This window comes from Mustelus asterias, chromosome 9, assembly GCF_964213995.1.
Source record: "Mustelus asterias chromosome 9, sMusAst1.hap1.1, whole genome shotgun sequence".
NCBI classification, from domain to species: Eukaryota; Metazoa; Chordata; class Chondrichthyes; order Carcharhiniformes; family Triakidae; genus Mustelus; species Mustelus asterias.
Window position 1 is genome coordinate 85,369,377 of NC_135809.1, and position 240,969 is coordinate 85,610,345.

The 240,969-nt window shown below is 43.5% G+C and overlaps 2 protein-coding genes across 3 annotated transcripts; both read right to left on the reverse strand.

Moving 5' to 3' along the window:
- Window positions 1-1,905: 1,905 nt before the first annotated feature.
- On the reverse strand, window positions 1,906-159,230 carry LOC144498787 (EF-hand calcium-binding domain-containing protein 4B-like). Of its 2 annotated transcripts, none has more exons than XM_078220458.1 (18): window positions 158,781-159,230; window positions 99,637-99,889; window positions 73,272-73,383; window positions 69,900-70,071; window positions 65,921-66,067; window positions 65,305-65,395; window positions 63,476-63,571; window positions 51,236-51,423; window positions 46,285-46,356; window positions 44,857-44,911; window positions 29,840-29,919; window positions 23,568-23,847; window positions 16,219-16,354; window positions 12,947-13,028; window positions 10,909-11,023; window positions 7,964-8,071; window positions 4,214-4,290; window positions 1,906-2,567 (listed from the first exon to the last, which is right to left on the reverse strand). In XM_078220458.1, exons 2-18 carry the CDS (start codon window positions 99,832-99,834, stop codon window positions 2,480-2,482), a joined length of 2,097 nt encoding a protein of 698 aa, XP_078076584.1. In that variant the 5' UTR covers window positions 99,835-99,889; window positions 158,781-159,230; the 3' UTR covers window positions 1,906-2,479. The 2 variants fall into 2 exon arrangements, with proteins under 2 accessions (XP_078076584.1, XP_078076585.1); XM_078220459.1 differs by lacking the exon at window positions 158,781-159,230 and adding an exon at window positions 146,552-146,592.
- An 11,557-nt stretch (window positions 159,231-170,787) lies between these two features.
- On the reverse strand, window positions 170,788-236,469 carry pnpla2 (patatin-like phospholipase domain containing 2). The gene is made up of 9 exons (XM_078220462.1): window positions 236,126-236,469; window positions 209,436-209,668; window positions 209,048-209,113; window positions 195,906-196,115; window positions 190,283-190,343; window positions 185,205-185,375; window positions 181,341-181,473; window positions 179,570-179,692; window positions 170,788-178,195 (listed from the first exon to the last, which is right to left on the reverse strand). The coding sequence occupies exons 1-9, from the start codon at window positions 236,316-236,318 to the stop codon at window positions 177,937-177,939; spliced, it is 1,449 nt and encodes a 482-aa protein (XP_078076588.1). The 5' UTR covers window positions 236,319-236,469; the 3' UTR covers window positions 170,788-177,936.
- Between the last annotated feature and the right edge of the window lie 4,500 nt (window positions 236,470-240,969).

A 240,969-nucleotide genomic window follows, 5' to 3' on the forward strand; every position in this document is an offset into this window, starting at 1 on the left:
CAGTCTATCCAGCCTCTCCTTATAACTAAAACTATCAAGTCCTGGTAGCATTCTAGTAAATCTTTTCTGCACTCTTTCTAGTTTAATAATATCCTTTCTATAATAGGATGACCAGAACTGTACACAGTATTCCAAGTGTGGCCTTACCAACGCCTTGTACAACTTCAACAAGACATCCCAACTCCTGTATTCAATGTTCTGACCAATGAAACCAAGCATGCCAAATGCCTTCTTCACCACTCTGTCCACCTGTGACTCCACTTTCAAGGAGCTATGAACCTGTACCCCTAGATCTCTTTGTTCTATAACTCTCCCCAACGCTCTACAATTAACTGACTAAGTCCTGCCCTGATTCGATTGACCAAAATGCATCTCCTCGCAGTTATCTAAATTAAACTCCATCTGCCATTTGTCAGCCCACTGGCCCAATTGATCAAGATCCCATTATCCCGAGATAACCTTCTTCACTGTCCACTATGCCACCAATCTTGGTGTCATCTGCAAACTTATTAACCATGCCTACTAAATTCTCATCCAAATCATTAATATAAATGACAAATAACAGTGGACCCAGCACCAAAACCTGAGGCACACCGCTGGTCACAGTCCTTTTTGAAAAACAATCCTTTACAACCACCCTCTGCCTTCTGTCAACAAGTCAATTTTGTATCCATTTGGCTACCTCACCCTGGATCCCGTGAGATTTTACTTCATGCAACAACCTACCATGTGGTACCTTGTCAAAAGTCTTGCTAAAGTCCATGTAGACAACATCAACTGCACTGCCCTCATCTACCTTCTTGGTTACCCCTTCAAAAAACTAAATCAAATTTGAAAGACATGATTTTCCACTCAAAGCCAAAATTGGTTGGATGACTGGTTTGTGATACAGAGTAATGTCAACAGCGTGGGTTCAATTTCCGTACCAGCTGAGATTATTCATGAAGGCCCTGCCTTTTCAACCTTGCCTCTCACCTGAGGTGTGGTGATCCTCAGGTTAAATAGTCACCAGTCTGCCAATGGTAATCTGGGACCATGGAGACGTTTTAATGAGAGCCAGTTAATCAGGAAGTTAAAACTACATTGTGTGCACTTTTCTGGAGTCTCCAAATGTTTCAAGAGGGCTCTGTATATTTGGGCCTTTTATAGAACATAGAACAGTACAGCACAGAACAGGCCCTTCGGCCCACGAGGTTGTGCCGAGCTTTATCTGAAACCAAGATCAAGCTATCCCACTCCCTATCATCCTGGTGTGCTCCATGTGCCTATCCAATAACCGCTTAAATGTTCCTAAAGTGTCTGACTCCACTATCACTGCAGGCAGTCCATTTCACACCCCAACCACTCTCTGCGTAAAGAACCTACCTCTGATATCCTTCCTGTATCTCCCACCATGAACCCTATAGTTATGCCCCCTTGTAATAGCTCCATCCACCCGAGGAAATAGTCTTTGAACGTTCACTCTATCTATCCCCTTCATCATTTTACAAACCTCTATTAAGTCTCCCCTCAGCCTCCTCCGCTCCAGAGAGAACAGCCCTAGCTCCCTCAACCTTTCCCCAAAAGACCTACCCTCCAAACCAGGCAGCATCCTGGTAAATCTCCTCTGCACTCTTTCCAGCGCTTCCACATCCTTCTTATAGTGAGGTGACCAGAACTGCACACAATATTCCAAATGTGGTCTCACCAAGGTCCTGTACAGTTGCAGCATAACCCCACGGCTCTTAAACTCCAACCCCCTGTTAATAAAAGTTAACACACTATAGGCCCTAACAGCTCTATCCACTTGAGTGGCAACCTTTAAAGATCTGTGGATATGGACCCCAAGATCTCTCTGTTCCTCCACGGTCTTCAGAACCCTACCTTTGACCCTGTAATCCACATTTAAATTAGTCCTACCAAAATGAATCACCTCACATTTATCAGGGTTAAACCCAGGCCCTATTCGCATAACCTCACTAATTTACCCTGCTAATCCCCCTGACATTAGAGTCAATTTAGTATAGCCAATCAATCTAACCCGCACATTTTTGGACTGTGGAAGGAAACCGGAGCTCCCAGAGGAAACCCACGCAGACATGGGGAGAATGTGCAAACTCTACATAGACAGTGACCCAAGCCGGGAATCGAACCCGGGTCCCTGGCACTGTGAGGCAGCAGTGCTAACCACTGTGCCACCGTGCCGATGAAGTTTGTAACAATATATAGTCATGTTGATTCTAAAGTCACACTGCTTGGAATGAATCTGTTATCAGGATCTTTACAACAGTGCTCTGCACAAAGGAGAAATTGGTGAGTCACTGAGAATGAGGTACACAATACATACCAATGACAAAGGATTCTAAAGGCAAACGTGGTTCTAAAGGCAAACATGGTAAAACAAGAGCAAGTTCCTACAGCTCAGAACTATGGAGTGAGGCCACCAATTTATTCAAGCACCTGTTCTCTCACGACAGTGTGGAGTGAACTTTGTTCATATTCATTTGCAGCAGCCTTTTTTCTTGTTACAGTCATCATCTAAATGCAAAGCATCTTCTCTCTGTTTGTCTTCCTGCTCGCTCAGTAATCTGTAAGTAGATTTTATAAAAATGAAATGACAGTCACCATTCCTCTGCATTTTTGCAGTGTTTTGTCAAAAGAGTATTTTTTTAATAACCATCTTTGAATTACTAAGTACCCACGCTCTCATTTCGGTAAAATACATTTTCACATTAAATGCCAGCTGGTTGGGATTATGAAAAGTCTTTAAACAATTGTTATGTAATCTGCATTGTTTAAATAATAATTTACTGCAATTTGAATCACACAAGTATCACTGCAGTTCTGATGACATAGTCCGATAACACCACAGCCTAAACTTTTTCCTCATTTAAAACACTTAATAACCAATGTATAGTTCACCAAGTTTTGGTGACCTGTCCTAATGTTTCCTTCTTTGAATGTTAATTATCTGTCTGATTGTACCCCTGTGAAGTGCCTTGAAATGGTTTGCTATTTTAAAGGTGCTATATAAATGCCAGTTGTTTTAATCATACAGACCAGTTGCAGTTTGAATCAGAGGATGCAACTGCAAGTACAGTTTTGTCTGCTTTTTCATATCCAGTCAAATATTTGCTCAATCTACTAATCCACATTTTCATAAATTAATTATCAACTTCATTAAATTAAATGTTCAGCCTCTGCATGGTACTGAAGAAAATCAGGTAGACTGGACCTATACTCAGGATGGGATTTTCCAGACATGCCCCATCCTGAGACTGGAAATTACCCCCCACGGTCAATAGACCTTTAAATGATCCATCAAATTTTCCATCCCGCCCACGACAATTCCTGTGCCAGGTGGGACTGGAAAATTCACCCCTTGGAAGCTTACTCAGCACAAACTGTTCCCATCCTCACACCCTGCACAACCATTTGTGTGCAGGCCCTTCTTCCCTACTCCTGATCACCAAGCCAAAGAAATTCCACAGAAACTATGAATAAGCAGGATGTCTCAGCACTTTGACCTGCATCATCAACCCAGCACAGTTATACGGAGACACCTGGATGGAGCAATGCAGTCTGCAATCAAAATGAACAGCGGCTTTATAAAACACATATAAATGACAATACCAGAGTCTATTATCATTAAAAGCAGCACTAGTCATTTTACTTCCAAGTAATCCTATGCACTCAAAAACATTAAGATATTTAGCTTGTTTGGAATGATGGAGGTGCCAAAGTTCCACTTTCATCAGCTACGGCAGTCCGAACCTTCAAAACGTCCATTCATTGCCACCTTGTCATGTCCATGTGGCTCTTTGACTGCCTTATAGGCAAAAGAAGTTTGAAATTTCCACATTGCGGACAATGCCAGAGTCATGTATTCAAGTCCTGTTCCAGTGAGCACATAATCTGGGCTGATACTCTAGTGCAGTACTGAGGGAATGCGTCACTGTTGGAGGAGTCATCTTACAAAGGAGACATTAAATTGAGGCTATGTCTGCCCTCTCGGGTGGATGCAAAAGAACCCTCGTAAAGTTAAATGTTTGAAGTGTTTGTCTAATATCTATAGACTATGAAATGCTGGATAATCTTTATTCTTTCTTTTACTCCTTTACAAATGGCAAATCTGACAGATACCATGGGAGAACAGACAGATTTTAGACAGTTTTGTTTAATTGAGCAGACATATTTTCAATGCACAAATAAAGCCAAGGGAATAACAATTTACCTTGCCACATGCATCAGTGATTCCATTACGTTGTATCCTGATTTGGCACTGCATTCATAGAATACTGCATTGTATTCCTAATTTAAAAATACAGTTTTGTTAATTATTTTTTATATGCATGACATATTGACAGATTTAATTCCGATTTCCGCTTCCAAAAAGGAACAACTGTCTTCCTTGCAAATACACTAGTATGCATGGGCCACAAGGACTGTTTCTGTGCTGTACCTCTTATATAATGGGGCGGCACGGTAGCACAGTGGTTAGCACTGCTGCTTCACAGCTCCAGAGACCCGGGTTCGATTCCCGGCTTGGGTCACTGTCTGTGTGGAGTTTGCACGTTCTCCCTGTGTCTGCATGGGTTTCCTCCGGGTGCTCCGGTTTCCTCCCACAGTCCAAAGATGTGCGCGTTAGGTTGATTGGCCATGCTAAAATTGCCCCTTAGTGTCCTGAGATGCATAGGTTAGAGGGATTAGTGGGTAAAATATGTAGGGATATGGGGGTAGGACCTGGGTGGGATTGTGGTCGGTGCAGACTCGATGGGCCGAATGGCCTCTTTCTGTACTGTAGGGTTTCTATGATTCTATGATAATTCATGTGAAAGATTGGATCAAAATTCCAATAGACTATTAAATAAACTGTTTACACTTCAAGTGGTTCAAGGATATATTTCAAATACAATCATTTCCACCATGAGACTTACTTATAATGTTTCACCAAGTCAAGTCACATTATGTTAAGAATGTCATTCAGGAATACACAACACCACTGTCTCAGGCAACAAGGGATGAGGAATAAATATGGCCTTACCAGCATCACCACATCAGAGAACAAATAATTTTTTTTTAAAAACAGGATTAGTGATACCAAAATTGTATAAGCCTTGGTCGAATTCAAATACAGGTTCCTTGTAGTTTTCATCACTAAGTCAGCATCTTTATCACTGATACTACATAGAACCTACAGGGGCAGAAACAGGCTATTTGGCCCAACTAGTCTCTGCCAGTGTTTATGTTCCATATGTACCCCCTCCATTTATTTAACCCCATCAACATAACTTTTCTCTTTCCCCGAGTGTACCTCTCTAACTTCTTAAATGCATTCACTTCAATATTCTCAACCATTCTGTATGGTACCGATTTCTGGGTAAAGCAATTTCTCCTGAATTCCTTGATTTTTTTTTTAACAAAGAAATAGTTACAAAGGCTGTTGTGTACAAAGAGTTTCTCTGATTGGAGTGTGTCAATCACACCAAGTTTATTCAGCAGAAACGTCCGCAAATATGTATTTAATTCACTCCTGGTGACTTTTGTTTTTAAAAAGAGAGTGTATAAACAGCACAGTAAGTGGTTATTACATGCTCATTATTCTTGGCACAGTGGGAGCATTGATGATAGTAAGAAGTCTCACAACACCAGGTTAAAGTCCAACAGGCTTATTTGGCTCCTGAGGAGGCTCCCAAAGGACCCTGAGACTCTGAAAGCTTGTGCTGCCAAATAAGCCTGTTGGACTTTAACCTGGTGTTGTGAGACTTCTTACTGTGCTTACTGTGCTTACCCCAGTCCAACGCCGGCATCTCCACATCATAGCATTGATGATCCCAGAGAAGGCTGCAAAATTCCACAGCTAATTGTCATTCTACACCCCCAAAAAAGCAACACAGAAAAAATGGATTACAGATTCACCAGTCAACTGGAACCAATCCAGTCAATAATACTGTTACAACACAGAGGTTAGTCTCTCAGGGAATCAAGGGAGTGGGCAGCAAAGTGGGATTGAAGCCCAAAATCAGCCATGATTGTATTGAATGAGCAGGCTCTCCTTTATCTTGCGTCGTAATCTGATAAAAATATTTGGGAAGGTGTTAACTGTTCTTAATTAAGGTTTAGAGGGTCATTAACATTAAGGCCTGACACTCGCTTTAATTGAATAATTAACACGGGTAACTTATTTAAATAGCCAGGAACTTTAACTAAACGAGTAACATATTAATTTAAGTACCGTTCGACCAAAATGCTGTTCGAATAATACAAGGAATATTCATTACCAAAACAGTAATAATGGAATTTTAGTCAATCTCAAAGAAATTATACAACCAGGCTTGATGTTTTTTCGGAAGCTTTGGAGTTCTTTGATAGTTATCCGCTCTCTGTAAGCGCTGTCTGATTTGGTTAGAGAACAAGTTATCTTAAGACCTATCTGAAGATGGCAGAGTTAAAAACTAACTGCTGCAGTTGATCTAACTGCCTTTAACTGCTTCAGGTGATCTGGCTTCTGGTTGAACTCCTGGCTCAACCCCTGGTGGAACTGAACTCAAGGCAGTTGAGTTCCTTTTTATAATCATAATGATTTTTCAACATTCCTGTACTTGGATTGGCCTGAGGTTGACAGCAACAGCAAATTCAAATCTGATAGGTTCCCTTTAGCTGAGTGTCTTCTTTAAACTCATAGGCTAACAAAAATGCAAAAACCTGCAGAGCCCGTTACCAAGGCAACCCTGATGCTTGGTCCTTTTGAAACAAATATTTCAACCTGGAGTCGGTGTGCACTCTGCGTTTTAGCACAGAACTCAAAAACAGTTTTTAAAGGACCATGCACTGTTTTCATTCCCTCTAGCATTTTCTACAATTCTTTTATGTGACAAGTGGCGTTCCTCAGGGATCAGCGCTGGGACCTTTGCTGTTTGTAATATATATAAATGATTTGGAGGAAAATGTAACTGGTTTGATTAGTAAGTTTACGGATGACACAAAGGTTGGTGGATTTGCGGATAGCGATGAGGACCATCAGAGGATACAGCAGGATGTAGATCAGTTGGAGACTTGAGCGGAGAGATGGCAGATGGAGTTTAAGCCGGACAAATGTGAGGTAATGCATTTTGGAAGGTCTAATATAGATAGGAAATATACAGTAAATGGCAGAACCCTTAAGAGTATTGATAGGCAAAGGGATCTGGGTGTACAGGTACGCAGGTCACTGAAAGTGGCAATGCAGGTGGAGAAGGTAGTCAAGAAGGCATACAGCATGCTTGCCTTCATCAGCCGGGGCATTGAGTTTAAAAATTGTCAAGTCATGTTGCAGCTTTATAGAACCTTAGTTAGGCCGCACTTGGAATATAGTGTTCAATTCTGGTCGCCACACTACCAGAAGGATGTGGAGGCTTTGGAGAGGGTACAGAAAAGATTTACCAGGATGTTGCCTGGCATGGAGGGCATTAGCTATGAGGAGAGGTTGGAGAAACTTGGTTTGTTCTCACTGGAACGACAGAGGTTGAGGGGTGACCTGATAGAAGTCTACAAGATTATGAGAAGCATGGATAGAATGGATAGTCAGAAGCTTTTTCCCAGGGTGGAAGAGTCAATTACTAGGGGGCATAGGTTTAAGGTGCAAGGGGCAAGTTTTAAACGAGATGTACGAGGCAGATTTTTTACACACAGGGTGGTGGGTGCCTGGAACTCGTTGCCAGGGGAGGTAGTGGAAGCGGATACGGTAGTGACTTTTAAGGGGCGTCTTGACAAATACATGAATAGGATGGGAATAGAAGGATATGGTCCCCGGAAGGGTAGGGGGTTTTAGTTCATTCGGGTAGCATGGTCAGTGCAGGCTTGGAGAGCCGAAGGGCCTGTTCTTGTGCTGTAATTTTCTTTGTTCTTTATATCTTCACAACCAATGTAATTGACTGTCCCACAATTTTTAATTGCAAAATAGTCCAAAATATAGTCGCAGACTTGAAGTCAATGCTCTGCTTACCTCTGCTAATCTTTCACCTTCTGCTTGTGACACCTGTCGTGGTTCATAGTCCAGAGCATCTATCTTGTTGCCAAGTAAACAAATGGCTGCCCTCTCGTCCATTCCTTCCTGATTAACCAGAATAGTAAGAAACGCCATTTATTTTGGGTGGAAGCAACAGGATGTTATTTTTATTTCCATTCCAGAAACCTTGATTTAGTATAATCCAAAATGGGAATAAAACAGACAGGTAAACAAAGAAAAAAATGAGAAGAGTTGAGTGAAATCTCACCGTATAGTGCTCATTTCTCAGCTGATAGGGCACCGTTTCACCAGGGGCGATTCTCCAGCCCCGCTCACACAAATGCAAATTCCATAATGGCCGGAAAATCTCACGAGAGGGGCCTTAACGTGATTTGCACTGGGGAGAATTCATTTTGAGATTTGAGCCCGAGTGGTCTCGGATATGGCTGGGCAGTACTCTGGCATTGTCCCCAGCACCCGGGCAGTGCCAACCTGACTGCCAAATGCCAGAAGGCAGTCCCAGGTTGGCACTGCTAAGGGACAAGGCAGATCCTGAAGGGGGCGCCTATAGGCGAGCCCATAGCGGGTGTTTGCACACGTAGAACGGGGTGGGCCTTTGATGCTGGAAATGCGGGGGGATGTCCCAATGATGACAGCGATTAAAGGGAGGGGGGCGGGGGGAGGGCCTTTGATTCCACTAGGGGGAGGGAGGGAGGTGTGAATGATTGGCAGGGGCCTTAAAGGTTAATCTGAGCCCGGGGCACCCTTTATAAATGGCACCCTGATCTCTGAGGAGCAAAATTCTCTGACATCTTTAAGCCCCGCCCCTTCCACTCATGGCCCAAATCACCCCCCACCCCCCTCCCCCACCCCCACTCCAGAGAATGTGAGACGGATTGTGATCGGAATCGTTCTGACCAATGCAGCGGGAAGCGCCCCGGATTCCCACCAGAGATGCCACTTAGGGCGGGGTTTCCCGGCCGTGCTCGCCCCAAGACTGGAAATTCCCACCTGAGGTCAACAGACCTTTGCACGGTCCTTTGCACGGTGCTGCTACAATTCCCATGGCGGGCGAGATGGGAAAATTTCATCCTTAGTCATATTTTTGGGGAGAATTGCACCCAACATTTCCCATCAGTCAGATCTATATCCGGAGGATCTCCATGTCAGGATGGGAGTACAGGTAGCTTAAACACAAGAATTAGGAGCAATGAAGCATATGGCCTGTGAGCCTGCTCTGTCATTCAATATGATCATGGCTGATTTTGAGCTTTAATCTCACTTTCCTACCCACTCCCTTGATTCCATGAGAGGCTGAAAGCTATCCCAGCTTTAAACGTAATAACTTTGGAGGATCCACAACCCTTTGGGGTAGAGAATTCCAAAGATTTGAGTGAAAAATATTTTCCTCATTCCAGTCCTCAGGCATTACATAGAATCATAGAATCCCTACAGTGCAGAAGGAGGACATATGCCCATTGAGCCTGCAATCCCATCCAGGCCCTACTCCCGCAACCCCACACATTTACCCTGCTAATCCTCCCCAACACCAGGGTCAATTCAGCATGGCCAATCAACCTATCCCACACATCTTTGGACTGTGGGAGGAAACCGGAGCACCCGGAGGAAACCCACGCAGACACGGGGAGAAAGTGCAAACTCCACACTGACAGTGACCTGAGGTCGGAATTGAACCTGGGTCCTTGGCACTGGAAGGAAGCAGTACTAACCACTGTGCCACCCATTTGGCAGTGGTGGGGGCAGCAGGAGAAGAAAAATGATTATCATAGAATCATAGAATCCCTACAGTGCAGGAGGCCGCCATTTGGCCCATCGAGTCTGCACCGACAACAATCCCACCTAAGCCCTATCCCCATAACCCCACACATTTACCCTGCTAACCTCTTTAACCTATGCATCCCAGGACACTATGGGACAATTTAGCACGGCCAATGCACCTAACCCGCACAACTTTGGACTGTGGGAGGAAACCGGAGCACCCGGAGGAAACCCACGCAGACACAGGGAGAACGTGCAAACTCCACACAGACAGTGACCCAAGCCAGGAATCGAACTCAGGTCCCTGGAGCTGTGAGGCAGTAGTGCTAACCACTGTGTCACCGTGCCGCCCATTACCATTTTCTACAAAAACCATTAAGCAAAATGGTTGCGGATGCTCAGCCCTTGATTATTGTATTCTAAGAAGCCTGCCCTTTGACTTACAGCTGAGATTCAAAACTCACAACAGAGGATTGAACCATTGAATTCAGAGGCTAATGAGGTGGAAGATGAAGACCAGGGGAACCCTACCACAGTTCTGAGAAGAAGGCGGCAGGGGGCGAGAGAAAAGTGTAGGAAATATGGCGGACACAGTGGAGGGGCCCTGTCAATAGTCACAAAATTCTCAAAATGGGTAGCTATACGGATAAGCCCATCTCAACCACACATCTAAGAATGCGTTGCCGCACCAAATGTTCTGCACCAGACTGTCTTTAAAAATAGCAGTTCCATGAAAAAGCAAATAGCCGCTTTCTTCCTGCAGCCACTCTCATAGAATCCCTAGAGTGCAGGAAGAGGCCATTCGAGTTTGCACTGACAACAATCCCACCCAGGCCCTATTCCCGTAACCCCACGTATCCACCCTGATAGTCCCCCTGACACTAAGGGGCAATTTAGCACGGCCAATCAACCTAACCTGCACATCTTTGGACTATGGGAGGAAACTGGAGCTCCCGGAGAAAACCCACGCAGACGTGGGGAGAATGTGCTAACTCCACACAGTGACCCAAGGGTGAAATCGAATTTGGATCCCTGGCGCTGTGAGGCAGCAGTGCTAACCGCGATACTACAGTGCTGCCCAAAAAAAAACATATCTTCACAAAGCATTTCCTCAGTGTTAGAAGCGCACTGCCTGCATATTCACAAGTTCTTTACTCTCCTACCTGAACACTGGTCATCCAATTCCTGACAGCAGTGAACGAGGTCTCAGACGTGACATCGTACACCACCAGCACGCCATCAGCTTTGCGAAAATACTGCTTAGTTATGCTGCGAAACCTGGAAATAACAAATCACAATGTGTAATCACTGAACCAGAATCTGCCTCATAGTTTTCTCAGAAACATAGAGCAAGGAGACTGCCTTCCTTGTCACCAGGATGAATTTAATTACATTATATGTGAAATGTATAATTTCCAGTCAGTGACGTTTTATATCAGGCTATTATACCTGATGAGATTACTGCCTTGCCTCTAAAATATTGTTCTATATTTATGTCAGGGAATGGTAAGATAGATGCGAGTGGATGAGATAAATAACACTTGAGTTTGTAAATTGGAACCCATTGGATTTTTCAGTCAAATATTTAACACATTGGCTACAAATTTAAGATGTACAGCTGCATTTTAGGAAAGCTAAAGTGACATTGTAATTAGCTTTATATTCGCAATGAAGTTTTACTCGTGCACATTGCTCATTAACATTGTACAATATGCAATAAGGTAGATCTTCAGTTTATAGAGATACAATGTGCGTAAAGTTGAAGTTTTCTTTCTGCCACGGCTCAGGTATGGATATTGGTCTGTTCACATTTTTTTCATGTGCAGTTAACATTACTACCAATTTTCCTCTTACCCAAAATCCCTATGTCCTACCCGGGTGTCATATTGAAAGGGCGCTCAGCGTCACTGACCCACTATTGCCAAAAGAAGGTGGATCTCAGGAAAATGAAGATGGATCTCTGGGAGCACTCTGCGGTTGGAGGATGGACCCCCTCCAGGACACTGAGTCTGGTAGATCCATCTGTAGATGTTCCCCCCACCCACTGCTGTGATGTTCTAGGGTCCAGGGTTGTCGGCAGCCTCCACCCCAAACTCTGGAGGCAACACCGAGCAGTGTCCAGGTAAGTCCTAACATCTGCACACCATGTTGTTCCAGACGTGTTTCGCACCGGTGTGTGTTTTCCTGCATGGTGCCACGGAGAATCAGAGTTGGGTGATCAGACCTTCATCTGCATCCCATTAGTGGGATGCAAATAAGGCTCATACCTCCCATCTCCAGCGGGTTTCCTAATCCACCATGGCGGGCACCAGTGGGAAATCATGTTGGAAATTCACACCGGGTGTAAAACCAATTTTTGGGCCTCCCACCAGATTCTCCCCCACCCACAGACTGTGGAACCCGTTGGTGGGACTGGGGAGGATTCCGCCCACAGCCACTTAATCCCAAATTAAGGACAAAAATAGTTTCCAATTTTTAATAAATAGGAAATGTAAACCAGTAACAGGACACAAGCATCAAGGATTTCTTCAGACCCCTGATCAACTTCAGTTGATCTTTCTCTACACCCTAGCTATGACTGTAACACGGCATTCTGCACTCTCTCCTTTCCTTCTCTATGAATGGTATGCTTTGTCTGTATAGCGCACAAGAAACAATACTTTTCACTGTACATGTGACAATAATAAATCAAATCAAATCACCTCTTTCCCTCTACTACAGTAACTTTGGCAAAAGTTTGTCAGACACTCTATGGATATGCGTAAATGACATTTGAAACAAACAGAAGACTTGAAGCAATTTCTGGTAAAGACCTTGACTACTGCGAATTTCCCATGTTGTGCACAATTCGCAACACAAGACTGCAGCCAAACTGCACAGTATAGCAATTAATATATTAAAATGGTGTCAGTTACAGTGCAGACAGATTTAAAGAAATACATTTTTTACACTGACATCCATTGGAAACAACACAGCCAAGTATCCCTTATAACATATCCTCCAATCACTGAGATAAACTTTTGACCCTCTACTTTATCAACAAGGATTCTCTCCCCAACTCCAAAAGATACAGCAAGATAGGGATTTAAATCTGTTTTTGTTTTTAAATCGGTCAACTTCAACCCTAAAGCTAGTCGTGCTCGAATATTTTCCCTTTCAGCGAATTGTTAGTCAGGGGTGAGGGAGTTGGGGGTTAGGTACCTTTCTTGCCCTGCCGTGTCCCACAGCTGTAATGCCACACGGGTTTTGTCTACAACCAGACTCTTCACTTGAAAATCAATGCCTAAAAATAGAAAGAAAAAGCATTGAAAAGAATGGCACAGAAGATACAGATTTTAGCACGTTGTTCATTAGAGAGAAATAATATTGTCTGGTCACTTCAATACATTTATTCCTCAGCCAGACAGAAAAAGTGAGGTGGATGAAACACAATGCTGGAGGCATTGAGAAGTCAAAACTCTTCTCTGCTGTTTTATGTACTTATTGAGGCACCCATGGCAAATTACTTATTATTAATTTGATGGAGCTAATTATTAAAATAAGATGTCCAAATCTGACACCCGAATAAGAAACATAGATTTGTATGTCATCTTTCCAATACTTAAATATTTCCCATTCATTAAATTACTTTTTAGGGTAAGTTTACCTGCAGCCAGCAATGTACACACACTGCAGATAGCAATGAGAAAAATGATGAGATTCTTCAGACCTTTTCCCCTTCACTGCAGTACCTGCTTTTGTAGCGGAGTGGGCCGGGAGACTCGAGCGGAGGCCGTTTCGCGGGCTTCCCACTGGGTGTCACGGCCTCCGTGGGTCTCCGGCAGCCGTACCTCCGGCGCCATCAGCTCCGGGACTGAAGTCTAGCTCCCCACTAATGGGGATCTAGAGGCCCAACCCCACTGGAGTGAGGGGGGGCCATCAGGAGTAAGGTGGGGGGCTGCCCCCTCGGCATTGCCAGCTTGGCCCCCGGCACTGTCCATGGGGCAAAGTAAATGCCCAGGGGGCACCTTGGCACTGCCCACTGAGCATCAGGCAGTGTCACGGGGTCAGGGCCTAATAGGGGTGCCTCTGGGGGGAGTGCTGTAGGGGTGGGGAGTTCTGCTGCCACTCTGCACTGGGGGTGGGGAGGGGGTGGGGGGGCATTGAGGCTGGCCAGACATGTTCGGGGGTTCAACGATGAAGGATCGCGGGGCTGGCCAGCAATCGAGAGGCTAGTCGTGCAGGGCTACTGCTCATGCGCCAATCCCGGCGCTGACAGGTCGGCTCATACGCAGTGGCCCGCTCAGCACTATGCTGTCGGCCTCTACAGTGAGAATAGGCCTCACCACTGAATTTTCACGAGATTCCCGCTAGTGCACTCTGCAATGTACAGAGTGCGAGAGGTTCAATTTGAAATTCCCACTGAAAGAAACTGCAGGATTTACTCCAGTTTTTACACAAATTCGACACTTAGATTTTTTGGGGGGAGAATCACCCCCTCCAGCTCCAGCTCTTTCGCCAAACGAGACCACAAGCCATTTTATGACTTTCACTCTTTTACTCTGGATTGATCCAGTAAACACAAATTACCTTTTGAATTGTAATTATGTGGGTTGCCAGCCTCTAGACAGCAACCAGAGATTTTCCTAACTAAATTACATTCAAAATTGAATTTCTAAAACTAAAAGGCTGTACCTCTAAATCATATGAACTATGACACTACGCATACCTAACAATTGAGGGGTAAGTATTGGCCAAGACACTGGGAAAATTACCCTTACTCTTCTTCAATATAGTGTCATAGGATCTGTTATGTCCATGTGAGAAGGCAGATGGGAGATTGATTTAAGGTATCATCAAAAGGCGGCACTTTCAATGCTACAGCACTCCTTCGGAGTGTCAGCCTAGGTTTTGTGCCCAGGTTTCTGGGGTAGAATTTAAACCCAAAACTGACCGCAAAGTTAAAAGTACTGCCACAGATGTCACCCCTTTAATTTATGCACCTATCATGGGTAATTTTTATTTTTAAAAGCTCTGAAATGAAGCTTCACAATGTCGCTGTAGGTGAATACACTGCCCAGTATTGTACAAGACACATAGAGCAAAAAGCTCTTGAGTTTGCGCGAATCAGCTACTTCAGTGGTTCCCAAACTTTTTTCACTGGGCCGCACTTTCGGAATAGAAATTTGCTCGCGCCACACCGAATTTTTTATTGATAAGAAATACATTCAAAAACAAAAAAAAACTCCTAGCAGTGCTTGATTCATAACATAGAACACAACTACTTTATAATATGATCATGGGACATCCAGAAAGTATAAACCAATGCTTGTTTAAACCATGTTTAAATGTTTCTTTGATTGTCCTTGAATCTTTCCGCCACACTTACCATCCTCTCTCGCCGCACCAGTGTGGCACGCTGCACCCTTTGGGAACCACTGAGCTCCTTGTTCGTGGTCACAAAAAGACCTGGTTACTGTGGCTACAGTAAGAACAATATTGACAAAATAGCTAGGCCCTAAAGTGTTACTATTGGATACGTGTTTATAAATGCTCAACAAATTAATCAAACATTTCTCACTATAATCTAATTGGACGACCTCCAACAACACACACAGGAGGAAGAATTTTAGACACTTGTATTAAGCACTTGTGCAGCATATTTCAGTGGCCGAATATTTAGCCAGAAAGGGCATCTCTCTAAAGCTTTTGCTAAGGATAAAATGAGACTTAAGCATGACACGAGTAAGACAGCCTGTCGGCAAACAAAGTCTAGAAAGAAAGGCTTCCATTTATATGGCGCCTTTCATGACCTCAGGACACCCAAAGCGCTTCAGAGATAACGAAGTCCCTTTTGAATTAAGTTGAAAACATGGCAGCCAATTCACATAGCAAATATTAAAATAACTGACCAGATAAGATGTTTTATTCAAAAACAGAAAATGCTGGAAAAACTCATCAGGTCTGACAGCATCTGTGGAGAGAGAATAGAGCCAACGTTTCGAGTCTGGGTGACCTTCCATCCTGACGAAGGGTCATCCAGACTCGAAACGTTGGCTCCGTTCTCTCTCCACAGATGCTGTCAGACCTGCTGAGTGTTTTCAGCATTTTCTGCTTTTGTTTCAGATTCCATCATCCGCAGTGTTTTATTCGTTGATTGAGGGATAAACAATGGACAGAAGCATTGGGATAACACTCCTGCTCTTCCTTGAATAGTGTTGTGGTATCCTTTGTGGCTTCTTGAGAGAGCAGAAGGGGTTCCGGATTATTATCTTATCTGAAAGATGGCTCCTCTCAGCATTCCCTCAATTTTGAACTGAGGTGTTAGCATAGATTATGTGGGATCCAGGATCATGGCTGAAGAATGGTCACTTTGGTAGGACACATTGGCTGTTGGAGCAATACCCCAGTACAGTTCAGCCCCTTCACAATGGAAAAGTCAAGGAAAGTTATTTTTATACATGAAGGTATACAGTTAAAAATTCAATATTTACCAATTGTGGCATTAATTTCTGTGAGAAATCGGTTGTAGCAGAATCGATGGATAAAGGAGCTCTTTCCAACTCCAGAGTTCCCGATAAACACCACTTTAAATATTCTATCAGGGGAAGGTGCCAATGCCTCAGACTCCTGGATAGAAAGAACGAAAGAAGAATCAGTTGACCTCCTTCATACCTCACCCATTCCCAGGTACAGCACACTTCATTGCACCATATCCCACCCATTCCCAGGTACAGAATACTTTTTCATAGTACCATTCCCCATCCATTCCCAGGTACAGAATACTTCTTCATAGTATCATATCCCACCCATTCCAAGTAAAGCACAATTCTTCATTGTTCCATATCCCACTTTATTATTCCCGGATACCCCACATCTTTTCATAGTCCTGTGTATATATAAGCTTTGACAGCACCAAATTGTACTGGATCTCCTCTCTTTATTAACTTCGCTGTCTTTACCACATCAATAAATTTAGAAGTTAAATGTTGCACTTGTCCAATATTGAATGAGCACAAGAATCAAAATTTATCACAGCAATCTGTTGTGAAAGTAATACTTTGAGCTTTATACCAAGAAAAAGCCCAAAGCAAACATAACAGACAACACAATAAATCAAAGAACCTTGTAAAAGGCATTATTGCAATGCAATTGTTCCAAGTGGTGTCATTAAAAACATAATTAAAATATAATATATCCATGTGAAAGGAAACAGGTTGTGTTTTCTTATGAATTGATATATTGATGGGAAATTAATTCCAACTCAGATAAAAATCTCCTCTGGCATTTGACTTTAAGAAGAGAATAGTAAAGACCCAATAACTCATGCAATAGAGAATAAGCTCGGAGCCAAAAGATAAGGGGCTGGTTCAGTAGCTAATAGTCGCCATTGCCCATAGACTTTTTACTGGCTTTAGATTGAGATGTTCCTCTGAGCTAAAGAGAATATCACCCTCTGAAAACATCAGGAATCTATGTACCATTGGGATTGTTTGGCAGTATTTAAGACTTGTCACACTACGTGCACTAGAATGGACAAACACTAATTTTCAAGCCAGTTTATCGTGCGTGTATCAGACAAGTCCAGCAACTTGACACAATTCAATATACTTTAGTGATGGGGTTTTCAGCAAGATGGCATTACCATGCAGCTTCTAAGACAGCAGCTTCTTGATTGGTAAATTTAACTGTGCATGTATGATCACTAGATACAATATTGTCCAATTTACAGGTTTATGCCAGTGAAAGCTATTAGCCTCACTGTCATTTTGACCACAATTCAGCTCAAGCATTTTGCGTCAGTCACTCTATCTCACTTTATTTAGTTCTCTGCTGTACAGCCCGGAAGTTCAAACATTAGGGAAAAAAATCAGTCAATATTGGAGGAGAAGCAAGCTGAGGTGCGGAGGGGAGAGGAGTGGATGCGAGGGGAGAGGAGTGGATGCGAGGGGAGAGGAGTGGATGCGAGGGGAGAGCAGTGGATGCGAGGGGAGAGGAGTGGACGCGAGGGGAGAGGAGTGGATGCGAGGGGAGAGGAGTGGATGCGAGGGGAGAGGAGTGGATGCGAGGGGAGAGCAGTGGATGCGAGGGGAGAGGAGTGGATGCGAGGGGAGAGCAGTGGATGCGAGGGGAGAGCAGTGGATGCGAGGGGAGAGCAGTGGATGCGAGGGGAGAGCAGTGGATGCGAGGGGAGAGCAGTGGATGCGAGGGGAGAGGAGTGGATGCGGGGGGAGAGGAGTGGATGCGAGGGGAGAGGAGTGGACGCGAGGGGAGAGGAGTGGATACGAGGGGAGAGGAGTGGATGCGAGGGGAGAGGAGTGGATTCGAGGGAAGAGGAGTGGGTACGAGGGGAGAGGAGTGGGTACGAGGGGAGAGGAGTGGGTACGAGGGGAGAGGAGTGGGTACGAGGGGAGAGGAGTGGGTACGAGAGGAGAGGAGTGGGTACGAGGGGAGCGGAGTGGATTTGAGGGAGAGGAGTGGATACGGGGGAAGAGGAGATGAGAAGCGGGGAAACAAAAGGATAGGAGGGCAGGTGAATGAAGTGGTAGAATGGAAATGAAAAGGGAGGTGGAGAGGAGTGGGGATCATTGGTGAGGAGAGTTGAGAAAAGAGACATGAATGGAGAGCTGAAGCGGCTCAGTGGCACAGCAGTTAGCACTGCTGCCTCACAACGCCAGGGACCCAAGTTCAATTCTGGCCTTGGATGACTGTCAATATGGAATTTGCACATTCTCCCCGTGTCTGCGTGGGTTTCCTCCAGATGCTCTGGTTTCCTCCCACAGTCTAAAAATGTGCATGTTAGGTGGATTGGCTATGCTAAGTTCTCCCTTAGTGTCCAAAGATGTGTAAGTTAGATGGATTGGCCATGGTAAATTCATGGGGTTACAGGGATAGGGCAGGGGCTGGGGCTAGATAAGATGCTCTATCAGAGAGTTGGTGCAGACTTCACGGGCCAAATGGCTTCCTTCCGCACTGTAGGTATTTTATGGGACAGCGGTGAGATTTAAGGATAAATGAGCAAGGGAGGAGACAGAAATCAAGAGTGGAAAGCAGTGGAAAGAAGAAAGGAATAGCGATGGATCAAGAGCTGAGGAGATGAATGGATAGGAGCGGATAACAGAGGAGATGAATGAAGATAAGAGAAGTGGAGAAAAGAGGAACAAGATGAGGAGAGGCATGGAGAGACAAGGATTGATAGAGTGAGGAGTGGAGATGAGATGAACAGTGGAGAGATAGAGATAGAAGGGAGAGATGAGGAGATGAGACAAGTAGAAATGAATGGAGAAATAAAGGTAGCATTGAAGATAAGACGATTAGGGTGTGAAGAAGTGAAAAGTGGAGATGAATTGAGAGGTGCAGAGAATTATGCCTGCTATCTATGTTCTTCTAGATGTTAGAGATCATGGGTTTGGAAGGTTCTGTTGAAGAGGAATTGGGAAACTGCTGCAATTCATCTTGTAGATGATACACACTGCAGCCATGCTCTGTGGATACAAAGATTACGAACATATGAAATAGGAGGAGTAGATCATTTGGTCCTTCGAGCCTGCTGCACCATTCGATAAGATCATAGCTGATCAGATTCCACCTATTCCAATAACCTTTCACCCTCCCTTGCTTATCAAGAATCCATCTCCCTCTGCCTTCAAATATTGAAAAGCTCTGCTTCCACTGCCATTTGAGAAAGAGTTCCAAAGACTTACAACCCTCAGATAAGCATTCTCCTCATCTCTGCCATAAATGAGTGACCGCTTATTTTTAAACAGTGGCCTTTGTACTAGATTCTCCCAAAAAAGCAAACATCCTCTTGACACCGACCCTGTCAAGACCCCTCTTATATGTTATATGTTTCAATTAAGTCACCTCTTATTCTTTTAAACTTCAGCGAATACAAACCTCACCTGTCCAACCTTCTTCATAAGACAGCCTGTCCAATCCTGATATTAGTTTAGTAAATCTTCTCTGAATGGCTTCCAATGCATTTACATCTTTCCTTAAATAAGGGGACCAAAACTGTTCTCAGTATTCTAGATGTGGCCTCACCAAAGCCTTGTACAACTGAAGCATAACCTCCCTTCTATATTCCTTTTGTAGCCTCCTTGTGTCTTCTTTACATTGTACTATCCCACCTATTTTCATGCCATCAGTAAATTCACTAACCATCCCTTAAACCCTTTATCCAAATCATTTAAACGAATGGTAAAAAGTTAAGGCCCCAGAACTGATTCCTGTGGCATACCACGCTTCACATCCTTCAACGACAAAAGGACCAATTTATGCCATGTCTTTATTTCCTGTTATCTAGTCGATCTTCTGTCCATGCCAATATGTTACCCCTATACCATGAGCTTTTATTTTTTGCAATAACCTTTGATGTGGCACCTTATCAAATGTCTTCTGGAAGTCTAAATGCAGAACATCCATCCACCAGTTCCTCTTTATCTGCAGCAGACATTACTTCTTCAAAGAATTCCCAATAAGTTAGGTAAACGTAGTTCCCGTTTCACAAAGCCATGTTGACTCTGCTTGATTATCCTGAATTAGAGTCATAGAGTCATAGAGGTTTACAGCATGGAAACAGGCCCTTTGGCCCAACTTGTCCATGCCGCCCTTTGTTTTTTAAAACCCCTAAACTAATCCTAATTGCCCGCAATTGGCCCATATCCCTCTATACCCATTGTACCCATGTAACTATCTAAATGCTTTTTAAAAGATAAAATTGTACCTGCCTCTACTACTACCTCTGGCAGCTTGTTCCAGACACTCACCACCCTCTGTGTGAAAAAATTGCCCCTCTGGACACGTTTGTATCTCTCCCCTCTCACCTTAAACCTATGCCCTCTAGTTTTAGACTCCCCTACCTTTGGGAAAAGATATTGACATCTACCTAGTCTATACCCCTCATTATTTTATAGACCTCTATAAGGTCACCCCTCAGCCTCCTACGCTCCAAGGAAAAAAGTCCCAGTCTATTCAACCTCTCCCTATAACTCAATCCATCAAGTCCCAGTAGCATCCTAGTAAATCTTTTCTGCACTCTTTCTAGTTTAATAATATCCTTTCTATAATAGGGTGACCAGAATTGCACACAGTATTCCAAGTGTGGTCTTACCAATGTCTTGTACAACTTTAACAAGACGTCCCAACTCCTGTATTCAATGTTCTGACCGATGAAACCAAGCATGCCGAATGCCTTCTTCACCACTCTGTCCACCTGTGACTCCACTTTCAAGGAGCTATGAACATGTACCCCCAGATCTTTTTGTTCTGTAACCCTCCCCAACGCCCTACCATGAACTGAGTAAGTCCTGCCCTGGTTCAATCTACCAAAATGCATTACCTCGCATTTGTCTAAATTAAACTCCATCTGCCATTCGTCAGCCCACTGGCCCAATTGATCAAGATCCCGCTGCAATTGGAGATAACCTTCCTCACTGTCCACCATACCACCAATCTTGGTGTCATCTGCAAACTTACTAACCATGCCCCCTATATTCTCATCCAAGTCATTAATATAAATGACAAATAACAGTGAGCCCAGCACTGATCCCTGAGGCACACCGCTGGTCACAGGCCTCCAGTTTGAAAAACAACTCTCTACAACCACCCTCTGGCTTCTGTCAAGAATCCAATTTTGTATCCATTTAGATACTTCACCCTGGATCCCGTGAGATTTAACTTTAACTTTAGTTCTTCAGTGCCTTGCTATAACGTCTTTGATAATAGCTTCTAACATTTTCCCTATGACAGATGTTTAGCTAACTGGCCTGCACTTTCTTGCTTTCTGTCCCTCTCTCTTTTTGAATAAAGAGTTACTTTCACTACTTTCCAATCTAATGGAACCGTTCCCAAATCTCGGAAATTCTGGAAAATTAAAACTAACACATCAACTATCTCACTAGCTACTTCTTTTAAGATGAGGGAGAGATTGAATGTTTAAGATGGTGGATGTGGTGTCAATTAAGTGGATTACTTTGTCTTAATGGTGTTGAGTTTTGAATGTTATTGGAGCTATACTCATCCATCCTGATCTGTGCCTTGTAGATGGTGGACAGGCTTTGAGGAGTCAGGAGGTGAGTTACTGCAGAATCCCCAGACTTTCATCTGCTATTGTGGTATTTATATGACTGACCCCGTTCAGTTTCTGGGTCAGTGGTAGCCCCCAGAATATTGATATCGGGGGATTCAGGGATGGTATTCTATTGAATGTCAAGGGGAGATGTCTGCAGTGTAAACTTTACCTGCCATTTATCAGCTCAAACCTGAATGTTGTTCAGATCTAGCTGCATGCAGGTTAGGATGCTTCAGAATCTGTGAAGTCCCGAATGTTACCAAACATTGTGCAATCATCAGCGAAAGTCCCCACTTCTGACCTAATGATGGAAGGAAGGTCATTGATAAAGCAGCTGAAGATGGATAGGCCCTGGGCACTACCTTGAGGAACTCCTGCAGAGGTGTCCTGGGACTGAGATGATTGGCGTTCAACAACCACAATCATCTTGCCTTGTGTCAGGTATGACTCCAACTAGTGGGGAGTTTTCTTCCCGATTCCCATTGACTCCAGCTTTGCTAGGGCTTCCCGGTGCCACACTCAGTCAAATGCTGCCTTGATATCAATGATAGTCACTCTCTCCTCACCTCTCACACTTAGCTCTTTTGTCCATATTTTGACCAATACTATAATGATGTTTGAAGCTGGATGGTCCTGACAGAACCCAAACTTCAGTGAGCAGATTAGTGCTGAGTAAGCAATGCCTGATGGTCCTATCACTGACACCGTCCATCATTTTACAGATATTTGAGTTTGTGCTGGTGGGGCAGTTGCTGGCTGGGTTGGATTTGTCCTGTTTTTTGTGGACAGAATATACCTGGACACATTTTCCACTTTGTCTGGTAGATGCCAATTTCGTATTGGAAGAACTTGGTGACACAGGTGGTTCTGAAGCACAGGTCTTCAGTACTACAATCAGGATATTGTCATAGCTTTGCTGTGTCCCACCACATGTAGTTGATTCTTGATATCATGTGGAATGAGTTGAATTTGCTGAAGCTGGCATCTGTGATGGTGGGGACCTCAGTAGGAGGCAGAGTTGGACTACCACATGGCATTTCTGGCTGAGAAGTGGAGACAAGCGGAGAGGGGGGACAGAGAGAGGGAGCAGAGACGACCGGAGATAGGAGGTGATGGGGAATGGCAAGCAGGAGCAGGGGCAAACAGAGGGGAGCGGAGATGAGTGTGGAGATGGGGGTGGAGAGGGTGGTAAGAAGAGGCCCAAGAAACAACATTGGGAGAAATCAAAACCTTATTAGAGGGGCATTTGTTAGACAGGGCAATTTTTCCAATCTCGATTACAGCAAGATAAAGAATGGAGCAATAAATTTAAATCATATGTTTATTCAATCCAAATGCTACATACCGAAAGGCATCGGATCATTAAATGGTATCATTAGATATACAGCATTATATTTTCCAATCGGTAGTCAGCCAAAGAAAGATTTCAAGGCACATATCCATTACCTACCAATACATTGAGCTTCATGAGAATGGCAATCCTGCGACATCTCCTAATAGCAGTGTAAAATACCACAAAATTCACTTAACTGAAGCCATGGACTCCGCAGAACAAATGCAAACTTTGAAAAATGACACCTCGCTAATCTTACTGAATTGCTACTTCCCTTCTCTTCGCAGGAGAATCATTCTGATCTCTTTTTGTTTTGATAAACTCTTGCTGATAGGTAGCCCAAACTGAGGCAACTGTTTACTTTGAGCATGGGCGGTGCTGGAACAGTAAACTTAGGAACAGTGGTCAACTTGTAAAGTACGGCTGCCCCTACTCACCGCTGTTTCTATGCCAATAGGTTGGCCTCGGGGTGAAAGTGGAGCCTCATCCAATTCTTCATCTTCTTGTTCCGAGGCGTGCGAAGGTAGTCCGCCCACCCTGCGGCCTGCAGCCTCAGCTGGCAACCTTTGGCCTTTTGTTGACGTTGGACTGCACGGCCCTCCGGCACCAGCTTTGTCTGGGCCCATCTCCTTGGATACGTATTTACAGTTCTTCTTGCTGGGCTCCAATGTCACTTCCTCTGCGGTGATGAGAGATTGATCTGCAGCAATGAGCTGTCTGCGCAAAAGTCCATTTGTCACAGATACAGAAATGAATATGACAAAATCAAAAACAACTCACGGTAAGTTTGAGGATCAGTTCCAACCAAACTCAGAAACATATTCTATGCAGGTAATTTAAAATTAAAGTCCATTCTAACGCTTTTAATCTGAACGATTATTTGCTAATGCCAGATATCCCCATTTATGTTTTACAAATGATATGTCCAAGAATAAGGGTGAGAAGACTATGGTAGTTTTCACAGAAGACTTCTGGAAGCATTTAGAAAGGGAATGGATGTGTGCTGTCGTAGCTTATTTAGATATAGATATAGAAATTAGATATAGAATCCCTACAGTGCAGAAGGAGGCCATTCAGCCCATCGAATCTGCACCAACCACAATCTCACTTAGGCCCTTGCCCCTTAACCCCACATGTTTACCCCGCTAATCCTTCTAACCTTACCATCCCCGGACACTAAGGGACAATTGGGCAGCACGGTGGCACAATGGCTAGCAGTGCTGCCTCACAGCGCCAGGGACCCAGGTTCGATTCCCGGCTTGGGACACTGTCTGTGTGGAGTTTGCATATTCTCCCCATGTCTGCGTGGGTTTCCTCCGGGTGTTCTGGTTTCCTCCCACAGTCCAAAGATGTGCGGGTTAGGTTGATTGGCTATGCTAAATTGCCCCTTAGTGTCAGGGGGACTAGCATGAGGTTATGGGGATAGGGCCTGGTTGGGATTGTGGTCGGTGCAGACTCGATGGGCCGAATGGCCTCCTTCTGCACTGTAGGATTCGATGATAAGTAATTTAAAATTAAAGTCCATTCTGACGCATTTAATCTGAACGATTATTGGCTAATGCCAGATATCTCCTTTCTGTTTTACAAATGATATGTCCAATAATAAGGGTGAGTTGATTATGACAGTTTTCACAGGAAGACTTATGGAAAGCTGAAAGCATTTAGAAAGGGAATGGATGTGTGCTGTTGTAACTTGTTTAATTAAGACAACAACAGTAATGGCACAATATGAAAATGCAGAGGAAGCAGGGGGTTATACAACCAGTGTGATTCAATTCTAGAGGAAACTTGTAGAGGATCTCAAATTACGCACAGGTTCCTCACATAATGCGTTCATCCGAAATCACTTTTTAATATGTTAGCCAAGACACAAGGACATTTATTTTAGGCAGATGAATAGATCTCACTGAAGTAACAAAGTGTAAAATTCCAGAGCCAAGGGGCTTTCCTTCAAAGTGTATAGGCTACATGCAAATTCTAACAGCTGAAAATTATATCAAAAAGCTGGGAATGCTGAAAGCCATCCTTAGTCTTCCTGATGTTTGATATTGTTGGTGATATTCAACCATTTTAGAAATTAAGCTAGTCATTCGATTTTGACCTCAATTACTTGTGCATTTTAAGAGCAGAATGGGGAAACAGTAACACATTTTGGGCTGTCTGGCTCAGGCCTCCCTCCCCTGGCTTGTGGGTGTCAAGTAGATGGGGAACGGAGATTGAATGCACATTTTCCAGTCCATCCAACTTCTTGTCGGGAAGGGCGAGTGCACTAAATATATGTATGTATATATTTAAAACTATGCAAATAGCAAAGATACACCATTGATGCATTTAAAGCTTAGCAACGTCCTGAACATCTGTTGCTATGGCAGTGAGGCAGGGCAGAACTAAAGTTTTGCATTCAGAAGGCCTCCCAGGCCTACGTTCACAACTCTGTCTCCAGTTTCAGTCAGACTTCCTGTGAGGGCCAGGAAGCCATCAATTGACCTCTAAAAATGGGAGGTCACTCAAGGTCAGGAGAATATCCTTGCACAAGGCCCGAGTCTGCAATGATGTGGGGATGCACCCAAATTCCAAGAGAGCCGAACATTTGAGCCATTGCATCTAAACTGGAATTATAGCTTTCAACCTTCATTTTAGATTAATTTGAATTTCAGGCATTTTACCATCTTTTTCTCTTTTAGAGAAGTTAAAATTAGAATCAGAAAGGTAATCAACAAACAGCCATAAAATTTTGGAGTTATAATATCAAATTGCAGTGCAATTGCATTGATACTTCCAAAATTGAATCTCCTTAAGAAAAAAATTCACAGGCATTTAATTTGAATTGACATTTATTGGCAGAGATTTAGCAGGGTGTGTTCAGTACATTCATGTGATGTTGGGGGAGTGTGCCGACAATGTAATGTCTGAGAACACCAAAGCCCAAACAGCATTGGCCAGGGTAAGCTGTAAGCTTGGGAATGAATCCATAATAAAGTTGTTTTTGTTACAAATGACATTTTTTCACCCCCCCCCCCAACCAAATCGAACCGTACCCCCATAGTCCACGAAGGCAAGTCAGGTCTTAGGTTCAATCCTTAATCTACACCCAACTAACCAATGTCATCTTAAATGGTGGGTGAAGCTACTTGGCTCAGTGTACCTAAAGCAAATCTAAGACATCGAGGGAAATTGGATATTGTACCCATTTCTGAGCGGTCCCCAAGGTGCATGTGTAGAAATCAGGTTTGGTCATGTTACCATATTCGGCCAATGTTCTGCTGTCCCTAGTTCTCTGCCTAGTAGAAGTACTACATTTTTTATTGTAATAACCTACTAACGAGGGAACTCCTTAGAACGAGATAAAGATCTCTGTTGTAACCTGCAAATCTCACGTCAAAGGAGAACAGAACCAGGCACCAAGCAAAAAACCATTGGCTAGATTTTCTACTCATTTGTAGTCAAGATAGAAAATTCAGCCTACAAATGTTAGGGAGCGAAGAGGAAAGAGAAATTTAGTTAATTCCATTTGTAAATTAGGGCAAGATATCTGATAGTTTCTAACCCAGCCAATATATACCCAACCCATATTGTAGACAAAGAACAAAGAACAATACAACACAAGAACAGGCCCTCCAGCCCTCCAAGCCTGCACTGATCATGGTGCCTGCCTAAACTAAAACCGTATGCACTTATGGAGTCCATATCCTTCCATCCCCATCCTATTCATGTATTCGTCTAGATGCCCCTTAAATGCCACTATCGTACCTGTTCCCACCACCTCCCAGGCAGCGCGTTCCAGATATTCACCACACTCTGTGTAAAACACTTGCCTCGTACATTTTCTCTAAACTTTTGCCACTTTGAGGGAACTGTGGACCTGCACGCCCAGATCCCTCTGTATGTCAGAAAACCTCAAATCTGTCTGAACATCAAAGAGTTTATACGATCTAAATAACAGTGCAGCACTGCTGCAAAAACATCCAGTGACCTAAAGGTCATGAACTGGAATGGGGTCCTGCCCTGTTTAGTTGATTTACTCTTCAAGTTGTCAGATCTTCAAACTGAAGAATAGGAATCCATTCTTGGAGCCTAAAGTCTTCATGAAAAAGGTCAGTTAAATCATGTGAGTTGGCTGCAGGGTCCTATATCTCAATTGTCAACCACATATCATGCTTCCAGTTTCTATATTGGATTCTGAGGGGTCTTGACAAGCTGGATGTGGAGAGGACATTTCCTCTTGTGGAAGAATCTAGAACTAGGGGTCACTGTTTTAAAATAAGGGTTGCCCATTTAAAACGGAGATGAGGCAAAAAAATTTCACTCAAAGGGCTTTGAGTCTTTGGAACTCTCTTCCTAAGAAGGCGGTGGAAGCAGAGTCTTAAAGGCAGAGATGGATGGGTTATTGGTAAGCAAGGGGGTGATAGGTTATCAGCTATAGGCAAGATGCAGACTTGAGGTTATCAGCCATGATCTTACTGAGTTGTAGAATAGTCTTGAAGGGCTGAATGGTCTAATCCTGCTCCGTGGGCGGCACGGTAGCACAGTGGTTAGCACTGCTGCTTCACAGCTCCAGGGACCTGGGTTCGATTCCCGGCTTGGGTCACTGTCTGTGTGGAGTTTGCATATTCTCCTCGTGTCTGCGTGGGTTTCCTCCGGGTGCTCCGGTTTTCTCCCACAGTCCAAAGATGTGCGCGTTAGGTTGATTGGCCATGCTAAAATTGCCCCTTAGTGTCCTGGGATGCGTAGATTAGAGGGATTAGTGGGTAAAATATGTAGGGATATGGGGGTCGGGCCTGGGTGGGATTGTGGTCGGTGCAGACTCGATGGGCCGAATGGCTTCTTTCTGTACTGTAGGGTTTCTATGATTTCTATGTTCATATGCTCATATTTCCACTACACAAAAGCAGCCTCTACTCTATTAATATGATGTTACTCATATGAAATTTCCTCCACCAGCCTTTGATAAATCTCCCTCGTAGTGAGACAGCTAATTTTGAGTAATTTTATGCACAATCCCATTCCCACCTAAAGTGGACTAATCCTGTCCCAAATTTGTTTCACTTTGGCTCCTTACCTATGAAAACCTTAGGAAACAATCATCTCATCTGAATAGGCCTGGATCTAAACCAAAAAGGCAAGTCTGGTGCACCAACCATAACATCCTGTCTCAAGAAAAGTGCCCTGACCTAACAAAGAATCACACCTGAAATAGTAACTAGTCTTTTTGGTCATGTTGATATCAATTTCCAGCATTTTCTGCTCTTGTTCAAAGGATAGAGGTTGGGATTTTTCTAACCCCACTGCGGCGGGGTGAAGGACCAGCCAAATATCTTTTGGCTTTCAGCGGAACGGGACGATGTGGGTGGCAGGTGGGACTGGAAAATCCAACCCAGAGGGACTGAGCACTTCAGCAAATATGAAGCTGATTGGAGACAGAGGTGCCTTTGTTCAAGATAAGTCCTGTCTGGCGAATCTAGTTGAATTTTGAGGATGTCATAGAATCCCCACAGTGCAAGAGGAAGCCATTCAGCCCATCAAGGTCCACTGACTGTCCGACAGATCATCTTACCCAGGCACTCTGCCTGTAGCTCCATGTTTTTACCTTGCTAATCCCCCTAAGCTACACATCTTGGGACACCAAGGGGCAATTTAACATGGCTAATCCACCTAACCTGTACATCTTTGGGAGGAAACCGGAACACCCGGAGGAAACCCACACAGACATAGAGAGAACGTGCAAACTCCACACAGACAGTTACCCGAGGCCGGAATTGAACCCGGGTCCCTGGCGCTGTGAGGCAGCAGTGCTAACCACTGTGCCACCATTAGTCTAATTACTCCCTCTGACGGGGAATCACGAAAGTCTGAGCATGAGCATGAGATTACAGTCCGAACATTTAGGAGGAAAATCAAGAAGCATCTTTTCATCACTAAGTGAATTGGAAATCGGAAACTCTTTTCTTCAAAATGCTATGGCTGCAGGGGTCATTAGAAAAATGGGAGCATGCTTGAGGGGCTGAATGGTTTGCTCCTGTTCTACGATCCTAAAACAAGCATGTGTTGATTTTTTTAAATGTTGCATTCACATTGTCTCCTTTTCCTGTACTTTCTGAAGGTGTTTACTTTCAAATGTCCCATCCGCAGTTTAAAGAATTCATGCAAAGTTTCCTCGTGTCTCCAAATACCATTCCACGATGAGAGGTTAAAAGGGCAACTTACACTCCAGCTTGTACCAGAACAGCTCTTAGACCCAGATTCTAGAAGCGCCTGAGAACAACCTAGAGTCATGGTTCCAAATTTCCCTTCCTTATCCTGACGCCGCTGCAGAGTTGGATCTTGCTGTGCTGGTTCACGGTAGATGTGAACCTATCTCCAACCACTTCCAAGTGCAGCTTAGCAGAGAGCACCTGCATCAACAACTCACCTTACATCAAGAAAAGTGATTTTTTTTTTTCTCTCCTGAAAAATTTGCTCACTATTCATTTGAAGAATGTCAACTGGTTCCCATCTTTGGGCTCTTGGCTACTTGGATCTGTAAGCGCAAAGCCTTTAGGAACCAGCAAGCCTACACACTCATGAAATGTTTACAAAATAAGCAGCGACAAGAACATCTCATGCAATACTACAGGTGAAGTAGCAGCAATATTAGGAAACTCAAGTAACGCCATCAATATGGGACACAATTCATCGCATGCATTTATATTTGCATTGGCAAGGCTCTAACCGTTTAACTGGCTTGTCCTCCACCAGGTAATTCCCTATCACTGAACCTCTCTTCAACAGAGGTTTTTTGCCGGGGGAGGTCTGAAAATCAAAATAAATCCACAAAGTTAATCCAAGCATATCTGTGATGGAAAAAGAAAGAAATAACGTTATTCTCAGCAGACAACAATACATAATTACACACCAAAAATCAACGTCCCAAAGCTTTCCCATGCCCATCATTCAATCAATCAGTCACTTCTCACTCATTTTCTATTGGTACTGATTGTTGCTGATCAGACTAATTATGCCATTTAAGAAAGGACCGAATAGGTCACATTGACCTGGCAAGCAGGGCCACCGGTGCCCATTATTGTTGTTATCCAAGTAGTTTTACCAATGTTTGGAAACAACAACAGAATTAGAATTGCACAAATTATAGAATCCTTACAGTGCAGAAGAAGCCTTCACTGACAATCCCAGCCAGGCCCTATCCCCGTAACCCCAACCAACCTGTGCTAATCCCCCTGACACTAAGGGGCAATTTAGCATGGCCAATCCACCTAGCCCGTACATCTTTGGACTGTGGGAGGAAACTGGAGCACCTGGAGGAAACCCACGCAGACACGGGGAGAATGAGCAAACTCCACACAGACAGTGACCGGAGGCCGGAATTGAACCTGGGTTCCTGGCGCTGTGAGGCAGCCCGCCTATTTAACTCTATCCTGGTGCGGAAATGTCATCAAGTTTCTACATATTGTAAAGTTATGCTGCTCTTCAGAAAATGGCAGGGACCTGAGAAGTGAAATCGCCTCCAGCTTGCTGGTGTGTTAGACAACCAGCCCTTCTTCAAACACAGTTGTCAAAGGGACAGATTCTACCAAGCACATTCAGGTGGACAATTTTCACTCAGTCTCTGTGCCGCAATAGATTAAACAAAAATTACCCTCCCGAGGTGAGGTCAGAATTTGGCAGGATGAAGCTGAGGAATTTTGATTTATTGTCACATTGTACTTTTTTTATTAATTTGTGGGACATGGGCGTCACTGGCTGGTCAGCATTTATTGCCCATCCCTAGTTGCCCGAGGGCAGTTGAGAGTCAACCACATTGCTGTGGCTCCAGAGTCACATGTAGGCCAGACCAGGTAAGGACGGCAGATTTCCTTCCCTAAAGGACATTAGTAAATCAGATGGGTTTTTCTGACAATCGACAATGGTTTCATGGTCATCAGTAGATTCTTAATTCCAGATTTTTTTTATCTGCCATGGTGGGATTCGAACCCAGGTCCCCAGAACATTAGCTGAGTTTCTGAATTAATTACTTAGCAATAATGCCACTAGGCTATTGCCTCCCCTAATTAGTATACAGTGAAAAGCATTGTTTCTTGTGCGCTATACAGACAAAGCATACCATTCATGGAGAAAGAAAGGAGAGAATGCAGAATGTAGTTTTACAGTCATAGCTAGAGTGAAGAAGATCAACTTAATGCGAGGTAGGTCTATTCAAAAGTCTGATGGCAGCAGGGAAGATGAAGTTTTTGAGTTGGTTGGTACATGCCCTTAGACTTTTGTATCTTTTTCCTGATGGAAGAAGGTGGAAGAGAGAATGTCCGGGATGTGTGGGGTTCTTGATTATGCTGGCTGCTTTTCCGAAGCAGCGGGAAGTCTAGACTGTGTTAGTGGATGGGAAGCTGGTTTGAGTGATGGACTGGGCTTTATTAATGGGTGAGTAACATATATTTAAAAATCCTGCCCTTCAGTTCTGCCGTCACTACAGTTCACAGATTACGAGTGGAGATCAACACAATATAAATTCATACCTTCATTGCCCCTCCCATTGAAAAACAAAGGGAGGTCTGTGGAGAATGAGAAAGCCATAGGAACCAGTGTGAAAATTGATGCAGACAAACAGCCACACACTGGCTTTTCACACCAGTTTAAAGCTGTCAATTTATTCAAAGTTGGTTCTCTGGATTCCAGCATTATTATGTAAGTAAATCCGGGCAGTTGGAATGGATGTTTGCTTTGAGAAATACAATTCGTGAGTGTCACCATTTGACATTGATATGATCAAAGAGTGCAAGAAAACATCTCCAAACCACTGGCTCGTGGCTAACACTGGCAAAAACCCAGAGGATCAACTCTTCAACTGGGAATGTTACAGGGACACAGAAGAACAATAAGATAAATCATTAACAGCACAAGGTGTAACCTGCAAAGAAAATACAAAAACACATAGCAAATTAGCCCTTTGCTGATAAACAGCTGTAAAAGTACTGCAACGATGGAGACTTTGGGTTTGTTTTGCCCATTTCAAAATCAGGGAAACAGTAAAATATTCCATCTGCTGGAAATCTGAAATAATCCTGGAACTATCAAGGAGGTCAAGAAGCATCTGTGGAGAGAAACAGAGTAAACATCTCAGGTTGACCCAAGTTCTTGTGCAAAGAAGGATACCAGCTTCTTTTAAACACTTAAAACACCTAAGGATAGCAAGAGTAGTATTTTGCAACTCATCCAAATTTAACTTGCTTTCCTTAGAATCAATGATCGCGCCCAACACAAATTCCGGACCTTCAATTCTCTGGAAACATTCTCCATTTTGAATCAACGTGCTGTTAATAACATCTGATTAGAATCCTGTTTGCAGCTCACTCATGACCGTCCATTATCCAATGTATATGATCTTCTGAATCCTCAATTAGATCCCAGCCTGTAATATCTTCCTGAGTATCCATTATACTGCAGAGAAAATGGGCCTGATTTGAAGTCATTCAAATTCCACCCACTTGCACAGCGTTGGAATTGGACCCAAAGTTCTGACTTTATATTGCCTGTGGAGAACCTTTCCTGTTGAAAGCACAGTTTGGAAAATTTGGCCATGAAATGCGCACAATTAACTCTGACCAAGAAAACAGACAAGGCAAATTCAGAAAGTTGTACATAAATGGATTCCGATCTACAACTTAAGTTAGTCAATGTGTTATGGATCAATCTGATTTTCGAAATGAGCAGGCACCTTTTTAAAGCATTTCTCTCATTTAATATCTCAACTGGCTTGGTGTCAAATCTTCTCCCACGAGTGTTGCCGTGGGATGTTTACAACATTAAGAATGCTATATGAATGCAGGTTGTGATTGTTGATAAGAGCACTCAATTGGAAATAGATCAAGATTTTACAGTATCACACGGAAGCCATGCTATAAGTGTGGCAAATTAAAACAAACATTACAAAGTTTAACATCAAAAATCTTTATTATCAAAAGACCAGCGTATTGGGGGTGTTTCCCTCAAATAGGTTGACATATTGAGGTATTCATTTATAAATCCTTCATCAAAATGTGTACATGTTATGCAGTTCTTTCAATCTTTGTAATGATTTAGTATTTCATGCAATTAAAAGATAAGATAACCTAGTATAGTTTAAATAATTTATGTCTATAAATTTATAAACTTTTAGCTTGCATTATATAATAAACAGTTTTATTTTCATTGTATTTGACTTCACACAATCAATTCACCATGACTGAGTGTTGGTTGGACCAGTAGACATTGGGAATGTGTCAATGTACCTATTTTGTTCGTGGTGTTTGAAGCAGCTAACTCTGTTCTCTCTAGCCGTGGCGGGGAAGGGTAAAGATGTAATTCTGAATTGTAAATATACAAGATTTGTGAGGTAGATTAGAGGATGTTCTTAATGCTGAGCGTCAGGAGAACGGGAGAAAAGGATTGCAAGCAAAAGATAGTTTTTTTAAAAAGCACACAGTGTCCTAAGGGAGGAAACTCAAACCGCCTGGGGTTTGACATCACATAGTGCAACAGAGTCATAATGGCTGCGGTTTTACCAGCTCGCCCTGCAAATCAATGGGTGCAGCAAGCCGTAAAACCGCGCGAGAGCCAAGAAATCAGGATTGCGCCCGATCTCTTGGATCTTGCGATCTTACCAGAAACGGATTTTTGGCGAGAGGCTAGATAAATTATTTAGTTAAATGTTTATTAACATGTCTTTAGCGAGCCTGGCGCTCAGTCGTCCGGACTCACTTGCTTTGTGGCCTCACCAGGAGAGGGTCTCTCATGCGAGGAAAACACCTGCTCCTCATGAACGGGGAACAGTCGCATTGCCTTCGCTGGTAGAACCGGAGGCCATTGAAGCCCCTCGGGGTGGGGGGGGGGGGCTGCCTTTGGGCAAAGGAGGGGTGCCCTTGGGCAATGCCAGCCTGGCACCTTGGCTCTCCCCACCGGGCAGTGATGGGGCGGGGCGGCCCACTGCACACTCTGCCTGTGATCGGTGGGGGTGGGGGGGAGGGGGGGTGGCCCAGCTGCCGCTCTGCAGCTGTTTTCAGTGGGGGGAGACGCGATCGGTCTGTGCAGCTGGGGGGTGGGGGAGGGCAGCGGGGGCTACATTTTCAGCTGGTGTGGGACTCATGATCGACCTCAGGCTCCCATGATTGTGGTTGGGGGGGGGGGCGGGTAGTGGATGGGGGGGTGTTGATTCAGGCTGGCTCCAACAGCCATGGCCTGACAGCTCTCTCTCTCTCTCTCTTTCTGTGAGGCCTCCACTGTTGGAATTGCGCAACATGTGCAATAGCTCCATCTGCTGCTGGCTGGTGAATTAAGCCCCGCCCTGCCTGTAGTAGCTAGAAACAATCTAGCCCATTTTTTCATGCACTATGTGCACAAGATTGGGACTTTTTTAAAAAAAACCAAAAATCTGCAGTTCTCCCATTTTCACGCTAGCTGGACACTTACAATTTTTTTCTCGTAACATTCCACCCATCGCGTCAAACGTGATTAATAAAAAGGTTCTCAGTAAATATCCTAGACCTCCAGAGCACTTTACTATAAAACCTATCTGGAGTTAAGAAAAGCAAGAGTATAGAGAGTCACTTTAAAGTTCTCAGAACATCCAAATTGTGACTAGCTAGGCACAAAAGCTCTGTTTCAGAAAGTGGCTGCTGTGTAAACATCTGGGACAAGTTCATTGGTTATGTACTGTTAGGATCTGCTGCACAGCTGAATATCTGAATATGAAAAGAATTGGCAAACAGATATTAATTAAAATATGCCCTTCCTCGGTGTAAGGGTGGGAATGAAGGATGAAAGAATCTATTGTTCACTGTATTGAAACAGAAGTTGTTGCAACTTGGCAGCTCTCGGAGCTACATTACAAGAATATGTTCTAATCTTTGGAACTCCTAGAAAAATCATCATCTTATTTTCTATGTGGATAATAAGTTATTGGCATGAATTTCACACTTGTTGCGCAAAGCCGACGGGACCCAAAGCAGATGTCGATCCGCTCCCGGACAAGATTGCGTTGGCAATGCAATTTCCCGCTAGGTAGCCAATTAAGGCTGGTCAGAATGCAAGGCCCATTGGGCAGGCCAGAAAAGGAGACGGGGACAATGATGAGCCAGGTGCAGGGATGAGCCAGGTGCCAGAGTCAATGGGGGCCCAGCAGGAGCTTTTACAAATCTGGCAGCATCACCCTGAAGACTGACAGGGGTTGTGGGGAAGATTGCTGGAGCATTCTTCACAGGATCGAAGAAGAAATATCTGCAGCACTAATTGCCTCAGCGCCCGATGGGCACAGAAGGTGAGAGGATAAGTACGACGGTCCCCTGTTTCACAGACAAGTGTCTGGGCATCCTCACAGAGAAGGTGACATTCACATGTCCAGGGGTGGGAAGAGGAGGCTGCCGCATGTCACAAAGAAGTCTTGGGCAGAGGTGGCCACCCAAGTCAATGAGCACGATATGGTGTGCCAAACGTGGATACATTGCTTCAAAATGTTTAACGATCTGCTCTGTTCGGCAAGAGTGAGTACTGAGATGGCATAGAACAGTATGGGTGGTCATTCTTCATCACCCTCAGGGGTGTAAGAGTGTGTGTGCCAAATTTCATTGAAGCCTGCATCAGCCAAGGCTGGGACAGCTGACATCTTGGCCTGAATGCATTAAAGGTGTGCCCCAGAACCTGTTTCTCAGGGGAGTTGGGTCCAGACTGGAAAGGTGCTGCAGGGAGAGGGAGCACTAATAATAAAATCTCTTCCCTTTCAGAGGAGAAGCCTTACTGCAGTGGAACCACAGAGAAAGGTTGGTGAGGAGCCCAATCTCCTGGTACTCGGTCACTATGAGATGGACACCCGAGAACTAGAATGCCATTGCAGAGCTCGTTTCAGCAAATGTGGTGAGGCAGGGTTCTCTGAGGAAGGTAAGAATGCAGTACACAGTGAGGCAAGGAAGAGCAAAAATTGCTGGGTCTACTTAGCTGAAATGGAGATGTCAAAGCACCAGTGCCCATTGATCAAGATGACAATATGCTGCAGTACTCCATTGTCTCATCAGCCTGTCTCGCACGCACATTGACTATATGATGATTGACACGTTCTCTTCCTTTTACAAATCCGTAAGAGACTCCAGGGGCCCTGAGGATCTCCCTTTAATCCCAGAGGAGACACTCACATCTGCACCCATGTCACACTCGCCCTCTGAACCAGGCAGTAGTGCAGAGACCAGCACATCGGTGAGCTTAAAGTTAATCGGCTCCCATGGTGATGCACAGCGAGGAGTGGGTGCCAGCTGGAGCCCAGGAATATGCTGGGTGTGAGGGAGATGATTAGCCTCTGGAGTCATCCATCAGGTGGCAGAGACTTAATGTCCAGCGGAATGTTGTGGGTAAATTTGGTGGAGATCTCAGCGTGTCTGCATGCCACGGTCTCGGTCATGAAGAGAGTGAGCCATGCGAACATACTGACCTCAGCCTCCTCCACTGAGAGAGGGGCGACTCTCACGGAGAGGCAGCCCCATCAGGGCTTCCTGAGGTGGAGCTCGAACCTGCAAGCTCTCACACAGGCAATGACCTCAGGAGGTTACTGCCAGTGTGCGAGATGGATGAAGCACCGAGTCTGCCTGCTATGTGCTGTCCGTCAATGGTCAGCAGGGAGATCCAAATGTATCTCACACAGGCGGACAAGCTGAATGCTGCCTCTGAGGACTCTTCGCAGGGTGCCCTGGAGGAGGGCAGTAGATCTTCTGCCCCTTCTTCTGGTAACGGTCAAATCTGATGATCGAGTGCCCAGTCATAGGCCTGGACGCTCCCTCCCAGGATCAGGCTCCACTGGTCAGAGGATGACTGCCAATGTAAAAAATAAGTTCAAGACAACTTGAGCACAATAGGGGCTTCTCACTAATGACTTTATTTCAGTCCATATTTCTAAACTCTCCTGATGGTGTAACACCAAAAAATTGCAAGTTTATAGAACATAGAACATAGAACATTACAGCGCAGAACAGGCCCTTCGGCCCACGATGTTGCACCGACCAGTTAAAAATAAAAATAAATAAAAACTGTGACCCTCCAACCTAAACCAATTTCTTTTCGTCCATGAACCTATCTACGGATCTCTTAAACGCCCCCAAACTAGGCGCATTTACAACTGATGCTGGCAGGGCATTCCAATCCCTCACCACCCTCTGGGTAAAGAACCTACCCCTGACATCGGTTCTATAACTACCCCCCCTCAATTTAAAGCCATGCCCCCTCGTGCTGGATTTCTCCATCAGAGGAAAAAGGCTATCACTATCCACCCTATCTAAACCTCTAATCATCTTATATGTTTCAATAAGATCCCCTCTTAGCCGCCGCCTTTCCAGCGAAAACAATCCCAAATCCCTCAGCCTCTCCTCATAGGATCTCCCCTCCATACCAGGCAACATCCTGGTAAACCTCCTCTGCACCCTCTCCAAAGCCTCCACATCCTTCCTGTAATGTGGGGACCAGAACTGCACACAGTACTCCAAGTGCGGCCGCACCAGAGTTGTGTACAGTTGCAACATAACGCTACGACTCCTAAATTCAATCCCCCTACCAATAAACGCCAAGACACCATATGCCTTCTTAACAACCTTATCTACTTGATTCCCAACTTTCAGGGATCTACGCACACATACACCTAGATCCCTCTGCTCCTCCACACTATTCAAAGTCCTCCCGTTAGCCCTATACTCAACACATCTGTTATTCCTACCAAAGTGAATTACCTCACACTTCTCCGCATTAAACTCCATCCGCCACCTCTCGGCCCAACTTTGCAACCTGTCTAAGTCTTCCTGCAAACTACGACACCCTTCCTCACTGTCTACCACACCACCGACTTTGGTGTCATCAGCAAATTTGCTAATCCACCCAACTATACCCTCATCCAGATCATTAATAAATATTACAAACAGCAGTGGCCCCAAAACAGATCCCTGAGGTACACCACTTGTAACCGCACTCCATGATGAATATTTACTATCAACCACCACCCTCTGTTTCCTATCCGCTAGCCAATTCCTGATCCAATTTCCTAGATCACCCCCAATCCCATACATCTGCATTTTCTGCAGAAGCCTACCATGGTTTCTTTGAATATTACATAAACATTTCCTGTTTCTTTGAATATTACATAAACATTGATTTTGTTGTAATGGCTTGAGTATGCATGATGGTTCTTATAGGTGTGGGGTGGTGGAAGGGGCTTTAATTGCACAGACTACGGTTGGAATTGGGGATCTTGGGTTTGTGCATCACAAATGTCCCATATAGAGACAGCGTCCTTGACATGAGCTGGAAGCAATGTCATGGTAGCCGAGCTGAAGGTACCCATTATCAAGACTGTCCTGATGTCCCTGCCTCTCTGAAGTTTTCTAGCTTGCTTCCATGTCTTCACCCTGTTCCTCCTCAGCTCCTCATCAATCCCATCAGTAGATTCATCCTCTGCAGTTGCCTTGTGATCCTCAGGCTCCAGAGGGTTCCCCTTGCCAGAGCCAGATTGTGCAGAGTGCAGTAGACAATGACTATAAGCGACACATGCTCTGCAGGATACTGTAGTGCTTTGCTTGATCAGTCCAGGCATCTGAACTGCATGTTCAGCAGACAAATGGTCCTCTCTACCACTGCCCTAGTGGAGGCTTGATGCCTGTTGTACCTTTCCTCCAAGTCTTTTCTTGGGTGCCGCAGTGGATTCATGTGCCACCCATTTCAAGGAATAGCCCTGGTCACCCAGGAGCCATCCATCCAAACAAGAAGGAGCGATGAACAGCTTTGGCACCTGTGAGTATCACAGAATGTAAACATGAAGTGAGCTACCAGGGCAATGGGCACAGGCTTGCAGCATCTCTGTCTTGTGGTTGCAGACAACCTCAATGTTCACTGACCCATTCTGGTTCACAAAGTTTCCTGGCTCACCTGCAGGTGCCTTGATGGCCACGTGAGTGCAGTCAATGGCACACTGAATATAGGGAAAGTCCCCAATCGCCGCAAAGCCTTTGATTCTCTCAGCCTGGCTGACCTCGTCCAGTCGGGAATGGATGAATGTCAGCACCTACCAGAACAGAATGTCAGTAATGAACTTGACATAACTTTGGACAGCAGATTGGGATTCACTACACAGATCTCCCACTGAGCCCTGGGAAGAACCAGTGGCATAGAAGTCGAGGGCCACTGCGACCTTCAGAGCCACTGGCATGGGATGACCACTCATGCAGTTGGGAGGCCACCTCTGGCTTAATCATCTGGCATATGGTGGTGATAATATCTCTAGAGAAGCAGAGCCTCATTCGGCACTGAACCTCGGACATGTCGAGGTAGTCAGAGCGCTTCCTGTACACTCTGGCCGCAGGGTAGTGACATCTCCTGCAGACCTTTCCGCCTCATGCTGCCTATGGGCCCTGCACTCCATGTGCCTGTGTCTCTCCTCCCACAGATTGCTCCCTGGGATACTGCCTGCCTCCTCTCTCTCTCGGCCCTCTCTTCTTTCTTAGATGAGGTCACACTAGCTGGGTGATCAGAAATGCACGAGGCTCCATCTCAAGCACACAATTCAAGTGAAATCTTCAGACAAAGAGGGCAAGAAAAAGTATTCCGAAAGAAAGCTAGCCACACATGGAATGCACCAGAAATGATCCAGAAACTCAAGTCGCACATGTTTCACAGCAGAAAACTCTAACCTAAATACACAGGGCTGGATTTTCCAGCCACACTCGGCCCAAGGTTGGAAAATCCCACCCGCGGTCAACGGACCTTTGTATGGTCCGTGTCTCGCCCGCTACAATTCCCGTGGCGGGCGGGACAGGAAAATTCCATCCATAGAGTCTTTGCACTGGGAGTCTTTTAGCCCACCCTGGGATGAGAATTCAAGGAAAACATGTTGGCCGCAAAAACGCACAGGCAATGTAAAACTCCTTTCAATTGGGAAATGAACGGCCTTAATTGGCCCTTTAAGAGTCGGTGGCATGCTTCTCACTCTCATGCATACCCAGAGACCGTAATATCACTCACATGCATAATGACGTCGGAACACTCACCCGATGTCTTATCACATTGGTTCGGGCATGTGCCCGTTTTAATCACATTAAATTCTGCCCATTGTGTTTGTAAATAACTTGCCTTTTTGCCCTCTGTAGTTATTATAGATTCTTAGATCAAAAATAATGTAGGTAAGCAGCTGCCACACAGTTCTACCCTCAACACAACTAGCTATAAACAAGCAGTTTATACAAGGTATTGGACAATATACCAGCCCAATTGTTGACAAATATTCAACAATGAATGCTGAACTTTTGAGAAAAACTCTACCAGGAATGTAAATGACCACATTTCATGTGCTGAGAAAAGAAGGGAAAAGTTAAAATAGTTAAAAATTTCACCCCAGACAGCCAGCGACTGAGACTGCTGTCGGAAACAGTTGGTGAATCAAAGACGCAATACAGAATAAGGCTTTGAACACAGATCAGAATGAGTTCAGAGGGAAATCATCAAATCAGAATGATAGGATTTGCATCTAAATTTCTTAAAGGGACAGAGTGAAGAGGTGATATTCTTCCCTCCTGTATTGTCATTCGAATTCCTCGCGGCAGTCTTCACAAATAGAGGCTGAGTATCATTCAAATCCAGTCATTTCAGTTGAAAAATCTATAATAACTACAGAGGACAATAAAGTAACATAAGGAATTATTGCCTGCAGAAAATTAGATTTTATTTTCCCCCAGGGGTTTCTTGTAATGAACTTTCTAGAGCTGGGAAGTTAAAACAAGCCCTGAGCAGTGGATTCCTACCTTCCTTCCCACCCTTACACTGATTAAGGGCAGATTTTAATCACAATAAAACTGCGGATGCTGGAATCTAAAACAACAAAATGCTGAAAAATCTCAGCAGGTCCGACAGCATCTGGGGAGAGAGAACACAGGTAAAGTTGAGAGTCTGGATTACCCTTCCGAAGGTCAACCAGGCTCGAAACATTACCCTGCTACAGGTGTTCTCTCGCCACAGGTGCTGTCAGACCTGCTGAGATTTTCCAGCATTTTCTGCTTTTCTTTCAGATTTTAATCGATATTTGTTTGCCAATTCCTTTTTATTAAAATCAACGTGAACCAGTTCCTAGGAGTGCATAAAAAGTGAACTCGTCCTGGGACGTTTGCACATCAGCCACTTTCATAGACAGCAAAGAGTTGGAAGGAGCATTAGTTTCAGACATTGCAATTTGGAGTCCCGCTAAATTTTGAGCAATGTGACACATCGGCAAATTCATCAATACTGAACCTAGCTACAGCTCTGCATATACCCTTTCTCATGCATCTTAGAACAGAAGGACTCGTGCAGAAGTATAATGATGCACTTGAAGCCAGACTAAGATCTTCCCAAACTGCCCTCTATCCACAATTACCAAAAATCTCGCCTTCTGGAAACCGTTAGGGAGATTAAAATTAAATGTTAAAAACAATCGTTCTTGCAATGATTCTTGAAAAATCCAAAGTGCAGGGGAATAAAGTTGATACAATCAAGACCTGTTGAATATAGTTAGCTATCTTCTGGTGAAGATTATCTGCGAGGCACATCGTTATGAGGTTTGGTTTTCATTATTCTATCTTCCTCTAAAGGATTATCCTTCATGCCGATCAGTCTTCCTCTTCCTCATCTGTGAGGACCTTAAAACATACATGACTGGGCACACAGCAGTGAAATACTTGTCATGTAACAGACATAACAGGTTAATGACCCGATATGAACTGTACCCATCTAGCCATGAAATATCCCTTCTACATAGCCTGAAGCTGTGGTTATGGGGTAGTACATAAAAATATTCTGTAAAACTCTGTTTTACAAAGGGAAAGTGGGAAACAGCAAACAATTTGTTTCAAAGCAGCAATTTTCTCCCACTGAAAGACTGTACTTGGCAGCGTCACACTAATTTCAATTGTTAACATGTCAGACCGAATGAACTTGAGACAGGTTTGAACTAAAATCTGGTGGCAAATTATGAATGGAGATCATTAAAGTCACTTAACTTCAAACCCCATAACCTGGACCTTCTCAGTTTTACTTCTAAAGAAAAAGAGAAGAATAAATAGAAAACTAGGCCCTCTCTCTGAATAACACTCGACCCTCTCTCAGAATAACAGGTCGATTGGGGTAAAATAGTTGAAAATGTCTGGAGAACAATTAAGGGACTTAAAAGCAAACAACAACCCATAGTTAATAGCTCAATTTAGATGCCATGTTTCTGACGGTCACCATCAGTCTCTTCCTAAACTTAGGGAAAAGGATTAAATCCTCATGTCGACAAAACAAAATACTACAGATGCTGGAAATCTGAAATAAAAACAGAAAGTGCTGCAAATATTCAGCTTGACAGGCAGCATCTGTGGAGAGCAATAGAGTCCAAGTTTCAGATTGATGATGACTGAGGATGGGGAAGAAATGCCAGTGACACTCACATCCCATGAACGAATAAAAATAACTTAAATCATAAAATCCCCACAGTGCAGAAGGAGGCCTTTCGGCCCATCGAGTCTGCACCGACCACAATCCCACCCAGACTCTATTCCCACAACTCCACACATTTACCCTGCTAAGCCCCCTGACACTAGGGTCAATTTAACACGGTCAATCCACCTAACTCGCACACCTTTGGAGTGTGTGAGGAAACCGGAGCACTCCGAGGAAACCCACGCAGATGTGGGGAGAATGTGCAAACTCCACACAGACAGTGCCAAGCCGGGAATCAAACCCGGGTCCCTGGCGCTGTGAGGCAGCAGTACCGCCCCCGTGCCACCCATTGGACATTGTTTTCCACCTAACATTCAATGTGAATCAAATTGAGTTACTTTTATATGTATGCATAATTTATACTGATAGACCATTTTGTATGATGCATACAAATCATGCCATAGCTGATCCCAATATAAGATTGAATCAAAGGGCATGGTGGTAAAATCAGAACCCATCAGTTCAGCTATCAAGTGTGATATGTTCAACTTGCGAAGGAGTTTTGTGACAATTTGCTCTATTTTTGCCCATCCACGTGATACGATATTTTACCAAGGAAGCAAATAGAGCTGGGGTCCTAGTTTGAAGGAACAGTCCATTGTGCAATATGAGTCACCATGTTTTACTATATGGTATACAGCTGCCACTTCAAGAAGTGAAACCTTTTCTGCCTCTGAAGAATCTTAGGTGGAGAGAAAGGTTTGGAGGCGTTGCCCTTGACTAGAGTCACCTTTGCTTTCGCCTTGCTCTGTCCCCTCTCCAGTCCAGTCCTGGCTGGACCTGCTCACATCACCACTGCCGCTCCCCACTCGAAGCTTCACCACATGTCTTCCTCGCGCCTTCTCCTCGTGGTGGGAGCACCTGGCCCAGTGTGCCTGTGTCCCGACAACAAAGAGCTGAAAGTCAATGGCAAGAGGTGACTCTTACATTGTCATCCCTGTGACCAGAGCTTTTCTGCCTATCAGCAGCACCAGACTTCAGTGCAAAATGGAAATGTGTTCCAGAAAGATTCCCTATAGGACTTGGGACAAATGTTAAAAATACTTGACAATCCCATACAGTACCGAATGGTTGCACACTGTATCAGGGTAATCAAAATGCACCCATATAGTGTGCAAAGTGCATAGGGCAGCACAGATGTGCTGCGCATGTATCTCCAAACCCTACGTTCTGGGTAGAGGACACAGGGAAACATTGGCAAGACCAAGGAAGTGAGGGATGGAGGGAAACTTCCAAAGTTTATGGGAAAATCAATTTGAACTGGAATCATCCAAAAGTTATCCAGGAATTTATTGGTGAAAAATAGAATCTTAACGGTCTCTAGTTGCAGAGGAACAAAACAGCTGATGATGTTGCGTTATCTAAAATGTCTAAGTCATCCAAGAACGAACAGCAGCAGAGTCTCCACTGGTACATAATCTGGCTGGAATTTTCCAGAAGATCCCACAAATGGCCAATGGCGGGCCACCTCTGCCACTGCAAAACATATGACGGGGGATGTGGAGAATCCCACCCTCTCTGTCAATATGCTTTAAACAAACATCAATGTACCTATCGTTTAACACTCTCACTCAAACGGCCTTTGATTGTTACGCAAATTAACCCACTTAATGTCTGTAAAATGATTCAGTGGCTGAAGATAATAACAAAACCTTTGATAATCACTCGGCCTTACATTGTAAACCCGTCACATAACGGATGCCTTAACAGAATTGCATTTCCTCTTTCAAACAAATATGTGCATCCTTAAGGACGTAGCATCCCTTAAAGTTAGTGTATAAAACAAACAGGCTCAACAAACCAGAAAGAAATCTGTGCTGACCAAAAATGTCATTTTTAAGATGTTCTGTTCCTCTCTACACATTGTAACCGATAACGATCCCTCCTGGTGACTGAGGGGACTCTATCCGTAAGTGCAAGTAGCGTGTTTACATTTGTGAAAATGAAGCTGTCCTAAAGCTGATCTGACACATCTTTCCTCCTTTGGGTTAAAGCGGTTTTAACCTGCTTATTGTGTCTAACTCTGTAAATAACCAAACAAACTAAACCAGTTGGTATTAATCAGTCCTGCTGTTTTGTACCCACACAATGATACAGCTGGAAAGGTGTGGAGTTTGGTTTAGACTGGCCCCAGGGAACATAGCGTGGACACACGGGAGGACAGCAGCAGCAACTGCAGCAGCAGCATTTGTCATGTCTCTGCACTACAACTCGATTTTTGAGACTAACCAGCTTCTTGGCTTCATAGGCATCTCTTTCATCTCGGAGTTTCTTGTTCATCTCCCTGATTGAAAGAAAAAGGATTGATTTACAGTCAGCAGTCATGGACACTGCCCTGAACTACACTGGTCTCACTCACTCCATGCAGTTCATCCCACTGACAGTGAACACTAACAAACATTCATAGTTAATTCCCTGCTGAGTAGCCACCCGGGGGAGAAAATCTCAATTTTCAGATGCACACCTATTGTGCTGATGTTAGCTTAAAAGCTTCATTACTCTGGGGTGGCACAGTGGTTAGCACTGCTGCCTCAGAGTGCCAGGGACCTAGGTTCGATTCCCAGCTAGTCTCTGTGCGGAGTCTGCACTTTCTCCCCATGTCTGCATGGTTTCCTCCGGGTGCTCCGGTTTCCTCCCACAGTCTGAAGTACATGCTGGTTAGGCGCATTGGCCATGCTAAATTCTCTCTCAGTGTATCCGAACAGGCACCGGAGTGTGGCGATTAGGGGATTTTCACAGTAATCTCATTGCAGCGTTAATGTAAGCCTACTTGTGACACTAATAAATAAACTTTAAAACTTTAAACTGAGTTAGATGGCTGCCATGGTATAGGTGGTCATCTGAACATGGAGGGCAGAACTTTGCAGCCCCCTCATGATGGGGTGGGGTCATAAAATGCAGCAAGCTATTCAAAACATCCTTTGACTTCTTCAGGACTGGAAAATTCCACAAGTGGGAGGGGCTGTAAAATTCTACCTACAAGCACAGCTTAATGCTAGAAGATGCACCCATCCATCATTTGAAGGACACAGTTAAGCTATTACAAGGGTGGAGAAGCAAGGTGGCATGAACAGTACACAGTATCTGTTTTTTTTAATTCATCCAGGGGAATGTGGGCATCGCTGGCTGGGCCAGCATTTATTACCTATCCCTAATTGACCTTGAATGGAATGGTGTGCTAGGCCATTTTCAAAGGGCATGAAGAGTCAACCACATTCCTGTGGCTCTGCAGTCACATGTTGGCCAGACCCAGATCGGGATGACAGGTTTCCTACCCTAAAGAACATCAGTGAACCAGATGTGTTTTTACGACAATCGATGGTGGTTTCATGGTCATCATTAGATTTTTATTGAATTCAAATTTCACCATCTGTGGCGGTGAGATTTGATCCAAGGTCCCAGAGGGTCTTTGTAATACTAGTCCAGTGACACTACACCATCATCACCACCCCCCAACTACTTGCATTAATGTTTTACTAAATTTAATAAACAAGATAAACAATACCTGAATAATAGCGAGAAAATAACCTATCAAATGTATTATCTATTGCAATCATCTCTTCGTCATCACCAACGTGGAGAAACATTATGCAAATAACTATTTAGAAAGTCAACTTTCGATGTTTGAACTGTCAGTTGGACTCTGGCCATCTTTACCTGAGAAGTTCCAGCTGTCTCAGTAGACTTTCTCTTTCCTTTTGCATGTTCTTTGACACCTTCAGGACATCCCTGTTCAGAGAAAAGCTTGTTTAATGGTTTCAAGATTTCATTTCTGCAGCAGATTAGCCAAACCAAACGAGGGGAGCATGGAGGCCAACAGAGGCATGTGTGCTCACAGTGCAAGGTGTTATGTTACAGTTGCACAGCAAGCATCCCCAACTCTCCCCTTCCCCTTCTGGCAGTCCATCGCTCATTATAGAAATAAAGCCAACCTCAACTGAACAGTAAGGAGGCCTTGTGGCGCAGCTTTCCTGCGTCTGACCTAGAAGCTCCTGGTATTTAAATCCCACCCCAGGATGTGATGGACAAGGTAGGTGTGTTCATAATTCTTCAACCTGCAAGATCTTTCCACACATGCCAATGGCAGGCGGTAAGTGCGGGAGAGACTGCTGGTCAGCTACACTTGATGCAGAGTGGCACTCCTCAAGCCATAAGCCTCTGGCGATAGGCCAGCAACCTGTTCCAGGAAAGGCATTGCAATAGGAACATATGAAAGTCTACCTTCTGTGCCACTAGGTGCAGGAAGAGAAACAACAACTAGAAAGTGTTAAGAGAGTTCTGTTATCTTTACCTCCCCGCCCCTACCCTGGTAAGGTTTCCCTTTTGAGCTTGTTAGATTAAAAACTCCTCAGCTAAGAGAAATTCTAAAATATCATGAGATTAATCACCAGGCTTAATAGCAACTGAGTCATGTGATAATTAGTCTTCCTCCCAGACGTTCCCTAAGTAAACAAAATTATCTGAGGAAAAAACATACGTCATATATTTATAACAAACTTGAATTTCTTGAAGCATCCCTCACTTAGAATCTTATATCATGAAGAGTTCTAGAATATGTTAAGGATTCATGGGGTTTGCACATGAGGTTTGCAGGATGAGATTACAGCCTGTTTAATGAGTAATATAACTCTTATTTCTTTTCAGTTTCTATATATATTACACATATAGTTTAGATTACATTGAAATATTACTTTGAATTTGACAAAGTGCAAATACAAACTATGTTAATTCCTCTAAGAATACCAACGAATTCTTGAATCCAGTTAAAAATAAAAATCAAGATATCCTAACAAATATTAAAACAGCTTATACTTACAATCCAAAGTGCAAAAGAGGCTCACATATTGAAACTTATAATGCCTGCAAAGCGACTAACGAACTTATATCACACCCAGGACTGTCGAGGTCTATTTCAAAAGGGAACCAAAGGAATGTGATTTGCATCTGATAAGCACACGTTGCCAGTGGAGTCAGTGGCTCTGCCTAGACAGTGGCTTCTCAACTCCAGACCCTCAAAATGGATGATAACTCTTTCAACGACTTATGACTGGGACATTATCAGTCCTGAAAACAAAGCCAGTTCCAGACACTAGATAAACATCCCGTTTGAAGTCATTGCGGAGAAAGAAGATCACATGACTCAAGAGACCATTTTGAAATCCCTACATGCCTCCTGAGACTGCTGTTTCAACATCAGCTGGACACAACTCCAGCAAGCTGGCAAACTAAGTCGTCTGTTACCACCTCTGAATTCCACGAAGCCTGCTTGATTTTAAAAGTCTCTGATCAATGCCTGCCAAGTGGTCTAAGCATAGAGAGCCCATCGTGTTACAGCATCATTCATTTCAAGGATTTAACCAGAAACGCATCGGAACTGAACCCTGCCACAAAGAAAGCACCCTGGTGAATTTGACTTCTCTGACTCATGAAATCACGTGAACTAATATTCACTTCTGTGGTTCGTGTGTCGTAAAACTTCATTGTGTAATCATGTGTGTGCGCACATGCGCCTGTTTGTGTGTTGTGGATACTTGTTCCTCAGGTTTTTTTTTGGATGTCATAGAATCATAGAAACCTTACAGTGCAGAAAGAGGCCATTTGGCCCATCGAGTCTGCACCGACCACAATCCCACCCAGGCCCTACCCCCATATCCCTACATATTTACCTGCCAATCCCTCCAACCTATACTCAGGACACTTAGGGGCAATTTTTAGCCTAGCCAATCAACCTAACCCGCACATCTTTGGACTGTGGGAGGAAACCGGAGCACCCGGAGGAAACCCACGCAGACACGAGGAGAATGTGCAAACTCCACACAGACAGTGACCCAAGCTGGGAATCAAACCCAGGTCCCTGGAGCTGTGAAGCAGCAGTGCTAACCACTGTGCTACCATGCCACCGGATGTGAAATAAGCTAACCTTCTGCGATAATCATAATGCAAGTTGGATGCAGATTATTAGTGAACTGGATGACACAAACCAAGGGATTGGGAAACCGCACCACCGCATACTTCAAAAGCAATTCAAACACCTTCTGCTTAGAGACAGGTGGTAAGACGAAATAGGTTTTGTCTATTTGCCTGTATCTCTCTTGTCTGTAACAGTATTCACATATAGATAACTAAACATCGATGCAACAATTACATTCCAATATCATCTCCTGCTAATTTGTTTTTTTTTGACAAGGGTGTTAGAACATAGAACATAGAACAGTACAGCACAGAACAGGCCCTTCGGCCCACGATGTTGTGCCGAGCTTTAGTTGAAGATGCTCTGGGACTAAAGGCAGTTAATTAATACCACATCAATTTTAGACATAATAGATGGGTTGGCAATTTGATGTCACAATGTATAGGCTGGATTTATTTTAGATTGAAGGACAGATGCTAAAAGCAAATTAAACAAAGCCTTTTAACCCTCTTGACCAAAAAGGACAACCAGTACTGTTTTTAAGTTGAGGCTTTGTACATATAACTAATTACAACTGCACTTGTGATGTGATCATTAACGTTGTCCTTCATATGTAGACTATTATTCAGAGTCTCTTCATTACCATTTGGTAGTCTTGATACAATAAAGCAGACTCAATTAGCCTTAGAGTGTTCCAACTCACTGTTTTGTACATCAGCATCGAGTACAAAACATGAACAACATGGAACACAGATTGCTAAATCATTTAATGCATTTCAAACCTAATTCTGTTATTCCAAACTTGTATTCTTTGTGGGGAGAGGAGGGGAGATTGAAACAAAATTACAGCTAAATATTTAAAATGCAGAATAAATAACATGGATTAAAGTAGGTTGGTCAATTTAGCTGGTGATAGATTTAAGCAAGGGTTCTAAACAATAGAATTGTTCTCTATTTCTCACAGGGTGACAGGGTGAATTGTGGAATAACTCCCACCAGCAGTACTCATTGCTTTATCAATTTTGGGAAAAAATTACAACAGTGTGTGTATTATTAGGTGTTAGTATAATCTCAGTCGAGGTGTTTCAGAATGCAACAGCTAGGGCAATAAGATTTTGCTAAGCCTCGAAGAATAGTTAGGTAAAACTGTAACAAAACATTCAGCAACCTGCTACATATTAGTTTTCATCGACCCTGTCCTGGAACATTACCACACTTATCTTCACTGTTTCCTTCAATTTACAGCTTAGCTTTCTCCAGCTACTACCCTTTGATCCACTTCATCTCCTCTGCTACTCTCTTCAATCATGATAGCTTTCTGCATGAATACCCCAGGGATTCAGCAACCTGTCTGTGCAAAGAGTCAATGCCATAAGGAACAGCTCAACATTTAAATTTATGAAGCTGCATATTGCAGGCCAAAGAAATCTGGAACTTAGATCTTGAGTTATGAGGAAAATATGGTTTTTGTAAGGATTTAATCCACCTATGGGCAATGTTGTAAAGTCTATTATCAGCTAACGGATTATGAAGATTATAGCGATCAAGAACAGAGCAACAGATGATCAAATACTCTAGAGGAAACGATAGTTACTGTTGGAACTGGTCAAGATTAGGCAACATAAATTAAATTAGAACGATGGTTAAATGATCAATGGAAGAAGGCACTAATAAGTCATGGAGAGTTCCAGATGTATTCGCATTTTAATCTCTGCATGGCGGTAAATAAGAGACATCTAAATGGCAGAACAACATTTGGCACAACACTCATTTCAGTTGTACTGTTGATTAGGTTAAAGAAAGAACTTCCATATATTTAGTACCTCATTATCACATTAAGTTGTGCCAAAGAGCTTCTCATTCGAATAAATTACTTTCGTAATCCACCTTAAATACTAAAATGACCCCCAGAAATCAACTTCACAATTCTGTTAAGTTTTTCAAACATAATTTTTGTGACCAGATAGCTTTAAAGGAGAATCCTACTTGAAAACCAGCAGTACCCAAATAAAGGGTAGACAGAGGGGTGGATGAAGATCAAGAAAAGCAAAGCGCTTGTTTCTTCTTTTCCTGAGGCAGTTACTTAAAATCTAACCCCAAACCATAGACTATTCTAGTGGGTACTGACCAGGTATCTCCTTGACAATGATTGGGAGCTGTCAATAATCTCCAAGAGCTCTCCCTTGGGCTGTCAACTCTGACTGGACGTATTCCCAGAGGTTTCATAACATAACCTCCTCCAGCCTACTGCCCTGTCCCAAAGTTTCCCACAAGGATCATCCAACATGTCCATCCTCATGCTATCCCGTCTTCCCGCGGTCAACAATTTTGTGCAAAGCAAAATTTTAATTTGCTGATTGGATGATTCCTCACTGTCAATTAAACAACCATTCCACCCCACCCATCACTAATAAAGTTTGTATTTAATAAACAGAATTGTTGAAAGTATTTGTTTTTAAATAATTCTTCTCCCCAGGTTTGGTCCTGGCAAAATCCTGAGGAATAGTACTGAATTCCCAAAGACTCCGGGGAATCCTAGCTGGCCTCTGAATGACCAGCTGAAACGGGGGCTGAGGGAGGAGTATAAGATGTGAGGTAAGTATAGGAGCTAACCTGAATCCCACTATATGTTATTCATGATTGTATAATATTTTGCTTATAGAAGATGAGGAGTGAAGCGACAGTGACTCAGCCTACCTGGCTTTCTGCTGATGATCATACCGGGCCTCATCCTGGAGAACCTGGAGGTTGAATCGCGTAGTCTCCAAGTCCTGCTTGGTTCTATCCAGCTGCTCCTGCAGGTCTTCATTCTTCTGCCTCAACTTTTCATTCTGAATCCTAGTTTCTGTGTGTTCATAGTTAAACTCCTCAAGCTGTTGTTCCAACTGTAAACACAGCCAGCCAGTCAGACAAGATCCTTTGATGTAATGTTATAGCATCCATTTTTTTATTTAGTGGCTTTTCCTCTCCTATTTCCCCACCCTACTTCTCTTGATCCTTACTTGCTACTGATTTCTCCCTTGCTGATCTACACAGAGCTAACCTACCACTGAGGGATCAAACACTGACCCTTCTGGACCCATGTGGCTGAGCTCTGCATCAATTATGACCATTGGAGGTCACACATCTTTTTTTTAAAACTTTATTCATTAGTGTCACAAGTAGGCTTACATTAACACTGCAATTAAGTTACTGTGAAAATCCCCCAGTCGCCACACTCCGGTGCCTGTTCCAGTACACTGAGGGAGAATTTAGCATGGCCAATGCACCTAACCAGGTCAGCGAGCACAGGGTGACAGGTGAATGTGATATGGTGTGAGTTATAGGGAGCAGAGTTTTGGATGGTTACACAAAGCCTGTCCCATCATTTACAAGTCACAAGTCAGGAGTGTGACGGAATACTCTCCGCTTGCCTGGATGAGTGCAGCTCCAACAACACTCGAGAAGCTCGACACCATCCAGAACAAAACAGCCGATTAACCAGCTTAAAGATTCACTCCCTCCATCATCAGAGCATACTGACAGAAGTGTGCACCATATAGGTGTATTGCAGCAACTCACCAAGATACCTTCAACACCACTTGGCCCTGCTAAAGAGAGGGAAGTATGTCAGTGAGTGCTATGCAATACATTTGGTCAAGTGACTGTCATGGCTGACAGTGCGTGTAAGCTGTGGAGTTTGAAAACAGTACCAAATGTTGAAGCTATGCATGTTGCATAAGAGTCATGATTGACATAGATAAGTGAGTTATAGGAATGTATTGAATTGAAGAGTGTTAGGTTAATGGTGGAGTTAGTAAGATGTGGCATTTGAAAGGCATTCGCTGACCTTAACCACCTTGTGGGAAAGCATTGGACTGCTTGCAGCACTGTATGTAAGTCCTGGGGGTTAAACCTTTAGCATTGACTTCCTTGATGCACGCGCTCTCCCATGCTCAGAGATTGCTGTTTGTTTTACAGTTCAGTTACATGTGATTTCATTGCCGCCACAAGTCACAATGCACCTTCCTTTTAAGAGGTCCAGGCCAACTTTAAGTATTGCAGGCTAGCTTTAAGTAATGCTAGCAAGTAGCAATATTGGGCCCTTTGCTGATGTGTGCGGCCAATGAATAGCATGATTATTGCTGGCTGCACTCGACTATTATTACGATGAGCAGGCAGCAGAATGTGTACCTACTGCTTGTATTATATTGAATAGGCATGCAGTAATCACATAGTCAATGCCAACTTTCAGAAGCTATCCAGTTTAGGCCAGTCAGTAACTTGCCTCATGTTAAAACTTGACTAGCAGGAGTGCCCTTCAAAGAAAATAAGAAAATATGCATTTGGAATATGAATGCACATATCCACTGTCTCACAAATGTCACACCATTCAACAGTTCAGCTTTATTATCCCTCCTACAAATACTAGGAAATTTCTAAGTAAACAACTTTATAGACTTAAATTAAAAAGTAGTTAGATGCGATTCGCTACAAATTAAATATTTGCCAAGTACCACTTCAGTTTTTGATTTCTAAGCATTTGTCTCCATTGAGGATTCTCTCATCTCGCTTTTGGTCTCGTGAGGCCAGTTCATAGCTAACTGCTTCTTCAGTCTGCAGCATCTTTTCTGGTTGTTTTACAGCACCTTCATACTGGGAAGCTTTAGCACTGCTGCCTCACAGCGCCAGGGACCTGGGTTCAATTCTGGCCTTGGGTGACTGTGTGGATTTTGCACGTTCTCCCTATGTCTGCGTGTGTTTCCTCCGGGTGCTCTGGTTTCCTCCCACAATCCAAAGATGTGCAGGTTAGGTGGATTGGCCATGTTAAAATTGCCCTTAGTCTCAAAGATGTGCAGGTTAGGCGGATTAGCCATGGTAAATGCACGGGGTTATGAGTATAGGGCAAGGGAGTGGGCTGGGTAAGATGCTCTTTCGGAGAATGGTGCAGACCTGATGGGCCGATTGGCCTCCTTCTGCAGTGTAGGGATTCTATGACTTAAAATGGGTAATTTAAGGGATTAGATCTTCCTAACTTCATGCAGTTAATTGGGATATTCTTTCTTTCCCCACAACTTTACTACTTCATATCTGGAGGATGCTGGAGGGTGTATGATCCTATAGGTGTCAGTTGCTCTCTGATGTCTTTCACAAATGACCAGTTTTCCCTATGTGAGCCTAAACACTGGGTATAACGAACCCTTTTAGACCTCGAATTGACACGACAGACTACAAGGCCAACCAACTCGGCCTAAACGTAACTGCATTGATTGGAATAAAAGCAAAGTATTGAGGTTGCTGGAGATCTGAAATTAAAAAAGAGGAAGTGCTGGAAATTCAGCAGGTTCCGAAGAAGAGTCACACTGGAGTCAAAATCTTAACTCTGTTTAATTCATCGGAGCTCTGAGTGAATTTCCCTCTCCCTTCCCTGAGAGCACTTCAACTGAGATCAATTCATTCAATACCAACTTGCATTTATGTACAGTAAAACATCCTGAAGTTCTTCATAGGATTGATAAACAAACAACATTTTGACATCAAGGACCCTATTTTACCATTGCGTCAAAACGTGGTGAAGGTGTGAGGCCATTAACGCGATCCGCGCCCACGTCTGCGCAGATGGACACTTTACTGAGACCCGGGAATGGCCGTGATCCGATTCGCACCCGAAACGGGCACAACAGCGATTTAAATGTATTTGCATGTATTTCAATTGAATTAACGAACTGCCCGCCCAACTTTATCAGCATTTCCCCCTTTACCACCGCATTCGCCAATCCGGAATCGCGCCAAAATGGACATGCTGAATAAAAGTCTGAATCGGGCACTCCAGCTGCTGAAGAGGCGAGCTCAGAGCTTCCAACGGCTCTCTGACTCAGATCGGTGGTGGAGGGGGGGAGGGATGGAGGCGGGCCAGATCATTCTCTGGTTGGGGGGGGGAGGGCCGATCGTTGTCTGGTAGTGGAGGGGCGGGGGAGGGCCCGATCGTTGTCTGGTGTGGGGTGGGGGGAGGGAGGCGGCCCAAATGTTCCTTGGGGGGTGGTGAAGGGGGTGGGTGGGGAGTGGGGCCAGATCATTCTCTTCGGTGGGGGGAGTGAGGTCAGATCATTCTCTTGGGGGGGGGGGAGGGCGCGGTGGCGGGGGAGTGAGGCCAGATCATTCTCTTGGGGGGGGGGGGGGCGTTTGGGGGAGTGAGGCCAGATCATTCTCTGGGGGGGGGGGGGGGGGGGGTGGCGGGGGAGTGAGGCCAGATCATTCTCTGGGGGGGGGGGGGTGGCGGGGGAGTGAGGCCAGATCATTCTCTTGGGGTGGGGGGGGGTGGGGGTGGGGGGGGGGGGTGGTGTTGGGGGGAGTGAGGCCAGATCATTCTCTGAGGGGGGTGGCGGGGGAGTGAGACCAGATCATTCTCTGGTGGCGGGGGAGTGAGACCAGATCATTCTCTGGGGGTGGGGAGGCGGGGGGGGGGGGGGGGGGGAGGGAAGTGAAAGTGAGGCCAGATCATTCTCTGGGAGAGGAGGAGGGGGTGCTGTGTGAGGCCAAATCATTCACTGGGAAGGGGTGCGGGGGTAGTGAGGCCAGATAATTCTCGGGGTGGGGGAGAGGAGGAGTGAGGCCAGATCGTTCTCTGGGGGGAGGGTGGAGGAAGGAGGCGGGTAAGATGTATCTTTGGTTGGGGGGGGAGGGGGGAAGAGGCCCGGGTCACTCACTGGCCGGGGTGGGGGCAGATGGAACTCTGGTGGGGGGGGGGGGGGGGGGAGGGGGGGGCAGGGAGGTCTGCTGCCACTCTGCGGGCAATTGGTGGGGGAGAAGGGGGCAGGGAGTCGCGATCGGTCTGGGAAGCGGGGGATGGGTGGAGAAGGGGGACAGTGATGTCTGTGGGTGCCATCGCTCCCGCTTTTCGCTCCCACTTTCTCTGCTTTCTGGGGCCCAGAGCCATCTGACACGGGCGTGTTTTTTCAAATTTTTTTCTAACTGCGCATGCTCAGTTCAGAGCTCTGATCATTTCGGGCATGCTAAGCCCTGCCCACAGCGCGATCCAGACCCGCGATTTTTTTCTTCAGGCTGAGTGCGCATGGGGGCGCCTGAAAGCAGATTTCCAAGTCGGATCTGAATTGCGCCTAGATTATTACATTATATAATTATTACATTACAGGTTTTTAAGAATTGTCTTAAAGCAGGAGAGAGGATTAGAGAGGTGGAGAGGTTTAGGGCGTATACCTAAAGCAGGAGAAAGGATTAGAAAGGTGGAGAGGTTTAAGGAGTACGCTTAAAGCAGGAGAGAGGATTAGAGAGGTGGAGAGGTTTAGGGAGTACATTTCTTACACAGCAGAGTAAGTAAACCCAAGACTTTTGAATTCTGTAGAAGGATATTATTAACTGTATTCACAAAGTGAACCATTGGGAGCTTGAATAATTTTTAAATCAAATGGTCGTTCCCTCAGATCCCAATGAACTTGGAAAGTAAATGTGCTGCCAGTTTTTGTAGTTATTTTGATTGAGGTGTGTTACTTCCATAAAGGAATGCTATTTATTCACTATGTATCAAACATCGACCTCCAGGGTTTTATTCATTTGTTTGCATCACTATCTTTGACAGTCCTAGATATCAATCTATTGGTTTGATATGTGACGACCATCCAAGTATATAAGAGCATCCATTCCTTTTTAAATTATTACATTACTGATGTCTCCACATGAGTTACTGTGAATAATGACAGCCTAGGAGATACTAGCAGTGGCATACCCATTGCAGAGGTGGAAGGGCAGGTTTCTGTAAAAATATTGAGATATTTTTATATTGCTTTTATTTTTAAAGAGAGGGGGCCTATAATGTGGAAGGGATTTGTTTGAATCAAGTTCTCAAAAAGCCCTTCTTGGAACCACTGATAAGAAAAGCACTGGGAACACAGGCTTTTATCACAGCAGGGTTGGCATGAGCACATGAATCAGAGGATTGTTTACATCCTTGGATGGTTTAGGGACCAATAAATGAGAAGAAGCACTGTGGCATAAAACGTGTATGAATGAGGCCTCTCACTTCAACTATCTGAAACAAAGGCACAGCTGTAAAACATGTTGCATTCAGCAGAAAGAGAACCATAAACTAAAAAACAATAAGACAGATGCTTTAAGAAAGATCAAGGAAATAGTGCTTTATTGGAAATCCTGGGAGACATGAAGCCACCTTCACAATTTCTCATTACATGCAAGCACGCTAAGTTTTGGACAGAGGGCTAACGTACTTTTCTGTACGCTTGGTAGAGGGTTTACAGTGATTTAAGGTGTTTAAGCTGAAGGAATTCTTACAGGACAGAAAGAGGCCATTCAGCCTATCGGGTCTGCACCAACTCTCCGAAAGAGCATCCCACTAAGGGAGAGGCAGGGGCACAGTGAAATTGTCACTGGACTAGCAATCCAGAGACCCAGGGTAATGCTCTGGGGACCCGGGTTCAAATCCCACCACAGCAGATGGTGAAATTTGAATTCAATAAAGAAAATCTGGAATTAAAAGTCTAATGATGACCATGAAACCATTGTCGATTGTCAGAAAAACCCATCTGGTTCACTAATGTCCTTTCAGGAAGGAAATCTGCTGTTCCTACCTAGTCTGGTCTACATGTGACTCCAAACCCACAGCGATGTGGTTGACTCTCAAACGTCCTTTGAAACGGAGGGCAGTTAGAGATGAGCAATAAATGTTGGCCCAGCCAGCGACGTCCGTAAAAATGAATTTTAAGAAAAGACTCTCCCCTCCACCCTATTTTCTTAACTCTGAGAAAACAAGTTATCAGTCGTTAAATCATATCTTTGTCAAAACAATTTGGTTTGAATTTCTCTTGCTGCTGCATGCACATTTTACCTTATATTTTGCAGGTAGCACTTGTTTCAAATACAGGTGAGAGGCCTTATTCATATTTAACAGCCATCCAAGTCTGTTAAGAGGTTAAGGAAAGGAATATCCAACCATCTCCAAAAGAGGAAAGGAAAGATTGAAATATTTACTACCACGGAAGAGTAAAAGCCCATTCCACAGAGGAATATCGCTTTTTAGGAATAGTTAAAATTTACTGTATTTACCTGAACAGAATGTTATTTTCCAAATCTGGCCTCAAGCAATTGATGCTCCATTGCTGCTACACCCTCCCTCCATCACACAGAAACATTAAGATACATCAAGTAGGACTTACACCTACAGACCTTTAGCTTTAGCTCACTGACTGGTAGCAGTGATATTGAGCATCGGCCAAAAAGAAAGAAAAGAAAGTATTCCCAGGTGACCTTCTCACAACAAAATCACTATTCAGATCCTGCCTTTGCCATTCTCTCTGCTGTAGCCGTGCTGATCACTCCAAAAAAAGCAGTCTCTTTCCTGTTTCAAAGTGTATCCAAATTACCCAATATCTAACTTTACAGTAATAGTATCACTTTGCAGTCAGAACTGAACAGGGAGTCTTTCAGTCATGCCCCTACATATAAACATTTAGAAGGTAGACTGAGAAAAAAAATCTAATGAGGCAAAGCCAAAAAAACTAAGTTGCTTTATTATATACACATCGTGTTTGGCTTAAACAAAGCTACACTTTTTAAATTGCTTTCACGTGGTGTTGATGTCACTGGTTAAGGCAGCATCTGTTGTCAATACATAATTGCCCTTGAGAAGGTTCTGGAGAGCTGCCATCTTGAACAACTGTGGTGTAGGTACACCCACATTATTGTTAAGAAGGGAGTTCCAGGATTGAGTCAGTAACAGTGAAGGAACGGTGATATATTTCCAGATCAGGACAGTGAGTGACTTGGAGAGGAACTTGACGGTGTTGGTGTTCCCACGTATTTGCTGCTCTTGTCCTTCTGGATAGTAGCGGTCACAGGTTTAGAAGGTGTTCGCGAAGGAAACTTGGTGAGTTGCTACAGTGCATCTTATAGATGGTATTCTCGAGTATTGTTGGAGCTGCACTCATCCAAGCAAATAGAGTATTCTATCACACTCCTTATTTGAGCCTTGTAGATGGTGGACAGGCTTTGGGGAGACAGAAGGTGAGCTACTCTCTGCAGAATTCCCAGCATCTGACCTACTCTTGTAGCCACAGTATTTATATGGCTGGGACAGTTAATGTCCGGTCAATGGTGACCCCCAGGATGTTGATAGAGCAGGCTTCAGAAGTGGTAATGTCAGGGGAGATGAATAGATTGACTCTTGTTGGAAATGGTCTTTGCCTGACACTTGTGTAGTGCAAATCATATCACCACAAGCATGAATGTTGTCCAGGTCTTGCTGCATATGGACATGGACTACTTCAATATCTATGGAGTCACAATTTATGATGAACATTTAATCTTCAGCGAACATCCCACTTCTGACCTTGCAATAGAGGGAATGTCATTGACGAAGCAGTTGAACGTGGTTGGGCCAGGACACTACCAAAGAACTCCTGCAGTGATGCCATGGGACTGACATGATTAATATTCAACAACCACAATCATCTTCCTTTGCGAGCCATAACTCCAACCAGCAGAGAGTTTTCTCCCTGTTACCCATTAACTCCAATTTTGTTGGAGCTCCTTAGAAACATATAAAACTACAGCACAAAACAGGCCCTTCGGCCCCACAAGTTGTGCCGAACATATCCCTACCTTTTAGGCCTACCTATAACCCTCCATCCTATTAAGTCCCATGTACTCATCCAGGAGTTTCTTAGAAGACCCGATTGAGTTTGCCTCCACCACCACTGACGGCAGCCGATTCCACTCGCCCACCACCCTCTGTGTGAAAAACTTCCCCCTAACATTTCCCCTGTACCTACCCCCCAGCACCTTAAACCTGTGTTCTCTCGTAGCAGCCATTTCCACCCTGGGAAAAAGCCTCTGAGAGTCCACCCGATCTATGCCTCTCAACATCTTATATACCTCTATTAGGTCTCCTCTCATCCTACGTCTCTCCAAGGAGAAAAGACCGAGCTCCCTCAGCCTATCCTCATAAGACATGCCACTCAATCCAGGCAACATCCTTGTAAATCGCCTCTGCACCCCTTCAATCTTTTCCACATCCTTCCTGTAATGAGGCGACCAGAACTGAGCACAGTACTCCAAGTGGGGTCTGACAAGGGTCTTATATAGCTGCATCATTATCCCCAGATTCCTAAACTCAATCCCTCGATTGATAAAGGCCAGCACACCATACATCGCCTTAACCACCTCCTCCACCTGCGGGGCCGATTTTAGAGTCCTATGGACTCGGATCCCAAGGTCCATCTGATCTTCCACAGTACTAAAGGTCTTTCCCTTAATATTGTACTCCTTCATCCCATTTGACCTGCCAAAATGGACCACTATGCATTTATCTGGGTTGAAGTTCATCTGCCACTTCTCCGCCCAGTCTTGCATCCTATCTATGTCCCTCTGTAACTTCTGACATCCCTCCAGACTATCCACAACCCCACCAACCTTCGTGTCGTCGGCAAACTTACCAACCCATCCCTCCACTTCCTCATCCAGGTCATTTATGAAAATGACAAACAGCAAGGGTCCCAGAACAGATCCCTGGGGCACACCACTGGTGACCGACCTCCATTTAGAAAAAGACCCATCTATACCCACTCTCTGCCTCCTTTGGGCAAGCCAGTTCTGGATCCACCGGGCAGCAGCCCCTTGGATCCCATGCCCTCTCACTTTTTCTAGAAGCCTTGCATGGGGGACCTTATCGAACGCCTTGCTAAAATCCATATAAACCACATCTACCGCTTTCCCTTCGTCAATGTGTTTAGTCACATTTCTGAAGAACTCCACCAGGCTCGTAAGGCACGATCTGCCTTTGACAAAGCCATGCTGAGTATTCTTGAGCATACTAAACCTCTCCAAATGCTCATAAATCTTGTCCCTCAGGATCTTCTCCATCAGTTTACCAACCACTGAGGTTAGACTCACCGGTCGGTAATTTCCTGGGCTATCCCTATTCCCCTTCTTGATAATAGGAACCACATCCGCAATCCTCCAATCCTCCGGCACCTCTCCCGTCTCCATCGATGACGCAAAGATCATCGCCAGAGGCTCTGCAATCTCTTCCCTCGTCTCCCACAGTAACCTGGGGTACATCCCATCCAGACCCGGCGACTTATCTATTTTGATGCCATTCAAAGATTCCACATACTCAATCTTTTCAGTCCACCGCAAGCCCACAGTACATCCACCCATGTCCTTCTCCTCTGTGAAAACCGAGGCAAAATACTCATTAAGCACCTCTGCCATTTCTACTGGCTCCGTACTGATTTTCCCGCCTTCACCTTTTATAGGCCCTTGATGCCACACTCTGTCAAAGACTGACTCGGGGTCAAGGGCAGTCACACTCACCTCACTTCTTCAGCTCAGCTCTTTTGTCCATGCTTAGAACAAGGCCTCAATGAGATCAGGAGCTGAAGGGCCCTGTGGGAACCTAAACTGAGCATCAGTGAGCAGGTTATTTCTGAGTAAGTGTTTCTTGATAGCACTATTGATGACACCTTCCATTACATTGGTGGTGATTGAGAGTAGACTGATGGGACAGTAATTGCCCAGGTTAGATTTTTCCTGCTTTTATGGATGAGACACACTTGGGCAATTTCCCACATTGCCAGTGTTATAACTGTACAGGAACAGTTTGGCTAGGGTAATGACTAATTCTGGAACACAAGTCATCAGTAATATTGCTGGAAAGTGGTCAGGGACCACAGCCTTTGCAATATTCAGTGCTTTCAGCCATTTCTTGATATTGCATGGAGTAAATCGAATTGGCTGAAGACAGGCATCAGTGACACTACAACCTCAGGAGGAGGCCGAGACACAGTAACTTCATTGCAGTGTTAACGTGAGCCTTACTTGGACTAATAAATAAACATTTTTTACTTTAAAACTCATCCATGCAGTACTTCTGGATGAAGATGGTCGCAAATGCTTCAGTCTTGTATTTGGTACAGATGTGCTGCACTCCCCTATAATGGAGAATGGGGATAATTGTGGGACTTCCTCCTCTTCCTTCTGTTGTCCACCACCATTTATGACTGAATGTGGCAGGACTGCAGAGATGGATCTAATTTGTTGGCTGCAGGATTTCTCAGCTCTGTCTATTACTTGCTTCTTCCTCTGGTTGGCATGCAAGTAGTCCTGTGTTCTAGTTTCACCAGGTTGACACCTCATTGTTAGGCATGCCTGGTACCACTCCCCGAATGCCTTCCTTCACTCTTCATTGAACCAGGCTTGATTCCCCCAGCTCAATGGTATGCTAGAGCGGGAAATATGTTGGACCATGAGGTTACAGATTGTGGTTGAATACAATCTTGCCGCTGCTGATGGCCCACAGTGTTACACGAGTGCCCAGTTTTGAGCTGCTGGATCTGATCAAAATCTATCACATTTAGCACGGTGATAGTGCCAGACAACACAATGGAAGGCATAGTCAATATGAAGACAGATTTCATCTCCACAAGAACTATGTGGTGGTCACTCTTACTGATTCTGTCATGTAGAGAAAGCTTGCCCTCAAAGCCGTTCGACTGTGTCTATATCTCTTTTGATATTTCTTACAGTTTATAGTCAGAATGAAAGGCTGGCAAAAATCACCTCCTGAGCAACCTGGACCAAAGACTTCAACAAAATGGGCATCTGGTGCTTATTGTAATAGGCTAACAAATATATAATTTACAGTTTTGTGGAACAATTTTAACATTTGGAACATTTACATTATAGCTATCTTTCATCTAGGTACAATTGTTCAGATAAAACACTCGTGAATAAAGAATTTTTTAAAAATATTCATTTGTAGGATGTGGCTAGGCCAACACTTATTGCCCGTCATTCATTGCCTTTCAGAAGGTGGTGATGAGCTGCCTTCTTGAACCTCAACAACTGCTGAGATGTAGGTACAGCCACAGTGCTGTTAGGGAAGGAGTTCCAAGATTTGACCTAGCAACAGTGAAAGAATAGCGGCATAGGTAGCACAGTGGTTAGCACTGATGCCGCACAGCACCAGGGACCCAGGTTCGATTCCCAGCTTGGGGCACTGTGCGGAGTCTGCACATTATCCCTTTGTGTGTGTGGGTTTCTTCCCACAGTCCAAAAGATGTGACAGTTAGGTGGATTGACCATGCTAAATTCACTCTCAGTGTACTCGAACAGGAGCTGGAGTGTGGCGATCAGGGGATTTTCACAGTAACTTCATTACAGTGTTAATGTGAACCTACTTGTGACACTAATAAATAAACTTTAAACTATATATTTCCAAGTGAGGATGGTGAGTGGCTTGGAGAGGAACCTCCAGGTGGTGGTATTCCCAGACATCTGCTCCCCTTGTCCTTCTAGATGGTAGTGGTCATGGATTTGGATGCGATGCCCAAAGTACCTTGGTGTGTTCCCACAGTGCATATTGGATACCATAAGATATGGGAGCAGAATTAGGCCATTCGGCCCATCGAGTCTGTTCCACCATTCAATCATGACTGATATGTTTCTCAACCCCATTCTGCCGTCTTTTCCCCAGAATCTCTGATCCCCTTACCAATCAAGAACTTGTCTATCTCTGTCTTAAATACACTCAAGGCCTCCACAGCCTTCTATGGCAATGAATTCTACAGATTCACCACCCTCTGGTTGAAGAAATTCCTCCTCATCTCGGTTCTACATGGTCACCCCTTTACTCTTAGACTATGCCCTTAGATCCTAGTCTCTCCCACTGATGGAAACATCTTCTTCACATCCACTCTATCCAGGCCCTTCAATATTCTGTACACACTAGTGCCACTTTTCATCGGTGGTGGAGAAATTGAATGTTTCTGTTAGCAATCACGCAGACTATATTTTAAACTTCTTAAATGGAACTCTATTTCTCCCCCTCCCACAAAATTTTCTCTATGGAAAAATTGTCAAAAAACAACCCATAGTTAACCAATACGTTGAAAAGACCTGTGAGCCTTCATGTAAGCCACATCATACCTTCTTCTGCTTGAGAATTATATTTTCTAAGTCCTGCTCCTTACTCTTCAGTTCTCTCTGCAGCTGATGGTTTCGATCGCTGTGCTTCCATATATCCTGCAGGGATGTATTGCAAGAGCAAGTCAATTAAAATGCTGCAGTGTACTAGTTAGCCTTTCTTTAGCATCCTGTGGTAAAACTGAGCTGGTTATAATACTCTGTCCTTCCTTGGAGTAACCATATTTTTAAATCAAATACAGGAGCACAGCCCATTTGCCCACATTACCCAAGACCATGGAGCACGCTCTAATCCAGTTCCTGGGACATCCACACTGCCTCATTCCACTCACTGCCCATCAGTCCTGTTACTAGCAGCAACAGTACTTGGCCAATTTCGCTCTAGGGCTGTTTTCCCTTCAAACAAATTTCATAGGAAATATGTGCAAGACCTGGTCACGATCCAGGGACTTGACCCCTCTATAAACTGAAGTGCCTTCGTGAGTCCACCCTTCTTCTGCTTGAAGGGCGATTGGCATCCCTTCTGCCAATCCAAGCACTCACTGCCACACAGCCCCAGCCACTTTATTGACTAACCCCAGGGCAGCTTGGGGTCACGTGGTTTCCAATTTGAACCCAAGTAGTCACTAATTGTATTTGTTTGGGGCTGAGTTTCATTAACTGGGGTCTCTTCCAGAGAATGTTGTTTGCCCAGGAACACAGTACCTCATCTGGGGACTGTCCCTGGAATACACAGACATCTAAATCTATAAAATAATGAGGGGCATTGATAAGATAGATAGTCAACATCTATAGGGGAGTCTAAAACTAGAGGGCAGGGTTTAAGGTGAGAGGGGAGAGATACAAAAGGGTCCAGAGGGGCAATTCTTTCACTCAGAGGGTGATGAGTGTCTGGAACGAGCTGCTGGAGGCAGTAATAGAGGCGGGTACAATTTTGTCTTTTAAAAGATGGGTATAGAGGGATGTTGGCCAAATTGGACTAGTGGTAAAAATAGGGTGGCATGGACAAGGTAATCCATAAGGCCTGTTTCCATGCTGTAAACCTCTATGGCTCTATGACATCTGGCCACCCTACCCTTGGTTAACCTGCTGTAAAATGCTTCATTTGTTCTCTGCTCATGACCAGTTAGGTTCCAGAATAACCGTTCCCTCTTTCTCCAGTACAAGATGCCAGCCCTGGCTCAGTGGTCAGATTCTGCCTTTGAATCAGAAGGTTATGGGTTTAACCTCCACTCCAGAGATTTGAGCAGGTAAACTCGGCTGATGAGTCAATGAAAAACCAAGATGGTGCTGCATAGTATGAAGTAACATATTTTCAGAAGAAACATTAATGCACCATCCTGGCTGCCCGCTCAGTAGATGTCAACAATCCCATGGCACTACTTGAAGAGGAGTTTTCCCAGCATCCCAACCAAAATGTATCCTTCAGCTAACATCTTTCAAAAGATTTTCTAGTCACTTTAAGGAAAAGGGAAGAACTTGAATTTATATATCATCTTTCACAATCGCATGACTTCCCAAAGTGCTTTCACAGCCAACAAAGTACCTTTGAAGTGTATTCATTGTTATCTTGAGGGAAACACCTATTTGTGTATAGTAAGGTCCCACAAGCCACAGTGAGATAAATGACTAGATTATCTGCTTTATTAATGCTGGATGAATGAAATATAAATGCCATGTGCCAAATTTAACATATAATGGATAGGTTCCTTGGGATACACCAAAACATAAGTTCATATCCAGAGTTCTGAGGGAATGAACTTTATTAAAAGCTGTTTAACAGAAATGGAAGATAATTGAATTGACAATGCCTCCAAAGCAAACTCAGTTACCTGACTCAACAGCTTCTCTTTCTCTTTTTTAATCTGTTGCTCCATTTCTTCATACAGGTATCGGACCTCTCGGTCATGATCGCACTCCCTCCTGGATTTAAGGGAAAGAAAGGAGCTTCAGACTAGAAAATAGAAACTCTCTGCACACTTTCACACTACTTGCGGCAACAGGCAGATACTGAACAAAACAAATCATCTTGAAATAACCTTTTCTTAATTTAACACGGAAACAGTGATGAACAAAGAAAAATAGCATTTTAATTTAAGAGCGGGAAAGCAATAGGAATCAAACATTCAGGCAGAAAGCTTAAAATTTCATTTCTGACACCTTTGCATGACATTTTGATTCTCTTCTTGCTATTTTCTCTCCTCCTGTCAAGAATTTAATGACCCAAGTATACATACTTTCTTTGCCAGCCTCGACAGTTAGTGCTGACCCTATTCACTATGGGTGTAGAAGACATTATGGCCTAACTCAGTTTCTGGCTTCACCTGGAATCTGTAAATAAACATTTTGCAGTGGGGATTGCTGGATAATCATCAGGAACCAAGTCAATTTCTGCAACATTTGAACACAAGGCGCAGTCCAAGCTTACTAAAGATTACAACGGATTACCGCTTCAATGCCTGTTCCATAGTTTCCTTGTCGTGCTGCACTTCCTGGATGTGCGTCGAAACTTTCGATAAAAACTGTTCAAAGTTAGCCAGCAGCTCAGGCTTGTCTCTCCTTAACCTGGTCCATAACTCCCTCACTTCACATTGGCTGGAAGGGAAGAAAAGGAAGACTTTACCCAATCTTATCCACTATGAACAGCAGATAATTTAATCACTCCAATGCTATCATATGAATGGATTATGTCAGTGTTCTAAGCCATAGATATTCCATCAGCTGGTCAGTCTGTTAAATAGTTGGACCACATTATGTTTCGGCTGTGCTGTGCTGCCCTAATGTTAACCTATATAGACAGGTATCCCACTGGTCGAACAACAACCTTCCCTGATCTGAACTCATTTCTTTTACACATGTGCTTTCTCAATCTTTGAAGGCAGACTGAGCAAACATTTGGTCATACGAGGACAGGCCCAAATCACACCATGTGAGCAGAGAGGACACCAGCTGATCAGGCTCACCAACTTCAAGTGGGTACAGCCTTTCCTTACCTTGCCAGACAAAATTATCAATGCGCTTTCCTTCCCCACATCAATGAGTTATTTATCTTGGCTTAAAATAACTCCAAACTGACCACACTCATTTCCCTCTTAACCTAACTGTATCCTTTGCAAGATCTTTAGGCTAGTCTTGCATTGCTGCTTTTATCACATCACCAAATGTATAAGTTGTTAACCTGTCCATTGAATAAAGTACTGCTCTATTGCTTTTGTTGTGATGCCTTGAGACCGGAAGATGAACAGTGGTCAAAGTTGAATCAATTTTCAACGACAGCCACTTACTCCAAACCAAACCAGAAAAAAAGTTGTGTTGTACACAGGATATGTTCTGCTGACTTTTGTTAATATTTACAGTCCTGGATCCAATTTTACAGGAGCTCATTAAAAAGCCAAGTAAATTCCCACTAACAGGTTAGATTTCCGATTGTATTCTTTGTCTCTTCCAGTCTGCACAAGAGCGCTTCATCTCTCTTTGTCTCTCTTACACATGCCTGTACATTAAACTTTCTAACAAAACCATTACTTGATAAGGGTTTATTCCTTCAGTTCCCATTTTCCTCATATCTGAAGGCACCAATTACTTGTTGGGAGTAAAGTTGGTGGGGATCCGGTGGCATGATGGTGATCTCATTGGACTAGTAATCCAGACACCCAGGCTAGTGTTCTTGGAGAACGGGATCAAATCCCACCATGGCAATAGATGGAATTTAAATTTAATTAATTCAAATATCTGGAATTGAAAGATAGTCTCAATAACGGTGGCCATGGAATAATCATTGATTGTCATAAAAACCTATCTGGTTCACTAATGCCCTTTAGGGAAGGAAATTGGCACAGTGGCATAGTGGTTAGCATTGCTGCCTCACAGCGCCAGGGACCCAGGTTCGATTCCTAGCTTAGGTGACTGTGCAGAGTCTACACGTTCTCCCTGTGTCTGCGTGGATTTCCTCCAAGTGCTCCGGTTTCCTCTCACAATCCAAAAGACATGCTGGTTAGGTGCATTGGCCATGCTAAATTCTCCCTCAGTGTATCCAAACAGGTGCCAGAATATGGCGACTAAGGGATTTTCACAGTAACTTCACTGCAATGTCAGCCTATTTGTGACACTAATAAATAAACTTTAAAGACTTAAATCTGCCATCCTTACACGGTCTGGTCCATATGTAATTCCAGATGCACAGCAATGTGGCTGATTCTTAACTGCCCTCTGAAATGGCTTAAGAAGCCACTCAATTCAAGGGCAATTAGGGAGGGGCAACAAATGATGACCTTGTCAGCGATGCTCAAATCCCTTTTTGTATAAATGAAACAATTCTATTCGGAATCTCTTGTACTAGAAGTCAAAGGTAAGGAATGTCAGCACAATTGCCTGACACTGAAAGTTACCCAATGAAACCTGATCTGATTATCACCCAACACCTACACACAAGATATCTTCCACCAGGATCACTTGATAACAGTTACAAATGGGAAGCCTGGTTGATTCTCCCCTTCCCTAACCTGACACGGTGGGGTGAAATGTTACACTTTCAACACTGCCATTAGAAGCAGCCCTCCTCTCCCTGAAGAAAGGACTTGGGGAAGGAATTTTTTTTTCACTTAACCCAATCAAAGCTCAATAAGAGACATGATTTATCCTATCCAGTACAAAGTCATTTTTCACATTGCTGCAGTCACTTATGCCACACTCTGCTCCTAAAAGAGGTTGATACAGGTCCTCGGAGCTCATTCCATATTGTGCCTGGTCGAGGGGTTGTGTCATGATCTTTCAGAGAATCATGGAATCCCAACAGTGCAGAAGGGGGCCCTTTGGCCCATCGAGTCTGCACCGACTCTCTGAGGGAGCATCCTACCCATCCTACGCCCTATCCCATCCTACCCATCCTACGCCCTATCCCTGCAACCCCATGTATTTACCCCTTAATCTATCTAACCTGCACATCTGCACACCACCGTCGTGGGTCGGGTCTCAAACAATAATGAGACAGAGTGCAGGAAAGAGATAGAGAATCTGGTGAATTGACATGATGACAATAATCTCTCTCTCAATGTCAGTAAAATAAAGAAGATAGTCAGCATCTTCAGCAAGCGTAGTGAAGGACATGCCCCTGTCTACATCAATGAGGATGAAGTAGAAATGGTCGAGAGCTTCAAGTTTCTACATGCTCAGATCACTAACAACCTGTCCTGGTCCCTCCACACTGACGCTAAAGCCCATCAACACCTCTACTTTCTCAGGAGGCTAAGGAAATGCGGCATGTCTGCTATGACTTTCACCAATTTTTACAGATGCATCATAGAAAGCATCCTTTCCGGATGTATTACAGCTTGGTATGGCTCCTGCTCTGACCAAGACCGCAAGGAACTGCAAAGGGTTGTGAACGTAGCCCAGTCCATCACGCAAACCAGCCTCCCAACCATTGACTCTGCCTACACTTCCCGCTGTCTCAGAAAAACAGCCAGTATAATCAAGGATGCCATGCACGCCTGACATACTCTCTTCAACCTTCTTTTGATGAGAAAAAGATACAAAAGTCTGAGGTCACATACCAGCTGACTCAAGTACAGCTTCTTCCCTGCTGCCATCAGAGTTTTGAATGAGCCTATTATATATTAAGTTGATCTTTCTCTACACCCTAGCTATGTCTGTAACACTATATTATGCACCCTCTCCTTTCCTTCTCCCTTATGTACTCTATGAACGGTATGCTTTGTCTGTGGAGTACGCAAGAAACAATATTTTTGTGTACCAATACATGTGACAAGAATAAAGCAAATCAAACGTTTGGACATACAAACACTCGGAGAACAGACTTTGCTGCAGAGGAGTGAACAGAATGGTGCTTTCATGAATATTTAGCATCATGCTAGGTTTTTTTTTTCTACAACAAACCACAAGAATATCTTTGCACTACATTTTATTCCTCTTTGGTTGAACATTTCTGTAGTGCCAGAAATCCAAACAGTACGCTAAGTATTGTTGTTTATAAATATGAAAGTAAAATTCCCATCATGCTTCATGAACGGTCAAAAAGTTCCATTCCTTATCCCATTGAGAAACTACGGGGCCGGAAATTTACACCCCCCGCCGCCCGCCGTGGGAATTGGAGTGGGCGAGGGGTGGACCATGGGCAGGTCCATTGGCCTCGGGTGGGACTTTACAGTTTCAGGACCAGCGAGGCCGTAAAAACCCACGCCGTGACTTCAATTCACTGAATTTTACTTCACTGAAGACTCCATTTTCTTTGAACGTCTGCACCAAGTACATTCTACAGACTGCATGCTAATCAGCTTTGCAAGTTTCCAATCACTTTCTTTCCTCTCTAACATTGATATCGTGCTCCACTCATTAAGAGTTTGACTCTGGACAGCATTGGATGCAAGATACAAAATGAATGACAGAACCAGAATTGTAAAATACTTACTCCTCGAAGATCTGTGAAGCACCAAGGTGCTGCATCATGAAACAAAATCGCTTCTCTTCCTCATTGTCTATGATATCCAGGTCATCAGACCAGCCAGACTCGAATGTTTCCTCAAGCTGGGAGCTTTCTAGCCTCTCTGTTGCTGGTGATACCTCGACGCCTATGAATTGACCTGTGTATCCAAGAGACAATCTTACAAGCTACTCACCAATAGATCAAGAAGAACTCAAACTTAGACAAGCGAAGCTCCTTGGGTTCCTATTAGTCAGACTTAAACAGGCCAGCTTCAAAGAAGATGGTTGCATAAGATGAGTGACCAAGCTGTGTGCAATTATCTGACAAAGGCGTAGTTGCAAAGCCTATCATGCTGAAACCTGGGCTTTATAAATACAGGTGTAAAGATTTTCCAACGCAATATAAAACAGTTTGAACCTACTGGGTGCCCAAAGGATGTGAGAGGAAGATTAAAGGGAATAAGGGCGGGGGTCTGAAACAGGAGAAACACCAGGGCCCCTAATTTGTCTCCCTGGCTCTGCCCCCAGTTTGCTGCTAATGTGGGATTCAGTGATGATAATGCCATTGAAAGTCAAGGGGAGATGGTTAGATTCTCTCTTATGTGGTACAAATGCTACTTGCCACTTATCAGTCCAAACTAATTCTATCAATAATGTTCAATTCCAACACTTGTTATGGTTAATCAATGTGCAGTTATCATATTGACAGCAGCTAGTTATTCTCAGGGTTGACATTTCCCGCTGGGCTTCTGAACCCTGCCATCAGGGTCAAATAGGGGTCAGAAGCCACCACATTGTGAAAACAGCCACTCATTATAATCTTCACCAGAGTGACCAACTAATTGCCAAGAGACAGGCTCCAGCTCTTGAAGCAGCAGGCCCCAATCAGAGGCCTTCCAGTTTGAACACAACAGCAGGCTGTGCTGGTGGATAAGAGAGGTCATTTCAAAATGGAGGCACCCTCTCCAACTTATATAAGTTTAAGCTAAAAATGCATTTGCAGCCAGGCTACTACTAGGGGGAGGTTGTCCTCTGAAAGGGCAGCCTGCGCTGGGCACAGAAAAGATTTGTAAGCTGCTGATTGTGTTAATTAGTTAATGCAAAAGTTTCTTTCCTTTGATTGGCATATTGGTTGCCTGTTAACTAAGGTTTGATCTGTGTTGATTTTAGTTTGTTCATTACAGGAGAAATCCCAAAAAGTGAAATTGTGTCCTTCCGGTTACTTCCGTCGGTCACTGGGAAAGTCACCTCTTTAAAAAAATATCAGTCTCCATGGGGATCGTAGCAACCTGCTTTATTTTATATTTCATTTCTTCTTCATAACAAGAGATGAAAGGATTGCAGTCATCAACAACCTATTCCAACTACGGCAGAGGGCTAATGAAGGTTTAACATGTGCACTAATTTCACAACTAATTAATATTGAATCCTTTCTGAGTGACATCAGAGACATAAAAGGAAAATTACGGTGAATTCAGAACTGCCGGTGTTGCCAATGGTTTCCAGCAACAGTGAGGCTATCCTTACGTAACATACCCTATTCAAAATATGCCTGCTATTTCCACGCAGAACCCATAATTATAACCTATGTGGGAGTTGAAAGGATCGTTCCAATTATAAGAAGAATTGATTTGTAGTTAAGTAGTTCTACCCATATTACCTTTGTTTTCACTTACAGGAAGAGTGCATCTGTTTTTTGTATGGAAGAGACAAAAGGTATAGTGACTGCTGGTTTATTCATCCAATTCTATCCTTTTAAATTCAATAAACTTCCTACAATAATTTATTATGAGGCTTGGTGGATAAAACTATTCCTGTATCTGTCCCAATATTATTTAGACTTTTAAAAGACTCCATTCATCCTCTGCTTTCAGGATGCTTTCATTTCAATTAGTGAGCAAATGTTGAACTTGTCAGCTCTCTGTAGGAGGACTTTCAGCAATTTGGGGTGAAAGGCCACAAAGTATTTTCCGCACAGAATGAGCCCATTGTTTCTGCACTGCGTCTTTGCTAAAGGAACTGAAAACTAATCTCATTTCTCTGGCCAATCAACACAGCCTTTCTCAGCTTCAAATATTTACCCAGCTTTTCCCTCAGAAGAAACAATATTGTCTATCTCAACCACGCTTCGTGGCAAAGAATTCCATAGAAAGAAATTTCTTCTAACCTCACTGGCTGATGACAATTTTGGCATTCAAAGTGTGGCCATTAGCCAACATTGTGTATAATAGCAACCGGATTTATTAAAACCCATTCCAACCCTCTTTATTCTGAGACCTACGAAGGAATGCCCTTCCGGAGACAGGAGGATGTGGAGTGGGGACCTTGCCACCTGCCCATCTCCCCTACATCAAGCTCAGGGTGAGAAGGGTGCAGGGCAGAGGCCCCATTCAGAGGCCCTTAAGTAGCCACTTAACAGCTGGTAGTGGCAAGCAGGGGACTCAACATGTAAAGAGACCACCCAGCAAACCCTTGCGGCTTTGCCTACGGCCTGGTAGTGGGGAGTTCGCAGGCACTCAGTTTTCGATTGAGGGACCCAGCATTAGGAAAGGAGGGCCTACTAAAAACCACCCCCCATTGCCCCAGTGGGGGGGGCAGCACGGTGGCACAGTGGTTATCACTGCTGAGACCCGGGTTCAATTCTGGCCTCGGGTCACTATCTGTGTGGAGTTTGCACGTTCTCCCTGTGTCTGCGTGGGTTTCCTCTGGGTGCTCCGGTTGCCTCCCGCAGTCCAAAGATGTGCGGGTTAGGTCGATTGACCATGCTAAATTGACCCTTAGAGTCGGGGGATTAGCAGGGTGAATATGTGGGGTTACGGGAATTGGGCCTGGGTGAGATTCTGGTCGGTGCAGACTCAATGGGCCGAATGGCCTCCTTCTGAACTGTAGGAATGATTCTATGATTAATTTCGACCATCCACCCCTGCCCAGAAATCCCGTCCCCGTGACCCCCGCCGTGCCCACAATCGCTTCTAACTGAGGACTCAGCAGTTATCCTCAGGGCCTGCCCAACTGTTGTACCAGCAGTGCTGAATCTCCAGCCTCTGATTGGCTGGCAGCTCTCAGGGGCAGGATATCCACCCCAAATACGGCAATTAACTGACCCCCATGGAGCTGGGAGCCCCGGTAGCAGGTTCCCGACTGCCGATTAGGCACTCGATCTCAACGGGGCTCCAGGCAATCAGGTTAGTGAGGCTGCCACAGGTCTCTGTTTCAGCATTCAGGCCCCTTGGCATCTGCATTAAATCCTGTCCTCAGAACCCAGCTGTTCCACCCAGTGCACCGAAGATAAAAAGTCATGGCTAGTTTACATCACAAAACTATTTTGACAATTTACAAGTGGGCTCGCGTTACATACCAAATCCCATGCTGAACTCTGCTGGTGTCAAGTAGCCATTGTTATCCTGATCCAGACTGTCAAAGACAGCTTCCAATTGCTCTGGAGTCAGAGGCAGTTCATTCTGCAATCTCTGCAACAACGCAAAGCACAGTTCCATAGAAGGTGATCAAGCTGTTCAACAACACTTTGCAAAATCAACACAAAAATGATCAAGCACATTGAAATAAACCAAAATACAGAGCAAAGGCTTTTTGAACCATTCCTGATACTTAGTGTTCAGTAAGTGTATACTTCAAATGGGGAAAAGCATACCCACTTTAATAGCTTCGAGGAGGACTGAGTTTATCAAAACTAATCCAGAACTAGAAGCAGATGTTTACTTTAGCTTAAAATGTTTCCTGAAAGGAACGAGTACTTTATATCCAAAATAATGCATGATTGCTGCAAAATAAAATATTGTATTGTCTAATCATCTCCCTTTCTCAATTAGCTTTTGCATCAGAAAATTGAGAGGTTTCATCTGTGCCTCTGCTAACTCCGGACTCAACTATTCAAAATCTTTCCTGGCAGCCCTCCTATTAACCACCTTTGTAAGCATCAGTCGATCCAAAGCAATGCTGCCCATATCCCATCCCACGGCAACCCTGCTCACTGATCACCTTACTCTCACTGAAATACAGCAGCCCCTACTCCCCTTGTGCCTCCAACTCAAAACAGTGTTCTTTCTATGGCCTTGCACATTCCCCATTTCTGTAACTTTGTCCAGTTATACAGAGCCCCAAATCTATTTTTTTACTGATTCTGGTTGCTTGTGCATCTCTTCCTCTTTGCCCCACCATTTGAGACCATGCCTTCAGACATCTAGATCCAACGTTCCTAACAGCTTTGCTCTCCCCTTCTCCTACTTCAAAACCCTCCTCTTTGACCAAGCTTCCATCATTCCACTGCCTCTCTGTAATGGCTTTCGCTAACTCCCCTTCCATTTCTGTCAAGCACATTGGGGCAATATTATATAATTATAAGTTGTTGTCACAGTCATTCAACATTCCACATAAACATGAATAAAAATCAATTCAACTTTAAAAAATATATATATATTCATTCATGGGATGTGGGCATCACTGGCTAGGCATCCCTAATGGTGCTGGGAAAATGGTGGTGAGCTGCCTTCTTGCATTGCTGCAGTCCATATGTTGCACGAACACCACAGTGCTGTTTGGAAGGGAGGTGCAGGATTGTGACTCAGCGACAATGAAGGAATGGTGATATAGTTCCAGGCCGGTATGTGCCTTGGAGCGGAACTTGCTCCCAGTTGTGTTCCCATCCACCTGCTGCCTTTGTCCTTCTAGGTGGCAGAGGTCGCGGTTTGGAAGGTGCTGCCAAAGGAACATCTGAATTGTTGCAGAGCATCTTGTAGATGGTGCACACTACTGCCCCTGTGCATTGGTGATGGAGGGAACGAATGTTTAAGGTGATGGATGGGGTGCCAATCAAGCGGGTTGCTTTGCCTTGGATAGTGTCGATTTTCTTGACTGTTATTGGAGCTGCACTCATCCAGGCAAATGGAGAGTATTCCCATCACACTCCTGATGTGTGCCTTGTAGATGGTGGACAGACTTTGAGCAGCCAAGAGTTGAGTTACTCTCCACAGAATTCCCAGTCTTTGACTTGCTCTTGCAGCCACAGTATTTATATGGCTGGTCCAGTTCAATTTCTGGTCAATGGTGACCTGTGGGATCTTGATCTTGGGGTTGCAGCAATGGCAGTGTGATCGAATGTCAAGGGGCGATGGTTAACTATTAAGAATTATTAGAAAGACAAGAAACAGCAACAAAAAAAAACAAATACTGTCAGTTTTCAGATAAAAAGGGCAATTATATTGGGACATGTACTTTGTTAGTGAGTCCTCTGAATCTCTGGATTACACAATACATTATAACCACTATATTTTATTAATATTGCTAAATAGGATGAGCTGGAAATAGAAATGTTAAATTCACAACCCTCAGACTGGGGCTGAACACCTTCACAAGTACAAACTATCAAATTAAATCTTTCTTCCTACATTCCTTAACCTTCTCACTATAGGTGTATTCTGCCATGCCCATATAAAGTTGCCCACCTATTTGGTTCAATTAGATATTGTGCAATGGATTTAGCATTGAGCAGTTAAGTGTGGTGGCTTCCGTTTCATTATCAACTGTAAAATTGTACTAAACGGTCGGTTTTTGTTTGCAAGTCACACAGCAGAAAAATACTGCACACGGTTTCAGATGCGGAGGATTGAGAAATTTTATTTTGTGACTTTTCTTTGCCACTAGATGTCAACAAATGCTGCAAGAGTAAAATCTGCAACAACACCACGAGGCAGAATTTGGGAAAGAGCAGAACAAATTGTATCGGAACCACACACGCGGCTCTGGAAGGTTTCAAGCCCCACACCAAAGTGCACATTGAAGTGCAGTGCTGAGGGAGTGCTGAAATCTTAGATGAGATGTTAAATCCAGGGTTTGAATTTTCAGGATGGTGGGTGCCAAGCACTTGCCATCCTGAGAGTCGGCAGAGAATACGTCCCTGCTGACTCTGACAGGCCCACTGCCATTTTACACTGAATGGAGCATTGATTGGCAGCAGGTGGGACTTGCTCCCACTCTTAGATGGAAGTCCCACCTTAGAGAGCTGTTGGTCAATCAGATTGGTTGACAGCTCTCTAGCCACTCCAGGCACAGCGCTGCAGTGTCCAGAAGAGGTACTGCAGCAACCTGTGTCCAAGTCCCAGGGCTGCACTTCAGGTCAGTATCCGGGGTCCCGGAGGGTGGGAGGGTACGGGATGCCCTGTGGGAGAGGAGCAAGGAGAGTTACAATTTCTGTGACGGAAGTATGGTGAGGGAGAGATGGAGCTCCCAGGTCCTGGAGTGGAGGGCACCCCAAATCTGAAGGAGATTAGGGTTTCTGTTTGGCGCCCAGATCCAACTGGCACGCTCCAGCTTAAAATTTGAGGTTGGGCGGGGAAAGGTCCTGAAAGGGCTTTAATAGTGACATGGGTGGGCTTCCTCTCCGAGGCCCTTCCCACCCCACATAATATTGCGTTTTGGGAGGTGAGCGGGATCCCAGAGCAAATCCCATACGAGCAATTTTGCACTCCCACCACTTCAGGAATTGCGGGGGAGGGTGTATTTTAACATAAGGTTCTGGCCCAGGCCCTCATCAGTTGCTCTACACATCCTGCAGCATTACTGAGGAAGAGTGGGCACTAATACTATAAAATCGATAAACTGGCCTGGAATGACTTTAACAACATGCACAAAGTGGACCTCTTAGAATACGAGCTCCTAGATTAAGGCCGTAATGGCTTGTCCAATCAGGGAGCCCTGCATGTCTATATAATGCGGAGTGTCAGGGTTACTGGCACTCGGGGTTTAGATTGTACGAGGAAATACCTGTCTCAGTGTAGTTCACTATTAAATAAATCCAAATCTGGTGAAGGGACACCAGCCTTGGAGGAATCATTTCATGGCCCTCCATTTTACAGCTGTTGGGAATGCTGCTACACTGGAATATCTTGGCATAATTGTCCACTCAAAAGTATTAATGTCAAAAGTAAATGTAATGTTGTGTGCTATTTTTAAGGTGTTTTGGTTGAAAGTACATTATTTCCCACCTGTCACATATTGCCAAACTTTACCACCACATTAAACACTAACCAAAAATGAAAGAATGACAAAGATTGTCATTTGCAACATGTACAGTCAAACGCTCCAGCAGATGAGAATACTGGAGTAAAAAGGTGAAATCAAGAGGCAATGGACAACCACATTTAAAAAAATAGACGAGACAAATCCAAGTTTCTCACAGAGAGTTCAAACAGCAATTGGACTCTAAATGACTCTCACCCAGTTTATTTATTAGTGTCACAAATAGGCTGACATTAACACTGCAATGAAGTTACTGTGAAAATGACCTAGTCGCCACTCCAGTGCCTGTTCGTTCTGAGGGAGAATTTATTATGGCCAATGCACCTAACCAGCACGTCTTTGGACTGTGGGAGGAAACCGGAGCACCTGGAGGAAACCCATGCAGACATGGGGAGAATGTGCAAACGCCACACAGACAGTGACCCAAGCTGGGAATCGAACCCAGGTCTCTAGCGCTGTGAGGCAGCAGTGCTAACCATTGTGCCACCATGCTGCATCCACTGTTTATTTAAGAATTGACTCTGTGGCCTCAACAGATTCCCACTGCCCTCAGTTTCATGTGCATTATAAGACACAACAGATCGTTCTTCATTAAATGGCATATTATCTGATCTGCGATGAACAAGGCTATACAATATATTAGAATCTGAACTGCGACTGCCATAATTCTCACGTACAAACACAGGACTTCAGAGGACATAAGTTAAAGAGCATAGTGCACTTTTACATGTTATGATAAGAATAGTTTGTAATTCACATGATTGGCTGATGAAGAAAGAGTCTTTCATTCCTGAAGCGTAGTTAGGTGAATTCAATAGCTTAAAAGTTTGTTTATCAGAATCGCTGCACGATTCCCTCAAAGAGATGGACTTTCTGCAGGTCATGGAGTTATTTACTTACAATCTTGTTACCAAGAGGTCAGTTTGCTGGACTTGAAAGGGAATAGGCTTGGAGACCTTATGATATAGAGGTCCCAAATAAGACAGAGTATTGCTGCCCCTACTGCTGCTGCTGATGCTGCAGTTGTTGTTGTGTATTTGTGTAGACAACAATTAAAGATATAAATTGGGAGACCAACATGGCTGCCTTACCATTTAGTTTCTCACAGCTCCCTTCCAAAGACCAGTGTTGGGCTTAAGTTGATTATCCACAACCTGCATTATTGTTTGCAGATATTCATCTTGGGAGGTTTGAAATAATCATCGTCTGGTTTCAGAACAACCCACTCAAATCAGGTAATATCTCTTTGAAAGGTTTCAGGAGATGGGCAGTGGCATCTCTAGTCTGGAATGTGTCTTTTTGAAACAGTATGCAGTAGGTGAATCCACAGACCAAGTCAGATGATGAAAGGCAGCCATCTTTTGTAGTATTTATTGTCCCTTTTTAGACCCAGATTCAGTTGCAGAGGATTTCACAATGGGTCCCAATTAGGTTTTAAAGATTATGAGCATGATATGCCTTTACTGGGCATGATATAATCCAGAAGGGAGCAGCTGTTCCCCTTGGTTAAGAGATCAATCATGAGTTTTAATGCAAGGGGCAGGAGACTCCGAGGGGATTTGAGAAAAAACGTGTTCACTCAGAGTTGTGGGAATCTGGAATGCACTGCCTGGGAAGGCAGTCGAGGCCAAAAACCTTACAAGCTTTAAAAAATATTTGGATGAACATTTGAAATATTATAATACTGAAGGATATGGGACAAGTCCAGGAAAATGGGATTAGCGCGCCTTTAGTGGTAGATATTGTCAGTGCAGACTCGATGGTCTGAAGGGCCTTTTCTGCACTGTATGATTCTATGGGCAGAATTTTCCCACCCCACCCGCCACAGGAATCATCATGGGAGGGACAGGACTTTGCAAAGGTCTGTTGACATCAGGCGGGATTTTCCGGTCTTGGAGCGAGCACAGCCGAAAAATCCCGCCCTATGATTCTCGAAGCTCGTGTTTACTTCTGAGTGATCACTGTTTTGTGAACTCAGCCTGCCATATTCTGGTTCAGATCAAATGCCGATAAGTTTGCTTTGCTCGGCCAATTTTCAACTGATCGGCAGAATTCTTGCCAATGAGATTGCAACCACTTCAAATAAAACCTCCTCCATTTTCTGCACTGCATCAGAGCACTAAGGAGAAGATGCTGAAAGGAACAAGTTGAGCAATATATTGGCACTCTAGCTTAATGGGCAACTGCAGGAGAGCAGCAGTAAACTGACTGCTAAGGAGCATGGACTAGAATAGCAAAGACCATATAAAGAAACTGATTTACAATATGCATAAGTTTTATGATATATCAAGGCTAATATTAGGTAATTGATGAATTGTATTGAATTACAGTGCAATTCTTAAACTTCTAACAGTGCTGGACAGTAAGGATTGCTCACTGCCTGAAAGAATCAGCAGCACTTTGCTATATGTATAAACACTGGACATGCTTTATCTCTTAATATTTTCCATATCCCTTTCTCCCCTTTTCTGTGCAATATACGCCACATTTAACCATTCTTCATGTCCGCCAGGCTAGTAACGTGTGAGCTGTGAGTGGCACGGTGGTACAGTGGTTAGCACTACTGCCTCACAGCTCCAGGGACCCGGGTTCGATTCCCGGCTTGGGTCACTGTCTGTGTGGAGTTTGCACATTCTCCCCGTGTCTTCGTGGGTGCTCCGGTTTCGTCCCACAGCCCAAAGATGTGCGGGTTGGGTTGATTGGCCTAGGTTGATGCTAAATTGCCCCTTAGTGTCCTGGGATGTGTAGGTTAGAGGGATTAGCATGGTAAGTGTGTGGGGTTGTGGGGATAGGGCCTAGGCTTGGATTGTTGTTGGTGCAGTCTCAATGGGCCGAATAACCTCCTTCTGCACTGTAGAGATTCTATGATTCTTTCTATGAAGTCAGTTAGGAGAATCTATGCCATGAGGATGGTTGGAGGGAGGGCATGGAGCGAAGGAGTCCTTATGGGTGAGTGCAATCCTACTCCCTACCCCCCACTACCCCAATTTTTGGATTGCTCCTAATTCCAGACACTTCATTAGGGCAGTGAGTTTTCTACCTTTCTATTCATCACCAGGAGGAAGAATTTTGAGCTGGTTACAGATGGTGAGACCAGTGTTTTTGAGTAGTGAATCCAACAACAGCGAGTAACATTTGGCTGTAGTATTGTGTGACTGATGCTACAAGCAAGGTTTTTTTTGTTTGTTATGGATTAGCAGGTAACAGGCTGAACATTATATGTTGGATTGACAATAATCGGGGACGAAGCAATAGCCATAGACTCATACAGCATCTTTGAAAGAGCTAACTAATTAGTCCTTCCCCATAGCCCTGTGATTCTTTCCTTTTTAAGTATATATTGAATTCCCATTTGGAAGTTAGTATTGAATCTGCTTCCACCAGCCATTCAGGCTATGCATTCAAGATCATTACACACTGCATGAAAAAAAAATTCACATCTTCCACCCTGGTTCTTTGACAAATTATCTTAAAATGTGTCTCTTTTGGTTAGTGACCCTCCTGTCAGTGGAAAGAGCAGTGTAAAGCCCAGAGGACCAAATTGTGTTGTTAAATTACATTTGATATGTGAACATTCAGTTTTTTAAAAATCATTTAATTTGTTCCTGAGATTTCTAATTATATTTTGAGTAATGATGGTAGGCATATGGTGAGCAAGAGGTCAGGAATGTGTAATTGCATCCCAAAAACCATCACACAATTCCTACAGTACAGAAGGAGTCCGTTCGGCCCGTCGAGTCTGCACCGACCACAATCCCACCCAGACCCTATTCCCATAACCCCACACATTTACCCTGCTAGTCCCCCTGACACTAAGGGGCAATTTAGCATGGCCAATCAATCTAACCCGCACATCTTTGGACTGTGAGAGGAAACCAGAGCACCCGGAGGAAACCCAGGCAGACACGGGGAGAAAGTGCAAATCCCACACAGACAGTGACCCGATGCCAGAATTGAACCTGGGTCCCTGTTGCAGTGAGGCAGCAATGCTAACCACTGTGCCACCCATGTGAACCATTTTCATTAAATCCAAGGCATGGTATAGCAGTTGTGTTGTGTGTTGTATTCACAAACCTGAATGTAACTGAAGGGGTCAGAAAATTTACATTCAGATTCTCAGTGTGACTTATTGCTCATTTTTTTTTGGCCAAAAACTTACTCAAAGGTAGAATTTAAAGAGCATCTTAAAAAAAGAGATGGAGTCAAAGAGTTTTAGAAAGGGAATTTCACAGCCAAGGACCAAGGCAGCTGAAAGTCCAACCCCCATTGGTGGAGCAATTACGATTGGGGTTGTCCAAGACATTTGAATGAATGCAGATATCTTGAGGTTGTAGATCCGGGAGAGGTCACAGAAATATGGAGAGGTGAGGTTATGGAGAGATTTGAAAGCAAGGATGAGAATTTTAATATCAAGGCATTGCTCAACCAGGAGTCAACGCAGGTCAACGAGCACAGGGCTGACAGGGAATTGGACTTGGTGTGATAAGGAGTGTGGGCAAAGTTCTGGCTGACTACAAGTTTAAAGAGGAAAAAATGCAGTAGGCCACCCAAGTGTATATTGGAGAAGCCAGGTTTAGAGGTAACGAAGGCATGGGTGTGGGTTTGAACAGATAAGCCAAGGCAGGGGCGAAGTTACAGAGGTGGCAATGGACAGTCTAGGTAATAGTATAGATGTATGTTCAGTAACTCAACTTGGGGTCAATTATGACACCCTGTTTGCAAACAGTCTAGATTAGCCTCAGTGAACTGGCAGGGAGAGGGATGAAATCAGTGAAGCTGGGGAATGGAGTCTGACGTAAGGATCCATAGATAACAGTTTCAGCCTTCTCAATATTCAATTGGAGGAAATTTCCACTCATCCAGTACTGGATGTTGGACAAGCAGGGTGAAAGGAATGGTGATTTAGAGATCTGTGCCTTCAGTAAAAATGTGAAAACTAAACGCCGTGCTTTTGGATGATGTTGCTGAGGGCAACATCTTGTTGAGAAAATAATCCATCTGGAAAGAGATTTCTAGGGATCTATTTTTGTCGTCAACCATGAAAAAGATGATCTGATCTCTCTGTCCCTCATGCCAAGTCAACCAGTGACTTGCTTTCCTTTCCTTTGTGAGCCTTTAGGCTAGCCAGGGCTTAGGCCCTACTTGGAAGGTGTTTCATGTATAAGGACCACTGTACTTTTTTGGTGCATCTTAGGAAGATGGCTTTATTGACCTGCTCTTAAAATGTTTGCCTCCAGAGGCAGCCTTATGGCATAGTCACATGACTACAGAAAACCAGCTGTGTCAATCAGACGAGTTACATTTCAAAATCCAACCATCACCCATTTCAAAAGATATAAACATCCCCTTTCTCCTCGTGAACAAAAGACACATTTGCATGCACAATTCTGTGTGACTGCAAGTTACCCATTATACACTCACTGCTCTGACGCATTAACAACTGTTTGTTCTATGAGTCAGTTACGACACATACATTGCACACATAGGGATTTTCCAGTCTGGCCAATGGCGACCCCCTGCCTCAGGTTCGCTGGCACCAGAGAGTGTGAACAACAGGAAACCCATTAATAGCAGGGGGACCGGTAGTTCCCACTGCCAGCCAATGGCAGCCTGCCTTCGCTGCTGCAAACCACACCGCGGGGAGGGGGCGGCGAAAAATTCACCCATAGTCTTTAAATTGTGCGTGTCACTTATAATCCATGTACACATTAACATTGGTTGTACATCTGGGTGATGTTCCTTGTCCAGAGAGGATCATTCCCATGGCACTTGTCACCTTGGTAACTGTTGTTGTTCAATTGCAGTTGTTGGAAACATCTGGACCGGTGTGATTGATGATAGTTCTGTACACGGTGCAGCTGATGAGATGCCTTCTCCCTGACTAGCCGATTGTGGTTAAGAAGCTGCTTCGCTAGCTGTGTATATATAAGCCTGTGGTTGCACCTTTATATTACGTTGACCTTTTTCAACTCCTGCTTTGAGTTGCCAACTTTGGAATTGTGGGTCATTCTTTCCTCTTGATACGTTTTTGTCATCTCTGAAATGTATTTGTTCTGATCTCACACAGCTTATTAGTTCATTGAAAACTTCAGGATATTGTGCATTTACAATTGTATATACTCAACTTGAATTGTGCTCTTCAAATCTTTCAGTTCAGCTCTAATGTGTACATTTTCCTGTAGAATTGCTTCATTTACTCTCCGTTAATGCATTTCCTTGCATGGACCCAGTCAGAAACCATCCTGTGGTTTATTTATATATTGTCTCCCTTACTCTGGAACCTTTTGTTGTGCTTTCTCTGTTGGCAGGCTCATGGTTACCAGCTCTCCAAGGTTTAAATTTGCTCCCACCAAGATAAATGGCTGTTGCACCCCATTTATGATCTAGAATTCTTAATCTTCCTTCTTGCCATTGCACTGGGCTGTCAGACCGGAATCTTCCAGGGCGTAAGTCTCTTTCTCTGAGGTTCTGCTGTTTGGGAGTGAATCTTTCTCTGGAGGTGGCTGGATGAGAATCAGAAGACAGCTGTCTGCCTGGATCTCTGCCCAATGGTGTTAAAAGGCTGGAAACCTAGCACCATGTGAGCATAATTGTTTTTGTGCTAACTAATTCTGAGGAAGGGTGTATGTCTATGGGGATATTGCTTTACATAGGAACTATAGAGATAGCTAGCTGTTTGGAATTGTAACTTGTCCTGTTTAAATATTTAAATTAGTAAATGTTATGCTAATTCTTTTTGTTATATTCTAACTGTGTTCTGAAATAAATTTTGTTTTGATAAAAGCTTACTAGTGGGTCAATTGAAGTGTACCTGGACCAAGATACCCTATGCTCACCCTAATGCCAAAATCAAAGGGAAAAAATAGGGTCTGGGCTAACTTCATAATATACCTTGGAGTTTCTGATCTGGTCCCTAACAATAAGGACAGCTGTACTTCTCAAGTGTCTCTCAGTGAGTGGTCTTTATTGAACTGCTCTTCAGGTGGCTGCCTCTAGAGGTGAAAACCAGATGTGTCAATCAGACTAGTTACATTTCAAAACCCAACCAGATGGAAATCCATATGACCAAACACCTTGGGACCTTTACATAATTGTGTCTCGGTGCAATATTTCTCTCGATTCAAGCATGTGTCATTATTAATTCAGGTTAGCCACCATAAGTGTATCCTGGACGATTTGTTTTTAACCTGTTAAACTAGTGGTAAACTGCATCAGTTTTATCATCATGGTATTTTTTATTAGAGTGGTGTGGCGTGTAATTTCTGCAAAGACCGATAATGAATACAAATTCCATTGTAAAGCATAGCTGGCTAGAACATGGAATTCCTTGTTAAGTAATCTTATTGGATTCTTAATCATGAATTTGAATTACATCTGAAATGCAACAGCATTGCTTCCACTAGAGGATTTAATTATTAACTAGCTGTCGTGGTGTTATGGAGTCCCTTGAACCAATTCAGCATCAAATCAGCGTGCAACATAATTGAATTAAAAAGGAACATGCCAAATGTTTAAATGTTTTGCAATGCCTTCATATTCTCTCTGCAGGGAAGGGCCAAGCTCCCTTCAGTAGATCTGTGTTTATTATTCTAAATGTATTTAGCACTCTGTAGGCCCAAGGCTGTCAGAGTTTATTAGCTGAATTTTAGAAAACCTCTCATGCTGCTGGATTTTTACATTTTCTTTTGGAATATTAGTTTGTGACCTCCCTTATCAGATATCACTGCCTAATTACACAATATATTTCAGGTTCACTCTCGATGTTCTCTCAGGCTCAACATCTCCAGACAAGGCCTCTTGTTCCCTACAAATTGAGAGCATACCTTGCTGCTCATCTGACTAGATGTAGCGCAGCATATGTTACGGGAATATCTTCATTTCCGAATTCCTCCCTCAAGTTACATACCATCCTGACTGAAATATGGATCACCATTCCTTTAGCACTGGATCAGAATCCTGGATTTCCCCGACTAACACCACGTTGGAGCCTCGTCATCACAAGGTCATCATTTTTACAAAGAAAACAGGTGAGTTAAGAGTTTAGGAAAGTGAGAGGGGATCTCATAGAAACATATAAAATTTTAACAGGATTAGACAAGGTAGATTCAGAAAAAATGTTCCCGATGGTGGAGGAGTCCAAAACTAGGGGTAATAGTTTGAGGATAAGGGGAAGCCTTATAGGATTGAGATAAGCAGAAATTTCTTCACCCAGAGGGTGGTGAATGTGTGCAATTCACTACCACAGAATGTAGTTGAGACCAAAATGTCTGATTTCAAGAAGAAATTAGATATAGCTCTTGGGGCAAAAAGGGATCAAGTGATATGGGGGGAAGGTGGGATCAGGATGTTGAATTTGATGACCAGCCATGATCAAAACGAATGGCAGAGCAGGCTCGAAGGGCCAAAACTCCTGCTTCTGTGTTTACAATGAATATTACATGTATCACAATTGTATGGAAGCACCTCAGAGCACAGCGTGATCTATGTAGACAACTTGAATACAATGACAATTTTGAAATATCTGCAACATTTCCTTGACTGTATTGAAGCACCTCAGAGTGCAAGATGGTATATGTAGGAAATTTGAATATTATTGCACCAGGCGGCACGGTAGCACAGTGGTTAGCACTACTACTTCACAGCACCAGGGACCCGGGTTCGATTCCTGGCTTGGGTCACTGTCTGCGTGGAGTTTGCACGTTCTCCCTGTGTCTGCATGGGTTTCCTCCGGGTGCTCTGGTTTCCTCCCACAGTCTGAAAGATGTGCTGGTTAGGTGCATTGACCCGAACAGGCGCCAGACTGTGGCAACCAGGGGAATTTCGCAGTAATTTCATTGCAGTGTTAATGTAAGCCTTACTTGTGACTAATAAATAAATTTTAACTTTGTGTTATGGTCACTTTCAAACATTTGTAATGTCCTTCAAGGTGTTTGACGAATAAAGTATGTTTGCAAAAAGAAAACTGCTGCAGTCCAAGCCTTTTGGTTAAGATTGAGCCCAAGATCAGGTGTAATGCCTGTTCTTGTCAGCTTGGATCTAGCATGCCCCTTTTGTGGGGACCTTGAATTGGATTCAATTTGAATTGGTTTTTGGAACAAGCATGGAGATGGGTTAAGGACTTGCCCTGTCCCCTCTGCGCATTGACTTTGTAACTCCAAGAAAGGGCTAAAATCTTTTAAAAGACTGCAGCAGTGCAAGGAGAACACCTAACAGCTGCTTCAAGGGGCAGTGAGGAATGGGCAATGATCACAGTCTTGGCAGCATTGTCCACTTCGCAGGATTGAATTTGAGAAATTGAAGATGATAATAAGACCACTTATTGCATGTATTGGATTCAACCGACTTGTGCTCACAAATGAATAAGCAGTCTAGTGGGACAGGTTTGGCTACAAGCAAACTGATTTATTTTTGCATGCAATTCATGAACAAAATGTGAAACTCAGACATTCGTAACATCAAAAAATAATAATTGCTCAATTTAACCCACAACATTGGCCCGGCTTCATCTTTCAAATCAATTTCCCCTGGAAAGACACAGGAGCAAAAAATCTCTGCTGTTAGTTCATAAGTTCATAAGATATAGGAGCAGTGTTAGGCCATTCGGCCCATCGATCCTGGCTGATATGCTCCTTGTCCCCATTTTCCTGCCTTATCCCCATAACCTTGGTCACCTGTTTACAGGAAGGATGTAAATAAGATTGAAAGAGTGCAGAGAAGGTTCACAAGGATGTTGCCGGGACTTGAGAAGCTGAGTTACAGAGAGAGATTGAATAGGTTGGGACTTTATTCCCTGGAGCGTAGAAGATTGAGGGGAGATTTGATAGAGGTGTATAAGATTTTGATGGGTATTGATAGAGTGAGTGCAAGCAGGCTTTTTCCGCTGAGGCTAGGGGAGAAAAAAACCAGAGGGCATGGGTTAAGGGTGAAAGGAGAAAAGTTTAAAGGGAATATTAGGGGGGGCTTCTTCACACAGAGAGTGGTGGGAGTGTGGAATGAGCTGCCGGATAAAGTGGTGAATGCGGGGTCACTTTTAACATTTAAGAAAAACTTGGACGGGTTCATGGATGAGAGGAGTGTGGAGGGATATGGTCCAAGTGCAGGTCAGTGGGACTAGGCATAAAATGGTTCGGCACAGACAAGAAGGGCCAAAGGGCCTGTTTCTGAGCTGTAATTTTCTATGGTTCTATGGTTCTAAACCTTCAACCCATTACCAATTAAAAGTCTGTCTAACTCCTCCTTAAATTTACTCACTGTCCCAGCATCCACCGCACTTTGGGGTAGTGAATTCCACAGGTCCACAACCCTTTGGGAGAAGTTGTTTCTCCTCAACTCTGTTTTAATTTTGCTAGCTTAAAGTCCAACAGGTTTATTTGGTAGCAAATGCCATTAGCTTTCGGAACACTACTTCTTCGTCAGATGGAGTGGAAATCTGCTCTCAAACAGGGCACAGAGACACAAAATCAAGTTACAGAATACTGATTAGAATGCAAATCTCTACAGCCAACCAGGTCTTAAAGATACAGACAATGTGTGATGAGGGAGCATTAAGCACAGGTTAAAGAGATGTGTATTGTCTCCAGACAGGACAGCCAGTGAGATTCTGCAAATCCAGGAGGCAAGCTGTGGGGGTTACTGATAGTGTGACATAAAGCCAACATCCCGGTTTAGGCCGTCCTCATGTGTGCGGAACTTGGCTATCAGTTTCTGCTCTGCGCTGTCGTGTGTCGTGAAGGCCGCCTTGGAGAACGCTTACCTGGACTTGCAGAATCTCAGAGGCTGTCCTGTCTGGAGACAATACACATCTCTTTAACCTGTGCTTAATGCTCCCTCCACTCACACTGTCTGTATCTTTAAGACCTGATTGGCTGTAGAGATTCGCATTCTAATCAGTATTCTGTAACTTGATTTTGTGTCTCTGTGCCCTGTTTGAGAGCAGATTTCCACTCCATCTGACGAAGGAACAGCGCTCCGAAAGCTAATGGCATTTACTACCAAATAAACCTGTTGGACTTTAACCTGGTGTTGTTAAAACTCTTACTGTATTTACCCCAGTCCAACGCCGGCATCTCCACATCTTAATTTTGCTACCCCTTATCCTAAGACTATGATTTCTCATCCTAGAATGCCCCACAAGAGGAAGCATCCGCTCCACGTCTACTTCATCCATACCGTTTATCATCTTGTATACCTCAATTTGATTTCCCCTCATTCTTCTAAATTCCAGAAGCAACAATGCTGATTCGCCCCAGCTCACTGAGGAGGATTGGCTCCTCAAGCAGCCAGTTGAAAGTGGTGCCTCAAATCAAACACCCTCTCCAAATCACTTTGATGACTTGTTCAGCCAAGACCCTGCTGTGCTGTGAATTTATTAGAATATACTGGACTCCGAGGCTTAAGGAGGCATTTATGAACTAGGGTTATGCTCAACCTTCCTCTCCAATTTTGTTTTTCATGTGTTCAATCTATTCATTTAAATGCGCAGGCCCTTAAATTTATTTGCATAACTGCATTCTGTGGCTGTGCGGCTTATTGGTTATATTCCATAGAATTTAGAAAGTTAAGAGCTGCTTCAATTGAAATTTAAGATAATAAGGGATATAGATTGGGAGGAACTATTTCCATTGGTTGGGATGGGGGGAGTCTTGGACTAGGTCTAAAAGTTAGAGCCATAAGCTTCATAGTGAAATTAGGAAATACTTTTAGACACAAAGGATGATGGAAGTTTGGAACTCTTTCCCATAAATTGATGCAAGACCAATTGTCCATTTTAAATCTGTATTAATTGATTTTTATTAGCAAAAGATATCCAGGAATGAGATAAAGGTGGGTAGTTAGGTTGCCGATCAGCCACGATCTCAGTGGATGCTGGAACAGGCTCCAGGGGTTAGCTGGTCCCCTCCTCTTTCAATGTTCCGAAAATCAACATGGTCAAAATGGGGGTAAGATAATCAAAAGTTATTTTCCTGCGGTGCTCAGTGGCTATTTGTTGTGCTAGTGAACCCTCCCCATTAAATTATAGAAAATTTACAGCACAGAAAGAGGCCACTTGGCCCATCATGTCTATCCTGACCAAAAAAAGTCATGATGTGGAGATGCCGGCATTGGACTGGGGTAAACACAGTAAGAAGTTTAACAACACCAGGTTAAAGTCCAACAGGTTTATTTGGTAGCAAAAGCCACACGTGTGGCTTTTGCTACCAAATAAACCTGTTGGACTTTAACCTGGTGTTGTTAAACTTCTGACAAAAAAAGTCAGCCAGCCGAATCCTGTTTTCCGGCATTTGGTCCAAAACCCTGCAGGTTGAGGTGCATTTCCAGACATCTTTTAAACGAGTTAAGCATTTCTGCCTCTACTATGCTTTCAGACGGCGAGTTCCAGACCTCCATAATACTGAGTGTAAAAATGTTTCCTCATCTCCCCTCTAATCTTTCTACCCATCTCTTAAATCTATGCCCCCTCGTTACTGACTTCTCTACTAAATTAAACAGGCCCTTCCACTCCATCCAGGTCCCCTACAATTTTAAACATCTCAATCAAATCTTCCCTCAGCTTCCTCTGCTGCAAGGAGAACAATTCCAACCTATCCAATCTATCCTCATAGCTGCAACTTTCCCAGACTGAACAGTATCCTCGTAAATCTCCTCTGTAAAATCAAGAGTCACATGGATAAGAACTGTGCTAAAAAGGAGGTTACATGCTACTTACTGTCTAATTTGTTTCAACTCCCTGAAACAGTAATGTTGCTGTCCTTTGAAAGGGAGGGAGTTGTTGAATCATGATGTATTGTGCTTAGCTCAACTGCACTATCTCCAGCAGCCTACTTGATATCACACCTCCTGCACCAACGTACCTTACCACTTACCTACATGAAAATCCAATTGCCATTCCTTAGCCACACACCTTTTCTCCCTGGATCTTTTCATTAAGATCTGGTTCCATCATTAAGTAAATCAAGTCTAAGAATTACAATCCTCTACGTTATTCACATTAGCAGCAGCAGATTGAAAATATCTGCAGAACTCCACTGGTCATTGTATTCTTGAACACTTTCCCATTTCCACCACCTTGAATTTTTTTATTCATTCGTGGGACATGGCGTCGCTAGCTGGCCAGCATTCCTCGTTGCCCAAGGGCAGTTGAGAGTCAACCACATTGCTGTGGATCTGGCGTCACATGTCAACCACACCAGGGAAGGATGGTAGATTTCCTTCCCCAAAGGACATTAGTGAACCAGATGGGTTTTTCTGACAATCGGCAATGGTTTCATGGTCATCAGTAGATTCTCAATTCCAGATATTTTTTATTGAATTCAAATTCTACCATCTGCCATGGCGGGATTTGAACCCGGGTCCCCAGAACATTAGCTGAGTTTCTGGATTAATAATCTAGCAATAATCCCACTAGGCCATCACCTCCCCCCAATGGGAAGTAACTAAGGCCACATATAAATACATTTCAATTAAGTTTCCAAGAAATATGGAATCATGCTACTTTTCATGTTGTCACAAAAAGACTTCTTGACTGCGTCAGAACATTCCATGCTCCACACTGACCATTGGCTTAAAACCCAAATGTCATCGGATCCAATTAGATAGGATTTCCCCAGCTCACAGACCTACAGGTACACCGCTGCTGTGTGAATAGTTCTCTGTGGCGCGCTTGTTCCCATTGATGATCCAAGTGCATTAGCTTTTCATTATCAGTCATGACAGCAATTTGAGATTTTATTGGGCAGCTGCAGCGGCACAAAGGCACAGTGCTGCAGGCTTTTCACCAATCTCGCATGGTATGATTACCTTTTGGGATAATTATAAGTAGGTGCAGGACCTTCCAGGAGCAGCGTACAACATAATACATCAATCAGGAAAGATGATTGTTTAAGAAGTGTAATCTATGTAGAGAGATTGTTCATCTTAAAGAGTCATTATGAAAAGAAGTTTTGGGATAGCAGGAAAGGATCTTGCAGCTGTTAATATACATTAAAAGAAAATAGAGATGTCATTGTGGTGGAGCACATGAATCAGGCATTAATCATAGAACCCTCACAGTGCAGAAGGAGGCAATTCAGCACATTGAGCCTGCACCAATAACAATCCCACCCAGGCCCGATCCCTGTAACCCCATGTATTTACCCTAGCTAGTCCCCGTGGCACTAAGAGGCAATTTAGTATGGCCAATCAACCTAACCCGCACATCTTTGGAGTGTGGGAGGAAACCACAAAGACACGGAGAGAATGTGCAAACTCCACAGAGACAGTCACCCAAGGCCGGAATTGAACCTGGGTCCCTGACGCAGTGCTAACCACTGTGCCACCTTGCTGCCCTAATGGCCTAGATTCTGCTAACAGTGGCAAAGGAATGGATTTCACTTTTCACACTGTGCATAGTTATCCAATGACTTCTTGTGGGTTTGAAAGCTGGGATTTCCACTAATTGGGCAGCCGATTCAGTGTGGCACCCTCTACAAAGGATCTGTGGTGTCTGAGCAGGGAAAGGAGAACGTTTAAGACTTATCTAGATAGCCACATGAACGGAGTGGGAATGGAGGGATACAAAAGAATGGTCTAGTTTGGACCAGGGAGCAACGCGGGCTTGGAGGGCCGAAGGGCCTGTTCCTGTGCTGTATTGTTCTTTGTTCTTTGTTAAAGCAGCAATGAGGTTCTTTAATCAGTTGGATTAAAAAACACTCACCGTGATATGCAGACTGCAAATCAGGAAGTTTAAAATAAAAGCATGAAATATACGTTACATTTAAATCATTGCACAAGAAACACAAATGAAAATGGGTATCCAGATAGGATTAAGAGAAAGAGATGTCGGGCAGGATTTTCCATCCTTCCCACCGGTGGGATCTTCCGGTCCCGCTGACGGTGATCCCCTATGACAGATTTCTTGGCAGCGGGATGAGTGAGCCATAGTTATCGGAGGGACCACAAGATACAAAACATCTCTTCCTCAAGTCTTACCTTGCACCAGGTCCCGTTCCCCTATCACCCCAGTACTCACTGTATACCTTGCTTAACTGTGCCCATGCCACAATTATATCATCCTCATTTTCAAATCCCTTCATGGCCTCACCCCGCTCTCTAATCATAAAATCATAGAATATCTACAGAAGGAGACCATTCAACCCATCGAGTCTTCACCGACTCTCTGACTGAATATCTTACCCAGGCCCTCTACCCCGCCCTATCCCTGTAACCCCACATATTTACCATGGCTAATCCATCTAACCTACAAATCTGTGGACACTAAGGGGTAATTTACCATGGCCAATCCATCTAACTTGCACAACTTTGAGGTGTGGGAGCACCCGGAGGAAAACCACACTGACATGGGGAGAATGTGTGTGTGGAGTTTGCACAGTCGCCCAAGGCTGGAATGGAACTGGGGTCCCTGGTGCTGTCAGGCAGTAGTCTCCTTCAGCCCCTCATCCTTCAGGAGATATCTGTGATCATCTCATTCTGGCCTCTGGCGCACCCCTGATTTTAAGCACTCCACCATTGGTGGCTGCCCAGACCCTAAGCTCTGGAATGCTCCCCCGACATCTCTCCACTTCTCGACATGGCTTTCCTCCTTTTAAGACACTCTTTACAGCTACCTCTTTGACCAAACTTTTGGATACCTGACCTAATACCACATTAAGTGGCTCAACATCACCTTTCAGTTTATAGCACTCCTATGAAGTACAGTGGGATGTTTTATTAGTTGAAGGCGCTATATAAATAGAAGTTTTTTAATGTCATAGTTCAGATTCTGAGAAAGCAACTTCAGAAAAGTGGTACATCACTCTGTCAGCTTAGTGAGCCCAATACCCACTATGCACACTGCCTGCTGCTGCACACCACCTACCGCTCCATATTCCATACAGCTCATCCCTGCCCACTACTGCCCACACTGGTCTACTCTACATACTCTTCAACTGATCCTTGCCCTCCATAAAATGGCAAACCACTTTTAGTTTTTACTCCATTTCATGGAGCATTAAACATACTTCTCTGAAAATGCTCTTCAACATGACTTGCAGTTGTACAGAAGGACCCACCACCATTAAATCACCTTCAAAGGACACAAGGCCACACTTGAATATTGGAAAAATCAGTATGCTCCACTTGTCGGCTGCTGTTGACTTAGATTATCTCACTGCCTTGTGTCACACCTGCCTTACATGTGATAATTCAAAGCCATTTCCTGAACGAGGAACACTTTGAGATATCCTGTATTCTACACTAAGCAACATACACAGTGAACCTAGGGCTAAATAAAATACATTTATCAGATAATTTCCAAGTGACTTTCAATTGAAAACATAAGCAAAGATGGATAGAAAAATAAATGGAAAATATTGAGATGAAAGCATTGCTAAATAGCATTTGAAGAGGCACTCGGTGAAATAATTTACATGCAAATGCTAAGCCAACGCAAAGTACACGAGCCTCATCAAAGCTGTACTCTCTGTTCAATGACCTCTGTTTAATAAATTCAGGATGTGGAGATGCCGGCGTTGGACTGGGGTAAACACAGTAAGAAGTTTAACAACACCAGGTTAAAGTCCAACAGGTTTATTTGGTAGCAAAAGCTATTTGGTAGCGAAAGCTTGTGTGGCTTTTGCTACCAAATAAACCTGTTGGACTTTAACCTGGTGTTGTTAAACTTCTTACTGTAATAAATTCAGAACAAGACAATCACTTCCCATGCAGATAAATGATGGAGTGTACTACACAGAACAGCTAACCTTTCTGAATGCATAACACATTCTTTCCAAATTAATTAATTAAGACTAATAAAGGTCTTCTAAATGGGTAAATTATGGACAGATGGAATTAGATCACATTAAATAAATGGGTTTTCTTCTGGTCTTTCACGACTGCAGAAATACAAACAACAAATTATTTCATGGTCAAAGTCTGCAGTACAGTCTAAATGCATTGCCAATGGCACAAAACACCACATAAGCTCAGTAAAACGTGGCAAGACACGAGGACAAAATTAACCCCGAGGCTACCATGGTGAAGGGACAACGTTTTACAGTTGAGCAGTCACCAATATTTGCTGACTTGCAACTCAGGATACATTGACCTGCAATGGACAAATGGACTACTGAGTATGATATAAAGCCGAACAGACATTTTAAAGTCTCACCTTTAGTTTCACACCCCTCCCCCAAATTTCTAGTCTATATTAAATTGTCTTAACTAGAGCATCAATTTGAGCGTTACGATAGTCTCAGAGGCCTTGGATGAGGCAAAGTGGGGTTTAAAAAGAGCCTGCTGGGAAATTGGATGTTATGAGAGGATGAGATAGAATTTGTGACGCCCTCCACTGTCAAATAGCCTGTCAACACTCACCAGCCAGGCTCACACATGGAGATTGGCTACCCCAGGTGAGATACTGTACTCCTGTCATAGCAACATCTTGTGGTCAGGAGCACAGAAAGGAGAAAATAATCACTCTCTGATCTGATCAACCCATTTATTGGAAAGCCCTTTCAAGGGGATTTTTGGGAACGTTTCACTTCCCAAACCTGCCAGCCGCTGGGGGGCTTTAAGCATATGTTGAAATAGGTCACAACAAATAAACTGACACCATAAATAGAGGGTTATGGGCATAGGGCCTGTGTGGGATTGTGCTTGGTGCAGACTCGATGGGCTGAATGGCCTCCTTCTGCACTGTAGGCATTCAATGATCTATGAAATGATGAACATCTGCTCTCCAGAAGTGAAAACAAAGAGAGAAAGCAACAAAACCTGGAAAAAAGAAAAAATCAAAATGGAGGGAGGTTATGACTTATAATTATTGAAGTCAATGTAAGGCTGTAAAGTGTCTGATCGAAAGATGAGGAGCTGTTACTCTAGCTCACATTGGATCACTGCAGGAACTCAAAGGCAGAAAGGCCAGAGTGGGAACAAGGCGGAGAATTAAAGTAAAAATGTGACTGGAAGCTCAGGGCCATGATTGCAGACTGAACGTTGGTGTTCTGCAAAGTGATCACGCAGTCCTATATCTGGTCTCGCCCAACCCCCATCTTGAGATCACATTGGGAGCAGCAAAGACAGTGTATGAAATTGAAAGTAGCACAAGTAAATCAAGGAGTGTTTGGGGCCTTGGACAATGAGAAGGGAGGAACTAAATGGGCAGCTTTTGTTTCCCTTGCACCTGCAAGGAAAAGGTGCCATGGAAAAGAGAGGGAATGTTGGGGAGGACTGAACAGCATATCTGGATGTCAGGGGGAATGATTCTTCGGAATGCTGGAAGAGAAGCGGAGGAGATGATGGGTGGGATTTTCTGCCACGCCATACATTTCAGCTCTCACTACTTCCACAATAGAGTTCCCATTGTCCTCACCTTCCACCCACCAGCCTCTACATTCAATGGATCATCCTCCACCATTTCCACCAACTCCAGTGTGTCTACAGATGTCTGATCAATACACTGGAGTCCATAATCACCAGGATAGGTAACCAGAGTGGATCATCAAAGCAAAACCATAATGGTAGCATGATGAGATTTTGGGATTGATGCACAATGAAACAACAGATGGATGTAAGGCTCAGATCAAAATGTTCTTCAGAAAACAAACTCGTACAGCCCACAACTGGCTTATTGAGCAGGGAAATCATTTTATTGCAGCATAATTCCAAGTTAGCTCATCTGTGAAGCTGTGGTGTTAACTTCTAATTTTCTTACAATAAAGTGAAGATGCTGGCGTTGGACTGGGGTGGGCACAGTCGGCAGTCTCACAATACCAGGTTAAAGTCCAACAGATTTATTTGGAATCACGAGCTTTTAGAGCGCTGCTCCTTCCTCAGGTGAGTGGCGATGAGGGAGCCTGATAAAGGAGCAGCGCTCCGAAAGCTCATGATTCCAAATAAACCTGTTGGAATTAACCTGGTGTTATGAGACTTCTTACTGTGCAATAAAGTGGTTATTGCCACTATTCCCAGACATGTGGAACTTTTGTGGTCATTGCAACTGAAAGAAATGAAAGTTGGCACCACCAGCACAGAGCTGCAAGGTGAAGAGGCTCCAAAGCAGCAAGGAGATGTCACCTAGCAAACCAGAGCAAAGAATACTGTACTAAAGGTGCACTACACTTGCATATTAGATAGCTAACTGGCAATGCCGGATTTAGGCTTAAACTCATTGTGAAGCCTAAGCTGCAGCTTAGGGCTTCACAAAATAAGGGGCCTCAGTTCTCTGCCTGGACAAACATGAAGAGGCTACTTCAGCTGTAGCTGACAGTTATGGCTCAATCATTGGTGATCTTAATCATCATCATCATCACACTGAAGACAATGAAACAGGTGATAGGAGGAGAGAGGTTGGCATTCTGCAACAGGTATGAGATGCCAATCTGTCTTTCAATTTTTCGTCTCCTTAACCGTCTCTGGCAATATCCATTTCAAAGTGGAATTCAGCCCAGATAGATTGTTTAGATCTTGGAGATGTAGTTCTTGAGCTCAGGTGAACTAGTCAGAGCATCACAAGCATGGAACATTCACAGCAGTACCAGCAAGCCGGCAGCAATCATCAACGTTTCTGGGCACAAGACTATCACTGATCTCTTCCTGTCGGTTGCTCTCCTGCTCTCATGTTACTGAATAATTCATGTTTCCTGTATTTGTATCACTAACTTGTCAAGACTTCTCCATCACCCTTCACTAGACTACATAGTGCAGCTCCTAGAACTTCCAGTCCTGCTCCCAATGCCATGCACTTCCAGCTATTTGATACTGCATTTGCCTAACATCCATTCACGTCTGAACCAGACCCTAACCATCCAGGATCTTACTGTGGATCTCATGGCTTTGACGGCAAGTTTCCTCACAGGGAGTAAAGCCTGGCCCATTACCCAAGACTTTGCACCCAGCTATACTTTCCACCACCTGCTCCATCAAAACCATCATGGTGACACCGTGGCACTGATCGCCAAGTTGCAATTTAGCCTTTACCTATTCCTCTGGCAATTCTCTCCTTACCCAGTCCCACTCCTTATCAGAATTCCTTGTTATTTCCCCTTCAGCCTCTGGGCTGAGAATCTGCTGAACCAGCGATTATAACCCAGCTCAGCTTCCTTTCCTTCTCCCATCTAGAATCTATATAATCCCTACAGTGCAGAAGGAGGTCATTCGGCCCATCAAATCTGCACCAACCACAATCCCACCCAGGCCCCATTCCCGTAATCCCACATATTTACTCTGCTAATCCCCCTGACACTACGGTCAATTTAGCATGGCCAATCAACCTAACCCGCACATCTTTGGAGCACCCGGAGGAAACCCACGCAGATACGGGGAGAAGGTGCAAACTCCACACAGACAGTGACCAAAGGCCGGAATTGAACCCAGGTCCCTGGCACAGTGAGGCAGCAGTACTAACCACTGTGCCACCATTGCCATTCCCCTAAAGCTCACCCTCCATAGAAATTCTCCTGCTCACATTCACAGCCATCCTCTCAATCTTGCCAGATCTCTCCTTTCAAAGTCTCTATCACTCACCCCTCTGTATTCTCTGAGCAACCTGATAAAATGTATCAGTAAATCGTATCACAACGGGGACATGATCCTATCCTCATCTGACCAGAAGCAGGAACATGACAAATTTACTTCTCCCTTTCTCCTCCTCCGATTACAACAAAATTAGTCATTGCTACACACAAATATTTGTAAAAATCCCAGAGAATAAACAAGGGTTCGGGTAGTCAAGGCTCAGTGACCATTATAAACTGGTCAATATTCATTTCCATTTGTTATAATTTGTTCAGTAACTCAATACAGAAACATCCCCAATGGTTTCAGCTTCTTTCAATATCAGCTTTCATCAGAAGATCTTTGTATACCTAAATCTGTTTGTCAAATAGTTCAATAATGAATATAATACAATATGCTTGGATAACGCTCAGTTTAACATCCTTATGCTAAATTATTCTTGCTGCTACTTCAGATCAAGAACACGGTTAAATATCATTTGCAGCTTTTCCTACATTATAGACTTGTGATTTTAATCTCCTAAAGTGCTTTATTTCCGAAAAAAAATTATGATCACAAGCTAGTTGGATTTCTGACCAACAGATGTTGAGAATCAAGGCTTGAAGATGCATGAACACTATTGTAACTGTGGCTCTTGAGTGTATGTATGCAGATGAACCAAAACTGGAATAAACTAGTTCAGTTGGGTACTATAACATCACATGAATACACCAGTGTTTTTGCCCTGCCACAATATCACAACATTGAAGAATGAACTTGCATTCATATAGGCTCTTTTAAGGCATATCTAAATAGCCAGTGAGTTCAGTTGGCAAAAAGCTAGATCCCATAAACAATAAAGGAAATGAATGACCCTCTCTCTATCTGTTAAGTCATGGGGTCAGGGAAGAGTATTGGCCAGGGTACTAGGAGACCTCGTCAAGAAAGAAAAAAAAAAACAGCCCTCCACCCAAGCAGGAAAACAGGCCCTTGATTTAACACCTTGTCCTCAAGACAACAGTTCCAACAATACAACTGTGAAGCGGCATTCAGGAGTTACTACACCTGGGTTGAATGTTAGAGAGACTGAGCAGCTTCTCCTGGATAGGATCAGCCGTACAATAGCAGCACAGACTGAAAGAGAAATGTCTGTCCGGTAATCAGTGTGGTAACTACAGAGCACAAGGCATTTTTAGTTTAGGTCAGCCATAACCACTCTTCGGCAGCATATATTTAATGGAATGCTGCTTGAGATTTAATTACCCATCTAAGCTCTGTTACTTGCATAATGATTTAAAAATGTTTTTAAAATCTGCAAAGAATCATAGAAAGCCGACATTGCCATTCGGCCCATCGAGTCTGCACTGATGACAATTCCATTCAGGCCCTGTCCCTGTAATCCCACATATTTACCCTGCTAATCCCTCTAACCTACGAATCTCGGGACGCTAAGGGGCAATTTAGCATGGCCAATGCACCTAACCTGCATATCTTTGGACTGTGCTTTCTCTTCAAAATAAATGAATGAGTTCAAAATTTCTGCAAATTAACTCACATAAACAGCAATGTATTAAAAATGTGCTTTTTATTTGAGGTGACTGGTGAGGATTGAATATTGCCCAGAATACCAGAGATCTCTCTCTTTGAACCGTACTATAAAATCTCTTCAGTCCATTCAAGAGTACAGACTGGTCTCCATTTCACAGCGCATCTCAAAGATCGCACTTTGAGCAGTGCAGTACGCCCTCTGAACCGAGTGTGTCAGCCTAGATTTTGTACTTAAGCCACTTGTGGGACTTGTGCTCACAACCTTCAACTCAGAGAGAAGGATGCTACCAACTGAGGTTAGGTTGATTGGCCATGCTAAACTGACCCTACTGTCAGGGGGATTAGCAGGATAAATACATGGGGCTATGGGGATAAGACCTGGGTGGGATTGTGGTCGGTGCAGACTCGATGAGCCGAATGGCCTCCTTCTGCACTGTAGGGATTCTATGATTCTACAATCCAAGGCTGACATCTGTACACACATAGAGAACTTTCAACAAAAACTGCTCTTTTTACATGCGCTCCCACTCCTAACCAGTCTAAGATTCCAGGAAGAAGACTGCAGGATGGCTAACGTTCAACCAAAAACCTTAAGAATTAAAAATATCAAATATTATTTCTGAAGATTGGGGATGGCAGGAAAATGGGAATATATAGAGTAAGCTCACTACCTGCATGTCCCGCTTGGTGATAAAGCCCTTCTCCTCCTTGTCACACAGCTGGAAGAGCTCACGGGCCTTTTCCAGTGTCTCATGGCGAGTGCCTCGTCCGTTTGGATTTGCTCTGGTGCCCCTGGTCGTCCCTCCAGAATTGGGATCAGCTCCTCCTGTGGGCCAAGCATCAGCCCGGGTCTCTCTCTTCCTGGACATCACCTACTTGCTTCTCCAGCCCAGCATACAGCACGAGAGCTCTGTGAGCTCGCCACTGCGAGGGACAACAAAAAAAGTGCATGTGTTTACATCATTCATTGAGGCTTTCTGATATTAAGTAGCATCACTTAGCAACAGCCCACTTAGAGCTGTTCTGAAGGTACTCCGAGTATTGCTGTTAAATTAGTCTTTTTTCTTTTGTCCGGCAGAGAAGGGGAGGGGGAAGAGCACAGAGGGAGACAGGTAAATACAGCTTTGTCAGGAAAGACAGAGCAGAATTAGGAAGCTGGTAATCTACGTTCTATTTCGAAGCAAGCACAACATTTAAGGAACGTCTAAATCAAGGAATAGAAGTTGGACATTTAGCCCCCTTCTCCCGCCGTATGGCTCAGCACTTAAACTCCATCCACCTGCCTCAGTTCAGCTTCTGTCCTTGCCTCACAGCTTGGATTTGACATTTCCCACTGAACCTTAACAGGTTTTTATCGGAAGCGGCTCAAGTTATCATAACCCTTTTATGTGAAGAAGTGTTTGCTGACATTGCCCCTGCACAGCCCAGCTTTATATTTTCAGCTTATGCTGCAAAGGGATGGAAAGAAACATGAAAACAGGTTATTCAGGAACAGGGAGAGATCCTATCCAAATCCGATCTGATACGCTATAACCAAGGGCAAACCACACTGCAAACTGAAAGGGCTGACAGAGTGCCCAAGACAGAATTTATGTAAACCTTATGTTCACACGCCCAAACGTTGACACAAGTAAGGCTTCACTGCTTGCACCATGCAGTAAGTACTTCTATCCATTACCACTCACTTTCAGAATCAGAATCACAGTGTAGAAGAGGCCCTTCAGCCCATCAAGTCTGCACCGACACACAAAAGGCCCCAACTTGGCCATCTAATCCCACTTGCCAGTACTTGACCGATAGCCTTGAATGTTATGGTGTGCCAAGTACGCATCCAGGTACTTTTTAAAGGATGTGAGGCAACCCACCTCCACCACTCTCCCAGGCAGTGCATTCCAGACCGTCACCACCCTCTGGGTAAAAAAGCTTTTCCTCAAATCCCCCCTAAATCTCCCACCCCTCACTTTTAATTTGTGTCACCTCATAACTGCCTATCCTACCTCTCTTCCTAATTTAAATGTTCCATCTCCTCTGCACCACTTCCAGTGCATTCACATCCTTCCTATAATGTGGCAACCAGAACTGCGCACAGTACTCCAGCTGTGGCCTCACAAGTTCTATACGACTCCATCATGACCTCTCTGCTTTTTTTATTATACCCCGATTGATAAAGGCGAGCGTGCCACATGCCTTTTTCACTACCGTATTAACCTGCCTTTCCGCCTTCAGAGATCGCCAAGGTCCCTTTGTTCTTTGGAACTTCCTAGAGTATACTTCCTTGTCAAACTTTAACATAGAAAATATCTGGGGGCTGGGTGAATCCTGGGGGTCGCCACCCATTTTGTGGTGCTGTGAATGATGGCAGTGCTGTCATATACAGCGCCCTGGTGAGGCCACACCTAGAATATTGTGTGCAGTTTTGGTCTCTTTTTCTGAGGAAGGATGTTTTTGCTCTCGAGGGAATGCAGCAAAGGTTTACCAGGCTGATTCTGGGGATGTCGGGACTGATATATGAGGGGAGACTAACTAGGTTAGGATTATTTTCGCTGGAGTTCAGACGAATGAGGGGGGAATCTCAGAGACTTATAAAATTCTAACAGGACTAGACAGGGTAGATGCAGGGAGAATGTTCCCGATGGTGGGGGAGTCCAGAACCAGAGGTCACAGTCTGAGGATTCAGGGTAGACCATTTAGGATGGAGATGAGGAGACATTTCTTCACCCAAAGAGTGGTGAGCCTGGGAATTCATTACCACAGGAAGTAGCTGATGCCAAAACATTGAATGTATTCAAGAGGTGGCTGGATATAGCACTTGGGCTGAATGGGATCAAAGGTTATGGGGAAAAAGCAGGATTAGACTACTGTACGATCAGTCATGACCATGATGAATGGTAGAGCAGGCTCGAAGGGCCAAATGGCCTCCTTCTGCTCCTATCTTCTGTGTTTCTATGTTTATCCAGATACTCCTCCTAAAATTGTGCGTGGGAGCTCCACACGGGTTGAACAGCCTATCCATACTCACTATCTTGGTTGTTCCATTTGAAAGAGGCAACATAAAGTTTGTAAGCATCTCTGGATATGTTAGTCCAATCAAGAGTCAGTAGCTTCAGGGGAAAAGCAGATGAGAAATCAGGGAAAAGATGGGGGGATCTCTTATGTGGTCTGCTATTGAGACTAATAATAAACCACGAGGTCAGTAGTAGTAAACTAACTGGGACAGTTTACTAAAATGTCTTAATCCTAGCACAGTCAGCTCAAGACTGACTAAGCAAGATCCACCCAGGATGCAGCTCGAGTCCCATGGGTCACCTGACCCATTCTTTTAAAAGGGGCATGTCTCCAGCATACATAATAAACTCCACCTACGAAGTGGAATATCTTTAAGTTACGAATGTAAGAGAAACAAAGAGACAGATGATACCCTCACTTCTACAGTAATGGACACAGAGAAGTGAATCACTGAGTGAGATTTGAGGGATGTATCTGAGGGGGGAGCAGAATGGAGCAAGACAGGAAAAGGAGAGAGAGAAAAAGAGGGATGGAGAATTGCACAATTCATGACCTCAGAAAATATCAAGTGTTTTCTAACCAATGAAGTATTTTCTGAAATCTCACCGCTGTTCTGGTGTATGCAATGTAACAAATTTGCCCTTAGCAAGTTGGCAGAATCAGCAATAGGATAATGACCAGATTTAATAATCTGATTTAGGGGCATCAGTTGAGGGTTAAATAAAAATCAAGACACCAAGGAGAAACTCTCCTGTTCTTCTTCAGAGTAATGACGTGAGATTTTTCATTCATCTGAGGAAGTTTGGGATATTTCCTTGAACACCATCTCCACTACTGTTCCAATTTAGCCTCATCCAATTGTGTCTGTCATTTAAATATAAAGTGAATGGTCACCTAGGAAACCGAATAAATAGCAGTGAATTTTAACACATCAGAAAATTCAATTTCCACTTAAGAGCGATGAACAATATCGGGTGGCATTTTACAGGGCCCGGTGATGGTAAACTGCCAGCGTTTACCATCTTTTTTTAGTTTTAAGTTTGTGTCACAAGTAGGCTTACATTAACACTGCAATGAAGTTGCTGTGAAAATTCCCTAGTCGCCACACTCCGGCGCCTGTTCGGGTACACTGGGGCATGGCCAATCCACCTAACCAGCACATCTTTCAGACTGTGGGAGGAAATCAGAGCAACCGGAGGAAACCCACGCAGACATGGGGAGAATGTGCAGACTCTGCACTGACAGTGACCCAAGCCGGGAATCGAACCCGGGTCTCTGGCACTGTGAGGCAGCAGTGCTAACCACTGTGCCACCATGATGTCATTGTCCCCAGGGTAACCCGGCATGTGCAGATTAGCAGGGAAATCCTGACTTTGCAATTGGCCACACAGGGCTCTGACACAGACTGCGCCGTGGACCCCCACCCTTTCTGGCAATCGTGGAAATCAATGAGAGTTCTAACTTTCCTGCTGCCATTTATAATCCCTTTCCACCTTGCTCAGAACAGGTTATAGAACATAGAACATAGAACATTACAGCGCAGTACAGGCCCTTCGGACCTCGATGTTGCGCCGACCAGTGAAACCCATCTAAAGCCCCCCTAATCTACACTATTCCAATATCATCCATATGCTTATCCAATAACCATTTGAATGCTCTTAATGTTGACGAGTCCACTACTGCTGCAGGCAGGGCATTCCACGCCCTTACTACTCTCTGAGTAAAGAACCTACCTCTAACATCTGTCCTATATCTCTCACCCCTCAATTTAAAGCTATGTCCCCTCGTGTTAGCCATCACCATCCGAGGAAAAAGGCTCTCACTATCCACCCTATCTAATCCTCTGATCATCTTGTATGCCTCTATTAAGTCACCTCTTAACCTTCTTCTCTCTAACGAAAACAACCTCAAACCCCTCAGCCTTTCCTCATACGATTTTCCCACGATACCAGGCAACATCCTGGTAAATCTCCTCTGCACCCTTTCCAACACTTCCACATCCTTCCTATAATGCGGCGACCAGGACTGTACGCAATACCCCAAGTGCGGCCGCACGAGAGTTTTGTACAGTTGCAACATGACCTCTGAAACTCAATCCCTCTACCAATAAAAGCTAACTACCGTACGCCTTCTTAACAACCCCATCAACCTGGGTGCCAACTTTCAGGGATCTATGCACATGGACACCCAGATCCCTCTGTTCATCCACACTATCAAGTATCTTACCATGAGCCCAGTACTCTGTATTCTTATTACTCCTTCCAAAGTGGATCACTTCGCACTTTTCCGCATTAAACTCCATTTGGTTTTCAAACAACAATGCAATCAATAACATTTGTTGAACTAGCCCTGGTGGATTAATTAGTTTGATACTTTAAAACTAATTTTTAAAAAAAATAATCTTTTACGTTTTTCCTGAATAATCTAGCTCCTATGTTTCCCATGTGTATGTCCCATCTTCAAGTTGTTTGGTGGAAAAAATGTGTTTTCTCAATTATTTCATGGGATGTGGGTGTCGCTGAGTTTGGCCATGGCAAGAGGTCCGTCCATTTTCATTCCTTTTAGACTTTTTAAGCAGTTTGACAAAGTGGCTCGCTAGGCCATTTCAGAGGCCAGTTAAGCATCAACCATGTTGCTGTGGATCTGGAATCACATGTTGGCCAGACCAGGTAACGGTGGCAGATTTTCTTCCCTAAAGGACATTATTAAACCAGACAGGTTTTTACAACAATCGATGTTAGATACATGTTCTAACATCGATTAGCTTTATAGTTCAGATTTATTTATTGAATTTAATTCTCCCAGCTGCCATGATGGGATTTGAACACATATCCCCAGTGCTTTAGCCTAGGCGCATATATTATTCAGCCAGTGATATTAACACCAAGCCACCATCTCCCCCCACTTCAAAATCATTTTATTGTAATACTTATAGTTTCCTGGTTGTGTCTGAAAATCAGACTGGCTGCTTGGACCATAAGCTTACACTACTCCAGCTCCACACTGGGGACAAAATTGTTACAGTGCAGGAAGAGGTCATTTGGCCCATCTTATGTGCATCAGCTCTCCAAATGAGCAACTCACCTCATACCATTCCTCCCTGCATCTCTCATTCTTCAGGTAAAAGTCTAACTTCCTTTTGAATGCTTCAATTGAACCTAACTCCACCACACTCTCAGACAGTGCATTCCAAACCAAACCTCGCGCTGTATAAAAAAAGGTATCACTTGTGCTTCTATTACTGCGCTGCATAGTGGTTAGCACTGCTGCCTCACAGCGCCAGGGACCCGGGTTCAATTTCAACCTCAGATCACTGTCTGTGTGGAGTTTGCACATTCTTCCCATGTCTGCGTGGCTTTCCTCTGGGTACTCCAGTTTCCTCCCACAGTCCAAAGATGTGCAGGTTAGGTGGATTGGCCATGCTAAATTGCCCTTCAGTGTCTCAAGGTGTGTAGGTCAGGGATATTAACCACAGGAAATTTGTGGAGTTACAGGGATAGGGCGGGGGGACAAGGCCTGGGTAAGATACTCTGTCAGAGAGCTGGTGCAGACTCAATGGGCCGAATGGTCTCTTCTGCACTCTCGGGATTCTATGATATTCTAATTACTTTAAATCTGTGCCTGCTCATTCTCCACCCTCTCACAGGTGGGAACAATTTCTCCCTGTCTACACTATGCAGACCCCTGATAATTTTGGCTGTCAAATCTCCTCTCAACCTTCTTGTCTCCAAGGGCATGTGGTAAACCACTGTTAGCTTATTACCTGTGTGTGTGACATGCCTGGACACATCCCTGCCGGCCCTACCCGAGACTCCTCCCCCCCCCCGGTCCAGGTATAAAGGCGACTGCTCCCCACCCCTCTGCCTCAGTCTGGACCAGTTCATTGGCATGGGTGTGCTCCAAGTCTTTTGCTAATAAAAGCCTATTTGTTCTTGCATACAAACTAGTCTTTGCTCGATTGATGGTGCATCAGGGCAACAGTTTTAACTTCTCCAATCTATCTTCATAATTGAAGTTCCTTATCTGTGGAACCGTTCTTGTGAATCTTTTCTGTACCCTCCCCAATACCTTCATATCCTTTCTAAAGTGTGGCACCCAGAACTGGAATGCCCAGAATGCTACAATCAGTGGCTGTACCACACAGGGGCAGTGCCACCACTAGGCAAGCTCGGTGGTCGCCGAGTGCAGCAAGATTTGAGAGGATGGGGGAGGGTGGAACTCCAACACTGACACCATGGCAAACAACTGAACTTCTAGGACGGGATTTACCGGCTACGTTCGCCCCAAGGCCGGAAATTCCCGCCCGGGCGCAACGTACCTTTCCATGGTCTGTGTCCCGCCCACTATGATTCCCGTGGCAGACAGGATGGGAAAATTCCGCCCATAGAGATTCAAAAGTGCCTGGAACACTCATGAGGAACAAAAAAAAAAATCACTCTTAATTTTAAAGCTCTACGTCGTTTCAGTTCAGTCCCTCTGGAATTTTCTGAAGCGATGCACTCCCGGCCCCATCCTCGCTCCCTCCCCCCACCCCCCCCCCCCCCACCCCACCGCCCCCCTCCCCCTTGCTCATTACTGACAAACTCTTGTTTCCCTCCATGTGTTCGTTAAACTATCTGACTACTTTCGCTTCCCTGGCCTCCTCCCACATATGATCACTGATCCTCCAAACATTCCAGTTTCCCCCTTTCCCACAATTCCATCACATGTTCTCTGCAACTCATGCCTCTTTCCCCATGGAGCTTGGTTAGTCCTGTTGCTCACGGGCGCTTTTCACCCACCTTTGCTTAGTGATGTGCCTGGCGAGGACCTCGCGCTCCCCCTGCCCTGCCCACAGCTCCGAGTTGAACAGCAGCCGCCTTTGGAATGGAGATCTGAGAATTTATTTTGATAAAAAGGTGGAGCCTTTTTTAAAATAAATGGAAAAGCATAAATAAATGGAGGAGATTCCACTTGACAGACTAATATAAAGTATATTTCTACTTTATCCAGCAAGGGCAGAGAATGAGTGATTTCGATTGGTTAAAAATTCAAGCTAGCTCAGAGATTGGTGTTTTCTCCTGGGTGACACCGGTGCCAAGGTCCTGTGGAGGTGCAAGAAACAGAGGGCACAAATCTAGTGAGCGGCAGAGGGAAGATTGTGCCTCAGAGGCAGGGCAGCGAGAGACTCTGATCCAGACTCGAAACGTTGTCTCTATTCTCTCTCCACATATGCTGTCAGACCTGCTGAGATTTTCCAGCATTTTCTGTTTGTGTTTCAGATTCCAGCATCTGCAGTATTTTGCTTTCATTAAGATGGACAAGACGGTCCCAATTACAACTGTGTTAATTGTAAACTGTCTGCCACTCAGAATGGAGGTGGACATGGGTGCCTCCACTACAGTTGTCATTTACAAAGGGGGGCGGTTCAGCCCCTAAAATTAAGAAGCACAATGGCCAGGCTAGCCACGTATACTGTGGAAACTTTAAGGATCCTAGGACAACAACAACGCCCGTAAGCTACCAGCATTAGTCAGCTCAACTGCCTCTGATAGTAATAGAGGACCAAGGGTCAAGTTTGATGGGCTGAGATTGGCTTTGCCAAGTTAGATTTAGATTTAATTGGCTAGAAATCTTCAAAACTAACGATGGAACTTCCAAGACGTCTTAAAAAAATACCAGGTGGTGCTCGAAGATAAGTTAGGTAAGGTACAGAGCACAAATGCAAATATTTATGTGGATCCTGTGGCCATGTCATAGTTTTACAAAGCCTGACCTATGCCTCACATAAGAAAGTTGAGTCTGAATTTAAGCGGCTGGAAGTGGGCAGCTCCCATCGTGCCTGTGGTTAAGCCAGATAGGGCCATTAGGATATGTGGGGACTACAAATTAACCATCAATCAAGCAGCAAAGTTGGATCAATACAGAGTACCATGAATTGAAGATTTGTACGCCAAATTAGCAGCAGGTTTCATCATTGAAATCATAGCAACCCTACAGTACAGAAAGAGGCCATTCGGCCCATCGAGTCTGCACCGACCACAATCCCACCCAGGCCCTACCCCCATATCCCTACATATTTACCCACTAATCCCTCTAACCTACGCATCTCAGGACACTAAGGGCAATTTCTTTTTAGCATGGCCAATCAACCTAACCCGCACATTTTTGGACTAAGCTTTATACTAAACTTGACATGAGCCATGCATATCAACAATTAGAATTAGATGCGGCGTCTAGAGAATTTGTCACAATAAATGGGTCACATGGATAAGATGGTTATAGAGGGATATGGGCCAAACGCGGGCAATTGGGACTAGTTTAGTGGCTAAAAAAAGGGGCGGCATGGACAAGTTGGGCCGAAGGGCCATGCTGTAAACCTCTATGACTCTAAATACCCACAAAGTCTTAGGCCAACATACTCAGTTACACTTCAGAGTCTCATGCCATGTGCAATTTTCCAGCTCATGACGGCAAGTTTATTACAGAACCTACTGAAGGTTGTTGTCTATCTACAGTCCCTCTTTCTCCAGCTCTTGCCCTTGCCCCTCCCAGTCTTTCCAACTCCTGGCCCCAAGGTCTGTTCAACAACTCCCAGTTTCTGCCGCCTCTCCAGAACTCGCACTGAAGTCCTGGTCTCCATCTAGTGGCAGAGGCTGGTCAGTGCAGGTGGTCCCAGAACTCCAGCTGCTACTTGCACCAACCAACTTCTGCCACTGGGTGGAACCTGGTAAATCTAAAAAGTACTGCACTGAGGTGCACATTGTAATTTTAAAAAACAATTTAATTCTGTTGTATTTCTTTTATATAGTATGGTTTATTTTATTTTTCAAGTTATTTCAGCTATCACTGTGTTGCACATTTCAATTTGTACATTGATTTTTTCCAGGTGAGAAATGGCCAAAGGAACCAACTTCTGGCTTTAACATTGATTCCTATGGGAGACTATGATTCATATAAAGTTGCTTCACTTAAAGTTGCGATTTTCAGGAACACAACCACAACCTTAAGTGTAACGTTAGTGTACCTTTAAGAGATTTTTTAAAATCGTGATCTCTGCAGTTCTCACAGTCAGTGTTTCTCAGCTCACAGCTTTAGCTGATGTCTTATTGCTAGTCCAAAGATGTGCGGGTTAGGTTGATTGGCCAGGTTAAAAATTGCCCCTTAGAGTCCTGAGATGCGTAGGTTAGAGGGATTAGTGGGTAAATATGTGGGGGTAGGGGTAGGGCCTGGGTGGGATTGTGGTCGGTGCAGACTCGATGGGCCGAATGGCCTCCTTCTGCACTGTAGGGTTTCTATGATTTCTATGCTGGGCTGACTACGATGAGTCCTTTTATTGCTACGTAAGTGGAATAAATGAGGTTGTTTGTGTTTACTCTGGGATTAGTTTTATGATCCTGCATTATTAGGAGGACGATCATGTGTTTTTGGACAGGTTTTTTTTCCCCCAGTGAGTTTAAGGTTTCATTTTCAGTTTGGAGCTGCAAGTTTGAGTTTGTGTTTCAGAAGGTACAACAAGCTAAAACGAAGTGTTTTCCCTCTCTCCCTGGTCTTCCTTTGGAAATTCTGTTGGTTAGCTGAAAACAAAATCTTGTTTTCCCAAAGGGTGAAAATCTGCTGTTGTTGGGGGCCGGACCAGAGTGTCTCTGGTGTTTTGGGAAGCTGCGCTATCTTCAAACCTTTTGGAGTGAATCCAGAGAAATGCAGACTTCAACCAAAGGACTCAAATTTCCTTATCACGTGAGCAGTAGACTTTGCTGTATTGAACCTGTTTAAAGTCTATGGCAAGAGTTTTGGTTTGATTAGAACACATTAGCTATTTTTGTTAAGGGTTATACATTGTAGTGGTTGTTTTGTTTCTTGTTTTTTAATTGATAAAGGTTCTTGCTAATTTTCTTACTATACATGTTGACTATAATCTTAAATAAACTTTGTTTGATAAAAACTCCCTAGTGGGTCACTTGAATCATACCTGAAGTTAAACATCTCATGCTCATCCTAGCCAAATTCAAGATGCAAAACTTATGATTTAGGCAAGCTCCATAAAACACTTTGGAGTTTCTGACCTGAACCATAACAAAGTAAGGACTTACAGTATCCTAATTTGTGCTGAGAAACGTCCAAAGGAACCAAACTCTTGCTTTAACATTGATTCCTATAGGAAACTATGATTCACATAAAGTTGCTTCACTTAAAGTTGTGATTTTCAGGAACGCAACCACAACCCTAAGTGAGGGCTTACTGTATCCTGATTCATGCTGCGCCCCAACACTTCCTATCATATGTTGGGTGTGACACATCAATGTACAAGCACTGAAATTTCATTTCTGTCCCTTAGACATTTTATTTTGCCCTTCTCTTACAAAAGTAATAGTCTAGTTTTGACTATTACCTTTGAGAAAGAAGTGTCAAGTGCTCCCAAAAAAGATTCAAATGAAGCCAAAGTGAATGCAAGAACGATAGCAGTCAGCACGGGGACATAGGGAAAAAGTCATTTCAAAATAACGGTGAAACACAACATCAAGAAATATTTCCTGATGTTATTAATAGAAATGAACAGGCTGTTAGTCCATACTTCACCCTCTCTAGAGGCATTCTTTTAATGAGTACTACAGAAATCAACCCTGGAATACATTTAGGAAAAAAATGTGGTACTTATGTTATGATGTTAATATATCAAACAACTGATAAAAATCTCCCAGTTGGCAGAGGCCATTAAAATCATTCAGTATCTCAAAAATCTGAAACAAAACCATTAAACAAAGTCATGCTTGGACACATAAACTGAAATGCTTATCAGCATTGTGCCCACATATTGTGCGCGCTACACATTAACTAAGATTCATAATGGTTATTTTAATTCCCCTTCATTCAGGAAATCTGCAGCTGTGCTCCACCTTTGTAACACAAGTCTTTTTTTCCCTCCAGAGAAGAGAACAAAACGATCTTGTGAGGAAAACCGGGTCAGAATATTTTCATCAACAAAATCAGCCTGTGATTCATCAAGTAAATTATTTTCATTATTTGTTCTCGAGAGCTGGGTGCCAACACTGCCAACGCCACAATTATTGCCCATTCATTAGTGGTGGTGGTGAGCTCTCTGCTTGAATCACTGTGGCCCTTGCGGCAATGGTGCACCCAAAATGATATGGTTTGACGATAGCTAATTCACAAGCATCTTCCTCTTGGCTCACCTCCACATTATTTCTATTCCTAAACCAAACACATACTGGGGGAGACGGTGGGGCGGTGGTTGGGGGTGGGGGGGGGGATTATTTTTATGCCATTCATGACACTGATAATAAATAACCTCAATCTTTCACTCGTGAGTTACAAAGCCCACTCAAGATATAAATGAATGAACCAAGGTTTTTTCATGGCACTACTGCACAAATATTAAAGCCAGTTAATGTTGATTATTGTGGACATACTTTAAAATCCCAGACAGATGCAGTCATTTTAATATTGCAAACGTCCCATAGAAGTATGAGAGAAGCAACAGATTTCTTGGCAATGTGGCTACAAGTGACACAGCACTTTTTTTTTCTACAAATGCTTTTTGCACTTGTAACAAAGACAGTACAGTATTTAATGACAACCTTTAGCAGCCCTCAGCATCAACCACATGATGTATGACCGGGCCGGAGTTACAGCTCCCTTCCCCGAATGACCTTACTCATTCTTGTGAAAACCATTGGGTTTTCACAAGAACTCAATTCAAAAAATGCGTCATATCTGAGGGAGGCAGGGTGCCACAGTGGTTAGCACTGCTGCCTCACAGCACCAAGGACTCAGGTTCGATTCCAGCCTTTAAGACCATCTGTATGGAGTTTGCACATTCTCCCCGTGACTGCATGGCTTTCCTCTGGGTGCTCCGGTTTCCTCCTAAAGTCTGAAGACGTGCAGGTTAGGTGGACTGGCCACGTTGAATTGTCCCCAAGTGTTTCAAGATTGTAGGTTAGGGGGATTAGTGGGATAAACGCGTGAGGTAATAGGGATAGGCCTGAGTAAGATGCTCTGTCGGAGTCAGTGCAGACTCAATGGGCCAAATGGCCTCCTTCTGCACTATGATTTATTGATTTCATTTTCAGAAACTGGCCACGGTGGGATTTGAACACTGGGCTGCTTGTCTATAATCAGGTGGATCACCAAGCTGTCCTGTGGGCTCTGTCTTCATCAAACAAATCCATTTAACCCAGAGATGAAACATGTTATCATTTAAAGCTACTATATAACCCAAGCATAAGATGAGAATGGTAGCATAACGACACTGGTCTAGCAATGAAGAGGTCCAGACAAATGCTCCAAAGACACAAAATCCCACCAAGGAACCGGGGGGAAATTTAAATTCATTTAATAAATCTGGAATCAAAAAGCTAATCTCGGTATTGATAATCATTAGGTTCGCCAATGCCCTTCAGGGAAGGAAATCCATTGTCCATGGTCTGGCCTATATGTAATTCTGGTCTCACATAGCTGACTCTTAACTAACCTCTGAAATGCCACTCAATTGTACTGAATGGTGACAGAAAAGTCAAATTAGAACACATGCGGCAGTGACTGAGCGCTGGAAATGACAAAGATGCACTTTGTTCAATTAGCTCCGCAAAATATCCTCATCGCTAACATCTGTGAACCCGCACCAAAGGTGGTGGCACTGTTCCACTGACAGGTCAAGAACAGCCATAATCACCAAATGATACTTTAAGCCAACATTCCAGGTTCCACCATTACCATTTCAGATAAATCCTGTATCACCAACCAGAAGTGGCGGTGGGGCACAGTGGAATACAGACAGGAAGGGAGGGGGTGGCACTGGGAATCCTCAAGCAGCTGAATACTTTCTGCTTATATTGAAGACGCCTTCCAGCTTTTCTGGGTTTACTTCAATCAAACTAAAAGCCACGTCTCTCCATAGACACTGCAAACTTCCCCAAATGCACACAATTCTGGCTAAATTATAGTTAAAAAAAACGCCAATTCAGGTCCATTGAAACAAGAAAATGCACAAATTTTACCCATGAGTAAATTTGAACAGACCATAAACATGCTTAGATATTAACACCCAAAAGAGAATGGCAGCTACCGAGCAGTTTAAGAAATGTGCATTTGAAAGGTAATGATGCAACGTAACAAATTAACTCTCGCACTAAAATTAGCAGCATCTTGGGTCTTATAAGTGAATATCTGCTAGGAGGATTGCGAACACAGTCCGGGTGTTTTCCAAAAACAGATATTCCCCATCATTCAACCATTAACATGGAGAGAAATCTGCTCTTGTGACTGTGCGATGCAGCACCAATCCATTCTGAAAGGGTGTATTAAACTATAGCAACAAGAAGCGATCCTCCTGCCACACAAGGGATTGTGACAGCAAATCTACGCCTCTAACCACATATGTACCAGCATATTTTCCTAATCTGTCAAAACAAAATCAAGATTTCTCCCATCACAGCAAGTTCGCCATTATACATCACCTTTCAAAGGTGGAACAATCTTTGAACACAAGCCTCTCTACATCAATATCTCTCAGGAGATGCAATTGAGACAGGCCGAGATTGCTGACATGAGCAAACAAGAGGAAAACTGACCAAATTCAGTGACTATAACTCAACAGAAATATTCTGTCATACCAATGATATTCCAAAAAAAATCGTTATAGCCAGAAATCCTGGGAATGTCACATGAGATCTGATTATTCCAGTTTGTAAAATTATCACTGATAGCAGTTCCCGCAAAAGTTCTCTCATTAAGCTAGAAAAAGTTTGTAAACTGCAGCCAACATTCGAGGCCCTCTTCCATTCTGCCATCTGACACCATGCATCCGACACAATCACAAGATAATGCAGCTGAGAGAGGCCATTCAGCCCATCTTCGGTCATCCATCCAGAAAGGTCTTCCAAGTCACCGCGATTGCAACTCAACCTGGGAGCTCATTTTATATTCATGAAGCTCCTAACTCCTGTTCAAAATTTGCTTTCACTAGTTTGGACCGGTTTCCACCCATTTTGGCATTGTAGAGCAGCATCCAACCGATTAATCTTTTAACATTTAATTAGGATATTTAAAAACGTTCCTCGCCTTAAAGCTATTAGCGTCAGATTTCAATGTCAGGTCGTCTATCTGCTCAGCTTTTGCAAACAGTCAAATCTCAGAACAAATTTGCATTAAAATTTCCCTCAAGATAACCTGTTTGCCCTTCAATTTAAAAAAACAATTGTGGTCTCGCACAAGAAAAAACCAATCCAGCATTTTGGCAGCAGTTTCAAACAAGGGTTCGTTTCCCCATTCTGCCACAGTCTAGCCCCAAAGAACAACTTGTTCTTTCAAAATGAGTGCCTACCATTACCATGGGGTGGCACGGTGGCACAGTGGTTAGCACCGCTGCCTCACAGCGCCAGGGACCTGGGTTCAATTCCAGCCTCAAATGACTGTCTGTGTGGAGTTTGCACGTTCTCTCTCTTGTCTGCGTGGGTTTCTTCCGGGTGCTCCAGTTTCCTCCCACAGTCCAAAGATGTGCAGGTTAGGTGGATTGGCCATGCTAAATTGTCTCTTAATGTCAGGGGGACTGGTAAGGTTAGTACATGGGGTTATGGGGATAGAGCCTGGGTGGGATTGTTGTCGATGGGCTGAATGGCCTCCTTCTGCACTGTAGGGATTCTTTGATCTATTACCAATGCCTGGTCAAACTTGCATTCCAGCAATAGTAATAAGGGATGCAATGCATTTGCAGGTTAACAGAGATGGTAGATAGGATGAGAGAGTCTACTTAGAGACAACTGCAATGAAGACATGGTAGCACGGTGGCTATGCTGTGGACTTGTATTCCCAAAAGGTCAGGGCGAATAATCTGGAGACACAAGTCCGAATTCCACCATGGCTGTTGAGCAATTTAAATTCAGTTAATTAAATAAATCTGGCTCTGTAATGGTGGCCATGAAGCTAGTGGACTGTTCTCGTTTTCTGGTTCACCAACACATTTTTAAAAGAAAGAAAATCTTCCCACCCTAACCCCTAATGTGATTCCCAACCCACAGCAATGCAGTTGACTTTGCTGGCCTAACAGCAAGCCAGTTGTACAAAACCACTACAAAAAATAACTATTCTAAAAATTGGATGGGCTTCCTGGCACCAACCTATGCACCAGACACGACATGGGCACACCATGTGCATTTGGTCCTGTGAAATGTCATCCTGGCTAGCATCTGGATAAGTGTCCAAATTTGGGAGAACTGTCTCTCAGGCAACTGGTCAGACAATTGCCTACCATTGTCATACTCACTGAATCATACCTTTCGACCAATGTCCCAGACTCCTCCATCACCTTCCCTGGGTATGTCCTCCTCCACGGGAAGGACAGCATGACTACAGGTGTTGGAACGGAGGGAGAGAGTGGCCTAGGGAGTCCTCAATACTGACACTGGATCTCATGAAACCCCACTGCTTGGGTTAAACACGCACAAGAAAACTTGCTGCCGATTACCACCCAATCCCCTTACTCTGCCGATGTATCAATGCTCTTCCATGCTGAACCCTACATGGAAAAAGCAAGGTGGGTAGAAAGGGCATCGATTGTATATCAAGTGGGAGACTTCAATGCCCATCACTAAAACTACCTCAGCAGCCCCACGACTGATCAAGTTGCTAAATCTTAAGGAACCTCGTTTCCAGTCAGAGTCTTAAGAAGGAGGCAAGGAAATCTACAAGGGAAAATCCCTTTTGACATCATCCTTACCAATCTACTTGTCACAGATGCACAGAAGTTGCCCATGGTAGGACTCGCCACAGTATGTATGAAGGCCAGTTTTTGTCTCTACAGACAATTTCCAGTTTGTTGTTTGGCAGTTCAATCATGCCACATGGGGTAGATTGAGAACAATTTTAGCAGCTCAAAACTAGGCATCCATGAGACACTGGGGTCATCAGCTGCAGAATTGTATTCAACCACAATCTACAACCTCGTGGCCTGGCATACCCTTCGTGCTACCTGATCAAGGCAATGGATCAGCCCTGGTTTGAGGGAGAGGGCATGCCAGGAGCAGCACAAAGCATACCCAGGCAGAGAGAATCACATAATACCACCCATCACTTAAAAAAAATAGCAAGTGACATCAAGGTGTTGGGATGTGAATTTATGCTCAAGATTCCTCACAAGGTGAACCTTCTACAAGGACACTTCCATCTCAGCCAATGATTCCTGGATAAAGCCCCCTCAGTGGATTGAACCAGACCATTGTCACATTGGAGGCCAACCAGACAGTGCTGATAGAGGCCTGGGAGGTACTTTCCTTCAAACCGAGATAAAAAGCCCCCAATTTGATGTCCTCTTCCCACTCTCCATGAGAAAGTGAGTGCTGTCAGGTGAAATAATGATGGAGGCCACCAGATGTTCAGCAACATCACACAGGGCTCAGATTGGCCAGAACTTGGGAACAGGGAGCTACTAATACATGTTCTTATCACCAATCACCAAGAACATGGGCACCCAGGCGTTAGCTGTAAGCTTTCCAAACTTAAAAAGAGAGATAGTCCAAGTCAGATCCATTTTTTTTGTTTGCTAGACCATTTAAATGTGTTACATCTATTCCTTTTGAATACAAGTGTGTGTGCAAGAGTTTGGCATTGTCCATTTCATTCTGTGCCCATAACATATTGGGCTATGTATACTGTAACTGGAATCCTTAAATATTATTAGGGGGAAGAGGAGTAGGAACAAAAGGATAAGAGGCAGACAAGTTTGCATCAAGGGCCTCCTGCTATCCTCCAACCTGAAGAGTAGGGACAGAATGCCAGGACAGCACAGCTAGAATGAGAATTATCAAAGACATGTCATTGGCATCTTCAAGCTGCATTTCATGAACCTTGATAGGTTGGCACTGTGCCCCAGGACAATCCAATGTACATCTCCCAGATTACTGGTATCTGTGGCATGTTGCATATCATCCAATGCGGCATAAGTATGCAGTGTTAGAATGTAACCAATGATAACATTGGATCTGTGGTAGTGTGACCAATGGTGACATGCTGCAAGGGTCAGCTGACCCAGTAAACCACGTAACCAATGACAAAATGATGTGGTGGTCAGCTGACCAGCTGAATCAGTATAAATAAGAAGCTGCTGGGGTTTGTGGGAGCTTGGAACAGCCCAGGGTGAGGCCTCAAGTGGTGGAGTAATGAAGTTTTTTTATTAAATATTTTGTCTTTGATTTATAAATTGGAGTAAGTCTTGTTTCATTTTATTGCCTACAACTGAAGAGTTCCTTCTGATGGATCAACATGCAGCACGTGGAAAATAAGAACAATAGAAGTATATTAGAGGTGATGTGGCCCATCTCCTTATGCTACCTAACAAGATGATCCTGGTGTATATGGCCACATGCCTAACTGGCGGTCATGTTCATACCTGCATGCTATCTAACATGTTTGCAATCAGTTGAGTGGTAGAAGCACTCAGATGTTCTGTGGCCTGAGAGACAGCCTCTCTGCCAAGGTTCTGCTGCTGGCACCACCTCACCATGCCCACTGATCTATGGAATAACTGGTACCACCAATGAGACCTGACAAGGTTGGAGTAACATGAAGAATTGAGGATTAAATGAATGACCATTCAAACAACATGTTTCTTCTTCTGTACATTCAATCCAAAGACCCTAGCAAGTTCCACATCAGGAAATATGTCCAATCCAGAAAGCATGGTTAAAACACACCTTAAATGAGCTATTTGAATATTTTATTTACTAACCCGACAGCTGGATGGGGGTTCCTGGGTCACCCATTTAAAACAAACATGAGGTTCAATTTTTTTTTTCTCTCAGAGGATCGAGAGTCTTTGGAACTCTCTTCTAGTAAAAGGAGGCTTTGAACATTTTTCAGGCCAAGGTGGCTAGGTTCTTGGTAAGCAAGGGGGTGATAGGTTATTGCAGGTAGGAGGGCTGCCGATTTGAGGTCACTATCAGGTCAGTCATCATCTGATTAAAAGGTGGAGTGGGCTCAAGGGGATAAATGGCCTACTCCTCCTCCTTATTCGTATGCTTATAAACCCAGAAGAGGGCGGAATGCTGCCAGGCTCCTGACATAACAGTATTTTCGGGGATTTAACCCAGGGTAGCTGAGGTGCTTTTCTGCATTTATAAACCCAATCATTATATTACTCCATTGAAGCATCCGGTTCTTTAGTATTCAGGAATACATTCCACCAGCTTTCGAATATATTCTACAGAATCTGATTATATTGTTCATCTGTGTATGGCTGTAAATTGCTACCTTCGAGCTTTCTAAATCAATCAATAAGCCAGCCACTGAAAGGGGTTCTATAAGACAGTCTGCTACTTCAGCGATCAATAGTCTAACCGTTCATAACTCAAGAAAACAGCCAAATGTATCACAGCATTGCACATGTGCCGTTTAAAAAGCACTTATCAATACCGGTGCACTTAACAACCTCTCTAAAAAAGGCACAAAAAAATAGAAAACAAGAGAACATTCATTTTGAGGCAACTTCCCCTGCAATGAGGGTTAGATTTCCATCATCACATAGAGGACAATTCTCTGTGTTTTTTTGCTTCAAGACTCAAAAGGGAAATTACATTATAGACAACAACCACATAATACGGAAGGCAGCGGGCAAAGTCCTACTAATGCACTTCGCTGTATCTCAACCACCTGCGTATTGTGCTTGGGAAACTGCCGGTCCAAAGCATCATGTATCTTTTCTGCAGGATTTTCCACAATGCAATATTATAACAGGAATAAAATCAAATTACTGCGGATGCTGGAAAATCTCAACGGGTCTGACAGCATCTGAGGAGAGAGAATAGAGCCAATGTTTCAAGTCTGGATGATTCTTTGTCAGAACTGAAGACAGGAGAAATATTGGGAAGAATGGGCTGTTGAATAATTGGCTCCATTGACGCTGCTCAATGAGAGCTCTAACCTAAATTTCTGCTCCTGCTCTGCCTCCAATCAGCAGTTTGGAGACACAGCATTGATTTTTTTAATTCATTCATGGAACAGGGGTATTGCTGGCTGGCCATCATTTATTGCCCATTCCTAGTTGCCCCCGGAGGACAGTTGACAGTCAACCACATTGCTGTGGGTCTGGAGTCACGTGTAGGCCAGACCAGGTAAGGATGGCAGATTTCCTTCCCTAAAGGACATTAGTGACCCAGATGGATTTTTTCAACAACAGACAATGGTTTCATGGTCATCAGTAGATTCTTAATTCCAGATATTTTTTATTGAATTCAAATTCCACCATTTGCCATGACGGGATTCAAACCCGGGTCCCCAGTGATAATACCACTAGGCCATCGCTTCCCCAATATTGATATTTAGACATTAAGGCAACAAGGAGATTGGTTTACTGTTAAGATATTCTTCAACACCAAGAATTTTACACTTTATCAATCATACACAGTGGCACAGTGGTTAGCACTGCTGCCTCACAGCGCCAGGGACCAGGATTTGATTTGATTCCTGGCTTGGGTCACTGTCTGTGTGGAGTTTGCACATTCTCCTCATGTCTGCGTGGGTTTCCTCCGGGTGCTCCGGTTTCCTCCCACAGTCCAAAGATGTGTGGGTTAGGTTGATTGGCCACACTGAATTGCCCCTTAGTGCCACAGGGACTATCAGGGCAAATACATGGGGTTACAGGGATAGGGTCTGGGTGGGATTGTTGTTGGTGCAGGCTCAATGGGCCGAATAGCCTTCTTCTGCCCTGTAGGGATTCTATGATGACATTTCTTTAGTAATCACGAGAAAGCTTAGAAAAAAACTAAACTTGGCACTCTCCACATATATTTACCATAGCATTGTGCATGTCATTTAAAACTGAAACAGAAGCACCCATTTACACAAACACCCAACAGTGAAATTACCCAGTCGCTTGGAGTATCAAATTGAAATCTGATAATTAATCATATGGGCAGAGATATTAAATGTCTAAAGTTCGAATGATTTTTAAATTAGTAGTTATTTTAAGCTCCAGCAAATCCGGAAAATTGCACTAGTGAGCACCAGTTCTGATAGACATAACCTTGCAAGTAACCTTGGAGAGTTTAGTGCAGCAACTGTCAAAGCACACATGATGCAATAACTATTTATAACAAGGTATTTTCCAGCTTCAGCAATGTGACACTCAATGAATTATTCTGTTGCATTATCTGAGTGCATGTTTGTTAAAGAGAGATAGGGTCACGAACAATGATGTAGAATAAAGTGAGACATGCTGTTCTCCCCAAACAACAGCATCAGACTGAAATCATTGCTATTTCACCACCTCCCCCCGCCCCCTCACCCCACCACTATATTAAATCCATCTATAGAACATCCCTGAGGACAAGAAGCACTGGATAAGATGGCTCAGACATGTGCTTAGGATGCCCCAAGAGTAAAAACCAAAGGTTGCTCTGAGACAGACACCAACTGGGAAACTTAGCTGCGGCAGATCAAAAACCTCATGGCGTAGGATTGTGTTGACTGAACTGGAAGGGACGAGGCTTACATTACAGAATACTGCAGTGGGGAAGAGGCCCTTTGGCCCATCAAGTCTACACCGATGCATGAAAGGCACTGACCTGCCCACCTAATCCCACTTGCCAGCACATGACCCATAGCCTTGAATGTTATGGCGTGCCAAGTACTCATCCAGGTAAGTGAGGCATCCCGCCTCCACCACCTTCCCAGGCAGTGCATTCCAAACCATCACCACCCTCTGAGTGAAAAAGATTTTCCTCAAATCCCCCCTAAACATCCTACCTCTCACTTTTAACTTGTGTCCCCTCGTAACTAACTCTTCAACTAAGGGGAACAGCTGCTCCTTATCCACTCTGTCCATGCCCCTCATAATCTTGAACACCTGAATCAGGTCGCCCTACAGTCTTCTCTGCTCCAGAGAAAACAACCCAAGCCTATCAAACCTCTCTTTATATTGGGGTGGGGTACATCACAAGGCAAGGAGGAACATTGTTGCGGCTTATGTCCCACCAGGGACAGAGAGCATAACTCACTAACCCCATTTCCCTCACCAATCAGTCACCTTAAATATGCTGCTGCCTCCCACATTTTCCCCTGAACATCTTGTTTGAGCTCCTCTAATTGGATGTCCACAGTGCTGAAAGGGCTCTCATCAGTCACAAATGATATCTTGGGTGACTATCAGATGATGGAGGCAAAAGGTATCCCTCCATGTCTGCAGCCTTTGACACAGTTGACCACAATATTCACCTCTTCACTGTCTCCAGCCCTGCCTCCATTCTTAACCATGGTAGCCAGAGTATCAGCTGCAATGGCTTCTCTTCCTCCTCATATCGCATTACATCTATATCCCTCAAGGATCGATCATTGGCATTCTTCTATCTCTCATCTTGTGCCTCCTGTCAGTGACATCACCCCAAAAACACAATCGCTGGAACTCTACCACCCCGCCTGCCACGGAATCAGAACGGACCAGGGGCGGAAAACAGAAATGTTGAGCAAGGCCATAAAATGCTGCCCAATATTAGCTTCTACAGGTTAGTATCACCACCTTTCTTAACACCCCCCTCTCCTCCCCCAGTGGCTCTTGTCAGACTACTTGCCTTGACATCCAGTACTTGATGAGTAGAAATTTCTTCCAGCTAAATCCTGGAAAGCCCATCCCCATCACAAACAGGGCCCTAAATACCAACTCCATCTCTCTACCTGACAACTGTCTGAGGGTGAACTTCAGGGGTGGCACCATGGCACAGTGGTTAGCACTGGTGTCTCACAGCACCAGGGACCCGGGTTCAATTCCAGCCTCGGGTGACTGTCTGTGTGAAGTCTGCACATTCTCCCTGTGTCTGCGTGGGTTTTCCTCCGGGTGCTCCGGTTTCCTCTCACAGTCCAAAGATGTGCGAGTTAGGTTGATTGGGCATGCTAAATTGCCCCTTAGCGATTAGCAGGGTAAATGTGTAGGGTTACGGGAATAGGACTTGGGTGGGATTGTGGTTGGTACAGACTCGATTCTATTCTATGAAAGTTTTATGAAAACCTTATCGGAAATCAATATGTACTTCATAGTCAACCTCACAACCAGCTTTATGTAGTTTACCACCCAGAGTGCTGCTTATCTGTCCTGTATCTAGGTAAACATACTGCGACTCAGAAGTTAAACAGAAAACCCCATGACACTACTCCACCCTTCATGGATATATCATGTGTCACCACATAATCCTATCTTAATTATGCAGCATTGAAATGATAGTAAACCATTTGACTGATTTAATGAACAGGTAAGTGAAGAATGCCTGCTACAAACTATTTATTTAAAAAATTAATAAAGGGTGAGATTAGTGAATGTAAACATAGGTGCATTATAGGCAGGAGAAATTGTACTACAGAGTAAGGATGTGGGATGTGGCAAAGACATTAAACAAGTACTTTGTCTCAGTCCTCCTGTTAGAAACAACCTGAAGAACAATCTGGAAATCGTGGGGATGAGGAACATCGAGAAATTCATATTCATAATGGAGAAATTAAAGTAAAGCAAAGTAAAAAGTAAAGTTTATTTGTTAGTCACAAGTAAGGCTTTAAGGCCTTACTTGCAATTAAGTTACTGTGAAACTCCCCTAGTCGCCACACTCTGGCGCCTGTTCGGGTCAATGCACCTAACCAGCACATCTTTCAGATTGTTGGAGGAAACCGGAGCACCCGGAGGAAACTTACGCAAACACGGGGAGAAGGTGCAAACTCCACACAGACAGTGACCTAAGCTGGGAATTGAACCCAGGTCCCTGGCGCTGTGAGGCAGCAGTGCTAACCACTGTGCCGCCCACGGTGGGACTATAGGCCGATAAATCCTCTGGATCTGGATGGCCTACATCTGAACATGTTAAAAGAGATGGTTAGAGGCAATGGATGAAGTAGCTTTAATCTTCCAGAACATGTGAGGTGTTAGAGTTGTCCCCACAGATTGGAAAGCATCTTACAGAACTCCGTTATTTGTGTCCATTGTTTTTTTTCTATTTACACCTCAGGAAGTCGCTTGGGACTTTTTTCCATGTTAAGAGTGTCATACAAATGCACCACGTCGTTGTTGTTGGAAGAATCTCAAGTAAAAATAAGTCTGGGCAATGTCAACTCAGTCCCAGCAGAAAACAAGCCCACAGAACAAAATGGCTCTTACACTGGCACAAACTGAAGTTAAAAATTGATAATCTCTCACAAAGGGGGATTGGGTGGAATGTCAGTTTTACAGCCCACCCAATATATTGGCTGCAGTGAAGAGTAAAATCAGGAGGGATGTTTTTTTTTAAATCTGTATTGTACACGATCTCATCAGCTTGACGGGCAGAAGAGGTTAAAATTGCGACTGATCTGGGACATAGAAATATCATGCCAGCTCAGTAAAGGAGTTAAGGCTCACCACGCATTCAGAGTAGAGCTTTAATACAGTATTTGGCTGTGCTAAACCTCGCCTGAGAGGAATCAATGTCGTCTCCAGCTGCCAACATGGGCAAGTGTTCTATTCTCCAGGACTGATCAACCTTGTGAGGAAAAACATTTGAGCGTAGCAGACGCAGCATCCCTCTGATCAAAGCTGCCTATCTGAATAAATTCTCGTGTGCGTGACTGTTAACCTCACAACTGAGAATCAGAGCCAATCTGCTCTGGGAAGCCCCAAGCATCGAATGATTCACAGCTCGCTGGAGATTTTCCAGGTTTTCAATTAATTTGTTCTGAAGCCAGAACGGCTGAAAGATTAGATGTCATGGTCATTCATCAGCAGTGGGTTTCCCAGCCACTTATGATTATAAATGTGAAGGTTTCGTGCTGGCAATAGCACAGAACCTGTTCACTGGAAAGCAGCCCTCTAAAGCTGCTGTTACAAAATCTCCTTCCTTCTCCTCACGCACTGACCCATTTCTGTTCAAATTTGCCATCGTCACCCACCTCCTCAAAAAACCCGCTCCTGATTCTTGTCTTAACCACCACCCAATTTCCTTTTGAAAGGCCTGGAATGTGCCAATGCCTCCCAAATCTTTGCACAACATTCCCACATTTTTGCACCTGTCCAATCAGGTTTTTGCCCCTTAGAACCACAGCGGCACAGTGGTTAGCACTGCTGCCTCACAGCACCAGGGACCCAGGTTCAATTCCAGCCTTTGGGTCACTGTCTGTGTGGAGTTTGCACATTCTCCCCGTGTCTGCATGGGTTTGCTCCGGGTGCTCCAGTTTCTTCCCACAGTCCAAAGATAGAGTCATAGAGGTTTACAGCATGGAAACAGGCCCTTCGGCCCACCTTGTCCATGCCGCCCCTTTTTTTAAACCCCTGAGCTGGTCCCAATTTGGCCCATATCCCTCTATACCCATCTTACCCATGTGACTGTCTAAATGCTTTTTCAAAGACAAAATTGTACCTGCTTCGACTACGCCTCTGGCAGCTCATTCCAGACACTTACCACCCTGTGTGTGAAAAAATTGCCCCTCTGGACCCTTTCGTATCTCTCCCCTGATGTGCAGGTTAGGTGCATTGGCCATACTAAATTCTCCCTCAGTGTACCCGAACAGGCGCGGAGTGTGGCAACAAGGGGATTTTCACAGTAACTTCATTGCAGTGTTAATGTAAGCCTCCTTGTGACAAATAAATAAATAAATGACAGTCACAAATTATATCCTATGTCACTGCGACCATTGTGAAATATCCCTCCTCTTCTTGATCTCTCTGCAGCCTTTGACATTGCTGGCCACACTATCCTCCTCCATTATCTAACTGAGCGTGATCATCCTTTCAAGCATCACCTTTGCACTTGCTGACCTTCATTAGCTGTTGATCTATGAATGTCCCCATTTCAAAATGTCCCATCCTCATTTTTTAATTCCTCCATGGCCTTGCCTCCCCTCCAGCAGTGCAACCATCTGATAAAACTCTTTTCAATTCTGGTCTCTTGTGTAGCCTCGAATCCCATTGTCCCATTACTGGGGAACTTTGCCTTCAGCTGCCTTGGCCTTAATCTACAAAGTAGAATTATAGAGTCCTACAGTGCAGAAGGAGGCCATTCGGCTCACTAAGTCTGCACCGACCACAATCCCACCGAGGGCCTATCCCCACGTGCATTTACCCTGGCTAGTCCCCCTGATACTAAGGGTCAATTTAGCATGGCCAATCAACCTAGCCCGCACATCTTTGGACTGTGGGAGGAAACTGGGGCACCTGGAGGAAACCCATGCAGACACGGCGAGAATGTGCAGACTCCACACAGACAGTGACCCAAGCCGGGAATCGAACCTTGGTCCCTGGTGCTGTGAAGCAAAAGTGTTAACCGCTGTGCCACCGTGCATGCCCTCTGAATGTGGGGCACCAACTTTCTTGACCTTAAATGACCATTGTGCCACCGTGCGTCCCGTCCCTCCATAAACCTCTCAGTCCCTCCAACTTTTAAGACCCTCCTTTAAAACCCACCTCAGCCATGCCTTTGGATACCTGTCCTAATTTCCTTTTTGGCTCATTGTCAATTCTTGTCTGGTTACGCTCTTGGCAAGTGCCTGGGAATGTTTTACTATGTTGATGGCACTATGGATATGCAAGTCGCTGCTGTTATAAAAATCCTTTCCGGAGATGCCACAAGGTAAAGGGACCAACTGCATTCGGCAGCAACTCATTTCATTTCAACAGAGAGCATAATTTTGCAGCATTCAGACAAGCCTGGGAGCCAATTCAGAAGCACTTGACACTGGCACAGTATGTGGCAGCTCCCAGCTAGGAGCGTGCAATCGCCTGGCGATCAGCCAGTGCAATAATTTCACTTCCCCCCCCCCTCCCCTGATAGCTCTAGTAAACCAACATTCGTGTAGATAGCACAGAAAGCTCACAGTTGACCACGTGATATGATGAGTAGTGATATACAATTGTGTCGGTCAATAATGGCACAATTGCGTAGATCTTTTAATTAGTAACTGCAACAGTGGAAATTTGAACAGCAGGCAGCCTCTGAACAAGATAAGCAGTTAAATAGGACTTGCATGTCTCTTACTGATAGTCAACAACACTCTTTCCAACAAATATTACTTTCCAGTTTCACAATTAATCCTGATACTTTCCTTCTGCTTTAAATGATACTTGAGACGGTAAGGCTTTTTGGCGCCAGTAGCTATTAACAAGGACATTCTTGCGAGAAAAACCAGAGTGAGAGGCAGAGTGTGATTTCGCCTGCTGGATTTAAAAGTAACGCTATAAAGCCATGGGCTCCAATATTGAGTAGTTAGCACAGTTATCTCACAGCACCAGCGACCTTGGTTCGATTCCCGTTTGAGTTACCTCTGCACACACTCCCCGTGTCTGCATGGGTTTCCTCCGGGTGCTCCGGTTTCTTCCCACAATCCAAAAGATGTGCTGGTTAGGTGCATTGGCCATGCTAAATTCTCCCTCAGTATTACCCGAACAGGCGCCGGAGTGTGGCGACTAGGGGATTTTCACAGTAACTTCACCGCAGTGTTAATGTAAGCCTACTTGTGACTAATATAGAATATAGAACAGTACAGCACAGAACAGGCCCTTCAGCCCACAATGTTGTGCCGAGCTTTATCTGAAACCAAGATCAAGCTATCCCACTCCCCATCATCCTGGTGTGCTCCATGTGCCTATCCAATAACCGCTTAAATGTTCCTAAAGTGTCTGACTCCACTATCACTGCAGGCAGTCCATTCCACACCCCAACCACTCTCTGCGTAAAGAACCTACCTCTGATATCCTTCCTATATCTCCCACCATGAACCCTATAGTTATGCCCCCTTGTAATAGCTCCATCCACCCGAGGAAATAGTCTTTGAACGTTCACTCTATCTATCCCCTTCATCATTTTATAAACCTCTATTAAGTCTCCCCTCAGCCTCCTCCGCTCCAGAGAGAACAGCCCTAGCTCCCTCAACCTTTCCTCATAAGGCCTACCCTCCAAACCAGGCAGCATTCTGGTAAATCTCCTCTGTACTCTTTCCAGCGCTTCTTATAGTGAGGTGACCAGAACTGCACACAATATTCCAAATGTGGTCTCACCAAGGTCCTGTACAGTTGCAGCATAACCCCACGGCTCTTAAACTCCAACCCCCTGTTAATAAAAGCTAACATACTATAGGCCTTCTTCACAGCTCTATCCACTTGAGTGGCAACCTTTAGAGATCTGTGGATATGGACCCCAAGATCTCTCTGTTCCTCCACGGTCTTCAGAACCCTACCTTTGATCCTGTAATCCACATTTAAATTAGTCCGACCAAAATGAATCACCTCACATTTATCAGGGTTAAACTCCATTTGCCATTGTTCAGCCCAGCTTTGCATCCTATCTATGTCTCTTTGCAGCCTACAACAGCCCTCCACCTCATCCACTACTCCACCAATCTTGGTGTCATCATCAAATTTACTGATCCATCCTTCAGCCCCCTCCTCTAAGTCATTAATAAAAATCACAAAGAGCAGAGGACCAAGCACCTGTGGCACTCCGCTAGCAACCTGCCCCCAGTCCGAAAATTTTCCATCCACCACCACCCTCGGTCTTCGATCAGATAGCCAGTTACCTATCCAATCGGCCAACTTTCCCTCTATCCCACACCTCCTTACTTTCATCATAAGCCGACCATGGGGGACCTTATCAAACGCCTTACTAAAATCCATGTATATGACATCAATTGCCCTACCTTCATCAACACACTTAGTTACCTCCTCAAAAATTCAAATCAAATTTGTGAGGCACGACTTGCCCTTCACGAATCCGTGCTGACTTTCCCGGATTAATCCGCATCTTTCTAAATGGTCGTAAATCCCATCCCTAAGGACCTTTTCCATCAATTTACCAACCACCGAAGTAAGACTAACCGGTCTATAATTACCAGGGTCATTTCTATTCCCTTTCTTAAACAGAGGAACCACATTCGCCACTCTCCAGTCCTCTGGCACCATCCCCGTGGACAGTGAGGACCCAAAGATCAAAGCCAAAGGCTCTGCAATCTCATCCCTTGCCTCCCAAAGAATCCTAGGATACATTTCATCAGGCCTAGGGAACTTATCGACCTTCAGTTTATTCAAAACTGCCAGTACATCCTCCCTCCGAACATCTATTTCCTCCAGCCTATTAGCCTGTAATACCTTCTCTTCCTCAAAAACATGGCCCCTCTCCTTGGTGAACACTGAAGAAAAGTATTCATTCATCACCTCGCCTATCTCTACTGACTCTATACACAAGTTCCCACTACTGTCCTTGACCGGCCCTAACCTCACCCTGGTCATTCTTTTATTCCTCACAGGAGAGTAAAAAGCCTTGGGGTTTTCCTTGATCCGACCCGCCAAGGACTTCTCATGTCCCTTCCTAGCTCTCCTCAGCCCCTTTTTCAGCTCATTCCTTGCTAACTTGTAACCCTCAATCGAGCCATCTGAACCTTGTTTCCTCATCCCTACATAAGCTTCCCTCTTCCTTTTCACAAGACATTCCACCTCTTTCGTGAACCATGGTTCCCTCACTCGGCCATTTCCTCCCTGCCTGACAGGGACATACCAATCAAGGACACCCAGTATTTGTTCCTTGAAAAAGTTCCACTTTTCATTAGTGCCTTTCCCTGACAGTTTCTGTTCCCATCTTATGCCCCCTAATTCTTGCCTAATCGCATCATAATTACCTCTCCCCCAATTGTAAACCTTGCCCTGCCGTACGGCCCTATCCCTCTCCATTGCAATAACAAAAGACACCGAATTGTGGTCACTATCTCCAAAGAGCTCTCCCACAACCAAATCTAACACTTGGCCCGGTTCATTTCCCAGTACCAAATCCAATGTGGCCCCACCTCTTGTCGGCCTATCCACATATTGTGTCAGGAAACCCTCCTGCACACACTGCACAAAAACTGCCCCATCCGAACTATTTGACCTACAAAGGTTCCAATCAATATTTGGAAAGTTAAAGTCCCCCATGACAACTACCCTGTGACCCCCACACATATCCATAATCTGCTTAGCAATTTCTTCCTCCACATCTCTATTACTATTTGGGGGCCTATAGTAAACTCCTAACGACGTGACCGCTCCTTTCCTATTTCTAACTTCAGCCCATATTACCTCAGTGTGCAGATCCCTTTCCGCAGCCGTTAGACTATCCTTGATTAACATTCCACTCCTCCACCTCTTTTACCAGCTTCCCTACACTTACTGAAACATCTATACCCCGGAATGTCTAACAACCATTCCTAATAAGTAAACTTATTCTCAGCTGCTTGTCAGTTTAATTGAGAAGAGCCTTCATACTGTCTTCCTCTCACTACACTGTCCCGTGATTATCACAACAACATCAGACTGGGGTTCAGTGGCCTGCCCATGCCAAATACAGCAGCCACCAATTTGTTTAGTTTTCCCCACCCCCAATCCAGTACTGACAACCATGTATTTCCACACCTTCCCAGGATAATTTAAAAAAGAGAGAGAATACAGAACTGATCCCAGTACGATCATTTTAGATTGAGAGTACAAGAGTGCAACACCATTCCAACACTTACCTTTACTTCAAAAGGGCTCTGAGCATTTTGTTTGTCTGAGCCTTTGACCTGGGTGTGACCAGCCAGAGGGCTCAGCAAATTTAGCAAGGTGTGTATCTTCACCTGTTCATCAAGGGCTGAGAGCCGGAAGCACCGGCCATGCCGATAGCCACATGTCACTGTTAAATATTTTTCTTCTGGGAAGAACTGCAAATGAACAATGATACAGGCACCTCCCGAATAATCAACAAACGTAACTCTGTGGTAATTGGCAGGACCGCACACCACACAAGTCATTCCTTTCATCCTAATTAAGAGTTATTAACCCTGCAAATATCTACAGACCTAAGAATGAACTCAGAGGGCATTTAATGAGGTAGCTTTTAAAATTTAGGAAACAGTTTGTCCTTGGTTAACACAATATTGTGAGCTTGATCTCAATCCTGAAAAAACTTGGATAGAACACTCTCCACTTGCCTGAATGAGTGCGGCTCCAACGCAACTCCCCCTCCAGGACAGCACGGTGGCCCAGTGATTAGCACTGCTACCTCACAGCCCCAGGGACCCGGGTTCGATTCCAGCCTTGGGTGACTGTCTATGTGGAGTGTGAACGTTCTCCTCATGTTTGCGTGGGTTTCCTCCAGTTTCTCCCCACAGTCCAAAGATGTGCAAGTTAGTTGGATTGGCCATGTTAAGTTGTCCCTTCGTGTCACAAGATGTGTAGGTTTGAGGGATTAGCTATGATAAATGTGTGGTGTTATGAGGATAGGGCCTAGGGCCAGAAAGTCGGTGCAGACTCAATGGCCAAATGGCCTCTTTCTCAATTGTAGGTATTCTATGATTCTATGACTGAAGACGTTTGACACTATCAATGGGACAATGGAGAGGCGATGGCCGAGTGGTATTATTGCTAGACAATTAATCCAAAAACGTAGCTAACGTTCTGGGGACCTGGGCTCAAATCTCACCATGGCAGCTGGTGGAATTTGAATTCAATAAAAAATATCTGGAATTAAGAATCTACTGATGGACATGAAACCATTGTCAATTGTTAGAAAACCCCATCTGGTTCACTAATGTACTTTAGGGAAGGAAATCTGCTGTCCTTACCTGGTCTGGCCTACATGTGACTCCGGAGCCACAGCAATGTGGTTGACTCTCAACTGCCCTCGGGCAACTAGGAATGGGCAATAAATGTCGGCCAGCCACGACACCCATGTCCCACGAATGAATGAATAAAAAAACTATCCAGGACAATGCAGCCCGCTTGATCGACTCCCCCACCCTCACCACCCTCACCACTCACTCCCTCCACTACTGATGCACAATGAGAGCAGTGCGTACCATCTATAAGATGCACTGTAACAACTCACCAAGGCAGCATCTTCCAAAGTTGCAACTTACACCATCTCAAAAACAGCAGCAGATGTATGGGAACACCACTACCAGCAAGATCCCCTCCCAGCCGCACACCATCCTGCCTTGAACTATATTGCCATTCCTTCACTGTCACCAAAATCCTGGTACGCAGTCATCTTCTCAAGGACACCGCACCTGACGAAGGAGCAGCGCTCCGAAAGCTTGTGATTTAAAATAAACCCGTTGGACTATAACCTGCTGTCATGTGACCTCTCATCTTGTCCATCCCCAGTCCAACACTAGCAGCTCCACATCATTCTCAAGGAGAATTAGAGATGGACAATAAAGTCTGGTCAAGCCAGCAATGGCTCACAGAAGAATAAAAAACTCAAGTCTGCTTACCGTGGATTTCCTTTTAAGAACTGAAAGCATGTTTTTTTCCAGTGTCTACAAGTTAATGCTGGGGTGTTTGATGGGGAAGTGGGGGTGAATGGCGGTGAAGGTGTGGTGAGGGCAGCACGGTGGCACAGTGATTAGCACTGCTGCCTCACAGCGCCAGGGGCCTGGGTTCAATTCCGGCCTCGATCACTGTCTGTGCGGAATTTGTACTTTCTTCCCGTGTTTGCATGGGTTTCCTCCGGGTGCTCTGGTTTCCTCCCACAGTCCAAAGATGTGCGGGTTAGGTTGACTGGCCATGCTAAATTGACCCTTAATGTCAGGGGGATTAGCATTGTAAATGTGTGGGGTTACAGGGAAAGGACCTAGGTGGGATTGTGGTCGGTACAGTCCCGATGGACCTAATGGCCTCCTTCTGTACTGTAGGGATTCTATGATTCTGCATGAGACGGAGGTTGAGGAATCAAAAGCAAAAAAACTCGTTTCACATGAATAGATTCATATTTCAGATCATACCCATTCCTCTTCAAATATTACCAAAAATGCTCAGGGACCTTTCACAAGACACAACTGAACACAATTGCTGGTTCCAAGATTTGTTTTCCCCCCTCAAGCCATATTGAACCATAACAAGTGATAATACATTTTGTATCTAATTGCAGATTATCTCTTGGCAAAAATAGATGCGCTGCACTTGCTCGAGCAAGAAGGCGGGTTACTAGTAGACGTCCATTCGTTTTTTTAAAAAAAGGAACACACTCCTTTGATCTTAATCTCATCTCTACTATTGGTTGGCTCCATAGACAAGATTAATATTCTGGACACTTCTGGGAGTGTTTACCCCCCCCCCCCCCCATTTTCCATAGGACATTTCTTCAGAACGTATTAGCTTTCTAAAAATGAAGAGAGGATGAAAAGAAATTGTTTGACTGAATGGATCAGTTGAAGGTGGGAAATAATTAGGTGAAATCATCAGGAATACCTCCAACCAGAGTTAACGACTGTATTTTACCCTACACTGAGGAAGCAGGGAGGGTCCCCCTTCGATGCAGGGCTGTGTTCTGGGCAAGCAGGGAGCACCATTTCAGGTGTGCTGGGTGGCACTATTCACAGCAGTTTGGAATATGTCCAAAGGGAGGCCATGTGCTCACTGATCTCCGTCTCCTTGCATCAATCCAATTTTATGCCAAAAAATTTCCAAGTTTAGACAGACCAAATTGGAAGAGGTGCATCCGTAAATTTTTCTGACCTGTTGAAGTGGACACCCTAAAGCTCATTTATATAACCAGCAAGGTGGATAGTGGGGAACCTATGGATGTGGTATATCTAGACTTCCAGAGGTGTTTGACAAGGAGCAGCATAAAGACTGCTGCAGAAGGTGAGATTGCAGGGGATTGGGGATAGAATACTAGATTGAATTGAGGGTTGGCTGACTGACGAAAGCAGAGAATCGGGATAAATGGGTCCTTCTCCGGCTGGTGAAATGTAACTAGCAGAGGCCGCTGGGGTCAGTCCTCAGACCTCAACTGTTTACAATCTATATAAATGATCCACAGCTGGGGACAGAGTGTAACATAGCAAAAATTTGCAAATGATACTAAAATAGGTGGAAAAGCAGGCAGTGAAAAGGATATAAAGATTTTACAGACAGATAGAGATAGGCTAGGAGAATGGGCCAAAATTTAGCAGATGGAGTTAAATGTGGATAAGTGCGACGTTATCCATTCTAGCAGAAAAAAAATAGAAAGACAAATTATTACCTAAATGGAAAGCAGATTCATAATGCGTCTGGGCAGAGGGATCTGGGTGTCTATGTTCATGAATCACAGAAAGTTGGTATACAAGTGCAGCGTGTAATAACAAAAGGCAAATGGGATGTTGGCATTTATTGCAAAGGGACTGGTGTATGAAAGTAGAGACGTGTTGTTGCAACTGTATAGGGTGTTGGTGAGACCACATCTGGAGTATTGTGTCCAGTTTTGGTTTCCTTATTTGAGGAAGGATGTGGTAGCATGGAGGCAGTTCACCAGATTGATTCTGGGGATGAAGGGGTTGACGTATGAGGAGAGATTAAACAGTTTGGGCTTATATTCACTGGAGTTTAGAAGGATGAGAGAGGATCTGATTTGAAGGATATAAAATTTTAAAAGGGATTGATAAAGTAAATGTAGACCAAATGTTTCCTCTAGTGGGGCAGTCTTGAACAAGAGGTCACAGGTATAGGTTGAGAGGCGGTAGATTTAAAACTGAGAGGAGGAGGGTGGTGAATTTGTGGAACTCGCTGCCCCATAGCGCGATGGAGTCTGAATTATTGAATAGTTTCAAAAAGGAGATAGATATATTTCTAATAAAAAAAGAGATAAGGGGATATGGGAAACAGGTGGGGAAGTGTATTTGATACCAGGGAGAGAAAAGCCATGATCTGACTGAATAGCAGAATAGACTCGAAAGGCTGAATTTGCCTACTTCTGCTCCTAATCCCTGTGTTCCTATGTTATCTTAACCATGATGATTTGTACTTTGATTTTCAGAAGAATCCCCATTATAAGATCTATTTAGCTCCCTGTATGAATGTTTTAAGATGTGGGTTGTGTACATTGACACAACTCGAGAGCTGCTATCTCAGTGCAAAGGTCACTGCCAACCAATAGCACAGTTTGTGTAATTTCCCCTGTCAGTTTCTCGTGTGTTTGGAGCCTAGCCTTACAACTTCTAGTGAGGCCATTCCTTCCCACTGCTCATGGAGTTCTGACTAACAGATATCCCCAAGCCTAACGTTGATGTTTCTCTTTCCTGCAACATGCTTTCAGTCTCCAACTCGTAAATCTCTAATGGCACTACACAACCGTAAAATCCCACCCAAAGACAATGGACCTTTCCATGGTCCACCCCCCCCCCTCTCTGATTCCCGTGATTGGTGCGGCAATAAAATTCCGGCCACAGAGTCAAGATTAACTGTAGTCTTTGAGTCAAGCAGTAGATAATTGAACCAAGCAATTTTGGAAGTGGAGTTGGTTTAAAAATAGGCATTTCTCTGCAATGCAGGATGAGGCATTTCAACAGCGTCTCCGAGGAGATCATCACTTTCCACCCATCAAAGTCTGAGTGGGGATGGTTGCTAATGACTGCACAATGTTCAGCATCATTCATGACTCCTCAGATACGGAAGCAGTCCCTATCCAAATGCGGCAAGACTTGGACAACCTTCAGATCATAAGACATAGGAGCAGAATCAGGCCCATCGAAATCTGCTCCGCCATTCAATCATGGCTGATATGTTTCTCAACCCCATTCTCCTGCCTTTTCCCCATAATTTTTAATTCCCTTACCAATCAAGAACCTATCTACCTCTGTCTTAAATATACTCGATGACTTGACCTTCACAGTCTACTGTGACCATAAGACATAGGAGCACAATTGGGCCGCTCGACCCATTGAGTCTGCTCCGCCATTCAATCATGGCTGATTTTTTTTCTCATCCCCATTCTCCTGCCTTTTCCCCATAACCCCTGAGCCCCTTATTAATCAAGAACCTATCTATCTCGGTCTTAAAGACACTCAGTGATCTGGCCTCCACAGCCTTCTGCAGCAAAGAGTTCCACAGATTCACCATTCTCTGGCTGAAGAAATTCCTCCTCATCTCTGTTTTAAAGAATCATCCCCTTAGCCTGAGGTTGTGCCCTCTGGTTCTAGTTTTTCCTACTAGTGGAAACATCTTCCCCACATCCACTCTATCCAGGCCTCGCAATATCCTGCAAGTTTCAATAAGATCTCCCCTCATCCTTCTAAACTCCAACGAGTACAGACCCAGAGTCCTCAACTGTTCCTCATACGACAAGCTCTTCATTCCAGGAATCATTCTTGTGAACCTCCTCTGGACCCTTTCCAAGGCCAATACATTCTTCCTCAGATATGGGGCCCAAAACTGCTCACAATACTCCAAACGGAGTCTGGCAATGAATTCCACAGATTCACCACCCTCTGGCTGAAGAAATTCTCCTCATCTCGGTTCTAAAGGGTTGTCCCTTTACTCTGAGGCTGTGCCCTCGGTCCTTGTCTCTCCTACTAATGAAAATATCTTCTCCATGTCCACGCTATCCAGGTCTTTCAGTATTCTGTAAGTTTCAATGAGATCCCCCCTCATCCTTCTGGAGATTCTGGGTTTATCGTTGATAAAGTAACAAGTAACACTCCTCCTACACAAGTGTCAGACAATGACCATCTCCAATAAGTCAGAATCTAACTATCTAACCTTGACATTCAAAGGCATTTCCATTGCTGAATCCCCCACTCTCCTAAGGGTTACATTGACCAAAAGCTGTATTGAACCAGCCACATAAAAACTCTGGCTACAAGAACAGGTAAAAGGGTGGGTATTTTGTGGAGAGTGACTCACCTCCTAACTCTCCAAAGCCTGTCAACAATCTACAAGCATGATGAATATTCAGCATTTCTAAAGGGAGAACCTTTGACCAAATTTCTGAGGAGGTAACCAAGAGAGGGTAGACGAAGACACTACAGTAGATACAATCTATCTGCATTTTCAAAAGGCCTGCTAAAGGAATCATAGAATCCTACAATGTAGAAGGAGGCCATTCGGCCCATTGAGCCTGCACCGACTACAATCCCACCCAGGCCCTATCCCCATAACCCCATGCATTTACCCTAGCTAGACCCCCTGACACTAAGGGGCAATTTTAGCATGGCCAATCCACCTAACCTGCACATCAGAGAATGTGGAGTCCGGGGACAGGTGGCAGAATGTATTGTTTGCTGGCTTCAGAACAGAAAGCAGAGAGTGGGAGTAAAGGATAGTTATTCAGAGTGACAGAAGGTGGAAAGTGGAATTCCACAAGGTTCAACTGCCACTTGTACCCGAACTCCACATCCTCTGACCTTATTCATTAGTTCTACAAACATGGCAGCACGGACACATTAGACCAAATGGATATCTTCTGCCTGAAGAATTAATCATACTAGAAAATGGAAATCAATAAGCAGAAGGGAGAAACTTTTTGAAATACTGATGATTACAGGAGAGGATCAATTAGCTTTCAGTCTTGCTCTGGGTGAAAGCACAGTTTCCATTAATGTTAAAAATAACATCTGGTAATTAGAAGCTTTCCAGTCTTTAAGAATGCTTTCATTAATTAACCTTTGGATGATGAGGGAGCCTTTATTGTTTCTGATGTGAAGACTAGGGCCATAACATTGTTAAATTAAGCTGGTTAGAACCTGCTCAGTTGTTCCTACTATTCAATACACAGCACTTAGAAAGACTTTTGATTCTCAATGGTAGACACAAATGAGTCATATTAGAAATTGTCTCAATAGTTCCTAACCTTAATATAAAGTTGCACTTAATGGAGGTCAGTTCGCTCAGTTGGCTGGACAGCTGGTTTGTGATGCAGAGCAATGCCAACAGTGCAAATTCATTTCCCATACCAGCAGAGGTTAACCATGAAGGACCCACCTTCTCAACTTTGCCCCTTGTCCAAGGTGTGATCCTCAGGTTAAATCACCACCAGTCAGCTCTCTCTCAAAGGGAGAGAGCAGCCTATGGTCCTCAGGGACTATAGTGACATTTTATTTTTCCATTTTGGCCAAGTGAGTTATTGAGAAATTTACATTGGAAGCAATTAGTGTGAATTTATTTTTTCAAAACGGAAAGGCTTCAAGGCGGCTGCAGTTACCATGGAAACACCTGTGACTGAACCCCCAAAGGGCAAGTACAGGGAATGAAAAAAAATGTACCTTGCCTCTAGGTAGCGATGGTTTTAAAAGCCTCCATGAAGCTTATTCTGCATTAACATAATGGTTTGGGAAAGAGCTTCTATAAGCCGTGCAGGTTGGAAGACAATGGGAGTTTTCAATATATAAAATTTCTGTAATTTATTTTTAATCGGAGGATTCCCAGGTTGTGCTTCAGATCATTTCACAGAACTTAATGATAGAGTTAGCTAAATCTTCAATAAAACAAAATTAGTTGGGCTTACATATCTAGATACTCACTTTGATATTGCAGGAACAACTGCAATATTGCCAGACAAGTGACACACAATCACCACCTGCCCCATCCCTCCCCACAGCCAGGCCACATCCTTTATCTCTTCTACATTTATTCAAACTCCTCTCCGGCTATCTCCTTCCTTCCACTCACCACTGCTTCTCAAGCCTTCAGCCGTTGAGGCCCTGCATTCTGGAATGCCCTCATTAAACCTGTCCATCCATCTCTCTCCTTCTTAAAGGCCCTCCTTGAAACCTACCTCCTGGACCAAGCTGTAGACCATCCCTCCCAATATCCCCTCCTTTGTTTTAGGATTTATTTTTTCTTTGACTGTGCCTCTGTGAAGGTCGTTGGGGTATTTACTGTTAAGCGTACAATATAAATGCAAGTTACACTGAACTATTAGGGGAGCCCATCAATTATCCTGAGAGAGACTGTGGTGAGATTATCACAAAATCCCTCTGGAAACTTAACGGGAGAAGGCAGAAGCCTGGCATGAGGTCAATTACTCTTTCAGGGAGCTAGCACAGATACAATGGGCCAAATGGATGTAACAATTCTGTGATTCTATGTTTAACATCAATATTCTATGGAATATTTATGGCTCAAGTTTGTGTGGAAAATTACATAGACAAGAACACAAGAAATAGAAGCAGAAGTAGGCCACCAGGTCCTTCAAGCCTGTCCACCATTTAATACGAGCATGGCTGATCTATGCCTGTCTCAGCAACTTTTCCGTGCCATTTCCCTATACACTCTATTCCTCAATCTATCAAATATTTATCCACCTCCACTTTTAGTGTTTCTACTGATCCAGCCTCCACCACCCTTTGGGGCAGAGAATTCCAGAGATTCATCACCCTCTGCAAGAAGAAATGTCTACGCACCTCAGTTTTAAATCTTGCGTATCTTGTAGCAATGTTCCTTTGTTTGAGACTCTCCCACTAGAGAAAACATCTCACCATCCACTCTCTCAAGTCCCCTCAGGATCTTGTATGTTTAAATAAGGTCATTCCTAACTCTTCTAAATCCAAGCAATACAGACCCAGACTATTTAGTTTCTCTTGACAGGACAACCCTTTCGTCCCAGGAATTAGCCTGGTGTATCTCCTCTGGACTGTCTCCAATGTTATTATATCCTTTTTAAGGTAAGGGAACCAAAACTGTGTGCAGAATTCCAGTCAAGGCCTCACCAACACTGTGCACAATTGCAACAAACCCCCCTATCTTTATCACCAACTCCTTTGCAAAAAATGCCAAATTGCTATTTGCCTTCTTAGCTAATTGTTGGACCTGCTTGCTAGCTCTTTGTGATTCTTTCACTAGAACATCTACATCCCTCTATATTTCTCTCTCCATTTAGGTAGTAATCTGCCTTTTGATTCCTCCTACCAAAGTGCATGACTTCACACTTCCCCACATTAAACTTCATTTGCCAGGTTTTCGCTCAGTCACCCAATCTATCCATATCCCATTGCAGAATCATAATATCCTCATCATGACATGCCCTTCCATCTATTTTCGCATCATCGGCAAATTTCATAGAAATCATCATAGAAATCATAGAAACCCTACAGTACAGAAAGAGGCCATTCGGCCCATCGAGTCTGCACCGACCACAATCCCACCCAGGCCCTACCCCCATATCCCTACATATTTTACCCACTAATCCCTCTAATCTACACATCCCAGGACACTAAGGGGCAATTTTAGCATGGCCAATCAACCTAACCCGCACATCTTTGGACTGTGGGAGGAAACCGGAGCACCTGAAGGAAACCCATGCAGACACGAGGAGAATGTGCAAACTCCACACAGACAGTGACCTAAGCCGGGAATCGAACCCAGGTCCCTGGATCTGTGAAGCAGCAGTGCTAACCACTGTGCTACCGTGCTACCCCACGGTAAATTTGGAACCTTTCATTCTGTGACTTCCTCCAGGTCATTAATGTAAATAGTGAACAATTGCGGGGCCAAGAACTGATCCCTGCGGTACTCCACTAGTTACATTTTTCCACTCTGAAAAGGACCCATTTATTCTAACTCTCCGTTTTCTATGTGATAGCCAGTTTTCAATCCATGCTAGCACACTTCCTCCAATTCCATGGGCTTTTATTTTATGCACGAGCCTCTTATGCAGCGCCTTGTCAAATGCCTTTAGGAAATCTAAATCCATTGCACCTATAGGTTCCCCTCTATCTATTCTCTCTGTTGCACCCTCAAAGAATTTGAGTAAATTTGTCAAACATGAATAACCTGTCCTAAAACTATGTTGACTGTTGACTAAGTTTGATTATATTCTGCTTTCCTAAATGACTAGCTATTTCCTCTTTGATTATTGACTCCAACATGTTGCTCAAAATAGATGTTACATCAACTGGCCTATAGTTCCCGGCCTTCTGACTTTCTCCTTTTTTGAACAAGGGCATCACATTGGCTGTTTTCCAATCTTCTGGCACCCTCCCAGAATTTAGCGATTAACCAATGGATTCACCATCTCTGCAGCCACTTCCATTAAAACCCCAGCATGCAATACATCGGGTCCTGGCAACTTTATCCACCTTTAGCCTCTGAAGTTTCACCAATACAATAATCCCAATCACAAGGGATAGAGTAAGTTCTACCATGTTTTTTTCAAATCAGCCAATCTGATAATTTAGGGATATTTGCAATGTCTTCCACAGGGAAAACTGATGCAAAAAATTATTTAGCATATCTGCCATTTCTTTGTTTGCTGTTATCAATTCACCCACCTCGTTCAGTAGAGGCCGCACATTTACCTTAGCCACCCACTTCCTATTTATATATCCATAGATTCTTTGGCTGGAATCTTACCACTGTGCATGCCGGCAGGATTTTCCCACTCCACCACAGTGAATGGAGATTTGGCTGGTCGCCAAATTCCCCGACTTTTCTGTCACAGGAGCATGGTGTGAACGGCAGATAAGATCATGCCCTTACTGCTCATTTTTATGCTGCATGCAAATTTCCTCTCAAAATTCATTTTCTCTCTTCGTAGGAGCTTTTTAGTCTTTTGCTGCTGGATCCTAAAACATTCCCACTCCTCTGGTCTACCACTTCCCTTGCCACTTTGTATATCCTGTTTTTCAATTTAACATTATCCTTCACCTCCTGTGTTAACCATTGGTTTTGCCTCTTTCTCATGGAATCCCTCTTTGTGATTGGGATAAACTCCTCCTGAGCATTTTGGATCAGCTGTTTGAATATCTGCCACTGCTCAGCAACTGACCTGTATCTTAGTTTACCCAGTTCACCTTAGACAACTCCTCCCTCATACCATTATCATTGCCCTTATTTCAGTTGAAGACGTAGGTCCATAACCAATGGTGTTCACCATCAAACTGCATCTGGAATTCTGTCATATTGTGGGCACTATTCCCTAGGGGGTCCTTAACCGCAAGATCATTTATTAATCCTTCATCGTTACACAAAATCAAATTGAAAGTCGCCCGAAGCTGTGTAGGTTCCATAATGTACTGCTCTAAAAAACAATCCCTGATACACGCCACAAATTCTTCTTCAACGTTACCCTTGCCAGTTTGGCTTGTCCAGTTAATATGCAGATTAAAATCTCCCATGATAATTGCAGTTCCCTTCAAATGTACCCTTGATATTTCCCCATTTATGCTCTCACTTCTTGAGAGATCACACTTTGGAGGTCTATAGACTACTCCCAGCTTTGTCTTCCTTGTCCTGCTATTCATGATTTCAACCCAAACCGATTCTACATCACTATCTGCTGCCTTTACATCACAGCTCAGCACTGCTCTGAAACCTTCCAAGGTTAACAACGCTATCCCACCTCCTTTCCCCTTTGGCTTGTTCTTTTGGAACATTTTATCCCCTGGAATGTTGAGAAACCAGTCCAGGTCATCCTGCAACCATGGAGCTAATACATCATGCACTTACATTGCAATCGGTGTCATCAATTCATCCAAATTGTTGCAAATGCTTCATGCATTCAAATAAAGTACGTCTAGCTTTGATTTTTTACAATTGTTTAGAACTCTGGATTTGCTCTGTGTTACATATTTCTGTTCATATTTCCTGCCCCGGCCTGTCACACCATAACAGTCAACGCCCCCCTCACCAAGCAGTGTAAGTAGTCTCACAACACCAGGTTAAAGTCCAACAGGTTTATTTGGTAGCACGAGCTTTCAGAGTGTTGCCCCCTCATCAGGTGAGTGAAGAGTTCGGTTCACAAACAGGGCATATGTAGACACAAGCTCAATGACAAGATAATGGTTGGAATGCGAGTCTTAACAGGTAATCAAGTCTTTGTAGGTACAGACAATGTGAGTGGAGAGAGGGTTAAGCACAGGTTAAAGAGGTGTGAATTGTCTCCAACCAGGATAGTTAGTGAGATTTTGCAAGCTCAGGCAAGTCGTGGGGGTTACAGATAGTGTGACATAAACCCAACATCCCGGTTGAGGCCGTCCTCATGCGTGCGGAACTTGGCTATCAGTTTCTGCTCAGCGATTCTGCGTTGTCATGTGTTGTGAAGGCCGCCTTGGAGAACACTTACCCGAAGATCAGAGACTGAATGCCTGTGACTGCTGAAGTGTTCCCCGACTGGAAGGGAACACTCCTGCCTGGTGATTGTCGAGCAGTATCCATTCATCGTAGCATCTGCATGGTCTCGCCAATGTCCCATGCCTCGGGACACAGGATCTGCTCATCTTACATGAGAACACCATCCACCAGGTACACGGTACATACTCTTGTGACTTGGCCAACGTTGTCGACCTGATACGCTGCAGGAAAGGATGTCCTGAGGCATGGTACATTAGGGAGACCATACAGATGTTATGACAACGGATGAATGATTCTATGAAGCAGCTAGTTAAACCATCTGCTCTGCCCCTATTCTGTAGAATAGAATATCCTAAATGATGGCATTTCAGACCATCATTTAGGATAGTTATGAAAAGAATAAGCACGGCTGGGAATAAAAGTTCTGAACTGAGATAGTTCTGAAAAAGTTCTTTACTAAGATAGGGTACGATTTGGCCCAAGTGGACCGGGAGTAGCTACTTGCAGATAATATTGTGTCAGAGCAGTGCTCAAGGAGGAGACAGCAGGAGTACAGTGTAGATATGTTCCCATTGAGTCAAAAGGTGGGACAAAAACCAGAGAACCTTTGGTGTCAAGGCACAAAAAGGTCAGGACTCAGTACAGCGGAATCTCTAGTGGAGATTAAAAGGTGCAAAGAGGGGTGGGCAACCTAAAAATGAAATTAAAAAAGCTAAGAGTGCATGAAGAAACTTTAATGGGTAATATGAAGAGCAAGATAACAACTAGGGAAAGAGTAGGGCCAATTAGGGACCATATAGGTCATCTGTAAGTGGATCCAGAAGATGTGAGTACAGTCCTCAATGAATACATTGTGTTGGTCTTCACAATGAAAAAGGACGGTGCAGGTAACGACATACAGGGTGGAGGACTGTGAAATAGTCAAGGAAATTCACACAGGGAGAGAAAGAGGAGGTACTAGTAAGTGTAGCAGCCTTAATGGCGGATAAATCCGCAGTCCCAGATGAGATGTACCCCAGGCTCTTGAGAGTCTCAAGGGTGGAGATATCAGGAGCACTGGCAGTAATTTTCAAATCCTCTCTGGCCACAGGTGAAGTCATGACGTGGAGATGCCGGCGTTGGACTGGGGTAAACACAGTAAGAAGTTTAACAACACCAGGTTAAAGTCCAACAGGTTTATTTGGTAGCAAAAGCCTACCAAATAAACCTGTTGGACTTTAACCTGGTGTTGTTAAACTTCCTACAGGTGAAGTGCCAGAGAACTGAAAGACAGCTAATATTGTCCCATTATTAAAAACAGAAAGTAAGGATAGACCAGGAAATTATAGGCCAGTCAGTCTAATCTCGATGGTGGATAGTTACTAGGAAAATGCAGCAGGACAGGACATATCTACACTTGGATAGATATAGATCAATCAGTGATAGTCAGCATGGATTTGTTAAGGGAAGTTCGTTTTTGATTAATTTAATCACATTTTTTGAGGACGAGGAGTGTTGATGAGGGAATACACTTCATGTGGTCTATATGAATTTTAGCAAGGCTTTTGATAAGGTCCCTCATGGTAGACTGGTCAAGAAAGTAAGGGCCCATGGGATCCAAGGCAAAGTGGCACATTGGATCCAAAATTGGCTGAGAGGCAGGAAGCAGAAAGTGAAGCTATTTCTCTGACTGGAAATCTTTTTGTGGAGATGCCGGCGTTGGACTGGGGTAAACACAGTAAGAAGTTTAACAACACCAGGTTAAAGTCCAACAGGTTTATTTGGTAGCAAAAGCCACACAAGCTTTCGAGGCTCTAAGCCCCTTCTTCAGGTGAGTGGGAATTCTGTTCACAAACAGAACTTATAAAGACACAGACTCAATTTACATGAATAATGGTTGGAATGCGAATACTTACAACTAATCCAGTCTTTAAGAAACAAAACAATGGGAGTGGAGAGAGCATCAAGACAGGCTAAAAAGATGTGTATTGTCTCCAGACAAGACAGCCAGTGAAACTCTGCAGGTCCACGCAACTGTGGGAGTTACAAATAGTGCTCAGTGCTCAGCGCCAACAACTGCCAGTTTCCAGATGAAATTTTACATCTCATCCGCTTCATCCTGGACCACAATACCTTCACCTTCAACAACCAGTTCTTCATCCAGACACACGGAACAGCCATGGGGACCAAATTTGCACCTCAATATGCCAACATCTTCATGCACAGGTTCGAACAAGACTTCTTCACCGCACGGGACCTTCAACCGATGCTATACACTAGATACATCGATGACATTTTCTTCCTTTGGACTCATGGTGAACAATCACTGAAACAACTCTATGATGACATCAACAAGTTCCATCCCACCATCAGGCTCACCATAGACTACTCTCCGGAATCGGTTGCATTCTTGGACACGCGCATCTCCATTAAGGACGGTCACCTCAGCACCTCACTGTACCGCAAGCCCACGGATAACCTCACGATGCTCCACTTCTCCAGCTTCCACCCTAAACACGTTAAAGAAGCCATCCCCTACGGACAAGCCCTCCGTATACACAGGATCTGCTCGGATGAGGAGGATCGCAACAGACACCTCCAGACGCTGAAAGATGCCCTCATAAGAACAGGATATGGCGCTAGACTCATTGATCAACAGTTCCAACGCGCCACAGCGAAAAACCCCACCGACCTCCTCAGAAGACAAACACGGGACACGGTGGACAGAGTACCCTTCGTTGTCCAGTACTTCCCCGGAGCGGAGAAGCTACGGCATCTCCTCCGGAGCCTTCAACATGTCATTGATGAAAACGAACATCTCGCCAAGGCCATCCCCACACCCCCACTTCTTGCCTTCAAACAACCGCACAACCTCAAACAGACCATTGTCCGCAGCAAACTACCCAGCCTTCAGGAGAACAGTGACCAAGACACCACACAACCCTGCCACAGCAACCTCTGCAAGACGTGCCGGATCATCGACACAGATGCCATCATCTCACGTGAGAACACCATCCACCAGGTACACGGTACATACTCTTGCAACTCGGCCAACGTTGTCTACCTGATACGCTGCAAGAAAGGATGTCCCGAGGCATGGTACATTGGGGAAACTATGCAGACGCTGCGACAACGGATGAATGAACACCGCTCGACAATCACCAGGCAAGACTGTTCTCTTCCTGTTGGGGAGCACTTCAGCGGTCACGGGCATTCGGCCTCTGATATTCGGGTAAGCGTTCTCCAAGGCGGCCTTCGCGACACACGACAGCGCAGAGTCGCTGAGCAGAAACTGATAGCCAAGTTCCGCACACACAAGGACGGCCTCAACTGGGATATTGGGTTTATGTCACACTATTTGTAACTCCCACAGTTGCGTGGACCTGCAGAGTTTCACTGGCTGTCTTGTCTGGAGACAATACACATCTTTTTAGCCTGTCTTGATGCTCTCTCCACTCCCATTGTTTTGTTTCTTAAAGACTGGATTAGTTGTAAGTATTCGCATTCCAACCATTATTCATGTAAATTGAGTCTGTGTCTTTATAAGTTCTGTTTGTGAACAGAATTCCCACTCACCTGAAGAAGGGGCTTAGAGCCTCGAAAGCTTGTGTGGCTTTTGCTACCAAATAAACCTGTTGGACTTTAACCTGGTGTTGTTAAACTTCTTACTGTGGAAATCTTTTTCCAGTGGTGTTCCACAGAGCTCAGTGCTGGGGCCCTTGTTATTTGTGGTATATAGTAATAATTTGGACTTAATGTATGGGGTATGATCACGAGATTCATGGATGACACAAAAATTGGTAGGGTGATAAATAGTAAGGAGGATAGCCATAGACTGCTGGAGGATATCAATGGACTGGTTAGGTGGGCAGAGCAGTGGCAAGTAGAACTCAATCTGGAAAATTGTGAGGTAATGCACTTGGGGAAGGCTAACACCGCAAAAGATTACATGATGAATGGTCAGACACTGAAAGTACTGGAGATCAGAGGAAATGCATAACTATAGGTCCCTGAAGGTGGCAGGACAGGTAGATAAGGTGGTTAAAGATGGCACATGGGTTACTTGCCTTTATTAGCCGAGGCATAGAGTAAGATCAGGGAGGTCATACTAGAACTGTATAAAATGCTGGTTAGTCCAGAGCTGGGGTACTGCGTCCAGTTCTGGTCACCACAAAACAGGAAGGATGTGACTGCACTGGAGAGGATATAGAGGAGGTTTACCTGATTCGGCCTGGCTGGAAGATCTGAACCATGAGAAAAGATTGGATAGGCTGGGGCTGTTTGCCTTAGAGCAGCGAAGGTTGAGGCGCGACCAGATAGCTGTGTATAAGATTGAAGGGCATAGATGGCGTGGATAGGAAGGCACTTTTTTTCATTGGTAAAGGAATCAATAACCAGGGGTCATAGATTTAAGGTAAGAAGTAACCGGCTAAGAGAGTGAGTGAGGGGAATTTTTTTCACCCAGAGAATGATCAGAGCTTGGAACTCACTGCCTAAAGGGGAGGCTGAAGCATCTCATAACATTTAAGAAGTTTTTAGATATTCACTTGCACTTCCATAACTTAGAAACCTAGAAAATAGAAGAGTAGGCCATTCGGCACCTTCAGGGCTATGGGCCAAGCACTGCAAAATGGGATTATTGTCATCAGATCTTTGTTGACTGGTGTGGACACGATGGGCCGGATGGCCTCCTTCTGTGTTGTAAATGTCTGTGAATCAAAGAATGCATTTCAATAACCTCTTAAACAGCGCCTTTATAAAATCCATTGTTCCGCATGCACTTTCTTACAGCACAAAGAGAGACATAAGATGGAATTTGTTTCCCACCATACCTAACATTTGCTCGTGATTCTAATCCACTCCAATCCATCTTCACTACCTAGCAACAAGACAATCAGTCTCCTCGTGATCCTTCACCAGCTTAAGCCCAGTGAAAAGCTGGTTGCTTTGACAGCTGGTTGCAGTTACAAGCCAAGGAGGAAATGTCAGCTGCAACTTTTAATAACAAATACGTGTAATGATCAGGTGACTACATTCCTCTGCTGCACCTGTTATGCGTAAATGCCAACACCTATTTACTTTACAATGAAATCACTCTAGCCGGCTCTACAGAAGAACCAAATAGTTTTATTAAAAGCTGATGGTTACAGTGAAAATCAATCCTCAACAGGTTAGCAAGGTCTTTATAAAATACAGTGCCAGCAGTCAGCTGTGGCTGAAGTTAGCCAAGGATATTATGATACAGGACTCACGGCATCACTCCACAGGAGGATGTTACAGGATTTGTGAGGAAGGGATATCCTTCAAACAGGCTGGCTGCAAGTGCATAACTTACTTCCCATTGTTCTGCAGCGACTCATCCCAGTTCATTGCCCGTAGTTTTATATTCTATTGAAAGTTTCTGTGGAAGTCATATCATAGAAGTCATATCATAGAAACCCTACAGTGCAGAAGGAGGCCATTCGGCCCATCGAGTCTGCACCGACCACAATCCCACCCCACATATTTACCCGCTAATCCCTCTAACCTACGCATCCCAGGACTCTAAGGGGCAATTTTGACCTGGCCAATCAACCTAACCTGCACATCTTTGGACTGTGGGAGGAAACCGGAGCACCTGGAGGAAACCCACGCAGACACGAGGAGAATGTGCAAACTCCACACAGACAGTGACCCGAGCCGGGAATCAAACCCGGGACCCTGGAGCTGTGAAGCAGCAGTGCTAACCACTGTGCTACCGTGGAGATGGAGTCTCCGTGGTTGGAGGAAGCCAGGGGGCACTTTCATAAAAACAAAATGCTAGAAATACTCAGCAGGTCAGGCAGTATCTGTGGAAAGAGTTCACCTTGCAGGTAGATGACCAAGTCAACACAAGTTCTGAAGAAACATTAATTCCGTTTCTCTCTCCACATGCTGCCGGCTGGCTGAGTATTTCTGACATTTTGTGTTTTTATTTCAAATTTCCACCATTCATAGTATTTTGATTTTCTAGTAAGGTGCTTTCATTGACTTTTTCCCTCCAGCTTGATAAAAAGTCAGATATCGAGTGTACTCCTGTTAAAGTTAGATGTCCGGTTAGATATCCAGTATACTCACTATTGTTAAGAGTTACAGAGATCCAGTGTACTTTAAAGTTTATTTATTAGTGTCACAAGTAGGCTTACATTAACACTGCAATGAAGTTACTGTGAAAATCCCCTAGTCGCCACACTCCGGCGCCTTTGCGGGTACACTGAGGGAGAATTTAGCATGGCCAATGCACCTAACCAGCACGTCTTTCGGACTGTGGGAGCACCCGGAGGAAACCATTCAGACACAGGGAGAATGTGCAGATTCCACACAGACAATGACCCAAGCCGGGAATCCAACCTAGGTCCCTGGCGCTGTGAAGCAGCAGCGCTAACCACTGTGTCACCGTGCTGCCTACTAGAGTAGGAAGGAGAAATATGCATCCAGTTCATGTATCCAGATGCTCAGCAGTCATAGCAGGGGAACAGAGGACTCGTCATTTCATCTCCCCTGATCCATGAATCTAATACGGTAAGAAGTCTCACAACACCAGGTTAAAGTCCAACAGGTTTATTTGGTAGCAAATACCATAAGCTTTCGGAGCACTGCTCCTTCGTCAGATGGAGTGGAATCGACACACCATGAATCTAATTCCAGGAACATGTGAATGCAGCAGGGAAGGGTATTTCCAGAGAACATTAATTGTACATTGGGTGCTACCCCTATTCAAAAAAGGAGGAAGAGAGAAAACAGGGAACCATAGACCAGTGAGCCTAATGTCGGTACTGGGGAAGTTGCTAGAGTGCATTATCAAGGATTTCATAACTTGGCATTTGGAAAGTAGTGAAATAATCAGGCAAAGTCAGCATGGGTTTATGAAAGAGAAATCATGTTTAGCGAATCTTTTGGAATTCTTTGAGGATGCAACTAGTAGAGTTGACCAAAGAGAACCAGTGGATGTGGTATATTTAGATTTTCAGAACGCTTCAACAAGCAGACTATTATGTAAAGTTAAAGCACATGGGATTGCAGGTAGTGTCTTGAGATGGATAGAAAGTTGGTTAGCAGATAGGAAGCAAAGAGTTGGCAGGCAGTGACCAGTGGGGTACTTCAGGGATCTGTGCTAGGACCCCAACTATTCACTATATATATCAATGATTTGGAAGAGGGAACTAAATGTATTATCTCCAAATTTGCAGATGTTACAAAGATGGGTGGGAGGGTGAGCTGTGAGGAGGATGCAGAGATGACTCAGTGCGATTTGAACAGGCTGAGTGAGTGGGTATATGCACAGCAGATGCAGTTTCATGTGGATAAATGTGATGTTATCTACTTCGGTAGCAAGAATAGAAAGGCAGATTATTATTTGAATTGGTGTAAATTGAGAAAGGTGGATACTCAGTGAGACTTTGGTGTCCTCGTGCATCAGTCACTAAAAGTTCACAGATACAGCAAGCAGTAAAGAAGGCAAATAGTATATTGGCCTTAATAGCGAGAGGATGAGGATAGGAGTAGGGATGTTTTACTGCAATTGTATAGGGTGTTGGTGAAGCCACACCTGGAGTATTGTATGCAATTTTGGTGCCCTTATTTGAGGAAGGACATTCTTGCTACAGAGGGCATGCAGCAAAGATTTACCAGGCTGATTCCTGGGATGGCAGGTCTGTCATATGAGGAGAAGCAAAGTCAGTTAGGATTATATTCTTTGGAGTTTAGACGAGTGAGAGGGGATCTCATAAAATTCTAACAGGATTAGACAGGGTAGATTCAGAAAGAATGTTCCTGATGGTGGGGGAGTCTAGAACTAGGAGTTATAGTTTAAGGACATGGGGTAAACCTTTTAGGACTGAGGTGAGGAGAAATTTCTTCACCCAGGGAATGGTGAATGTGTAGAATTCACTACCACAGGAAGTAATTGAGGCCAAAACGTTGTGTGATTTCAAGAAGAATTAGATATAGCTCTTGGGGCTAAAGATATCATGGGATATGGGGGGGGAAGGCGGGATCAGGATATTGACTATGATCAGCCATGATCATAATGAATGTCGGAACAGGCTCAAAGGGCCTTCTAGTTTTCATGTTCCTTTATCATAGCCCGATCTTCAACCAACCCTCCCTTCCAGCAAAGCTTTCTTGTTGGGAATGCAGATTATACAATTGGCTATCAATTTTCCAGCACTGGAACAGGTGGAAATTCTGCCTGTTCTAAAATCAATTTTTCTTTGTAGTATAAGGGTCTGGCATAGAAAGGGTTAACATGAGACTCCGCATTACTGCCATACAGTGATATAAGAGAACACATGACACACCTAGGGGTCAGTCTAGTGTTGGACAAGGACTGTGTACTAGCAATCATTGAGGCAGCTCTTCGCTTTAACCCTGTACTGTATATATGTACATTGTATTTACCTAGTTAACAAATTATGAAGACTTTATTAAGACTGACCAAATGGTATCCAACAACATACAACTCATGGAAAACCCAGGACCTCAGCTAGAGCAGAAATTCAAAAGCTAGAAAATTAAAGGAGCAGCATTCTGACCCAACTGAAAATACCTTAAAGAAAGACTCAGAGGGAGATGGCCTGAGAGAAGCTCCATATCAGGATTGGAAGCAGAAGCAAAAAATCCACTGTGCAGCAGACCCCCACAAGGTCATGCAGGCATTCAGTTTGAATACCCACAGATTACAGGGTCAAAGGACTTAGCAGGGGTGAGCTAAAGCTTTTAAATTTCAGGATGAAGCAAGTCCTGAGAAACCTTTCAATAGTGATGATCAGAGATTGCCATTTAAAATCTCTGTCAGTAAAAACAAATTCCTGAGATAGCACCTGAACACATGGCCTCCGAGCACCTCAAAGTCAAAATAAATATGGGAAGTTAATCAACAATTCTGGACATTACTTGCAGATCACACAACATCACAAGTCAAGACTTCATGTTGAGCTCTTGGGGGAGTCCATTGGACAGCGGTTCAACATGAGTTACCAATACAATAGCTTTAGATTTGGATCAGCTAAAACTCGTATCACATCACCATCACCCCTCCCCCATTCCTAAAGCTTAGGAATAGGAATTTTAACTGCTTCTTGATAAATTCTGTTTCAAGTTATTAAACACCGCAGCTATGGAATTCTGGGATGCATTCCTTTTTTTTTTTAAATGGACTGGAAAAGTGACACCAGTTATCACAGAAATTCCCAAACTTATTTCAATCACCTTATTCACATTCTTTAAAAAGTGATTCAGACTCAAACACCGACACTTCAGACCCTGAACAATAAACAGCAGCTCCATTACCAAGGGTGAAATCCAGGTGAACGACTGTTGCCCCGACTTGAATAACTGAAAAATCGCTACAAGGTTCTCAACTTAAAATTAACCATTTCAGAAGGGAGAAGTGGATTGGTAACAATTTTGGAAGGACTGATACAAATACAAAGCGAAAATGCTGGATAAACTCAGCTGAAAAGTTCTGTAGAAGAGTTATATTAGACTCGACACGTTCCCCTTTCCACAAATGCTGCCAGACCTGCTGGGTCTATCCAGCCTTTTCTATTTTTATTTCAGATTTCCAGCATCCATTGTATTTTGCTTTAATTATACACATCCGAAATAGACAGGCAGAAGTATCACAACCCCCATGAGAGAAAGTAGATCGAGTCATAGAGCAATACGGCACGGAAACAGACAGCTCTAATTCTCAGACAACTCCATGCAGTGAAAGATGATGTATCTTTTTGTCTGTTGTTCCAGTAAATACAAAGAAGTATTCATGGAAGCGATGGCCCATATTATCTTGGCAGCAGATTTTACTTGGTGTCTCAAGGGACAAAATGACCTACTCCTGCTCCTGTTTCTTATATTATAGAGTCTGGCTTTGGCCCTAATTGCACGAAACTTATAAAACTTTTTAACTCCGTGTAAAAATATCTTTGGCAAGTCCGACAGTCTAGTGTGAGCCATGGCCTCCAAGTCCGAAGATTGTGAGCTCAAGAACGATGGAGATCAGATGGAACCGGCTGGTTTCAAAAGATGAGTTTCATTTCCAGCCAAGTTAAAAGTTTATAAAACATTTTTTTTCATGGACGTACTGCCCCAGTGAAAGGAGATCCCGTTCCCCATTTTGGTCTCAGCTATACAGAAGGAGTACAAGGAAGATTGGAAGAGCAATAGTGATCGGTGGCGATTCGATAGTTGGGGAATAGACAGGTGTTTTTGCAGCTGCAGACATGAATCCAGGATGTTGTGTTGCCTCCTTGGTGCCAGGATCAAGGATGTCACTGTACAGCTGAATTACCCCAAGATGAGAGGTGAACATTGGCACGAATGTGGTCCTGCATTCAGAATTTAGGGAGCCAGGTAAGAAATTAGGAAGCAGGACCTCTGGATTACTCCCAGTGTCACGGGCAAGAGAGTATAGAAATAGGAGGATACAGCAGATGAATGTGCGGCTGGAGAGATGATGCAGGGCTGAGGGCTTTAGATTCTTGGGATATTGGGACCAGCTCTGGACTTGTACAGGATGAACAGTTTGCTCCTAAATAAAGCTGGGACTGGGTTCATTGCAGGGTGAGAGGCTTTAATTACCTGAATGTAGATGGGATAGTAGTAGCACAAAGAGCCCATAGGGGCAAGAGTTTGCAGCATTATGCTTCCAGTCCAACAAGAAAAGAAACACAGGGAATGAGGTGGGCCAAGTGGATCAAGTGTCAGCTGGGGAACACCTGAGGGACAGTGATCAGTGTATCTTAAGGTTTAGGTTGGAAAGGGATAAGGAACAATCCAAAGTAAGAATAATTAACTGGGATGTGATATCTCGAAGGATTGACAACCACCAAGTTTAGTAACTAAACAAACTATTTATTGTACAAATAAACTATATACAGGGTGCAAGAAGTGTGCTTCCAACTCCAGTGTCAGACTGACTGGGAAAGCCCACAGGTTTCAGCCCGATTGGCCAATCAGGTCACATGACGCCAGAAAAGCCGACATCAATGGGGCAGGGAAGGACCTGGGCCAAATAAATTGGAATACAAGGTTGGCAGGAAAAACAATAGCTGAACAATGAGCTACAAGCAGAGTCAAGGAATATTCCCTTGGAAGGGGCAGGTTAGGACAAACAAATCCAGAGCTCCCTGGATGACAAAGAGATGGAAATTAAGATAAAGAAGCAAAAGTGTGCTTATACAACTGTCAGCTAGAACTTACAAATGAGATTCAAGTTGAATGTAAAAGGTTCAGAGGAGATGCAAAGAAGAGAAGGAAAAAGGAAGTACAAAAAGAGACAGGCAGCTAAGGTAAAAAGAAATCCCAAAGTCCAAGGACAGAATGGGGACATCAAATGAGAGGTGAGAGGTTGGGGTGGCATCCAAGGACAGGATGCGGGGGAGGGGGGCTTCCAAGCACAGGACAGGGATGTGACATCCAAGGACAGGGCAGGATGGGGGAGGGGGGGGGAGGGGTTGGTAGGGGAGCACCTTAATGTGGGGGTAGGGGAATGTTCACAGGGAGGGATTTATGTTGTCAATGCGGAAAATATGGGGGGGGCAAACTATAGACATTGGTGGTGGGAAGGCATGGTGATGGGAAGAGGGAGGTAATGGGATGTGGCAAGATGACGGAACGTCTGTGGCATGTGTAGGTCTCACCTGGATCAGAGGGGATACGAGGTTTAACATGGATCTTGGGAGTGGGCAAGATCAGGATGAACATGGGGATTGTGACAGGTCGGGGGGTCATCAGAGAGAGAAGGCATTTGAAGGGTGATAGGGAAGGGCTCCAGGGTGATAGGGCAAGGCTCAATGGGAGGGTGAAGGTTGAAGGGGCTGAGTTACAGGAGGAGGATAGGTGGTGTTGGGAGACAGTTCGGAATGTGACACACACTATCTCCATGTGAAGGCACACCCATGTCCACAGCCTCAATGTCCCACTGAAAAAATGCTCAGTAGGAGGAGGGTCATCAGGTGGGCAGAGCTGAAGGTCAGCTCACTGAACAACTGAAGGAAAAACTTTATAATCGATCTGGACAAGGCAAAGATCTCTATATACATTCCATATGGCAGTGGAGAGAAGGGGCACAGTGGGACCTGAAGGCTTCTAACACATTGCTCACAAGAGTCTTGGCAAAGAGCAATGCCTCCATGCGGAGGCATGATTCAGGGAGACATAGATACCTAGAAGTGGGGGTGGGTTGGTGGGGGGAGTGTGCACATAGGCAATGACATCAGCAGCAGCAATAAACATCCAGGAGACCTCCATGAAATGCAATGATCAATGCATTTACAAAGAAGCAAATCACAGCTCTAGGGACCTGGGTTCGATTCCCGGCTTGGGTCACTGTCTGTGTGGCATTTGCACGTTCTTCCCGTGTCTGCATGGGTTTCCTCCAGATGCTCCGGTTTCCTCCAACAGTCCAAAGGTGTGCGGGTTAGGTGGATTGGCCATGCTAAATTGATTCTTAGTGTCAGGGGAACTAGCTAGGGTAAATGTAAGAGGTTATGGGGATAGGGTCTGGGTTGTATTGTGTTCAGTGCAGACTCAATGGGCCGAATGGCCTCCATCTGCACTATAGGATTCTATCAATGAATGATTGTACATCCATGCCCCCAGTGTGAAATTTTCTTACCCTGTACTATATCTGGGTGCGTCCCAGCACATGCTGCACATGTGGAGACAGCCTGCTGACTACTATACCCCTTTATCTCTGATGCCTTTGGTGGTTGTCCTCTGGAGAGCCGGGGCCTGGAGGTCCCAGCTTTCCTTGGTCTCCCTCTCTGGGACAGGTGCGCCCTTGGCAGTATTAGAGGCTGGAGCTGATGGAGTCACAGGCAGAGGGGACTTGGAACCTATGAATACCCTTGGAGAGTCCTGTGTGGAAGCCCAAGGAGTGACTGCCGAATGCTCCTCCTCCCTTTGGGTGCCTGAGCTACCCTCCCCAACTCCTTGAGGAGAAGGGACACCTGGAGGGGGGTTAAGATGCATTACAGTGAAGAGTGCAGGTCTGAGCACATCTCCAGCAGAAACTGGGCGTTCTGCTGGACATGGTTCTTCAGAGAAACTTCAATGCATGCACATTTCAGTGCCCCAGCATCAGAGACCACACAGACACATTTCCCCCACCTTGTGTGCCACTCTTAAAGTCTGCCCTGAAATTCCCCTGCACATCGATGATACTCCAGCATTTTCTTCACGACGCTCCCAAAGGCAGACTCAAACTTAGCAGAGGCCGATTCTCCTGCAGTCCTCCAAGTCAAAGAGACCTTGGCTGACACCACCTTCCTCCTGCTGAGGACACGTCTGAAGTGACAACCAGAATGTAAGCCCGATCTAAACTAAATCTATGAGCCACTAAGGAGAGTGCCTCTGGACTATTAGAGGGTGCACTGTGGAGAGTGTGACAAGGCCATCCTCTTCTGAGGTCTCCTGGGGCTTGGGGCTGATTTCAGGGGCATCTGCAAGGCACGAGTGAGGATTTTTGAGGGAATATTTGTCCATTTGTCTTGTTAAGTGTAGTTTTAACAGAACACAGGGAGCGGGACACCATCCAGGCTTGGCTGACACGGAATCCAGCACCCTCAACACTCAGTCACTCCACCACCATGGGAGCTCCATGTGCTATATGAACATTGTACTGCAACTTGTCCCAAAGGTTATGTTAGCAACCACTTCCAAACCTGCAAGCTCGAGTAGCTAGAAGGACAAGGGCAGCAGAGACATGGAATCAGCAGCATCTGCCATGTTGCCCACTACTCAGACCATTCCCTCCCATAATGTCCATGTGGCTGAGGCAGAACCTGCAGTTACCTCACTATCAGCAGACCACATGGATTTAAGTCGGGCAACAAGGCGACACCCCAGCACTTTCTGAAGGGATGGGCAGCCCAGATACGGGTCTTGCCACCAATGCCCACATCCCATGACAAGTTCAGAGAAATGTTGAGGCGAGTGTATAGTGGGTTCGCTCACTCTACCAGCAAGGATTAAGTCATTCATGCATTTACTGTACCACTGTTCCCCTGTGGCACTGACCACCCTGGCAACCTCCTCCCAGGCCTCTGTGGTTAGTTAGGTCGGCTTCTTACTCCCATCGCTGGGAAAGAGGATGTCCCTCCTGTCCTCCATGGCCTGGAGCTGAGTCTGGAGGAATCACTGAACCTTGGGGCTGGCGCGTGCTGTTTTCAGAAAGCTATCTTGGTGTCCTGGTCTCATGGCTGGATGAATTATTTGCTGTCCGGATGCTTTTTAAACACGGTACCTGGACATGAGGGCAGGGTATGTGACTTCCTGTCTGTCATGCAATGCAATCCTCCTGCGTAATCAGGTGTGCAACGCACAATTCGACATGCTCACCCACCCCACTCTACAAACGGAGTACCTCCGACTTCCTGCTCCTGTCACTGGGCTCAGGCTGGGAATGGAAAATCCCGGCCTGGATACTTTTCAGGCTGGAGGAAGGTTTGTAATGGAGTTCCCCAAGGGTCAGTTCATAGAATCCATAGAATCATAGAATCCCTACAGTGCAGAAGGAGGCCATTCAGCCCATTGAGTCTGCACCGACCACAATCCCACCCAGGCCCTATTCCCATAACCCTACATATCTACCCTTCTAATCCCCTGATTCTAGGGTCAATTTAGAATGGTCAATCATCCTAACCTGCACATCTTTGGACTGTGGGAGGAAACCCACGCAGACACGGGGAGAACGTGCAAACTCCAAACAGACAGTGACCCAAGCTGCAAAATCTAACCTGGGTCCCTGGCGCTGTGAGGCAGCAGTGCTAGCCACTGTGCCACCGTGCCACCCCTTGTGTTGGGACCCTTGCTTTAATGACCTAAACCCTGGTGTACAGGGCACAATTTCAAAATTTGCAGTTGATACAAAACTTGGAAGCATTATGAATAACGAGGACACAGACAGTTTGGCGGATTGAGCAGACAGGTGGCAGATTAAATTCAATGCAGAAAAATGTGACGTGATTCATTTTGATAGCAAGAGCAGAGAGAGAGAATATATAGAAAAGAATTCTGAAAGGACAGAGAAATCTGGATGTGCATAAGCTACTGAAGGTGGCATGGTAGCGCAGTGGTTAGCACTGCTGCTTCACAGCTCCAGGGTCCCGGGTTCGATTCCCGGCTTGGGTCACTGTCTGTGTGGAGTTTGCACATTCTCCTCATGTCTGCATGGGTTTCCTCCGGGTGCTCTGGTTTCCTCCCACAGTCCAAAGATGTGCGGGTTAGGTTGATTGGCTCGGTTAAAAATTGCCCCTTAGAGTCCGGAGATGCGTAAGTTAGAGGGATTAGTGGGTAAAATGTGTGGGGGTAGGGCTTGGGTGGGATTGTGGTCGGTGCAGACTCGATGGGCCGAATGGCCTCCTTCTGCACTGTAGGGATTCTATGATTCTATGACAAGTTGACAGAATGGTTAATAATGCATATAGTATCATAGGCTTTATTAATAGGGGCATAGGGTACAGGAGCAAAGGAGTTATAGTAAACTTGTATAAGACATTAGTTCAGCCTCAGCTGGAGTATGACATCAGTTTTGGGGGCTGCAAAGGCTTTGGAGAGAGTGCAGTAAACATTCACAAGAATGTTTCCAGGGATGAGGAACTTCATTCATGTAGATTTGGCAAGTTCAGGCTGTTTTCTTTGGAGCAAAGAAGGCTGAGAGGAGATTAGATAGAGGTATTCAAAATCAAGAGGATGTCTGGACAAAGTAGATAGGGAGAAACTAAAAGGATCAAAACGAGAGAGCACAGATTTAAAATAATTGGCAAACAAAGCAAAAAGTGACATGAGGGGAAAAGGTTTTCACATAGTGTGCGGGTTCACTTCTAGCCGTGGGGGTGACTGTCTGTGTGGAGTTTGCACATTTCCCCAGCGTGGGTTTCCTCCAGGTGCTCCGGTTTCCTCCCACACTCCAGAGATGTGCAGGTAAGGTTGATTGGCCATGCTAAATTGCCCCTTAGTGTCCTGAGATGCGTAGGTTAGAGGGATTAGCAGGGTAAATACGAGGGGTTATGGGGATAGGGCCTGGGGGGGATTGTTGTCGGTGCAGGCTCGATGGGACGAATGGCCTCCTTCTGCATTGTTAGGAGTTCTATGAATCTATGATTTCCTTCCCTAAAGGACATCAGTGAACCAGATGGGTTTTAAAAACAATCAACAATGGTTTCATGGTCACGATTCAACTTTTAATTCCAGATGAATTCAAATTTCACCATTTGCTATGTTGGGACTTGAACCTTGGTCCCCCAGACTTGCCCCGGGTTTCTGAATTACTAGTCCCATGAAAATGCCACTATGCCACAGCCTCCCCTCTACAGGGTTATGGGGAGAAGGCAGGATAATGGCACTAGGTGAATTGCACACTTGGAGAGTCGATGCAGGCACAACGGGTCTCCTGTGTGGTAACAATTCTGTGATTCTGTCACTGACGAGTGAGTTTTACCCCCCCTCCCCCCTTATTACGACCCAACTGAAGAAAAAGTGGGCAGTTGTCAATAAACCTCAGATTGTGTCCGAAAGCATACCCCAAGCACATTTTAGGAGCTGCTTCTGTCATTCCTACAGCACGTCTGACCCTCCTCACTCCATTCCCAAAGCCACAGGGGGGGAACCAAAAACAGCAAAGAAAAGGTAAAGTACAAAATTTCACAAAGTTAGAACCATTTCGACCCGTACTTTTGCAGACTGTCATTTTACTACGTTGTAGAGTTTTCAAACAAAAAGGAAGGTTAATATTTCGATTTTAACTGAACTTCAAACCAGGAGATCTCTGCAACTTGTGACTTTGTAACGTTAGCGGCAGATAGCTGACAATCAGGTGGCACTCGCTGAAATGACCACCAGAAGGGGTCGAGGCATTTTGACACAAACCGGAGCTTGCACAGCCCCAACTAAAAAAGCAGCTGGGAACAGACTGAAGGGAGATCACACAGACACAGGATCAAAGCAGCACGCTGCAGTTTTAAACCAGTGGCTGCCAGCGGTGTTAGCAGCAGCGCGGCTAAGTGTGAAAGAAATGAGTGGTTTTATCTGGAGCCTTACCTGGCTGAGCACTCGTAGTGCAGCTGTTCTTGGTTACAGAGTGGGGGAGTTAGTGCAGACTCCTGTCTGCTGACTACACCGAATCCACCTCTCCCAGAAGGGAAACTCAAGCCTCTCAATTTGCAAAGCAGATTATTGCTGCCAATTTCCGGAAATGGGCCGTACAAACCTGGCAGCTAAAGACAAATATTCCCCCACCGAGCAGAAACATTTTTTTTAACCTCTCAAGGTCCACACAACTCGGTCCCTCAAAGACATACACCTCGTAACTGTGCTACTTCCCCTGGTGTCCTTTAACAGCAGTCTGGGAATTTGCATTGGGTTAATATTCAAATTGCTTCACTAATTTGGGGATATTTATTTCTTGGGCACGATTCCTTTCACCCTCCAACAGTCACTGGAGCACTTGTTTAAATCCCAGGGGACCATGAAGGTCACAGAGGGGAGGAAGATGAGGACAAAGGTTTGACCCTTTGAATTTCTTTGACCTGCCTGTCTGGCCCCTTCACCGTCAGGTCAGATTACCTCAAGGTGCTGGGGATGTGTTTCGGAGTGGCTGAGGCGTGCGTCAAACACTGGGAGGAGCGCACAGCCAAGGTAAAGCAGAAACTGGGCATGTGGAAGCAACACTCCCTCTCTATCCCCAGCAAAAACCTGGTCATCCAGTGTGAGGTACTCTCTGTTTTAGTGTAGGTAGCGCACGTCTGGTCCATTCCCCGGCCCTGCCCAGCAGCAATCACCCGAGCTATCTTCAAATTCATCTGGAGATCCAACATGGATCGTGTCCAGAGGGACACCATGCATAAATCTGGAGAAGGGAGGGAAAAATGTTCCCAAAGCCGTCCTCATCCTGATGACCCCTTTGTGTGTGGCTGCATCAAGCTGTGTGTAGGTCCCCGGTACGCAAACACCAAGTGCCACTAATTTTTGAGGTTCTACCTGTTCACAGTGTTGCGGAGGATGGGTCTAGCCACACTGCCACGGAACGCTCCAAGTAGTTGGACTGTACTGCATCACCTGTCCCTTGTGGAGAAACTTATTCAGAAACACAAGGCGATCGAGCAGTGGTCAACGCGTAATGTCCTCGAGGCCCTGAAGGGAAAGGAGTTGGTGAATTCTGTCAGATGGTTCCCTGGGCAGACTGTCACTATCATCTAGCAGAACGCCTCATCATCAGAACTTTCAAACAAGCACAAGACCTAGATTGGCTGGCAATGAGAAAGGCACTCCCCATCAGGCCCTTTATGCATATCAGAAGTCTCAGCGCCACCGCACGCTGCCCTCGAAGCAGCTGCGGGAGGGTAGAGACGGTCGCATACCTTCTTGTAGAATGTACCTTTGCAAATAAGGTCTGGAGTGAGATGCAGTGGTATTTGTCGAGGTTCATCCTGAGCAGCTCTGTGAAGCAGGACTCTGTGCTCTACGGGCTGTTTCCAGGGATGCACACTGAGAGAAGTATCAACTGCTGCTGGAGGGTCATCAACTCTGTCAAAGACGCTCTTTGGTCTGCCCAAAACCTGCTGATCTTCCAGTGCAAAGAATTGTCCTCCACCGAGTATTGCAGACTGGCACATTCCAAGGACTACATGCTGAGGGATGTTCTCAAGCTTGGGGCAGCCAAGAGGCAGAATGGGGAAAGACCACCATGTAAGGCCTTTCAGCCAATGTAGACCGAGGGGCTACTAACTGTAAAAAAAAAACCTTGGTCTGCATATCTGTGTGTAACTCTGTAACAGCACTACAAAGTGCAATGTGACGAATGTATATAGTTTGACAAAGAACTTTGGATTATACTGTAATATAGGAAACATTTTTGAACTGAACAGTGTAAATTTCATTGTTAGGGAAAATATAAAAATGACCGTTTTTCACTGTTTGCAATGATTGAAAATGTTTTCTGTATTTTTTTTCAGATTATATATGAATTAAGTATATACTTGAAACAAAAAAATTAACTTAACCAGCTCTTTAAGAGCCAGTAGACATAATGGGTTGAATAGTCTCCTTCTGTTATGTGGCCTCTAACAGTAGATACAAACACTGAGTGTAGGCCGCGGAGTGCAGCGTTGGCCTGAATTTGGACAATTATGAGTTGAAATGAACAATGCAGCCTTTAGTTTGGAAAGAAAAACAGAAAATGCTGGAAAATCTCAGCAGGTTTGACAGCATCTGTGGAGAGACAATAGAGCCAACATTTCGAGTCTGGATGACCCTTCATCAGAACTAATTTAGAAAGGTTGTCCATGACTCTATCTCTGTTTTTAGGTGAATTTTGAGGTCGAAATACAGACTTCACTTCCCTTGCTTTACGTGCACATCTCTTCACTCATACCAGTAGGAAAACAGTAAGAAGTCTCACAGCACCAGGTTAAAGTCCAACAGGTTTATTTGATAGCACGAGCTTTCAGAGCGTTGCCCCTTCACCAGGTGAGTGAAGTAGGAAAACAAACTATGCAGACAGAAATCAGTAGAATGTGGCAACATTGCACGTGGACAATGGTCAACAAAATGTTTCATGGGCTACATTCAGAATCTGGATGGGCCGTATGTGGCCCTGGGTCACAAACTGCCCACCGCTGATTTAGTCCAATTCCCTTTGCTTCTACTCTGGCATGTTGCAGCTTGCTACTCCCATTCATAGAGTCATAGAATCATACAGTGCAGAAGGAGGACATTTGGCCCATTGACCCTGCATCAACCACAATCTCACCCAGGCCCTATCCCCATAACCCATACATTTACCCTAGCTAGTCCCCCCCACACCAAGGGGCAATTTAGCATGGCCAATCCACCTAACCCGCACATCTTTGGACTGTGGGAGAAAACCTGAGCACCCAGAGAAAACCCACACAGATACGGGGAGAACGTGCAAACTCCACACAGACAGTGACCAAAGCCGGGAATTGAACACGGGTCCTTGGCGTTATGAGGCAGCAGTGCTCGCCACTGTGCCACCATGCCGCCCCATTGATTCGATTTATTATTGTCACATGTATTGGGATGCAGTGAAAAGTTTTGTTTCTTGCGTGCTATACCGACAAAGCATAATGTTCATTGAGTACATAGGGGAGAAGGAAAGGAGAGGGTGCAGAATATAGTGTTACAGTTACAGATAGGGGTGAAGAGAAAGGTCAGCTTAATATATGTAAGGACCATTCAAAAGTCTGATGGCAGCAGAGAAAAAGCTGTTCTTGAGTCGGTTGGTACGTGATTTCAGACTTCTGTCTCCTTTTCCTGATGGAAGAAGGTGGAAGAGAGTATGTCCGGGGTGCGTGGGGCCCTTGATTATGATGGCTGCTTTTCCAAGGGAAGTGTAGACGGAGTCAGTGGATGGGAGGCTGGTTTGCGTGATGGACTAGGCTTCGTTCACGACCCTTTGTAGTTTCTTGCCATCTTGGTCAGAGCAGGAGACATACCAAGCTGTGATACAACCAGAAAGGATGCTTTATGTAGTGCATCTGTAAAAATTGGTGAGAATTGTCTTGGACATGCCGACAAATATTGTCTTCAGTCTCTCGGTTTAAAAATCTTTTCATCATCTTTCTACTCAGACAGCAACCCTTGTCTCATCCATTCCAGCTGAATCTCATTGTTAACCTCTTTTTTTTCCTGACTACAGTCTCTACATCTTCAGTTCCCAGTTTCAGACCCAATTCTCCCACAATTACCTTATTTCAGTCCATATTCCACCGTGCTCAAGGTACCAACACAACCATCAGTGGTGATACATATGGTGTCACCAATAGCAAGAGTTGGTGCTGCACACACATTTTCACAGACATGGTGCCCACATTTGCAAGTGTTACATATTGCCCATTTCAAGATGGTCGCGCCAAACACCAATATACTATCTTTACCTTCATATATCCTTCAGCATTTACAAGGTGTAACAGATGAAGTTTTGTTTTCATATAACATTTATTTTACAGAATATAGTCAAAGATGCTATCAAAGGAGCTATATATAAACATTTGTAACACAGTTTGGTTATAAAATGCTCAGACCCTGCCTGACATTAAAAAAAGACAGTAATTTTATTAACTGATTTCTAATGATTGATTTTAAGAAATGTTATGAATCAGGCAATTTTCCAACACTCATTGATCAAGCATGCCGCAAAACATAATTTTTACAAGCAGTCCTGTACCTCCTATGATCTGAGACTTGACCTTACATGTGTAATAAATGGATGAATAGCGTCTCAGGCGTAACAACCTACATGTTTACTGCTTGTAAATTGAACAGACTACCCATTGTAAACTCATTACATAGAAAAATGCCATGTTGGCAGGTCATATTGCAGGTTAATAATAGATATAAGAAACAGAACTTTTTTTGCGTGTAAGCAATGCTTGCATTTACAGAGTTGTCTCTCACTGCAATCACCCAGATATATGATGAAACAATGGAGGGAGGGGGGGAGGGGTGGGGTGGTGTTGCATGGTGGCACAGTGTTTAGCACTGCTGCATCACAGCGCCAGGGACCCAGGTTCGATACTCAGCTTGGGTCACTGTCTGCGTGGAGCCTGCACGTTCTCTCTGCGTCTGTGTGCTCTGGTTTCCTTCCACAGTCTGTGGAAGACACGTTGGTTAGGTGCATTGGCTATGCTAAATTCTTCTTCAGTGTACCCAAACAGGCGCCGGAGTGCGGTGACTCGGGGATTTTCACAATGACTTCATTGCAGTGTTAATGTAAGCCTACTTGTGACACTAATAAATAAACTTAAAATTTTAAAGTAACTAAGATGAGCTTCATCTCAAGGCTTATGCACTGAAAGAAACTTGTCCTATTTGTATCAGCTTTGGGTTGTCTTTCCCTGCAGGGATTTCTGCTTCCACAATCAATGCAGACTATGGTTCTGGCACTTACCTCCTCTCAACTTACTTCAGGCCTCATAGAATCAAGAAATGGGAGAAGGGGCTACCTATAAAGGATGGGCAAACAGTAGAGGTGAATTCGACATTAGATAGTTTGATATGAGATCAAAGAATCGGGGGATTATTTGGTTAAACGTTTTAACCCAAAAGGAATGAAGTCACAGCCTCAGGCCAAATCAGGTTGGTATGGTTACATCAATTATGCACATCGATTCTTTAAAAAAAAAATCATTTTTAGTTGAGATGGCTAGAGGTGCGAATTAAAAAAACATCCAGCAATGTGGATTTGGTGACATCTGCAGGGGTGAATGGCAAATGCATTATGTGGAGATGTGCCTAGGGAAGGGCTAAAAGGAAAATCAGACAGTGTGGTGTCGCTTCATCTCTTGTTTGCCTCCTTGTGGCTGAGTCAGAGCTAGAGCTAGAGGTGGTCACTCAGCAACTTTCACTGCTATAGTCTGTGCATAACCTGAGCAGATCAAGGCGTGAGAACTATGAGGAAAAGTTAGTGAAAAATGGTCCTTGAAAGAAAGTTCATATTGAAGCTACTGTGCTTTAAAGTTCTCCGTGAGACCTTTCCCTTTTGAACTTGTTACTGTAAATCATTAATGAGTATAGTGTCTATAAAATACACTCATGTTAAAAGATTTATAGCCTGTGATTATAAAGCAGTTTGTTTTTGAATGTACTGTGCAGGACCTTCACATTTCACTCGGGACACAAAGATCTATTCCTGACAGACGACATTTCCGTTTCGTGTGTTTTTTCTGACCAATTTTAAATTGTGAAACTTGGAGGTTTTGTGAACTGCGAGAAGGATAGTGCAGAACTTCAAAAGAACATAGAAAAAGTTGGTGGAATGGACAGACCAGAGGCAGATAAAATTTGATGCAGAGAAGTGTGAAGCAATTCATTTTGGGAGGAAGAACATGGAGAATATAGAATAAAGGGCTCAATTTTGAAGGGATGTGCAGGAGCACGAGTATATGAAATAAAATTGGGAAGTGCTCAAAAAAAATCACAGACCTGGCAACATCTGTTGAGAGAGGAAAACCAAATTAACATTTTGTATCCAGTCTGACTCTTCCCACAGGTTGAAGAATCGAGAACGAGAGGATATAAGACAATTGGCAAAAAAGCAATGGAGGCATGAGGAGAACCCTTTCACACAGTGGCTAGGATCCGAAATGCGTTGCCTGAAAGGGTGGTGGAGGCAGATTCAATAAAGGCATTCAAGGAGGAATTGGATTATTATCGAAAGAGGAAGAATGTATAGGATTACAAGGAGAATTATTAGGTGCATTGCTCACTTAGACAGGTGGCACAGACATGGTGGCCGAATGGACTCCCTCTATGCTATAACAATTCTGCGCTTTCTCAAACAGGAACCATCTCAATCAAAGTCAACCATATCACCTTCCTCTAACAGATCTCCTCCATTGTTCAGCTCACTTTTATTTTGTTCCACATTACCAATCTCCAACAATGGCTTCTCTTCCTGCTACATTACCTTAGAATAGAGTCATAGAATCCCTACAGTGCAGAAGGAGGCCATTCCACCCATTAAGCCAGTGCTGACAATAATCCCACCCAGGCCTATCCCCTTAACCCCACGCATTTACTCTGCTAATCCCCTCACACTAAGGGGCAATTTCGCGTGGCCAATCAACCTAACCTACACACCTTTGTACTGTAGGAGGAAACTGGAGCATCCAGAAGAACCCACACAGACACAGGGAGAACGTGCAAACTCCACACAGTCATCAGAGACCAGAATTGAGCCCGAGTCCCTGGCGCTGAGAGGCAGCAGTGCTAAGCACTGTGCCACCCCTTGTTGGACATTCCTCCACCTCATCTACTTTCTACCTCTTGACTATGTCATCAGAAGATATGGGGTGGGATTTTCTGACCATGCTCGTGATAAAACCGGGAAGTCCTGCCCGAGGTCAACGGACCTTTCCATGGTCCACCCCTCGCCCGCTATGATTCCTATGGCAGGCGGAACGGGAAAATTCGCTCCCTGGGGTCAGTATTGACATACTGATTCTCCATGTTTAGTTCAACCTCTGCTTTTACACTGCTTGTCCAGACAACCATCATCCCAGTACCTAACAAAAACCAAGCAGCGTGCCAAAATGACTATCGGCTGGTGGCTCTGACATCTGTCATCATGAAGTACTTCGAAAGGTTAGTCATGGCACAAATCATTTCCAGCCTCCCGGACTACCTGGATCCACTACAGTTTGCCTACTGCCACAACAGGTCCACAGCAGATGCCATTTCCCTGGCCCTGCATTCAACCCTGGAAAACCTATATAACAAGGACACCTTTGTCAGACTCCTATCTATTAACTACAGCTCAGCCTTCACTATTATTCCCACGAAACCCATCTCCAACGTCTGTGGCCTGGGCCTCGGCACCTCCCTCTGCAACTGGATCCTGAACTTCCTAACTCACAGACCACAATCAGTAAGGATAGGCAACAACACCTCCTCCACAATCATCCTCAACACTGGTGCCCCACAAGGCTGTGTTCTCCTATTATACTCCTTATACACCTATGACTGTGTGGCCAAATTCCCCTCCAATTCGATTTTCAAGTTTACTGACGACATTGCTGTAGTGGGTCGGATCTCAAACAATGACGAGAAGAGTACAGGAATGAGATAGAGAATCTGGTAAACTGGTGCGGCAACACTAATCTCTCCCTCAATGTCAACAAAACGAAGGAGATTGTCATCAACTTCAGGAAGCGTAAAGGAGAATATTCCCCTGTCTCCATCAACGGGAAGTAGTAGAAAGAGTCGAGAGCTTCAAGTTTTTAGGTGTCCAGATCACCAACAACCTGTCCTGGTCCCCCCCCCCCCATGCCAACACTATAGTTAAGAAAGCCCACCAACGCCTCTACTTTCTCAGAAAACTAAGGAAATTTGGCATGTCAGCTCACACTCTCACCAACTTTTACAAATGCACCATAGAAAGCATTCTTTCTGGCTGTATCACAGCTTGGTATGACTCCTGCTCTGCCCAAGACCACAAGAAACTACAAAGGTTGTGAATGTAGCCCAATCCATCACGCAAACCAGCCTCCCATCCATTGACTCTGTCTACACTTCCCGCTGCTTTGGCAAAGCAGCCAGCATAATTAAGGACCCCACGCACCCCGGACATTCTCCCTTCCACTTTCTTCCTTCGGGAAAAAGATACAAAAGTCTGAGGTCACGAACCAACCGACTCAAGAACAGCTTCTTCCCTGCTGCTGTCAGACTTTTGAATGGACCTACTTCACATGAAGTTGATCTTTCTCTACACTCTAGCTATGACTGTAACACTACATTCTGCACTCTCTCATTTCCTTCTCTATGAATGGTATGTTTTGTCTGTGTAGCGCACAAGAAACAATACTTTTCACTGTATGTTAATACATAGTAACAATAATAAATCAAATCAAATCAAATCATTCTCCAAACTGAAGAGCCACAATTTTATTTAGTTAAGCATTAGGAAGACCGAAGCCCTCGATCGGAATTTTCCGCTCCCACCAGTGGATGGAATCAGGAAATTTGGAGAACAGCCTCTTGACTTTAGCAGAAATTTCCAGTGCCACCACTGGCAGGACTGTAAAATCGCAGCACATCCTGGCCACCTGCCACAAGCCCACCGTTGCCAACAATTCCCTCCACCTCATTGACCATTCTTTAAGACTGAATCAGATTATTATAAATCTCACTATCCAATGCGATCCCAAGCAGGAACTGATCACATACCATCTCTGTCACTAGGTCTACCTACTTTTACTTTCATATCACGCATATCCACCCCAGGCCGGCCCATCTGTAATATCCCCATTTGTCACATCTGGGCTAGATTACATATGAACAAGGAGCAGGAGTAGGCCATTCAGCCCCTTGAGCCTGCTCTATCATTCCATAAGACTGTGGCTGATCTGATAGTAACCTCAAATCTGCATCACACCGAACCCAAATAACCTTTCACCCCTTTGTTTACCAAGAATCTATCGACCGCTGCTGGCCCAGGTGGCACAGAGGTTAGCACTGCTGCCTCATAGCGCCAGGGACTTGGGCTCAATTCCTGGCTTGGGTCACTCTCCATGCGGATTCTGCACGTTCTCTCCGTGTCTGTGAGGGTTTCCTCCCACAGTCTGAAAGACGTGCTGGTTAGGTGTATTGGTGATGCTAAATTTTCCCTCAGTGTACCCGAACAGGCGCCAGAGTGTGGTGACGAGGGGATTTTCACAGTAACTTCATTGCAATGTTAATGTAAGCCTACTTGTGACTAATAAATAAATAAACTTTTATAAATAAAAACTTAAAAATATTCAAAGACTCTGCTTCCACTACCTTTTCAGGAAGAGTTCCAAAAATTCATGATCCTTTCAGAGAATTTTTTTTGTCTCTTCTCTGTTTTAAATGGGCAACCCCTTACTCTTAAACAGTGATCCACTGGTTCCAGATTCTCCCATAAGAGGAAACATTGTCTCCACATCCAGCCTGACCCGAACATTCAAGATCTTATATCTTCCAATCAAGTCATCTTTTTCTCTTTTAAACTCCAGTGAAAACGAGTCTAGCCTGTTTAACCTTTCCTCATAAGACAACCTGCCCATTCCAGGTATTAGTCTGGTAAATCTTCTCTGAACAGCTTCCAACACACTTACATCCTTCCTTGAATAAAGTGAATAATCCTGAACACAGTACTTCAGATGTGGTCTCACCGGTGCTTTGTACAACTGAAACATAACATCCCTACTTTGTATTCAATTCCTCTTGCCATAAATTCCTAATTATTTGCTGGAACTGGATACTATCCTTTTGCGATTCATGCATTAAAGTAACCAGATCCCTCTGGATCTCAGAGCTCTGCAAATCTTACCATTTAGATAATACTTCTCTTTATTCTTCCTCCCAAAATTGTCAATTTTCACATTTTCCTCGCATTATATTCCACTTACCAGATCTTTGCCCACTCACTTAACCTACCGATATCTTTGTGTAGCTCCCTTATGTCCTTTTCACACTTTGATCCAAGTCATTTGTATCAATTGTAAACAGTCAGGTCCCCCAACGCTGATCCCTGTGGCATACCGCTCATAACATCTTGCCACCCTGAAAAAAATCCACCTATGCCTACTTTCTGCCAGCGAGTCTTCTGTCCATATTACTAGGCAAGAAGGCAAATGGAATGCTATCCTTTATTATGAGAGGAATTGAACATAAAAATAAGGAGGTTACGCTTCAGATGTGAGACCACATCTGGAACAATGCATACCGTATTTTCTTATTTAAGGAAGGATGTAAATGCGCTGGAGGCAGTTCAGAGGAGGTTTACTAGATTGATACCTGAAATGAACAGGTTGCCTAATGAGGATAGATAGGAAAGACTGGGCTTGTTTCCACAAGAGTTTTGAAGAATGAGAGGTAACTTGATTGAAGCATGTAAGATCCTGAATGGTATTGACAATGTGGATGTTTTCTCTAGTGGGGGAACTGTTTTAAAATCAAGTGTCGCCCTTAAAGGATAGATCGGCCATAATTTTATTGAATGGCAGGGCAGGCTCAAGAGGTCAAATGGCTTACTTCTGCTCCTATTTTGTATGTTCATCTGGTCAAATGCCTCCTTGATGTCAAGGCCAGTCACTCTCGCCTCTGGAGTTTAACTCTTTTGTCCATATTTGAATCAAGGCTGCAATGAGGTCAGGAGCTGAGTGGCCCTGGCAGAACCACAATGAGCACCAGTGAGCAAGTTATTGAGAAGCAAGTGCCTCAAACTCACAATCACTACTATCTATAAAGACAAGGCAGCAAACACATGGGAACTCACCATCTTGAATTTCCCCTCCAAACCACTCATCATCCTGACTTAGAACTATATTGCTGTTCTTTCACTGTCTTGGAGTCAAAATCCTGGAACGCCTTCCATAACGGCACTGTGGCTGTACCTACACCATACAGACTGCAGCGGTTCAAGGTGGCAGCTCACCACCATCTTCTCAAGGGCAATTAGGGATGGACAACAAATGCTGGCATAGACAGCGACACCCACATCCCGTGGACGAATAAAAACTCACCTGAACTCTATTCCACTGACTCCAATTATATGTACATCTCTTCACCACACCGATGGTACCTGTGCCATCAACTATCTATGTTCCTCTGCATGGGACTCCCTTCCCGTGCTGTTGCCTGTCCACCTCCCCCTTCTCAAGATATTTGTCATACTGGCAATATGTTTTGGATTTTCCTTCTCATCCACCCTTGTGCTTTGGAATAGAATGGCTGCATTTCATTATCTTGAAGGAAGTAAATTCAAATGACTAAACAATCTGATTTGCAGGTCACCTGATCTTAAAAAAACAACATGCAAAACCAGATATTGTTCATGATAATGTTCTGCTGAATCCATAAAGGTTTCCATCTAAATATGTTGAAAGAGACTCGTATCCCCTATTGTGCAACCTCAGAATGTACCAAACCACTTTACAACAAAATAAATATTTTTTGAAATGTGGTCACTGTTGTAGGAAATGCAAAGTTAATTTGTTCATAGCAGGCTCCCACAAAAGAGAATGAGTGATAATGACCAGGGAATCTGTGATGGTGATTAAGGGATAGTAAGAAATCTCACAGCAGCAGTTTAAAATCCAACAGGTTTATTTGGTATCACGAGCTTTCGGAGCATTGCTCCTTCATCAGGTGAGTCCTGACTGGAGCCTTGATTCCAAATAAACCTGTTGGACTTTAACCTGGTGTTGTGAAACTTCTTACTGTACCCTTCCCAGTCCAATGCCAGCATCGCCACACTTTGATTAAGGGAAAAATATTAGTCAGGTTACCAATGTTAACTACCCGACTTGTCTTCAAACATTGTTGACATCTTCCTGAGAGAAGAAGCCAGGGTTTCAGTTTAACATCTCACGGCACCTCTAATATTGCCACATTCCCTTTGTAATGCAATAGAATGTCAGCTCTGATTCCTGTATTAGTCCTGGAGTGGGATTGGAACACCACAACCTTCTGCCTCAGAGGCTAGGGTCCTACCCAACTGCGCCACAGCTGACACACAAGTTATCCAGGAAGCTCTTAAATCATAAAGAGGTTCACAAATGCCAATTAATTGCAACGCTTTATTATTAATAATTAACTGAAAATAGAGATTTCTATTACAACACAGCAACTGAAGAACACACATTAGATCAGAGTTATGTCACATTCAAAATCAATATACATAAAATTAGAGAAAATGAGACTTCCCCGATATTCTAATGGAAAAAGCCAATTGCAATATAGCAGCAAGATTATACCTGCCAGAAATCCTCAAGTTTGATTTCTGTACTGATTAGCTCTCAGTCAGGGTGCAATAATTGGACTCAGGGTAGGGGGTCGGATGATGGAATGAGTGCACTGCATAGGGAGAAAATTAAAAAAGCCAGCCAGAGTTCCTGCTTCCAGTTATCACCGCAACTTGGAGAAAAAGGGATAAAGAAAAGGTTGCATGTTTGTATGTGCAAACAAAATTGGAGGAGAAAGGATCACACTTTGGTCTAGTCCCTTGACAGGTGGATGTACTAACATGTGGAGAATGGGCATGATGGAGCAGGAGTCAGTGCCTTTATAAAGAGGGAGGTGGAAGTTGACAAGATATGTAAATTAGGACCTTATACGGCTTTCTAAAATGGGAGCTATCTGCAGGAAAGCTTTCACAATGGTTATCAAGTCCCAACATGTTCAAAACCCCATATATTAAATATCCCGTGCAACTATTGACAGACTGTAAAAGAACTGCTGTCAATTATTTACAAGTGGGGATCTGTAAATAGAGCACACTGACCTCTATGCTCATGGTAACTCAAAAAGACAAAACAAAATGCAAAAATGAAATCAGCCTGTTGTTTTGCAGGGCATAATATAATGTCACAAGAGAATTTAAATGAAGCACTATTACTGTTTCAATATCTACTGTCATTTCAATAGAACATTCTTGGAGCAAAGTGTCTGGATCAAAGATAGCCCCCTATATTATACCAGAGTAGATTTAGTGACTAACAGGACACCATGGTCCCACCCTCCACTAAAAGGTTGGAAGGGGCTGAGCCCACCCATGATCCTGGCAGCTCTCCCACAGCATTTTAATGCTGGAAGCAGCGTAAATTGCTTTAAGGCAAGGCTTCCGTCCCTGTTATCAGTCAAAGGTCCAACTATAAGAGCTGCAGTCCAATCAGATGGCTGTTGCTCTGTAGGCCCAGCAGCGCCACCAGGAGCAGAGGCCACTGCTGGGACTACAGGCAGCACAACCATGCTCGGGTTAAATCCAGAATCAGGTTCAAAATGTCAGGGGAGATAGTTAAACTGCGGAATGACCTTGGAGGGGTTAGGGTTGCATTTAATGGGCTTGGGGACCCACAAAGGAAGTCTCCCTTTGCCTAACTTCAGGCCATGCAGTTAAGCTGCCCCCAACCATTGGTAAAATATTGGCGGCAGTGAGATGGTTAATAATTGGCCATTTAATGGTTTCAATTGGTCCAAGGATGGGCAGGAAGCCCAATGTTTCCTGTAAAATTTCAGACAGGTCAGAAGTGGGTGGGTAAGTAGTGGGGAGGCCCCTGGTGAATTTTACATGTCATCCCCCATCACCTTCAAATCTGCTGGTGAGGGAATATAAAGTCCAGTTCTATATAATTCAGTGCTTTCTGTGCAGTTATTAATAACTATCAAATGAACTTGCATTTATCTAACTTTTATATTTCAGGAAATCCCATAAACCTCTCAGCCACTTCACAGTTAAATAATGAGCACAAAATTTCCTTCAGTTTTGCAAAGATGAAAGCCTTTGCCTCAGTCCTCACCATCTCTTCCTTAGCCAGCAACTCCGTCCCTCTCTCTATCTACAGTCTGAGACCGAACCTTGGAATTCTATTTGACCCGGAGTGGAATTTCCAGGCCCATATCCTCACTGTAACCTTCTACTTTCACTTCCATAATATTGGAGTCAGCTGTTCTGCTGCCAAACCCTCGTCAAGCCTTTGTTCCTCCACACTTGACTATTCCAATGCTCTCTCTTTGGCCCCCCAACTTGCAATTTCCACAACACAGAGTTCATCAAAAATACTGCTGCCTGATCCCAACTCGCAAAAAGTTCCGTTCAACCATCAACCCTATGCTCACTGCCCACATTGCCATTTGTTTCCTCCCAGTTTATCAACATTTTGATTTAAAATTCTCAACACTGCTTCCAAATCCACTTCCACGGCCTCACACATTCTTATCTCCCTGACCTCCTGCAGTCCAAACAACCCTACAAAACCTCCTGCACTTTTCCAATTTTCACCTTCAGTATTCCCAATTTTTATTGTTCCACCATTGGCACCCATGCCTTTTGCTCTAGAATTCTCTCCCCAAATCTTTCTACCTCACAATCCAGCTTTAAAGATATTCCGTAAACCCATCACTACGACCAAGCTTTAGGTCAAATCCCAATATTTCATTATGTGGATCAGTGTCAAATTATGCTTAATAATTGTTCCCGCGATGTACCTTGGGGCTAAAAATGTCCCAAGGAACAATGATTAAACATTAAAAAGGTGCAATATATAAATGCAAGCTGTTGTTTGTCAGAATACAAATCAAGCTCCACTCGAACCCAAGATCCTATTTAGTTCGAATTACGTTGCCTTAGCCAACTATAGTCACCTTGTGGATAATAAATTTAATGTTAGATTATTTAAGGTTTGTATTGGCGAGAGGATGGATGGAGGTGGGAAGGATTTTATCTTAATGAGTTACAAAGGTATCAACACAATCAATTCAGCAAACTCCCAAGTTGTATTAGTCTCCAGTGAGCAGTCAATTCAAGAGATGTACTAAATGCTGAAGAAGCTATAGGGTAGAATTAGTCTTCAGAGCCTGGGCAGTAGTTTGGCAGAATATCTACTCTTAATTGAACCTGCCCAAATTTTTGTTGCATTGACTTCAATTGAATGAAAATCCAGTGAATCTGGGTGGGCAATCTGCTCAGTCAAATCAGCATGAAGATAAAGATCTACTCTTATCTGGAGAATGCACTGTAAAACAATGCTGCAGATAGGCAACGGGGCATTTGATCGTATTATATAAAGCCACAGAACCTGTGCTACTTCCAAATTGGATCTTTCCCAAAGGAAGATTCATTTTACAGTAGTGGAAACTATTTGGTCCATCATACTCATACCAATTATCTGTCAGGAGCTTTTTCCCTCTCCTTTCCCCCAAAAGCTTTCAAATGTCTCTTCACGATTCATTTATTTATTTCCCTCTCAAAAATTGCCACAGATTTTAACCTCTATTGTTATGTCTGGCAGGACATTCCACATCCTCATAACCTTCCGAGTAGAACAATTTCTCCTAATCTCTTGTTTTTTGACAATGGTCCTTAGTTACATGTCCACTGGCTACCCAGTCACTGTGATCAGTGATAATATAGTCCCCCCCCCCCCCCCCCCCCGCCCCAACACTAAGCCTACAACCCTGGGCTAACAACAGAAAATGTTGGATTAACTCAGCAGGTCTGACAGCATTTATGGAGAGAGAACCAAAGTTAACGTATCAAGTCCATTGATCCTTCTACCAAACATCCCGGGAATCTGCAGCATGAATTGGTGACAATATGTAGTGTGGAGGGACATATAGGTCATCATTCTCTGACCTCGTCCGCGGGTGGAATTCTCCGGTCCCACTGCAGTGAATGGAGATTTAGCTGAGCACCAAATCTTCCATTCTTGCTGGCAGAGGTGGCGAGGCAGGAATGGCTGGAGAATTCCGACCATTGCTCAGTGAATGGAGACCCCACAAAATTCCATGTTCTCTACACATTATAGAGCACACCGAAGTAGTACAAGTTTAAGAGAGGAAGTTATACATGGGAGAAAATGTCCCAACAATTGAACTTGTTCTCATACATTTATTATCCAGAGCCATTCTTTACAAAATGATACAAAGACCTGGGTTCACTGCATATCAATAATCTTTGCAAAACATAAAATAGTCTTTTGAGTCTCCTTTTAATGAAAAAGCTTCTCCATTGCAGGATGGTTTTATATTAGTGTCTAGAGATTCTGTAAAGTCTGTAATTATTAATCAAATTGTATAATAGAAAAGCATTCTCCACCGTGGCAGCAGAATGCAAATTACAGCAGCTTCTGAAGGGTTTTTAAAACAATTAAGATTTTAGCTAGATGGGGACTGGGGGGGGGGGGGGAATAAACAAAGGCAGTCCTTCAAGAAAAGGTTACAAACTAATGTAGGAGAGGAGATGCCTAGAAACCATAATGTGAGGAAACCAGCACTACTTTTTCATTATCCTCGGTTTTGTATTAATTTATTGAAAGTGCAAAATTAAGATCAGCATTAGATCATAAGTAAAATATCTAGCATAGGCTCCTTCACAGGCTTACACCATACTGCTCATTCTATATTTAGGTGCAACGTGTTAACAGAATTTTGTAATTAAGCTACAAAAATCATAAAAGATGGTAAATTGTTTGCAATGTGTTCCAATATATATGAAATTAGAATTTCCAGGTTTGTGCACTGGCTTGTGTCAAATTAACTGAAGCCAGGTAGAACACTTGGGGCATTTCAAATAACCTCAATGCCTCCACACTAAAGAAGGAAAAGAAGAAGCTGGCTCTCAGCTCTTGATGGCTAGTCAGTGACTTTGCCATGAAATTTATTGGTGAAATCGGTCTTGGTGACACTGCCCTCCATGGTTGGATAACTTCATTATTTTGGCTTGCTCTTGGGTACACACTAGGTACCAAAGGGCAGTTCAATCAACCATATTCCTTGAAGGGTTAGCGCCCTCAGGTGAAGAACTTGAGGAGGGCAGAAAGAGTTTCACTTCAATATAAACCTGTATGATCCTCTTCAAATGTGCAACCCAGTCAATTATAATCTGCAACTGTAAATTTAAGTGCTCACCTCAGAGTCAAAGAAAAATCTAAATTTAACAAGTACAATTTGTTTAAGTAACAAATCCATCTCCTCCTCTCAGCTACTTAAAATGCATCACATTTTTGTGAAATCTACATCTAAGGGTGAAGCCTCTATACAGTCTATACAAACATTCCCAAAATTAATTACAGCACAAAAAAACTCTTAAAATTCATATAACGCAAATAAATCACAGAGCAGTATATTCTTAATCCATAATATATACAAGTTAATATATTAGAAATATACTACTTTTATTTAAACATTATCTAGCACTGGGCAGCACGAAGTATACAAAAATTGGGAGGTGGGGTTGGTGGCTGGGGGGGGGGGGGGGGGGTTGGAATTGGTCTAAACCAGTAATGTCAGATGCTTTTATGATGAATCAACTTCAATGGGAAAGAAAATTGGGTGTGGTGTAAAATGGGAGAGTTTGCTACAAGCCATTTTGCACTGCTGGACACCAATGTGCCACTGAGTAGGCCTGACTGGTTGCATCCCCATTTTCCAATAGTAATAAATTATCAGTGGCCCTAAAGAAGGGCAAAGAGTGAAATTTATGCTAATTGTAGGCATGCTTTCACACCTGTAATGTGAAAGGTCTCTGTAATAGATTACTTGCCAACTCATTCAGCCAAGAATTGGGCAAGATTTAAAGCAGAAGACAAAGGAGAAAGGGTCGATTAGTTCTCTAAAATATAAATTCTGCATTGAAGATTCAAATCAAGTCTATCATTTCTTTTCTCAGTTCCACGAGTCTACAAAACCAGCAATAAATTTTAATAGTGGTTATACGAGATTAAACCACACTAGAAATGGTAGATTCCATACACTGTATTTTACAGACATCCCTTTCCCTATCTGACATGGTACCTTATATACATATTCAAAATAAAAAATATATACTGCATGTATATAAAGGTTGCTACACCATCTCTGCGTTCAGAGGATTGTGTATACTGCTTTAGCACACATGCACTATTATTACTCAAGTGAACTGTATAGAACAGTTATTAGAATATATCTTTACGGAGATGTAGCCCTCCCAACCCATTATATTATAGTGGCATAATGATATGGTGATTATATTCTAAGGATATTACATAACAAGACACAAATTTATATTGGGCAGCAGTGCAAGAGAGGCAACATTGCATTGGCACCCCAGCAGTTTTTAAGTACCATTCACTTCAATAGAAATGAATATCAAGCAGGTCATACAATAGGTGCCCACTTTATACTGTCGACAGATGAATTTCTGTCCAGATATTTCTAAAATAATCAGCCATCTGCTAATCTAAGGTGGGCAGGTGGCCTATTGGTGGTCTTGGACAGTTCTTTACTTTTGCTTTCCAAGTAATTGTACACTGCGCAGCTACAAGCAGAAGTAACACAGAAGCTGAAAGTCAATATCTTGCACTCAGCTGACAGATTCATAGAAACCTCACCCACATTGAAGGAGTCTCAAAAATATAAGAAGTGGAGTAGAAATAGAACAACAAAATAACGTGTTTGAGCAGAGATATAAATCTAGTCAAAGTACATCACAAAATATCTTATCAAAACAATGTATAAACATAGGCAGCTACTTTTTTTTTGAAATACAGCAAAACGTAACAATAAATGCCACTTTTTAAATAGTTCCAACTAACATGAATCAAAGACTTTTTTTAAAAAAAGAAACAGTAGCTGGGAACTGCATTGATTTGGCACAAAAATGTTGCATTGATCGTGTATGTAAAGATGAGGTATGAATCTTCAGTTAGTCACTTTACTAGAAATTGTATTTTTTGTAAATATGCCCCCTGCACTCCCTGTCCACGACCATTTCTGAAATTAAATTAATCTTTGGTCATACTTAGCTTTCCATTTCAGAATTCTTTTAGGGATTTGTGCTTCCATTCAGAGTTTTAATCATATGTCCACTTTCTCTGAATAATTTAGATTTTACAAATGCAAAGAAATAAATTAATTATAAAGTTTCTATTTATGTTTCTTAGGCAATAAAATTATATTAATAGCAATTATCATGATGCAGGCTATTTACTGAAGTTACAATATGGGTGCAGCTCCAACGATCAGGCTGGTCACAAACAACGGCAAAGTGATTAGCAGAAAATAATTTGTTCAACTGAAAGAGGTTTGTTGTGCGGTGTGGAACACACAATTCCACAAGTTTTCAAAAAGAGTTTATTTCCACTTGGTGTATTGGTTTTGTGTAAAAAAAAATTTGCAGGTGACATGACACCTAGAGGAGGTAATGCTCTGTGAGAAAGGAAGGTCCTTATGATGGTCAAATCTGGTCCCTGTAGGCAGCAGAGGGTTTCATCTCTAAGCCGGGATCAAAATCCTGCTGATAGAGAGAGGCTTGAACATTCCAGTTGATAAGGGGCATTCTGGGCCATAGGTGACGCTGGTATGATTCACATTTTGAAATCAGATCCATCACTGAAGTATTGCTCCGGACCCACTTCTTAACAGACTTGTAGGTAGATGGTCCATGTAGGATGAAAAGGCTCTGGGTCCTTTGTAGCCTCATACTGTTTTGCAGCCTGGAATGGAGAGAAGGAAACAAAATGACTGGCTTCTGCTCATTTTCAGACCTTTTGTTTGCAAACTGATTAATCAGGCGTTAATATGGGAGAGAGGTGAGCTAACTCCCTCTTCTCCCCTTATTATATGCTTATGAGAAGCTCCAGTGAAAAGTATGTGCCCCATACTGCTCAGTGGGTTAATGCAAATTGCCATGCAAATCAGAAGGGTTGCAGGCTTGATTTCTCAGTGGCGAATCGGGTGGTGTCCTCCTGGGGGAACCGAGTCCTCTGGAGGTTCTGTATTTGATCTCAGCGGTTTCCAAGATGATGAAGGAAAATCTGTGCTGGGTTGCAAAGGAGGAAGTTATCAAGGAATGGGGGCAAAGTTTTTAATGTTGACTATGTCAGAGAGGATTGCATAGGGAGATGGGAGTGAGCAATCACTGAATTCAGATTGCGGTAGGTATGGGCGGGGGGGGGGGGGGGGGGGGAATGCTGGGGCCAACACTAATTAGAAACAAATAATGGAATTCAAAGATGAATTTAGTGTCATAACCAACAGAAATAACTTAATGAATATATATTATGCAGTTCAGCTGATCTCACCCAGAATAATAGTTGGAGTGCTACAATTGGCTTCAACTCAACAGAGAAGGAAAACACAAACAGCTAATCTTGATCATTATAGTGTAGCAGTGTTCTGCTTCAGAAGGGTTACTGTGGGGCTGGAGAAACAGTACTGCCCACATCTCAAAAATTATGTGGGCTTCATTGGCTAGGCCACCATTTTGATGTGCTGGTAGAAAATAGAAGCAGGAGTAAGCCATTCGGGCCTTCAAGCCTGCTCCACCATTCATTTTGATCATGGCTGACCATAAAATTCAATATCCTAATCTCTCCTTCCCCCCATGTCCATTGCTCCCTTTAGCCCCAAGAGCTATATCTAATTTCTTCTTGAAATCACACAACGTTTTGGCCTCAACTTTGATTCCTGGTGCCATGAGTGGGGATGTTGGATATCAGAAGTATTTAGTGGGGCCGTGATAGATGATTCTCATGATGGAATATTCCATCAAGTATTCAACACAAGCTGGGGGAGGATCAGAATTCCACATACTGGACGGGACTTTCTGGCCTCGCTCGCCCGGAAACTGGAAAATTCCACCCGAGGTCAACGGACCTTTCCACGGTCCGTCCCTCACCCGTTCCAATTCCCGTGGTGGGCGGGACCATAAAATTCACCTCTGCATGTCCTAGTCCCATTTACAAATGCAGAAAATATGTGACTGACAAGTTGGGTAGATGGAAAATGTCAATGTACGTGGAAAACTTCAAACCGCCAACACTGCAGTCAATCTTTGCACAGTTATTCTCTAAATCAACTGTCAGTACCTTGCTGAAAGATGATGTTCCAAGCTTGCCTTGGCATTTGTGACAAAGTACCACAAAATACTGGCAATCTGGTCTTTCATCCAGTCAATATCTTCTGGGAGATCAGGCAACCATTCCAACATTCTGTCAAGTAGAAAGAGACAAGATTAATTATAAAGCACTTCCTTGATCTCGGGCTATGTGCTAACTTCTCATCCAACATATGGTGGCACAGTGGTTAACACTGCTGCATCACAGCGCCAGGGACCCAGGTTTGATTCTCAGCTTGAGTCACTGTATGTTCGGAGTCTGCATATTGCCCCCATGTCTGCATGGGTTTCCTCTGGGTACTCTGGTTTCTTCCCACACTCCAAAGACATGCTGGTTAGGTGCATTGGCCATGCTAAATTCTCCCTCAGTGTACCCAAATAGGCGTCAGAGTGTGGCGACTAGGGGATTTTCACAGTAGCTTCATTGCAGTTTAAATGTAAGCCTACTTGTGACACTAATAAACTTTAAACTCCTTTGCACAGTACACATTCTCAAAATTCCAATCCAATTCTGGCCAAACTCTTTTGAATCTAGAGCAATGTCATGACAACATAGTTACCTTTGGAACAGCTATGGAATACTTGGAGTACAAAATAGTGCTTTTGTGACCTATTGTTCAGACATGCAAACTGAAAAAGCAACCTGTAATTTATAAATATATCCAGGACAATTTTGAACCGATTTTCTGCTAAGCTCTTGGTTGTTTGATGATACTCCTGTGAAGAGCCTCAGGGCATTTTATTATAAATGTTCTGGTTGTATATGAAAATCCAGTCAGGTAACAAGTTGAAGGCAAAGGAACTTCAGGTAGGCAAATGTAATAATTCATTTAATCATTCATGTGCTCTGGTTCTGGGCTCACTGTCTGCTAAACGCTTTATTCTGAACAGTTTCCTTGACTGTGTTTTTTCCCCCCAGTGATGCTTTGCCTTTGACTCTCGAGGAGTAGAGCGAGGAGGCAGGTCCAAGTCAACCATAGCCAGAATAGGAATTCTAACCACATACTTGCCATCCAGCCAACTGAGCTAACTAGCCCCATCAAAGGTAATTAAAAGCACTCTGGTTATCTGAAACAAATATTCCTCTCTTCTCAGGTGAAAGAAGCCATAAAACCGACTTAACTCTTGTACTGTTAGCAATGCCAGGAAATTCCAGGCTCCCTGAGCCAACCATTTTTAAAAAAATTTTCAACTAATGCAGAGCTATATTGAAAAAAAGTCTAATTATACAGTACTGAAGCTAATTGTAAAGCAGAATTAATTCCAACATTGAAAGATGAACTCTACACCCCAAAATAAGCAATAGAAACAAATGTCTGCTTGTCTCCATCTCTCCCCCTGGACCAGTAGCTCCAGGCTTTGAATCATCCTAATAGCTATAGTGGCAGGCAGCACTGTGCAAGATCAGACTTGCGAGGGCTAATTCCACAACCTTACACTCTACTGGAGCAATCAGTGTTGAAAGATGCAGGGGCCAGAGGCACGGCTATAATATTGACTGAGCAGTGCTCCCTGTGAATGAGGGAGCACAGGGTTAGGAAATCAGCTCCTTTGACTTTACTTTGCCCTAGGCTAAACCTCAGGTTATTCTGAAGTGCTCCACCTTGAGACTGAGTTGATAATAGCCAAAGCAGGCAGTTAAATCCAAACTTCAACTGATTAGAAGATTACTGATGTTCCAATACAGGCCCAAAAAGGAAGGAAAATAGTCCCAAATGGAACAACAGAAATTGCAAACTTACTTTATGGTGAATGACACTGCAGATTCCAGAGGCAAGGTGTATGGAAGCATCATGGCAGAGGCTAGGCGGACTGGCAATGTGTTTGAAAAGACAGCACGCAAACCTCTTTTTTCAGCGCAGGCTTCAAGTAGTGCTAAGTAAAAAGAACACAATTACAGGAAATCAAACGACTGCTAATTAAAACAAATTAATGTAAACAAAGTCCAGGATGTTGAAGAAACTGCTTGACACAGAAGGCTAGAACATTTCAGAGAACTCATCTCAGAATACTGGAATGGTTCCAGGATTGAATGGAATCTAACCATTTCAATCTGTCCAGTTCACAGTGAACACAAAATAAGATTCTGTTCATATTTTAGAATAAATTCACAATCAAAGCGTCACAGGATGACACATGCAAAAAAAACTGAAAAAAAATCATGTGTTCTTCTGAAGCTGGGAATTGAGGATCTTTTAGGGAACAGCAGAAGAATTTGTAATGCCATCTGTGTTACTCCAGATGCCAACACTAAGGTAAAAATGGAAAAATCCTCCATTGTCCAGAACTAACATAATGATGTCAATAATTTCAGACATTGTGGGGAGGGGTGGCTGGGTGGTGATAGCATAACTCAAGTGAATCAGAGTGTAAAAGAAAGCTGTTTGGAAAGACTAATCATGGATAGAAAAATCATCATAGGTTGGTTGCATTTTCTTTAATAGGTGGAACATACATGTACTGGTGAGCACATCTCTCAATTCTCAATAAATAACCACAATCTGACCAAAGCCAGGTCCAGTAGAATCATCAAAACTTCAGGAAATAAATAAACTGAGCTGTCCTGACGATTAAAATGTCACAAATTCAACAAGAGGGCACAGAATTTCACATCAGCACGGTAGTAGTGATTGGCACTGCTGCCTCACAGCTCCAGGGACCTGGGTTTGATTGCAGGTTTGGGTCACTATCTGTGTGGAGTTTGCACGTTCTCCCCGTGTCTGCGAGGGTTTCCTCCAGGTGCTATGGTTTCCTCCCACAGTCCAAAGATGTGCAGGTTAGGTGCATTGGCCTTGCTAAATTGCCCCTTAGTGTCATGGGATGCGTAGGGTAGAGGGATTAGCGGGTTAAATACGTGGGGTTATGTGGAAAGGGCCTGGGATAGGATTATTGTTGGCGCAATTCGATGGCCTGAATGGCCTCCTTCTGCACTGTAGGGGTTGTATGATCTTATGATCGGAGTCAAAGAAAGGAAGATTAACAAATGTGGCAAATTTACAAAATTAGATTGGGAAATTTAGGAGTGAAATTTATTTATTTTTTTCTTAAACTCAACTTAGTCCCATTGTAATATGTGGATCCTCCTGAAATCCCAGAGAACACAAAATTGCTTAGCAGAGTGATAAAGCACATTAGAACAGATATCTCAATCAATTACTCCAGAGTGGCTAGAGATGAGACTATCTTGTGCTTTTTAGATTTAAAAAAAAATTAAATTAAACAAATGTCAATAAATGGGAGTGGGTGACAGCCTCAGGTGAGGTACTGTAACAAAAACAAAATCATGAAAGGAAACAACGGATTAAACCAACATATATAATTCCCAGGGGTGATGCTGCATCCAAGCCCCACATCACCCACAGGGCCACCCAGTAGTGAACATAGCCAAGGTAGAGGGGTGTTCAGTCAGGTCAGACAGCCTCCTCGACCACCCACTGCCTGGACCTGTTGATGGCCTCCGAGCATAAGAATTAGGAGTAGACCACTTAGCTCCTGAAACCTGCTCCACCATTCAATAAGATCATGGCAGATATGATTGTAACCTCAACTCCACTTTCAATTCTACCTCTGATAACCTTTCACTCCCTTGCTCATCAAGAATCTATCTGTTTCTCTACCTTAAAAATATTCCAAGATTCTGCTTCCACTGTCTTTTGAGGTTGACTTCCAAAGACTCAAGGTCCTCATCCTCGCTTCTCCAATCTTAGACACACAAATCATAGAATCCCCATAGTGCAGGAGGCCATTCAGCCTGCACCAACTTATCTTATGATGTGGAGATGCCGGCGTTGGACTGGGGTAAACACAGTAAGAGTTTTAACAACACCAGGTTAAAGTCCAACAGGTTTATTTGGTAGCAAATGCCATTAGCTTTTGGAGCGCTGCTCCTTCGTCAGATGGCGTGGATATCTGCTTTCAAATAGGGCACAGAGACACAAAATCAAGTTACAGAATACTGATTAGAATGCGAATCTTTACAGCTAACCAGGTCTTAAAAGATACAGACAATGTGAGTGGAGGGAGCATTAGGCACAGGTTAAAGAAATGTGTATTGTCTCCAGACAGGACAGCCAGTGAGATTCTGCAACTCCAGGAGGCAAGCATCACTCCATCTGACAAAGGAGCAGCGCTCCGAAAGCTAATGGCATTTGCTACCAAATAAACCTGTTGGACTTTAACCTGGTGTTGTTAAAACTCTTACTCAACTTATCTTATCCAGACCCACCACCCCACCTCCCTTTCCCCTGCCCCACCCTATCCCCGTAACCCTGCACATTTACCATGGCTAATCCACCTAACCTACACATCTTTGGACGTTAAGGGGCAATTTAGCATGGCCAACCTGCACATCTTTGAACTGTGGGAGGAAACTGAAGCACCCGGAGGAAACCCATGCAGACACGGGGAGAATGTGCAAACTCTACACAGTCACATAAGGCCGAAATTGAGCCCAGGTCCCTGGCGTTGTGATGCAGCAGTGCTAACCACAGTGTCACCAAGCTGCCCAATATCTAACATTGTCCTTACCCCATCACTAACTTTCCTTCCCTCATCTCAGTGCTTGAACATGTCAGCTCCCAAATCCAATCTAACCTGTAACTCCAAGTTTGAATCTCTTCAATCAGGTTTCTTTCACTGCCGCAGCATTGAAATGATCCTGATCATCATCAGAAATTACATCCTGTGTGGTTCTGGTACATTATTCCTCCTCCTTTATCCCTTTGGCCACAAAATATTCCACTCCATACTACCCTTACTTGGTCCCAACTCTTACTCAAATTGTAGCCAGTGCATCTCTAGCAATGACCTCTCTCACATTCCTTCACCTTTGCCTCGCCATTATCCTTGCACACTACACCCCATTCTTCAGCTACCTGCCACACCTGCAGACATGAGATCTGACAGAACCCTGTTTTACCTATCAGCAAGTTTAACCAAAGTAGCTGAATCATGCAGAACAGAGAAGTTCCAGGTTCCATCCCAGTCTGGCAAATTAGCTAATCCCAGCCCACACTGCAGTACCCACTGCAGAAACTTGCTTCAAACTCTTCTAATTATGGAGAGGTTAAAGATTATTTGGCAAGCTTTGCTATGTAATGTCCTAACTATGTTAGGGTTATGGGTTTTACACAAAAAGAAAAAGATGTGGCTTACACACAAATTCAAAATAACACACAACAGGTTTATTGAAAGAGATGTTTTCTGCACAGAGCAGAAACTGAAACTAAGACAGAAGCCTGTGAAACAATGCAACAATCTCATGATCAAGTCATATGACTTGCTCTTAAAGCAATCATGCCACCACTTAAATATATAACATCCTACAGCTGATCATTGTTCAGTGACAGCCACCCCATAGCCTGCCAGACATGCACACATAGATACTGGAGAATGATAGCATCGGACTTGGCTAATCTGGATGAGGAGGCACTGCAGTGACAATCAGCACCTATGGAATGGTATACTGGGCAAGACATTTACCCCTTCGAGCAGTCAGACTGCAAGTGACCTTACCTGAAGCAGTGGGGTGCTTTAGGAACAGAAGTAGGCCTTTCAACTCAAGCCTATTTCACCATACAATTATATCATGGGTGAACTTTGCTCACCTTTGTGGAGTCGTGGTGACAGATGTGCCAGGATCTGGTCATCATTCTTATTGATCCTGTCTAACACTCCCATTTGATCCCCCTCGATGACCTCCTCATCATCAGCAGTGTCACATTTGTTTGGCGCTGGCTGGGAAAGGTTGTGCAAAGGTCGTGGCTGATTCAACAGAGCTGCATTGTTGGGAATAGAAAAGAAATATTGTTATTATTCTTCTCATGTGGAAAAAGCTTTGGGTTGAAAGAAGCAAATCCTAATTACTGTTTTACCAAGCTGCATATAGAAATGTAGGTAAATTCAGTGTGGACACATTACAGGAAAGTAGCGTGGCAATTTGGGATCTCACCAGAAACAACTTCTGAAGCTCAACACGGAAGGCTACTCCCATAAGTAAGTCTCAAATTTCAATGAACCAAAGTATAACCTTATCCAGAAATATCTGGGTGTAGTTTGTGTCTAATACTCAGCAAGCAACACACCGGGATGGAGATGGCTCATCTACCTTCTACTTGACTTTTGCATTTATAAAGTCCCTTTGATGTAGAAGAACATTTGAACGAACTTTGAGGTACAAGGAAAAATGCACATTGGCACAAAGGAGGAGTGTCCAAAATCATGATTGGAGGTGGATTTTTAAAGAGGGTCTTATAAAGGAAAGAGAAGCTTAATGAAGTTGAGTATAGGAATGGTCTTTCAAAGCATTCGTCTCAGCGAGATGAAAGCACAGCCACCAACAGCGAGATTAAAGCGGGGGAAATTCACACAAGACGACAGAGTCAGGAAAAGGAAAAAGTGTGGGACCAGAATAATTTGTAAGGCTGGAGACTACATGAATAGGGATGAATTTAAACACAGATGGGGATTTTGAAGAATTGAGAATTTGAGAGCTACTGAGAAAACAGAAGAAGTGGTTGGTGATGAGAATTTGATGCCAGATATGATACAGGACGCAGAGTTATGGATATACTGAAATTTACAAAGAGTGGAGAATGGAAGTTGGGCGAGAACAACCTCGGTACAAATTGAATCTAGAGGCACCACAGGTAGAACTAAGAGCTTCATCATCAGATAAGAAATAGTTGAAGTGGAAGAGAAGATCGGGGACCTTGGTTTAAAGTTAAATTTTAAAACATTACACGCAAATTGTCTTTTATATCCAACGCACAGGGTAAAAACATCTGCTATAACTCTTTAAAACATCGGAGCATTCTAAAACTAAAAGCATTTTAGTTGCAAAACCAACTATGAATGAAAATACCACTAAAAATTAAATCAAGATAATGCCAGAAGGAGAGCGATTTAGTGTGGATGAAAATGATTCAATTGGAGTTAATAATGCTTTGAACCAGCCATTATGTGCAGGTTTGGAAGACCCTAAGCACTTACATTTCACTTTTCATCGTCCTTTTATGTTTATGGGTTGTGAAGATTATTGTTAACATAGTGGCAGATGGTGGTGTCGTGATAATGTCTCTGGATTAGTAATCCAGAGGCCCAAGGTAATGCTCTGGGGGCACAGGTTCCAAAACACCACAGCAGCTGGAGGAATTTAAATTCAAGCAAAAAAGCTGGAATCTAAAGCTAATTGCAGTAATGGCGACCATGGCAATTATCATCGATTGCTGTAAAAACCCATCTGGCTCACTAATCCCCTTTAGAGAAGGAATTATGCCATCCTTACCCAGTTTGACCAACATGTGACTCCAGACCTACAGCCATGTGGTTGTCCCTGCCCTCTGAAATAGCCTAGCAAGTCACTGAGTTCAAGGGCAATTCGGGATGTGCCACAAGTGCTGGCCTTGCCAGTGACACCAACATCCAGTGAGAGAATAAAGAAACAAAGCGTAGATTACCTCTTGTCTCAGGTTGATCTTCAAAGCATCCTGTGACTATTAAAAAGAAGGGATTGCATACATTGTGTGCATCAGCAATTCCAGCTAGTCTTGGAAATGCAGGGCCATAGTGTGGCTCTGTGGTTATGTTTATGGCAGTCCTGCAAAGATTGCAGGATTTATCCTAAGCTTTGTAAGAAAACATGTCTTCTGACTGGTTTGGGTTTAACCCTTCATGAATTGTTTTCAAGCTGTTGTATTTACTTACATTCCTTTTATATCTTGTGCTTCTCGGAATAACTTGTTTGGGAGGCTAGTCCAGTATAAAATTTGAATGGCACTACCATTCTCTGAAGTGAAAAGAGACACGGTATAGAGTTCCTATATTTGGTGACAATAGAAGCATTTATTGCTTGCCTAGGCTGACCACCGCACATTAGCTTATGCTTAGAGTCACAGAGTGAGTGAGCGAACGCTTTCATTTGGAAATGCTGGACCATTCTGGGCATAAGAAAAAGCATTTGGAGCAAGCTCAAACTGTATTCGCTGGAGGAACCAACCAGGGACACACAAGAGACACAAGCAGAGTAAGGACATTCTGTCAAGGTAGCATACATGTGGAATTGGGTTGATTATGAATTATCCTGCAGAGCACTTGGGGGCCCTAGAACAAGAAAGCCAGACAGGAACACAAGTAGATTCAGATGATGCCACAAACTACTGGCACATTCACATCAGCTCTTTACAATGAATCTGTTTTTTCAGTCCATTAGTGCGTCAGTTATCCCTAAATACGTTAACATTTTGGCACACACAACAGGTCTGGCATCTGTGGAGCAAGAAACAGAGAACGTTTCAAGACAAATATGACTTTACATCAGAATTGAGAGTCATATTCGACTGAAGAATAGAATTTGACTTGAAACATCAACTCTGTTTTGTTCTCCACAGATGATGCCAACCGGCTGAGTATTTCCAGAATTTTCTATTTTAATTTCAGATTTTCAGTATCTGCCGATGTTTTGCTTTACTATTTGTGACTGATTTTAAACCCTGCTGCAGCTCACAAGATACAAACAGCTGCCAAATCTGCTTTGCTAGAATTTAAAAGGGCATCTGGTTCCTCATAAACTGGCAAAAAGCCCTTATTTTTTGAAGGCAACAGAAGGTAAAGCAAATTGATAACCAAAAAAAAATGTTTTGCTCAGCAGTTGCTTAGCATCACCATAAGATGGCAAAAAAAAACCAACCTGGAAGAGAATTTCTGATTCAAAGAATACAAACAAAATAAATTAAACAAAGTAGGTTGAAAAGACTGGTTATTCCAATTCAGTAAGTTTGGCTCTACATCCTTCCTTCACTTCCTGGGTGGGGTGTTCTTTTGGGGGAGGGAGGGGGAGGGGGAGGGGGAGGGGGAGGGGGAGGGGGGGTGCTCAGTGCAGACTCGATGAGCCAAGTGGCCTCCTTCTGCACTGTAGTGATTCTATGGTTCACACTATGATCCTCAGGTGGAATACATGAAGTCATCATGGCTAGAGTCTTCATCACAGATCACAAATGCCACAATTCAGATGATCCAGTATGGTGTAGGTTAGAACGTGAAGCTACACCACACGTTCTCCCTCCTTTCCCTATGCAGAGATAGAAGATCAGGAATGTCTCTGAGCAAGCAGTTCCAGTGCGAATGTAACGAGACCAGGATTATGTCAGGTTACCTTATAGTTATGGGGACAATGAAAGCTGGGTCAGTGATATTTGTTTCCAGATATATAAATGCTGTTCTATAAACCAACAGTTAAATGAAACTACCTGGGGTAGGTGCTTTTGGAAGTTAGCAACCGTTAGCAATCAACCTTTTGATTTTTCTCTTGACAGGTTCCAAAAAATTGCGGCAGTGACAACAGTGAACTATGTGGATTGCCAGTTGGATTGCCTTAACATATTCTGCAATTGAAACAGTTTTAGAAGCAATTAGAAGCACCATTACCCTAAACCGAATCAAAATTTGGTGGTGGGTGAGGGGTGGAATTCAAACCTGTTGCCAGAATTTTACCGTCTCGCCCGCCAAGGGTGTCGGAGCGAGCTAGGGGCAGACTGTGGAAAGGTCCATTGACCTCGGGCAGGATTTTATGGTTTCGGGATGAGCGAGGCCATAAAATCCCGCCCGTTATGTGCAAATATGTTACCAATGCAGTGACTTGTCGGTGCAGTTTTGGTTTTCAAATTTACCTAGAGGACGCTTTGTGACATCAGAAGAGAATAAAATCTGGCAGACAGGCAGGTGGCCTTCATCAATAGGAGCAAGTGTGTTGTGAGCAATGCCAAGACCCTGAACAGAAAATGCTGGGAAATCTCAGAAGGTCTGACACCTCTCCCCACAGATGCTATCAGACCTTCTGAGATTTTCCAGCATTTTCTGTTTATGTTCCAGATTCCAGCATCCGCAGTATTGTTGCTTAACCCTGTCCATCTTTCACTCTCTCCATTGTATGAAAGGGATGGCCTAGTTACTTGTACGTGGTTACTGAATGATTAAATGATATAGAATGCAAAATCCAGCACAGTCATAGACTACTCTGCATTTTATTATGGTATAAATGCTGATCTGGCGTTTCACAAAACAAGGAATTAATTTGCTCACTATAATGTACAAAACAAGCACATGATGAATGCACCATTTGGCTCCACATAAATTCATACATGTGGAAAGGAGATGTGTTCAATTTGTAAATCTCTGCGCCGTTTTCCTTACAAACACCCGTGGAGATGGTCTGAACTGTGGAATGGCTCATGGGAGAGAGAGAAAGGACAAAATTATGCAAGAGGAATCTTGATTTCAAGGATGGTGAGCAGCCGGGGTGGTGGACACTTGCTGAATATCCAGGCTGGATATCAGTAAGTACTTGATTTTCAATGGACCAGTGGTTGCCCCAAAACTAAACTTACTGAGGAACAGATTTAACACAAGCACTAAGTAGGCCTTCCTTCTTGCTTTAGCTACAAAGATGGGTTTCCGATTCTTGCCATCCCTTTAAAGACAAAATTATCGGGTAGGTGCGTCATTATTATTATTTTTTTTTAAATCAGCTGCAGGATACCTTTAGTAAACATGATATGCAATGGTGATGACTGCCTCTAGTAATTAAATCCAACGTTGCAGAATATAGTTCTCACACACTTAAACAGAGACAGCAAATGAACCTGCCTGCTTAAAAAAATATAGCAGGGAAACCTAGGTCCACACTCACCATTCCTCTTGAGGAAGTCAAATGCATCACTGTACCCCTGTTTGCACATATCCCGCATCACCTGCCAGACAGATTAAAACATGTTGAGTGGACAAATTTGGACATGCCAATTGCTAACTTTGTAAAACTTTTCACATGCTTTTCATTAGTATTAAATGTGCCCACTGTGGAAGGTTTACTGGAATTCAATGAAGACTTTTAGAACGCTGTAATCTGAAGAATTCAGGCAAAACACATTTCGTAAAGTGTTTGCCCACCTTAATTCAAGTCCTTCCTGTACTTTTCTTATGTGTTGGTGTTCTGTTTAAAGAGCATCTTCATTTGGTCTGGGCATCTCAATCTCTTCAATTTTTCTGAAGAGAAGTTAGCCACATGTTTAACCTGAATTCTGACTTTAAAAAAAACACTTCTGGTACCGAAAGCTGCCTGCAATGCTTCACTGATCAACAATGTAGGAATTGTGCTGGTGAACCATGCAAAAGTAACACAGCTTTGTATCTGCGGGGATGGAAAGTTTGTTCTAATCATACAGCCTACCCATGCTTTGTTCATAGAATCATAGAAACCCTACAGTACAGAAAGAGGCCATTCGGCCCATCGAGTCTGCACCGACCACAATCCCACCCAGGCCCTACCGCCATTTCCCCACATATTTTACCCGCTCATCCCTCTAATGTACGCATCCCAGGACCCTAAGGGGCAATTTGAGCATGGCCAATCAACCTAACCCGCACATCTTTGGACTGTGGGAGGAAACCGGAGCACCCGGAGGAAACCCACGCAGACACGAGGAGAATGTGCAAACTCCACACAGACAGTGACCCAAGCCGGGAATCGAACCCAGGTCCCTGGAGCTGTGAAGCAGCAGTTCTAACCACTGTGCTACCGTGCCATGTTACCTATATACCTTGCAGCATCCAAAAGTCTTAGCTCTGATCTGAAGACAATTCATCTGGCTCATGCAAGGCAAGTTTTGTATGCACTTGCCTCCTTTGAGAATCGCTCAAATTTTGCTGTGGATTTTGTAAGTAGAGTTCACATTGGCTTTAGGCACTCTGCTATGCCTGTCCCTCTTTGTCATATTGATAAACGATGAATCAGAAAAGATGCGGGGGATAAGGATTCTTTCTAGAGTGAAGATGGCATTCAACTGGCAATGCAAGGACCAATATACTGAACTAAATTTCTTACATGCAAAGTGCTTCATAAAGGGTCATGAACAAAGTCCAGTGCATCACGCAAGCCAGCCTCCCATCCATGGACTCTGTCTACACTTTCTGCTGCCTCGGAAAAACAGCCAGCATAATCAAGGACCTCACACACCCCAGACATACTCTCTTCCACCTTCTTCCATCTGGAAAAAGATACAAAAGTCTGAGGTCACATACCAACCGACCCAAGAGCAGCTTCTTCCCTGCTGCCATCAGACTTTTGAATGGACCTACCTTATATTAACTTGATTTTTCTCTACAGCCTAGCTATGACTGTAACACTATGCTTTGTCTGTATGGCGTGCAAGAAACAATACTTTTCACTGTAAATTAATACATGTGATAATAATAAATGAGATCTAAAAATCAAATCAAAAATAAAAATTCACCAATTCAACATTGCAACTTTGAGGTCATCAGTCATAGCTTAATTGAGCCAGATGTACTCCTAATGTACTTCCTTCTAAATTCTCAGGACACCAGTTATGCAGGGTTATAGAAGGTCAATTGTGATCAAAAAGTCCCCGATAGTTTATTACAAATTGCACCTCCAGATTACAGCTTGATACTCCTAGTTTCTAATGCCCAAGGAAGATGTTAAGGTACAGGTTAAACATGACTCCAGACCCACAGCAATATAGTAAACTTTTAAATACCTTCTGAAATAGCCTAGCAAGTCACTCTGTTCTACCAAAGTACCATATCAAAGAAAAAGCATAAAAATCGATGTTGATTTAGGAACTGGATTGACAAATGATAAAGGTACACCCTGCTCAGTCAAATCTATAAAGTCCTCCTCACCAACACCTCGACATTTGCGTCAAAACTGGAAAAGTGGTTCCACAAAGTAATCAAACGACAGCCTGACAATTATATTCACAGAATCATAACTTTTAGCCAAATGTCCCAGGTTCCTCCATCACATTCTCTGGGTTCACCCTGCTCCCTACCCCCCAGTCAACTCTCATGGCATTAACCTACCAACCCCCATTTAGTATTGTGCACAATAATCTCCTGCAGAGGCAGCAAGTTAGATAAGTTAAGCAATCGCACAACAGATCATATCAATTGCTGAGTCTTGCTGTATCAAATCATGAATAGTGATGGTCAATTATACAATTAATGGGAGAAAGAGGCTCCATGAACATCCCATCCCCAGTGATGGTAATCATCTGATTGCAAAAAGGCAAGGGTGAAGATTTTGCATTCATCATCAAGAAGAAATGCTGAGTGGATGAACCATCATTGGCTCCTCCTGAGGTCATAGAAACTTGTCTACCACTAGTTTGATTCACTGCACATGATATCAAGGAACAGCTGAGTAGACTGGATACAGAAAGACTTCAGGCCCTAATAACACACTGCTTGTAGAGATGAACACTTGCGCTTCAAAAATGGTGCAGCCTTGAGCCAAGCTGTTTCAGCACAGCAACAATACTGGTATCTACCCAAAAAATTGAGAAAATTGGACATATATGTCCTGTCCACAAAAAGCACGTCAATTCCAACCCAGCTGATTCCTGTCCCATCAGTCTACTCTCAATCATCAGCAATAGTGAATGAAGGGATTGTTGACAGGGCTATCAAGCAGCACTTACGCAACAATAACCTGCTCACTGACACTCAGTTTGGGTTCTGCCAGGGCCACTCAACTCAGCTTCTGACCTCACTGCGGTCTTAGTTAAATACATACAAGATAGTGGAATGGGGGCAGAGGGCGTTAGATTACCCTTGCCATCAGCCTCTAACTGAGGATCACATCAGGATACCAGTAAACCCGAAGTAAAAGCAAATCAATAGGAAATGCTCCACTAGCTCCCCAAAGCCTTTCCACCATCAACAAGGCACATGTCAGGAGTGCAATGGAATACCCACAACTTGCCTGGTTGAGTGCAATGTCTATCACATTCAATTGTCCACTAGAATAGTATCTAGCACAAAGGGTGGTGGTTGTCATCCCCAGGACCTCAGAACAAGGTCTCAACCATCTTCATCTGCTTCATCAATGATGTTCCTTCCTTTATGAAGCCAGAAGTGAAATTGCTCTTTGATGATTGTCATGTTCAGTTCCATTCATGATTTCTCAGAAACTGAAGCAGTTCATGCAAAGTTGTCATCTAATACCCCCACCATCAAGGTCCACATTGGCCAGTAACTTAACTGGACCAGCCATATAAATACTGGGGATACAAAAACAGGTCAGAGGGATTTTGCAGAGATTAACTCACCTCCCAACTCTCAAACATGAGGAGGCCTTGTGGCACAGTGGTCGAGTCCCTACCATTGGACCAGAAACTCTGGGTTTGAGCACAACGCGTGAACTTGCTGGTCATAGAAGAAGCATTCATAATGCAGTTCAACAGGCTTCTTCGACAATACCATAGAAGCCTTACAAGTCTGCACCAACTCTCCGAAAGAGCATCCCACCCAAGCTCGACCCTGCAGCTGCATGCACTTACCCTGCTAATCCCCCTAACCTACACACCTTGGGACACCAAGGGACAATCCAGCATGGCCAATCCACCTAACTTGCACATCTTTGGACTGTGGGAGGAAACCAGAGCACCCAGAGGAAAGCCACACAGACATGGGGATAACGTACAAACTCCACACAGACTGTGTGGAGGCAACCCCCAAACCGTTACTTCTACCACCTAGACAGACAAGGGCTGCAGGTGCATGAAAACACCAAGTTCCTCTCCAGATCTCTCATGCTCCTGTTATCCCTTCATCATGACTGGGTCAAAATTCTGGAACTCCTGACCTAACAGCAATATCGGAGCACCTTCACCATGTGAACTGTAATGGTTCAGGTAGCTGGTTCACCACCACCACCACCTTAAGGCCAATGAATGCTGAAATTGCCATCAAGGCCACAATGATTTTTTTTTAAAAAGCCTCACAATGTGAAAATCAGGAGTATAAAAAGCCAACATGTTTTTGCTCAAATTTGCCCAGGAATAGTCATAGAGCAGAACACAGGACAGGGAATGGCAGTACCTTCGCTGAGGTTAGTTTGTGGATGATTATTCCAATGTGGGAACAATCACTGACTAAACAGGAGAACGCCAATCATTTACTGGCCTGAAAATCCCAAGGGTGGCTCATTCTTGGATGCGGGGTCTTTCCCTGCAGGCGATTTCAAGTTTGATTCACACAGTTCACAGAACATGTCACAGAGGTGTTTTTTTAGGAATGAATTTGCAGGTTAGTTCCTCTGCAGTACATTCGCCTCTGGACAGTACTGGTAAGTTACAGGTTTAGTTGTCTCAACATTTAGCAGGAATCTCCAAAATGTCTCCCCACAGTTATCCAGATGCATATACTGAAGCGAGTGCACTCTGGAACAATACAATCAATATCCCATTTCTTTGCCCTCCATCAGTTCAATTCAGCAAATTGAGAATACTTTCTATATAGTGCACTATTATTTTTAGCTACCAATACTTAATGTATTTCACGGACATTCCATTCTGATTACTGGAACATTTATTTCTTTTGAAGCTTGGTACAAAGAAAATGTTCAGCTAAACCACACTCGACAAAAATAAACGACATAGTTTTGGCTAGAGTTACAGCAGACCCGCACCATAAAAGGACCATTCAGGTTCCCTTGTCACACATTAACAGTACACTGTAAGAATAGAATTTTTATCCCCATTACCTCCTGCATCAAACCTCATCCATTTACCATGGCTAATCCACCAAACCTATACATTTTTGGACACTAAGGGGCAATTTACCATAGAACCATAGAAACACTACACAGAGCAGATGGAGGCCATTTGGCCCTTCAAGTCTGCACTGACCCTCTGACATCATACCCAGCCCCTCACCCCCACCTCCTCCAATCCCCATAACAGCCCACATTTACCATGGTTAATCCACCTAATCTACACATCCTTGGGACACTGAGGGGCAATTTAGCACAGCCAATTTACCAACCTGCACATCTTTGGACTATGGGAGGAAACTGGAGCATCCGGAGGAAACCCATGCAGACACAGGGAGAACGTGCAAACTGCACACTGTCACCCAAGGCCAGAATCAAACCCGGGTCCCTGTCGCTGTGAGGCAGCAATGCTAACCACTGTGTCATTGTGCCAATTCGGGCACAATAGAGTAGGGAGCTTTATTGATCTTTGCAACAGCATATCTAGGATTTCATATCTATTAGAATAGAAAAGTTTAAGCCTGCACACCCACACTGCAACCTTTGTGCATGTGCAAAATTAGAATGCCCAAATCTGCTGGAGAGGTTAAGTGAAGCATTCTTGAATAGATTTGTTCCTTTTGGTTGGACTTCATACAGCTACAGCACCATTTGTAAACAAGGTTTCATCATCGTCTGTAGCACCCTGTAATTTAAAAAAAAACTGTATGGAACTTCCTCCTTATTTATTTGTTCTTACCTCTGGTTCAGGGGGAAATAAGGCCTTAGAAAGTCGGTACAAGTTCTGCAGGTTGAACTGAATGCTGGTGTTGGTTATTCTTAGCTCATGCATATTGCTAGAGCAATCACGAGGACAAATGTCACTTTCTCCAGCAAAGGGAGACACTGTAATTGTGTTTTTGAGTTCATACTGAGGTAAGTTATCTGTAATTCCTCCATCGACATATCGCTGAGAAGAACAAAAACAAGTGTTAAACTGTAGCAAAACATTTAAAATGATAAATAACATGAACAATGACCTTGTATGGTCTTGAATATAATAAAGGGCCATATCACAAACATGCAATGCCACCAGAACTCTCCTCCCCCTCCCCACCCAATCCAGCCCCAAATAAAGTTTGGGAGACAGACTGCGTGCACCCATAACCATGTCAGGAATGAGAGATTACAACACTTCTTCTGAATTTGTCTCTCTGGTCACCATTTGTTGCTATTAGTTTCAGGGATAGTCATTTTTTTTAAGCAAGCTGTATACACATGGGGATAATGCAAGAGAACAGAATTGAAGTGGTAGATTAGCCAAGATCTTTTCGAATAGCAAGCGGGTTGCATAGCCTCTTGTGCAAGATACTGCTGGAACTATACACCAACATGTTACAAAGAACAAAGAACAGTACAGCACAGGAACAGACCCTTCCGCCCTCCAAGCCTGCACCAATCCTGATGCCTGCCTAAATTAAAACCTTATGCACTTACGGAATCCATATCCTTCCATTCCCAACCTATTCATATATTCGTTTAGATGCCCCCTAAATGCCACTGTTGTACCTGCTCCCACCACCACTCTCTGCTTAAAAAAAAAACTTGCCTTGCACATCTCCTCTAAACTTTTCCCCACGCACCTTAAACCTATGTCCCCTAGTACTTGGCTTTTCTACCCTAGCAAAGAGCATCTGACTATCCACTCTGTCCATGCCACTCAATCTTGTAGACCTCTATAAGGTCACCCCTCAACCTCCGTCGTTCCAGTGAGAACAAACAGAGTTTATCCAACCTCTCCTCATAGCTAATACCCTCCAGACCAGGAAACATCCTGTTAAACCTTTTCTGTACCCCCTCCAAAGCATCCACATCCTTCTAGTAGTGTGGTGACCAGAATTGTACACAATATTCCAAATGAGGCCTAACTAAGGTTCTGTACAGCTGCAGCATGACCCGCTAATTTTTTTTATACTGAATGCCCTTCGTACCTCCTTCAGTTTAGGAGAGGAGAAATGAAAAGATACTTCAGACTGGCAACAACTAGTGCAATTTGTAAAGTGGCGTCGTTGTTACTGGTGGTAATTTTTGTGGATGAGCTCAGGAAGTAAAAAAGCTTTGCACTGAGATAGCCTGTAGACATTGCATACATGAGCTGCAGGGAAATTTATGTATGCAACAATACTGTCTGCATGCAATAATAACTCTTCAATCTTCCAAAGCTCTACTATTCACAGGGATTGCAAGACAAATGTGCATCAGCCATCACGAATAGGTTTTCTACCAACATAATAAATTGGAGTTATGGTAGCATGGTGTAACCTTGGGCTCCTAAAATATCTTTTCCATATGAAACTAGCGCACAAGAAGCTCGGGGTGAGTGGTGAAATCCCTACATGCACTCAAAAAATGGCTCAAAACACAGCAGCAGAGTGTGTTGTCGGGTGTTTTCCTGGTTATGACCTTTTCCTGGAATGGACTGTTCCAAAGTATGACTCAGGGGTGACAGCCATGCCCTGTACGTCAACTTTATAACACCAAGGTCTCTGGTTAATCATTTAATGTACTACTGTTCTAACATAGCCGAAATGTCATCCCATGCCAATCCCAGCAATGAACCCTGTACACTCCTCCCTTCATTTTCAATGAATACTTGAAAGTCTACTGAGGACTCAAATTTCCAGTAAAACTCTATTATTGTATCATATGACTGCCAGGATGGTGGAAGATCAGATTATTGCAAGGGTATTTTTGTATGCTATACTTTAGTTATCTGAACTGAACCAAGCAGCAGCAAATCAGGCTCAATGCATGTTAAATTGAAAGTACGCACAATATACACACACTGCAGTATGGGTAGCCTTTATTTCAATATTCAGGAATTCCTCACACTTGGTTGAGGCAATAGAAAAATAAATTGCAGAGAGGAAGGCCCAAATTGGTGTGCTCCAACCCAAGCATTCAAAAGAGAGCTGTTGAAAACACCGTCTTAGGATTGTCAAACTCTGATCAGGAATACATAATAAAACAGTCTGTGTGGCTGATTTGTGGACAATGCAGAAGCATAAATCAGCAGCCTTGGAAACAATAAAATTGCCATAACTGCTATGCTGTCTAAATGGCAATTACTACCAGTACATCAGTCATTTCACAATCCTTTTTCCACATAGCAAAGGACTCCCTAAACCTCAGTGAACAGAAAAACAAAGCATGCTATGGAAGTATGATTGGTTGTGGAGGAGGAACTTTGGTAATAGCTATGTTACTGGACTAGTAATTACAAGGCTTGGACTAATAATGCTGAGTGTTCATATCCCAGCATAGTAGAATTTGATTTCAGGATTTGTTCTGGACTACAAAGCTGTTGGATTGTTGTAATAACTCAACTGCTCACTAGTATCCTCCAAGCAAGGGAGCTGGCCATTTTTACCCAATTTGTTTTTTTTGTGATGCTAGTCCCAAGTCAATGTACCTGATCTGCAACTGCCCTCTGAAGTAGCCAAGTGAGCCATTCAGTTGTATTAAAGTCATTACAGACAACTGTAATTCCTCTTCTCCAAGTATAGGCAACAGGTGTCAGTTTGCCAGCGACAACCACATCCTAAGAACTCTGATCAAAATGAGATGATGTAACTATTTTGTGGATAAACCTGGCCAAACCCAAGAATTACCCTCTCTACGTGCTTTACAAATAGGGGCAATCTGCTTCTCACTAACCCTATAGGGCACGTCAAAAACCTACCTGAAGAGAAATAGACAAGACAAGGAAATGTTGATGCAGAAGAACACCCGCAATGTAGTGTGTGGGGATTAAAGTGTAGAAAGTCAGAGAGACTGTGAGGCAGGCTACAAGAAAGCAAGGAGGACCTGTTAGGGAAGGTCGGAAGAGCCATTTTGGACAAGAAACGGTGTGCTTTGTGTTGGGTTTATATAGGACATTGTCATATAGCTCAATTGCTATAATACAAGTTCAAGGAAGGTTAAACATGGAAACTTTGGTATTAACTATTAAACCAAGCTAATATGATAAAACACAACCTCTTATATGCAGTGAGACAGGTATCAATTTAACATTATAACCCAATTACCAAGGATCTCTTCAGGAGATGAAAGCCTGTTAACATTAACTAGTTAACGGAGTAGAGGGCTCGGGAGATGTTAGTAGCGTTTCAACAAACTGGGTCCAGATAAAGGTTGGCATAAAGACACTTTGCCCGAATGCACAAAGCATTCGAAACAAAGTAAATGAGTTGATGGCACAAATTCATACAAATGAGTATGATCTAGTGGCCATCACAGAAACGTGGTTGCAGGGTGACCGGGACTGGGAACTGAATATCCAGGGGTATCAGACATTTAGGAAGGATAGACAGGTAGAAAAAGGAGGTGGGGTAGCTCAGTTAATAAAGGATAATATCAGGATGGTAGTGAGAGACGACATAGGCTCTAAGGAGCAAAACGTGGAATCGTTGTGGGTGGAGATAAGGAATAGTAGGGGGAAAAAGACACTGGTAGGCGTGGTCTATAGGCCCCCAAATAATAACTTAGAGGTGGGGAGGGCTATAAACAAGCAAATAATGGATGCGTGCAAAAATGGAACGGCAATAATCATGGGGGATTTTAACCTGCATATTGATTAGTCGACTCAAATTGGACATGGAGGGCTTGAGGAAGAATTCTTAGAATGCTGTCGGGATAGTTTCATTTAACAGTATGTTACAGAACCTACAAGAGAGCGAGTTATCTTAGATTTGGTACTGTGTAATGAGACAGGTAGAATTAAGGATCTTCTTGTGAGGGATCCTCTTGGGTTGAGTGATTATAATATGGTTGAATTTCTGATACAGATGGAGGGTGAAAAAGTAGGGTCCCAAACCAGTGTCCTCTGCTTGAACAGAGGGGAGTACGATAGGATGAGGGCAGAATTGGCTAATGTAGGCTGGGCGAGCAGACTGGTAGGTAGGACAGCTGAGGAACAGTGGAGGATTTTTAAGGAGATTTTTTTAAGTACTCAGCAAAAATATATTCCGGTGATAAAGAAGGACTGTAAGAAAAGGGATAACCAGACATGGATAACGAAGGAAATAAAGGAGAGTATTAAAATAAAAACAGATGCGTACAGAGTGGCCAAAAATAGTGGAGAATTAGTGGATTGGGAAAGCTTTAAAAAACAACAAAGAACGACTCAGAAAGCGATTAAGAAAGGAAAGATAGATTATGAAACTAAACTAGCTCAAAATATAAAAAATGATAGTAAAAGTTTTTACAAATATATAAAAAGGAATAGAGTGGCTACAGTGAATGTTGGACCCTTGGAGGACGAGAGGGGGGATTTAATAGTGGAAAACGAGGAAATGGCTGAGACTTTAAATAAGTTCTTTGTGTCGGTCTTCACGGTGGAAGACACAAATAGTTTATCGAATATTAGAGATCGAGAGTTGGTGGGAGGGGAGGTCCTTAATACAATTACTGTTACTAAAGAAGTAGTGCTTGGTAGACTAATGGGACTGAAGGTAGACAAGTTCCCGGGCCCGGGTGGAATGCATCCCAGGGTACTGAAAGAAATGGCTGAGGTAATAGCAGATGCGTTAGTAGTTATTTATCAAAATTCGCTGGAATCTGGGGTAGTGCCGGCTGATTGGAAAACAGCTACTGTTACACTGCTGTTTAAAAAAGGAAGTAGACAAAAGGCGGGTAACTACAGGCCGGTTAGCTTAACGTCCGTAGTTGGGAAGATGCTGGAGTCCATCATTAAAGAGGAAATAGCAGAGCACCTGGATGAGAATGGTTCGATCAAGCAGACGCAGCATGGATTCACGAAGGGAAAGTCGTGTTTGACGAATTTACTGGATTTTTATGAAGATGTGACTAGTGCGGTTGACAGAGGGGAACCGGTGGATGTGGTGTTTTTAGATTTCCAGAAGGCATTCGATAAGGTGCCTCACAAAAGGTTGCTGCAGAAGATTGGGGTACACAGAGTTGGGGGTAAGGTGTTGGCGTGGATTGGGGATTGGCTATCTAACAAGAAGCAGAGAGTTGGAATAAATGGATGCTTTTCTGGTTGGCAGTTGGTGACCAGTGGCGTGCCACAGGGATCGGTGCTGGGGCTTCAACTGTTTACAATTTACATAGATGATCTGGAGGAGGGGACTGAGTGTAGGGTATCAAAGTTTGCTGATGACACAAAGATGAGTGGGAAAGCGAATTGCGTAGAGGACGCGGAAAGTCTGCAGAGAGATTTGGATAGACTGTGCGAGTGGGCGAGGATCTGGTAGATGGAATATAACGTTGGCAAATGTGAGGTTATCCACTTTGGAAGAAATAATAGTAAATTGGAATATTATTTAAATGGAGAAAAATTACATCATGCTACTGTGCAGAGGGACCTGGGGGTCCTTGTGCACGAATCGCAAAAACTCAGTCTGCAGGTGCAGCAGGTGATCAAGAAGGCGAATGGAATGTTGGCCTTTATCGCGAGGGGGATAGAATATAAAAGCAGGGAGGTCTTGCTGCAACTATACAAGGCACTGGTGGGGCCGCAACTGGAGTACTGTGTGCAGTTTTGGTCCCCTTATTTGCGAAAGGATATATTGGCCTTGGAGGGAGTGCAGAGAAGGTTCACCAGGTTGATACCGGAGATGAGGGGTGTAGCTTATGAGGAGAGATTGAACAGATTGGGTCTGTACTCGTTGGAGTTTAGAAGGATGAGGGGTGATCTTATAGAGACATACAAGATAATGAAGGGGCTGGATAGGGTAGAGGTAGAGAGATTCTTTCCACTTAGAAGGGAAACCAGAACTAGAGGGCACAGCCTCAAAATAAGTGGGGGCCGGTTCAGAACAGAGTTGAGGAGGAACTTCTTTTCTCAGCGGGTAGTGAATCTCTGGAATTCTCTGCCCATTGAAGTGGTGGAGGCTACCTCGTTAAATATGTTTAAATCACGGGTAGATCGATTTCTGATTGATGAGGGAATTAAGGGATATGGGGAGCAGGCGGGTAAGTGGAACTGATTCGCTTCAGATCAGCCATGATCTTGTTGAATGGCGGGGCAGGCTCAAGGGGCTAGATGGCCTACTCCTGCTCCTATTTCTTACGTTCTTATGTATTTGCACTAGTTGCAACAAGACTAGAAATGTCCCTAAGGAGTTTTACCACTGATTTACCATCTATTTGCATGGATGGTTAAGGAGGTAATGGGCAAGATTTTAATTAACTGAATTAAAACCAAGTCCAATGTCGCCAAGATACATATACACCAAAGTTAAGAAATGTATAGCTATTTATCACTACTGGCTCCCCGTGAGGTTGTCACTAGGCTAGTAATTCAGAGGCCTAGACTAATGCTCTGGCGAAATGTATTCAAATCCCATCCTGGCAGCTCGTGGAATTTAGTATTCAATTAATAAATCTGGCATTGTAAAATTAGTCTCAATAATGTTGTCCATGAAACTATCACATTGTTGTAAAAATCCATTTGATTCACTAATTGCCTTTAGGGAAGGAAATTTGCTGTCCTTACCTGGCCTGGCCCAAATGTGACTCTAGATCCACAGCAATTGACAACTGAAATGGCTAGCAACTCAGCTCAAGGGTAATTAACAGTGGGCAAAAATATTGGCCTTGCCAATGATGCCCACTTCCCATGAAAAATAAATTTTGAAAAAGTTTATTCCTGCACAAAGAAATATATATTCCAGAGTTTTTTTTAAATTACATAGGCAACACAATGCATGATACCAGATTCCAATAGGCAGAGGCAAATGATCAGCTAACATCGGTCTAGTACAAGGATTCCTTATACTGAATCTCCACATTTATGCTACTATAACAGTCTTACGGATTCCAGGAATAAGAATATAGATGTATTGTGATGGAAGTAGGGAGCTGCGCACGGACACATCTCTACTGCAATCCAAACTAAACAAAGTCATAGTAAGAGCTGCTATTGGCTGACCATGAGATGAACTGTAAAGGAGACTCGATGAAAGTTATTACTAGTCAATATAAACAGTGCCTACATTTCAGAGTTGAGGTATATGACTACAGTTAGTTGCAAACAGTGCAAATTTCCATTAAAGCAGCATTTTCTAAACTAACTGATATTTTGGATTTTGAATCAAAATAAACTATTTTAATGAACTGAGAAGTAATTGACTTAATTGCCATTCCAATCTTGAGCCCTCTGCAACTTTTCAGAGATAAATGCAAGTGCATTTTATGGTAAATCGTCCTTTTCCCATCAGTTTTGGGACTTTTTTTTCCTCCAAAAGGGATTGAATACTTCTGGTATACTGATTCGAAGTGTTGGGGCTAAAGAGGAGGCATCACGTTTAAAGGGCAACCGCATTCTTAAATGCCTCCTTCCTGTTGAAGCAGTTGGATAGTGTTAAGAGGTCAAAACCCCTTTTCACTCCTAATCCAGGGGTGTCAAAACTAAATGAATCACTGTTACAAAAACATTTGCCCATGGTCAGATAACTCCAGCTGCAGCAATGTTCATACCTGGGACAAATGATTCAGCGAGTATAATGTTTGCATCTAATTTGGAAGGTTGTGGATTCAAGACCCACTCCAGATACGCCATAGATATAAGGAAGTGATTGACTAGAGAAGGTGCAGAGGAGACTCACCAGCATGCTGCCTGGGCTGGAGTGTTTCAGCTATGAAGAAAGGCTGGATAGATTGGGGTTTTCCTTAGAGCAGAGCGGGGGTGGGAGCCGGGAGGCGAGGTGTACAAAATTATGAGGGATAGGAAGAAACATTTCCCCTGAGAAGCGGGATTAATAACTAAGGGCACAGACTTAAGGTAAGGAGCAGGAAATTTAGAGGGGATTTAAGGAAATATCTTTTCACCCAGAGGGTGGTGGGAATCTGGAACTCACTGCCCGAAAAGGGTGGTAGAGGCGGGAACACTCACAACATTTAAGAACCATTTAGATGAGCATTTGAAACACCAAAGCTATGGCCCAAGTGCTGAAAAGTGGGATTAGAATAGTTCGGTGTTTGATGGCCGGCACAGATATGATGGGCCAAATGGCCGTTTTCCATGCTGTAAAACATTATAAGTCAAGTATAAAATCCAAGCTAATACTCATTTGAGGAAATACTGCACTGGAGTAAATGAGTTCCACTACGTGTCCAGACTAATATTTACCCGCAACTATCATCATTAAACAGCAGATTATCTGGTCATTATTTTTTACCACTTTATGTGGAACCTTGCTGAGTGCAAATCAGCTGCTGTGTTTGCTACATTACAACAGTGACTAAACTTGTAAAATACTTCATTGGTTGTAAAACACTTTGCAAAGTCTCAAAGTCATTAAAGATGCTGTAGAAATGCATGTCTTTCATTTCTTAATCTTAACCAGTCAATATCTGGACAGAAAGCTTCATTATGTGCTTCATCGGTGACAAGTAATGATCTTGATGTTTTAGTTACTTTAATAGCAAGATAATTAGGAAACGCATTAACCCACCGAACAGAGACAGGATTAGTGTTAAATTTACAACAATGCAACTGAAGTAGAGTAGCTTTATCCCCTGATTTGCATACCGCATGTGCAATAAATTATTTCCACAATAAGGAACATCTGTCTTGAAGTATTGATTGTTAGAGGCTATTTTATTAGAACTAGCATTAGTTTTGACAGCAAAAGTGCACATAGACAGTCAGGCTGAATGTTTGCATCACGTTCAATTTTGAATGCTTTAGTTCACTGAAATTCATTTGGTTTGTCATTGGAAACAAGCCTTTGTTGGCTGAAGCAGCAGTCATCCGCACTGGCAAGCAGCCATTTGCTTTTGCCTGAATTTGGAATTAAATAGTATTCAGCAAATCCAGTTCAAACAGGAATTTTGTTTTAAAAGTACAAGATTCACAAAAGAAGTAATTGGTCTGCCAGCAGATCAACATAGTTTATGTTTTACCCTCTGTTTACTCACAAGATAAATTTGTTAATCTTAACTAACCTGTTTGGGAATGCGTCAAGCAGAAACACAGGACAAGAGAGAAAAATAAAATAACACCCGAAGGTGATTCACTTCATGATATCTACGATACTTCCTGATTGACAGTTCAAAGACTGCTGGAAAGCAGATGACTGGATTAGCTACCGAGTCAGATGTATAATAAAGATTGGGAGTAAGAGGAAAATTCGAAGTAATAGCAACAGGAATGAAATTAATGAAGTCTATCTTATTGTTAGCTGTATGTATTTCAGTAAATTGAAAACACAAAACTGACTGTACTTTGTCAAAGTACAGACATTATTATATTCTATAACAAAAGACCATCTCCACTTTGATTCTGGGGCAGCACGGTGGTAAGCACTGCTCCTTCATAGCACCAGGGACCCGGGTTCAATTCTGGCCTCAGGTAACTGGGTGGAGTTTGTACGTTTTCAGTGTCTGTGTGGGTTTCTACAGGTGCTCCAGTTTCCCCTCTCAGTCTAAAGATGTGCGGGTTAGGTGGATTGGCCATGCTAAATTGCCCCTCAAGTGTCCTAAGTAGGTTAGGGGATTAGTGAGGAAAATGCGTGGGGTTAGCGGATAGGATGAGGTGGGTGTGAGCGATAGGTCGAATGACCTCCTCCTGCACTCTAGGAATTCTATTCCAATATATTTTATAACCTCGGAACTTCCCAAAAAAGTGCATTACAGCCAATTAATTAGTTACCATTGTTATATAGGTAAATACCTCAGCAAATCTGCACACAGCAAGATGTCACAAAAGCAATGGCATAAATAATCAGATATCTGTTTCTTGACGGTGTCAGCTGACAGATGTTAGTCAGGGTACTCTCTTGCTCTTCTTTAAGCATGTCCAACTTAACAGGTAAACAGTGCCTCAGTTTAATGTCTCATCCAAAAGAGTTTTTAACCCCCCCACTACAGTGCAGTATTCCCTCTGTACCACACTGAAGGTGCGTCAGCCTGGATTATTTGCTCAAGTGATATGGAGCGTGAACTTTCTGAATCTGAGGCAAGAGTCCGACTGCAGAGCTGAGCTATGACTTAGAAATTTGAACAAAAATTGCTCAAAATTCAAAGAGCTACAAACTTTTATTTCCTTCTCGTTCCATATTGTGCGTCAGGCTGGATAACTAATTTTTCTACATTCAGCAACCTTGCTTTCTCTTAGGCTCAGACTCCAAAACAGTCCCTATTTCACTCCAACTATCCCATTTGTTTCCAATTATTTCTAACATCACCAAATGTGGTGTTACTGACAAACTTTAGAAGCCTGGCCACTGACTCTTCATGTACAATCAACAATGTCAGAATGGAAGCAAGTGATGCCATCTCTTTCCACACTGTACCTTACCAACTTCAAAAACTTCTCCTGTGCTGTGCTATTTTACCTTGTAATTCCCATATTCCAAGTTCAACTATCTCAAATATATCCTCAAAGATTTGTCAAGCAAGATCTGATATTGTTGACTTACCATATCATGCCTCTCCTGATTATTTCCCTCTTCTTTATTTCAGGACACTATTATTTTTGCCCACTACTGATTCAAGTTCACAGTCTGTCTTTCTTCTACCTCTAAAAATCCTGAGGTGTTGCTCATTGTTATGTTATGAAAATGCAAGTTGTCATCATGGCCCATGGATCTTCATGAATATTGGCTCCTTAACAAGCTGCTGGAAAGTTAAATGTGTTTGTGGAGCCCTGCTCTAGGGGGAGAGCTTTTAAATGAAAAATAAATTAAAGGTGGCTAGTCCCCCCCATCTACAATCAATACTAAGCTATTCACGTTATCTGTTGGAGAGATTAATGACAAGACATAATGGAGACATGGGGACAAGTGGCGGGGTAGGCATTTGGTCAGAAGAGCACTTTGTACTCTACCAAGGCTATATTGTTTGGCATAAGCCAATCTGTCCTCAGTAAGAGAGAGACAACAAACAACACCACGGAATGCACAAGGCTGCAATGCATGAGCGAATTCATGACATCGAGTGAAGCTAGAATGGTTTACACAATGACTCATGCTAAACCCAAACCCCTTCAATGTTAAGAGCTTTGAACAAACTTTCATTAAAAATTGTTCATGCAGGAACTTGAAGGCTCAGTTGACTTGCAGAGTTTACACACCTATTAATGGGGGAGAGGAAGCATTGACAAATACCATCAAATTTCATCTGAGTTGGAACAGGGTCAGCAAATAATATCAGGACATTTACTGAGAAATCATTTTCTCAGAACTGGTGCACTGTTGTATAATAGTGGTTAAGCACCTGCTTTGTAATGTGACGTGAAGCAAGATGTTACAGCAGTTCAAGACAGGAGTTAACAAGTTATATCTCATTTGTTTCACACATCCAATTATTCATGAAAGTTTTCATCCATAAACTCTCACACAAAAATCACAATTAATAGGTAGCAGCACAGATACTTTAGATTTAAAGATTATGTTAATAAAGGACACTTTCTTTCCAATTCACTGAATATCCCTAGATTATACTTGAATGTGATATACAGTATTAACTTAGAAATCATAGAAACCCTACAGTACAGAAAGAGGCCATTCGGCCCATCGAGTCTGCACCGACCACAATCCCACCCAGGCCCTACCCCCATATCCCTACATATTTCCCATTAATCCCTCTAACCTACACATCTCAGGACACTAAGGGCAATTTTTAGCATAGCCAATCAACCTGACCCGCACATCTTTGGACTGTGGGAGGAAACCGGAGCACCCGGAGGAAACCCACGCAGACACGAGGAGAATGTGCAAACTCCACACAGACAGTGACCCAAGCCGGGAATCGAACCCAGGTCCCTGGAGCTGTGAAGCAGCAGTGCTAACCACTGTGCTACCGTGCCGTCCCTTAACACAGCAATCTATCTGATGTTATTAGCAGATCATCCGTTTAGTAACTTAGAGCAAAATTCTGATGATGGGGAAGGATAGAAATCATGTAGTGCGATCAAAAGGTTTAAGGGCTGGGGGATGATATTCCCTGGTGCTTTCTCCCTGGCATTGCCTCAATCAATCAGCACCTTTTTCTCCTGCAGTATAAATTGCAGCTCCCTTTGAAATTTGGCTTTCTTGAATCTGTCCTAATGAGTGCAAGATGAAAAACTTCGACAGCATGCCTCTTTTATCAGCAATACTCAGGTTCTGTACTACCAAGTAACTATTTGTAAACTCCAGATTCTTATGTTTAGTGTCTGCAAAAGAAAGCATAAACCTATTACAGCTTCTACAAAGGCTTACCAAAAGAAGGCTGAGACACAGTCGAGACTGGTTCCTTGTCTATGCAAGCTAGAATGGAGGCTCGGATGTTACAATTAGCCTACGCATTTCTGAATCATAAGCGAAACAAAATGGTGACAGAACCTGCTCTTGATTCAAGTGGAAATGTGTGAATGGACATTAGCTGAGAACTGGTTGCACTGGCATGACATTTGTTGCAACTTGCTAATAATTCCTATATGTGTGTGTGTGTGTGTGTGTGCTTCTTTCCAAGTAAACAAAAATCAACGAACTGTGGAATAAATTAAAAATGCAGTATCTTAAAGAGATAGTGCATTAAAGTACACATCAAAATAAAATGTAATTCCTGTGTGTGCGTGCGTGTGTGCACGCACATGGACAGGCATCTAAATATGGGCAAGTTACTGGGAGATGCCTTCTGTCCATTGACCTGTTTGATAGCAAGGAGACAATGTTGCCACCCGGATAAAGAAAAAGGAAAAGGAAAAAGGAGAAGATGAAAGTTAACCATTCGACAGTAGTAATTCAACCGATCTGTTGTTTGGAAAAGGAAGACCGACAAGCCCAAACTCACTCGGGTTCACAAGGTAATTTGATACTGAACAATGTGTTTATCATTCCGGTCGAATTCCAGATCAACAGTCTCATATCTTCCAGTCACAGTCCAACTTACCACTCCTTGCAGTGTTGGTGGTATGAGTCCACAGTACACAGGAATAAACGTACTGCATATACAGGCCTACAAAATAAATCAAAAGCTATTTTTAACAAGCTGCGAATGATACAGCGTTTATGGCTGTCCAAAAATAACTATGTCATTATAATCTGCTGGGAATCAAGGAAAATTGGTAGATAACAGTATTCCGGCTGGCAGAGTCTAGGTCAGGACGCTTTTTTCTTTGAATAATTAAAAGAAACCAGTTTTTTGGATCTGAGATCTTTGTTCCCTTGAATGCAATCAATCAGGATTTGGGGATCAAAATGTGAAATTCCCAAAGATCAAAACCTTTTCTACCAAGCAGAAACACTGGAACAAAGTCAGCAATGCATTCCTACATTACCTGTATAAGCTCCTCTTTATTGTTGAAAACCGTCACCAGAACATTCTCGCCATCAGACACACGGGTCAATGATATGCCCAGCCGGCCTGTTGCAAGCTCATGCGCATTGTCTGGAAGCCCTTTGTAAAGTCGGCTACGGATGATCTTTGTCAAGTTAAAAGAAGGGTGGAGCGGACCCAGGAACCTTTTCCGTGCTTCTTTGGAAACATCAATAATATTTGCACCACTTTCGCCTGAAAATTAGATTTTTAAATAAACAAAACATTAGTAAGCATAAATTTACTAAATCCTCCACAAGAGGTTTTTCCATGCACCATACCAGTCAAGTGTTCTTACCCGGTGACCTATTTTTAATGAGGGAGATTCCCAGTATCTGCTGTTAGCTGATCTCAACTGGTCGTAAGTGGCATCAGCACACTTGGGTTGGGAAGGAGAAATTCATTCAGAAGACAGTGCTGCAGGTTGTCACCCTTGCTGGAAGTGCATTTGTGCCGACATCAGATGAAAAAAGAATTGGGCCCGACCATGTTTTGTGGTCAAATAACTAATCGAAATTCACTATAGTTGCTACACATGAAAAAAAATAGGCCATTTGCAGAGGAGAACCCATCCTTGTACAGCCATTCCAGCAAGTTGGCATCGTCAAGAAATAATTCTAAAGAAAATGCACATTTGCTATATACACATGCATAAAAAGTTACATTTCCTCAACATTAATGATCACGTATCGCAATGGCCATTTAGGCAAAGTTATCACTGGTGGGACAATAACAAAAGAAGCTCAATTATATTGCATAAATTTACACTCTAATTAGGGATTCATTTTCAAGACTACTGTCTGTTAGTAACCAAATTAAGCTTTTGACAAACTGGAATGCAAATTAGAAGACAAATAATTTAAGGTGGCAGATGTATGACTGCAGTTGTTTAACAAGAAAATATAGCAGAAGATGGGAAATTTAATTAAATAAATGAGCCAATGTGGTTTCTCACACCAACTTCAATGTCAATGGGTTGTCTGGTTCAACATCAGCCTCAAATAAATGCACAATACAAATTAATTTTACTCTTCAGGTGGGCCTGGGTTGGATCCAAATAACTGCAACATGTTCCACTTCATGCTTTTCTGTAACAATGGCAGAGCTAATTGTTTCCTAACTCTTTGAAACTGCTTTTGGTTCCACCACGAGAATTCAAGTTGGCAGTTACATCTGCCTCAGAATCCCAAACATTTCTACATCTATCTATCAACAATGGGACAGTCAACAAACTGCTAGTCAATACAATTGTGGCCTGCTCCCCTTAATCCCGAGGCTATAAATCTCTCTGTTTCAGCACACGTTCAACAACGCAGCATTCCACATCCCGCTAAGGTAGGGAATTTTGGAGATTTGTAACCCTTTGAGTGAAGAAATTACTCCTCATCGCAGTCCTAAATGGTTGGCTGCTTATCCCAAGATGGTGTCCGGTGTTCTAAATTCCCCAGCCCACAGGAACAGTCTCAGTGTCTACCCTAACCCTCTTAAGAATCTTTTATGTTTCATTGAGATCACCCCTCATTCTTCCAAGCTGCAGAGTATATGCCAATTTAATTAGCCTCTCAATCCAGGACAACTCTCTCATATATGAGCCCTTATCTTGCCCATTAACCTTTCGTGCAGCATCTTACTGAACGTCTTTTGGAAATCCAATCTAGTGAAGCCTTGCTGTTCTTCCTCCAATTAAAGTACCGCATGGTAGGTTGTTGCAGAAGGTTAAATCTCACAGGATCTGGGGAGAGGTATCTAAATGGATACAAAATTGGCTTCTTGACAAAAGCCAGAGGGTGGTTGTAGAGGGTTGTTTTTCAAACTGGAGGCCTGTGACCAGTGGTGTGCCTCAGGGATCAGTGCTGGGTCCACTGTTATTTGTCATTTATATCAATGATTTGGGTGAGAATATAGGAGGCATGGTTAGTAAGTTTGCAGATGACACCAAGATTGGTGAAACAGTGAAAACAGTTATCGCCGATTGCAATGGAATCTTGATCAATTGGGCCAGTGGGCTGACGAATGGCAGATGGAGTTTAATTTAGATAAATGCGAGGTGATGCATTTTGGTAGATTGAACCAGGGCAGGACTTGCTCAGTTAATGGTAGAGCGCGGGGAGAGTTACAGAACAAAGAGATCAAGGGGTACATGTTCATAGCTCCTTGAAAGTGGAGTTACAGGTGGACAGAGTGGTGAAGAAGGCATTCGGCATGCTTGGTTTCATTGGTCAGAACATTGAATACAGGAGTTGGGATGTCTTGTTGAAGTTGTACAAGACATTGGTAAGGCCACACTTGGAATACTGTGTATAGTTCTGGTCTCCCTATTATAGAAAAGGATATTATTGAACTAGAAAAAGACTGCAGAAAAGATTTACTAGGATGCTACCGGGATTTGATGGTTTGAGTTATAAGGAGGGGCTGGATAGACTGGGACTTTTTTCTCTGGAGCGTAGAAGGCTGAGGGGTGACCTTATAGAGGTCTATAAAACAATAAGGGGCATAGATCAGCTAGATAGTCGATAACTTTTCCCAAAAGTAGGGGAGTCTAAAACTAGGGGCATAGGTTTAAGATGAGAGGGGAGAGATACAAAAGGGTCCAGGGGGGCAATTGTTTCACACAAAGGGTGGTGAGTGTCTGGAACAAATTGCCAGAGGTCATAGTAGAGGTGGGTACTTTTAAAAAAGCATTTAGACAGTTACATGGGTAAAATGGATATAGAGGGATATGGGCCAAATGGGATTAGCTTAGGGATTTTAAAAAAGGGCGGCATGGACAAGTTGGGCCGAAAGGCCTGTTTCCATATTGTAATCCTCTATGACTCTATATTTTCCCTGGATATGGAAATCAGAAGTGCACAGAGTCCTCCAGGTGAGCTCTCAACAAAATACAATACATTCGTAGGAATATTTCCTTATTCCTGTACTCCAATCTCCTTGCAGTAAAAAGACCAACATACATTTGCCTTCCTAATTACTTGCTGTACTTATATAGTAACTTTGTGTTCATAGAATCATAGAAACCCTACAGCACAGAAAGAGGCCATTCGGCCCATCGAGTCTGCACCGACCACAATCCCACCCCAGGCCCTATCCCTACAAGCCCATACATTTATCCTGCTAATCCCTCTAACCTACGCATCTCAGGGCACTAAGGGGCAATTTAGAATGGTCAATCAACCTAACCCGCACATCTTTGGACTGTGGGAGGAAACCAGAGCACCCGGAGGAAACCCACGCAGACACGAGGAGAATGTGCAAACTCCACACAGACAGTGACCCAAGCCGGGAATCGAACCCAGGTCCCTGGAGCTGTGAAGCAGCAGTGCTAACCACTGTGCTACCGTGCCGCCCCGTTCCTCACGTAAGTATATCCAAGTCCTTCTGAACACTACATTTAAAAGTTTCATGCATTTTAAAACATATTCTGCTTTTGTATTCTTAGAGGGGAGATGGTGGCACCTAGCTTTGTAAAATGATGAGTAATCCAGAGGCCCAGGCTAATGCTCCAGGAACACAGGTTCAAATCCCACAATGACAGCTGGCAGAATTTAAATTCAACTAATAAAATCTGGAACTGAGAACTAGTCTCAGTAATGGTGCCCAAGAAACTTTTGTCGATTGTCGTAAACACCCATCTACGTTCTTTAGGAACAAAATCCACCACCTGACCTAAATGTGACTCCAGCCTCACAGCAATGCGGTTGACTCTGAACTGCCCTCAGTTCAGGGGAAATTAGGGATTACCAACAAATGCTGGCCTTGCCAGCGATACTCGTGTCCCAAGAAAGAATATTTTTTTTAAAACTACAAAATGAATAAATACTTCTGTACCTTGGTTCCCCATTCACTTAACCCGTCTACATTTCTTCGCAACCTTTTTGTATCCTCCTCATAGCTTACATTCATATCTAGCTTTGTATCATCAGGAAACTTAGTATCCAAGTCATGATTACAGATTGTAAATCGCTAAGCATTCATCACTGATGTTGTGGTACTCCACTAGTTACAGCCTGACAGCTTGAAAATTCCCCATTCATCCCAAATCTCTGCTTCCTGTCTGGTAACCAATCCTCAATCCATGCAAGCATTACTCCCAATTCCAAGAGCCCTTCACCTTCCTGTATAATATATTCTTTTAAACTCTTAAACCCCTAGCATAGCGTACTGTCTGCTGGAGGCTGCCATATTTGTCTCTTGGACCATGCACAGTGTCAGTGTCATGTGCAATGGGCAGTGTGCAAAAAAGGTAATCAAAATGATTTTTAGTGCAGCAGCAGAGCATAGTCCCGTATTTGTCCTTACCATTGTTTTATGATGGAAAGTCCTAAATTCCCGATAAAATTTAATACGTGAAGCCCATCTCTTTGCAGACCATAACTCCATTACCGATGCTAAACTTTTAACTGCCTGACCCTGGATCCCTGTTAAAGTTTATTTTTATTAATGTCACAAGTAGGCTTACATTAACACTGCAATGAAGTTACTGTGTTACATTTACCCAGCGTGACATCGTTCGATCTCTCCACATGCGCAGATTAGTGCACATGCACAGTCGAGTATCTTGCATTGGCAGGAGATGCCGTGGACCCAATTAGGCCTCAATTCCATATTTCCTGCCGGCCTGCCCCCTGGACATCCTTGTAGATGAAAATTCTGTCTATCTCAGCTTTGAATATATTCAATGTCCCAGCCTCCATTACCCATCTGGGGTAGAGAATTCAGAAAATTAACAACCCTCTGACATCTGAATCTTAAATGGGAGACCCCTTATTTTGAAACTGTGCCTCCGCGTTCTAGGTTCCCACATTAATTACTTCAAGTTCCTCACTCTTCTGAGCTCCCTTGGTTATCTCGCATTTCTGGTATGTAAATAATTGATCAACAAGGATACAAGATATGAAGAAAATCTAAGAAAGAACGGCAAAGAAAGGTGGATCTTTGCAGTCCCTCTAAGGTTTCACCTCTTTTTCATCTTCTATATATCATGCATTGTTGCAGGACCATGAGATAAGTGGATTCATTTATCCTTTGCCCTTCGGGAGTACAACTCAACTTAACCCTTCATTTCAACCCCTACCACTCACCCACCTGACACCGCACTCAGCATGTTCAGGCAAGGGACACAAATCCCTTTCCATCAGTAGAAACTTTGCATGTACTAACTTTGGGTACAAATTTGCATTCTACAGCTTGTTAGCATGTTAATGCAGTACTCCACAAGGCTAAGTTACGTGCCCATTTAGTTACAAACAGGACTGGAACCAGTTGAAACCAAATCATCAATGTAGAACTATCAACTATGCTTAAAAAATAAAGAACAGGAAAAAGCCACTTGTTAATAAATACAATCTACATTTCTGGTCTTCGTTTACTTTGATTCAGCAAGTTTGACTGACTGAATTCAAGGAGATACACACAAACACGCAATGACTTTCTTGTACAGTGGTTTGTCAGCACTTAAGCTTAAATTACTGACTCCGGTCTGTACAATCTAAAATAGTCCTGGGCAGTGCCCAGGATTGATTTACCATACACAAAATTCCACAAGCCCCAACATAGTGCTAACTCAGCCCAAGATTAACCCCAATTACTATATTGAATTACAAAACAGTACAAATCCACAACAATCTCTGCATTTATTTTGTCTTTTACAGAGCTTCCATCCAAGTTATGTTGGCACATTTGAAGTAGTTGGCCTATTTTTCCAATCTTTCTGCTGGCAGTTTGCAGGGAAGTGCTTTGAGACATGTCAAGGAGCTGGCTGCTGGCATTCAGCACGGACTGTTACAGCAATTGAGTGAAATCAACAACTAGTGGATGCTAATAAATAAATCCAACTCTGAAAGTGCAGCGGCATTGTGAATCCACATTTTCCAGCCTTGCAGAGAAATTGAAAACAAATACAGGTGGTGTTGCCAAGTGCACAAAGATAGCAGCTCATCACAGAGTGCAGCTTGAGACAGACTGCAAGCTCAGGAATCTGGAAAACAGGACAAGCCCGTGCACTGAGGGAGGAGGTGCTGTTCCGACCCTTTGGAACGATCAGAGACAGGGAGCTCGAGAGCAACAGCAGGATTTGAGAGCTGAAGTCTGGAAGCATTAATTAGGTGAGCAGATCAGTGAGTGATTGGTGAGTTTATGTTTCTTCTCTCTCTAAAACAGAGGCAGTAGTTTTAAACTGGTACTGGGAGGATGCAAGTATCGTATTCACATTTATAGCTTAATTAAACTATAATTATTTGATACAATTACAAATAATCATTGCATGATATTTCTAAATGTATTAAATCAAACACAGTAAAGATGGCAAGGCAGGTGATCCATTGAACCTGTAGCATGTGGGAGCCAGTGGACACCGATGCACAACCATCATATCTGCGGCTTCAGGAACATAGTTGATGAACTAGAGTCTCTGAGCCAAAGCTACCAATAGTGCAGTGTGTCAGGGAGGGGAAAAAAATTACTTCGACACTTGAGACAGTCATAGTCTAGTTACTTTGAATTGGTCTGTGGTCATTGATAGGAGGGTGTGATGACAAGTAAGACAGGTACTGGCATCCACTGGAGGAACCATAGCTTTTGCAATTGTCTGACAGGTTTGAGGTTCTTGCAACTTGTGTGAATGAGAGCAAGAACTGCAGGGTGAATGAGCTAATTGATCATGGCACGGGGGTCCATTCAAGTGGAGGCGGGGAGGGTGGTTGAATTAAAGGGCAGTTGTAGTTGAGGACAATACAGTTAGGGGGTAGATACAGTTCTCCCAAAGGCTGTGTGGCCTGCCCAGTGCCAGAGGAGTGAGAGAAAAATAATTCAATTGTAGTGGTCCACATGGGTACCAAAGACATAAGTAGGACTGAGGAAGAGATTCTGCTATAGAGAATAAAAGCATCTAGGACCAAATTAAAAACGCAGAATGATGAGTATAATATTCGTTACAAAGACTTAATTGGTAACAAAGGCCGGGATCTGAATATTCAAGGACATATTTCAGGAGGAGGAAAAGGGTGCTGGGTAGCTTGGTTAATAAAAGATTAGATCAGTACAATAGTGAGAAATGACTGTGGTTTAGAAGGTTAAGATATAGAATCAGTTTGGTGGTAGTAAGGAAAAGGCAAGGGAAATAAGTCACTGGCAGGAGTAGGTTATAGGCCTCCTAACACAATGGGACATAGTATACATCAAGAAATATTGAGGGCCTGCAAGAAGATACTGCAATAATCATGGATTATTTTAATCTTCGCATTGATTGCACAAATAAAATTGCCAAAAGTAACATGGAGGACAAGTTCATAAAGAATGTATTTGGAACAGTTTTTTAGATCAATACATTCTAGAACCTACCAAAGTACAGGCTATTTTGGGCCTGTTAATGTACAGTCATAGAGATAGAGCTTTACAGCACTGAAAGAGGCATTTCGGCCCATCGTGTCTGTGTTGACCATCAATCACCTATCTATTCCATTCCCATTTTCCAGCGCTTGGCCCATAGCCTTGTTTGCTATGGCATTTCAAGTGCTAAATACTTCTTAAATGTTGTGAGCATCCCCACCTCTACCACCCTTTCAGGGAGTGAGTTCCAGATTCCCACCACCCTCTGGGTGAAAAAGCTTTTCCTCACGTCTATTAAAGGGAAATGTTCCTTCCTATGCACCCTATCTATACTCCTCAATTTTGTACACTTCAATCAGGTCCCCCCCCCCTCAGCATTCTCTGCTCCAAGGAAAACAATCCCAGCCTATCCAGTCCCTCTTGATAGCAGAAATGCTCCAGCCCAGGAAACATCCTGGTGAATCTCCTCTGTACCTTCTCTGGCACGATCACTTCTTTGCTACAGTGTGGCGACCACATAGTGCTCCAGCTGTAGCCTAACCAGCATTTTATACAGATCCATCAGAACCTCCCTGCTCTTATATTCAATGCAAGTATCCCATTTGCCTTCTTAACCACCTTATCTACCTGTCCTGTTGTCTTCAGAGATCTATGGACGTGCACACCAAATTCTTTCTGATCCTCTGTATTTCCTGAGGTTCAACCATTCATTAAATATTCCCTTGCCTTTTTAGTCCTCCCAAAATGCATTACCTCACTTTTCAAAGTTAAATTCCATTTGCCACTGTTCTGCCCATCTAACCAGCCCATCTATATTGTCCTGTACTCTAAGGCTTTGCTCCTCACTATTTACCACACCACCAATTTTTGTGTCATATACAGTACAATGAAACAGTATTCATTGAAGACTTCATAGTAAAGAATCCTCTAGGCAAGAGTGTTCATAAACTGAGTGCAAAATTCATCATATTAAAGAACAAGAAATGTGGGTCCATAAAGTTTATTTATTAGTTTATAAGTAGGCTTATATTAGCACTGTAATGAAGTTACTGTGAAAATCTTCTAGCCGTCACACTCCGGTGTCTGTTCTGGTACACCAAGAGAGAATTTAGCATGGCCAATGCACCTAACCAGCACATCTTTCGAACTGTGGGCGGAAACCAGAACATCCGGAAGAAACCCACGCAGACATGGGGAGAACGTGCAGACTCCTCACAGACAGTGACCCAAGCCGGGAATCGAACCCAGGTCCCTAGTGCTATGATGCAGCAGTGCTGAACACTGTGCCACCCAACTAGTATCTTAAACTTAAATAAAAAGGCAATTACAAGGGTAAGAAGACCCTTGACAGTTGACGAAAGTGGACAGGGTAAATAGGCTAAAAAGGAGGACAGTAGAGAAGCAGCGGCAGGCATTTAAGGAGATAATTCATAATTCTCAACAAAGCTATATTGCATTGAGGAAGAAAGACTCTGCTAGAAAAATGCACCATCAATGGTGAACTAAGGAAGTTAAGGATGGTATCAAATTAAAGAAAAGGTGTACAATTCTGCAAAAGTTAGTGGTAGACCAGAAGACTGGAACAAACCAGCAAAGACTGACTAAAAAGGAGAAATTGGTGTATGAGAAAAAATTAGCAAGAAAGGTAAAAACAGACAGTAAAAGCTTTGACATGTATATGCGGACGAAAAAGAGGAAGCATTTGTCTCTTGTGAGAGTGACAATGGGGAATTAATAAAAAACATTGAAATGGCAGAGACCTTGAACAAGTACTTTATATTCACTTTCACAGTCGAAGACAGAAAATATCCCAAGAATAGTAGGAAATCAAGGGACAAAATGATGTAGAGGGGCTAAATGAGTGGGCCAAACAATTGACAGGTGGAGCATAATGTGGGAAAATGTGAGGCTGTTTTGCAGGAAAAATAGAAAAGCTGATTATTTAAATAGGGAGAGACTGTGGTAGAGGGATCACAGTGTCCTTGTACATGAATCATAAAATAACAGCATGCAGGTACTACAATGCAAATGTAAAAAAAATCTCAAGATAGCAACACAAAAGGTTTCCCTCACTTAAACTGAATTTAGTATTTGGACTAATGTACATGGAACCATCATGATCCAAAACAAATGGTCTATGCGGTGCAATGCCAAAGGTTGCACTGGACCTCTTTCCATTTTAGTATTACAGGTCCCTTAGGTTGAAGTAGAAAGGGAATAAACTATACTACAAATAAGAATGTGGAATCTGTCAGAATCAATTAAGGGATAAGACAGGTTAACAACTATTAAAGCAAGTAATGTTTTGGACTTTAACTCTGATGAAGTGGAAAGGAATTTGTTTTAATGTGCACTATGATATTGGCCAATGGTTAAATTCTGCTTACATAAAGGGGTACAGCATTTAAAAAAATATAATGTTCAATTCATTTAGGATGCCAATTATTAATGCATGTTGTATCGGAGTTTGCATCATGGTGTGAGAATCGTTTTTAATCCTTATATTTGACAGAAAACTTAACTGAATGGACAAATACTGGGGACAGGATCTTCCCTATGGGCTTCTGCAGCCTGCTATCAGACTGAAATTGAGGTCAGAACCCCTCACTGTCTCCCATGCAGTCACTCATGGTGAATTTCTTCAGGATAGTCAAATATTGGCAAGTGGGTGGGATCGGTATTCAATTAAGATTGGCAGGTGGGCTCTTGAAGCCCAGAGGGTCAATCAGCAGCCTTTCAGCTTGAAAAGAGCCGGCAGGTAGGGAGTGACACCAGGACTGCCTGGCACACTAGTTCCATGGCCATCTGTCCACCTCCCATTTCCAGCCCTGCCAAGGGCTGAAAATCCCGCCTGCCCTGAAAATTTTGACACGAACGGGAGGGTTTTTTATTCAAAGTAGTAACTGATAAGCAGCTCAACAGACCAGTGACACGGGAGAGAGAGAGAGCGCGAGAGCAAACATAGATCGATGGACTGAGTAGCTTCCTCTTGTGCTATGCAACACTATTCAAAATGAACTCTTAAATGAACTATTCAAAATAAAGAAAATAAATTTTGGTGAAAGATAACCTGGCTGCTGTGTTAATTGGTATCACATATGTCATGCGACTTTGCTCAAAGAAAAAAGTTAGGGAAATAATAGGGAGAGAATACTGCCGAGAGGAAAATTGTATTGACTCAACATCAGAACCAGGGTGGTAACAAATATTTTTCTCATGACTGCAGAGCACAAGGATATGAACTTTTATGTTATTATGCTCTGATCATACTCTGGTACATCAATTGGTATTTCACTGGACCAGCAAACAGTGGCGTGCCAGACAACAGATGCCTTTCCTTCACTTCCTTAACATCTGACCGTGAAACTATTTCTTCAGTTTCCACAATTTCCGCTCAGCTGCTATCAATCATTGCATGTCTCCCTTTTAGATCCGGGCAGCATTTTAATTTTTGCATCGAGCAATCAAAAAAATTGTTTACTTTTCCTCTAGCAGCCAAGAGGAAGATGGTCAAAATGAAGAAATAGTTTAACAATCAGCTGTCATGGAATTGAAGTATTCGAGTGGCTGTTTTGAGCAGGGTTGTATAGGAGGGAGGCAGCTGAAGTTACCAAAGCAAATCGCAAGGAAAGAGCAAAATGTGTACTTTGTAACCGCGATTTTTCGCAAAGCCAAGCTGTGGGCGAATGCAGGTCTCCAGATCTGGCAGACAGATTACTGTGGTCTTGTAATGTGCTGCATACTGTAGTCGAAACACTGCTCCTTTTAAATAAAAAGGAGAGATTACTGAAAGTAGGAATGCAGAAGGAGACTCGAAAGTTAGAGGTGTGAGCACCATCTACATCAGTCAAAGCGAGAGACCTAGGTATTCTGCCCCCAATGCGGTCTCCGATATTGGGGAAACTAATCGCAGACTGGCTGACCATTCTGTGGAACATCTTCACTCAGTCCAAAAGCATGATCCCATCCGGCTTTCACTTGCCATTTCAACTCAGCATCTTGCTCTCACATCCACATGTCCATCTTAGGCCTGCTGCAATGTTCCAGTGCAACCCAATGCAAACTGAGGAGCTTCCGATTAGGCACACTGCAGCACTCGGAACCCAATATTGAGCTCATTAACTTTAGATTGTGACCTTTCTCCTCCATCTTGACCCCTATTATTTATTTATTAGTCACAAGTAAGGCTTACATTAACACTGCAATGAAGTTACTATGTTATCCCAACACAAACACAAACCCCCATCAACTGGTCATCTGTCACTTGTTATTAAGTTTTGCTTTCATTGAGCACTGATCTTTGTTCTCCTATTAATACATTCTGCTATCTTACCTTTATGTCACTGTCGGCCGTAAGTCCTTTACACTGCCTTGTGCCCAAACATCTTTGTTGCAATCTCTCCTAGCCCCCACCTATCATCAACCTTCCACTTTGCTCCATGCCCTCTCATACAGTACATGATCCATCCCTCTCTTTAGCTCTGATGAGTCATATGGATTCAAAACGTACTTCTGTTTCTCTCTCCACAGGTGCTGCCAGACTTGGAGTTTTTCCAGCATCCGCAGAATTTTGCTTTTATCCAGGTACTTTGTTGCCTCCTAGATCTAAGGGCATGGACATTTCAGTAAGACTGGAAGGGACTTTGGAAGGGGACAGAGATCACCCATTAAACATTCAAGAAAGGAAAAGCTTGAAGCCCTACAGAAGGAGTTAAGAAAACAGGCTTAAGCAGATTGTCAGGAGGCAAGAAAGTACCTGGATAAAAGCAAAATGCTGCTAGAGTAGAGAATCATAGAATCCCTACTGTGCAGAATGAGGCCATTCAGCCCATGGAGTCTGCACTGATTCTCTGACAGAGCATCTTACCCACACCCACCTCCCACCCACCACCGTAACCTCATGTATTTACCCCACTAATCCCCCTAACCTACACATATTGGAACACTAAGGTGCAATTTATCATGGCCAATCCATTTAACCTGTACATCTTTTTACTGTGGGAGGAAACCGGAGCGCCCGGAAGAAACCCACGCAGACACAGGGAGAACGTGCAGACTCTGCACAGACAGTGACCCAAGGCTGGAATTGAACCTGGGGGTTCCTGGTGCTGTGAGGCAGCAGTGCTAACCACTGGGCCATGGAGAAGATTAGGGAGTTTGGCTAAAGGAAGCAGTGGTACTTTTTTTTTGGGAGAGGTGGAGAAAGAGATGCAAACTATTGGATACACCTGAACAAGAAGGGAGCTAAGAGAAGTACAGCCAAAATGGATAAATCAGGATGTAATGAGTCATTTAAACCAATCTGAAAGAACAGGTAGAGAAGATAGTAAAAATTAAGATCAGTGTACAGGTATCAAATTCACCAAGATGGAGAGAACACAAAAGGAACATATGGGAGTAGAGGAGGAAATCAAATTGACAAGTTATAAGGGAGAAAATACAGAAAGAAATGAGGCATTAGGTTGAATAAAAAAGACAAACAAAAAGCAGGAGCATTAAATATAACCAAAAAGAGAAGAAATACTTATGTTGCAATGCTCAGTGTGGAGAATTAGAAGCATTAAGGTCACAAGAAGGTATAAATTTAATAGCACGAGAAAGAAACCCTACCACAATCTGGGCAGGAATGGAAAACAAACTAATTTAACTTTTTTTTAAATGAAGGTCAGAGTAGGTGAGAGAAGGAACAATGGAGAAGAAAAAATGCTGGAGAGAGCACCAATATACATTTAAAAAAAACAGTCAATCTTGTTAAAGATTACATATAAAAATTAAATTTATATTTTAGTGGAGTTTTTCCCTACTGTAAAAAGGGAATAGATGAGGAAATCTGTAAATGGATTAGAGTAACAAAAAGGGACTACTAAATTGGGACAGGGAGGAAGTGAATACAGAATGACATTCTTTAAATGTGTGCAACTAGGATGTCTGTATGTTTGCCAGGGGAGGCATTGCTAAATCTAGTGAAGAATGATGAAACAGATCCGGTACGAGTTAAATGTGAGTGAGTGCCTCATCATCTTTGACCATAATACTTTCGAGAGTTCAACTGAGAGTGGATTAGGTGCTGGAAAATTGGGGAATGGTCAATGTAATATCAATTCTCAAAACGACAGAGCTAATTAAAGGTCAATTAACTAACATCCATGATAGAGAAAACTTTGAAATTTTAGTTAGACAGATGAAATTACTAAAACTCTAATTGGACAATATGATTAAAAGGAATATCATATTCAGCAAACCTGATGGAGTTCTTTGGAGGTGACAGATGCAAGGGAAACACTGTGGATGTAATGAACATTCACACAGAAGGCACCTCGCAGGAGATTACAGTAGAAGATGGAGTCTGGAATTTGGGGGAGGGTAGCAAACTCGTTTAAACTAAAAGCAAAACATTGGCGATGGGGAAGCGCTAAAAAACGCAGCTTGTCTGGCAGCATCTATGGAGCGAGAAACAGAGTTAATGTTGAGTAAAATAGGATTCTTCTTCAGAACTGGAGTTCTAAAGAGTCACATTTGACTCAAAACTCTTTCTATTTAAATTGGATTTTACAACTGGTTGGAAGAGAGGAATGGGAAACTAGGCAATGAAGTTCTCAGCGTGATTGTTGTGAATGGTATGTTAATTGCATTATTAAGGTTAAGGGCATCGACAGGTTAAGTACCTTGAGCACAAATGCAGTGTCCGCTGACATGCTTCACCCCTTCCTGCGACCAGTGGGCACCACAGGGGAATGACATTTTAATTCAATTAGATAAGTTGCCTTTTGACATTTTGTTTTAGTTACAGTGCCCCATCAGGGGCTGTCACCTCTCTTGTTTGTGCATAATTTACTGAATGAAAGCATATAAAAAGAGATACCTTCCACAACCGGTGGGCACTGCGGGGTCGGGAGTGCATCATCATTCCCGGTAATGATATTTTAGTTTAATTAGTTAAGTTTCCTATTCGCGTATTATTTTAGGTACAGTGCCCCACCAGCGGCTGTCAGCTCCCTGCTCCTCTCATTTTATTTAACTTATTGACTATTAAGAGAGTATAAAGAGAGACTTATCCCAGAAATTATATTTTAATTTGATGTTTCCTTTGTAGTTTTTGTTTTAGTTGCAGTATCTCCTCTAAGGAGGTTATTAATTAGTTCATTTGATTGTACTCAAAGGGGCATAAAAGAAACTTGGGGAGACAGTGGTGTAATGGGAATGTCTTCTCAATGCTTCAAAAAAAAAGGTATAAGAGGGACTTTGAGACATTGGAGATTGGTTAGGCAGGAGGCAGGCATTTGTAAAGTTGCATTCTGTACTAAGTAAAAAATTGGCAACTGATTTCCTATTTCAGCACGTAGCTTCAGAGTGAATTAATAGAGCGGTTACCCCTAATCTGTCCCTTCATGGGAACAAAGATTTTCATCTGTCTCTCCCTCCAGAACCCTGATAATGTACCTGCTGCAGAACCCAGTCACGATGTGCGAGCAGCTGAGGTACAGGTGGAATCATAAGAGCTTAACATCTCCGCAGTTGCAAGTCACTTCAAGTCAAATTCGAGGGTAGCCATGCAGTAAGCCCAACCCCTGGACTGCAGACAGATTTGAGCCTGCAACATGGCACCATGGATACAGAGACCTAAAATACTGGTATATCCTTAGACTCCCCTAAATAAGTATCTCACACTCAGCAAGGAACTAACAAAACCCTAAAGAAAACACCTGATCCTGTTCCTATCCCAGAACCAGCTAGACAAAGAATTGGGCTGAGTTCATGCAAATTAAGGACAGCAGTAGGCCATTCAGCCCCTTGAGACTGCTCTCCGTTCAATAAGAGCATGGCTGATCTGACTGTTGCCGTAATTCCACATTCTGCCTCACCCGATAACCTTTTGACTCCCTTGTTAGTCAAGAATCTATCCATCTGTCTTAAAAATATTCAGAGACCTTGCTTCCACCATTCTCTGAGGAAGAGAATTCCAAAGAGACATGATCCTCTGAGAGAAACAATGTCTCCTCATCAATTCTTAAATAGGAGACCCCTTATTTCTAAACTTGTCCCCTGGTTCTAGTACCACCCACAAGGGGAAACATCCTTTCAGCATCTACCCTGTCAAGTCTCCTTGACTCTAACATGTTTCAGTATCATCTTTCATTCTTCTCAACTCCAATGGATACAAGACCAGCCTGTCCAACCTTTCCTCACAAGATAACCCCTTCCCTCCATCCCAGGTATCAGTCCAATGAACCTTCTCTGAACTGCTTCTAATCCATTTATATCAGCTCTCAAATAAAAAGAGACCAAAACTGTACACTGTACTCCAAACGTTGCCTCACCAACTCCTGTACAACTGTAGTGAAATATCCCTACTTTTATATTCCACTCAATGAGTTTGATTCTTAATCACTTTTTGATAAACTGAGAAAAAAATTGTAATTTAAGCCCTCAAGTAACATGTCTAACATAAACCAAGGAATGTTACACCCTAGCCTGTAACCTCTCTGGTTGGCTATCATTGTGCAGCTAGAATTCAAAGTTTCCGTTGTCCCACTATCTTAGCCAAAGTCACTGGGCGTGATCTTACCAGCCTTTCACACCATGCTCCCGCTGCAGTGAGGTCGAAAAATTTGGCACCCAGCCAAATCTCCATTCACTGCAGCAGGATGGCAAAATCCCACCGGTGTGAACGGTGGTAACATTCTGGCCACTATGTTCTGATGAAAGATCACAGACCTGAAACAATAACTGTTTCCTCTCCCCCCACACTGCCCAAGCTGCTGAGTATTTACATCATTTTCTGTTTTAATTTCAGATTTCCAGCACCTGCAGTATTTTGCTTTTGTATTAAAGTCACACCAATGCAAACTCAGCACGTCTAAACAATAGGTTTATCTAAAACAATGAGTTTCTCAATTTGGATTACATTTCTCTCATTTTAGTTGTCACTTTGGGTGGGATTTTACTGCCTCGCTCGAGCAAGACCAGAAATTCCTGCCTGAGGTCAAGGGACATTTCCGTTGTCCGCCCTTCGCCCGCTCCGATTCCGTAGCAGGCGAGGCGGTAGAATTCCGGCATGTGTGTCCCCTATTGTTATGTCATAGCACTTAAAATGTCGTAAATACACTCAAGGCTTTGTTCAGAACAAAAGGTATTTAAGATAAACTATGTATAGGGGTTGGCAACCCTAGACTGCCTCCTGGTTCTTACATGCTCATTACATGGCTTCCAGATGTATTCTGCCTGAGAGAGATCTCCACTCTCTGGGGTGATCACTAACTCTCGGTTCCCATTTGTTCCCCAAGCCGGGTGACCTTCTGCTGTGCTGTCTTAAAGAGACAGAGACCACACTTTTTGCAAAGTCATTCCAATTCTTTTCAATCCTTCTGGTTGCTATATTACACCCATATCCCAACATCATCCATTTGCAACAGTGTAAGTCTGAAATTGTTGTAACAGGCATCATAGGCTAGCATCTATTTATTGCAAAGTATCACACATGGTTATAAATACAAATCATTGTTAATAGGTCTGTGTTATTCATAGACCTTTTCAGAGATAAATACATGAGAGGCAGACATTGCCTCAGGTTCAGTCTGGGCCTGGAGATATCCAGCTATTCATAATAACTTTGCATTATAATGGAATCTCTTCCAGTAAATTGGGGACAGAGAAAACTTTGTTTTGACAGAATGTCATGGGCAAACAATGCAGAATCAAATTGATACACAATAGCTTCTTAAGAACTCAGACTGGCAGCCAAAAATAGGAAATAAGTGTTGTCAGTTAGTATCCATGGGCTTAAAAGGAAATAGCACTCAAATATACTACCTTGGATCCAATTACAGTCCTCTTCCCTTCAGTCTATGACACACTGGACCTCCTATTCATAGCCTCAGCCACTTTGGTACATTGATTAAGTTAGAATTCAATGTTATTTCAGTTTATTTTCTTGCTCTCCAGTAGCCAATATAAGGCAGAGCTAATGTAGCTCCCATCAGCAAGGGGAGTGCACTTGTAAGAAAGTTGAACTACTTATAGTGCCTCCTTCCTTTGGGGGATATCCCTCACCTCCATTTGACAACCACCTTACATTGGTCAGTATCAAAATTAATTCTCTGTCTAAGATCATGATATATTGTTGGCAATAAGAAAGTATGTCTCAAAGCACCTCACAGGCAAATGATTTCTGACGCGTTACTTGAGCAAATACTGACACAAACTTGTGTCAGCAAGGTTGATAGGCAGAAATGAAACTGCTGACCAGCAAATTTGTTTTTGGTGATGTTAGCTAACTAGTATTTTTTCTAATAATGCTTGGGATCCTTTATGCCCACCCCAATAAAGGCAGTTTAATACATTATTTGAAAGGCAGCACTTCAGATTGAGCAGCAGTCCCTCAGCGCTGCACTGAAGCACAGCACAAGTTATACCATGGAGTCAGAGTAATACAGCACAGAAACAGGCCCTTCAGGTCAATCAGTCCATGCCCACTATGGTGCCTGCCCAGCTAGTTCAATTGCCTGCGTTTGGCCCATATCCCTCTAATTATGTGTTCACGTCTTGGAGTGGGGCTGAGGATAATGTGCTACCAGTGAGACTGGCTGACAGTGGGCATCAAACAACTGGTTTAGGCTCATAATAGAATACATTTGCTCTGCCTATGAGCAGAGAGATCAGTTAAAGCCCCACTGAATCTCCTTATTTGTAGCTCAATCCTCTGGGAGCTTAGCAACGCAAGACAGCAAACTTGCTACCACCTGCAATACTGTAGAGTGTACCAACTGGTTTTTCATTACTTCGATGCTTAGTAATTGTCTTCTGTATTCAGTACTGTGCTTCTTTTATGTGCCGCAGTTCTGAGAAGCGCTGAAGTTTCTTCTAAACATTGGCCCTCGACCAGCTAGCACAGTATCTAATGATTGCGCATTTCAACAAGTGCAAACACTGGCATAGACTCAGCTGCGAATAGGTTATTATGGGCTGTTTACTGCATCTACTCTGCTCAATTCAGTAAACGGTTCCCCTCTCATTTTAAGCAATGTTTTCTTCAAACAAAAAACTTATTCCTCCCACCTAAGAGGAAAGCATGTTGCAAAACTAAGAAGAGTGAGGTCATGGGCATGGATCTATTTTGTAGCACATTGCGTACCTTATGCCCTTGGGCTGTACCTGCTGAGTGGAAATTCGCCAGTTCCCTAGAACCGGGGGTTCAATAGGTGGAGCTTCAAGGTATTGAATGTACAGACTATTTGTGATCACATCAACAGGGCTTAGCCAGTAGAAACCCAACTTTCACGCATCGCCCAATGTCAATACAGGATTCATCTCAATTACTTACTTTTTATACAGCAACTCTTAGTGAAAATGTGCATGAGCATAAGATGCCCAATGATCAAATGGTATGCTCACCTACAGCTACAGAATGGCTACGTGAATGGAGGCACCCTTGAAAGCATCCAGCTTTCTCGATTCCAATAATAACCAACTGTGGAACTGTAGTTCGGCATGGACACAGCCTCCTTGGACTCAACTTTAAACTCAGGCTCATGTACCTCAACACAACATTGATCCGTAAACCATTTAGCCCTTTAAATAGATCAGTTTAGAAAATATTTTGTATAATGAATGCTGCCTTTATTTGTTTCATCTGTTGGATCCAGTGGGAAGTCCAGATCTCTCGAAAGGTGAATATCCTGCAGCAGTTGAATATTTACCCAAAACAAGGAAAAGTGATTAGGAAGCACTGGATTTCTCTACTCGGTAATCATCAGACTCTGCTGGCAGCAGGCAGTTTGTCCAATTCCTTCCAGAGATATGCAAACATAATGCTCATCACAGAAATGGTTTTGTTAAATAGGAAACAAAAGCTGATTTTAAATGGTTCTTTGAACTTAGATTCCAAAAGCCCCACATCGGCAAACTATCTCCTAACATTTACGCTACTGAGTTCATTTCTCTGCAGCCCATCGGACTCAGTTTAACTTGGGCTACAGAAAATAGACCGAAACAGAGGAGACCCAGAAATGCTGGATCTCCAAAATCCAACTTGAAGCATCTACAATTCATCCTTAATACTTCAGCACATACTGAATGTCAGAGGCAGGTCATGCAAGATATAGGGCAGGATTCTCCGACCACGCTCGCCTCAAAACCGGAGAATCCTGCCCAAGGTCAATGAACCTTTGTGTGGTCCGCCCCCACCCGTTACAATTCCTGTGGCGGGTGCAACGGGAGAATTCCAGCCAATATAGAGAGGGGAGAAGGGAGAGAGGTGGAAATTAAATGTTGTCAAGAAAATATTCAATCAAACCAAAAGGAAGCAAGCGATTACATTGTGCCAACAGTTATTCTGGTACTCCACCAATCAGGTTGGCATTTTTTATTTTAAAATGTCTAAAAGGTCTCAATGCTTGCAGAATGCAAACAACCAAAATACAACCCTCATCATAAAACTGGATGGGGATGGAATACAGGCAGCAATAACACAAGTCAATATGCCCTCATATGCCCAACCAAGCATCAGTCTTGGCTCAGTGTCACCACTCCCATATTGAGTCACACTATTGCAAGTTCAAGACCCATTCCAGAGACTTGAGTGCGTAATCTAAATTGGGACTTTGGTACAGTACAGAGTTCTGCACTGTTAGAGATATAGGCCAGAATTTTACCGTCCCGCCTGCCACGGGAATCAGAGCGGGCGAGGGGAGAAACATGGAAACATCCTTGGACGGGAGTCTGCAGTTTCGGGACGAGCGTAAAGTCCATAAAATCCCGTCCACAGTCTTTCGAATGGGATATTAAACTGACCCCTCAACTACCCTATCAGATGGACATAAAAGATCCAATGGTACTATTTGAAGAAGAGCACAAGAGTCACCCAGCTGTCTTGATCAATATTTATCCCTCAACCAACAACAAACTTATATGCTAACTGGCTGCCGCTTTTCAACAGATTACGGCCGACTTCTTTTCCCCACAAACACTTCATTGGCTGTGAAGTATTTTTGGATATGCTGAGATCAAAAAAAGGCATTGTATAAAAGACCTTTCTTTCTAAACAATACTGTAGAGACCAAAATGTTGTGCAAGTCAGGCTCTGTATTTAATATGTCCCAAAGTGGTGAAAATGTGAACAAATCTTTACACTTCGAAATTAAATCATTACATTACAGTGCCTTTTTTTAAATCCTTCTTCTCTAAAACGTTAGTACAACCAGTCTATTAGTGTTACAAATAGTAACTATAAATCAGAAAGAGAGAGCAAAGCAGCAAATGTTCACTGACTTGCAGTATGCTCAGTAATACGATGGGAAAGTGAGTGGGAGGGACAGAACAGTTGACACAAAGTTCAATAATCTCCAGTACCACTGAATATCGAGTGGAAAATCAAGTTGTTCAAACTCACATGATGGTACAGTTGCTTTGAAAACAGAATCAAAAGTTTACTTAACAAGATCAAAGGTTTACGCTGAAAAATGCTCCAACCCAATTTGCATGCACACGTGCCCAGATACTTACGCACTCAGATCAGTTGTTCAACAACAACATCCACATTTATAAACAGAAGCAGGAGTAGGCCATTCGGCCCTTCGGGCCTGCTCCGCCATTCATTATGATCATGGCTGATCATCAAATTCAATATCCTAATTCACCCCCCTTCCCCCCATATCCCTTGATCCCATTAGCCCCAAGAGCTATATCTGATTTCTTCTTGAAATTACACAACATTTTGACCTCAACTACTTTCTGTGATAGTGAATTCCACACAGTCACCACCCTCTGGGTGAAAAGATTTCTCCTCACCTCAGTTCTAAAGGTTTACCCCTTATCCTCAAACTATGACCCCTAGTTCTGGACTCCCACAACATTGGGAACATTCTTTCTGAATCTACCCTGTCTAATCCTGTTAAAATAAGTTTCTATGAGATCCCCTCTCACTCTTCTAAACTCCAATGAATACAATCCTAGTCAATTTAGTCTCTCCACATATGACAGACCTGCCACCCCAGGAATTAGCCTGGTAAACCTTTGCTGTACTCGGTCAATAGCAAGGACATACTTCCTCAGATAAGGACACTAAAACTTCATACAATACTACGGGTGTGTCCTCACCAATGCCCTATACAATTGCAGTAAATCATCTCTAGTCCAATATTTAAATCCTCTCAATGAAGGGCCAACATACCATTTGCCTTATTTACTGCCTGTTGTACCTGCACGCTTTCAGCGACTGATGCATGAGGACCCCAAGGTTTCACTGAGTATCCACCCCTCATCTTGATGTACTAAATTGTTCAGAGCTGCTTCGCAGATGTGTTTATCAAACAAGTTTTGATACTGAGCCATATAGCAATCCAGACAGGTTTCTAAGTTTATTTATTAGTGTCACAAGTAGGCTTACATTAACACTGCAATGAAGTTACTTGAAAATCCCCTGGTCGTCACACTCCGGCAACTGTTCAGGTACATGGAGGGAGAATTTGGCATGTCCAATGCACCTAACCAGCACATCTTTCAGACTATGGGAGGAAACCCATGCAGACACAGGGAGAATGTGCAAACTGCACAAAGACAGTGAGCCAAGCCGGGAATCGGACCCGGGTCCCTGACGCTGTGAGGCAACATGCTAACCACTGTGCCAGTGAACAAAAGCTTGATCAAAGAGGTAGGTTTTAAGGAGAATCTTAGAGAAAAAAAAGCATCTTAAAAAGAAGAGAGTTGTGGGGAAGGGGAGAGAATTCAAGTTTCAGGCCTTGACAGCTAACGGCACAATTGTTGGGGAGGGGGGGGAATATATTTACAATCACTTACTTATGGGTTGCAAACCACATCCTTTTTCAAAAGGGGTGGTTCTAAACCATCCTATATGGTGGAATTAACTGCTTCAAGGCCAGCTGAAATAGTTATTTCGGGCTGTAGTGCAAATTGCAATAACTTTAGTGTCTGTAGACATGCAGGGCCCAGGTTTGGTTTCAGAGTGATAATACTAAACATGGAGTCACCAGGGACATATCAGATCAAAGATTCAAATTCCCCAACAAATGTAAAAGACAGTCATCTGAAGCTGAGAAGGGTAGAAGGTCCCAGAAACAATGTGCAAATGCTGCAGCTAAACAGCAACACATAACCACAAAGCATTAAGGTGAGTGTCTAGTCCCAAGTCACCAGGAAGCAACCTGGAAAAGCCACTAGAACCAGACAGAGCTACCTGCATCCTAAACACCAAAAACAATAAGCAGCCTCACAAGCACACTCTCTAGCCCCACCACATCCAGTCAAAAATGGAAAACAACATGAGAAGGCTCCACGAACATCACAATCTACAGCAATAGTGAACTCAATATGCGTTAGGGTCATGGAACAAAGCTGAAGTGACTTCAGGCATCTTTGACCAACAAAGCAGGTGAGTTATCCTGCTGGGACTTCTGATGTTCCCACCATGATAGATATCAACCTCCAGTTAATTCAGATTACTCCAGGTGGAAGACTATGGATACAAACAAAATTGTAGCTGTCATTCTGATGCCCTATGCAGAGGTAGCCACACCACATACCAAACAGCTTCAGTACAACTAAGTTATTTCCACCAACCCAAAAGTGTTAACATAATGTCCTGTCCAGCAACAGATAGCACAGATCTAATCAAGGCAATTATTATTACCCTCTTCCTATATTGTTGCTGAGTCAACATCTCAAAATTCCCAATGTAAAACTATTGTGGAAACACCATCACCACAAGGGCTTCAAAGAGCAATTTTACTCACTTACAGAGATAAAATTGAGCCCAATAGTTCAAGGAGAAGGCCCACCACTACCTCACACTGCAACAAATGCATCCTTCACATACCTTGAACATTAAAAAAAAACGTAGGTCTGCAGTGTTTTGTCTTGATTAGAGATATTTAATTAGCCGCAGGGCCTTCTGCTAACTTGCCCTCACAGTAAACCGCCTTTTCTAAACTGCTTTGGTTTGCAAATCTTTGTTAACAAAGTACAGAGGCACCCGCCCCAAACGTCACCTATTCCTGTTCAGATCTGCCTTCCAAACGTGAAGCACTGTGGGACATTTTGCCATAGTCAAGGACTTTACAGTGAACATAAATTGTTCTTGTGGGACCTCAAAACCACTTTACTCATGATTCAGCTGACCACTTGCCGACACTGCAGGAATTGCGAAATGCTATTATATCTACATTCTTATTTATCTGAATATGCTGAAAATACATCATCTGACATAACGTTTTGGTTAATAAACCAATGTTTGAAGTGGCTAAATCCTATTGAAAACACATGATAAAGGAAAAAAATATATATGTCCTTGCTCAAGTTCTTCCTCACAGAGTTCATTCAATTTCCCTTACATAGCAATAGCCAATAATTTGGACCTAGACAGTAAACTAGCATTCTTCTTTTAGGATAAGAAATATGTTTGCATGTTATGTCTGAAAAACAGATTAGCAGGATTTCCTCATGCTGCAATCGTAAAATGCATTTAACCAGTTGAATTCCCCAGAAAGCATTCATTCACTGTTGAATCTATGGTTTTGTACTTTACAAGAGCCTACACTTCAATAATGTTTTGTTGGAGGACCCTGTATAAACACAATTTCTATCTTTGCAATACACTGGGCAATTAATATGCTGTAGGACTGCATTCATACAGTAACCTCAATCTAAAATGGTAGAGGGGGATTAGGTCATTAAGCATGCCGCAGAAGTGGATAACTGAAAGCATTTACAGAAAAGATTAGAAGGTTGAGTGTTTTTTTAAACAGATGAAGGACAATGGAATTATGGAACAACTATGAAGAGAAAGCTCAAGTGATGAACTTTAGTGTTCTTTTTCCCCATTCTCAAGGAAGAGATTATTCAGTATTTTCTGCCGTTCAACATGATCGTGGTTGATCTGGAACTCCACGCACGGTGGCACAGTGGTTAGCATTGCTGCCTCACAATGCCAGGGACCTGGGTTCGATTCCCGGCTTGGGTCACTGAATGTTTGCACATTCTGCCCATGTCTGCATGGGTTTCCTCCGGGTCCTCCGGTTTCCCCCCACACTCCAAAGATGTGCAGGCTAGGTTGATTGGCCATGCAAAATTGCCTCTTAGTGTCAGGGGGTTAGTAGGGTAAGTGAGTAGGATTGAGATAGGGCCTGAGTGGGATTGTGGTTGGTGCAGGCTCAATAGCCTCTTTCTGCACTATAGGGATTCTATGATTCATCATAGTTTACCCCCTTTAATTCACACCCCTTGACAAAATCCAGAACCTTTGTTAAAAAGCTGTTTATTTCCATTTTGAAATATTTAATAGACCCAACAGCCACATCTGTTTTTTTGAAGGGGTGGGTGGTAGTAGAATTACAGATTTCGACTATCCAGTGTATATAAAAGTGCTGCTTGATTTCACTGCTGAATGGATATGCTCCCTTGTTATAGATGTCCTCCATTTGGCCTTACTGGGGAGTCTAGAACACGGGGTCACCGTCTTTAATAAAAGGGGTTGGTCATTTAGGACTGAGATTAGGGAAAAATTAATGTCACTCAAAACATGCGTATCTTTGGAATTTCTCTACCCGAGAGCTGTGTATGTTCAGTCACTGAATATATTCAAAACATAAATCAAATCGATTTTGGGATACTAAGAGAATTAAGGGATACAGGGACAGTGCAGGAAGCTGAATGGGTGGCTGAAGACAGACTAGGATCTTGCTGAATGGTGAAACAGGCTGGTACAGGCAAATGGTCTACTCCTGTTCCCATTTCTTATGCTTCTTGATATACTCCATTGAATTCCTTTAACATTTTAAAGATTGCAATTAGATTACTGTTTAGGCTTCTAAATTCAACAGAATACAAGCCACATTGAATTCAATCTGTACTGAATTTAAACCTTTAAGCCTCAGTTTTACGCTTGCAAATTTGCAATGTACACCTTCTAAAATCATTACACCCTATCTGATGAGTTGTGCCAAAACTGAATGCAGTGCTTCATGAGGTCTGACCAAGGCGACAAACAACTGAAGCATAAACTTCCTTCCCTTTGAATTCCACTTCCCTTGAGCAATCACAGTTAATAGCGTCACGATAAACCACTTATATATACCAGCATTAAACAGGCTTTCATTTAACTGAAAACATGCAAAATAATAGTAACTGTATTACTATTGACACTACAGCTATCCTGCATCCGCAATGTTATCAATGACTATTGATCATGCCTGGCCTAATCTTGTACAATAGTTAGCGTGATTGAAGGTGTCCACAACTTTAGAAAATCTCCTTCCCACCAGCTGATTCTTCATTACGTCTTCCCATTAGTTACGTGACAGCATTCTTTTGTCCCGTGGCAACAACCTGTCAGCCTCTTCATTCTTTTCTACCAGATTTATAACTTAATAGCATTGTGTACATTTTAATGAAGTTACACAAGATGCAGATTGTATGAAACTGAAGTGGAGATACAGAGTAATAAATCTGAAATTTAATTAAGGTGTGTGTGAATTCAAGGCAAGTGGATGCAGGCAAGATACAGATCCGTCCTGATATCACTGAATGGCCGAGCTGGCTCGAGGGGCTGAGTGGCCTACTCCTGTTCCCGCGTAACCGTCAGGGCAAAGCTCAAGCTTGTTTAAGTGGAGACTCAAGAGATTATTAATAGTTTCATAAGCATAATTCTAACCATTTCACCTGTGGTTGGGACAGCCATTGCTTATTAGAACACACTAGCTTTAATGATCACAGGAGGCTAACCCACTATGCAGGGATACTGACAGAAAGCCCTATCTGCCCTACAGGTGGTAAAATGGCCAATGGGCACTATCAAAGAGCCGAGGAAATTCACACACACATATCCCTCTACTGCTATCAATAAAACAGATTATCCAGTTATTGACATGATTGTTTGCACATTCTCCCCGTGGGTTTCCACCAGTTGTTCCAGTTTCCTCCCACAATCCAAAAGATGCACAGGCTAGGTGCATTGGCCATGCTAAATTCTCCCTCAGTGTACCCGAACAGGTGCCGGAGCGTGGCGACAAGGGGATTTTCACAGTAACTTCATTGCAGTGTTAATGTAAGCCCACTTGTGACACGAATAAAAAAACTTTTTAAAAATTGTAGAATCTCAACATGCACTAAATCGTTGGCCCTGTTTACTACATTGCAGTAACTGACTGCCCTTCAAAAGTACTTCATTAGTTGTGAGGAGCGTGGGGATATCCTGTGATGATGGAAGGCGCTATTTTAATCAGAGGTTGTTGTTGTGTCCCTTTCCTTATTAGTCGGAGCTCTGTCCCTGGCTAGGTGGCCCGCTGGGTCATTTTGCTGAGAGGTGGAGTGGGCACTTACCGAGACAGGCTCTGCTGACCAGGGCACAAGCTGTCAGCGCCCCGGCCGATGCCCCGTAGATGTTCTTGGCGTTGTGCACCAGGTGTGGGGCGTGCTCGCACAGGCAGCTGGCCACCCCGATGTGGTAAATGCCCAAAAAGCCGCAGCCGGCGAACGAGATGCTCCAGGAGTTCGAGTCGTCAGTCGGCAGCATCTCCTCCTCGGTGACACAGTGTATCCTGACAGAGCTGCTCTCACTCACATCTTCCAGGTCGCTCTGACCCTCTGCTTCCTTGCTGTCTCCCCACCAGCTTTCTTTCTCTTCTCTTTCCCTCGGCTCTCCGCCCCTTCAGCCAATCACCTCCAGCACACCGCCAGACTGACAGCCGCCTCCCACCCTCCCTCCACCAATCCCTGAGGCAGCCCGGCCGCTCCGCCCAGCCAGCGCTTCTGTCCCTCAACAACAGCTCGTGTTTACACCGAACGTCCCAGAGTCACACAGCACGGAAACAGGCCCTTCGGCCCAAATTATCCATGCTGACCATGTTTCCGAAACTGAACTAGTCCCATTTGCCTGTGTTTGACTCATATGGCATCATAGAATCCCCATGTGGAGATGCCGGCGTTGGACTGGGGTAAATACAGTAAGAGTTTTAACAACACCAGGTTAAAGTCCAACAGGTTTATTTGGTAGCAAATGCCAGTAGCTTTTGGAGCGCTGCCCCTTCGTCAGATGGAGTGGATATCTGCTCTCAAACAGGCCAACACAGTAAGAAGTTTAACAACACCAGGTTAAAGTCCCAACAGGTTTATTTGGTAGCAAAAGCCACAAGCTTTCGGAGCGCTGCTCCTTCGTCAGGTGAGTGGGAATTCTGTTCACAAACAGGGCATATAAAGACACAAACTCAATTTACAGAATAATGGTTGGAATGCGAATACTTACAGCTAATCAAGTCTTAAAGGTATAAACAACGTGAGTGGAGAGAGCCATCTCCACATCATGTCAAACAGGGCATACAGAGGCACAAAATCAAGTTACAGAATACTGATTAGAATGCGAATCTCTACAGCCAACCAGGTCTTAACAATACCAAAGATATCGTAGAATCCCAACAGTGCAGAAGGAGGCCATTTGTCCATCCAGTCTGCACCGACCACAATCCTATCCAGACCCTTTTCCCATAACCCCACATTTTTACCCTGCTAATCCCCTGACACAAGGGTCAATTTAGCATAGCCAATCCACCTAACCCACACATCTTTGGACTGTGGGAGGAAACCAGAGCACCTGGAGGAAACCCACACAGACATGGGGAAAATGTGAAAACTCCACACAGACAATGATCCAAGGCCAGAATTGAACCCAGGACCCTAGCACTGTGAGGCAGCAGTGCTAACCACTGTGCCATTGTGCTGTATTCTTCGAAACCTTTCCTATCTATGTAATTGTCCAAATGTCTTTTAAATATTGTAATCACAAACAGCGCTTATAAACAAATTCAGATATCCACATTAAGGACAGGTGACACTCCCCCTCCCCCCCGCCCCCCACTCTTTCATGTGTGTTTGGTCAAGAAACTGAAGAGAAAGATTACGATTTTTTGATTTATTATTGTCACATGTATATTGTCACGTGGGTTTCCTCCAGGTATTCCGATTTCCTCCCAGAGTCCAAAGGTGTGTGGGTTAGGTTGATTGGCCATGATAAATTAACCCTAGTGTCAGGGTGTCTAGCAAGTCAAATATGAGGGGTTACGGGAATAGGGCCTGGGTGGGGTTGTGGCTGGTTCAGACTCGATGGACTGAATGGCCTCCTTCTGCATTGTAGGGATTCAATGGTTCTACGTATCAGGATACAGTGAAAAGTATTGTATTTCTTGTGCATTGTACAGGCAAAACGTACCGTTCGTAGAGTACATAGAGGAGAAGGAAAGGAGAGGATGCAGAATATAGTGTTGCAGTTATAGATAGGGTGAAGAGAAAAATCAGCTTAATATATGATAGGACCATTCAAAAGTCTGACGGCAGCAGAGAAGAAGTTGTTCTTGAGTCAGTTGATACATGTTTTCAGATTTTTTTCCCAACAGAAGAACATGGAAGAGAGTATGTCCGGGGTGCATGGGGTCCTTGATTATGCTGGCTGCTTTCCCAAGGCAGTGGGAAGTGTAGACAGAATCAATGGATAGGAGACTGGATTGCGTGATTGACTGGGCTACGTTCACAACCATTTGTGGTTTCTTGAGGCTTTGGTCAGAGCAGACTTCATACCAAGCAGTGATTCATCCAGAAAGAATGCTTTCTATGGTGCATCTGTAAAGATTGGTGAGAGTCGTAGTGGTCATGCTGAATTTCCTTAGTCTTCTGAGAAAGTGAAAGGGGGCGACTGATTGAGCAGAGTGGCTCGGGCAAGAAGTGGATAACATGGGTTTAATGGCCTCCTTCAGTTCTGTAACCATTATATGGCCAAAAGTGTGGTTAAAATAGATTGTAAGGAATGCATTAAGGGATGAAAGCGGTGCGGAGAGGTTTAGGGAGGATATTCCAGAGCTTAGGGCCCAGACAGCTGAAGATGCAGCCACCAATGCTGGAGCAATGGAGCGATTAAAATCAGAGGCACTCAAGAGACCAAGAATAGATGAACGCAGATATCTCACAGGGTTAGCAAAATACTAAAATAATTTGTTCTGAAGCAGGGTCATGTGGACTTGAAACATAAACTCTGTTTCATCTCCCCACAGATGCTGCCTGATCTGCTGAGTTTTTCCAGCTTTCTCAGTTTCTATCTCATAGGGCTTTTGCGTCCAGCTGCTATGTTTTTGATGTTCTTTTCTTCTTGATACACACAATGATATAACATTTTTGTCCAACCAGTTTAGTGTGAAACTTATTATCTGATGAATACATCTGACTTGTTTTTCATCATTATCCCTTCCTCATTTTGTCATACATCTTCTCTCCCATGCGGTTGCTAACACTTTCTGAGGTACAGGTGCACCAAGAGGGCAAGTTCCAATGCCCAACTTTGTTCCAGGTGCTCAATCTCAACACAATAGCAAAGTAAGCAATAAAGAAAGAACAAAGAACAAAGAACAGTACAGCACAGGAAACAGGCCCTTCGGCCCTCCAAGCCTGTGCCGCTCCTTGGTCCAACTAGACCAATCGTTTGTATCCCTCCATTCCCAGGCTGCTCATGTGACTATCCAGGTAAGTCTTAAACGATGTCAGCGTGCCTGCCTCCACCACCCTACTTGGCAGCGCATTCCAGGCCCCCACCACCCTCTGTGTAAAAAACGTCCCTCTGATGTCTGAGTTATACTTCGCCCCTCTCAGCTTGAGCCCGTGACCCCTCGTGATCGTCACCTCCGACCTGGGAAAAAGCTTCCCACTGTTCACCCTATCTATACCCTTCATAATCTTGTATACCTCTATTAGATCTCCCCTCATTCTCCGTCTTTCCAAGGAGAACAACCCCAGTCTACCCAATCTCTCCTCATAGCTAAGACCCTCCATACCAGGCAACATCCTGGTAAACCTTCTCTGCACTCTCTCCAATGCCTCCACGTCCTCCTGGTAGTGCGGCGACCAGAACTGGACGCAGTACTCCAAATGCGGCCTAACCAGCGTTCTATACAGCTGCATCATCAGACTCCAGCTTTTATACTCTATACCCCGTCCTATAAAGGCAAGCATACCATATGCCTTCTTCACCACCTTCTCCACCTGTGTTGCCACCTTCAAGGATTTGTGGACTTGCACACCTAGGTCCCTCTGTGTTTCTATACTCCTGATGACTCTGCCATTTATTGCATAACTCCTCCCTACATTATTTCTTCCAAAATGCATCACTTCGCATTTATCCGGATTAAATTCCATCTGCCACCTCTCCGCCCAATTTTCCAGCCTATCTATATCCTGCTGTATTGCCCGACAATGCTCTTCGCTATCCGCAATTCCAGCCATCTTTGTGTCATCCGCAAACTTGCTGATTACACCAGTTACACCTTCTTCCAATAGCCCAGATATTGCACCGGTGCTGCTGGTAGACTGTATTTGGCCATCTCGGGGAATTTCATAGTAACTTCATTGCAGTGTTGATGTAAGCCTTACTTGTGACTAATAAATAAACTTTAAAACTTTATTACTCCACTGAAACTGACAGCAACTTAACCTCACGCGTGGAGTTAAAATGAGAAATCAGAAGTTGATGGCAGTGATTCTATGCTTGTCCAAAGAGTGCACTGTTTTTTTAAATTTCAAAAATATACTTTATTCAAAAAAAACTCTCAGATAAAACATTGCAAAACGACAGATCCAAAAGCTACAAACAGTGCAAAAAAAAAGAATCATTTTTACAGTACAATACAGTGCTTATTTACAAAACATTACATTCATTGCATTTCATTACTTAAAACTATGTACATACATCAGAGTTTACTGTGTGCCGTTATTTTTCAGATTGGCACTCAGTTACGCAGGCTGAGGGTATTCTGCAGTTACCGGGCCCTCGGTCTGCCTCGGTTGAGACGCTTTACACAGTGGCCTTTCCCCATTGTGCCTTTGCGGCGGCTGCCCCAAGCTTGAGCGCATCCCTGAGCACATAGTCCTGGACCTTGGAATGTGCCAGTCTGCAACACTCGGTCGAGGACAATTCTTTCAGCTGGAAGATCAGCAAGTTTCGGGCGGACCAAAGCACGTCCTTGACCGAGTTGATGACCCTCCAGCAGCAGTTGATATTTGTCTCGGTGTGCGTCCCCGGGAACAGCCCGTAGAGCACAGAGTCCTGCATCACCGAGCTGCTCGGGGCGAACCGCGACAAATACCACTGCATCTCGCAGCACTCCCAGGCTGCAAACAATGGAAAATCT

What these genes read in the sequence shown, in the direction of transcription:
- LOC144498787 (XM_078220458.1), bottom strand. Translation starts at nt 99,834, where the DNA reads ATGTCCAGGAAGAGAGAGACCCGGGCTGATGCTTGGCCCACAGGAGGA. An exon ending in GACACGGCAGGGCAAGAAAG is followed by an intron (nt 11,024 to 12,946) that starts GTACCTAACCCC and finishes TGTTATTTCCAG; the next exon opens with GTTTCGCAGCATAACTAAGC. An exon ending in ATTGGATGACCAGTGTTCAG is followed by an intron (nt 8,072 to 10,908) that starts GTAGGAGAGTAA and finishes CTGGTTAATCAG; the next exon opens with GAAGGAATGGACGAGAGGGC.
- pnpla2 (XM_078220462.1), bottom strand. Translation starts at nt 236,318, where the DNA reads ATGCTGCCGACTGACGACTCGAACTCCTGGAGCATCTCGTTCGCCGGC. An exon ending in GGTCAGCAGAGCCTGTCTCG is followed by an intron (nt 209,669 to 236,125) that starts GTAAGTGCCCAC and finishes TCTAATTTTCAG; the next exon opens with GCGAAAGTGGTGCAAATATT. An exon ending in CACCAACACTGCAAGGAGTG is followed by an intron (nt 196,116 to 209,047) that starts GTAAGTTGGACT and finishes TGTTCTTCTCAG; the next exon opens with CGATATGTCGATGGAGGAAT.